A 288358-nucleotide genomic window follows, 5' to 3' on the forward strand; every position below is an offset into this window, starting at 1 on the left:
TCACCTGAAACACACACCTGAAGACGTTCAGTGAGTGTGACACTTTCACTTTCTGTTGTCGAGGGAACAACACTTCCAGTAAGTTTTGAAACAACCTGTAAGACAAGCCGAGGGAGGGAGAGAGGGAGAGGGAGAGGGAGAGGGAGAGGGAGAGGGAGAGGGAGAGAGAGAGAGAGAGAGAGAGAGAGAGAGAGAGAGAGAGAGAGAGAGAGAGAGAGAGAGAGAGAGAGAGAGAGAGAGAGAGAGAGAGAGAGAGAGAGAGAGAGAGAGAGAGACAACAATACAAGTGGGCGGCCCAAATAAAAACAGGAACAAGGTGATTACATGTGCCAGAGTACACCTGCATGAACACCTGAGTCAAGCCATTCCTTTCTCATGACACATGACAGCTGGTTGAGGAGCAGTGGCTTCAGAACGCACTGAAACCTATGTTTCAGTTTTTTCTTTTCCGGGAAGGATTTCTAAGCTTTTAAAAGTTTTTTTTTTTTTTTTTTTTACTCCACACAGAGCATGTTCCTCCCAAAGATCTAGAAGGAAAACACTAATTCATTGATATCCTGTGGGACTAACATACGAGATGAAGATGTGGTCTTTGAATGTTATGATCCTTCTCCTGTTCTGTTATGGTGAGTACAGAGGAGTTTATATGCCGCTATGGTTTGAGTCTCTAAAATAAATAATTCCTGAAAAAGAAAAAAACAACAACAACAACACAGCAATGAAGTGGACAAATGTGATCTGATGTTGGTGTAATTTTCCATCTTATGAAATGTGTAACAGTCCCAGGGAGCGGCGAGGATTTTGGCCTTTTTATACGACTGCGATAAATCCAGTACTGTTTCATTCACCTGTTACTCAGTTAAATACTGACTTCTGAACCATTTCTAAGAATGCTACTCTTCATTCTCCTGCTTTATGTCTCTCAGAAACTTTGAAAACTGTAATAATTGGGTTTGTAAACCACCTTTGGCTGTAAAGACAACTTATTATAAAGACAGATTGTTTTTTTATTTTTACACTACATGCACTGAAAATGTTATTTTTCTTACGACTGAGACGTGGTAGGTCCTCGATCCTTGAATCAAATATGTAATGGCCAAAGCAACAAAGTCCCGTTCTGGGTTTCAGTCACCAGCAGACACAAAGTCCATTCTAAATCACCTGCTGGAGTCCTGATTAACGTGAAAAGTTCAATCACTCCGGCCTGAGTCGGCCTGTGTGTTGAAGGACACACATTTTTGGATCTAATCCAGTTTGGGGATATTTGAGCCTGATCAGATTTACATGGTTGCAAGAAAGATAAAAAAATAACATGTTGCCTTTGTTTTTAGACCCTCTGCAGCTTTTGAAAAAAGTTAAGTCTACTCATGCATCTACCCAAAATGTCACCTGCGTTAGAGTCTTAGGAGTTTATCTCAGTTGATCTGGGTAAAAACTAAACTCTGTAAAAAAAAAAACACATCACCGCAGTTGCGATGCAAAATCTAGTAACTACCTTTACTCCAATTTTACAGATATAAAAAGATCACAACATTATCACCCTCCACCAAACAATTCAAAACTCTGTCCTTGTTTCTTACAGCTTGTCTTTCAACTGGGAAAGGCAAAGTGTTTTTCGAGTCCAAAAACTTCTTTAACGTTCTCCACTGGGATCCTGTGGAGCCGGACTTTCCAGGACAAAACGTGCTCTACAGTGTCCAATGCCAGAGGTAAGAAAGACCAGGATGATGGATGAGTGAGTGCGAGTCATGACGTTTTCTCTCGCAACACCTTTATGCCTTCGATGTAAAGACACATTTTAGAGGTGGGTTAAGAAAAACTGTGTTTGCAGGGTAAACAGAGGTCTGAGCTCATAGTCTCAGTATCTGTTGAGATGCTGTAGAATCGGTATGTTGGTCACCAGATGGTCTACGACTGTTTGCAGAAGGAACATATATAATGTATAAGTGTGACACACCAAGTCTGACTCAGAACCAGCACATTGTTCTCAAAGCTTTTGGTTTATAAAGTCACTTGAAAAGACCCAAAATCTCCACTTGGAACTAGTGTATTTGTATTAAGCAGGGCCAACTTATTATCTTCTATGTTTGGCCAGAAACATATATAAATGCTCCAAATTAATTTGACAGTTTAATACAAATATTGCTGTCAATATTTTGCATTGCAACAGTCAATAATCACTATGCCACCCAATCTGCCACTTGAAGTACAATGCTTAATTCGGAGGGACACTGAACATTTCCTATTTCCATCTTTCAACAAGACATGAAAACTAAATGATTGTCTAGGATCTTGGCAGATCACGTTACTGAGAGCAGATATGTTTCACTGCACTGAGTTGATGAAACTGCGAAAAGAATCAAGCCAGTCTGGTGTTTTTACTTTTTTTAAATTCCCCAGGTTATCACGCTTTTTGTAATATACTATATTCAGTATTATAAAATATTTTTCTTTTGTAGGGAATACCATTTTCTTCCTTCCTTTTTTTTTTTTTTTGACTATAAAGCACTTTCAAACTCTTTATAGAAAAAGATCATATAAAAAAACTTTACTATCAATATTATTGCTATCATATAAAACTTGAACATACCAGTCAAGTACAGAAAAGCATTCAATTAAATATCCTTTAAAATAATTTTGTATGAAGTTATGACCTAATAAAATATAAGACTGACTCATTAGAAAAGGAATCTACATAACCCCAACTGTTGATGTAATCTATATATTTCTTTACATTTTACTGCGCTGCCAGTGGCTTCAAAATTAACTCTCAAAACAATGTGCAGAAGAGGAATGAGTGATCAGCAGATATCCAAACTTTTTTCTTTTTTTTTTCCAAAAAATAAACAAACAAACAAACAAACGAAAGTAGATATCCACTCTGACTCCTGTGTCTTTATTCAGTTTTGAGAACCTTGTCTGCTTTCATGGCTCTCACGCTGAACTAGTTTTGATGTCTTCCTGTTTTTTCAGTTGCGGCAAATTGCCTCAAAAAGCGGAAATGTCAGCTTCTCTAATTGCTCATGACGCAGTCTCTCAGACAAATGTCAAGTGCCTCCTGTATCCTGTTGACTTTTCTCCCAGCCAGTGTCACCTGGAAAAAATCCAGAGTCACTTCCAGCATCACATTGGCTGAGCTGGGATGCTGGTTCAACCACGTCCGCTCGCTATCAGTCCCTTGCTGAAACAAAATGTTATCATTTGTCTCCCTTAAAAAGGCTGTGGTGAGAGAGATCTCTGGGTGGTTCAGTTCCACACCGGAAGGAATGCTGGTTTTCATGATTTCCTGACCCAGAAGTTGCAATGTCTGTATTTTTAAGGGAGTCATCTTTAAGAAGGTAGCCTGATCACATGTATGGAACTCATTACAGACACGGTGAGGAGAAATATGAGGTAAAACACTGTCAGAACATCAGCGCTCGGTCTTGTAACCTGACTGAGGAAACACCATCAGCTTACGACGTTCGCTACGTGGCTCGGGTGTCCGCGAACGGAAAGTTTCTTGAATCCACGACGATGTTCAAACCTCTGGCAGACAGTGAGTATCTCCAATTTACCGCAAACGATTTATGTTCATCTTTCTCCCCGAAATCCAAACCATTTACCCATCCATCTTTGTCCCCGTAGCAACTTTGGGTCCACCTATTTTGCGGACACACACGTCAGAGTCGACGCTGTCTGTGAACGTCTCCCTGCCTTTGGGGCCAAAGGGCAAATCTATTGCAGACATCGTTGCCAACCACAAGACGGGCCACTCCAAAAAAGCTTTTCAATATACTTTACATCTTACTCATCCAGAGTGGGCTGCACATGTAAGTGTCCTTGTAAACAATAACTACTTTGTGTTTAAGGCGCATGATGCCCTGCAGCCTGTATCACAAGAAAAGACATTAAATGATTGCATCACATTAAATAACCCATAAATTGCCTTTTGTGATTGTTGTTTTTGAAAGCTAGTGATGGTTTGTTTAGAAGGCATAAAAAAAAAAAAAAAACACAAGCCAAAATATATTTTCAGGATAGAAATAGGGTTATGATATTAAGCTAAAATGCGGGTCTTAAAGGGGACTTGTAGTTTGTTTCAACTTTGCTATATTCCCCATTATTGTGCCGTGCGCAAACTCTTCTACGCTGAGAGTTGGAGAAACAAGTATCATAGTGAAAAGGGCAAAGCCAGATAGAGTCACAAAAAGGCTGCACAATTGATCAAAAATGCATCACTGTTGCAAAATGAGCACTATTAAGCAAAAAAGTAAATGATGACAAATCACATTACCATGTGCATTGACACTCTGCAAATGCGAAATGACCAAATTTTCAAAAAGGAGGAAAATCTTGATTAATCACAAGTTTTTTTTATTACTTCATACCTGGTGGTCACTGAGCTGAAATCAGAAGCACAACAGCACTAACACAAAGGAAAAGTCATCTATAACAAATCCATGATATAAAAAAAAGAAACTTGACTTGTGGGCATTTTTGCCATTTTACTTGTTTTTCTCTAACTTGAATAATTTGAAAACAAATTACATTTTTGGCTGTAATAATCTTCACTATGGATAAGCCGATAACACATTTTTAAAGACGAGCACTAAACTTTAGCTACTTGCTGATACTGAGTCCTGATATGAGTACTTATTAAATGCGTAATTCATACTCCACAACGATATACGAGGCTATCTATGGGTTGCCCTGAACGACCTTCGCTGAGCTGCTGCGTCGAGATTAGCGATGCACCGACTTTACGTCACTAATTTCCCCTAATAGTCCAGTAATCTCAGCACACATGTAATGCGGCAGGTTGAAGAGATTACATTACATGTATTTTGCATTTCATTTTGGCACTGCTGAATTCTAGCAGAACCTTTCTACCCTCCTCTAATTGTGGTGCTCTTGTTTTTAAAGGGTAAAAAGTTTACCCTTTTTGAGTTACATCGTCTCACCTGACACGCGCAAACTTGCAAGAGACCATATGGATCATTCATATGATGCATTTTGTCTTCAGGTCAATGAAAGCACGAGTGGCCAGTTTGTTATCGGCTTGAAGAAGCCGGCAAACTATTGTGGCTATGTGGACTACAAGCCGCCTTATGAGTGGGGTCGCAAAGAAAGTGAGCAAGCCCCCTTCTGTGTCACGCTGTCAACATCATCAGGTGAGTAAAACATACACATTTGACCTTAATATTTATATACTGTATATACACACACACGTTTCTTTCCTTTCTCCAAAAGGCCCTCTCAGTACCGCACAAGGATTAAATAGTACTTTTAAATGGCTCTCATAAATAAGTTCTATATTCCTATAAGAAGTGATTGAAAGCAGCAGATGTAGATGTGTAATACTTCCCGAAATTTCAATGCCCTTCACTTGAAATAACAACACTAACAACTTCCTTAGAAAGCCTTGAAGGGCCCACCTGCTGTGGAGAAATGCCAGAATTAAGACACTTGAAAATATCACAATTTCTACATTTTAATCAGCTCACTCTCATCTCGTCAAGTGATTGCAGCCACTTGAGAACAACAATATAGTGTTTTGGTAATAAATCAAGTACATTTATTTTTTTTATTTTTTTTTACAAATCAGTTTTTTTCCTTTAAATGACTGCATCTGGATCAGGAGGAAAAAGAAAGCAAGTGTGTGCTGGTTCTGAAACAAGGTTGTGTTGGCCACAGTGACCCTATTGTTCATTTTATTACACCGACTCCACTAAACTAATCTAGTCAAATCTTACATGACAGCAAATTAAATACCATTGCAGAAGAATGTTGTCATTTGTGCATCTCGTACTTCTCACTGTCATATTATTGTCGAACCGGTGTGATAGGGGATTGCACGGTCTAGTTGCAAGAATGACGCTCTCACATTAGCTTGTTTTAGTCTGTACTCTCCGCTCCAACGGCACCCAATAACAAATGTAAGCCACTTTCTTTTTTTACAGTACAGAAATGAACAAGCTTGTGTTTGAAATACACTTAAAGCCATTGCCAGCATTGCTGTTCAATTCCCAAAGGGAGGAACCTATTCTGCATGTGTCTGTCTTGATTTCTGTTGAGATAACTTCTGGGAACAAACATGTACTTCTGGGAAGTAGTCGCATGTACTGGTGCTTTCAGTTGTCAACAGACTTACATGACAGGTGTGCTGCAGCGTTATTTCCTCACAGCGTGTCTGAGCATGTGTGTGTGATAGGGGGATTTTCCAAAGCTCACCATTTTAAAGTGCTTGAGGGTATCTGATTTTACACTGGGTTGTTTTGTAATTCTTTTTTTTTTTTTTTTTTAAATATGCAACATCGAATGTGTTCTCTTTCAGACTATCATCAGACGCATTGGATTCTCGTGGGTGCTGCCGTTGTGGCAGGCCTCATAATAATGTCAACTGTTTGCATGTGCACCTACGTGAGGAGTGGAAAGCTGAAGATCATGCCACAAGCACTTGTAAGACTGCTGTCCCTTCGTGTGTCTGAGTTACAACAGAGAAATGTCACATTACTGGAAAATCAAGCTCTCTGGCCAGTGCATGACTGTACACACATTCAGTTTGTCACTGAGGCGCCAGCCCAAAAGTAATTACAAACACATTGCGATTATTGTTTTAGGAGTGCAGGAAAATTCCAGAGCGTCATGGCTGTCTTCATTCATTGTAGATGTAATGTGTGCCTTACTTCTATACATTTTTAAATAGGTCAGCAGGCCATTTATGCGGACGGAGATATCTGATTGTACTTTAAATTCATAGTTCGCATTACTGGTCTGTCTTCTTCTAAACAGGTGGCTGAAAAAGCAAGGCAGAATGTCGTGGAGTTTCCAGATGAGAATCTCATCATTTCTGAACTGAAGATCGTCTCTCAAAGTGAAACCACATGTTATGCCACAATCAGGATGCCCAGTGTGGCCTCAGCTGGGTCTGAAGGTTATTCCCCCCAGGACATTCTCTTCCATGCCTGGCAGGATGGTACTGGCTCCTCTGTGGGCACAGGTGGAGGCAGTGCAACGCTCAATCCTGCGAACAGCAGCGCCCAGTCCTCTGAAATCTACAGCGCAGTGGCTGTTCATGTCCCAGAAGAGGAAAATGGAGAATTCCAGATGCCCATGAGTGAAGACAGCATGACAGGTGACCCCCTGTTGTCTTCTAGTCTAACACACTCGGATAATAGTAAAAAGAGTCCAAAGCGGATGTCATGTAGTGCACCAACATTACATGATGTTGGTTGTGGTGAAAGCGATCCAGCCAGGCCGCTAGTGCTGCGAACGTTGCGGGATATCAATGGACAACTCATGTTCCCTTCGCTCACTTCACAGTTTCAGGACAATATTGGAGACACTGCCTCGCCAGTAAGTCCCGAGAGGAATCGCCTCTTATCAGACCACATAGGCTCCAAGGATGGGCCATCGTCAGCATCCTTGCAGGACTTAGACACCTCAGAGTGGTCGGACTCTGGGTGTGACGATAACACTTTAAACAGTCCGACCCAGCCTTACTGCAACTCAAACTACATCGCTACTCAGCCAGCCGGTATTTATCTTCAACAAGGAACTCAAACAAGACTCGCCAGAGCTGAATCAGCTTACAAATCCAACTGGATTCATACGACTCTTCATGAATGTGCATCAGCAGAAAGCTGTGAAGACACGAGAACAAACTCTCCTTGGACAGAAGGCGATGAGGAGGATGAAGCCAACGAAAGAGTGGAGCACTCATTTGCTTTGGGAAAGTGGACAGTACACATTCAAGACTAACAGTGTTATGGATTTAAAATCAACTTCCTGTTATTTTTGACCTGGAAAACTGGAAACGCATTACCTCACTACCCATTTGTATGTTTGTTTCGGAGGTTGTAAAAAAGGGAGGGAAAACAAGGACTGAAGCCTGCTTTGATGATAATGTTGAGAAATCAGGCAGTTGCATAGCTGTACTATCTGTACTGTAGTAGAACAAGACCAAAAACTATGTCTGAATTCATCAGAAATCCCTTTTATTAGACAACTCTACATCTGCAATGTTATTCTATTTTTTATTGCCAAATGTGATGTTAACGCTTTGCTTTGCATCTGTTCCTACTTATCAATTCACAAGTTGAAACTATTTGAATGGGAACTACAACCTACGTTAACTGAAGGGTTTGCAATTGAAGAGTGGATTTATAAGTATTGACACAGACAGTGAGTCACCGTTTACTTTGTCAAGTCTTTGTTTAATGGGTGACAACACATGCTCAGGCCTCACCTGTAGAGATTTTCAGGGTGATTGAAGAAGCTAAAAAAAAAAAAACACTCGGAGTCAGGGGACTACACTAGTAGCCTTTCCACAGCGTAATTGAGAACCCTGTTGAAACCCCACCCTACAGCTTCATAGCAGCTTCAGGACAAACATCTGCCCATCAATAAGAGTACGTCTTATCAGACTATACAAACGTTCCGGTGTTTCAATCTTCAAGACAAGCATGCACGTTTGTGTCCCTGAGACAACACACCACTAACTTATTACACTCCCACGCTGAACACACAAATCTAGCCTTGTCATTTTAAATTACACTGTGGACAGCACGGCTCAAAGATTAGATATAGAAACCAATCTGAATGTGTTGTGCCTGAACTGATGTCCAACACGGACTGTATGTCCCAGCGAGTTGTCCAAGACAGGACTAACATGACTAAGCGCCTCTAACAGATACATCTATTCTCAGAAACAGATTTCACTTTTATCAGCAGTCTATTGAAGTTGTACAATAGCTGCATCTGTAAATAAATGAAGGCAATGTCTCTTCTTTTTTTTTTCTTTTTCTTTCTCATAGCAGTTTATGAACTCATTTTATCCTCGTTGTTTGCCGTTCTTTCAGTGGAACCAAATGTAGTTTGGTAAATATATTTCAAGGAGGGGTCATGGTGCAGCCTAAGCCTCGCTGATAACAGGTAGGATTTTAGTAGCTGGAGCATAATCTTTTATAGACAGCTGTAAAGCAATATCACCGGGGATGTTGAAACAGGCTGATGGAAGTTGCATAAAGAGAGTTTGTGCTCTGTAATACATGTGTTCCTATCTGCTGAACGGATGTCACATAAAAGTGGCAGCATTTTGACGATAATTTTGTTTGAGTTCCATTTTGAAAGAAGGTATCATAATCAAAAATAATTAATTTCACTGTAATATTTGTGAAAGTGTATCCGATCATGCTAAAGAATGTGTTTTACTGGATCTGTTGCAGAGTTCCTGGTTCACTTTGGTGTTGTTGGTCAATGATTTCATGAGAGAAGACTGTTAATGTAACTCAGACTTTGACCCTCCAAATGAAACTTGCCATCGCGCTGCCCAACAAATACATTCATAGTAAAAAGCAGAAAGGTGAGGTATATTGTGCAAAGAATCCAAAGTACATTTCAGCTGCCTGTTGTAAAGTAAGCTTTGTTTCAATGAGTGAAGACAGCTTGTTTTTTTTTAGTGATTTGGTCTGCTTGACAGGTTATTTGAACCAATTAGCAATTTAGATATGTATTTACTCCAACAAGTGACTCCCATGAAGCCAGAAAGTACATAATGAACATACAATATCTATGACCTGTTGTTCCTTTAAACAGTATTCTACCGGAACTTTAGGAAAGGGTGCCCCAATTTCAAATGTGCTCTGAATTATTATACTAAATACAGAGTTGCTCTTGTATCCTAGCTGCCGTTGTCCCTGTAATATTACTTGTAGGTCCTTTTATGTTCTTTTACTTTATGGGCAGCTAAATGAGGAAGTGATACTCCCATTAACTGTAAAAAAGCCGAGGGACAATAATTGTTTGGAAGCAGGGAATGTTTTCCCAGGGGTTATGTAAGCCTTGTGGGGCTCAGGTTTTATACCTATTGTATGTGTGGTTATTGAATTGATGCCAGATACCTGAAAGAGATCATTTACAGTAAGAGGCACACATTGGTTCTCATTCAGACTGGTGTACATGGAAAAGCTGGAGTGTGTTGTCTCTTGTAATTCTGGTTTACTTAGTTGGATGTTTCTACTTTTATTTTGTTTCTTTTTGTTTCTTTTGTACATGTTCAAAATAAAGATTCATTCCTGAGAGGTCCTTCATTCATTAACTCCTTCACAGACTGAAAACGAATCAATGTTGATTGATATCAATCAGAAATTCCTTTCAGATTTATTTGGTTTAAGCAAAATAAAAATTAGAAAGCCTTTTCTTTTTTGGGGGGAATTTCCAGTGCATCAATGACAAACCAAAACTTTTTCTCAATTCAGGAGTTCATACATTACAGCCGCATGCTACACAAACAAGATCCTGAGAATGTTTTTTGCAGGATAAAATGCTAGAAAACTATGTCAAGGAAGAAAAAAAAGCCACACAATTGAGTCAATTCTTCTGGAAGCACAATGTCAACACAATGGCCTGATTATGAACATGTCAAAACCTGAGATACATGGCCATGTCGTTATGCAGAAATGATGCTTGTTCAAAGTCATTCCACATGCGTGACAGTGGTCTGACACTTAGACAGCCATGTACCGTGATCTGCTGCTTGGCTGCATGGTGTAATGGCCTTACAGGACATGGTTCAGTTCTGGGCTTCTGTCTTCAGTTTGCATGTTCTTCCAGTACACAGGTGGCTTTTTCTGAGTGCTTTGGACCAGTGTGTGTGGTGGGTCTCTCCCCTTGTTTGTACTGTGGTGGACTGGCGTCCAGGATGCATGCTGCCCCACCCATAGTCAACTGGGATCGGTTCCAACTATTGAAGATGGATGGACGGATGAAATGCAACAATACCTGTTCCGCATGATTGAGACTTGCACCAAAAGAGGGCTTTTTAAACACGTATGAACCAAGAAGCAACCAGAAAGCAAGTTACAATCCATAGTCCTTGGGTATTTTTATCAAAGCAAAATATCTCAATACTTCTTCTTAGCTATTTTAGACCGAATAAAACACATTAGCTTCGACACAGGAGTGGGCTTTGAGCTTATACAAAGAATAATTCCATGAGTAGAGGGAAAACTAGTTTCATGAAGTTTAATTCAATATGAGCAGGGACCTGAAAGTGCTGAAGCAACAGCAAAGTTCAGGGTTAAAAAAGAAAAAAGAAAATACCAATAACAACAATGAAATGAACAGAAATGGCTTTTCTGAGTAGGAGTAAGTGTCAGGCTGAGAGAAACAAAGAACTGAAATCAAGTCCGAAAAAATGAGACAACAGACTTCATGAGATTCAAGTCGAATGTAAAATGGCAAAAAATAATTAAGATAAAAACAAAAAGGAGAGAGCACAGGAAACAACAGGAGCTGTTAGGTTGAAGCCAGTCATACTGACAAAAACACTGCAATGAGAAGGAAAGCATTTTTCTCTGTAGTGTGTTTGGAAAAGGAAGAAATGTCATAGGCCGTGTTGTCAAGCCACTCATCATGCTTTTTCTCCTTTGTATCTTCACATCTGGCTCTTCTTTGAAAAGTTTTCTTTACAAGAAAAAAAAAATTCTGTCTATGGTTAGCTCACGCAATGACAGGTCCTATTCTTTCTGTCTGCCAGGAGGCGTTCTTTGTCCTCTTTCAACTATCCAAGTCCCAAGAAGATCGACTCGAAGATTGCAGGGCGAAACCTCTTGAGTGCCACCGCCATGATAACATTTTGAATGGAGAATAGCGGTACGGCTGAACCCAAGGCTTCTTCACAAATAGAATTTCAATCACTGCCAAGGGTGTATGCAGGCCCGGGATCAATGAATATATTGATGCACTCATAGTGTTTGCCACTTAAGTCATTTCTTGCACTGAGAGCACATGGAAGGCAAACAGGTTCAATGACTAAACGCTTTCTGGAAACTTTCCCGAAGGTACAGGCTGTATTCTATCTTCCTGAAAGAAAGAAAAAAAAGATTGGCGTTTGCATGTACTTCCTTTGTAGCTTCCTTGCGCAGACATTTTTAAGTACCGTAATTTTGGGACTATAAGCCGCTACTTTTTTCTCACGCTTTGAAACCTGCGCTTTAAACAATGCCGCGGCTAATCCATGGATTTTTACGAGATAGCGAGCTTCATGCTGCTTTTACATGGGGGATTTCTTTTTCTCCCTAAATTTGGTGGGTGCGGCTTATATTCGGGTGCGCTCGATGGTCAGGAGTTATGGTAATGGGTGACTTTAAAATGCATGTAAGGCTCTCTGCTGTTGATCTGTCCAGGCTGTCTCATATCTTTTCCCCGACTGTCGTTGAAGAGCAGCTTCACAAAACCCCGAGATTGACATAGGTGTTTCAATCATGGTGGAACAGAAATGTAAAATGTTTGTTTTATTCTCGTAGGGACTTGCTGGGCTGATCAGGATTTCTGGATGCACCCGAGTACTGCCCCACCCCCACCCCCACCCCTTCATCAGTACAATCCAAGCTAATTAATCCATTTAAATTGTTATGGGTGTATCAGCCCTGTCCAGCTTGTCAATTCTGATCTGATCAAACTCCTACCCCCCCTCTATGGATGTAAACACATTGGGGTTTTGCTGGTATTCTGATCATGGTAATTCAGTTGGCACAGTCCATTACTCTCACACAATAGTCATTTTCAGGCAGTAGAATAAATGAGGTGTCTAAACTGCCAACACAGAGGAGAAAGACAGCATACACTCTATCTGGTTGGAAACACTAAGAGACATAAAATCACAAACATTCACACCACCAGGCAATTCAGAGTTGACAAAAATGCATTTGGACGTAACTGGAACACCAGGAGAAAACACGCACTCACACAGGGGAGAACATGCAAACTCCACACATGAAGGCCTTGAATACATGGAAATCAAACCAGGACCCTAGTGAAGAGCCAATAATGGGCCACATGTCCTTAAATCTTCAGTAGAACTCTAATAATGTTGACTTATGAATGAGATCCAAAATCTGAATCAATATTTGAAAATGTCTATTGGAAAGGTTTTTGTGTAGCTCGGTATGTTTTGTCCTTCGTTTCTCATGTGAAAATAGTGACTCAATAGCCTTTGGCTAAAGGCGCCGTTTTCCTCAAAAGGTTGAACTGAAATCCTACTAATTAACCATTAGGCACTTATGAAGGTGAGAGTCTGCAGATTACAAAGTTCAATTTGCATTTTATTTCCATTCAAAACTTGTTTAAGAAGATTAATGGAAAATGAATTCATGAATGACAAAAGAGTCATGTACAGCAATATCTACAAATGTCATAAATCTGTGTTTGTAGCAAATTTTCATTTAGCTGAAACCACTACTTACCAAATCTTAAGTCTTTCATATGAATTGTATCGTTTGTTGAGGGAAAACTGATGCAACTCTTCAATAATATTTGAATATTATAAAATGTATATATTATTAATATCAGATAATATGGATAGACAATCTTATGGCAAAAATACAGGGAGAGGTGGCTTCCGCATAATCTCATCACTGTCTTTGAGTTTAAGAAACAATTAACTTATTTATCGCAAACTAAACCCAAGACATATCACATTATATTTTTTACTGCCAGATTTGTTTGTTCCGTCATCAACAAAGCGTTGAGTATGTATAAGCATGTCTAAACAGAAGAGCTCACGGTAACTTATTTCCCTCCGCCATCAGTAATGAGTTGAAGCGTTTCATTTAGTGAATGTCCACTAAGCCTCTTACTATAATTGGTTCTCCGCTTCAGTCCGTACAGGACCTGCAGACCTTTTCTGAACAAATCTGACCATTTCAGGATAAAAAATGAGGATAAACAACTTTTTTATAGCATCAATTCTCTGCTTCTGTCATAAAACTGAAGAGATACTTCTCCCAACATGAAGCGTAGAAGCAAAAAAAGGGCATTCACTTTTATCTGCTTAGTGATGACAGGCATTGTTAAAGCTGAGCAGACAGATTTCATTGGGCTTTTGTGCTTTTACACGACATAAATGAATCACAACAAGCATTCTGGGTTTTTTTTCTCCGGTCGTCAAAGACACCTACATCGCTCTCCCAGACCAAATCACTTGATGAATTGAAGTCTGCGTGTAATTGGATGCAATCACTTCGCCTCCACCCTTTTCCTCTCTTGCATTCTGATGAGCTCTTAATGGGCCCTTGATTAAAAAAGGCAATGGAAACAGCTGTCACGGCCGGCGAGGAGATGATGGATCATCCAGGGGACTTCAGTGTCCATTAAGGCTCATTCTGGGCCCGATCACCAGCAGGTGAGGAGATGGAAGGGGAAAAAAAGCTTTTGTAATATTAAGTTTGAAACAATATGATTCCCAGTGGAACAATTATCACTTCAGTGAAAACTGATGGATGGATTTTAAACAGTGAGATAAGATTTCCACCCTCCTTGGGGAGGAACAATCTCGTCACATCTTTTAGTGAAATTAAATCAGCGGATGTGATGAAAAGTTCAGCGTCTCCAAGAGCTGCAAGAGTACTGAGTCACGTTCTCAAACAATTGTGATAAAAGACTGTACCGTGCTTACACCATAAAGTAAGATATTTGACGATTTTGTTATTCATCAGAAAATACTGACATAATAATATTAGATATAAAAACATGAAATGCAACCACTTCAAAGACCGTTCTGGTGTATTCCCAATAATAAAATGTCTGTTATCCTTTCATGTTCTGGCCTCAAGCCTTCGTCGCAACAGATTTACTGTAAACATGAGCCTCAAAATGAGAAAAAGAGACATGAAACAGTCAGTTTTGGCTACAAAGACTGCAGTGATCACCCACTGGCAGTTCATGGAGATATTGACACAATCGTTCCAATTTAAAACAATAAAATAAAGATACTCTCATAATCCACATCAGTGACAAAGACAGCAAACAAAAACAAATAAGTTATATAATATATATTTCTAAAAAGACCTTCCAATTTTTCTATACCAGAAATGTTTGCCGTGTAATTCATTGCAGAGATTGTTACGGTGGTGTGATCCGCTGCGTTAGGTGCAATCGTTCAGGCGATGAATGGACGCCGGGTGAATCTTGATCAAGACGTGGGGAGCTGACACGCTTCTATGTTGACATTCAGACAGTAAAATATTGGGGTTCAATATCACGGCTCTTTACCTTTGTTGTCAGGGTTTGTTTAATAACCGGGAAAATCACCCAAATGTTCCTATTATGACTTATATTGTGTGTGAGCATGAGATGATGTTCAAAGAAACAGATGAAGATGTGCGGCTGAGCATGAGGGCCGGTGAAAAATTAGACGAGACACAAAACTTATGGACGTTGAAAACATGACACTAGTTTGCAGGAAAGCAAGAAACAGAGCTATAGTATGGAGCTACTGCGAAGAAGGAGGTAAAGTCATAAAAGATATAGAGAACACCCAAGTAGTGAGGAATAAGTGCTGCAACAAGGAACATGGAAAACTCAGCTGTATCAAGCCAGAGAAGCTCAAAGCAGAAAAACTTAACGAAACTCAAAGAAGCACTTGAAGTGAAGCCTGAAGAACTTGGAAGAATACGAATAAGAAAAAGAACAATTCATCAAAGCAAAACAAAAAAGGCGGAAGTATAACTGAAACAAAACATGACTTGAAGAAAGATGTGAAGAATTCAAAGGAAAAATGAACGAATCATAAGCCGAGATGCCTATTTAACAAATCACCGACCCAAAATTAGATTAACATCAACAATTTTCTGCAGACGCAATAAGCCAGCAACTTTTTCTTTTCTTTATCAGTGTTAAATAATAAAATGTCCCCAAGTTGCTCCGTCCCAAACTTCTTTCACTTGTTTGCTGCAAAGTGGCCTAAGTGCTGCATCAAATACAACTGGGATATCACAGCCTGCTCCCTTTATAACGGCTGTGATGTCTTCTGCTCCTGTGAGGTGCAGATTAAATGCCTGAACATCCAACGGGGCATATTTGCAGCACGGTCCCACAGCGACTCTGGCTTTTATCCATAATTCATGCAAGTAAAAGCAAAGAGCAAACATGAATTGAGAATAAGCATTTAATGATTAATGTAACGCAATGAGTTATTCTGAACGTGACGCAAATATTTATACAATTTTGACTGGCCATACATGCGTCACCTGGTGCATACAAACCCTTTATAAACAGTCATTTGTCCTTCAGGTGCAAGCCGCTTTGCATAAGTGGTTTAAAAAAAAAAAAAAAAACGAGGAACAAACTTAGAGAAACGGGACTGGTTGGAATTTCTAAGCAAAACTGGTTTGAGCAACTGTTGGTAAAAGTGCAAAACTCTATTTCTTTTCTCCAGAGGAGAACATAGCAGTTGTGGAATTGTTGTTGTTTTTGTTTTTTTGTGTGTGTGTGTTTGTTTTTTTTACTGTCAGCAAAGTAAGGGGATAAAAAAAAAAAAAAACACCAACAAAACACAGCACTTGGCACGAGATGATCCTGGTGGACCAGGATGTTAAGCAGACTTCCAAAGAAAGACAAATTAATAAAGATGTCCCTCAGCTGCTTTGTCCCAGTGGTTATTCTTAGTTTGACATTCACTGCTGGTGCATGATGGGAGGAGAGGGCTTGGCAACCCGAGCTTGTATTGTTGATATTCCGGAGGCAGGTGTGCACTAAAAGCTTAAAAATAACCGTGCATACTTCTATGCAACTCTGTGGCCATGAATGAGTCCTTCTTTCCTCTGAGCCCCAGTTTGTTTTCAGCTCCTGTCACTCAAATCAGCCCCCAGATGCACAAATACATAAGATCGTGCAAGCATGACAACACAGTTAGTGAGCATAAGAGGCTGAGTTCTTCAACATGAATGCAAAAAAGATTGAACGAGGAAAAAAAAAAAAAAGTACTGTACTCAAAGTATAAGTCGAGCAAGTGGAACCGTATGAAACATTAGCTTTATGTTTACAAGAAGAAATATAATCAGACGAAGTGAACAAATTCACTTCTAATGAACTCCGCCGAGTGGGGTTGCGCTAAATGAGACAAAAGAATTCCAGAAGCTAATCAAAGACGACACGGAGCGACAACAAATGTAATATGAATTGGATTCCACTTGTCAATTTCATTTCTACTGATTTCGAAGTCTCAGCCAGTCAAACACACTCACACACAAATGGTAACGCTTGATATGCAAAGTGTCTCCACACCATCGGGAGCAACTTGAGGTTCAGTGTGTTTCCTAAGGACACTCCACCGCACGGACAGGCTGGGATGAGGCATCGAACATCAACATTGGGATTAGAAGGCAAGCTGCTCGAAGACCACATCAAATCTCACAAAAGACACGCTCGAGTCAAATCAAGCGAGTGATTGCACAAAGACCGATCTTATCAACACAGCGCCCGACAATATTCCAAGCATTATCCCAGCTAATAATTTCCCTGTGTTTAAGAGATAAAATCAGCATCTTAGGACGCGAGCATTCGCTCATCGGCGCCACAAAAATGGAAGTCATTAACTCTGCCATGAGATGTATTTCTATTAATAATTATATCAATATTTAAACTGACATATCAAGTGAACTCTGACCAACCATGACCAAGCATCAAGACACTTATTTTCTTTAAATTACAATCAAATAGCACAAAATAATTCAGTCAATTAAACAGTCCAATTAAACAATCAATCTAACCAGAAAGCACAACAGACATATAATAATATAACAGAAGTATCTCTGGCAAGAAATCTATGGTGATCATGTATTTCAAGATAACTCTTTATAAATCAAAAGGGTGAAGATTGGAGGCAACCATCCGGAGCCAGAAAAAACAATCCAGTATTTAACAATAAAGCACCGTGGGGGAACAATCTGAAGTTCAACAAGGATTTTTCACAGTGACAGATGGAATGGGGATAGAACCAGCAACCTCGGGATTGGAAGGCAACTTGCTCTCCCAACCACAGTGGCTCCGTGCAGGAATCTAATTATAACTTGAGGAAAATATGAGGCGAGCTCAACAAAAGCAATCACTTCTTAATTGGCATTTGGTTAAAATCTAATCTGGAGCCAATCTTGACATGAGACATCTTAATACCAGCCTTTAAATGACCTTTATTTAATTAACTGGTAGGCTGATATGGAAAAACACCGGGGAGACTGCAGTCTTTATGACTCACTCTCTTCTAAATCTGTTCAAAAGTTGACGCCAACCCTTTGAGCAGTCATTGCGATATTTTGGTCCGGCTTGAGGAAAAATCAACAAATCCCATTTCCTTCCTAAAATGACATTTCCTTCAAAAGAAGTTAGATTTTGAAGGAGAAGGAACCAGATGACTTTGAATCGTATTTTGTGTCCCGAGTAACGCTCTCTCCTACCCCTGTTCTCTTTTAACTTTATGTCTAACCACAGCCTTCTACCTTCTCTTGTTTACAGCTCCTCATTCCTGAGCTTTATTTTCTTTTCCAGCAATTTTTTTTTTTTTTTGTCTACTCAGGTGAGATAGCATCTCACAGGACATGGTTATATTTGTATTTCTTTTCCTGACAGTTTGCGGTTCTGCTGAAGTCTCTCGTTCTCCCGAGGCCAGTCCAGCTGTTGCGTTCAGCTGCTCAGGTCTGATCGTGCGCGGAGCTTGTCGTGTCATCACGTGTCAGCTGTTTGTCCACAGAGAAGTCCGTAAATCGATCGGGCATTAATCCGTGTGTGTGTGTGTGTGTGTGTGTGTGTGTGTGTGTGTGTGTGTGTGTGTGTGCCTGCGGTGGTCAAATGTGTGCGTGCAGATACAGCGGAGGGTGTCATCGGTCTATATTTACCACCTTGAGTATGAGAGAGAGCATTGTGTTGTCCGCATACTTGGCACCGAAGGACACTTTGTGTTCGGGGGTCACCGTCATCACTTCATCAGGAGGAACACAGCCGGAGGAGAGGCTGGAGTAGATGCAGGCAGACAGTGAGAGGTAATAAAATAGAGGTGAGACACCGAGGCTGACCGGACAAGATCTTCAAGGATAGAGAGAGAGAGCGAGAGAGGCTGACAGAAAAGGAGGTGGGATATATCCATCCTATAGATCGGACACCCAGAGGACTTCACCTGTTTTTTTTAAGAGAGCGTGAGTGGGATTTCCATGTTCTGAGCCTTCACCTCGATCTACATATTACATGCAGGAGTCTGGCCTTTCATCAGTTAAGATGACACATTACAATACATGATAAGACTAAGCCCGCATGCACGGCACCTCCAGGGTTTCTACATAAGGCTTCTAATTGTTAAGTCTGTGCATTGTCAGAGAGGCTCCTTTTTTTTCTTGTTTCTCTTGGGAAGGTTTTTCTTGTTTCTCCACTTAGTTGAACTTCCTAATGGTCTTGTCTTTTGATGGCCTTAGTGGATGTAGCTTTTAATTATTCTCCCGAGACAACGTGTTCAGATGATGGTTTCCCCTTCAGCAGGAAGAACAGTCAACCATTTGCCCCCCTAATGCCTCTGTTGATACAGTTTTCCCATTATCAGACCTGAAAAATTCGGCTCCGGTTTCACTCCGGAGACCAGAAAGTACTCTGTGTGTAGAAACGGCATCAGTTTGCTTCAGCTCCATTCCCTCCAGGGGCACAGGATCCAAGCATTCCCATGGAGACTGATCAATTTTAATGTGCCAGAGGTCGACCTGCCATTAACAGTGCTCAAACAAACCTCTCCCCTCACACAGCACTGAGCCAGAAAAAAGACAGAAAAGAACAGAAAAGAAAAATCAGCAGGGGACTCCGCCGGCCCGCAAGCATATGAGCTTGTTATCTAACTCAGTTTTCTGCCATGTAATCGAAAGAGATGAGAGGAAATAACACATTATGCTTGGTTACGGCGGTACCACAGGTGGTTGCTGTTGGGAACGGGTGAATGAAGCCATCAGTCAGGTGCGACCTGATTCTGTTTGTTGGGAGCTTTCTGCATGTACTTTCCCCAGAGCAGCCACATGATTAATGGTGGGCTGAGTGTGGGCAGCAGCATGGCGGACCTCGACTGATGAATTATTAGTGGTTCAGCCGCCCACAAAAGGGGTGATTCATTTAACATGGGACTGCAACACGTCGTTTTTATACTCCAAACCACGGTGGAAGACAAAAAAAAACCAAAAAGAAGATGACATTTTCATGGTAGCATGATTGATATCAATGTCATTTCTGCCAGTAATGCATATGAAGTATTGCCTGATTGTTTGACAGAAGTTTGCTCAAACAATTTGATCATGCAGTTACAATAATAAAAGTCAAAAATGCCAAATTATCGTTGGTTATAAGTCATCGAACAACGTTTTGCTTTTGGGGATCCATATTGATTTAAATGACTTGTGTTTTTTACATATCAGACAACAATGGACGGCCACCAACAAAGTTTTGATTAAACCTTAAGACAATGAATTTATTTAGTTCAAGCTCTCAATATATTAATACCAAATATAGTAAATAAATACCTCTAAACACTGACAATTTCCAAAGAATACATATCAGGTTTTAGCTATATTATAGAGGGTGTGAAGACTCAAAAGTTTACGTGTAAAAGTTTCAGGATTTGCTGTAATTTATATCAGAGTAAATCCTAAACAGATGTAATTTTGTTTTAAAGAAAACAACCACAATTTCAAAACTCAGAAATGTTATTGTGTTATCTGACATGTCTACTCAAATACAAATATAAATGTTTAAAATGTTTTTGGAGCTTCAAATATCATAAACTGCATATCAAACACAACAATAGACTTGTACTAAACTTTATTCTAAATTACGTTATGTCAAAGTTTATTTGCAACAATTGTAAAATAAATGTAGTAAAGGCTTGTCTGACATGAATAAAGACATTACTTTGTATGGAATCCTAACATTTTACTGAAGACAACAATTGTGCATGAAATTTGCATTAATCAGTAAAAGATGAAAATATATTAAAAAATATTAGAGAAAAGAAAACTCAACAGGTTTGGGGTTTTACGTTCTAAATGTTTGCAAGGTTTTTGATTCATCTTCAAAGAAGACTGAATATTTAGTAGGTTGTGAACCTTCACAGGAAAATGGCAGTAACACTACATGAAGGAATTGTGGGGCCACATGGTTTTGATTTTCTTTGCCATTGTACTAAAGTTAGAGCCCAACGAAATGACAGATTACTTGAAAAGATAATCAGCAGAAAGAGGGGAAAAACAAAAACAATACTTACTTGCAGGTCTGGTTATTATTTTTCTAAGTTTTCTAATCCTTTCATTTGGTTGACTATTGGATTTCAGGCACCAATTTTTCTTTTCCAAAGTGCAGAAATGACATTTTGGATCGAAACCACTTAGCGGTAGGTGTGTTTGCTGCTCTTTAGCAGAGTGGAAGTCAAGAGCCTGACAAAAGTTTGATGCACATTTTTCGTCTGGATCCAGAATGTAATTGCAGTGTATATCGATACAGAAAGCTCTCGTTGTTAACGGCAGCTCTGCTTCACGTGCACTTTAGCTGCTCGGGACACTATCAGAAGACTGGTGTCACTTTAAATGGTGCCGCTGACATTTTGGAAAATATTTAGTACACTTGGTGATTGCTTATAGCTGACTAGAGATAAGGATGGAGATGAATTTAGACTTCTGCACCAAATGATTATTTTACTTTTTCTTTTTCTTTTTTTTTTTGGGGGGGGGGGGGGGGGTTTCAAACTGTAGTTGTTAGGTATCTTTAAGGCATAGTACCCATAATCCTGCAGGCGATTCTGCATGAGCTGTGTGAGTGACTTCTATTGACGGCCCTCTCCACACCTTTACCCCCCCTCTCTCCCCCTACCCCAGGTGTCAGTTAGGGGGTTACCATGGAAACCAGGACTCTGATGCAGAGCGAGCAGGAGGAGCAGTCGTCCCAGATGTCTCACAGCATGCATCTGTCCTCACAAATCAAGAAGAAGACCTTCACCTCCAGGTGCAAACAGTTTACTCACGTACATGACCGAAACCCAGGCAAAACAACTTAGCATTACTTTTTTCTTTTTATATGATTAATATGGTAAAGGTGTAAATATTTCTTGTGTTTGTTGATGCTGTTGAGGAGAGAAAGAACATTGATTGAGTGTGCATTATTTTATTTATTTTTTAATTCTGTGCAATAACAGCCACCTCTGGTATTCAATCCAATCACTACCAACAAAATCATAAAATACTGTCAGAGTTAATATGTTGTTTTAATATCATCATCACTGTTATTGTTTGTGGTCTTTTCATTTGCCACTCTTTTATCTCCTGTCCACTTGCTGCTGCCACAATGAAAACGTGCCCAGTGTGGGAAATGTTCACCTTTAGCAGCCAGACTCAATTTATTTCACCTTATTGACCATATGAACAGCAGCCTAATAAATCACATTCAAACTGGGGATGTCAAACAATTATTTTGCTTTTTAAATAATTCTCCTGAAGAGAACATTTTCAAACAAACAAATTGTGATACAAGCGTCAATAAATTCCCACATTGTTTAGGTGTTACTGCTTAAGTAAAGCATGCTGGCAACTTTATAGTAAAATAGTAAAATGTTAAGAGCAACTTTTCTTGTACAAATCCATATTTTCTCTGTTTTAGTGAACATGTTTTTTACTCATAGCATTCTTTCTTACCATTTTTGTGACTTTTTGTTGGATTCCGTTTATATCAGTTGAGTCACTTCCAATTTTCTGTCAGTTTTTGTTGCTTTCTGTCTGTTTCTTTCAAGTAACAGCAGCGAGAACGTTAAAAATGGTCAATATTACTTCCTTATAGTCCATAATATATTATTCAATCCTAATGTCACCCCCAAAGGCGTAACAAGCAAATACCTGCAAACTAATGTATCAATCTATTGAACAAAAGTGCCAGTCATCCTGGGAAGTTTCACTGTGATTTTATAGATATACAGTATTACTCAAGAGCATCATACTGTATTAATGCCGCTTTTGGATTGTAGTATTAATTAAGAATTCTGCAGGAGCATAAGTGTAGAATAGAAACAAATGATCTACAGTCTACAGCAGATACCTCAATGACAAATAAATGTTCAACTCAAACAACTCCCTAGAAAAGCACCCGAAGGCTGAATTATGCAGTTTTGTAAGTATATTACGAGCTGCGCTGTACGACATGAACTTTCCTGTGCAGTATATGTTGTTTCCGGCATTTTTCTGAATTTAATATCTTAAAATTGAGACAAAATAGGGCAGATTCACTACATCCGTATTGGGAAAGGGGAACTTGAGGCCTTAAAAATTCATAAAAACAAACAGATGAGCATTTGAACCCGGTTATATTCTCCCTCACCAGAGGCAGGTTTATTCATTGTTGAAAAAAATGCAGGATTAATAGATTAAATTACTTGTTAAGACGCGGATCTTTCGCCACTAACCTAATTTTTCAAAGAGTTAAGGACATTTGCCTGCAACAGAGATTTGATTCCTCTGTGCCGCCACAAAGGTATACTTATTTGAATAATGAAGAAGATAAATTTGAAGCGCGCCGTGCTGCATAATGTTCGCAAAACTGTCTTAATCAGTTCCCACTGATCTGTCCTTTCAGCTGACGGATTACATGAAGTATTTATTAGATCGAAACATAAGGTAGCCTGATTATTCTGAGCACAAGGAGACGTTACATTCACTCCAGCATCCTGTGGGCCACTGCTGTAAGCCACCAGCACAACATATTCTCAAACACATGTCGCCGAGACTCACACCACCACAGAGAATCTGTCTCTGTTATTAATGTGCCTAAGTCCTGATTCACTCTGTACCTCAGCAACACACCGGGCCCTGGCAACAGATGCACACAATGCTTCTCAATAAGTAACAAATGTCACACCTCAGTGTTTTCATTCAGGCTCTGTCAGCCATTCTGAGTTTTTTTTTTGGGAGGGGGGGGGGGAGCTGAAGAAAAACACAAATACACACAGACTTATACATAAAGTATGCCCACAAAAACAGGTCGAGCTGGCCAACAAATGAAGACACCTGTGTATACAATTGCTTGGTTCAGCTGCTTTGTGGTAAGCAGCGTTATGGAAGCATGGACATTAGCTGGAGTGTGAAATGGGAGCGGTTCCAGTCAGCTACAGGCTTTGACAGACAAACATGGACAGCGGCAGTGGCAGAAAATGAGACCTGCCTACTGAAAGCATTTTAAGCTGCAGCAGACCCCCAAAGTAATTTATAAGACAATGAACTGTCAAATTAAAATTAGCAACAGGCATTAGTGTGCTTTCTAATATTCAGCACAGGACAGGAGCTGCCTCCTCTCTGTCCTGGAGGGAGGACAGAGAATTGACGCTGTGGTGAAAGCTAATCAGACGAAATGATGTGAAAGATCCAGCGTATTCGTCCATCTCTGAAGACATTCGAATGTGTATGTCATTAAAATTCAGCTGGTTTCTTTCTCTGGAGTGCGACACAGCAATAGTGGGTAGTACTTTGTTCCTCTCAGTTTGATGTAAATGCTTGACCTTTATGTGGAGTGAGTATGTTGTATACAACACAAGCTTTTATTGAAGGTTTGATTTGCTCACACAATTCCAACACGGTTAAATTGTCTCTCTGTGTGTTTACACCTGTGCAGGATGTTTCCCAGTTCCCACCCTCAGCAACCCGAACTGAAATAAAACCCACACTTAGGCTGAATTTCAGAAATGCCACGTTTTGCTTTTTCTCAACAACTTCTTCAAAACTCAGACAGGTGTCTTTGAGGCACAAATAAGAGCTCCGGCCCAGTCTGTGCTGCCAACTTAAGGTGGATACTTACTTAACAAGAACAGAGCAAATTGTTTTGTGGAGGTGGGAAGAAACACAACAAAATTAGTTCTGGTCAAGAAATTTCATATTTCCCAAGACACCTGAGAGCAGAACTATTGGAAGAGGTGAAGGAGAGAAAGTGAAAGTATCCGCATTCACCGTGCCCATTTCAATCTTGAACAAATTTCACGAGAAGTTGCTGAAGAACACACAAGAAAGGGTGCTTTGATTTGCTGTGATAACTTGTAACAAGTAATACTTGCTTAATGTAGGATGGTCTTCCACTTTCTTTCCACCTGAGCTTCATGACCTGCATACATCCATCCACCAGGACGGTGCCCTTACTCAGCGGTAGATGGCAAGAAATAAATACGACACGGTCTCCCAGTGATCTCAGATGGTGACTGTGACATCAGATGGAAATCACTTCTGGTCCGCAATAATAGTCTCAAGCCAAATTTGCCTTGACTGTCACAGCGGTGAGATATTCAATTAGTCTAACCTCTGGGTTTACAGTCTCAATTGTAAAATAAAAGGAAATGGAACAATCCTTTCTCCTTACGGATGATGAGAATGACCAATTATTCCATCAAGTTTATTATGGGTGAACATAGAGGTCACGTCTGTTTCTGTTGTTGAAAAGAAGCACGGGAGAGAGAAAGAGGTGCATAATGAAACCATACTGACAATATCCTCGCCGGGAGAGTAAATTCATTTATATTTCACAAAGTTGCTTCTGGGAAGGTTTAAAGCTCCTATAGACCAGAAGTGTTCCATCCATCCATTCATCCATTTTCTCCTGCTTATCCGTTTCCGGGTGGCGGGGGTGGCAGTCTGAGCACTGTCACCCAGATCACATTGCACCGATTAAGAGCCTTCCTGCGGGTGGTGAGCCCACGGGAAGGTGGAGTCCGGCGTGGGACATGAACCCTCTACCTTGAGATTGTGAGTCTCACGCTCTAGCAACTGAGCTAGCCGGGGGCCAGAAGTGTTCCTGATAAGGTATTTAAAAGTCTATCCCCAAAATACACATTGTGGGTAATAGACAAATGCCTGAGTTGAAGATGCTTGTGCATTTCTCACCTGGATTGATTATTATTTGACAGTCTTTTCTCAGACACAGCCGACATGTTTCCTCATTTCCATTATCTCGTACACCGTTGTGCAGAGGTCGATTTCCGTCTGAGGGCACAGTAGCTCCGACTAGTGGTGGGCAGAAGCATGGCAGTTAAGAGGAGCCTTGTACATGAATGAAACACTCAACGACGAATATTTCTGTTGCCAATTGATTAGGGGAGGACCCTTTAGTCTGGTCGCAGTGAGTTTGTCACACTTCACCGAATCAGACGTGACTTTCAATATGCTACAACAACAATGCTATCCTGAAAAAAATCACCCGACCGTATCACCAGAGCCTTTTGGATAAAACAAATGCAGGGAACCTTTTTTGCAGCATCTTTGGGCAAAGAAAACTCTTTGAATGATCTTTGCATTATGTCTTGCTGCCTATCCATTAGCTAGAAGTCACTGTAGCTTGTAGTAGCAGTTTCATTGTATGGTATAGTGGCGACTCCTTGAACCTTCACACTGTAAGAACACAGATTTTAAGCAATGGCAAGAGATGTTTTTATAATTGCGTATCTTTATCCGGGACAGCCAGACTCCTATGAAAACGTTTCAGCTTGTGTTTGCAGAAGCTCTTGTGCTTATCCGTCCAATTGACCCGCAGATAACAGACTTTTCCTCTTTTTATTTCCTCCTTCTAGTCAGACGGAGTTAATATTTTGAGGAAGCCTGTTTAAAAACACACGAGCACCATGTGCACAACTGCACACAGAGGCATAAACATTTTAGCTTGTGTGGCCTTGTGCAAAGTTCTGTCACTGTATGCATACATCTGTGGGCTGTATGGGAGCAATACTGTCCAACCGCAGGCTCTGCACTATAATATTAAATGGGACTCTCAGTAGAACACACTCAAAGGGAATATACACAAACAAAAAAAAAAGGGGGGGAAAAAAATGTGACAGTGAAAGCAGAAGTTGGTCTCCGTGCACCGTGAAATAGGGAAATATCCCAGCTTGAAAACAAAGGAAAACGAGAAGTCATGTCAATTTGCATTACTATTTGGAAGCTGGCTTGTTGAAAGTGACGCCTGAGGCAAGATGTTAGCAGTAACGGTGGCTGGTGTTGTGTAACAGGCAGCTGAATAAACAAAATTGTGGCACAATGACTTCAGGATTTTTGTTTTTGGATTTGATATTTGCAGAACTGTTATTTAAACTATAAACTCAACCAAAGTTAATGATTTAATAGAAAAATTAAGAGGGAGCCAACATGGGGCCCCTGTGAATAGTCCCGTTCTGAATATAGTGATGAAAACTGAAAACAGAACTTAGAAACAGACTTCCTGAAAGAAGGTGACACTTGTACAAATATGGTCAATCATGCAAAGCCTTTGAATGCAAATGTTCGAATGCATCCACTTCCTTTCATAGTTAATAATTGTTCATTGTGGGGTTTGCTTGGTAGAGCGGTCGTCTCCCAATCAAAACGCCGCAGGTTCAATTCCCGAAGGAAATTCCAACACGCCGAAGTGTCGTTGGGCAAGTCACTGAACCCCAAACTGCTCCCACTGGAGTGCTGGCGCCTTGCATGGCCGCAGGGTCAATTGGTGAGTGAATGTGATGAACAATGTAAAGCACAGTTGAAAGGCGCTATATAAGTGAAGTCCATTCACCATTTCATTCATTCATTCATTTTCTTCCGCTTATCCGTTTCCGGGTCGCGGGGGTGACAGTCTGAGCACCGTCACCCAGATCACATTGCACCATTTAAGAACCTTCCTGCAGGTGGTGAGCCCACAGGAAGGTGGCGCCCGGCGTGGGACACGAACCCACTACCCTGAGATTGTGACTCTCATGCTCTACCAACTGAGCTAGCCGGGGGACTTACCATTCACCATTTCATGTTTTTTTATTGTTTTGGACAAATCTTGATTTTATGGTTGTGGAGTTGTCAAAAAGGCTCAATAAGTGAATGTTTCTGCATCTTTTTTTCCAAATAAACTTTTTTATTTATCAACTATTTTACATCATTACTGTGTGTTTTTGATGGTAGTGAAATTCTCATGTTACTAATATTTGACACATTGATTAATGTCTGTGATTGGATGACTTTACTAGGGAAATCACAAAGATAGTTTTCTTTGCAGTTGCCTATTGAATTTTCTCGATGTCAAGAGTGGTGCTCAGTCAGGCCATGACCTCAGCTCTACTGAATTTGAGACTCTGGGTTTCAGTGATTACAGGATCAGTGTGAAAAGGTTAATATCTGTTTGCGCGTATTCACATAAATGACGATGGTCAATAAGGCTGAACCATGCAACTGTAATCACTCAGAAAAAGTATCCCTCAATTTTAGAAAGGTTGACTAAACTAATCTAAAAGTTTAGACAACTTTGGCAATTGGAGGACCAGTTCACAATATTTGCAGCCTGTGAGCCAATTTCCAAAAATCAATGAAAAACGTAATAGGATGGGAAATTAACTAAATGCTTTTAATTGTCTAAAATCAAATGGACGCATACTTATTTCCTTTAAAAAAAAAAAAAAAACAGCCACGATTCTCATTTATCCTTGTGGCCATTGTACTGTTATTTATTCTCGTTCATTTTGTATTGCCAGTTGTGAGCTGCTAAACAATGTCTTCTCTTTTCATTGAAGCAGTGACATGATCACCGACTCGGTCCTATTCTGAACAAGGAAAGTATTCAAACTTAAAATATCCTCTTGCTGCGGTGGCGATTGCTCCAGTTGAAAGAGCAATGCTCATCTGTGGATAAGTGGAGCGCTACAGTGCAGCCTTCTCCTCTTACAAATATGCATTTCAACGAGATTGCCACAAGTGACCTTGCCGCTAACAGCAAATGCCACCCTCCTGTTTATGGGGGTGCACACGGAAAAGGTCAGCCAGGTTTATTGTCGGTGGCCTACAAGGCGAGATCATGCAGACATGTTGATCATGAGTAGCCATCACCTGTCTGTGTGTATGTGTGTGTGTGTGTGTGTTAACATGACTGCACATTTCATAAAGCCACGATTTATAGTCCCGAAAGAAAAAGCACAGCAATTTCTCACCAACAATCACTCCGCTGTATCTATCCGCTGACGGCTGTTTACATTCGATTTATCGCGTTGAGTTTATGTTCCAGCTCATTAAACAGGCACGCAAACAGCTCGACCACCAGTCGGCACGAACCCATTGTAGGAACTGATGACGGTGGATGATTGGATGGTACAATGCCACAACGGCTGAAATTGCCACTGTACCATTACAAGCTCCTGCGCGATGCAGGACATTTATTACCAACACACCATTGTTCCCCGTGGTTACATAGCCTCCATCAGTGTGATTTCAGTGGAGAGGAAAAAAGGGGAACAGTGACTGTGGGGAAGCAGCTGATTATGGGTTTGATAGTTCTGTACACTCAACTTCAACTTCACTTTATTTGTATGGCAACTTTCAAACTAACACAGCTCAAAGTAGTTCAGAATTTAATCAAATATAATAGAACTCAAAGTGTTGTTAAAAAACTGGAATTCAGTTCCACTCAGGGATGTTTGGATACAGTTCATCAATCACAGAGAATGACAAGTGCTTTTTCAAAACTGCAATTGTACGTAAATTGTTACTTGATTGCATGTATTAATGGTTATTTGTTTTACTTTTCTATTGATAACTGTAATTTGAGTGGATTCACATTACAATGACTATTCCTCTGTTTTTATCTTTGAACAGCCAAACTGTCTAAGAAAAAAATATATTAATATACATTTTAATGTCGTTCAGTTTTTCGGAGTTTTGAAAAGCAATAATGACATAATTTGATCTAAATTCATAAATCTTCAGGCTGAAAGTCAGCATGAACAAGATCAGCAAATGAGCAAGTGAAAGATTGTGATACAATTCTGAAGCATCTTATCGATTTAGAAAGAATACTTCAAACAATTTTGAAGAAACTGATAAACACAGTAATACATGTTCTTACATGGACGCTTTACATTTGTATACTTGTGTAAAAATGATAGGTTGGCAAACAGAAACAAGGAATAAATAAATAAATAAATAAGAAAAATAAACTTTAGAATTATGATGACGCAATGAAAATTTTAAAATTTTCGAGGTAAAAAACCAAAAGGGGTTTCCTAAAACATGCTTGTGAATCTAAGTTGTCGTGCAAATAAATACAGAGGTAGGAATGCTTGAAAAAAATTTAATCACAGTAGTTTAGCGCCTATTTGTGCTGTTACTTCCTTGCAGGCACCCCCCCTCCACACACACACACACACACACACACACACACACACACACACACACACACACACACACACACACACACACACACACACACACACACACACACACACACACACACACACACACACACACACACACACACACACACACACACACACACACACACACACACACACACACACACACACACACACACACACACACAAGAAAATAGTTCACAACGCCTCCCGGGTGAAAAATAAACAGCTTGCAGAGAAGCATTACTGTGGTTCACATTTTGTTTTTAACTGTAATGTCTTTGTCGACGGATCACAGTTGATAACACAATAGATACAGAAAAACACCGTTCTGTATTTCTGATTTGGACGGGATCTGAATCTGAGTCAGCAAACTCCTTTATGATATCGTCAACACTTGAGCTGTTCATACTCAGCAGTGACAAATCTGCTCTGCAACACAATGAAGCGCACTTCAGGCTTACCCCTGAGCTGCAGACTGACAGAGGGTATTAGCGCGGCAAACAATACAGGCAGGCTTTTCAAAGAGGGTCTGCCTTTCGTGGATTTCCATGTCTTTGCAGTTTATTTTGTTTTCGTTTGATTTTTGGATCAGTTTTCCATTCCGGCTATTCACAACATGAGAAGACAGACTATAACCAGCCTGTTTCTCTTTATCGAGATAACACTCATCTGATTTAAACTGAGTTACTGTAGCGTCTGAATAAATGAACACTGATGCATGTTGTGTTTCCCCGCGTTAACTCTGACGCACAGCATCCTCTGCTGTTCAGAGAGAATATGGGAGAGCCAGCGCTGCTTTCTAGTGGCAGAGGAGAAGAATGATCTGATGAGTTTGAGATAGGATAATGTGCCATAAGCCATGACAAAATGAACAGGCATGCAAATATGAACGCACAATACTCCTATCAACAGAATAAATATGTGTGGAGGATGACAAGGGGAGATATCTATTTTGCGAGGTTTCACCTGTGTCATTCGATGATATGCAAGATATTTGATAACCGGGCTTTGTTTTGTCTTTCAACATGGTGGATGTCACAGCGATGAGGAAGCACCCTACTCTGACTTCTACCCCATCATCTCCGCTGATGTGATGTCTGTCAAAGAGATCCTCAACATGGACATCATCCGCAGAGACAGGACATGGTGAGACACGACGAAATCATGTTTATGCACATGGGTCTGCTTGTCAGGAGAAGTCATTTTTTCATGACATTATCAATGAGGGTTTGATTTGCAGAGGAATCTGACCGAAGTACAATGCCTGTTATACGGAGGTCTTTTTTTTTTACCACTTGGGGGGCAAAATGGATCGTCCTCATGCAGTGATTAGTGTTTCTTTACCTGCAGGCTAAATAAAGCACATATATATATATATATATATATATATATGCTATAATATATATATATACTATATGCTACTAAAAATGTTCACGCTGCAGCTAAAAAAAACTGTCTATAGTTGAAACAGTAAAGTTGGACCAAAAAAAAGGAAAAAGTGAATCCATAGTTAAAATTTATTTAAATTAACAAATTTTTGAGAAAAGAACCTTATATTTATTTTTTTGCCTAAAAGAGGCCATAATGCCTCATTACCACGACATGCAATCTATAAGCATAAAGTTCATAATATGTTCTGAAAATCAAGTAAATGTATTCCAAAACTTTACAAAAAGTGCTGCAACTTGAAAACAAAATTTCTTATGAGTACTACTTAATTCTACAACAAAACCCTTTACTTTCCTTTTTGTTTTGCCTGAACAAAAACTTTCCCAGAAATCCGGGGAAATAAAAGCCCACGCGTCTCGTAGGGATTGCACTCGAGCTGAAGCCAGAGACTTTCAATACCAAATTAATGACCACACAGTGCGAAATGAAATCTCCATCTGCAGCTCTTCAGTAGGAAACGTTATTTTTAATCCCCACGCTGGATGAGTCTTTTTGTGTGTGCATAATGGCAACAACTGTGGCTGAGTCTCTTCTCTTCACGCCGAAATGAAGCCTGTAAGGAAGCCTCCACTTCACTCCGGAGCACTTCCTTCCCCAGATAATTTGTGCATGTTAAAAACCGCCTGTCCATCAGCAGGCTCCACCACATCTTCTTTCTCTCTCCAGTTTATTTTGCGAGGAGAAGGGGTCAAATTCTACTGATCCTTTGCCCCGCAGGCGAATACAGCACAAGTGCTTTCATGCTATGATAGAGTCTCATTAAACAACGGAAATCAGGGCGTTTTTTTTTTTTTTTTCCCCCTTTACTGGCGTCTGTCTGAGAAAGGGCCAGCTGGGTCCCTTCATTTGCTGTTTCACAGATGCCGTGAAGCCAATAAGCCAATAAACCGTCTAACTGAGTCATACAACGAAGGCTTTGTGTATTTGTGTTTGAATAAAGAAATCAGGGGGAGCTCCACCACCAGTGATGATAAAGTTCATCCTGTAACACTACTGGATATTTGATTAGTTAATTTGCATGAGATTATCATCACTTAACTGAGAGTAACGCTCTTGAATGACAGCGACACCACTCTGTGACCTTTGGTGGTCTCGCACTTCCTGGCTGAGCCGCTGTTGATCCAAATCACGTCCTTATAGATTTTACACACCTGCAGCCATGGCGGTAATTGGAACACCAGAATTCAAAGATTTGGATCGCTCAGCAAGCAAATACTTTTGGCAATATAGTGTTTGTCAAAGGTAAAGTCAGAAGGAAGGACAAAGACAGTTCATGCAACATGCAACAAAATCTTCAGGCCGGAGGTCAGGGTGGATGGATGAATCAAACAAAATGTGCACTTTAACCCACACAATGGATGTTTAACCCATTTAGAACCACAAATTAGTCTAGTCTTGAAACTAGAAGCAGTGGTTGCAGAGCTCCCTGAGAGTGAAATACCAGTCGTAAGAATAATTATGGCAGATGAAAACTTCGGCGCTGAGCTTGAATAGACAAGGAGAAAAACTAAAATGTTCCGCAACCCGCTCCAAAAAAGCAAGCATGCAAAATTCCTACAGTAATGATTGTTGTTATTATACGTTGTATAATGATTATATTATATATTAGATGTCATATGTTTATTTTATGTGTATGCTAATCTTAACCCATGTCCTACTTATCTCTACTTGCATCTACATATCATAAATAGATATAAATAACCAATAAAGTGCGTTAGACAGCAAGCTGACATTGATTTGTTTTGGTCGGTTTTCCTTGTAAGAAGTCAACTGAACAGCTGATTAAGCAGTAATGGACTAATGGATTTGATTCGTTGTCGAGCAGAAAAGCTTTAACTTATTAAAAGATCTGGATCTAAGAGAGGATTTTGTCGATGGCATGTTGGAGTCATCTTTTACTTTCTAAGTGTCTTATGATTGCACTGCCAGAACAGGATTACTGCTCCGCTGTCATGAAGAGGAAGTCATATATTTAAAAATAAGTCCCAGGATAGGAAGGTTTAGGTCACAGAGGATTGTTGCCGCTAGTCAGTGATTTGCTTTACCAAAATCCCTCTTCTGCTGAAGGGGCACCTTGTCCTGCTTGGGTCACTCAGTATCCATGTTGGAATTCAATAGTACTTTAACATGTGAAGGCTTAGCAGGAGCCTTTTTCCAGTTCTCCAATCCTTTCACGACCTGATTAAGCTCTTCTGTCATAAAGGATTCGACATTTCTTGTGTCAATCCCCAAAATAACAGCTGCTTTTTTCTTCAGACCATGAAAGGAAGCTCTGGCTGTGAAGTAAACAGATGGACAAACAGAGGTCACAATGAGTATTAAAGGAGAAGATTAGGAAGCCTGAGAGAGTGTGAGTTACTGAGAACGAAGATTGAAAAGGAGGGAACCGACCCGAGAATGAAATCACACCCTCTTGAATTACAAAATACAGTCGACAGTAATGAGTACCAGCTGCCGATTTAGCTCTCTTCATCCCAACCAGTCTGCATCGGCCACTAAAATGCTTACTCATGCAAACTTTTTGGTCAGATTTTGGTCTTTTTGGTTTGATCCTGCACTTGGGATCTTTGTGTCTAAAGTGGGCATCTTCTCCCTGTCACATACTCCCAGCTTCTTTAAACAATCAAAAACTTTTATGCTTGGATAATTATTTACTCTAAAACCATGATGGTGCGACTATGTGCATGTCTGTCTGTCTGCCCTGTGATGGACGGGCGACCTTTATCGAGTGTGCTTTGTCTTTCACCCATTGTCAGTTGGGACTGGCTCCAGCCACCCACCACCCCGAGACAAATAAAGTAGGTATAGAAGAAGAATCTAATTTATACACGATTTATATCCTCCTCCAATGCACTGAATTAAATATGGCATCATATTTATTTATAAAAGTGATTATAAATCTACCAACATAGATGACTGACTCCTGTAATAAAAGACTAGGGTGGACTACAAGATGAAGCTGAAAGCTCGTGAGGATTTGCAAACCTTTTGTAGAACTGTTCCTGATGCCGGAGTGTGACATTTGTTTTGATGCGTCTGGAAACGAATGCAATAAATATTCACGTCTTGGCAAGTTCAACTCCAACTGCATGTTACAATCTGATTCACATAACGGTTTCTCCACCATCTTCCCCTCATGGTTTGGATTACGACAAAAAATCGTGCTGCTGACTCATGCGTGCCGATTTTGTCTTGGCATGCACCGGATCAGAAGGCAGTGTTGAAATTTGCATTTGGAGCAATAATCAAACCATAAACCCCTCATATACCCACTAACCTGAAGTGATCCGGCGGTTCTGTTCCCTGAAGGCTTAAAATCTCTGAGCCCACAGAGATTAAAAACACCAACACTAAATATAACCCGTGGCAAACTTTTTTACTGGAGCACCTGGGAGTGCGACTGTGCACACGTCTGCATAGGCATGTCTGCACATGCATTCATATGCATAACTATAGACGCTGTTTGTGCGTTTTACTGAACGATCACAACCATGTGTGGGACCCGTTCATGGTCGGGCATCTATAAAAGCTGTGAGAAATGTTTGTGTGAATATTTAAGATTCTGTCTTTGTGTTTTGCGTGTCGATGTGAGTGTGTGTGTATGTGCCAAAATAATTAAGCCCGGGGGACTGTCAATCAAAACATGGTTCAGGATACACACCCCTCTGGCGATGAGAGGGGAAGCATTAAAACACAAGCAATATTCATGATTGTGTGTCTGTGTACATGCATATGGATGAACTGCATGTACACAGGAGATCCATAAGCACTATGTGTATATGTATATTTTCACAGGCGCAACATGCAACGTTTGGCATATGCATTATAGACTACCTGTGGGTTTCACTGAAGCCTTTTGAGGGGCTTCTAATTGTGTTTACCAGGCTTTACAAAGTAAAGGTTCAAGAGCACTGGAGCACATAAAATAAACCCCCATCTTTGTGGGGTTTAATTGATTTAGTGCATTCCCTAGTCTTTTACCATGACCTTACTCTTCACAATTAAAGACATTCCCTCAATATTAAATTCATTGCAATCTCAACTTCAAAACACATTTCTAGTCTTTAATGCATGTAAAATATCGTGGGTGCTGCATTTTAGACCCTAAAGGTAGGTCCGACCGCACAATTGTTGCATATTCCCAGTGTTTGGGCTCCATCAATTACAGCACACACTACATTGCTGAAAATTTACTCTAAACTCAAATGTAACTATACTTACATTTATTTTCTAAAGGGGACCTAAGATGTCCCCAGAGTGACAGGACACACACACACACACACACACGCGCACGCGCACGCGCACACGCACACGCGCACGCAATGTTTTTATGCATTGCATATCTCCCATATAAATGGAGTTATTGTCCTTATGGTGATTTTCTTTACACATCCACAATGATGACAAGTATGTAAGAGCATGCAAAGCGTTTTGTCCCTGCCACTGTAATAAACACACATTTATTTGCACAGCCTATCTTATGGAGCTCCCTTGACATAAGGTATTTCCAGGCCACTGACCTTAACCATGATCTAGCTCTTAGAATTAAAATCACACCTTGACTACTTAAAAAAAAAGTAAATTGATGCCATGTATTAAATTCCGGTTCCCAAACAGGAGGCCGGACCCCACAAGCCTAGTAGAGTTTTTGCTTGAAGACCCTACAAAGTGACAAGCACCAGGATACACAAACACATAATCAAAAACAAGCCTTGAACCTCACTCCCCAGTCAGAGCCGTTGCCCTACTTACTTTGTCAAGTCGCTGCCCACATAACGAAAGATAAAAATGTGCTTCTTCTGAGTGAATAGACCATCACAACTGCTGCCATCTCCATGACAACCAAGTTGATGAAAGGGAAGTCAAGGATGTCACCGAGCCAGCGACGGAGTATCTCTTTGAACTGTCCACACCTGAAGGATTCCTGGAGGGGGTGCATCAACATCATCACCATCATCATCATGTGTGAGATTTTCAGAGTAGCGGCATCGCTCCTCTTCACAGTGATGTGAATCAGAAGAGGCAGCCAGACCCAAAAATTCCTCCTTGTAGAAAAACCAACGTCTCGAAACCTCTGAATGTGTGTGAAAATGGTGCTTATGTGAGATGACACAAAGGCATAAATGCAACAGCGCACCGCTGACTTCATCGCCGAGCCATTTAAAAGACACGCTGCCAAAATATCATGAAACCAGCACTTCTCTGTAAATGGAGTGGGGCAGGATAAAAGGTGTGGGTGTCAAAGGAAGCCTCACAATATGAAATTACTGTTTACTTCTCTCAGAGGTCAAACTCTGCTGTTATCACCATGTTCAAACTTTGGGTTGAGTAGCTGTCGCTACTCTTCCCTTTTCTGATGAAGGTGTGCGAATGTTTTGACACCCTAAGCACAAGATTAACAAAGGGATGATTACTGTCTGAAACAAAACGCTTTAAAATGTGCACACGAGCATGCTGAAGCTCCTGATCAGTTCTCGTATCGGCTCTGAAACTGGGTTTGTATTTATTTGTAGTTTTTGGCTAAAAACAAAAGCTCTTACATTTTGTAAAATGTTCTTTGCCATCAGGGAAAACCTGAAGGCAGCTGAGGAAGAATATCGAAGGCAGAAGTGGACACTTTTTGGAAATGAAGCTGAGAAGGTGGAGCTGGACGTGATCAGAAACCAACACGTACTGCGTACACGTGTTGATAAAATGGCGCTTCGAAAACAGGTATAATCGATCAGTTTCAGCTGTCACACAAGTTAGTGCACAGAAGTGTCCATACTATATTTAATTGGTAGTTACTGATGTATCTTATGTGGTTGTTTGTGAAAATGTTAATCCAATGAACAATGCTTTTTCTTTATTATAAATTCCATTCCTGTTTCTCCTCGACTCATTTTGTTTTAGTGTCTTATACTGCTTTTTTACTTATTTACCCTGTGAAATGAAAAGCATGAGTCTTCAGTTACCTTGTGTGTATGAACTACTTTTTCATTTGCCCTGGGAATCCACCAATTAACTGTCTGAAAAATAATAATACTAGACTATTTTATCAACAAATTCCTTCATTTACCCTTATTGTGCAGCAATGTCAAGCAGCTCTTAGGGATTCCTGTTCATGTAGAAATGTGTAAGCCACTGCGATCATGTACCACAACACTGGTGGTAGGTATTGGCTTTAAATGTCAGAGATGAGAAACACATTGAAGTCCCTATATCACTGCGCTGTGACAAATGGTAAACAGTCATTTGTGAAAGTGTTTCATTTGCAACATTTGAAAGGGTTTTACCCAAATATGATCCCAAAAAAGAAATAAAATCGACTTAAAGTTGTCACAGATGCCTGAAACGCGTCTTGGTGAAGCAAAGTGCAAGACATGAGAAAAGAGCTTTCAGCATGTCAGTCTGGTCTTGGTTCAGGTTGAGTTACTCATCCAGAAGCTACAGCTCCATTTTGCTTGACATCTGATGACAAAATGATTAGTGGACTGGACAGAAAACCCATGCTTACAATGTCAAGGATTCTCAGTTGTCTCGCTGTTGCAAGACAGACAGAAGCACCTAAAATGTTTAATGTTATCTGGCGTATGTCATGCAAATCTCAAGTTCAAGTTCAAGCGTACTTTGTTATTCACGGAGGGGCAATTCGTGTGCTGCAGCACTTTACAGGGCATCCAAAAAACAAACCCATATACTGCATAGACTCACACAGGTCCATTAAAATAAACAGCAGCATGGGAACAAGGGCGTTTTATGAGGCTCATTTATGCACAACAGTGACAACATTCCCTCCAGATTCCGCATTCCCTTTGTCTATATTTCTATCTATCATCTGCAAACGCAGAGATATGAACCAATGGCAGTGTACCGGCAACATTGTGGACAGAATTGAGACTGGTGAATAATGGTGATGTCTGCGTCGAGGCGTTTAACGACCTCACAGAAAACCGCTGCATGCCGTTTCCAATTGAGCAACATTAGAGCAACCACCTGGCATCGCCATCGGAGTGAACATTTACTTCCTTTTTTTTTTGTCTCCACTCTTTTTCTTGTCTCAAAGCATATTGAATCTAGTTAACGGGACTTGGTCATATGTCTTGGAAGATGGTTCTTGGAAATCTCTTGTGTTCTTTTACATCTTTCAATGTGGTAACACAGAAATCATCAACATAGAAAACTGAGGTCATTTAGCCAACATAGTGTCTTCCAAGACGTATGACCAAGTCCAGTTAACTTGATTCAGTTCGCTTTGAGATGCATCCTACCGAGACAAATGACAATATATGCAGACACTCTTCTTCTTGGGATTTGACCCGTATGTTAAGTTACAGTGGTGCCAGCTCGTGAATTGTATGACAAATGGCCATTCAAACACCTTGAACACATGGAGGTTGGTGGTGATATTTACATGTTCTGAAGTGTACCTATCTGGTTTTGTGCATACGTAGGGTAATGACTGGGTCTTGTAATGCTTGTTCTCTATTTTGACTATGCCAGTTTCGTGCCGGATGGAAACAGAAAGAACTCACCGAAAAGTGGATGGGCCAAGTCAACTAGAAAAGACTTGGCTTTATATGGTGAAGGATCAGCGAGTGTTACAACATTGTGCAGTATTCCTGCAATATTCAAGTGAAATACACAAAAAAGCAATTCAGTGTTATTGCAATTGACAATTGGACATATGTCCAACTTGACGGGAAATGTCACAGTCCAATTAACTAGGTCCTTTAGCAAAACGGGCCACTAAAAATGTCAAATATGGAACAATCCCTCCGTACTATAAAGCAGTCTTCCAACATATCAGCATATTTCTTTCTCTGTTGCACAAACTCCTAATTTACAAATGTGGGCTATTTACGTTCTCTTCCTGCTTCAGGCAGAAAAGAAAGCATCCGACTACATTAAGTACCTGGAACTGCTGAGTCAGAAGGCCCCAGACTTTCCAATCCCTCTGAGGGCTCACACCGTCTGGGAGGGAATGACAGTAAAACTATGCTGCACCGTCAAGGGCTGCCCGCCCCCAAAGGTTACGTGGTAAGAACTCCTCTCTCCAGCACTTCATTCTTGTGGCCTTCACTGACCTACACTGATTCATTTTCAATGAGGCTTCTACTAGATCCTGACATTGAGGGTATCTGCAGACGGGTGTCACTTTAAATTCCTCTCGCACTTGGTTAGAGCGAGTTGGAACGGAAGAAAATCCTCCAAAAAGTTGTCGCTTTCTTAGAACAAGTACACATTAGGTACAATTCTAATTCTAAAAAAAAAAAACTTGGGACAATAGCTGTTTAAATAACAATGAATGCAGAGCTCATACAAGCAGACAAACACATTGAGATGGTGAAAAGGACAACGATCACTTACAATGGTTATCAACCAAAAATATACCAAACAAATTAGGGGTCAAGGATTTGTCAAAAAAAGCAGATCTAGCACTTCCTCTTATGTATGATGATGGTGATCATCTTTCAGTTGCTTCTCTTTGGGGTCAGAACAGTAAAGCTTGATCCACATTTTTAAAAAAAAAACATCTCAAAACCTCACAGAGGAAGAGAAAAAGTGAGCAAAATCACCAGTTACCTTTCGTCAAAGTGGAAAAAAGTTGACGCCAAACAAAACACTTAGATGGCAGGCTGACTGGCTTAATCTCTCCTCCTCCCACTTGAAGTCACTCCTCTTCGCTCTTATATACACTACAGCTTAACAGCTTATCAGGGGCAGCAAATGACTCACACTTCAAGCACCTGAGAAGAGTTGGTAGAAAGAGAGAGGCCACGGAGTACGGAGTGGAGAGCAGGATTTTTCAAAAGGTTTCTCAGATATGAAATTTTAGATTATTTTTCTGTGTCTTATTTTGAATCAAAAATGGGATATAAAGATTGGCACATCAAATTGTATGATAATTTTACAGAATGTCACATTAATTCTCAACTTGGGTGGCATAAATGGTGAATAATTTATAAAACTGTTTTCAAAGAAATTTTAAATATAAAGTGAACCTGGATTAAGTTGCTTAAATAACTTTTGGTGTTTTTTTTTTTTTTAATCAAAGAAGACAAGCATTCTAAATTAAGCTTTAGTTTTATGTTGAACTGTTGTGTTTTACACCAATATAAATTAGATATCTTCCGTGTTGTGGACAGAAAGATGAGCATGAATACTTATGTGAAGTATTTTAAAGAATGCAGCTCTTTTTGTAGCCTGACAGTGAATCATCTGTCATTTTCTTTCATGGCTCATTCTTAAAACAGGGAAAGGCTATTGCATTTGTCATGGCATCATTGAAAATGTTGTATTTATTAGTTAAAAAATAAGCAGGTCGGTGAGGTCACGCACCTACATGTGCAAGCAAATGAAGAGCTATTAAAAGTCAATGTGTTCCGTCCAAACAAATGAGCATCATGCCACGACACCTCTGGCATCCCGAGCTCAACATCACACGTGACATTAATGTGAAATCACCTGCGTTAATTCAGGCTCGGTGCCAAACTGTCGACCTTGATAGTTGAGCTGCCGCGAGTCTCTGAAAAGTCAGGCGTGTGCTCAGTATTCACCTTGAGATCCCGACAAGTTCTGGCTCACCGTTCCGCCATCCCGTATGGGACACATCAAGACCAATGAGCTGCAGAGGGGCTGCTCTCAACAACGCCGCCGCGCGCATGCCACAACAAGAGATCAAAGGCCCCCACTGGCTGTTATAGATTCAGCCGCACTAACATTTCATTATGAAAAGCCATGCATAAGTTATCAGTAGGCAGACGCACGAGCCACCCAAGTGAAGTCAGATGTTCGTTTGCTTTGATATTCACAGAAACTGTAACCTTTCTTCCTCAGGTACAAGGATGGCCGGCGTCTCATAATGCCTGCACAACCATGGAATTATAATCTTCAGCAAAACTTTGGTCTCAACATACTGGAGATCAGAAGGTGGGTAACAACCTCAAAGCCCTGTGAGTGGCAGGAATATTTTTATTAATGGGTTCTTTTGTTAAAAAAATTAAATAAAAAAAATGCTGTATAGATGCGATAGAGAGGGGGAAGTCTTTGTACTTTAACAACCTTGCTACTGACAGATTGAGAAGAGAGTTTAAAAAACGTAACAAGATTAGGTTCGGAAAGTGTGGCACTACGAGATTAAATGCTGCTGTCAAATTTAAAAAAAATTAAAACAGGTTTGAACATTTCCTCTGTTTCTTTGGGACACCAGAGGGGAGCATATCTGGATAAAATCTGAAAAATGAAAAGGGTAGATTAAAGTAAATGGTTTCATAGAAGGGCACAGCGTCTGTTTTTCCTCATTATTGTACTTCAGAGGATAATTGACCAGGGCTGCCAGCACAGCGACACATGTTCCAGCTAGACTAATATACAGTTGCTGAGTCTTGCTTTGTGCCATCCATCTTTTGGCTTTCAACTTCCCCAGACAAGAAAGTGACCTTCTTTATCTTCCCCAAAGGTGCTCCCCTGATGATGCTGGCGAGTATAAAGTGGTAGCCAAGAGTCCTCTGGGTGAAGCGATGACCTTTGGAAAACTCGTGGTGAACTGTGAGCGATTTCTTTTTTGTGGTTGTTTTAAAGACCATTAAGGGCAGATCATAATAGCACTGATTCCAACAACTAAAGAGTGTAGTTTCTGGGCATGGACTTGTAATGAATAGTGAAATCAGAAAGAGAGGTCATCTGAGGAAGTTCAGGTTGAAAAACTAGCTTCATTTAAAAATGGATGATTTCAGGAGTCAAGCACTTTCTCATCAATGTTAATGTTATTCTGTACAAGAGCTACGTATGCCTCCTGTGCCTTGAGGAAATAAGAAAATTAGATAAACTGACAACAGAACCACTCATCTACGAGCATCTATGTGCTGCTGGACAGTAACCCGTTTCCTCAAGTTATTAACTTGAGGAAACGGCTCATTGTCTCGTTCCCTCGCGTTATATTTTTTGACCAATGTCACCGCCATCCCCGTCATATTTGTTGTTATGGATGCTTAGAGATCAAATGATGCCGACCACATTAGGTTACAATGATCTCGCGATGAAAAGCGTGAAGAAAAAAAAAACGACAACAGGAACTGCTTCTACGGATTAAATGATCTCGTTCCCTCGCTTTATTAACTCGAGGGAACGATTTATTATCTCGCTCGAACAAGGTTTTTAGTTTTTTTCTCTATGACCACTCCGGGGCTCCGCATTTGACAATTTCATCCATGTAGACATTTTGTTTCCTTTTTCTTACTATTGCTATAAAACAAAGGGAGTTATTGTGCTGAAAGAAACAAGCTCGAGCACAATAATTATAGGAGGTGATCTTTTGAGTTGTTTTTTTTATTCCCTTTTTGCAAATAATACATTACAATATAATAGAACAAAGGGACAATGTTACTCAACTGGTTTTCTTACAGAAAACAAGTCATTTAGGGGTTTCAGTCACATGAGAAATGGTCAATTATGAGTCAAATCTGGTAAATCTGAAAGTTTTAACATATTTCCTTTGGTGTTAAAGAGACTTAAAAGTAATTATTCACACCTTAAAGGCTTAAAACAACATTTAACTACATGATTTCATGTATTCTGATGAAGCTCACTTAAGGGGTTAAAATGAAGAAACACGTGACTGTAATGTCTCTGTTTTCAACAGCAACATGTCAAAGCACTTTTCACTATTGAAAACAGTGAATTTAGGAAGGTTATGTGGGCCTGTTACTTAGTACATTTGTGGACCTTCCATCAGAGTTTAGCTCAACTTGCAGCTGAAAGTTATTTTCAGAGGAAAAGCTCTGATACTTTCTCGGTAAACCTTCTGGTTACTAACAGGCTCGCCTCATCAATCCTGGAGTAACATGACAGATATCCCACTCTACCTAACGTCCACATTATCCAGTCACCCATTGGTATAATTAATGCTTGCTTGTGCTGCTGTCTGCATGTTCCTTGTATAGTTGTTGTCTCATCTTATTGTCATTTCGTCATAAAAAAAAGAAAAAGTAAGTTTCTTGTATAAAACACATACAGAATTTTATATTTAACTTCAAAGAAGTAGAAGGTTCAGGATTTTTTTTAAATTTTTGATTTACTGAGTTGTTTGTAGCGTGATAATGTTTCTTAGAAAATGTTTAAAAACTGACGTTAACTCACCGTTTTTATCTCAGATCTATAGAATTCCTCGACATTTTACTTTTAATCTAAATAGTTAACCCGTGAACTTTCCATCCTATTATACTACAGTCCTTTAAATGCTTCCAGTCTTTTTTATTGTTAAACTGGTGTTTTCTTTCTTTTGTCTTTTTAAGAAACCTTCAAAGGGAATAATCTTGAGTTTGGATTCTGTTTTCTCTACGTGCCCAGTACGCCCCTGTAGCCTTCTAAGTTTCTGTATGAATTTAATATGTTGAAAGAATCAACAGCAGGCCGAAACATCAATAAACTAGATCCCTTCGCAGCACTCATGCATAATGAATTAAATTGAGGCAGTGGGTGTAGTGGTGACTACAATATTACAGTCAGCAATATTTCTGCAGAGTGTCGTGACAGACAATTTAAACAAAGTTTTTGTGGCAGCTTTTAAATGAGTCACCCTTTCATAAAAAGTATCAGGACAGATCCAAAATTTGTTCCATATTTGTTAACTACCATGTTCCATAACTATTTGAATAACTGGTGACAATCCTAAAATTCATGATTGAATGGTCATGTAGAAAATATATTTGCATATTTCAGTCTACTTGATTTGATGCATTTGCATATCAAAAGTGGTTGAACATAAAAGTAGTAGCCGTCATATACCCAGAACTGGGTAGTCCTATATAACAATAACATATCTGCACTTTTTGCATAAAAACTACAATAAATTTGACAACTGACTTCATCGAAAGTGTGCAGACAATCTTTCATAGGAATCCAAAGGGATGTTTTGTAAATTTAAGGTAATAGTATTATATTTGGTTAGTTTAATGCTGTTAAACACAATTTATTTGATTAAAAACAGATGCTTACAGGTGTTTATTTAGAGTAAAGTTTAAAGCTTAGAGGATATTTTTCAATCCCAAAATTAGGATTAAACCAGCAGTCCAGCAGGTTATAAACTGGAACCCTCCACTGTCCCTACAGGGACTCTGTAACGGCAATCATAGAAATTTTAGGAAAAAGAAAATGTCAACACTTTGGTTCTGTTAATGAAAATAAACCCAAATGTTTCACGTTTAAGACTTTTTACAGTTAGTCTAATATGAAAAAAAACTAAATCTTATGAATATTTAAAAGAAAAATCTGTTGGAAAGTGTAAAACTTTTTTTTAAATCTAGAAATAGGCTTGAATTCACACTGGACCTCTTAAAAAAAAAAAAACTCTCTCAATCCAGTTATCTCATCCTTATCACTACATGGTACTACCCTCTTCAAAAAAGCATGTCTTCGTTAATTGATTTTAAAGGGTTACTAGAGGTTTAATCTTATTTTATTATTTGAATTGATACAGTTGCAATAAATTCAGCTCTCAAAGCGTCCTAAAACATTTCATTTCATCATGGTTTGATTTTGAAAATTGAAGAGAAAAGATCCTTCTGAGAAGAGGCATCGCCTATACTCCCAGAGTTTTTTTTTCCTCCTGCCACCCTTTGAAAACCACTGGGTCAAAGGGAATATACAAAATGTGTCTTATACAAATGACAGTGCCAGGTTTGATTTGTCAGCTGTATCTTTCCATCTCATCCCCCTTCAGTATCACGACGCTTCTCTCTCTCTCTTTCTGTCTCCGTCTCTGACCCTTCCTGCCTCTCTCCAATCTGTGCTGCTCTGCTGCTCTGCCACCCTGCGATTCAGCATGTCAAGGAGCCGTGGCCGGTTCAGAGCGCTCCCGGACCGCCGGTAAGTTTCACGCCGGCGCCTAATGAAAAGTGTCCCCTTTCATTTTCTCTGCCACCCTTTGAAGTCTCTCCCTCTAGTCGCAGACAAGGCCGAGCCCCGTGGATTTTAAGGACTGTGACGCAGCACTGTGCATGCTGCACCTCCTACAGAAACTTATAGGCGCAGTGACATGAAGCAGTGTTTGTTTATCGTGGAAATTTATGCCCCTGTGTGGGTGTCCTGGGAGATCTAAGTTAGACAATTTTAGAGGGGGGGGGGGGTTGCTGAAGGCATGAAAATGACTTGCCTCCAATTGAACAGAAACGACAGTCATGTATATTTCATCCCTGTGACAGTGGGGGATTCGTCCCACTTTGCCCCGAGCTGCAGAGCATCTCATATTGGCCATGGCACTCTTTGGCCTAGATTAGACTCCACCACGTGTGGGAAGAAGGACTTCTTGTGCCAGGCCTTGTGCATACATGCACATTATGTGATCGGGCGCTGCATATGCTGGAGAAACACGGAGGCTCCTTTTCAGAATGAGGAGGCTGTTGACACCAGAAACACAACAACACTGTTCAGCTGTCTAACATGCTCTGTGCATGTTTGTCCAACAAGGACCTCTTGTGGCGCTATGAATTATCACATTCAGACGTCATGCCAGGGAACGTGGAGACTTAGCAGGGCTGCACAGTGGCGTTAACATTCTTCCCTCATAGCAGGAAGGTTTGCAGCTTCCCAATCTGCTTTAATTGGATTTTCATTGAGCATGCTATATCAATTATTCGATGAGTCCTGGTGTCTATTGGTCACTCCATCTGCATTCCTCAGTGGCAGATCTCAAAACATTAAATGTTGCTTACTTAAAATTTTCCTGTCCTGATAAAACAAAAACACTGTTTTTTTATGGGCACCACGCTAGTTTGTGTGATTAGAATATTATTCTTGAAAACATTGCTTGGATGGTGTAATGGAATACCTCAGCAGGATATATACTGCTCGTGTAGGTGAAAAGATATTTGGGCTCAGTAATGAAGGAAAAAAAGCTACAGTGCAGAAAGCTTATTATTTACTTAGGCTGATTCAAAACGTAAGCATCAGTGATGAAAATATTGAGCATTTACCTTAAGTGCACATCATGTGGTGGAAATGAGGAAACATCTTCAGGCATTCCTTCCAAACAGGTGAGTTCAATCCGGCAACTGCAGTGAAGTGGGAGGAGTCAAAAGCAGACCCCACCTGTTCAGAGGAAGTAAAAGACAGGCCCACCAAACTAAACTAATGTTATTCACTCAGTTATCTACTTCAACCTCCATCTTCCAGCGTGGGAGTTGATAAAAATCTCAATATTTTCACTTGCGTGCTTTGACATCCTAAAATAAGTGTAGATTTGTTAATGATCTTTTAACACGATCAGTAAGTAACAATGGATGTTAAATGTATATATGAACTATCTATGTGGTTGCTGTAGCTCAGTTGGGAGAGCAGATTTTCTTCCTGTCCCAATGTTGATCGTTCAATCCCTCAAACTCAACCTGTCGACGTGCTGAAGTGTCAGAAGACACTGCGCTCTGTGAATGTGTTAATAGGTGAACATAACAGATCATGTCAGGCACATTGAGGCCACTCAGGCAGTAAATTGAGCTATATAAGTAAACTCAATTGACCGGTTCATTCAAAGTCAACATGCTTACTATTCTATACGTCCGTCCTTTGCGCTGCTTTATCCAAGTTAGTGTCAGAAGGTTCCACATCATAAACTACTTTTGATGCATCATTTTAATTTAGGACAATGTACCTTTGTGATAGGACACCTTCTCAGGTGTACCATAGGATGGGCCAGGTTTTACAGTCACCGATTAGCCTCAAAGGCATGTTTATTGTTGGAGTACTCAGAGAAAGCACACACAGAGACACAAAGAGAACACGCATACTCCAAATAGAAAGGCCCCTCAAACCCTGACTCAAATCAGGATCATTATGGTTGTTTGACAAAAGAGCCCTTCTTCTTAGTACTGAGGTACATTCTGGTTTGGATATAGCCTACAGTTTCATTGATGTCTTGGCTATACAACTATGCAAACTTATAAAAAAAAAACATCAATGTTTCATATTAGTGCTTTGGACGAGATTTTTCTCACATTTTTAAGGCATTTCTATATTGTAAATCTGATTTTTAAAAGATTAAACGCACATAAGTTATTTCTTCCACCTTTTACACTGATTAACAAATCTGCTGAGTCAACATGTACTCACATAATCAGGATAAATACACACGGACTAAAACTGCCTCAGCAGAAATGGTGTTTCGGTCGGATGTAACACTTTCCCTAAACATTCAGCAATAAAGCTTTATCAGCTGTGATGATATTCAAGCAGCTATGTGTGATGCAGGAACTGATACTTGATGATCTCACATGGAGTTGATCACGTTTTCAAACGAAAGTGGCCCAAAGAACGAAAGAGGGGAATTCATAACTGCCGTCGCTGTGCAGAAAGAAGCACGAGGTCTGAATGAGAAGCAAAGATCTGTGATGTAATAATAATCTCAACCACATTCCTGCTATAGCCTTAGCAGAAGGAGATCATTATCAGAATCGTGTCGCAGTGTCTCAAATTCGTCGCAGAGAACGTGGTTTAACAAGACCTCATGGCAACCATTTCTGTCGCTCTCATGTCGCATTGCTTTGGTGCTTTGACAAGTCAGAGAATAAATTGTAGCTGAAGGAATAACTTGTCAGAGGATGTTCACTTACAAAAATGCGCCACATCCTCAGATTTTCCTTTGTTTTGCTCGCAGGATGCCTCTTCTGGCTGTCCTTTCTCCAAGTATGATTGCAGTCGCCTGCATCAAATAGACCGCAAAGTTATCCAAGTCTCATCTGGTTTACTTTGTGTAGTTTCCCCATCGTGTCGCCTGTGAGAGAAGGTGAGTGCTTGTTACCGCTGCCACTCAGAGGCCGAGTTCATACCTCCAGCGGATTAGATGCTGCAGAGACATCAGAGTGTTTCTTAAACCAGGTTTGATGGCACAGCTCCGGCGGGGATGGAGCGAGTTCTCATTACTCGTCATCAGGAATCACTACAGTGTCTCGCCTGCGTGCGTACTTCATGTTTCTTCTAATGTCACTTCATAATGGACCAGAGGAGGTCCGTGCAGTTTTGTAGCAAAATTCCTAACAATTTGTGACTTTCCTTTTCTTCTATCTGATTATTTTCTTGCTCGTTTCCATTTTCTTACGATGTCAAGACGACATCTTTCAGCTTTTTCCTCAATGGATCCTCTGGTAATGGGAGCAGCACAGTAGTGTAGATATTAGCACTCTCACCTCTTAGTGAAAGGTAAAAAGGTCTGAGCAGGGCTTTGGTCTCTTTCTATATGGACGTTGTATATTCTCCCTGTGCATTGACTGGATTTCTCCAGGTCCAGTCGTAAAACATACATTTGAAGTTAATTGGTGAGACTAGATTGCTCTAAATTGTGCATGAGGTTATTCCCACCTTGTTTCCCCTACCCCCCCCCCCCCCCCCCCCCCCCCCCCCCCCCATCGTCAGCCACCCTTGCAAATCTAAGCTGGATGAAGCAGTATAGAATATAAATGGATGGACTCACATTTTGATCCTGCAGCAAATGTCTGAATCTTGTGCAAAAACAAAAAAGTTGAAGCTCAGAGTTGATCTCTATATCCAATTCTTATATCGCAGACATAACAGAGCCTGCAGACATGCTGCTAGGCCCTCAGTTCAAAGGTATCTAATCCACACTTGCATGCATCATAACAAAACACGCAAGTCTTTCTGAACCAGAAATTTCACTTCGTCAACTTGAAGAAAAGACGATTTCTAAATCGCATAGAAACGTGGAGGATGCTGCAGCATCCTTGTTGATGGGAGAGAAGAAAATAGGACTGAACCTGGACTCAGGAAATATTTCCATTCCCCTTTCAGTACAAGATGAGAGTTGGAACATCTTCTGTCCAATGTCATGCTAAGTTTCACATATTTATGTTTGTTCCAGTGAGAAGAAGAGAAAATGGTCTCAAGTGTTCATCCGTCCACTTTATCTGCTTTATCCAACCCAGTGATGCAGTGTGCCGGAGTCGATCCCACACAACTGTGGGTGGAGGAGATGCCCTCCGTCCATCAAAAAGCACACCGACACAGTTACACACACACTCACACATGCTGTTAATTTAGAGACACCACTTAGCCTCAAAAATATGCTAAATAAATAAAAATTCCGTGCAAAGCCCCGAAGCTCAGCCCGGACTCAAACCAGAGAGACCAGAGCGCTAACCACTGCAGCACAGAAGTGTCAATCATCAGTAAAATCACGTATAACTGAGTAAAAAATTATTCCTTTGTAAAATATTAATCTATAATCCCCATATCGTCCTCATTGTAAGTCATGTCTGTGTGAGAGCGTTTTCCCTTTTTTTCTCTCAACTCATGAATAGGAATATTTTCCCGTTCTGATTGCAAGCCATCATGAATGTTACCTAAAAATCTGAAGTATTCTTGTGCTGGTTACATAATTTTACAATAAGATATCAGGTATATAACGTCTGCAATTGGTTAGACTTATTGGTTTTGCACTGAAATGTAGTTTTGTCCTTTGATTAATCTCAAATAGACCAAGCATAAACTGAGTTCTAAAATATGTCTTAAGAGGAGAAGAGCATGCTGGGAAATTGACCTCCCCGTGACCCCATAAAGCACTAATAGATCCAAAACGCTATTTGCTTTTCCAATGTATTGTTCAGTAGAAATCACTTTTAACGGAGTGAAGCCTATCGATAAAACAACATCTTACCATTTGTCGCAAATGAAAAATAATAGAGTAGTTCTGGAGACTCTAGAACTAAAAGATTATTACATTTACTTTTGTAAATGAAAGAATTTAAACATAGTTTTTGTTGTGGAAATATTGTCAACAAAAGTTAAAGAATTTGACGGTAGAAAAAATACTCAGGATCAGTCCCAGTACTGAACCCTGTGGGACGCCACACACAATCTCTGTGTTTTTTGTTTTTCTTGAAGGGTATCAACCTATACTGAGCAAATTTTTTTTTTTATTGGAAACCATCAGTTTCATTGTCTTCTGTTTTCCTCTGCGCCTGTTTGATTGTAGCTGGCAATAAGGCTGAAAACCAAAACGATTTAACAGTCACCATTCTACTTTCTGCTCCTTATCCTCCTGCTAGGATTACGTCCTCACAATGAAGCCCAGTTCGGCCCCTCGTTCCCTCCGACCTGGGTGAAGGAGGCCAGCAGCCTCACCTTGCAGTGCACCTTCAGCCCAGCTCTGCTGCCCTTCCAGCAGGACGTCACCTGGTTCAGAGACGGTCAGTTTGATCACACACCAGGCACATTCTTCAACACTCTTTAAAGCTAAAGCCCCCCCCCCCCATTTCTTTCTGCAGGCGTTCAGCTGCTCCCGTCCAGCAACGTGGAGATCAATACATGCGATGACATTGCAACCATCACTTTAAATGCTGCGTACAAGGAGCATGAGGGTGTTTACTCAGCCAGACTGACGACATGGGATGGAGAAGAGGAGCACAGTGCTTTTGTCTATGTCACTGGTGAGAACCCAGTCTTTTATTGTTGTAAAACACATGGCGGTTACATGTGTTGAATTTACTAAAACAACCCATGTGTAAATACACTTCTGCTGTAAAGAAAGAAAGAAAAGAAAAGTAATGTTTGAGAGTCTTACTGGCTGAAAGAAGGAAGAAATTGTGTGTTGGACGAGTCGTTCATCCAAGAGAGTAGGGGAGTGAAACAGTGGTTTGAAGTGAAGGGTTTCAAAACACAATAAAAGTTGTTTTAAGGCATACGAGGATGAATTTTGTAGACCTTCTGTTGACTAAAGTTCAACTCTGTCCCAGGCGTTTAAGTTGCATGTTCTCTCTCTTTTCACTCTGTATTTCTGAAACTCGACAACCAATAGCTGACTCAGGATTGCCTGTAGGGCAGGATGTGACTGCTTGTCTATGGCTGTTCCTCAGGGTTCAATAACACACAAAGCTGGTTTGTTTTATTACCAAATACTACCATGTGTCTACTGTGCAGGAAACATGTTCTTTTACTAGTTGGTGGCTTGTTTTTTAATTATTTGTTGGCATTATGACTGGAAGCTCATCACACACTCAGCGTGTCCTTTAGAGACAACATGTCGACCAGCCTGTCAAACTGTGTGCTGTGCTTAAAATGCTGCGCTCTGTCCTCAGTAACTGGCAGATAAGAAGCAGTGACCTTGAGAGTGACCTTGAGTCACAGTTTATTATGGATCTATATAATGGGATGACCATTTGTTGTCTCAAGCTGAATAAATAGCGCTTTTGCACACACATATCTCCCAAACACTATTTTTATCCTACAGATATTGGTTGTGCTTTCATTTCCTGTCGGCAAACTGCCCTGATTTATACGGAAGAAAATGCACCATCAATCAAACAGTTCTGCAGTGGAGGGCTTGTTAACTTTGTTCAGTGAAAGTGTATATTCTTCATAGACTACTACTTTCTTGCATATGTTGGTTGCCCGCATGCAAATGAGCCCGGCGAAACAGCTCACAGCTGACTCATCGAACATCTGAGATCCGGGCAGCCCTGCACTCGGGCTTGGCACATGTACAGTGTGTGTTTCGATGTAATGCGAAGGCTCATTCTTGTATGGTCGCTACCCTCAACTGCCAAATAACAGCATAATGCAATCTGAATCATTCATGAGCTTGGCAAACACACACTTCACATTTGTGCATCGAACAAATAAATCTTCCTGCAAAGCTCCTTTTTAAGATCTTGGCTCAAGCCCCCCCACCCCCACCCCTCTCTCTCTCTCTCTCTCTCTCTCTCTCTGCCCTGCTTATTAAGAAGTGTGTTCTTCTCTACAGCTGGAGGTACTAATTAGAGAATCAGGGAACTTCTCTGCATGTGTTTTCTCCCTCATTCAGCCGTTATATTTTCATTACAAATAGGTATTACTGAGGAGCAAAGAAACAATTGAGAGACGAAAGAAAGATAGGCAAATGTTGAGTGAAGGCGGGGACGCAAATGTAAAAGAGGCAAAGGATGTGCTTGATGTTGACTTAAGTCTCCTGTTGGTAAAACGTGTATTTGCAGCCCGAGGAAAAGGTTTGGGGACATGTCACATCCTATCCTTTCAATCCGCTTTGCATAATTTCCTCATCTCCTTTTCCTCCGTTTCCCCCCCTGTGTCATCAGATTGTTGTGATCAGCATAAGCTGGCTAACGCCACGTGTGAAGGCTGCAAAGAAATCGATTATTTTCATCATCAAAAGATGTATTGTAAGATTTGTAAAGTGTCAGAACTATAACAAGCTCACAGGTATGTAGGCAGGACATTTCACTCTCCGATTCGAGAATATGAACAATCCATCCATCCTCTAGTCTACGCCGCATTATCCACCTTAAGGCCTGATTTACTGAAAGTCTACGGGTGCAAACACGTGTGGAAGCTGATCCAACACATGCACAAAATAAATCACGCCAACCATTTAGCTGTGTTTGCCTTCATGAGCATGGATTATCTTTTCTTTGCTCCACATCACGTTAAACACTACAAGTAATTTATGCTAATACATTAATGTACAGCATGCAACGTGATTTACATCTTAAAATGACTGCGTTGTTTATAATTGCATCTATTTTGTAAGGGAGGTGCACATCGGCTCACAATTCAGCAGAGAATTGACACTGTTGTCAGCTGCCCTCCAACTACTTTTATTTGCGGACTTTTCTAATTTGTGCCTTTTTTTGGTCTTGCATTCTCTTCTGAATCTGTTCTCCTGCTTGTTTCGTTTTCCGCTTTGAATTTGTGAAAGACCACCTCTTATATTGTGTTTCTATATTTTATTTTTTGCTCATTTTGGCTGATTTATTTGCTGTAAATCTCCCGTTTTGTTAACTTCCTCCACCAACAGGTCCAACTCCACGGTATCACACTTCATTTTGTGCATGTGGAAGAGCATTGCTCCATCCAATCATGCAACTGAACAGTGGAACAATACCTTTTCCAACAGAGTGTTCTCATGCTAATATGGCCTAAAACCCATAACTTGAATACTCCTTGTTGCACATGTTGCTTCTTCTATTAATCTTAATGGATCATCTGCAAAAGTATTAGGATGCTCATCCATTCAACGACCAACACATATACACACATGCACACCTATGAGTAATTTAGAGCTACTTGTCTGCCTCAACACACATCTTTTTGGACTGTGGGAGGAAATCAGAGTACTTGGAGAATGCAGAAACTCTATGCAGAAGCACCCCTACAGCCCAGCCAAGGACCTTCTTGGCTCGGCTGCCACAGGCTCAATGTTTAAATCAACTATATGAACTCAAATCATCCATCAAACATTCCCTTCTCCTGTCAGGTTTCTGCATGCCACGTATTTCTCAGAAGGTCCGTTTCCTCATTATTCCTCTCTTTAACTCTTCTGCCCTTGCTCCAGATGCCGCGGCTGCAGTGCTGGGAGGTCCTGCCTCTCCTCTGGCGGTGGAGGTCGTCGACGTCAACAAGGACTACGTCTTTCTGACTTGGCAGCCGCCCAGCGCCGACGGAGCTTGGCCTGTTGAGGGGTACATCATCGAGAGGTGAGAGTTCAATTCGGCCAGTGGCAGATTTGTTCAGCGTTACAATTTGTTGATAGTCTTCAAAAAGATCACATGAAATAAAAATGGAACCTGAGATTAAATGTTGTTTCTGGATGTTGGAAGCTCTCATCGCAAAGTTCTTTTGTTGTGTCGTGCCCTTTAACAAGCAGGATGTTTGGGACAGGAACAGCTTCAGTCATGTTCACAGTGAAAGTGAAAAATGAAATGACTTTGTATCTGTATAGAAACAAAGCAAACACAAGGAGAATTAAAAGAAGGAATTTTTTTATATTGACTTTATTACTTGATTTTACTCCATATATTTGATGTATTAATTTATATAAATTAGACAATCATTTGTACCAATAGTACTTAACAAAGACTTTCAAATCATTTATTTTGATTTAGATTTTTAGATTATTTGAAATTCGTAAATGTTGTCTTTGAAACAAACTAAAATGGTTAATTTATCCACTCAAAAATCCTTATGATTACTTCATTCTTTTATGAATATATTGTGTATTCCCCTAACAAAAATGTCAAATAGACCAAAAATAAATTGACTTTCCTTTGGATTTCAATGCAGTACATTTCATTTCTATTGCTTAATTGTCATTACCATGTCACCTCAATGGAAGATATAGAGGCATTAAAATAAAATGAATGCAGCGCAAAGGTTTTAGTTTCACTTCACTGAATTCAAGCATTGAAACTTCTATCAATTTTAGATGTGTTACACGTAAACCTTTTGATTCATTCTGTTAAAAAAAAGAATGATAATTAGATAAATCAATGACAGAAGAGGCTTTAAGTATTGCAAGTACACTTCTGACATTATAATTCTTTGAGATACACATAGCGAGAAATCCAACAATTCCTCCAATAGCTGCCTCCAGACTGTCATGATGACTCACAGTCCAGATTCTCCCAGGACTTAGTAGTTCTATAATTGAGTCACAAAACTTTTTCTAAAGCGCTAATGCAAAAGTGATGCACCGATACAAACTCTTAAAAGTCTTTACAATTCCCTCACAAAGTTATTGCAGCGTACTCTCATGAAGAACAACCATAAAATTAGCAGCACATAGCAGAGTGAGCTGTTTCCTCCAGACTGGGTCCAGTCCTGATGGCTGGTTTGGGATTTGTTTAATTCCCTGAAATAAAACACCAATCAAAAGGTCGGCCAGGAGGACGGAGGGGAGGCAGAACATACTTGGCACAGGACTCCACAGAAAGAAGTAACACCCATATCATAATTGTCCTCATTAGAAAAGCATTTATTATTATCATTATGTTAAAAGAAACAATAAATGCGATAAGAACAATAAAAAGATCACATGAGGCAGGTTGCTGCATGGAGCACTAGATGGACATGGGATGAAAATACAAAGCAAAACACACAAAAATGTATAGAAAGCATTCTCAGTTGACTCTGTGTTAAGACAGGATTCACCCTTTCCAGAGTCATTTCAAATGCATCTATTTGGACTGTGGGGAAAACCTTTGGATCTGGAGAACACACATGGAGAAAATGCAAACTCTCACACAGAAAAGTTAAATATTTACTGCAGTCCACAGCTCAGGGCTTATTGGTTATAGCACCTCCAGGAAGAAGTTTGACAGATTTTTGTCAGAAAATGAAAATCAACATTGCAAAGATTGCTTGGGCTGTTTGTCCAGGTACTCTGGTTTCTTTCCATAGTTCAAAGAAACATGGATTTGAGGTAAATTGGAGTCTCTAAATTTGCCCGTATGTGTAAATTTGAATTAGGTTTTCACAAAATATGACAAATCTGTTGTTATTGCAATATCGACATGTGCAATCCACATTTTAAAGAAGGATGTAAGCACAATAAGCTATGTTTTCATGCACTGTGCATTCGTGCGCTGCATGCCAACAGCCCTTCTGCCCTAGATGACCGCCCACGTGGCAGAAGTTAGTGCCTGAAGTCACAAAGGCCGTGGAGGGAATAAACAGAAAAAAGAAACACAGGTTATCACAGCTGATGTAAATTTGGGGCAAGAAAAAGAGCACTATTATTTGGGTGAGGAAACCTCAAAGCACGAAGACAAATTTAATGTATTCAAGTGTTCGTCGATTGTGAATCATATCAATATCACATTACTCGCATGCTCACCTCACATCATGCAGACCAAAGTATTATAAAAGAGGGACGGATATGTTCGATGGCAACCTGCAGCTTGCCACATATTTTACTGAATGATTGGGGATGAGATAGTATAAAAGATGAAAAAACTCAAACTCTAGGAGAAAGAATACGGAAAGTCAATGGGGAGTAAGAGCGGATGGGGGGGGGGGGGGGGGGGGGGCTGTGATTATCATCTTTTCGATTGCTTATTGACTGGGATTAGTGGACAGCTCTTCCCAATGACTATGTGTCTGTCTTCAAAAACATTTAGATGGAAATTAGGCTCGAGAGTATTGATGAAAAGTTCTAGGACTTCTCTTTGTCTTTGCATTTCCAGCAGTGCACAGAGAATAACTCTCCTACAGTGAACTCGCACTTGGTCAATGTTTGTAGAAAAGTCTTGTTTCCGATTTGGCCTCCAGTTCTTTCCCCATGTTACACGTCAACAATTGACTGTAAGGTTAAATGGCCGAGCCTCATCTGGCTGTGTGTCCGGCCGGTGTAGCAAGAAATTGGTTATTGTAATATCCATTTGGCTGCGTTCACAAGAGATGGATGGCGTGCATGATAATTATCAGCCCTCAATGCTGCGTTAACAGCAGAGTCAAAGACTCTCGCGGGAAAACAGGTGCTGCACTTATCACTAGCTCCAATCAATCAGGATCATCGTGTACATGTGTCTGTATGTGTGTGTGTGTGTGTGGAGGTCTGAGAGTTGGTTTTGTGTGTGGACCCATGAGCGGTTGTGCATCATGAGTACCATTTTTATGAGGCCAATTTTCGTGTATTTTGGTGTTTGTTCTTGCATGTCTTCTTTAGTCACCGTAGAGGATAAAACTCCTGAGTGTAATTGGTGCCAGAGACAGAAAAAGAAAATGTGAGATACCTCCCAGTTCCCTAGCAACCCCTTTCTGGTTAGAAAACAGTGCTCTTTTCTACCTTTTTTTTTTTTTTTTTTTTTTTACTGTGAGTGGCAACAGTTTATCAATGTTGTATGATGGGAACTAGGATTCTGAATAAAAACTGATTCTGTGTTGTGGATATTTGAAGGATGTTTTATTTGCACAGAGGTCTCCTTTCACAATTAAAGACCTTGATCGGTACAGACTTGTTTGTGTGCAGTAAAAGGATTTACAGTTGGTAATTCATCCTAGTACAACCTGCAGCCAATGTGGTTTCAAAATCCTTTGCCATATACAAACTGCCTCTCTTTTTTTTACAGCAGAAATGCTCTAGCTGCAGAATTGATTTGGCTTTCTCTCCCTCTTTGCCTCTCAGATGTGACCTCGGTCATGGTGAGTGGGAGCGCTGCAACGTGAATATTCAGAAAACGTGCTACTACCCAGTGTCTGGGCTGAAAGAAGGAACTCGGTACCAGTTCAGAGTTCGCGCTGTGAACAAAGCTGGAGCCGGACGTCCGTCCAAAGCCACTGAGCCTATAGTCACGGCAGACCCCCTGGAGCCCACCAGGACGATGGGTAAGAAATTAAAACAGTTGGCATTGTCATAACGAGAGGCATATTCAACAACCACAGCTAGAGTGACACATGAGTGACAGATCCAATCAAAAACCAACAGGCAGATTTGATGAGTTTGGTTTCATCCATTTGTAGAGTGAATGCAAAAAAGAAAATTCAATTTTGTTATTTAGGGTTTTAAAAAGCTGAGATCAGAACAAAGTCGCAAAAGTAAAGAGTTGCATTGTCTTACGTCACCGCCAACGCAGCGACAGATCAGAAACTTTGATCCAAAGTTATCAAGCAGACTTGCATTTACAAAATGTATCCTCATTTCTACTCAAAGCTCATCCTCAAAGATTGTTGAAGCGTCTGCCAACAGAGAGGGAGCCAATCCGACAAGATACCAAACCCAAACTCTGCGTTCCATAGGTTTATTGTAGAAAAGCCCAGGGGACACAAGGAAATGCAGGGGAAACAGGAGCAGCAAGACAACACCGAGAACCGAGGGAGAGGGGTTTAAATATGCAGGGACGGGGTGGACACAGGTGGAACTCATAATGACAGGAGCACACCGAGGGAGAAGACCATTGGTTAATTGGAAACATGAGGTGAGACACAGGGGCAGACAGGGGCAGACGCCTGACAATACCTCAACTTTAATGCACTTTAAAAACAACCAAAGCCGAAATAAAGTCTCTTTCATCAATAATCAGAAAAACACAATCAATGAAACAATAAAAACTAAATCTAAGTCTCACATTGAGTGGAAAGCCAAAATGTTAAAATGCTTTTAAAGAGTGGTGTTAAAAGAGACAGTGGAAGGGGCTGTCCAATGTACAAAAGTAAATTGTTCTATAGAAAAGGTTCTGTCCTCTTTGAGCCTCAGCTTAGACCTTGGTACCATCGGGAGCAGTTGATCAGCCGACCTGAGGCAGCAAGCAGGAGTGTAAAGATGACACACCTCCAAGTATGAAGACAGGGCAAGATTAATTAAACATTTAAACATGACTGTGAGAATCTTAAATTAACTTTAAAGTGCAAAAGCAGCCATGGAGGAAGGCTAGAAGAGGAGAGATACAAATTCAATTGATTTTGTTTTTGAGACCAGCACACTTTGCATTAAGACCGTTCAGCTTTTCAAATGTAAATCTTCTTCAATGACATGATGTTTAGTGTTCGGCACTCCTGCTTTTTGTAATAATAGGACATTTAGCTGAGTCCTGTGATGTAGATGTTGTGGCAAACATACTAAGTCACTGCCTGAACATTTTTGTCCTTCAAGGTTTTGTGGTGGAAGCAGAAGATAAACAACAACTGTTAGGATTTGATAAGGGCAAGCTCATGAAGGCTGGATGACAGGGTCACAGCGTCTCTAAAAGTGCTTGTTTTGTGAGCTGCTCCCTGTCTGTGCTGGTCAATGTCTCTCAAAGGTCCAAAGAGGAAAAGGCAGTGAACCAGCGACAGGGTCACGGGCAGTCAAGGCTCAATGACTCTCATGGGTAGTGAAGGGTGACCTGTGTGGGCAGATTCCAAAGGAAGGCCTACTGCTAGTTCAAACTGCTGCATAAGTATACACTGGTTCTGATATGAATTACTTACAAAACAATCTGTTTGTTGGGTACGTATAGCTGAAGATCCATCACTGGGCCCATGGAGAACACCAGTCCATAACTGACAGCACCAACATTTTAGGCCTCAGAACTGGATCACAGAGCAATGAAAGACGATAGTTTGGTCTCATGAATCTTGTCTTGTTTGGTAGTATGTGGATGGATGGCTGCGTGTTTGTCACTTATCTGGGGAACAAAGAAACATTTGGTGAATGCAGTGTGGGCAAAGTATACCTGGGAAATTTAGTGTCCTGCCATCTATGACATATTGACCTTCTGCCCATGCTCATGAGTGGCCTTCTGCATGATCATGATGATTGAAGAGCAGAACAAACAGTTTGAGGTACACACACTTAAAATACTGAGATCTCAACTCACCTGAGATTCTTTGAAATATACTGGGCAAACTAGTCTACCTCACAACTTAAAGGATTTCAAAGATCTGATGCAAACTTCTTGATCCTAAATACAACGCAAAGAAATCGGCGGCAGATGTACTGCAGGAGTGCAGATTTAAGTCTCAGCTTATACAGCCGAAGAGTCATTTCTACTTTATGACAGCTTCTAGCTATGGAAACTTTTCAAAATATTGTTTTGTATTTTGAAGTTTCTCTGCTGGACAGACGTGAACGATGAGATGTAATGTGGATCATGGAGTGTGTGTGTGTCTGTGTGCAACAAGGTGGACAGATGGACTCTGGTCCGATGCCGTGGATCATTAAGCACAGTTGAAGGACAGACAGAAGGTTGACAGGCCTCCGGCCTGTTCTCCGTTCTTCCATGTCACTCGCTCTCACATATTTCTGGCTGTCTTTCGAATCACAGCTCCTCTGATATTAACAATAACAGTGTTTTCACAGGCCTTCGTATAACTTCATTATCATAATGTATTTTCCATCTTCTCTTCCTCTGCCCCCCCCCCCCCCCCCCCCCCCCCCACCCCACCCCACCCTATCTCTCTCCACCCGACAGTGGTCAAAGTGCACGGGGGAAGGACCATCACCGTCACAAAAGATGACCTGGAAGGTGTGAGCGCTGCATTCTTATTTCACTACATAATTTACTCATCAAATAAGAGCTCTCAGTCTTCGAACATCTATGTTATATTAGCGCACACGGTGCCGCCACCTCCTCGCCTGTAGGTTGCCTCGGGCTTTCGGCTTAGTGCATCTTCATATTATATTTAACAATGAGCTGCAGTAATTGTATGGCCCAGGCAATGAGCATTTGCACCATTTACAGAAGTGAAAAGAATGAACAGTCCCCGGTGGTGTCCTGGTAAATGCACATAATGGCCTGAGGTAATGTGAATGCCCATGAAGAGGGCTGATAACCTTGGCAATGTAACTCGCAGGCAGAGGGAGATAAAAGCGTGAGGGGGAGAAATGCATGCAGCTGGAGAATATATGTGGGAAAGAGGGTGCATCCATACTTTCTTCATTTCGGTTTTTAATGGAGATTTGCCATATAGAGCATGTATGTGTGTGAAAAACAAAGAAGACATGGAGAAGGATTTCTGTCCACTGAAGGTGCCACAGAGCATTTTGATTCACTTAAATGTTGAGTTTGAATTCAGAGATACCATTACAAGGATAAAGATTAGACTGTATGAGAAATTATGGTCTGTGGATATTTTGACCCCGCTTACATATCGTTTCAAGTAGACATGTAGCCTTTGGCTTTATTTTCTGATATAAAAACCTGTTTTTAATAGATGAATTAAATTCTGTTGGCGAGTGTGACCCACAGGCTACAGAAGACACTTTGTACCTTACAAGTGACGCTCTGTCAGCAAAGTGTGAATTAATACAATGGCAATCAGTGAGGTCAACTTGTTCTGCAGACCGTAAAGGGAACACAGACCTGTGCTTCAGTGAACTGTGGTCTTACAATCCTCACAGTCTGTCCCTGGTCGAACATAACGTCTGCAAACTGTGATTATAAATCACACCCGTTAGATCAATTCAGGGAGGGGGGGGTAGGGTTCTCAGAGTTTTTCAGTTAAACCAAGTGAACCATGTGAACTCCTGAGTGGGAGGTAAAGACAGTGCCTATGGTGCCAATATCTGACCAAACAACTGGAGCTTCGGGAAACACCAAACAACCTCTACATTAATAAAAAAAAAAAGATGTCTTTGTGTCATGACTAAAGGCCAGTGTGGGTCCAATGTTATGACATTCAATCCCTGGATGTGAAAATCAGACACTTTCAGTAAAGTATATTAATTTTATTCAACCAAGTAATCATAGAAAAATGTAACTAGTCAGGTAAAAAACAAATGCTCGGATGGTGCGCTCACAAATACCTGGGAAGCAGGAAAGATCCCAACAATGCAAAGAACAAAGCAAAGTAATGGCTGTACAAGTGTGTAAAAATGCGGTGTGAAAAATAAATTGCACCTTTAAAGCTTTATTTCATCTTCCACTTGGTTGATATCTGTGATCTTGAGTATGTTTATGCCTTCTGATAAGAGTGATGACGCTGCTGTGTAGGAGGTGGGAATACTGGGAAAGTTGACCTTCCCAACTGGGAGCAATCCCAGTTCCCAGCTGCGTACATACATGCGTCATTAAACTACATCCCAACAGTTCTGCTTGGGGAGAAGTCAATCAATTTAAAAGCTGAAATCCTATTTTTTTCAACCCTCACAAATGACCAACATATTTATCTTGAATATCTAGAACTTTTTTTAAAGATTGTTTTTTTATCAAGCTGTCCTACCAATCAATATGTTTTCTTTTGGGCTGATAGCAATAATCTCTTTAGTTGGTATTGTGCATTGTAAGGATGGAAAAATCACTTTTCTCACACCTTGTTCAGAATTTTCTTAATTTTGACTAATTTTACACTTTCCAATGTAATCCAAAGGTTGCAAATAGAATATTTGATTTGTTTTTATTTACTTTATTTATTTGTATTTGTTGACTCAATCACCTTTTTGTAATCAGTCAGTTGTCTTACGGTTTTGGCTTTCTTCATCATGTCAGTCTATGTCGCTGTTGAACACATGCAAAGCTACGTTGTCATCATTTCACATTGATTTCTAAAATACTTCCTCTCACACAAACATTATAGGCACTTGATTTTTGTGCTGCTATTTTAGACAAGACCCCGTAATGTATGTCATCACTACATTACAGGTACAAATCACACACACACACACACACACACACACACACACACACACACACGCACACACACACGTGCCAGATCAGTGTCTCTCATTTCACTGCACCCTCTTTGCTGCGCCTCCTCTCTGATCCACACTGCAGCTCAGTTCGCTCTTCTGGGGATACAAACACGGTGACTAGCAGAGTGAGGCAGACAGTCACAAAACCCAACACTTTGGGTTTAATCTCAACTCTTCCTTTGTCCTTGAATCAGCTGGAGTGCCGCAGAAAGCGTGCTGACTCAAGCCGTTTGACTGTGTTATCTGCTGTTCTTCGGTATTCCGGAGTGGAGGTGAAACTGGGTCAGGTGCTGTGTATCTCACCCACTGCGTGCTTGACTCAAATCCAGCAGATGAAGCATTGAACACTGACAGAAACGGGAGAAAAAAAGCTGGATCACTGCCAACAATTTTTTGGACTCTATATGACCTTGTTCTAACTTTTTGTCTCGCACCGTCATCCTCATCCTCCTCATCATCATCCTCCTCCTCCTCCTCTTTTCAGGTGAGGTCAAAGCTCCTTTCCCTCCCACGGACGTCCATGCCTGCGAGGTGAGCAACACCCACGTGGTGCTGAGCTGGGTCGAGCCTGAACCGAGAGGCCGGGAGCCGCTCACCTTCTACGTGGAGAGGGTCGGTATTCACATCCCACGCACAAATGTTCACATTATAGTAAAGAATTTGGAGGGTCTCACTGAAAACTGTAAAACCTCCGTCATTCCGGGAGAGAGTAAGAATATTAGCTTCAAATCACATTAGTGCCACGTATTCTCCAACAGGACGGGAGGTTTTTGTAGAGATTTCTCACATTATAAACTCACCTGGAGAAACAGTAAGACAGGCGAGAAATAGGTGACTCATCTCATTCAGGCGATATTTGGTTTATGACCTTTACGATGTTTCTATAACACCAACATTTAGAACAGCATGGTACAATTTCAAACTGAAAGCAAACATCTGAAATTGGAGAACTGGCTGCTTGCAATCATCACGCCATCATAGCGCAACACGATAAAATTAACACAACGTGAAAAGGTTGCTCATTCTCATTAATCACATCTCAGGGATTGATTCTTCACTTTCATTGGAACACTTGCTGCTTTTGTATTAAACCCCAAACTTCAAACTGGTTTTTTTTGTTCAGGAGGCTTCAAATGTATTTTAAAAATGTAATATTTGTATATTTGCTCTTCATTCATATGTTAAAATAAAAAAAAAGTAAAATAAAAACCCTATAGCTTTCACGAATTTGTTGATATACTCACTCATTTGCTTATACAAGTGTAATCTTATTGAATCTGTATTGGAGTCGTTGAGTTTTCACAAAACAAGCTCAAAATGGACTAATTAATATTCAAACTTCTTTTGAAGCCCCACAATGCGCTCAAAAACGTGTTGCTTATATTTTGATTTGCACTCATCACGGAGAACCTTCAGCAGATCATTTATATATTAAAAAAAACAAAACAGCTTCTTTGTTTTGTATCGTGCATCTTTCTGCTCAGTGAAGACACAACAGTAGAAACAAAAAGAAAACACAGTTTGGTTTGGGGAGGGACTTGAAGTTTCAGCTCAATCATTCAGGTGGTGCAATCACAGCAGAACAAGTGAAATCAGTGGTCTGCAGAGGCTCAATCAAAACTCCATCACAGTTATTCTTATTCGGCTTTCTCAGACGTCACGCTAACTGAATGATTGAGCCGATCGTGCGGTTTTTATACTTCTTCCTGCATCGCAATATGAATCTCGTGGCTTCAGAATGACAAACATGACAGCTTTGAAATTAGTTCAAGAATTGAATGCATTTTTTAAGAAATAGGAACTTTGTAATATTCATGCTTTAGGTTAAACCGCTATATAATATCACATGTGATGTGGAAAGGTAGCAGACTCGTCATGTCAATCTGCAGCTCCCTGCAGCTTTATGAAGCGTTGGCTTCCTCAGTCCCATGGCACCATTTTCAGCTGCGGCAGGCAGCTGTCTTCAGTGAAAATAAAACCGGAAAAACTCGGTCTCCTCCACCTGGATTGCACTAAACAGCATACAAAGAGACAGCAGCGAGATGATGATCACAGTGGAGCAGTTAGTTTGACGACAGTCCCCGCTCAGCTCAGGGCAAAGGAGGGAGGATTGGGTCGGTTAGGCTGATGGAAGCATGACTCAGATTAAATCCAGATGCTGATTTGCGTAAGCTGTATGTTAGTAAGTGAATGATATGAAGAAAAAAAAACCTGTCTTTTGAGCTTACAGTTAAATATTTTTTTGAGTTATTTATTAGTTTGATTTGCTCTTTTTATGACTGTGCTGCACAATGTCAGCGCTCCATACTTGTATAAGGGGAATACAGTGTCAGTCACATATAATAGCAATGCTATTGCTGCCATCTAGTGGTGATAATGAATATGAAACACCAACTTTTTAGCATGTTGTCTTCAATATTATTATTATAAACCCAAACAAATGTAAACTATTTCAATCAAAGAAGAAAAACTGAAGTAATTTTGCTTTTGGTGGATCGTTTCTTTGTTCTAACATAGCTTTTCGATGATACCACTTTCAAATGATCCCCTGGTGTACAAAAAAATGCATTTTTGAGACGAGCAGCAGAGCAGAGTACAGTATGGGGTTGTGCTCATGAAACGTTGCCAGAACTTCCATGGGAAAAAACACTTTTTTTTCTGCAGTTGCTGCTGAGCTTCTGTTATCCTTGGGCTTTAGTCGTGTTCAATGGCGCCATGTGAAAAGGAAATAATCATATGGGATTTATTGCCAAGAAGTCAGGGGTTTCTGAAGCTTTGTCTATTCTAAAGTTTTCAAAATCAGACCTACGGATTCCAAATAAAACCATAATGAGACAGCGAAGACAATCTAGAGCAGAACTGTGAAAGTGTCCATTGGTTTTCTTTTAAAGGCTACAGATTTTGTATTTGCTTGAGAATGAGTGTGTCCACAAGTGTTTGGCATCGCCTCTTTAACTCCTTTACTGGATCAGGGATGTTGCATGTTGGCAACTATAGAAACCTTGAATCTCCCATCTTTCTGAAACATAATCATATCAACAGTTCTGGGTACCAGGAAGCAGTATATTAAAAGTTTCTGTGAATAATAAACACCTTATCCTGTGGCATGTTGAACGTGATCAGGACCATAATTACCTGGTTTCTAAAAAAGTGTGTTGAGATAAATATGATGCATTACTACTTTATACTTCTTGACTTAACTGAAATGTATTACTCCACCATTCAGCCCCACAATGAAGACCTGATCATCTCCGAGGTGATTGCTCTGGCTAAGAATGGCCGGACGTCAACATTCATATTTTCTGACTCGTCACACTGAGCCGGAGCCGATCCCGGCTGAAAGTGAACAAAGGGCACAAAAAAACGCAATCACTCACATGTACACATTCAAATGATGATGGGCAATTTGGATTGATAAAATAAATGAAGAAAACCACGGGAAGAACACGAAAACTCTGGACAGACAAGTTTCGAGCCCAGAGAGCAGCATGCAAACCACTCCTCCACTGTGCCACTCGCTGTCGTCAGCTCCACCAAGTGAAATATGACAGCGAACATTTCAAATACTCCCAGTGTGCAAAAACAAACTTTACTACTGAGAAAACCTGTGTGTGGGGGATTATTTATTTACTGTAAATATGTTTCATGGCAGGAGATCTTTTGCTTTTTAAAGATTCTGCTCAAAGGGACTTAAAAACTTTAGAATGACTTTAGAATGGCACCCCTGTTTGTAAGGATCGTGTATTTTTGGGAGTATGTAAGTTGCATCCAGGAAACTTTGCAAAATCTCCTTTGGAAACTTATAAAGGAAGTAAATCGGCTTTTAAAAGAGTGTAAGATGTATTCCCAAAAAAGCATTGTTGCAACAAAGAAACACAAATTACATTGCTTGTTATGCAAAACTATACCAAATGCTTCTTTGCTTTTTGCAATACCGATGCGTAAAAATTGTATACACAAGTGTGAGTATACCTCCAACTGTTTGTTGGGAAACGGGCGGCGTGCTGCTGGAATGTGAACTAAATTAGCGGCGCGCTTCTGACAACGGCGCTAATTAAAACGACGTGAGGGAGAGGGGACGAACGCTCACGCCCACTCACACCACGGTGGTGTCAGTTTAACCGGGGAATTTATCTCCTCATTAAAGGCACATAGACCTCGATGTTGCTCTCGTGTGCCAAGTGCTTTGGCATCAGGGTCTTCATTTTCTTGCTCGCATATCAAGGTGTTTTTTTTCTTAGGATTTGCCGTACACGGTCACACAGACACTTATATCAGCTTTATTAAGGCATAAATATTGATAGTGCCTTTGAAAATGGTCCATAGAACGGGTATGGCCACTCGTTTTTAATTTCTTTTCGCCGCTCAAGATTAAAACTTCAAAACTGTAGAAGAGAAAGCTTTTTCCCCTCCAACATATCGACGTATGCGGACTGACCCGTTCTTCACAACAATAAAAAAAAAAAGGCCTCCACTATCCAATATCTACCCAGACGCTCAACAGCTTCTGGCTCAAATAATCAGAAAACTGCCACAGGAAATAGGTTTTCATTGAAGCTTTATAAGTTACGGAGCTAATAAAACTGTCAAATCTGTCAAAGGCATCTGAAATTACTGAAGTCTGCTGCCTCACTTCCACTTATATAATGAAGGAAACATTCAAATATCATCTTTGCCCTTGAGGAAGCGCTTTATAAGCACTGATCTGTTTGACATGCCCTTCTGTACCGTGAGGTTTTCTCCCCCAAACAAAAAACCCAGGGAGGAAAATAATAAGATCAGAGTACTGAGCAGAATAACCAAATAGAAAGAAAAAAAGCACAACATGATCAATGTTAATTCTTTCTCTTTAGTTAGTTTGTCTGCATTTCCTCATCTGTCTTTATATTTGTTCCAACTGCCAGTCCTTGTTCCTCTTTGCCCTTGTCTATACAAGAAGAGGTTTGCTCACAAACTCCACAATCACCACTTATGGAGTAAGCGATCAATCTGGATTGAATTATGGGGCTTTTTTAAAGCGTATTTGGCAGCCTCTGGTGCTGATTGTATCCAGAATATTGGATGCGTAGTGATCAATGAAGATGCCCTTGAAAGAGTTTGTGAAATGAACTTTTTTGGGGGGGGGGTTTTCTAAACGCCTTGTGTTCGGAGCAGACGCTGGCGGGGCAGAGCAGCTGGGAGATGGCCAGCCTGGATGTGGTGGTAAACTCTCCTCGCTTCCCAGTGTTTGACTTGGTCAAGGGCAAGCAGTACTGCTTCAGAGTGCGCTCCGTCAACAAGTACGGTGTCAGTGACCCCTCGGAGCCGAGCCCACCAATCTCCCTGGGAAAGCCACAAGGTGAGAGCGAATGTGTTATGTACTGGCACCCATTTATTACTCAGCCCGTTGTAAAGGTTAGATTTTGAAGAGCGACTTCCTCCTACAGCCCGTTTGCTGGTTATGCAGCGACCGCGGATGTGCACAAGAAAAGACAGTCTAAGTTTATCTTACAGTGGATCCTAAATGCTTTGCAAATAATTCTAAGTGGACATTAGGCATGGCCTGAATTTGAATGAAAATACATCGGTTTGATGAAGGCTAAAGTCGTAGAGTGATTTAAGATTAATAAATTAACCGTCAGTCATAGTAACAATGCTGGAATATGCTGGTCATCTGGGCGGTGGATTAAACGGAAAAATAAGACCTGAAGGATGCTACTAGGGTCAGAAGAGGCAGCAGTTAATACATATTTAAATATAAAAAAAACTATATTTTATCAATAATATATTATATTCAATATGGTTCTAAATTAAATTTTTTTGGTTGGATGGAAATTATGTGATCAACTTTAATCCGATTGGAGCAATTTCTCGAGAAAAGTTTGTGGCTAATATCAAATAAAATATATAATATATATAAATATTGGCTAGTACCTTTCAGTGAGTGAGAAAGTGAGGAAAAAGGTTATCCCATGTCCTTCTTGTCCAGTTCACCATCATGTTAAAGAAAGAAAGAAAGAAAGAAAGAAAGAAAGGAGAAGCCTGGTAAATTATTGAAAAACTGAACCAGAATATTTGCAATTGTAATCAGAAATTATCAAGATATCTAAATTTAAAGCATGTATTAGTCATTATTGTATAGATTAATTGCACTTTTTAGTTATCCCTAATTGACTTATTTTATCTATATTATTGGTTTAGATGTTTATTCAAAGGAGTTCTATGGAATTTGTTATTATTTGCATGCAGCTGCACTCCTGTGAGGTATAATCACATTTTCTGGCTGTCTGGTTCTCCACCCACTTCTAATTTCACTGGAACACCTCGAGTGATTTTGTTTCCCTAAAAATTGGCAAGAAAATATTCAAGCTGACTCAAGATTGATCCCAGGTAGAAATATGAGCTCATTTCACACAAAAGACGCTTGGCAGACGCAGCGTTTGTTCACTAATTACGACACAATCTGACAAAGCTCCACAGTCTTTCCGTCTGACAACAGTCTGGAACAGGAACCACCACATTTCCACAAGAAAATATTTTCTAAAAACATCCAATCAACGTAGGAATACCTGGAGTTATGCTAAAAATATTCTTTTTAACACTTCGTACCGCTTCCCTCAACACTGTAGATAACAAAATGTCTCAGAACAGATGTTAATGTTGTCTGCATTTTAGCTGGCTGGCGGAGGCTTTCTGCTAAAAGTTCAGTCATTTTAATATTTAGTGGGGTTTTTATTTTTTCTATTTCTTCATTTCTGGACTGTTTATGTCCGTGCGTACAAATTATTCACATTTGACACATTTGTCTGTACGGTGCTGAGTTTCTTTGTCCAACTCGTCCTCCTCTTCATCCAGTTTATATTAGAGCTGAACGATATCAGTTGCTTGCACTAATTACTTTTTTGATTTTGGCTTCCAATTGAAAGTGTTCTTTTTCTCAATTTTAACCAAATACAACTCCATTTTTCTTAAGATCACATTCAGTTTTTAATCTTCTATTTTTCTTATATGCTGGTCGCCACCAGATGTAATGAAATGTTGAAACAATGTAGTGAAAATCTGCTATGTATGCAGTGCTTGATTACATAATGCGTTGAAATACACGATTAATGAGTCTTTTGTGGTATGTTTATGTACGATTGTTGATTTCATAATGGTAATTAATGTGTTATATATCCTGCAGCCCTAATACGTATCCTCACACGGTAAACAGAACAGGTAATGTAGATAAATTTAAGAACTGTGTCTTGCATTTTTCCTGCAGAGTTGCCGGCTCCACCTCACTCTGTCATGACCTTCAGAGACACAAACACCTCGGTGCTGCTGCAGTGGCAAGAACCCAAAGACAAAGATGACATCCTGGGATATTATTTATACTACAGTGAAGCTGGCACGCTGGACTGGAAGACAGTCAACAACAAGCCTGTAACCAAAAACAGGTAAATGTGACAGACTTTTAACATTATTCAGGCTTATGGAAAAGTGATTTGCACCCCGCCGAGTGAAATTAGTCAGAGCTGAGCTATAAATATTTGAGTTTTCAGGCAGCGACGCCGTGTTGTAACAATTCATCTTTATACCTCAGGTTTACCGTCCACGGCCTCAAGACTGGGAAGGAATACGTGTTTCGAGTGAAGTCTGTGAGCCGCGCAGGAAACAGCCAGTATTCAGAGGAGAGTGAGCCCATCGTGGTCAGAAAAGCCAACCGTAAGTGCTTCTTCTTTAACCTGGTCCAAAAACAGCACACAAAATCTCAGCTGATGCTGGAACTGGCTGATCAACACAGTAAACTGTGGCACGTATGAAGTCTCAGAAATCTCCGTATTTCCCTGCTGAGCACATTACAGACAGCAACTACATAATTCTTCACGGGCAACAAAGAGAGGAGGCACTGGATTGTGGCTTTCATTGCTGACTTCGCCGAAGTAGCGTTCATTAATGCATCAACAGCTCATAACACTCAAAACTTAACTCACTAACGCCATACAGCTTCTTTCAACCCGTTTTCAAACTGCAATCATACGTATTGTAAAAAAAAAAAGATGTATAGTGGCTTGTTGCATTCACATTTTTTCATGTATATTTGAACCAGATAATATTGTTTTCAAATACGAAACTGTTTCATAATGACATCAAAGTCTTTTACGTTCTGAACAGAATATAACTGTAATGGCAGTCGTTTACTTTGGCAGTCCTGGAAAGCACACATGAAAGTACTCATTCTTTCACTTTAACGTGACCAAACACCTTCTTTTGCCCAGGTATATCTACTTTCCCTGTCCTGGCTGTTATGAATTTAATAAAATGTCCAGGTTTTATTGGTTTTTCAAGAGATTTTTGAACATGCATTTAAATTGTCTGGCACTTTGCACAGAATATTAGAGCACTTTGCTGCATGTCACATAATACCCCTAAAGCTGCTTTGTGTTCAGCTTTATTACTCTCGCAGTGAGCAAACATCAGAGCAGCATTTCTTATAATTGGCCTACAAAATGCCGAAATGTTGTTTTTCAGAGGAATCAAAGAAAATAAATTCCCAATGCGCCAATCAAAGTGTAGATGATTGGTAAACTAGTATTATTGTGACAGTATAATATGATTTTATTTTATGGACAAAACTGTGGATATGTCTTTTTTTTACAGCAGAAGTTTATCAAACAGCAATCCATCCATCTCCATGTACCATTTTATCTGATCCCAGCTAACTATGGAAGAAGTTATCGTCGACCTGGACGGAGTTATTCAGAACGTTATTTCAGATTTTTTTATTTGTCCAGAACAAATCTTCAATCATCAACATCGCTATTATTTTGTTGCTGTATTTTATTTTCCACACATAAGAGTAAAATATTTATAAGGTTGTTTTTCTTAGCCAATTATTATTCATAAACTTAAATCATGGATATCTCAGGCATAATAAAGTATGTCGAGTAACTTCTGAGAAGCAATGTGTCTCTGGTTATAACTCATTTTGACCATCAGTAGTCAATAGGAAAAAATTTATTTAACTCCGTACAAGGGGGCACACGGGAACTCAATCAAACGATCAAACTATGACTTATGTTATATATATCAATAAAACTAAAGGATCGATTTGTTGTTATTGAGAAAATGTGTTTCTGAAGATAAACACCAATTTCATTCCTTAAGCAAATGGAAAAAGTGTATTTTGAAATCTGTATATAAACAGATATAGTGAGGTATGACTAAGACCTTTTGTGACATCCTATTATGTGTGAAATGTAATAAATATCAACTGTTAAAAGCACATTATCGACAACTTACACCACATTAATATGTGCCTACTAGTTTCTGCACACCACTAGTTTTTGATTCAGCAGAAATCATTCAGTTCACAGGAAGGTGAATAAATGTAGATCCAAATGCTTTTCTTAAACGCAACTAACAGTTCGAATTTAAAAACCTCAAAATATTGTTCATATTTTTTTTAGCTTGTCGGATAATATTTTTCAAATTTTCTTCAGTTTCAAATTCAGTCAAGCGTGTTCAGAGAAACTTTTGATCCTCGTTCCTCAAGTTTGTAGTTTTTATTTTACAGCCCCATGAGCCCTCTCTGTGAGTTTATGTGTATACAGCATAATAACAATGAAAAAAAAAAAAATATATATATATATATATATATATATAAATATGTTTGCAGAGTCTCGGGTGACACACAAGCAGCTTTAGAAAGTGTTTTGCTCAAACTGCGCAAAGAAAGGAGTGTATGGGGGGAAAAGCTTAGATTACAAGGCAACACATTCACTTGAGACTTTGCTTCTGCTGTGTGTGTTTTGTCATGCAGCCTGTTACAAATGATTTATATTGCAATGAGCAACGATACTTAAAAAAACCGCCTGTCCTTCTTCCCGTGTTGCAGTCTTTTATAATGTGTTTTCTGCTGCCTGCTGTACAGTCATGACTCATTTTACTTGCCACTCACCGCCAGAATAATCTCACATCTATTCTGCCACTCTGCCATTACTGAGGGATAATGGCTTGTGTCCAATCCTTTGTGACGAATACATTTTTTTATCAAACACAATATGAGCCAAATATTTCTTTCATTCACCGACGCTTAATATGAGTCTGTTGTCATGACTTTGAAAACACGGGCAGGAGTTTGTTGTCAACCAGGGACATATCAGCATTTCTCTGTGTGTTTACCTGAAAGCCCGCTGAGCCTCTCATCTATCATTCTTGTTCTGTCCAGATGTTCCCTCCGCTCCATCTGCCATCGCCCTGCTGCTGTGCACTGGATCAGAGATGGTGTTGGGCTGGAGGGCCCCCTCAGACAACGGCGGTACCCCCATACGTGGCTACTACCTGGATCAGAGGGAAGGAGGGGGGGAGGTGTGGAGGGAGGTCAATGTCCAGGCTGTCAAAGAGAGGAAGCTCAAGGTGAGGAATTCATTTAAAGCTGGTGCTCGCGTTTGTGCTGCTGGATGACTTTGGAGGAATTCATTGGGTTTTCATGGTTGTTGGTGAAATATCTCGTTGAGTACGGGATTTAGAAATCACCACAGACTTAGTTTTTAGATGATATGTGTACAAAAACTATGTTGGAAGGGGAAAAACTTCCCATCTGTTTCTATGTATTTTCTTTTCTGCTAATTTGAATGCCCCCTTTATTGAAGTTAAGATGGATTCATCAGCATACCTGGCAACAGAAACTCAAATCCATCTTTTTCTTTTTAAATCTAAATGTATTAAATAAAGTAATCCAAGACACTCTCCAGATTAAATTGAAATTTCCCAAAATATGAATGACTATGGCCGTCACATGAGAACTGGACACAACTTGAACATGGTAGCTCAGGGGTCACGAGTGACGGGCTCATGAGTAATATGAAGGGCTGCTTACATAAATCTTGAATATTTAAAAATGCAAATCGTGTTGTTTGTATTCTCCACTATGTTTAGAACATGCCCGAACTGCTCTGAGCTGTTTTCGAAGAAAAATATTGCTGGTGACTTGAAATGAGCTGAAGAAATGCAGGACAGCAGGCACAGAAACGATCACACAATTTCCTATAGTTTTCTTTCGGTAAAAATAGTTTCGACACGACTGCTCCTACTTTGTCAGGCTGATAGCTGGATTTCCTGTCTTTTCATATTAACATGTTTTCTTTCCCCCCAAAAAAAGATGAACTGGTGAGAATTTCCAGGTTGGAAACATCCTGCCTACCCTCTGGATTCATTAGGAAATCGCTCTTCGGATGTATCATGATATATTATATCATGATACATGAGAAAGAACAAACATACCTAGTTAAGTTGGTTAGATAGCAGAAATGAACTTTAACTGATCTCTTATCCCAATACCTTGAGAGACTATGGCTGGTATCATCATCACTACCAACAATACTTGGTATAAAAGCCTCATGTGGGAGGGCAAGAGTAAGATTCTGTATGTGTCAAGAGAAAGAAGTTAAAGGCATTTTCTTACAAATTATAGTTATTATGAAGACAGAAAGGCAAACACTAGAATTTATTATTACTTATATCAGCTTCAGTCATGACTGTTTGCTGTCAACCTTGATCTGACGTGAAAATCACGAGCTCCAACATGTGATGGGAGATTTACGCAGACATAATAGCATCATGATTGGAAGTGGGAGGGAGTTCCACCGACCAGCATGAATGAGGACTTAAACAACATAATCACTTTAAAGTTTGATGACACACATTGTTTGAAAAGTAGAATGTTAAAAGCAATATTTTCAGGTGAGTACTGATCCAAAAACACTGGCATGCAAATGATCAGATAACAACGTTTTGGCTCTTCAGCTGCTTGGCAGGAACTTTCAGAAAAAAACCCTCACATAAAACAAGAAACAAGAAACGGTGCTATGTACTATTGAATTTCATTGCAAGTGATCACTATTGAGCTTTGGATCTTAGTCCCTGAGTGTTAATTAGGAAAAAGAATATTAAAAGCGAAGAATTTTTGATTGCGATTCTTTCGACATGCCAAACAAACAGCGGTGTTACCTTCATTCTAATGATTATATTTTGCAGTTCAGGTTTTATGTGATTGAAGATGGCAAAAATGACTATTCTGGTCATGGAGGTTGCAGGCTCATAAACGTTCATCACTATTAGACCGAGAGGTGACACCAAACAAAAGTGAGGAAAAGCCTCATTATTTGCATGAATCTTCACATTAATATATTTTTAAGGGACATAATATTTTAGTGAAAATACCAACAACAACAAAAACAATCAATTTAGACCCTCCCCAGTAGGCACACAAAGGGATTTTACTTAGCAGCACTGAAGACATTTAATGTAATTATACTAATGCACGTTGTCGACGGTTCCCTCTGAATAATGGCAATAATGGCTCAAGCTCCTTCATCTACATTGGCTGTGTCACTAGGCAACAAGCAGTGTCCATGGAGACCCGGAGGAAAGTTCAATCTTTAACCTGTCTCCCAGAGATTACAGGTGCTTGGTAATTAGACATTGGGCAAATGTGTTATGTGTGAGTGCTTGTTTTTCGCTCCTGGGAAGAAACAAAGACAAAGCCAATTAAAAGGAAAATGACTGTGCCAGTGTACATCTAGATTAGCCGCGACATGCTGTGGAGCGCGGTGTCTTGAGGGCCTGGAGAGACCCACCCCCCCCCTCATCCTTGAAGGAGCCCCTCTGTTGAGAACATGCAGCGCCTCCTTTTGGGCCAAACGAGAATCCGCTCTCGCAAAGCATTAGTTCTTGTCCCAGCAGGTGCCCTTGTTTGATTCCAGTCCTGCTGCTATGACGCAAATTAGAGCCATTAAGAGAGCATCGATTGTGCTGCTGCTTTGTGCTCACGGCCGCTTGTCTTTTGAAGGTTTGAGTTTTGTGCATGTTTCTAGTCTGAAAGCTTTTCTTGTTTTTGTAACTGTCGCCGCCAGGAAAGAACATCACTGAAGTTGTTTTTGGGGTTTTTTTTGGGGTGGATTCTAAAGTAATGTGAACCTTTTGTATTTGTGTCTCTCATTCATTTAAAAACAGTTTACAAGTTGTAAAAGCATCAATAAAAGACTGTTGAAGTACTTCATTACAAGTTAAGTACTGTGGTGCATTTAGACAATGACAAAGTAGACAGACACTCTTTACGCACACAGTTGAATAAAAAGGAGAGTAAGTTGTTTCCTGGTCACCTGCTACTCTGTTATACCAACACATTAGTTATAGTCATTGATCAGTCTATTCAGCTGCCTCCTTTTCACAATTGGGAGATGGCAGCGCTACTCTAGGCATAGTTCAAGTGGTAGATTAAATCACTATGAAGGGGAGATGTATTTTATTCTCCCACACAATAAATACAATTTAGCATTAGAAGCGATACTTAGACCATCGGGTATCGATTTGGAAGAGTCGGGGCATGTAAATTATTTCTGTGGTACTTTTTATGCCACTTAAGTACTAAGTTACTGATGATGATGGTCTATTTGGTATTTAAGTGGGGTCGTCACAAAAAGTCGATGCTGCGGATTGTCTTTCTGCCGCCACTGAGTTTCAAACCCAGGGCCCCTACACTCAAAGTTAAGTCTTAACCTAAAGCATCATTAGTCCCCAGTCTGAAGTTTACACCCCAGAAAATATCAGTGATACTAATACTTAATCCCTGTTTCTTTTTATGTAGTTCACTGAATTCTAAAAAACATATATAACAACATAAATCACGTTGCGCTAAGTTAATTAGATGAGTATGATAATAAATCAAACATCCTGATTTACAAACTTATATCCCCTTTTACATTGTTTCAGAGGCACACATACTGTAGATGTAGTAGTAGTAAGCACATTTACCACATAGCGAGAAGTTCATGCCAGTACCAGGACTATCTGTGGGGAGTTTTCATGTGGGGAGTTTTCATGTTCTCCCCAACAGTGAGTGGATGATTCTTTCTGGATGTTGAGGGTTTCTTCTGACAGTGCAAAGATTTCTTGACTTTAATTGTCTATAGTGAATGTGAATGTGTGTGCCTCTCTGTGTTGGCCTTGTGTTGGACTGACAACTGGATGGATGGATGGATGGATGGATGGATGGATGGATGGATGGATGGATGGATGGATGGATGGATGGATGGATGGATGGATGGATGGATGGATGGATGGATGGACACTGCTTGTTGTATAGTAATCTGAATAAGCTTCTCTGTGACTTTAAAGGTAAATTATCTCCAAACAGCAACATTTAATTTCAAATTAATATCAGGCAATGTATTTGTTGAAATAATACATGAACTCAGGTCTATAAAATTGACAATATCAGTTTTTTTTTAATGCAGAGAAGTCGCATAAAGTCTCCAAAACATGGATGCACTCAAACAAGAGCAGCATTGTGGTGAAGCACCAGTTTAATCTGCAGGTTTTCTTTTTTAGTGTCTTTTCAGCTTTATCCGTGACTCTAAACACTATTACTGTGCTGCCAAACCTTCTGATAAAACAAAATGCTGCACGAAGAAAGGTCTGAGATTCAATGACATGTCTAATGGGAAAATGAAACCTTTTCGCCATCTTGTGGTTCAAAGATGTACTTCTATTCACAGACTGAACTTCTCAGGTTTGGACTGTACGTTGATCTGATAAGAGTTGTCATTCTAATGTGGTTAGAGAGAGATCTATAGATAATGAGAAGGGGTGGGGCTACAGATGGAAGGTGGTGGGTTTTGAGATAGCAATAGCTATTACTATAAAATCAGCTCCCCCTGGTTGTGTCAATTAGTTGCAGAGAGAGAGAGAGCGAGCCAAAAGAAGCAGCCGGGGTTTACAACCGTTCGGAGAGGCGATAAGGACCTTAAAGTCTAAATGGCTGTGAATAGGAAGATCAATGCACAGATCAATAGGACTGAATCCCTTCTCCTCCCGAAGCAAAAGTGTCTCATGGGTTTAGAAAGATGCCGCAGCAGCAAAGCCAATATGTTGTAAAATCCCTTCAGGAAGGGGAGTCACTGTGCAAGCTTGGTGTGACAACTCCTCTTTCCTTAAAGGAAACTGATGAAGGAAGGCTCCCTGCATGAAAGCTTAATGAGAGGGAAATTAAAAAGAGTCTAAAATGATATGAATACATTAGGAAAACATCCATCTAACTAGAGAAATAAGAACTAATTTAGATTTTTTTTAAAAAAAGAAAAAAGAAGCACAATCTGGTTTCTGCACAAGCCTTTAAAACAGCAAGCACAGACACATCAAAAGTGAGAAATAAAACACATATTTACAAAAATACACATTTTTATTGAGCAGAGAATAACACACTATTTCTTCCTCTGTTTTATTCACGAATACATTAATTTGATGTGGTTTTGTTATGGCCTCAGAAATGAAAGTAAACAGCTTGAATGAGTCCCCATCGTATGAAAACACAACAAAGAGACTCGAGTCTGTTACGCCAACGCACTGCGTTGTTCATTAAACAAATGTTCTTTGATTTCATCCCGTTAGAATCTGTGACTGACATTAGTTTGAGTTTGCATGTTCTCCCTATACGTGCATGCATTTTCTCTTGGTACTCTGTTTCCCTCTCACGGTCCACAAACATGCCTGTGTCCTTATAAAGCCTTGATCGTATTTGATACCTGACTGTCTGAGACTTACACATCGTCACTGTGCAGTTTTTGTCACATGTAAACCTGAATGAATCAGAAACCAGGCTTGGATGCAATGACTAGACAAGTGGTCATTGCTCACATCTCCCATGTCAAATGTAGGGTCCATCTTTACCTGGACAAAGACAGAAACTGTTCAGACCCAACACAATAAAGAGGTCCTGAACCAAAAAGTTAGTAAAACTTGAGTGAAAAGTTTCTCTTCCACCATTGTGGCTCTCCAGTTTGGTTTGACATTGTTGCCCGATAAGTTAATTTCAGCAGATGCCAAATGTTTAATATGTCATTGTGCAATTAGGGAAAAAAATTATTTGAGTTTTAAATTACTTTTCAAACTAAAGTCTAGGTTTAATGTGTCACTGATAAATTGCAAAACTACGACAAATGTAAAAAAAAAAAAATGTATGCAATTATCTCATGGTTCATGCTTTGCAGGGTTAAGGTCAGCTGGTGACTGTAAATTGCCCTTAGATGTGAATGTGAGTGTGTGTGACAGTTTGTCTCCCTGTGGGGGACCAGCGACCTGTCCATGCTGTCCCATCCTTCAAGCCGTGGTCACTCCAGTGCCCCCAGCATCCCTGACTCAGACACAGCAGTGTAGAAGATGGATGAATGTGGGTGAAGAGCCTGGTTAGGCAGAAAAGAAAACCACCAGCGTCATCAACAGCCATGGAGTTGGTGGGTCGGACTTTTCTCAAAGACCCAACCAGCTGCAGCCGCCAGAAGCGACCCTGAAGTGATACAGAAGTCAAATGTATAATGGATTTCTGACTCTTCGTGCTTGGTGTTTTTTTTCTGTAGGTCTCCAACCTGACAAGTGGACTTTTCTACCAGTTCCGCGTGTTTGCAGCCAATGCGGTCGGCGTGGGGAAGCCGTCCGATCCCAGCGAGGAGTTCCTGTGTGAGAAGTGGACAATGCCAGAGCCAGGTGATTTCTTTATGATTAAAAAATAAATAAATAAATGAATAAATGACTAACCAAAAAAAATACACATCAAAGAAATTAGAAGACTGTCTTGCTTTAAAGGTGTTGTATTTATACAGACGATGCTTTCAAATGATTTTGGGCATACTCTGTACACTATAACAAATTACAGACACACATATTGCTTTGAGTATAGAACACACAATTTTAAGCCACTTGTGTTTAAACTTTAAGCATCGAATTAAACATATAGTTGAATAAAGTCCAGTAATTGACTTTGGCATCTAATAAAATTAAAAGTTTCAATGTTCACAACTAAAAATCAAACCACTACAATATAGTTTTTTCCGGAGTGGAGGTTTAATCAAAATTCCCAACTTCGGCATTTATATAACGGCAGTGGGAGTCAAAGCCTCCATCAATACCTTCCTGACCTGCACTCAGTTTCTACTATTTGTTTATTGACCTTGCTTGCCAAGGGAGGTAGGAAGGCACTGTCCATCAACTGAAGGGCCATAACAACTCAGAGCCATTGTGTTTTTTTCTTTAATAGCAGCATTACAAGTGAATATATTCATCTCACTGCACAAAAGTAAAAGAAAAATAATTAGCATATTGTTCCATTCAAGTGCAGAGTAAGAGCAGAGGCCAGCAGCTGAGTGAAAATGCAGTCGCTGATATATTATCTACCATAATGACCTTGTAGTGGTTAGTATGTGGGATCCATTATGTGTTGTTTGTATATGACAAGCATTCTTTTGTCCAGTTGGAAACGGGCAAGAACCACATTAATGAAATTATCAGTACTATAGGATAGATTCATTTAAATGAGATATATTCACAATAAATCTTGTATTGTCACTCCTCTCAAACAGTTTCTTCTGCCACTCGAATGTGTCCCATGTGCACCCTGAACATCTTGCATGGCATGCTACCAAATACCTTTTCCAAAAGACCACATGAAAAATGAGGATGTAAATTGCTTTATCCAGACGAATGTTGCTAAGTGGCTATAATCTGACAGACAGCCACACATTCCCAGTAATGTGTGTTTAGAGTCGCAGATGAACCTGACAAGCGAGTCTTTGCATTGTAGAAGGGAAACACGCGTATAGACAGGGAGGAAGTACCAATGCCACTCAAAAACGCCTCATCAGACAGCAAGTTTGATCCCGGAGCCTCCAGCTCTAACCACTGCACCGCTCCCCAAAAAACATAATATTAAAGGGTTTTAAATGAACATAGTGGAGGGGAAAAGCTATCTCTTTCCTCGGAGGGTATTAAGCCCTTTATTACCATGAGTCTTACAAACGGAGCTGCACACATTCAGTCTTTTTGTTGAGCTCAGTGTACGACCTGGCATTTCTGCCCCGGCTCATAATCAGCTTCTTATGCCATTAATATTCAACGTGGAGCTTGCATCTCTCCAATGTGCCACTTTAAAAGTGCAGCTCGTTAATCTCGGCGAACTGGGTTTTCTCAGTGCCATTAATGATTTAAAATTGGCCGAAAATCATTTAGCAAATGAACCGCCGCGTGCCGTCATCAAGTCAGTTGGGGTTGATTAGGGAAAGGCAGTGTCGTCGTTTTGACTTTATGATTGTGGTTTTTGTTTGGTTACAAAGACAGTGCTGTTCGGCCGGTTTAATGCCAGCTCTCTTTGCTCCAAATTGTATCTGTATTTATTGGTGTTCCAGGCACAAAATGTACCTCTCCTCGCTCTGTTCATTTATTCAGTGGAGCTGTGACCTTTGCTGGCCTCTCTCTTTCAGGCTGCCCCTATGACCTGGAGAGCAGGGAGGTGAGAGACGACTCCCTGGTCCTCTTGTGGGAGGCGCCGCTGTATGAAGGACAAGGCCCCGTCACTGGCTACTTCCTGGAAGTCAGCCAGGGAGACCAATCAGATGATTGGACTGCGTTGAATGACAAGCCAATCACCGATACACGCTACAAGGTCAGTAGAGCTGAACGGAACCTACAGTTTACAGAGTTTAAACGGAGCAGCGAGCGATGCCCCCTGTAGAACTAAATGTTTAAATATTCAGAATGAGTAATGATCGAGAGCGGTAAATATTTGATGCGCTTCCAGGTGTCGGGTCTTGAGACGGGTCAGACCTTCAGATTTCGTGTGGCGGCTGTCAATGAGGCCGGCATCGGTTGTCCTTCTCTGCCCACTGTGCCCATCACAGTTCAGACTCAGCCAGGTCTGTCGGCCATCATCGACTCACATTCATACCACCATGATCCATTCTTCCATTCTTCCATTTGAGTTTATACAATCCATTTAGTAACAATATGCAAAGCAAAGTTAGTGAGCAGATTTCCACAAAAAGATCATTAACTTCACTCATCCTTTTAAAACAGCATTTTATAAAGTGCTTCAGTAATGTCATCTGAAATAAATCCACATTTTTAATGGGATTATCTGAATGGATACAAGGTGTGGGTAAATAATGGGTCTCAACACACTTTGCATGATCCATCTATTCACCCATGTATACCGTTGCACAAGAGCTTCACTGCAATAAGCTCAAAAAGCTATTGGGAACCATTTGGGGATCTGTGTCTTGCTCATAGACACTTTGCCAAAAGTTTTTGAAGAAAGGCACAGATTGTGTGAGCTTCATCTCCATATGCAGGTTTTTCTGAAGTCTGATGGAAAATACAATGTTAAACTTTTCTTTTAAACACTTGTTCATGCCCCTTTCAAATACAAGGAACATCAATTCAGCACCAGTATTTTATTGCCACGACTATTAGATCCTAAAATATTTTATATGCTGGGTTGTGACAGTAATGCATACAAAATAGTGAATGTTTGAGATAAAATACCTGAAAACATGTACAGTGAAAGGCGAAATAACACAGCAAAACATGTCAAAATTGACAGTGAAAACATTTCTTCTCAGGCACCAAAGAAATTGAGATCGGTGTGGACGACGACGGCTTCATATTTCTGGGCTACGAGGCGACCGAGATGAACGACGAGAGCGAGTTCCTTTGGGGCAAAAACTACACAGACCCCATTGATGCTGAGAGAGCACAGGAAACAGCAACGGATAATAAGTAAGTGCTTGACTTCAAATGGTTACTGTTGATTGCACCAGAACATTTTGGAAAGGTTTAGTTTCCTACACAATGGTCAAGTGAGATACAAAAAGCAGTTTATCCTGAAGTTTCAGTTTTTTTATGTTATTTGCAATTTGGTTGCACAGATGAATATCTTTTGAGAAAAATTGCGTCTTGCTGTTTGAAGTGTGAAAGAATGGTCCGTTATTCTGTCAACTGCACGTGTCACATCCCACATTATTTCAGCACAGGTGACTAATGTAGAGTTGTCAGAGCCACGTCCTCAAATGGCGTTAGGACTGAGAGTCATCATATGATTGTGATCGGGGCTGGACTCTGATGCAACGTGTCAAATCTGAAGCCCATCTGACCACGTTCCGCCAATTTGCACTGCACTTCCCATTTCATGGCAAGGCACCAAACTTCGTGGCGTGGTCACGACCCACACCCTAAAGATTTCGCGACCGATTTTGATAACTTTAGCTCTCCAACCCCTTTTCTATCAAAAGAGCCCAAGCTGAAGTAGACTGGAGTTTCGCCCTGGGAAGAGTTCGCTCTAGAACACTAGTAAATCTGTGGGAAAAATCACCAAAATCTGACATTTTCCTCCAAATATCCCACTTCCTGTTGAGTTTTCGGTATTGCTGTCGGAGAGTTTCTTGTTTGTCTCGGCTTGTTACATATGTGTTGCCAATTTCAGTAGCTCTCCGTTAAACAGGATTCTGGGGCTACTGTATGTATGAATGTATAAAAAAGTAGACAAATTATATGAATAAAAAGTGTTTAAAAAAAAAAAAGTAGACAAACTATACACAAATTACATGGTGATTCACCAAAGATAATATGAAGCATGATTGCATGTGATGGAGACAATAAACACTAATATCCAGGTCAATGGTTATGTGATAATCAAAAATAAAGTACAACTGCTTAAACAGTAAAAAAAAAAAAAAAAAAAAAAAAGAATAAATTAATTAAAAGCTTAAACTGTCTAAACAGCCCAAACTGTTAAAATGAATAAAACAGTAATATCAGCGGTTCTTCGAAGTTGTCCACAATTTTAAACTGAACCACAAATTTGTGTCTGTGTTTTTTTTTTTTTTATTTGTAAGGTTGAAAATGATTTGTCCAGTGGAAAGTATATAGGTTTGTATTTAGTCTAGAATGTACAAGTTGCGTCAAAATGCTTAGATACTAATTACTTGGGACATGTTGTAAAAACTAACTGGGACACAAAGTCTGACGGCAGAAAACAACACCTCCTGTTCTCCGTGCTGCTGGATGGATGGGCAAACAAAGATCTCTCTACATGCAGCTGTCTGCGTGTTAATTTGTCCATCAGGTCGGTCCTCACCTTCACAGACCCCTCCGAGGAAGATCTGGGTCTCTACACTGTGGAGATGAGTGACAACCCCCAGCTGTCGTCCAGCTACGATTTCACTGCCGAAGGTGAGCCGGGATGCCGAAATATGTGTGAAAGATTTATGTCAGAAAAAATGCCTGGTCTCATTTTAAACCCAGCGTTTAAAAAAAAAAGAAAACAGCGGCTCCGCTCAGTTGTCTCTGTTATTGAAGAAGCTGACAGCAGCAGAAAAAAAAAATGCAGCTCAGAGCTTTTAATTTTAAGGGTTATCAAGTTTTTCCCTCAAGCAAATAATTAACGCACTCTCGGCTGCTTCCTAAAGGTCACTCGTGCAGCAAAGCACAAGTTCTCAATCAACTTTTCTACTTAAAATTGACACTACGTTGGCCATTGTTCTACTGGCTGATACTATTAGACAATATGTGCGTCCTGGTCAAAGTACAATTAACTTTTCGTTCTGTTTTTTTTCTGCAGACCTCGAACGACTTAAAGAGCTCAGCTGGCAAATCAGAAATCCGCGTGAGTACAACTGAATATGTCGCAAAAAGATTGTAATTAACTTCAGAGTTTAGAATTAAAAAAAAGATGTTCTTTCAGGATGATATCACCCTTGGAATTACTGTCATTTGTCTTCGATTTGAACATTTTTCACAGTATTGTTCTCCTTTATACTTCGAAGTCACCTTTTGTCAATTTTGGGACGCCAGTTAACCTCACATGCATGTTTTTAGACTTTAAACTGGCAGAAAATCCAAACTCTGAACAGAAAGAACCCTCACTTCAGACTCAACCTGGGGTTTTAAGGCGGGTGTGTTTACCACTACACCACTGTATATACATCCACCCTGTTTTATTATTTAAAGTTCAATCATCCAATGCATCAATCAACACTCAGTAAGAGTTCAAAGCAGATTAATGGCCTGATTTGATAGTATCCTGTATCCTAAATTTCACACGCAATCAACTCAGATTAACACCATGACTGACATCCAAGTACCAAGAGTATTCAAAAGAGGGTTTTCTACTAGTCACTGAAGGAATAATGGTACCATGAAGATGGTAGCAGAAGTTATTAAACATATTGGATATATTTACATTACATGATATATATCTAAACCTGACATAAGGAGAATAACAGTGCGGTACAAAGTCAATGTTTGATGGACAATACAGAAAATATCTGCAAACAAAATCTGCAAATAAATACTGTGTGGGGTCAGCTGAGAAAATACCGACTCAAGGCTGAGCCAGTTTTTCCTCTTTTAAATGTGTTGGAAACAGATTCATCGTGCTCTCAACTTTCACTCCCAGCTCCGCTGCTTGTCCCACGAGCAGAACGAGAAATGTATTACCAAGAAGCATCGTTGAACCAGAAAATCTACAAAACATTCAGACAATCAGCTAATGTCATTTGATTTCCCCCCTTGGCAGTGATCGAGTTGAAGTCGGGCTGGCATGTGGAGGTTTCTGAAACCGGCAGCGTCCGTCTGTGGCTTCAGACGGAGAGCCTGAGCGACGACGCCGAGCTCCGCCTCATTTTTAACGACCATGAGATTGCCAGCTCTCCGGTAAGAACACCCCCCCCGCCCCCCCACGCAGGTTTTCCTCCAGCTCAGAGAGGTCGGGAGCCCGGCCACGATTAGAAGATTTTTCCACCACTCTGTCCCACTTCCATACAGCAAAGTGTGTTGAGTAACACGATTCACCAACGGGCCTCTTCAAGGTTGCTCTGCGTGGGCCGAACACAACAATTTACATCGTCCGCTTCAGGTTTTCATCAGAGAAATTAGTGGCTGTAAAACGAAGCACCATCTACGGGGGAGTTATGGCCTCGGTGTCGTCATGAGTTGTGAGCAGTTAATTTTAATGATGATGTCCCCCAGACTGTAGAGGACACTGAAGGTGAGGCAAGCCTGTGTTTTTCCAACATGAGGCCCGGCACTATAAAAGAACCCACACGATGCATTCTTACTAACATAATCCTTGAAATATTTGGGGGAGATTTGTACATTTTATCTAGTTGTGAATTTATTACAATCTTCTATTTCCCTTCATACAACTTAAAATCATGGGCACTGGCGCCTTTCCCAGGAGACTGTGAATACAAGCAGAACACATCCTGAACTAGAGATATTATCCATAATGCAGCTTGAAGGGGAATGTCATCCGAGACAATTATTTTACATTTTCGATTCAGAATGAACATGAAAGATGAATGAAAAGAGAAAATGGAAGGACCGATCACACAATGAGGGGGTCCGGTCCATCAGAGGACAAACACACACAGTCACACACACTCACATTTTGAGACTCACCAATTAACCTCCAACACATGTTTTTGGACTGTGGTAGGAAGACAAAGGAGAAAACCCACATATGCACAAGGTGAACATGTAAACGTGCCCGAAAACACAACCCAGACTCAAACTATTCCACCACTGATCCCCCACAATTAATCTAAGTTAAATGCCTTAATGTTAACTTGACCGGTCGTCTGTGTTTTCTTTTGAACAGAAGCTTACATACGAGGCTGCACCTCTTGGAACATTAATAACATTTCAATTTCAAACATCATATTTGTCAGGAATTTATCTGCTTTCACGTGTGAAACATGGCAAAATCTGTCCCTGTCAAAGTGTCACAGTCCCCATACGACACGTCAGTGTGTAACTGCACGCGTGTTTATGGCACGTCGCTATCAACCTATAACAGCCATTCGTTTTTCGATAAACACCCTCTAAGGCAGGAAATTGAGGCTGCCAGCGGGGATGAAGAGCAGGTGTTCAAGGCAGGAGAACGCCGCGGGAGATGAGATGATTGCGCAAAGTCAGGACGATGGGCGGATCGAAGGGGGTGAAGGTGGAGAAGGAGCCCGCATCATGTCACTTTTGATTAGAAGCCTAGAGCAGGTACAAATGAAGCAAGTGACACCTTGGACAAGTACCTTCAAAGAAATAAAATTTAAAGTATGTCTCTACCTTTGTTGTGCACATTGCAGAAGATTATCCCTCTGTTGCATCAGTTAAACGAAGACGCTCTAAACCTGGGACGTTAGCGGTTGTTGAAATAAAGAGATTTATGAATGAATGACAAAAAGGGAACAACGGCAAAGATAACATAAACTAAAAACATGCTAAGATAAGATTCAGCTCCTCTGAACACAGGCTCATGTTGATTTCACCTTCACATTGCTGTCACGGGGACTGAGTTAGGCCAGGATAGATACATTTCCCCTCCTCCAGTAAACAGGAGTTTAGTTAAACAGTAACTGTTAAGATATCAGCTTTGGCTGACAGGCAGCAGGACAGAGAGAGAAAGCGGCTCCTCAACACTTTCCAGAAACGACAGAATTAAAGAGCAATAATCCCACTGACGCGAAAAGTATTGGAACTGTGATACTAATTTCATGATGATGAAGTTTCTGCCAAAACATAGTGGTGTTACAGTGTTTTTTTGAACACTGATAGTATACAATCTATGAAGACACTTTCTTCTCGTGGCGCTCTAAGTTCTGTTTAAATGGGCAATCCTCTAATTTCTAAAAAATAGCCTCACAGCTGATTTACTTCTTAGTGACACCCAAGGCTGTTAACAATGGAAACAAAGTTATTTCACTACTCTGGTAAACCTGTTAAAATATGTGCTGCTGTTGTAACAACAGTGAAAATCCCAAAATTTCACGCACCATTTTAAAAGGATGATTTGCACCATAAGACTCAAAATGAAGTCAAAATATACAAACATCGAAGAGCGTAGAGTCAATTTGGACAAACTTCTTTAGCCCAGCTGTCAAGCCCATCCAACCGTGAGGCGCGATGTGTCCACGGAGAGACAGAGTAGAGGGTCTGCTTTCACAACACTGCCGGCCACGTTTCCCGTGTCTGGGTCTGTACGTGAGGCGCGCGACTGTTTTACATTCAGCAGCTTGCGTTCATGCCGTGCGTTTCATTTTCATTTATCCCATTATTTCCCGATACCAGGGTTCCCATCGACAACAGTACTGATTACACATTATGTCTGAATGATCACAGCTGAGGTTTTGCGAATTCAAAAGCCATTTAGCTGATTAGGGCCCTTAGGCTCGCCATACATCACAAATCACCTCCACCGCCGAGGCCCATCAGCATGCACAGCGTACACTTATCTTGATGAACATAAAAGCCTTGGAAATGAGCTCAAAGGCTCTTTCCTTTGTGCGTCTGTTTGTTTGTGTGCGGTGGAAAGAGGAATAATTTATCTACATTGTGCACGCTCCATTCACACACTTTGCATGCCGATTTCTAATATCCTCTCTCCTTTTTGAGCGTCTATTTATATACAGTGGACCGCAGACGTCCCATCAACCGATCAACTCAGATGATCGGTCTGGTTATGGACCCATGTATAATGTTTGTCTTGCAACGTTTCATTTGCTCTCCTGCAGCGCCGTAAAATCAACTTCGACAGGGCCAAAGGTCTGGTGGAGATCCTGTTTGATCAGCTCACTCCGGAGGACGAGGGCTCGTACACGGCTCAGCTGAAGGACGGCCGCGCCAAGAACCAATTCACTTTGGTCTTTGTGGACAAAAGTGAGTCCTTCGGGCACCTGCTGGGAAGTGGCCGTACAACTCTTATCAAACAATGCGGCACTGATCAGCCAGAATATTATTACCACTGACACATGAAGTTCATATTGCTGATAATCTGCTCATCGTGGTAACTGTTAGTGAACATTCTGTCCTCAAAGTTGATGTGTTGGAAGCTGGAAAGTGCACAAGCCTAAGAAATTGAATGAGTTTGACAAAAAAAAAACATATTTTGATGGCTTCTTACATACCTCATGTTGGGTGTTTCCAGTCTGTGGTGGACAGTGTCCATCTCAGGTGGTTTGAGAAGAGGAAATGGTGAAGTGACAGGGTCACGTGAAGACGAGGCTCATTGATTGAATTATTTTCTTTTTTTTGTTATTTCTCAAATATCAATTTCCTTTATTTTATTTGTCCCACTTCAAAGCACACTGAACCATATAAAGACTAGATTTAGACACACTGTATGCATGAAGAGAAACATCAAATGTGTGTCGAAAAAAAATCTAATCAGTATATAAAAGTGTATTTATATTGAAAAGAAAAATATGAAAAGAAAAGTCAAGAACACTCCAAAAAATCAACTATGTAGTTTTTCAGTTTACATATCAGAAATGTGTTTGATTAACATGAGCATATTGAGTTTCTTGTTGTTAAATGGTTCATTCTAATACACATTGTTCAGATAATATGAATAAATGGGCAAAACATAATATATGAGACTCATATATGTAATATACGTTATGCTTTTTTATCCTCACTCAAGTACTCTTTCATCCAGAAATTTGCTACTTCGTCAGATTTCACATTAGCTGTATGAGTAAAAAGTATTCTAACTGTTCAAATCAAATTAATCAGACTTAAGTTTTCAACTCATTTTTGTACTTTTGTATTACGTCATAAATGTGAATATCCTGAGAAATCTGACTACGATCAGCTCTCTCCTGATAAGTTGTGTGATTTAGCTGCTGGGTGTGGGCTTATTTTATACTTTGTTGGATATCTTTTTGTCTGTCCCTGCCAGTGTTTCGTGAGACGCTGGCGTTGGCCGACGCAAAACGGCGTGACCATATTCGAAAATCTGGTAAGAAATCTTCATCTTCAATCACGTATTGCAAAGACAACCAGGGCCTTCAGCCACAGCACAGTAGTCATTGATGGCTTTATTTGTGAAACTACACATTTATGTCATCACCATATTAATTACTTTTTTTAATACACTTTTTTTTTTTTTTATCTCGACATAATAAGATGGAGATTTTGTGCCTCAACTCAAAATTGCCTGAAGGTGTGAATGTCAGTGTGTGTGTGTCTCCGTGTGTGTGTGTAGTGGTGTGTTTGCACTGTGATGGACTGGTCATCAGTCCAGGGTGTGTGTGTGTGTGTGTGTGTGTGTGTGTGTGTGTGTGTGTGTGTGTGTGTGTGTGTGTGTGTGTGTGTGTGTGTGTGTGTGTGTGTGTGTGTGTGTGTGTGTGTGTGTGTGTGTGTGTGTGTGTGTGTGTGTGTGTGTTAGCGGCCAATGACCCAGTGCCCGCTTGTGCAAGCCGTCTGTCTCAAAACAGCTCGTCTATTTAAAGTTCATGTGAGACTCAAAGTTCAAAGAACACATTGTGTCCATTATGCGCCCCTGGTATTACAATACAAAAGAGTAGGCGATGTTAGAAATCATTCTACAGTTTATTTCAGACAGTTTGCATTGTCATCTGCCATCCCTTTTTTTTTTTTTAAGGGAACAGTGTTTTTCACTGTTTGTTTTTTAAAAAGCCAAGAAAAAGATAAAAAAAAAAAAAAAAGTGAATTCTCAAATATGTACATATCTATGAAAGTCACTGCCTATAACATGGAAATGTTAACCAGTCAACAGAAGGCCAGAGGCAGAGTCTATGGATCCAGGATCAGAGGTCACTGGAGGCCTCAGTTCGGGGCAGAGTGCTTCATAGACGGATGCAAATCACTGTGCTCTAACAGATGTTATCCAGTGATTGAAACTGGAAAGGATTCATCAGATTTCTTCATCATATTAACCATTTCTTTAGACCTGTAGTTGATATTTATTCACGTATCTAGGAGAAGCTGATTCCCTTTCACTCAGTGTGGCCCTAATTGCTCCGATCGGTCCAAATATCAAGGGGTGTTGAAGTGCCAACAGAAAAGACAATCAAGAAGAAACAAAACCCAGGACTGCAGGAAGACCACCAAGACTTAAATGTTTACAATAAGTATTACAGTTTCAAGGAGACTCTCAGGTTATGGCAAAACTAGAAGAGATAAGCTGAGTCAGCTCACTTACATTCATCACAGACAGTACAGACAGAGGGAAACCTTGGGATGTGCTTCTCTGTCATCGCTGGTTCTTTCAGGTCATTTGATTATAATTTGTCTTGTTTTCCCAGGACCATATTTCCAGGATTTCTTGTCATGGAGCGTGAATAAGGATTGTGAAGTAATCCTGAAATGCAAGGTACTTTTTTTTTTTCTTTTTTTTAACAATTGCCAATTCTTTCTATTTTTTAAATGAATGATGCACAAAACAGCTGAAATTAAATCAGAAATTAAGACAGCACTGATATCGTTAACAAAACCATGAATTCTGTGAGTTTTCGTGTGCTTCTATTTCTACTGGACATTTCAAGATTAAATATTACTTTTCTTGTCATTTCAGAGTTCATATAAGACACAAGCAGAACAAATCTACTAGTAAACATATATGCTTCCCCATTAAAAAAAGGACAACAGAAAAAAATTCCTTTTAAAAGTTAAATCCTATCAAATTGTACCGGCAGTGCTTCAATCTCCCTCTAGTGGAGGATTGTTGTATTCTTTAAAACTATCTAGTATTATCAAAATAGTACAAGATTTGACAAAAAAAAATGTAAAAATGAAATTCCTATTTGCAATAATTGTAATATTTCCTTTATGTGATTAAAAATGGAGTCTTTGTGTTCTGCAGTGAATTCATCATTAAATAATCAACATATCAGTGGTAAAGGTGTCCCATTGTGAACTCTCCATAGCTGATCAGATAAGACTGATACAGACAATATAAATATGACACAAAAAAATAAAAGAAGACATGACTTCCTTTCATAAGCAGCAACTTTCCTTCTAGCTCCTGGAGATTATTTCCCATCATATTCAGTCTGAAATCCAATATTTCAGAGGTAGAAAAAAAGCAGACAACCACTTCTGAGTCTCTAAATATTAACAGCTTAGGTGAATATTTAAAACTTCAATAAGGTTATAGTAAGTGTCCAATTTTGGTTGAACTCAGAGCCTGACCATGGCACACGTATCAGTGACTTTTTTTTTAAATATATTTGACACTTTCATCCGGTAGAAATGTTAGAAAGGCTGAATCTGTAACGCAGACCTTGGTATTGTACAGCCTGCAGACTATATGGACTGAGCTGGCTAACCCTAACCCTGACTGGCCCTCAAGAGGTCAATGAAACATATTGATAATTAAATTGAAACTTGTGTGCCCAAAGCATGCCATACAGCTCCTTTTTTTATTTTAAGGGGCCCTTTTGTTTTCCATGATGAACCTATTCCTATCTCTTCTGTGTTGATCGATTACTATTAGAGTCACTATTGATATAAAATACGATACGTGATTATTATCTTTATAGGATATGATCTATCCAGGACGGTCGGTCGATTGGCTATTTGTGATTTCACGATGAATAAACCTGGGTAAGATTTCAGACAGTCACGGCGAGTAACGTACTGTTTTCACAGCGTTGGCGTATATTTCTCCACACAGGTGACAAACACCAACAAGGACACGTCGCTCAAGTGGTTTAAGGAAGGCGCGGCGGTGAGCCAGTTTGTTTATGATCAGTCGTCGGGGGTCAGCATGCTCACCATCCCGCAGGTACGCAAAAACGATTCCGCCCCACTCCCGTTTTCCGATAAGAGCTTAGCTAAATGTGACTCGGCATTGGTAAATCGTAGCCAGTGTCGAGAGTGAGAAGGAGATAAATGCAGTGACAGACAGACAGTCGGTGTTTATGGGATTAACTCCAGACGGGTGTTACTTTGAGATGCTCTCTAGGCGTCACCTTGCGGTGCGGTTTAAGGTGAACTTCAGGAAAAGGCCTGGAGATGGAAGAATCAATTTGAGCTCTTGCCTCAGAAATGTTGAATATTGCATTAAGTGTTATGGATATGATTCAGTTCAATCCAAGAATGTATTTCACTTCAGATTACAAAGAAAGACGTATCCTCATACAAGGCGGTGGTGTCAGATAAGAGAGGAGAAGACGTCAGCACCTTGGTGTTACGGGATGACGGTGAGCCGTGATCTCCTCTCTGTTAAAAGATAATACACTCCATGCAAATCTTCCACCTTAAAATGTATCTCAGGGGTGTAAAACTCATTGTAGCCCATGGGCCAAATACAGCTTGATCTCTGAACTTACTGTTATTTTGATAACTATTAAGTTGTTTACTTTCATTCCAGGAAATCCGATCCTTAATCATGTTCAGTTTTGAGTCTCAGTGATTTGTTATGTACTCCAATTTTACTAAAACGGCGCCGCTCCAACATTGGAGTGGAAAAACAACTGTGTTGTCGATACTCTCTGCAAGGTCGTCGCATTAGCCAGACCTGTTTTGGCCCCCAGGCTGCATGTTCGACACCCCTGCATTTAATGTGCTTAATGTTTTTCTTTCCTTCCATACATTTTTTATTTTTTTATTTTTTTATGGACTTTCAACATCAGTGGAAACACATTTGGATCTCTAATGAATAGTTTCTTTTATTCACAGAGTATGAAAAGCTTCTCCAGCAGCTGAGTAAACAGTGCGGTGAGTTATTAAAAGTGCCCGTGATGTTCTTCGTCTTCTGATTTGTTTTATACATCTGGTGTGCACCTAAAAGCTCCGATGGTTAATTGTGTTGAGTCTTGTTTCTGAATATTAATGTGTTTTATGCTTTCCCACAAAAAAACTAAAAAAAAAACATATTTGCGATGGAAACTGAGATTTCAACAAAAAAATAAAAAATCATGCCTTTCCGCAGCACTGTCAGCCGGGCCGCTGAGGATTCAGAGCACCGCCGAAGGTTTCAGGCTCTACTGCTCACTCAAATACTATATAAGCTTCCTGAAGACCGCCTGGTTTTTCAAGTGAGTTCACATGCAGAGCGCCTCTCTGACCCGGGAACCCATGTGAAGTTGCTGTTTGGAAGGAAGTCTGTGAATTTAATTTAAAATCTGCAAACACAAGCAAATCTATAGTTTGTTTTGGGTTGTTTTTTTTTTACAATAGAATCAACTGGATATGGTCATATGCCTCAAGGGTTTTGTTTTTAACCTTTATGCTTGACAATTTGCATTTTGGTCAAATTGGTTACTAGAAGTAAAAACAAAGTGCAACTTCATAAGTCAGGTGAGGATTTAAAAAAGGATGTAGCTGATATGCAAGGCTAAACAGCCATAAAGCCCCATTCAGAAAACAACACAATTTAAAGTGCTTTTTTTTTTTTTAACAAAGATGTACAATTGGCAGGAGCATTGAGATGGGGGGATAAATACAAGGTAACATAGAAAATAGATCAAAAAACATTGAAATAAAACAAAGAACATTAAAGCTATTTTTTAAAAATGCCACAAATTACAAGTGTTAAAGATGCAATGCAGCATTAAAATGAATAATTTCTTTACTGAAAGACAGCAGCAGGCAGAAAGGTGTTCAGCCTAGTTTTCAAGAATTCGGAGTCATCCTGCACTATTTCGAGAGTTTGCTCAGAATAGTTGGAACGTTAAAAACTTAAAGCGACTTCTGCGTGTTGGGTTGTGAATCTGGGAACAAAAAGCAGGTTTGATCCAGATGACCTGAGAGGTCTGCCGGGTTCATAACAGAAGAGCTTAGAAAACCATGCAGAGTTTTACAGACCAGTGCAAAGATAGTGAAGTCGACTGAAGACAATCGCATATATCAGCTTTTCTAAATCATCTTGATGATAGATGACAATAAGACATCTTTGTGATTCTTTAATATATCTGCTCAGGTCAGGACTCAGGTCAGGCGTTTTAATCCTCACAGACTGAAGGAGGGCACCAACTTTTAATCTCTCATCTTTGCCTCTTAAAAAAACTACTGCTTGGTTTCATCTTTGCTCAGCTGAAGTAAATCTTGACACCCAAAGGTTGATCTGTCAAATACTGTACATTCACTCAGTGCTTGTAGGGGAAGTGTACTTTCCTGGTGAGACAGTGGCGTTAATGTAAATTTAAAATATATTAGCGAACAAAGAAAACAAATTTTTAAAAAAGCAGTCAGAATTGAACTAAGCACATAAGACTGCGTAGAAGATAGTTGCAACTCCAATATACTGTATATGTTTTTGACAGTAAGAAGTACCTGAGTATTTTGTCCTACGTAATAAGTGATAGGGTTAACTAAATTGACAAGTCAATTCCACAAGGTTACACCTGAATACGTAGCAAGAAATTCACTAATACATATTCTATTTAGAGGATGATTGAGATTCCCATCATCAGACTACAAAGATCTTTGAAAACACTAAACGTACATCATGTACACATCATGACAATGACAATATGCATCAAACACCATGTTAGCAATGTCAGTGTATTTTAATTTTTTTTATCTATGTTGTTTTTTGTTTTTTTTTAATAATTCGTTCAGGTGTTGCTTTTGTGTTGTGTTAGTGTCACATTTTACACTGATACAGGAGAGCCACCTGCTGGAGCTTTGAAGTAGAGCATTTCAAAATATATTTTCTGTTATAAACTGTAAAACCTCATACGAAATTATTGACTGTATTGACACTCTACAATAAATCGATGATATATAACAGAAAGCAGGGGGAGGCTTATTCCGACGCCATGTATCTAAATTCGATTATCAACACATCGATCAGAATCACTTACTTAATCATATATACGCCACAAAATTAGAATAAGGGTTTTGATTCCTCTTCAAGAGAGAATTGTTAATGGAAAATATATATTGCGAATAGTAGATTGTTTTTAATATTGGCATAAACTCCTGATAATTGTGTACACAACACAACATTTTAAATGTAAATTCAAAAATATTGTCTTTGGACACATCTAGGTACATTTTCTAATCTTGACTTCCTTTAGAAAGGCTTTTTTTTTGTTATGACAGTAACGGCAAGATTGCTATGCTGCATCTAATATTACTGTGTTTTGAGGTAGTTTTGACGACGGTGGCACAACTAAAAGTTATCTATCTGTCCGTCTCCAGTTGTAAATGCTGTAACAGTTCATGCATATTTTTGTGCTCGTTCACCCTCAAAGAGAGAAGAATATTGAGAAGGAAGCCAGGACGAAGCCCGGAAGCAGCACGCAGCAGGTCTGGATTGACATCGCAAACCCAACGGAGAACGACAAAGGCAAATACATGCTGGAGATGTTTGATGGCAGCGAGAAACACCAACGGTTCCTTGACCTGTCCGGACAAGGTGTGTATAAGGACATAGGTCATTAGTACCTGCTGTATCTCTAACGTGAATCATTTTGTAACCTGAATAATCTGTGAATAATCCCAATTCAAATATAATCAATAGAAGTTTGACAGAATCAGATAACTTACCTCAAAAAGAATCCAAGAACCAAACTGATGTATATTTAGGAAAAAATACACTTTCTCTATTTGCAGTTGTGGGAAGTCCAAATCAGTAATCTAGAACTAAGGTCATAAAAGACAAAAATAGAGTATATAACAGTAATACCAGGGCAGAGATAAAGTGTGTTGGCCTGGTCATTGCTCTGGTCACCCCAGGTTTAACTGCCCAGTCACCGGACCAGGCAGGTAGTGTCATTGAAATAATCTCATTCCAAAATCTTAACCCCCTTTCAATTTTTATTTAATTTTATTACTTCAATTTTTTTTTTTTTTTCTTTTTAGAAATTTGACATAATTACAAGTTTTAGGAGCCTTATAATGGTGGACAGCCTCAAGCTTTTATACATCCTTCAGGAAAATAAGCAAACCCCCACAGTTATCTGTAGTTATTGGCATGAACTTGTGAATTCATTCTAAAAGAAAATTACGATTAAACTGTGGTTTGTTTGTTTTTTTCCCCTACTGTTTAATCATTATTATTCTAAACCTCGACAGCCTTTGATGATGCCTTGCGGGAGCACCAGAGGTTAAAGTAAGTGCTGCATCGGATTGAGCGTCTGGCATGGCGTGCTGTGTCACTAACAGAAACCACCGAGACGCCCCGAGGGAGCCGAGTAGTTTCGAGAAGACCTACACAGGATTTGTCGTTGAAAACTATTCTCAGAGAAATGTCTGAGCTCAGATTATCACTGTCTGAAGCCTCACATTGATCTGACCATCTGTTTTCCTCCCCTCAGGCAACTGGCCATTGCTGAGAAAAGTGAGTGAAAGATGTTTCTGCTTGTGGTAAAGACTTACAGAAGAAGTCAGCAGCAACTCATGATTGATTTTTTTTTTTGTTTGTCTGTCTGTCTGTTTGTTTGTTTGTTTCAGAGCGAGGCAGGGTGATTAAGGGTCTTCCTGATGTTGTAGCCATCATGGAGGGCAAGGTAACACCAGTGTTGTTTAGCGGTGGCCGCTCCGGTCTGCTCTGGTGTCTGACATGTGACGCTTCCTGCTCTCCTCTCAGTCTCTGTGTCTGACGTGCTTCATTGACGGCGACCCGATCCCCGATTCACGCTGGCTTCGTAATGACAAGGAGATCTTCAGCCAGGATCAGTTCACCATCACCAAGGAGCCTAAGTGCAGCGCCATCACTATCAACAACGTCAAGATGGAAGACTCCGGAAAGTACAGCATCTTCGTACACAACCAGCACGGCTCTGACACGGCTGACGTGACCGTGAGCGTCTACAGGCGCGGGGACAAGCCTCCAGCGAATGCAGTGCAGATGGGTTTTTAGCAGTTCACGCTCAAAGTTTAGATTGTAAGTGTTGAAAAGTATTGAAATGCATTTACAATCAAATAAATCGAACAACAATGCAATTTTACTATAATTAAAATACATATTGATGCATGGTTATGTGTGAATGTGATGAATCATGTAAACATATTGAGGCTGCTCAAGCAGTGAAAATGCAGTACATAAGGAAAGTCCATAACCCATACATATTGTTAAAGCCAGCCCAGTCTGAAATTATTCTATTCTTCAGATTAAAAGTGGGGCCTCCCTGTTAAAAACTGAACTTTTCCACAATTTATTGGAATTGACCAATATCATGTGTTTTGTTCGATGCAGCGTAAGAGGTCCTTGCATTGTGAGCAACAATTACAACTTTTTCCTCAAAGTTCTTCCATGTTACAAAACAACAAATCCAGTGGTCTGAGTTCTTAGTCATCCTGATGTGTTGCTTGTGTGCACCCAATAAAAGCCATTTCCAGCCATTTATCTGGAGTTTGCCATTCTTACCTACAATACTCACACAACAAACTTTAAGGTGTGTAAAAGCAACAGGTGGACAGCTTGCTATTGGTGCGATTTTGCAATATGTATTCACGTCTTTCACTTTGAAAGTAAATCGTCCGCTGTGTCGTTGAACTTACCGCTGCACTGTGAAGTCAGACGGGACGTGGTGGAAAAGCTGCAGACGTGCACGAAGATCAGTTTGCGTGCATAAGATATGTATAAAGCATACCTACTTTTGCATTTTCATCTTTAAATGTTGCTCCCTAAAACCTCAGTGAATAGTTCAATTAAAGCTGCATGTCCTGTTTTCTACCTGTGAGCACTCCTGCATTCATCACAATCGTTTTTGGGTTGTTTTTTTTAACTGCATGATAACATGTATGTCACATGAAAATAAACACATTTCTCCATAATTAAATGCAAAAGTTTAAATATTCTATATCAGTGAACATGTAAAACATATCCCCCCCCAAAAAATTCCATTCAATATTCATGTTGGGTGGAAGCTGATGTTCGGCCGCACAGGAGTAAGTGAACTCCAGGTTGTTCAAACAGCAGTGATTACTTCAGAGTAGCGTGTTACTCATTAGACAAAGTGTTGGGAACCCTGCGCTGCAGAGTATAAGAGGGCGCGGGGGCACGTTCAGATCTCCACCTTGTGTTGAGCTTCACACAGCTGCCACAGCCTCCAGCCGCCTTGGTCAAGGAGATACAGTACCGCACCTCGAGAAATCATGGACTTCAGTGGAACATGGCAGGTCTACGCTCAGGAGAACTACGAGGCGTTCCTCCGGGCCATGGGTGAGAAGAAACCTTATTAGAAGGAGCAACAGTCATTTCGGCGCCATGCAGCTCCGCGTGTCCATCATATTATCGGTCTTAACTGTGCACAAATTATTAAAGAAAACACTGTGTCTGCTCAACAGATCTCCCCGAGGATGTCATCAAGATGGCAAAGGACATCAAGCCGGTTACTGAGATCAAGCAGAACGGCAAAGATTTTGTTATCACGGCCAAGACTCCCGGAAAGACTGTGACCAACACCTTTACTATTGGCAAGGAGGCTGATATCAACACCATGGACGGCAAGAAGCTCAAGGTTACTGATCTCGTTCACTTTTTATTTGGCAAAAAAACAACAAACTTCAGAGCTGTTTTCTATCCATGTATGTCTGACAAGACATTTGCCCAGAGGTACTGATGTACAAAAGTATTGTGACATTTCCAAGGCCTTGCATTAGGAAAAAGGGTAATAAAAGCAGCTTAAAACATTTGTAATAATAACTGGTAATACTTACATCACTAATGTTTTATGCTAAGTATGATTCTTGTATGTATTTGCTTAATTCTTTCAGAATTGTCTCTTCGTTGAATAATGTATACGTTCTCTTCCTCCGACTCCGTTTAGTGCATCGTCAATCTGGAGGGAGGAAAACTGGTCTGCAACACTGGCAAGTTCACCCACATCCAGGAGCTCAAGGGAGGAGAGATGGTTGAGGTACGATGCCCTTGACACTATGAAAATTCACTCATTTCATTTTGAGATTATTTCCTTGAATAATAATGCATCTATCCACTACTTTCTAATAAAATATTGTCTTTTTTTTTATACATGGCCCTTTTCAGACTTTGACCATGGGCTCCACCACTCTCATCAGGAGGAGCAAAAAGATGTAAACTGGCAATGAAACAAACATCTATTTAAATAAAAGTCTTGCTATAAACAAACTGTGGTTTGAAACATATTTTCTTTGTGACTGTATCTCTGGATGAATGTTGTCATGTTAAAGAATGAAACAGGTCTATGGAAAGAGGCAGTTTATGGAAATATTCAGGGATTGTTTGTGTTTGATATTGGTTGGGGTGAGATCATGGGAAAAACTTTTAGAAGTGGGCTCACATAAAATATAGGTTCCCCCTCAATTGATCTACGCATAGCCAGTATCAACTGAAAAATACGACGTTAATTACACAATACAGTGCATAATTTAATTTGACATTCGGGATACTGACTGTGATCCCTGATACCAACAACGCGAGCGCTCAGGAGTTAGTCCAGGATGATCAGTGGAAGTATATCATCGGTATCACCCAGGGGTCTGCAACCCGTGGTCCTGGAGACACAAGGGGGTCTTCGTCCCCTCTGTAGTGGCTCCCTGTAGCGTTCACTAAAGTTTCAATATTTTTATTTGATTGATACACCAGACTCATTCTTAAAATGTATGTTGTCTCTTAGCCAAAAAAATTTTTAAAAAGTTAAACGTGTTTTGTGGCTCAAGGCTAATTTTATTTGGTTGAAAGTGACAAAAATGGCTCTTTTTTGTTGAAAAAGGTAGAAGATCGTCTTGAAATGAGCTCTTCTGCACATATCATGATACATTTCAACATTTTAATCAGCCTACAAAAGCTTAGTTTTTGTAAATTTATTGTGTGAGCATGCAGTACATTAGACTTTCAAAGCAAACAGTCTGCCTGCCCCGTCATTGAACTCATTGCTCCAGTAGATCAACTTTAACAGTTCAAACAACACACCTACAAAAGGTTGCAGGCAAGAATATAGTTTTTTTGAGATCCACACAAAAAAAAGAAGAAAAACCTTGGTTTCATGTTTATATACTTTATTACTAGTTCTCCATGCTGGCATACATTCGAGATAAAGACGCACAATGGAACTAGATGAATGTAAGAAGGCATTTTAATTGTATTTTTTTTTTTCTGAGTTTTAACTGATTCCTTTTTTTTACCAAACTTCTCTAAACTCTTTAAATATTTGTAAAATATTCAATAACAATGAAACAGGAATTATCTGACATAGGTCCCTTGTATGCTATTTCTTTAATTCCATGCAGGATGCCTGTCATCATATATGTGATTTTATTTATACAACTAACGCCTTTGTTGACAACAACAAAAATTTAAGAAAACATTTTTTCAATTATATTATGTAATGTAATATTATTTGCGAATACGTGATTTATTAATTGTGTTTTGTGTGTCTCTGGCAGTGATGTGGAAGAATAGAATAGAATAGAATAGAATAGAATAGAATAGAATAGAATATTTCGTCCTTTGAAGACATACGTCTCTGTGTGTGCGTGCGCGTCCTCGCGGCTCTTCGGCTTGGCGCGTCCTCGCAGGCTCCTGAGCTCGGCGCATGCGCACTCTGTCGTTGTGACTCTTGCCCACGTAGCTGTGCGCGAGGCTCTGTACGTGCTTATAAAAAGGTTTTGCGTGGAGGGAAAAAAGCAGCAGTAAACCGACCCGCGGCCGCTCCGAACTGTAGCTACAAGCTGACAAAATGGCGAGATACACGAGGCCTCCCAATTCCTCTCTTTTCGTACGAAATATCTCCGACGAGTCCAGGTACGTGCTAATTTTAGCCGCCCGCGCGGCGTCAATACGAGCGCGTCGAAGCTAATGCTCGCTCGCTAGCAGCCATTGAACACTAATAATGGCAGAGACACGAACTACCGCAGCGTGTCCAAACAAGAGGGCCGAATTTAGGTTTTAACACATTCTGGATTCAATTCCACGTTTATAAATACACTGCGGGCTGGTTTGCCTGTCGGCACAACACGTAAATGAAGCTGGAAGCACCGAGGCGAAGTTTAAGCGCCACGATTCTTTTGTTTTCTAGACATTAAACTTGTGCAGCTACCAGCATATGACGTTCATGCTGGACTGCAATGTTTATTTATTACCAGCTGTCCTCGACTTGTTACTAGTTGACCTGCTTTAATTTCCGTTACACTCTTTTCATAGTACTTTTTCAGTTAATTGTGTGCTAATTGCAACTAATTAACTAAAATTAAACATTTTCAGCTGTTTAACTTGATGTGGTCTGGATTGAGTTGGATCATTACTTTTATTTTAAATAATGAGAACTTCAAATGTTTCCATCTCCATTAAAGAAAAATCTACTTATGATTAAATGTTACAAGAGCTGAAGAAAATCCATTTTGAGAATTGTCTTTTTGATGATGTATTCTGGTGCAGAATACAGTAAAATGACCATGTTTTGAATCAAATAACTTAATTTAGTTGCCTCAAATCTGCTACACAATTTCAATAATCATCCACATTGTTTCTTTTCAGGCCGATTTTGGCTATTTGGATAATTCAGTCAATTTGAGTGTAATTTGTGTGATTGGTAGATTACAGGTAACCATCAATACTTCCAGCATTCTTCCTTCTGGACAGAACAAATGTTGCATGTTTTTTTTTTGTTGTTGTTGTTGTTGTTGTTGCCGCCGCTGCAGTGAGGGTGTGTATTTAATGTCAATCGAAGTGGGAAACTAATACGATTTGTCTGCTGTTAAGTATGTGCTGGCACCTGCTCCTGTGTATACTGTGGACTCCAGCCAAGTTCACATGGTCTCCAGCAAAATAAATGTGCTTATTTCATGACACTTTAGGCCAGAGGATTTACGACGTGAGTTTGGTCGTTATGGACCTATTGTAGATGTCTACATTCCACTTGACTTCTATTCACGCCGGCCAAGAGGATTTGCTTACATTCAATATCCTTTATTCTTTGATTTTGACTCATAAAACTTCTAACCCGAGCCTTCACATTTAAACCTGACATGTTTTCATTTTTTGGGGGGGAAAGGATTCATTTATTTTCTTTATATTACAGGTGTTCATGCTATGTTTGTGATTTTATGTCATTTGATATCTGCAGCACTACACCCATTCCTAACCAATATTTCTTCTGTTGTTGCCTTAGAATGATAAAGATACAGTTCTGGACACCCCACACCAGAGAAAAGTTGAAAAGCGGTTGTAGAGTAGATTCAAGCCAAAGACACCCAGGCCACAAGCAGTAGTGGAATTTGGAAAGTAAAGAGAGAGCATGAAGATACAAAGAGAGAGCACCCAGACTTCCATATGACTACCAAAGGGAGGAAAAGCAAAGTGTTTATTGGGCAAAGACAAGCAGGAAACCTCAAGTTCTTCTGCCAAGACAATAAAGATCAAGCTGAAGGTGAAAGATCAAGCATGTTAAAGGTAACAAGGCAAAGTTTTTGTATCCTACCTAATCTGATCACTATCAATATTTGTCTTGTCTTCATGATCTGGAATCACAGACGGGCCCCATTGATTCAGTATTCTGTGTAGTAATTTCAGTTAATATTCCTGAGGACAATTCATTATGAACTAGTAAATGACTTATTTCTTCTTTTTTATTTATTTTTTTTTGTTCACTTTAAATTGTGACAAGATTTTCTTTCTTCCTCGCTGATTATTCAGTTGCTGTTTGTATCATTGGATGCTTCTGACTTGTGTTGCAGCCTATTTGTTTGTTGTGCATGTTTGCAGTTGTCTGTCCCAACTCTCCAATTTAAAAACAAAACAAACAAAAAAAAAAAGGCCTTAACAGCACAGCATGTTTGAGGATGTCCGAGATGCAGAAGACGCTCTGCACAACCTGGACCGGAAATGCGTTTGTGGGCGCGAGATCGAGATCCAGTTTGCGCAGGGAGATCGCAAAAGTACGAACGTCCGACAATAAACACAAAACTTTCCTCTAATCTTTTTTTTTTTTTTTTTTTTTAAGAAAATGTGTTTCTCTCATGTTTTGATGTGCTATCTGTCTCTTTAGCCCCTAACCAGATGAAATCTAAGGAGCGCCATTCCCCTCGCAGCTTCTCTCGCTATGACGACGAACGGGACAGCCGCCGGAGACGCTCCAGGAGCCGCAGTTACGATCGCCGCAGGTCCCGGAGTCCATCTTTTGAGCGCCGTCCCCGACGGTCCGAGAGTCCCAGAGAGTGAGTGTCAAGCGTCACTCACACATCAGTGTGTGTTTCGCTGTTGATCAGCTGCTATTTATACACAACACACATGATTACAGATCTATAATGGCGTTTTGCTTGTTGATGTGTAATGCTCCTGTTAATAATGTGAAACTGGATCCTGCCAATTCATCTACACTCGCCAAGATAAATTTCCAGTGGCGCACAATAAAGTGTATAGTACATGTTCATAGTTTGTGTTCAAGGTTTGTACATTTCGGTGTGAAAATTAGTCGCTTGTTAATCTGTGAAGTAGTCTGAGTAAGGAATGTGTTGGCCTCTCTACTTGAAACTGAGAGCTGATTCCACAAGGGGCCACCTCCAACATGAGCCTCTAATCTTTTCGAAAGCAGCACAGTATATTCTCAAATCTGCTGAAATAAGTACAGTTTCAGCTCTCAAAACATTTATTGTGAAAATGTTTGTACCAAATCTCAAGAAACTTCAGGAGAACCCGTTTATATTCAAAAGTAATCAAATGAGTCCTGTTTTATGTAAAATTGTACTTGTACATTAGAAAAGGAAGTCACATTCTTAAAGGGGATGTAAGGTGCATGTAATTCCTCCGTATTACACTGTGGGGTAGCAGTGAGTCACTGTACATCAGAGCATCTGCACATTACTGTGTGAGAGGAAGTATTTCCTCTACTTTTGGTGTACTCTTCTTTTTTTGCAGACATGATGAGTATTAGGGACACACTATACCATCTTGTGGTACAGAATTGTTAGACTGGGGCTGCAGCACTGGGAAGTTTGTTTCAGACTAAGACTATTACATATTGTTCATTTACATCTCATTTAAAAAAAAATGTATACACAGTGTCACATTATGACATAAGAAGTTTTCTGCAGGCTGCACGTTTATAAAAACTTCATTTTAGAATCTTCTATTTGTGTACTACTTAAAACAATGAGTTTTGTGTAGTAAACTGAACATGGTCACATTCTGCAGTTAGTATTTCATATTGACAAAACGTGACAGACTTTGTAAGTACAAGGGCTCATTACTCTGTTGTAGGGTGATGTATAAAGTTGTACAGTAACTCATTGACTTGTTCCTCCATCCCTCTACAGCTCTCGGGCCTACGGTCGACACAGACACGGCAGAAGCCACGAAATTGACAAGTAAGCCTCTTGACTACTCTCACTGTGCTCATTAATAACGTATCCTCAATTAACGCAATGCTAATATTCCCAGCAGGTACAAGGGTCCTCCTCGGGACTACCACAGGCCGCACCATGAACAGGCCTCTCGCAGCCACTCCGCCTCACGCTCCCCCTCCCCCTCCAGGTCCAGACCCAAAGGCAAAAAGAGCCCGTCTAGGTCCCACAGCCCGGCCGAGGACTTCCAGCCCACCTCCAGCTCCCAGAATCAGCCTATGGGGCGATCTCCGTCACGCTCCGTGTCTCGCTCCATGTCGCGATCGCGGTCTCGCTCCAGGTCCTGGGCCGGACGCAAGTCTGGGGGCCACTAACCAGCTAGATGTTTCCCCCAGAAGCCCTGTGTGTGTCTCTGAGGATGTTTCTGTTCAGTTTTTAGATGCAGTCCCTTTTACACAAAGATTTCTTTCAGAGTTGTCACTCTTAACACCCACTACAGCAGATTGAGCTGGGCAGACTGTTTCAGTGGGGCAATAGAGGGAAGACGGCGCCTCTGCCCTGTCTCATGAAACCAGCGGTCGGTAAATTTTTTTATAACTTAGCGTATTTCTGTCTAAATTGCTAATCGCTGAGAGAATCTTTGTGTAAAATATATCAACTCAACCTTTAGGCCCTCTGCTTGTATTTGTTCACGTCATTGTTTAGAAATCTATTGCCAAAAGGAAGAGCAGCAGGGGCTTTGTTTTTTTTTGTTTTTGTTTTTTTTTTAAAAGAGAAGACACTGAAGTGAATCATGGAAGCACAGTTTTGTTGTATGTTTTATACGTGGGGTGCAGAAGATGGAAATAAGATTAGTTTTGGTATTGCCAACGATACTTTTGTACTTTGCGTCAGCAATACCTACATGGTTTGTGAATGTGTGGTATGACTTGTTTTAGTTGTGCGTTATGTAAACAGAAATCCAAATTACTCTTAATTCAAGGACTGGTCTGCCAGTATTTACCAAGTGATCTGGCTTTATGTGCCTGGTTTCATGGGCAATTTATTTCCTGCAGGCAAAAAGCATCCTATAATACCCGTCAGTTGTACCTAATACCATAAAAAGTATTTTGTTATGTTCACGATGAGATACAATGATTCTGTGAGTGGAATGAAGTATCCCCCTAGAAACCTTATCCTACAGGTTTAACCCGGTATTGTCAATAAAAACTGGATTCTTACTGCGTGTTCTGTTGTATGTGTTCTGGGTCGCTTAATATGAACATTGTGACGGTTCTAAGATGGCTGACATGTTGGCCAAGTGTTTGAATATCGTGTGTGTATATATATATATATATAAGGTATATATATATAAACCTCTGCTACTTTGTTCCCTTTGTGTATCAACACTGCAAAATTAATAGCTCATATGAAATGAACCACAAAAAGACACTCAGACAGAAGTAGGGGGGGAAGGGGAGGGGGTTTATTCTGGTTTTTGGTTTGTTTTTTTTGCAAAACTTCTCAATTGTCTTTTTTTTTTTTTAACAAATTCATACTAATCTCAAGTGGGGGCACATTGTTTCATTTCTTTTTCATATGGTGACATTGTATCAAGGGGACAAATTCGTAGCCAATTTAAAAGTTACAAATTTCGAGTGAGGAGACTTTGCAATGCACGACGCAATCTGGGCAAGAAAGAAAATGCTTACATGACGAATCTGGAGAAGGCAGTACTTAAAAACAGCATGGAGTCAGATTCAGGCGTCAGCTGGCGGAAGAACAGCCGACGCCTGAAACTGGCTCTGGAGAAGAAAAAGAAAAGTTTGGTCAACTTTTGAGAGCCACCAAATAAAAGGTTTCAGCATGAATTTTTTTTAACTTAGGCACAAAGTTTGTCAACTTAAGATTAAAAGCGTCACGCTTAAACACTGTAAGCACATTCATGACTCAAATGCATACATATGCAAGTCTCCTACAATCCAATTGTTTGTATTTTGTTGCAGTTTTATTTAATTTGCACTTAGCATTTTCACCCTGCACTGCGCGATATAAAACAATAAAAAAACATGTGCAAGATCTCTGGAAAGATTACAGTGCAGGGCTTCTGACAAATGCTAGAGGCAGGTTTAATTTTTTTTTTTTAACAAAAATATTCTTTCTGTATTGAAGTCAAGACATGTCCTTAGCATGTCTTATACATTCAGTGTTATTACTAAAAATACTTTTGTCGGACAGGCCTCAAATTTGACCTGCAAATGTACATATGCTACAAGTACTTTATACATTTTATTATTTACATGGCTCTTTAACAGACACTAACAACCTCTCCTACTTTGTTTTGTTATCTTAACGCTGGCCGTTCACGGCTCCAATTCTGCAAAGAGAGCAATAAGAGCTTTAATAGAGGATTGAGACATAAAAAATAGAGAATCCATAGGAAGATAGTCAATTACGCCTCCATCATTTCAATAGCATTCTGGTCTGTAACTCAAAAAAAAAGAAGAAAAAAAACAGTCTGATTGAAGTGCAAGAAGGTAAACAAGAGGAAGAGGCATGGGCAGCAGGTGTCTCTAGATTATGCAATGGTCAACAATTGAGACCTGTTTTGTAAACACAAACAAAAGCCTCCTGCCTCCGATCAGAGCCCCCAAGGGCAATTCCTCTTCAGAAACCATCCTCAGCTCTGCCTCACCTTGCACATAAATGCACACAGCCAACAGAGCCATGTTGAGTCAAATTTATCAGTCCCACATCTTAGCATGGCTCTCTTCCGCATGTTGGAGCTGCTGCGCTGCCCTGAGGAGGCAGAGACTGAGGGGTAATAACAGTGCTGATTGAAACAAGCAAACAGTGAGGGGACCCTGAGGCCTCCAACTGTTCACTGCAGTCTGGTAAAGTTTATAGTGGCAAAGGCATTAATGCCAACCACACAGAGGATGTCCAAAATAGAAAAAAAAATAAAAATAAACAGCAAAAACATTGCTTTGGTAACACACAGCATGTCATATATCGTTCAACCACAACAAAAAAGGACATGTACAAAATAATGCTATGATAGAGTGCTGCAGACCTGAGACACACAACTCCCATAGTGCATGTGCGCACAGCGCAATAAAAAAAGGGTACAGGAGTTGGTGTCCAAAGGCCAGTGTGCCATGGTCTCTTATTACCCTTTGTTTGAGGTTACACTTCCCACTTATCCTTTACCACTACAGCTCATTACCTCCAGTAAAAGAACTTTTTTTTTTTCCCTGCAGAACTGCAGCTAAGTGCTTTTTTCTCTTCCCAAACAAGGAGTGCAATACTCATAAGAAAAAAAGATGGGCCCTTGTCAAAGAATGCTACAAATGTGAACTTGCTTTAGCACCTGAAGCTTTAGAAGCAACTCTAAAGTCTCGTCATCAAAACCTATGTAAATGAAAAGGCGTGTCTGTCCACAGAAATGGACCGTAAAAGTGTTGGGAATTTACCTGAACGACACTACAATCCTTGTTTGGGGGAAGAAAACAGCACTCAGTCTGCCTTAACAGCCAACATTGAAAAAACAACAAAACAAAATAGAAGTACAAAGGATATCCAGTTTGTCAGTCACAAAAACTGACTCCACTGAAAACATCGCCGACCAGCAAGGCTGCAGGGCTTAAAAGGTGTTTTTTTTTTGTTTTTTTTAAAGGATGTTAAACAGTAACAGCACAACACTGCTGTAATTACTCATTAACCTTAAGTGAGGTTAGTTTAAAAAGAGCTAAAAGTATTACAGCACTGGGGCGTTCCTGGTGGGTGGATGACTCAACAGAGTCCCAGTCCATGTATTATCATTTTTTTTTTTCCAAAGATCAATTGTGGGCATCCTTCTCAGGCCTGCACCTTCAGGAGGCTCTTTAGCTGGAAGGTCATCATCTCCCTGTTATCACAGGAGCCTATTGGGAAAGACACCCAGTGGCTGGGGGGTTTGGGTAACACGCTGGGCGAGGGTGGCTCGCTGAACTTTGGCCCCGCATAGCTTGGGCTGCCCTGGGTGGCCAATAGCGTGTTGAGGTGTGACACTGCGCCCTCCCAGTTCTGATCATAATTGGTGGAAAAGCGGCCAGGCACATTCTTCTCTGCAGACGCGGCCTGCCGCGCCTCAGGAGACCTGTGGTAGGCGGCGCCTTTGTCGCTCCGGCGGTGGCCATGATGGTGAAGGCCCCCGGCCCCTCCTGTGGATGCTCCAGCTCCATTCTGGTCACGGCTCCTCTGCTTAGCCCGGCCCAGTTGATGGTTTTTCTTGGGCAAAGGGCGTTCTGGGTGGGAAACTGGAATGTTGTACCTCTCACCACCTCCCATACTGCTTCAGCACTACGTGTCACCTAGATATCAAGAACATTCTGATTAGGGTTGAAACCTTTTACTCATTGTAAATGCATTTGAACACATCACTGTAAACACTGAACAATTGGCAAGAGTGTTGCAGACAGCATTCACAGTATGCATCCTGACAGTCAGGAATGCTGAGGTTATTCTGTCTTCGATGCAAGGCTACCGACTGCCATAAAGAAAAATAGCATCTAAAAAATACTCAATGTCACAGCAATTTTGTTATTATTTAGAATATTTTGTTGTATTACTATCCTAATGTAGCTTATAAGTCCTAGAAATTACAAATACATTGACTCAAAACATATTTCATAAGATCAGTGATATCTTGCTTTCTCTTTTCCCAAAAATAAATCACAATCAAAGCTTAATAAATCAGTCAAAAGTCTTAGATCATTGTCTAATACGTTTTTTTAGATTCAACTACAAGCTAAATTTAATTTTGTTTTGAACCACGCATGTATTAGGATAATCTCATTAGAAGTTCCTAAAATACGCAGCCAATAATAAGTTAGTTAAGAGTGACGACAAAACCAGCACTTATTAAAATGTTGGGAGTGTCGAAAAAGGCGTCATGATCAACACCGACGATGAATCAGAACACAGCGATGTCATCAAAAAACATGCAATACCCGTCTTCAAATGCAGAATACAATTAACTTAAACCCATACGAAAGTGTGCTTTCAGTCTTATAATCGTATTGTGAAGCTGTATAATTCCTCTGCAGGACGTCAACACCGCGCACAGTGCGCGCACACTTGCGCCACCTCTGAAAAACAACAAGTACGCTGGCGACGTGCAGAAACGGCAGTCAGTAAGGACCGCCCTCCTCTACCCTCCCCCACACTCTCCGGGAGAAAAACAGCCCCCCCCCCCCCCCCCCATCTTCCTCTCCTCTCACCTCTTTGTTGTCAGAAAGTTGACGGAGCTGAACTCTATTCTCTTCAATCTCTCCCCTCCAACCGGGCCCCAGGTCCTCGAAGTAGTTCTCTGTCTACTTCTCACTGCACTTCTGTGTCCAGCAAGATCCGAGGTTTTCATGTGACAGTGAGCGTTGTTATCTCGCTGGGCCGAGCTGAACATCAATTCACCTCGGCACACGGTGCTCCAAGAAGTCGACCTCCTTTCAAAAACAGGAAAAAGAAAAAAAAAGAATCTATTAGTGGTGATAAGCAAGGCGAAATGTTATGGTTTTATCGCGTTTCGGGGCTTAATTGTCGTGTAACAAAGCATTAATACGGCTCACGGTCAACTACGTATTTGTGAGTGCGTCATCACACGAATCAAAACCCAGAACAACAGCAGCTTTTTTTTTTTCTTTTTTTTTTTACATTTCCCGATTAGAATGTGGCTATGAAAATGTTTAAGGTGTTGATATTCTTATTATACGAGGCAAATATCACAACAAAACGTTACATAAGAAATCTGCGTCAGTCCGCTGCATTTTAAGTGCGGCTTAACTGCAGCTGCGCCGAGCTTTACTTCACTTTCGATCTTAAAAAAGGAACACGTCGTTCTCGACACAAACTCTTACGTGGTAAACTATATGGACGGCGAGCAAAATTATGCTTTTGCTATTTGGTTCGCTCGACGTTGGCACCGAACCAAAACAAAGGAACTGAACTCAACATGGCGACGGAGGCATAAAACTGCTCCTCTCCTTACCGACTTCTTCAGGCTTGGTTGTTGAAGCCTTTCGTCAGAAAATGGGTGTGTTTCGCCTTCTGAAAACCCTCGGCGGAGTCCGTAGGAAGCACAGCGAAGCTATATTTCCTACAAAACCGTCTCCCCGAGGAGCTTTACGTGATGTCAATCTGCGGCCGTTGAAAACCGCCTCTCCCCTCCACCGATTCTCTGAATTGCAACAAAATGGAATCTACGGAGGCGATAAGTATTCTGTGCTCACACCGATCTGACCAATCACAGGCCAAGAACGAGCCCACCGGCCAATCAGCGAGCAGACGGCCAGACGCATTCACGCCTGTTGCCAGACCGATTACGTCAATGCGCGCGCCTCCTTTCGTGTCCTTTGTTGGTGCTTCGGGTATTTCCTGTGGAGAAGTGAGAGAAACACACCGAAAACAACAGTCTTACACCACTACACCCTATTGTATCCGAATATCCCGACTACAATGTTTTGTATACTGATGAATACACTATTCGAGTTTCCATAGATATAGTTCACTGTTATGCAATACTGGCTGTGCTTAAATATATCCCAAAAAATAAGTTGTTGAAGAGCCAGTAGCGTTTCTGTTACGGGAAATACTGTCGATTCTTCAAATTTCCGGTGTCAAACCTGTTGTGCGGCTTTGAAACAGCTGCAACAGGCTGTAATAACAGCAGCTCTTGACTGTGACCTGACCATCCCCCCACGTCTCATTCATCCTGGCCATCTTTTTTCAGCTAGTGTGAGAGTCAAGACCTGAAGTTATTTATTCCATATGTGAAGAATGTACAAATTTAGAGCGTGGAAGTTTGCCGTATAGTGTATAGACAAACTGCAAGGGCGCGTAAACAAAACCATTATGGCTCTTTAAAGAAAGACTTTTTTCAAATGGTGGTCAGTTGACTTAAAGGTACAGTGTGTATTTTTAATGCAGCACATGAAAGGAACACTATGCCTAGATCAATGACTTTCACCTTTGCGCAATAGGGAGTAATGGTGAATCAGTCTTTCCATTCTCTGACACTCAGTAGCTTTCAAAAGTGTCGACAATTGTTGCATTTACTTCCTCTTTATCAGTACTTGAAACAAGATGGATGCCAAAATGACTAATGACTGAATCTTGTGGTGTGAATTAGTGCCACTGACTGGAAAGCCAGCTGTTGGAAGTACATTACATGGGCATCTTCAAGGTGCTAACATGTACGTTCTAAACTGAAAAAACTATGGTGTGTGTGTGTGTGTGGGGGGGGGGGGGGGGTAGTGGCCTATAAGTATAAGTTTAACTAAATATGAGTATATACTTATATAAGAAGCACACTTAGGATCGGGAGCTCGCAGGTTCGATTCAAACAGTGGACAGGTCACCACTGTGGCTCCCTGAACAAGATCCTTGAATCCCAACAGCTTCCCAGAGCACGTAATGTGGCAGCACACTGCATCCTAGAAGTTGGATGGATCACTGCAGAAAATGAGGTAAAAATAATAATGTATGCTTTCTTTATTTCTTGAAACAAAAGTTATCATGTGTTGAACAGCAGCAAGAGCTTCCAAAGTAAACAAACTAACCATCTCTTATTTATATAATGCTCACAATGCAGAATAAGCAAGGGCATTTGTCTTTAGTAGATCAATTCTTTGTTGTAACAATGCTTATCGATTGAAGAAAGGTCACCTGTAAGTCACAGAGACAATGCAGAAACACACATTCGCTTTTGTACCAATAGACAACTTAAATTCAGCTTTGCAAAGCCCCATTTACACAACAACACTTAATCCCTTAAAAATATGAGTGCGTTAACACTGCAGCAGCAGACACACTGACAACGATGTAGTTAGTATGCCAGGCCACGGGAGGGCGCTGTTGCTTGATTTCGAAATTAAACCACATAGACATGTGTACAGAGAACAATACGCTATAAACGTGAAGAACATGGAGAGAACCCGACATCCATGTGGACTGATGACACATCGGATGCGATCAGGGGTGAGTCTCAACTATAAAACTACTGATATGGACGATAAAATTAGAATACGGACTGCTAGTCAGACCACTATGGGTCCACCATGTTTGTTTACAAGTAGATGAGCAGAAAGAAGGGGAGGGAGGGGGAGATAAATGTGCATGTGCAGTAAGAGCGCTCCACAGCCTCCGGCAGTCTTTGCAATGTGAGAGAGTCTTTCCACCTTGGGAGCCGGTACATAAACTTTGCGAAGAGTATATTTGACACATTTAGAAGGGTTATTAAGTATATTTGACACAAAAACATGAGCAGTGGCTGATGGGCGAAGTGACCAGCTGCCCTGAGCGCAAACTCAACAGGGGCCGACTGTGCACCAGCGCAGATACGGTTTTCAGAAATACGGTTTTCAGAAATGTATTTTCTGGGGGAAAAAAATTTATTGGCAAAACATTTCATGAATGTTCTGACTATATTTAAAAGTGAAAACACATACAGGTTTAGATATTACAGCTCTGAAATATGGACATGAATCTAAAAAGTTACCTATTTAATATCAAACTCCCTTGCTTTATAAGGATAATGTTACAACCACAATACAATAGAGATGGAATTTAGCGTTTTTCAATTTAAGTGATTTTCAAGTAAAAGCACTGCACTAGATTAAAAAAAAAAGTTATTATTGTATCTTAGATAATTACATAATATAGGTATTCATAAGCTGATTAAATCAAAAAAGTGTGAAATAACAGCTAAACTGTCACTTTGCTTTTCTTACTGTGCTTTGTGTCCACTTTCTTGCACACTACTTATTGTCTTCTTTTAGAAAGGCCCTCTTGTGCCCAGTGAAGTCATGTGATCAACCAGTCAGTTTTATGAGACTGCGCAGGTTGGATTTTAAAAAATGCAAAGCAACCAGCGTGATTGACTAACCATGATCCAAGTCCATGGCCAATATATCTCTTCTTTTAAAAACCCCTGGGGGCGTTTGTAAACAAGTTGTGTAACACTGTCTTTGTCAGCTGAAAGCATGCCGAAGGCCGCGGAGAGACACTCCCCACAGCAGGGCAATTCTGAAGGGGGCTGTGCCTATCAAGATTCAGCTATGTATGGAAAGTAGGTCACTGGCAGGTTTCTGCGGGTCACACAGAAGGTAGGAGGTGAACACATTTCCATGTTTGACTGGTTGCAAAGGGCAGCAGCGCAAACACGTCACTGAGTAAATGTTGGGCAGAGCTATAGAGTGGAAAGGAGAGATTTCAAAGCTGCCAGTTTCTGTTTGTTCGTACACTGTCAGACCTAACAAGGACAGGTATTAGATAGAAATGATCAACAGGAAAGTCCCTTTTCACATTAATTTCAAAGCGAATGCATGGAAATCCCACAGAGAGAAGTGGGAATGAACTAAAGCAGAAATAGTTTCGCTCAACACATTAATATGTTGAGCTTGTGTAAAACACGTTAAATCGTGCAAGAAAATGTCAAATGGATTTTAATTTGATTTAAATATATTTAACCCTTTCCTTATAATGACATAACACAACCCCTGTGTGACCCCATCATTTGTCATTTAAAAAAGAAACCTGCAGTCTGAATGTATGCTCAGGCTACAATAAAAAGTTAGCATATTAACAATTACCTTGTGTTTTCAACATGAACAAATAGAATATTTCACATCGACTCCTAACATGAAGACTTTATAGTCGTCACTGATCCCTTTTTTTCCAATTAACCCAAACATGTTTTACATTTGAAGCTGTTATGTGAATGTTATATAACAAATGGAGGTGCTACTCTGTTCCTCAAGGCTGCAAGGGTTTGAGATATGGTGACTGGATTGTTTATTTTTGATTAGATATCATTTCAGGCAAGGTCATGTTTTGAGCTGGACAATGTAGTGTTTCAAAAATTTCAAAATCCATGATTGTTTTGTCACATAGTGTAGGCACTATATCATTTTGTTAATGGATCTTTAAATATAATATTTACTTTCGCCAACGAAGGTTGGATGACCAACAAAGTCGGCTGTTAAGGTTATGTTTTCGTCTGCGTGTATATATTTATTTATTTCTATATTGGTATGTATGTATGTATGTATGTATGTATGTATGTATGTTACCAACTTTTCTGAAAACTGCTCTATCTATACTCTGTCTATTGTGGGACGTCAACAGCTAACTGTTTCCGAATAAATCTCAAAAAACTGAAACTTCTTCTTCTTTGTGTGTGTGTGTGTGTTTGTGTGTGTTTGTGTGTGTGTGTTCAGCAGTATTCCGACCCTGCTGACTCTTTCCCTTTCCCTTTCACTATTTCCTTCACTCCTCCTCCTTCCGTTCCTTTTCTCATCAATCCCTCCGTCCTATTCCTTCTTTGACTCCCATACTTCCTGTAGCTCACCAGTACATGCTCCACTGTTTCTGATTCTTGCAAGGCCTGTTGGATGTTTCCGCATTATGTGTTTTTTACTACTTATGCCCAATTCTTAATCTTGTAAAGACGGTCTCCTTTTCCCCGACTGCCTCCTCCACTCCTCATACCTCCCACAATATTTTGAATACTGTATGGATGTCTCCCTCTTTCCTCCTTGTCCCTTTGCTGTTGCCATGCTTTCCTTGCTTCCTTCCAAACTATAGACTTTGCTTCTGTTCTCGCCAACATGATGTTAGTCTCTATAGTTGCTTTGGCCGTGGCCTTCTCAGCCAGTCTGTCAGCACTCTCGCTACCCCTCAACAATCTCATGAGCAGGAAACCACATAAAAACAACGTCACTGAAAAAATCAAAAATTTTTTTAGACAACCACAAATGTACTGTAGTACATTTGTGGTTGTCTAAAAAAGAATACAAAAAACAAGTGCAGTAAATATAACTTTGTTATATTATATTACTTGCATGCCTAGTCAAGGCTTAAAGAGAACTTATCATTCATCTTATGAAAAGGACATTGGAGAAAAGAGAATCAACGTTATTATATTGCTGCTAAATACAAAGCTCTTTCTTTTGGCGTTTTAAGTATGAATTTGCATGATTTAGTTTCCATATTTAGAATGGAAACAATAACTTAATAAAGATCAAAGTAAATAATCAGGGACCATTACACTGACTGCATGAGCTAATTTAGTTTTAGTTTGATGTGTTCATTTATTTTTCTTGTTACGCATGTCCGTGTGATCGCTCTCTCTCTCCCTCTCTCTCTCTCTGATAGTCTGGCAATCTGGAAATGAGGAGAGGAAATTTAATTAATGGCTTGAAGGCGAAGCTATCTGAGGAAGCAAAGCCAGTGCCCGTTACTTCTTGTTCGGGATGATTTCTAAAAAGGGATTGTGTAACAGGATGATGTAATTCAACAGATAATTGAACATTTTGGGCTTTAATTTACCGAGTGACCTGTTGTGTTGTGGTGCACCTGTACATTCAGTGACAGAGGAGAAATCTCATTGAAGCTGCGCTGTCTGCTCAATAATCACATTTCCTTCCTTCTGGCCTGCAGGATGTATCAGGTCAGAGGAGGAGAAGGCACAGCCAGTGCACCAGATATCACAGACTTATGCCAGACTGGCCTTTATTTACTTGTTAATATATTTATGATGTTGTAGGCCTGCACAGAATGCAGGCTGAAATACAGTGATACAGCTTAAAAAAATCATATGCTATGCTCCCTATGTACATAAACATGTCTTTCTTTCTTTCTTTCTTTCTTTCTTTCTTTCTTTCTTTCTTTCTTTCTTTCTTTCTTTCTTTCTTTCTTCTTCAAGGGCATTGTAACAACATTTATTTCAATATCATATCAATTATATCGGGTCTACTCCTGAGTCAATGCCACTTGGACTTGTTTACTTTTTATGTCGGACGCTCTTTCTGCCTCCTCTGAACCCATGAGCCACGATGAGGGCCAACCTGAGATCACTGCAAATATTCAGTTAATACTCCAACAATAAAATATCTTGGTTCTGTCTTGCATTGACTATTCATTTTGGTGTCGATAGGTGTCTCAAAAGATGCCTTTAAAATGTAATTATTATTATTTACATGCCTTTAACTTAAAATTTTAAATTCTTGGACGACACTGCCATTTTTCTTTATTAAACTACTTGCCACAACTGTTCCTTGTAGACGTGGTCACAGCTTAGCCTCCTGCTTTGTTATTGAGAGTACTTTTTTTTTCCTACATTGAAATGCTAAAAGAGTTGGTTAATTCATATTCGATTGCCTCAGGTAATTATGTGATTTAGTGACCTGATTAAATAGTTATTGAACTGGCATCGTTTATTTTCACCGGTGGGACTTGATCCGAATTAAATGACCCAAATCGCTGAGTGGACTGCTCTTGAATTTGACTTTATAAACCGAACAAACTTTTTACCCATCACAGGACAAAACATGCGAATGGCTCAGAGCTGTCTGATAAACCAGGGTTGCCTAACGTTGCCCCCTGTTGGTTTGTAAACAATATCACACTCTGACCCGCCCGGTGACCGCAAGGGATCGATAAACACGAGTGGTGCAGGGTATGAGATGGAAAACATCAAAATGCTTTTAGAGCTTGAGTCAAAGTTGCTTCACGCTCCCCAGTACGCTCTGTCGACTCTGATCTCCACCTTGGAATCCCCCAACTCATCACTTAAAATGAAGGAGCCCCTGTAATACGCCGGTGAGTCATTTCAATAAGAACATGCTGGTGGAAAGACGTGAAAGTGAAAGAAACTCAGCATTCACATTTATTATGACAGAAAGACCAAAAACTAGCCGTCTATTCATTAAGAAAAGCATCATTTCATCAGATTAATTTTTTTGATTTATGTTGACATGAAATAGAAAATGTAAATACTTTTTTGTAGTAAATATGCAACACAGAATTTAAAGTTTGACGTTCTTTCTTTCTCATATTAAAGGATCTGCCCGATTCACCAATTGATGTTTTATGGCACGATTTACATGGGATTCCATATATTTCATCTTTTGGGTGTACGGGTAGCTGTCGGAGTTTTGTGTGTGGTGTTACTGCTGTGCTGATGTTATGTCTTTTCATTAATCGTTCTCTGGGTTCTGTTATCCCTCGGATGTATGGGACGGCGGTCGTGTTTTTGTTCTTATCTAGTTTTTGTTTTTCTTTCTTTTTTTTTTCTTTTCTTTATTCTCGACTTGTTGTCTTCCTTGGTTTATGGCCCATGTTGGATACGGACACTGTGTGAGTGCATCCTTAATGTGTTTTTCCTCCTCTTGTCTGCCTATTTCATCTGTTATGATGGCGGCCCATTCATAAAGTGTTCTGGCAACAGAAAGTTTGTTCAAATAGGCTGCGAGCTCTTGAATATTGTCCAGTTTTTACTATTTCCAGGATGTCGTCTACGTATCTTTTCCAGAGGGTGGCTCTGCAGTGTGTGGGTGCTCTGTGTGGATGGCTTTGGTTTCCAGGTCCTCCAGGAAGAAGACCCCCCCACCCCCCCATTGCAAAACCTTCTTTTCGTCTGTACATTTTCCCTCTGAGCTCACCCTAACGATACGATTTGACATGATGTCGTATTGTTATTCACAAAAACCCCTGTCAAAACAAAAGACTCTATAATATAAGCAACATCTACGTTGATCTATAAAACTACTGTCAGATCACATGAAGAAACAAGAAGACTGTGCACAGTGGGGCCAGTGGTTAACACTCTAATCTACTAATATTGTCCGAGGTTTGAATCCGGGTTTAGCTTGAGGGCCTTTCTGGGTGCAGTTTGCACGTTCTACCTGCCGTCACCCATCGTCAGGTGGGATCAGCTCGAACCCAGTCCGACCATGAGTTGGATAAAAAAGCCTCAAAGGTGAATGAATGGTAGAACTGAATTGACACCAAGATTCCATTCAATAGTCAGCGATGTCTTGTTTGGAATCTCCTGGGAAGTTTTACGGCAGAGCCCCTCACGTCACTTTTAGGGGCACGGTATTTTCCTCCTTTTCCACACGGAGCCTCACATGCCATAACGTGGCCGGAGTGCTCCCGTCGACACCATCATGGAGTCCAGGGAGAGCACCAACGCTCACAAAACGTGTGTGATCACTGCACTGTATCTGAATTTCTCTGTGAAAAAGTGTGATATATGCCAGCGTAAAAGCGGAACAAAAAAGTGGACACGTTTCATCGCAGACCTTCGACTATATATCACAACTTGAAAAAAAGAAAATATTGTGGCATCTTTCATTGGTCTGTTTCTCTACTGTCTCTCACCCCCACCATCTGTCTCTCTCCCCCCCCCCCCCCTCTCTCTCCCCTGTCATCATCACAGCCACAGTCCTTATCTTCTCCCCCCTCACTCACACTTTGCCTTCAGTCAGGTCTGTGTGGTTGCAGCTGCTGTGCTGCTGAGCGACAGGAACTCAGATTACCCGACACACAGAACCTCAGTCAAGGGAAACTTCGAGGTAAGAGCTGAAAAAGAGCAAAATCCCCTTAAATATAGTCATGTTGTTTTTGTGATGATTAGTCTCTTTTCAGGTTTTCTGAGGAACAATATATTACTTGTAAACTCTCTCCGATATTCATTTAGACGCTATTGGACAATTCGATAATGTTCTGCGCTTTCTTTTCTTTTCTTGTTTTATTTGTGTGACTCTGGATATTTTGAAATAATGTGACTGAGTTACAAAATGGGTTATTGCTTCATGTACTGGTCTCCTGAAGTGTCATTAAAATTAATGCTAGTGGGTTCTTTTGGGGGGCAGGGGGGTTGGTTTCTTTATTATCAATAAACTGTGGACATTTCTTAATGCAAGGATGACTGTTCTTTGTTTTGTTTTTTAGTTTTTTGCATCAACGTGTCAAACCACAGCAGGATGTCAGTCAAACCTTTCACCATAAAGCAGAAAAAAGCCCGCGGTGGTGTAATATCCAGGCTGTTCACCCAAGGGAACCGTAGTTGAATTGAGAAATATTGTCATTCAAGTCAATAAGGCACATTGTGGAAAGTAATTTACTCTAACCTCCTTGGCTCATATATATATATATTCAATACTTTTTCACGGGGTGGTGTCACATTTGTAATGAAAAAAGTGAAATAATGGCTGCTAGAAATAGAACGACAACAACGACTGAAGGACATTATGAGCTGATTTAGAAAAATATTTTTATCCGCTCTTCAAAGCCTATTACTTTCCTTCAGCCATTACAGGGCTTTTATGTATTCTTCATCTCCTTTTTACAAAGGACGTTCTCAAGAATATAATCTATTATAGCATGTGCGTTTTCTGTCTTTGAGCTGAAAACTGTCACGTGGAAGCCACTCTCGGAACACGGATTAAAGGTGACCACTCCAGGTTATCGCAGCATTATATACTTTAATCAAATCCTTTCACCGCAGCTTTTAATCTATTGATTGCATACAGGAGTCGCACTAGTCTACAGGGGGATTGTTCAGCTCAGTGGTGACCTTCACACCTTGATGAAACCGCTAACGCACAATCCTCTCCAATGCCAAAAGGGGGCAGTCTTTATCTTATTAAGTGTGATAATAGGCCTCCAACTGTTTCATATTCAAATTCAGCACAGAGGACACGTGCGTCTGAAAAAAAGAGTGAGTCGGATCTCACACCGTGGTGATCACGTCGTCTTTTGCTGTATGTGCTGCAGAAAGTGTAGGACGGTGTCTTTATAAACCCAATCATGTACAATTTTCATTTCTTTTAGATGTTGTAATGGAAAGACTCTTCAGTGTTTTCCTGGTAAATAGGTTTGGAGCGATAACAATAAAAAGGAAATTGATTTGAGAGTTCAACTATTTGTGTAAAAATGATAAATAAAAATGCAGGGACTACCTGATTTAATTAGTTTCATTGTGTCCATCAAATAATACAGAAGCTCTGAGGAGAGGTTCTGGTTTGAGGAGAATCAATTAAAACTTTAGGAAATAATTGAATAAAAAAGAAACAACTGGAATGTGATGTCGTAATTTCATTGTTCTCGGTGTGCTGTTCTGTAGCTATTATCGACACTTCACACTATACTACCTATTATCAGTCGCCTATAAAGAGTGTTTCTTTTTTGAAGTAGTAACTTGCGATGGCTTTAGATTAGAAATATATTAATACATCTTCCAACATCGTTTTGCCAACGCTACAACAAACCTCTATGAAAATGAAAACGTAAAAGTACATCAAGCTTCTTTCTATTTGGCATGAATCACCCGAATAATTCTCATAAATCAAAGGAGCTGCAATATTTGTACAAACTAAAGGAGGTCTTAGCCAACTCTGCATTTCAGGACATTTCAGCCAATTATTTGTGAACAACCACTGTTGAACAATCCTGCTCATTTGCACAATGCTGTGGGTTGCACACACTTCTGGTGCTGAGGAAATGGTGAGACGTGTGAACCTTCGCACAACTATTTTTTCACTACTGATTATGCATTGGCATTGTTTGCATTGCCTATGCATGTGTTACCATTTACTCTGCCTCTCATTGAATGGTCTTGTGCTTTACAATGCAACTTCAATTCAAAGTATTCTATTTTTAGAAATGATGTTGTTTAATGATGTAATATTACTTTACATCTTTAAACAACAAACACTAGAAATAAAGAACTTTGTAAATGGTAATTATGTAATCCTGGTGGGTTTTATTAGTCTTTGGTGTTTGACTTGTTTTATCGCTTTCCATCAACTGTTCAAATTGGGAAATCTCAGTTTTTGAATAATAATAATTATGACTATAAATAAAACAAAATTGAAGTCATACTCCAAAATGATGTCAGATTTCAATTCTATAACATTATTGCTAAGGTTGTTTCCTTTGCCGATCCACCAAAAAAAAAATCATACAGTGAATTAAATTAATCACTGAATCGACATTAAAAACTACAACCTATTACTTATATTATTTCTTTATGCATTGGTTTTATTTTGGTCATCTTCAGATTATAATGTATGCTTAACAGTCTAGTGTTTAAATCTTACAGGAAAATGTAGCTTAATTTTTGCATCATGTTTCTGAGAGTTACACATTTTCTCTCGTATTCAATCCTCACATAATTTAGAACTGACGATGAAGGTGATTTGAAGAAACGTAAAACATTAAAAGGTAAGTGACGCGTTTTAGGTTGAGGGTCAACTTTGATAAATGGACTGATATGGAAATACGGCAATCACTTACATTTAGACTGGTTGTACTCTTTTTTTCTGATGAAGCTCTCTGAGATATCCAAACCAAATTCCGTCTTATAGTTTCCGACTTTATGAGTCGCTTTAAAGCCATGACGATGTACCAGACCACTATATCTCCGTTATCGCCATCAGCTGACACAGTAACGATGGCTGTCTGTTTGCCCTGACCTCTAAATGACTTTTTTTTCTTGACTCACAAATGTTAATGTTCCTCCTGAGGTTCAGAATCAATATTGACAATGAAAGAATAAGTAATCATGTTTTATTGTTTGCGTCTCCACAGAAAGTCACTCGTCCTATTCCACCGGATGTGAAAATCCTCGTACGAAAGGTGTTGGTTTTTTTTTGGTTTTTTTTAATGCAAATGAAATAAAAATATGTCATTTTCTTTCTTTTAAACTTACATTCACATATATGTCAGCAGATACATTGATGATTTATTCTGTGAATGTTTCTCTTTTATTTTTCATTTCCTGACAGTGAGAGTTGAGATGGAGGAATGGGACGCTGGCTCTTCTTTGGTACCCGTAGAAGTCAAAGACATCACCACCTCATCACCAACAGGTATACAGCCTTGTAGCTTACAATATAAAAGCTTAATCAACATTAAGCGTTCGGTGTAATCTGTATCAAAAAGGGATTAAAGGGTCTTAGTTTTGTGATTTGTGCCAGATATTTCAGTTTTGCCTCCTGTCCACATGAGGCAGCACCTCTTCAGGTGAGCCTTATAAGTAGACACTTTTATGCTTTACATGCTGGTCACGCTACACTTCCTAGACACCAGACTATTTTCACTTGCTGTATTATTGCTGGTCACACTGACTTCTCCACCATCCGCTGGCCAGCATAAAATGTCTCACTGTCTTTTTTCTGTAATTGTTCATCCTGTTTCATTTACACCAGCAGACGTGCCAGTCCTGGTCCTGGAGAGCCACAGACTGACGTTAATGTTCTGCTCTTGCACACCTTGTAATAAAAGACTCCTTATCAGGCCTTCTGCAGAGCTTCATGATGACACATTTATTAGATTTGGGTATTCTGGAGCAGACAGACATTGAAAAGTACCAGGGTTGTGGCCTTCCAGAATCAGGATTTGATGCATTTAATCGAAGCAGTTTTGGGTTTAAACAATGATTGTGGGTTAAGCCGTGTCCTGTCGGATGGGCAGGAATACAGTGTAAAATCTTTAGGCCAGAATACTCCTTTTAATTTATATGAATTAACAATATGAAACAAATATATTGAGCAGGAATGTCAAATTAATTTTAGTTCATGGGCCACACATAGTTCACTTCTGTTTCATTGTAAGCAACAACAACTCCACGGGTTTTCCTTATGAAAATGTCCACATTTAATGCAGAGTTTGTAAATCTATTGAAATTTTTTGAATTCTTGACAACTTTTCTCTTCAATAATGCAAGCCCCATTTGTTTAAAAAAACATTGCAGTTAAATATTTTTGCAAGGATGAAATCCTCTTACATATACTGGTAGAAGGGCAACACAACTACCTATTTATTAAAACTGGTATATTTCAAACTGGATTTACTATTGGCGTAAGAGCTTAATTCTGTCAAAGAATATAAAAGTTCACTGTAAAACCACGTTACAAGAAATAAAATTTAACTTTTTATCGCCAATGGATCCCAGCTGCGAACAGTATCTTGATATTTGAAAAATATAGTAGAAGAGCATCAGTCACAACTGCTTAGTGTGAGAAAAAGTATGTGTTGCGTGAGAGTTGCTGGCGTTGAGCAGTGTAGTGTGGGTTGTGTGGTGAGCTCTTCCTTTCACATGTTGAAAACCCTTGTCTAGCTGTTCAGCTTTACATGTTGTGAAACCAAACTGTGTGGTGATACATTTAAAAACCCTTGCACTATTACACGAAAGGTGTTTGTGTCTTCCTCACAGCTAACGGATCCTGTGTAAATCTGGAGCGCTACATGATCCTGTCTGACGCAGAGAAGACAGCCATTGGCTCCATCTGCTTCCTGGCGGGTCCTTTCACTCTGCTGGAGAACGCTCTGGTCCTGGGCGTGATTGCCACCACGGTCACACTGAGACAGAGGCCCTCCTACATCTTCATCGGCAGCCTCGCTCTGGCTGATGTCTTCGCCAGTTGCTTCTTCACCACCAGCTTCTTGGACTTTCACTTATTTCGCCGTCGCGACGGTCCCACCGCCTACCTTTTTAAGCTAGGGGGCGTCACCGTGGCTTTTACCAGCTCGGTGGGGAGTTTGCTGCTGACTGCGCTGGACCGCTACCTCTGCATCCACCAGGCCTCGAGCTACAAGGTGCTGCTGACCCGCCGCAGAGCTCTGCTGAGCCTCCTGGCTCTCTGGAGTGCCACCATCTTCATCTCCTTCTTGCCTCTGATGGGCTGGAGGTGTCCCACGGGCCTCGCCCCGCCCTGCTCACGCCTGTTTCCTTACATCAGCCAAGGATATCTGACCTGCTGGACCAGCTTCATCCTCGTGCTGCTGGCACTCATTTTGGTGGCTTACGCGCTCATCCTGTGGAAGGCCCATCGCCATGAATCCGCCATGCACAGCCTCCAGGGGGCAGCGGCGACAGGTCAAGCCCGAATGAGGATGGACATCCGTTTGGCCCGCACTTTTGGCCTAATTCTGCTCATACTGGTGGGCTGCTGGCTGCCTGCGCTCTCCTTCATGCTGGCTGACGTCGCTGTGCTCTTGAGTCGTTCCCAGCAGAGGGCCTTCGCCTTTTGCAGCACACTCTGTCTGGTCAACTCCGCCATCAACCCGCTGCTGTACGCTCTGCGCTGTCGAGAGCTGAGAGTTGCCCTGCAGCGCTTACTTCAAAGAGTGTGTGACATTGGGAGGTGTAAAAAATCAACACAGGACATAACTCCTGCGCTGGCGAGTGCAGAAGACAACAACTTTACTGTGTTCACCACGGAGGACAAGACGCCCGGGGCCAGAACCACTCGACTTAACTCCATCTCAGAAATGGTAAACCATCAGAAACTGAATGTCAGCAAATGAAGGGGACGAAAGAATAAAGCGAGACATACAACTACACACACTTTTGTGCTTATGGCAGTCTGCTCATAGTTAGGAATGGTAATACAATGTAAATAGAGACATTAATATAGAGACTTCACTTCACTTCACTTCACTTTAGATCAAGACAAACTACTGAGAGTAGATACATTGCCATGGATTGGAAGATCAGTGCCGGCAAAGCCTTCCTGAACAAAACTACAGTGATCAAAAACAATAAGTCCAGAATATTGTTGAGAAAGTCTCTGACCTGCTGTGAACACACAACACATGCAGGAATAATCACAAATTTGGCCACAAATACACATTACTTTGGTCATAAAAATGGCATTACACGTTCACAAACTTAATAACATATAGCATAATTTTCAATTTGTATAATATTGTCAAATAATCTTTTTTAATGCGATTTCAGGACAAAATAAGCATATCAGTAAGTATTTTATGAGCGTATCTTGGACTGGAAAAGCTATTTAGAAATTTTTTTTTTTCAAGTTTGGTTTCACTGATCAAAAATGTTTAATATTTGGCTTTTTAGTTGCAGCCATTTATTCTTGTACCTTTGACTTTCCTCCCTCTGCTCTCTGTCACTGCTTTAACACTCACAGTGATGAAATTCGCTGTCCTGTGAACTGAACTGCTGACTTTTGGGATAACCACACAGCAAAGAGTTGCTAGCATGCTTCTTTATTTTGAGTGTATGACCCTGAACGCACAGGTCCGGAGGACCCCGCGGGTCGCCCATCTGCACATGAATGCCCGGACCCCACAAAAGCCCCCTTGCACGGGAGAATTTAACACAATGCGCACTGCGTGAATCCAAGCAGTGTGCCGAGGTGAATGGGGCACATGCTCGGAAGAGAACGAGCAGGAACACGAGAACAGTCTCTGGAACTGGCAGTTGCAGCAGAGCATAAACTGACATTCACCCCAACACACGCACACATAACATTAACTGAAATAGATCATCACAAAAGTCTCAAAACATTTGTCGATCTTAAATTGTTGGAGACAATACAGAACGCCTGTGTCAATCATCTTGTGAACTGATTAAAAATACAAGTTGACATCACTCTGTTTTGACTCTTGATGTTTGTTGTCAAGCAGATTAAATCTGTAACTCTGTCTTTGTCTGAGGTTTTAAAATAAAAGTTTGAAATTCAGTTTTGAGTGCGCCAATATACGTAACAGTGGTTTCATCAGTCAAAGCTACACTTATCATAACAGAGAGAATAAAAGATAATCTTTCACTCGTGTCACCTGTTACTTGGCAGTTTATATCAGACATTTTGTCCTCAAAGTTAACTTGTTTAATGGAGATAGAATGTGCAAGCACGAAGATCACTTTGAAAAAGGCATTATTGTGTTGGCTATACGACTGAGTCAGAACGTCTAAAAAAACCCACTGCTCCTGTCAAAGACTTGCTGACGATTCAATAAGGGCCCTTAATGTGTGATGATGACCTGCAACTATGCCTGAAGATATTTGATGAGTCCACTAGGTGGCTGAACGGACAATTGCTGTGAGGGTAGACGGCTGTTGTGGGCTAGTTGGACGAGGGGTGACAGCTGGTTTTGTACTTGTGGAGCGAACACTTCAGTTCCGCTTCTTGAGCACGACAAACTCGGCGACACCATGTTGGATTGACAGGAGACAGTTGGAGCGCTGTTGTGACTCGGCCTCCCAGGTATCTGCATCCAGACCACAGCTCTTAAGAAGGGCCATTACTGGGTCGTCATAGCATTTGCACTGGCCACCATGCCATGAAGGGTAAGGGCTGCTATCCAATCCAGCAGATAAGCTACTGAAGCTTAGAATGTTGCAGAAGTTATCGCTAGATCTGATAGAAAGGTATCAGAACACATAAAGCATCACAGCTGCACAAGGGTCAAACCTACACAAGGGTAGCCAGGTGGTTTAGATGTTGTGGCTGACATGATAACACAACTGAAATTGGAACAAAAATCCAGTTATTTCATATATGTCAAAAAGGGGAGCACAAGGTATCATCATATGTGAAATACATTTAAAACTAGTGTAGTTCAACACTATATGGAGTGTTGAATCTTCAGGCTAAAGTTTCCCAAACAGGTCAGATAACACATGATAATATCATTATTTGCAGTAACCCATAATGCAGTAATAACCACTGTTCGCACTGTTTCTAGTTTGACTCTGGGTCTCTGTGCAGCGTTTGCATCTTACCACTGTCCATGCGTAGGTTATTTCCTGGCTAGTCTACTTTTTTCCACACAGTTAGATTGTTTTTAATTGGCCACTGATCTTAACAGCCATTGATGTTGATATCTTATAATGTGACAAAGACAGATCTCCTGTAGTTTATTTTTTCTTTGTCATTGTATCTTAAGTGCATTGTCACTCCCTGCACATAAAACAAACTGTTTTAGCCAGCAGTGATGTTTGATTGATACAAATCAATCAATCAAGACACCAGAGTGTCTGTCACTTATTTCTGATGCATGTCATACAAAAAACCCCAGTAGGTGTAGTGTGAAGCTTGTAGCAGATTAAATGTAAGCAGATTATCTCTAAAAACAGTACAGATGTTTTCACATGGCGCTTATGTAACAAAACAATCACTCTTTGCAGTCACTATGTATAGCATGGGCTGACTCCTTCACATAGATAGATTATAGACCCCCGTGCCAATTTTTTTCAGAATTCATCTTTTTAGTTCTTCTGGTCTCCTTTTGGCCTGATTTTGGTTGTGGTACATCTCTTGCTTTGGATTTTGAAATAATTATATTATCTGCATCAGAAAGCTATATAAAGTGGGTGTATGCTCATTCTAACTGATGACAGAACAGTCAGCGTGGGCATACAGAAGGTTCATAAAACCAGGATAGGACATTATGCAGGTTTTTGAAACAAGACAAAAATCTATCAAACACCCAATATATGGATTCATGTTCAAAAATACAGATTTGAAAGACAAATTATTTTGTTTTCATTTCACACCATACGACAAACACACCATTGAGGGTTATCAATTAGCCTAAAAGGTATGACTGTGGTAGGAAACTGGAGCTCCTGGAGCAACCATGATATATATTTTTTAAATAGTTCCCAATTTGCTGTGAGGGAAAATCATTCGTTAAAAATTTCTAAGGGACGATGTTGGATAAAATGTTATTAATTGAGCAGATTAAACATTTAATACTGCGTATAAAAGAAAGATATGAAGTTAAACATAGGTCTGTGGTTCAATACTCCTGATTTACCTGATCACCACCACCAGACGTCTCGTGAACCTTCAATTTGAGTTCAACGGTAAGCGAGCAACAACAATAGGGTTGTATGTCTTGATATATTTACATAAAAGTCGCGAAGCAAACCCCCAATCAGTTTTCTTGTTCAGTGATAACAACAGAATTTGTATGCCACGCTAATTTTTGCGATAGCCGTGATTTAAATACGCTAACAATACACAATGGTTTGTTGTAAATATTTCCGGACCCCCCTCGGAGCCGTAGTGGTACGCTCCGCCATTGTGACGTTTTAAAAATTGAGCAGGCAGCTCGTCAGTTGGCTCGTTCCTCAGAGAAGAAAATCCGTTGTTGTGGAGAGGAAGAAAGGCCAACAAGAAACCCGAGGAGCGTCTAAAACGGACAAACCGCTCGCGTTTAACTCCCATTTTTTGCGGGTCGTCTTCTCCAGAGTTATTTTTCCTCGTTCACCTTAGCTAAAATGGCTTGCGGAGCTACGTTAAAGCGGTCGATGGAGTTTGAGGCCCTCCTCAGTCCCCAGTCTCCCAAGCGGAGAAGGTGCAATCCACTACCGGGGAGTCCAAGCACTCCGTCCCCGCAAAGATGCAACCTCCGTCCCCCAGTCGACAGCCCGGCGCACTCGATGTCTCCCCCGGCCATCGGTGGCGAACACAGGCTCACCCCAGGTATGGATTTCCACTCGATTTGACGTGTTTTTCCTGTTTTTCGGGGTGGGTGTTATGGGGGAGGGGGTTTGGGTGGAGTGGAATGGATAGCTAGGGGCTTGGAGGCTACACGTTAGCCGACCTCGGCTAACGCCAGGAAGGGAATGTCGTCGCTAAGTAACCGCCACAGATAAATCCACCCATCGGAAATAAATCACTAAAGTTAAAGTGGCTCTGTCGGTCTCTATTTGTGCCTGCAGCGTTTTGTGATGTTTCAAACTTGGCCTGATTAGCATATCTTAGCTAATGTTGAGTTCTTCGTGAAAACTATTGTGGTGTTGCAGCTTTTTCCAAGTGCTCGGGCATGAATATGCAACAAACGAATAATAGATTATTTAAACACTTCTTTTCTAATGGTTACACTGTGTTTTGTCATTTCCAAGTAAGTTTTCACATACAAGGAAATAGTCTCGGTGGTGAATACATACACAATGAATAGAAAAAACATACACAGAATATTCAGAGCAATATTAGCACTCCATGTACTCAAACATGTCTCATTACAACCTAAATTACTTTTCACAATACTTTTAAGCCGTATCTAGGAATCCCAATGCTATCTCATTGAAAACATGAGCACAATAATATGAATAGGAATTTTTGTGTTGGAGGACATTTAATGCGAGAGCCTACCCCTCCCCAAACCCTAACCCAAATGTTATACCTTTACCAGCTATTTCCTGTCAGCTTCTTTGACAGGCAGACTATAATTCATGTTTCCCCTCCAGCACTGTTGTAAAAATGGATCCAGAGTTGGTCCCCAAAGAGGACCAAAAAAAAATAAAAAATCTCAGGAGAATTCCTTTGCTCATGTTTTCACTGACCTACCATTTTGATCTGATGACATATACTTCACCAAACAAATGAATGTATAGCATATAATTTAGTTGTGGATAGCAAGCTTGCTGCTTCACTGAAAACATAATTCTTAAATTTCCAAACCTGAGTAACAATGAGGCCTGTTGGCTGTCATAATAGACGAATGGTACCTTAGTCTCAGTCCGATCACTGCAGTCTGTTGATTGGGAGCTTCATGGGTAATGCTACCCGGCTTTAGTGCCTCGATTGTCTTGCATTGATGAAGGAATTACCAATTTCGACCACAGCCATTTCCATCCCACCCCATGCCTGGAAGGCGTTGTTCATTTTCTTTGTGCCCATGTTCTCCTCTCACGCTGATGTGGAAATGCTATGGGACGCTCAAGTAGACACGAGATAATTACCTAGATGTCTCCACTGCAATCCGGGGGCTCGTTGTATGTGCCAGTCAGTGAGGTTTGGCAGCGTGACAGCAGTGAGGCCTAATCCTCGCGCTTTTTGAATTCTAATTAAACATTGCTGGGTGTCCTTGAAATAATTTGATCACCTGCAAGAAATGAGGGTTACATAGTTGAGGCAACTCTCTGCCTAGATAGTTATGTACTCGTAGAATAAGATGTTGTAATCCTCATACATAATGTACAACCTATGGTCTTCTTTGTTATTATCCAGCAGTGACGATTCCAGTAAGAGAATAAGGAAACGCATCAGTGTAACAAGTTGGCTGAGCAAGCGAGGGTTCTGTTATTATACAGTTATTCTTTGTTAATGGTATTGTTATTAAACCTGCAGATATTTAAACATCATAACCTCCATTTTGGTATTTCTAGAAGATAATAACCTGTGACAAACGGTACATTATTGTGTCTTGCAGTGATGAAGCTGCACTCCCATTCGTTTTAATTCGGATATCATTGGTTTGTAGTAGTTTCTGGTGTTACTTTTACGTGTGAAAATCAAGAACGATTAAATAAAGTGACTTGAAATTGTGAAACTATTCTACAATTATGTATTTTCTTTCACATATATAGTGGTGTAGGTATTCATATTTCCATAAAGGAGGCGAACTGCATATTTAGATTTTTGTAGATTTTACAGCTTCCGGCCACTGTGAATACCCAGCAGATACGTTTTGCGTTCATATCAACTGGATTGTTTTGATATATCCATCCGTTCCAAGACCAACAGTAGCTGGGAGGACGGTGAAGCTAGTGTCAAATGACAAATACTCACTGCTGCATGCTCATTAGATAAGAAACATCTTTATAAGCTTGCTAATCAGAAGAAAGTGGGTTTTTGGCAACAGGATGTGTGAAGCTTAAAAAGCGTGTCTGGGGATAAATTGGTTGAATCTATAAAGGTCTACTGAAAGATAAATACTGTTTTTTTGTTTTTTTTAACTCTGAATCTTGAAAAGCTTGCTTGAAGTGCAGGATTTTGTGAAATCCAGCACAAAAGCATCTCTTTTGAACAACAAGGTAACGGAGACAAGTCGACGCCAAACAGACTAGCTGTTGTTCCTGTTTTTACACTGTAAGAAGAAACTTGCTCTATAGTGCACGTCATCGCACAATAATGTTCGGCGATAGTAACAATTCTCACAGAAATGGCCAACGCTGCCCCTCGCTGATAGTGTTTGCACAAATGGAGATGAAAGTGGTGATAGAGATCGACAGTTGATTTCTTGCACAAATGTATTTCTGTTATCGCGAGCCAAAACTTCTCTGGTAAGTCATGTTTGTTTTTAGTTAATAAGTCTTCATTTAGGAGGCTTATCTATGAAGACATATTTTCCCCGCATACACCATGTTGCTATCTGCTAGACATTGTTCGTAGGGTGATCATGTTGCATGTTGGTGCCTAAAACGAGGCATTCAGATTTGCTTTCTGAAGGTTATATTGTATCTCCACCTCAGACCTTTTGAGAATCCCCTCGACCGCCTGTGTGTTTCGTTTCGCCCTGCCTACCTGACTTACAGCACAACAGCTGCAAGGTTACAAACATGGAGATTTGTGTGCTTCAGACACGAGGTCCAGAGACCTGGTATTATGCTCACCTCCACTGAAAGAGGCCCCCCTCACGGGAGTGGCACTGCGAGCCTGCCTTTCTGATGTGCTTTGCCAAGTGAAAGCAGTTTTGTACAGAGTGAAAGGTCAACTGTCATCCCTCCCTCCCTTCCCACCTCTACCCACATGCGCGTTCCAGCTAGTCAGGTTTGTTTGTGGAGACGGGGCTGCACGTGCCGCCGGGACACATGGATGTGATACTGCCTTGGTATCCGTAGGTAATCGTTTGATAATGTAGATGGAATCACCCACTCCCCCATTTATGTATTTATTTATTGTTTTTCTGCTGAATTCTCCTGCAAGCCAGTCTAGTAGGCTTGTGCTTGGCTAAAAGTCGTACCCACAAGATCAACGAGCCTGGTAATATTTTGTTTTCCTCCTTTCCTTCTTTGTTTTGGAGAATGATTTACATTAAGGCTGCCAGGTCCGAGTTCAGACATCACGTCTGGGTCTAAAAGTGCATCATCGTCTATAAACTGCTCTGGTGAAAATGTTCGCTGGTTGAACACAAAGGTCATCAACATTAAAGGTCCAGAACACTCCGACCGTTTGCTCCTTGTTTTAGTGCAAAGATTTACAGGTCCATGTAACTTTAACTCACGACATTGAACAATGTCCCATTTACAATGTTTCCTCGAGGTGTGAAATATCAAAAAGACTGTGCAGCCCTCGTAAATAAATCTGAAAATGCAGTTGATACTAATTGAGATTCCAATTTGTGTCTTTGTAGTTTTCACACTTGACGGGGTCATTCGCAGGCCAAGCTGGATCGTCTGTGGGGCCGGTGTTGGCCCGCGGGCTGCATGTTTGACACTCCTGTTTTTCAAAATAGAGAGACGGCCGATATGGTCGTTGAATGTCATGCTCTAGTTTATTGTTCAGCTGCTTTTCCCATTTTAGCCGTTTTCAAACTGGTGGTGGTTAGTTTTCAGCACGAGGGCAGCTTGAACTGACCCGTAATACATCACAACCTACTCCCTGGCATTCGGGACATTCGACCCCCCCCCCCCACACACACACACACACACACACACAACCCCTCAGCAGTGAAGGGTGAAATGAAATGAGTCAGCTTTGTTTTCTCTTCACCACCATGTCCAATCTATCTGGCCGATCTCTTGTCGTAGTCACAGTTTGGCCCACGCCGAGGCCTTTTAGCCGAGTCTTTCTCACTGCAGTGCCCCGGCTCCCGGAAGTCTCTGTGATTGATTGCTTGGCCTGGTTGTGGTAGGGTCATTGTTGCCAGGCAACACCCACCGTTGAACTACTCGCAGTTGGCAGAGCCGGAGGCAGCATGCAGCAGGAGAGTTTTCACGCGTCGTTCAGCCCGGAGTATTGACGTCTTCTGTCAGTATTGATTGTTCGGACAACTTTTCACTGTATTGAGTCTGAAATTTACATGTTCCACGTTCATACCTGCAATTTTTCCAATTTTTTTTTTTCTCCACATGAAATGTTTTACGCTTTTCAGTTGAATGACACTCGTGCTCTTGCTCTCGCGCGTAATCCCATGTTGCTTGATTTGATAGCTGTCTGCACCTGATTTATATTCACACTAATTACATTTAATTGCTAAGCCACATAAAATCGGTTTGTTTGTTTGTCCCTCACTGACGGCATCCTTCTACTTGCTCGTCTTCAGCCGTTCGTACATACTTTACCGATGATCGAGTTCTTCTTTCTAACAGGGACTTTCCTCCAAGAAATTGTTCAGCAGTGAAAGTAAGATCCACAGCAACAACAAAAAAGTCTTGTAACTGTTAGACAGAATTCCCCCTACTTTTTGAAACACTGCTCGGTTCTCAACCGTGAGAGAGAGGAGTTGATAAACTTTAAGATAAAAGTTTTATAGGATCTACTTTTCAAGCGATGACTCGAAGGGTGGTGGATTTTATTCAAAAGATAAATGGCTCACCTGTGTTACCTATGTTAAGTTGTTATTGCATTCACTTTTTACCTTGGCAGGGAAACTTCAACTCGTCTGTCCAGTCGGCGATAGAAACTCATCGAGCCGTAAAAAATGTTTAAACATCAATTGATCAATCGCTACTTTGTCATTGGTGCTGATGTCTTTCCCATATATTAAGATTAAACTGTTTCCCAACTTGTTAAAATAGTAGTTTCTCACTCTCAATGCAACATGTAATTTTGAGCGAATACTTTTGAAAACCCATTCAATTTTATTTGTTTGTTTTACTCCTGATTACAATTACTAATACTTTACAAACTGTTATTTATAGTATCACAGACCTCGTTGCCATGGTTAAGCTTGAGATTTTAACCATATTCGCAAATGAAAACACATGCTAAGTCTGTCCTTTGTGCATGACTAGATATTGCATATTTCAGGAAATATGTATGTACTAGTTATTCCAATAGGTTTCATTTTTGACTATTTGTTAAAATAGCATAAACATCAGGAATGCATTTCTTTGTTCGTGCTCCTAGTTTATGACTTCATCTTGAAAATGTATAAAAACAAGCAAACTGCATGAACATATGCACCTTACACACAACATGCACACAATGTGTCGAGTCTGTCATACTAATTATACCATAAATATACATTATAAGGCAGTAGTTCTCAATATTGTGCCGGCAATCTTTAAAGGGGGGGGTCCTATAAATTTTTTTTGCAAAGATCAATTTAAAGACGGGAGGAAAAAAAAACAAAGGAGCCACTAATCCTCATTTGTAAACTTAAGTGTATGGGTATATATTACAATTGTAATACTGTCATTACATGTTTAACTAATTATGCAGCCCTATATACAATCTGTTTATACACCAGTATAACCAAATGAAGTTAAAGTAAATCTTGGATGATTAACAAATACATGGGCGCGAAGCAGCATTCCTAAACATGGAGGCCATAACCTCCAAACTGATTTCTCAGCAAAACAAGCTGGCCCTTTTGAATATTTAATTTTCAGCAGAATAAGCTTACATGCTAATGAAATTTGTTGATTTACTGTCTGGCAATCTGCTAAGCCGCTTAGGAAATTTGGAATGGATTGCAGTCGCTGTCTCGCTTGTAAATGATTGTTTTCCTCTCTCCAGCGACATGGTTTGTGTCAAACAAACAGGGGCTTCTGTGTTTTGGTTTTGTGTTGGTTCAGACGCCAGGCAACAGGAGGAGAGGGATTCTGTGAGGGCATCAGTTCAGTAATGCACAAACTCGTGTAACGTGCCTCACTTTAAAATGATGTCTGGAGGGAAACCCCGCCGCACTCGCCAATCCAAACCAGCTAACATGATGAGCAGGCTGCAGCACAGCTCCCCCCACCCAAGATAAACGAGGCACGGCTCCCCAGATAGAGGTGCAGCATGTGCAAAGACTTCACCCCCTGTATACATCGAGTAAGATAACCAAACGCAGAAGAGGGACTTTATCAGCTCTGCTTGAGGCCAGGGTGTTTTCCCTCTTTGTTTTTCCCAGGACCTTTTTTTTACTCCCGCTTTAACCTCATAGTTAGATGTGATTGTCAAAAATTGGCCTCTGGCCCATGGACAAAGTGGTACCATCTGGGTGGGCAAAGGCTATCGTATATTTTCTGAAAGCTAACAGTCTCAGGTGTCTGAAAACGCAAGATAACCTTTTCAACTTGGTAGCTTTTAGAAATTACAGCTCGGCAAAGATCGGAAATGTTACACATATTACCACATAATAGACATTTCCTGAAAGCCCATAGCCTCGCCTTCAAGATTACATTACTTTTGGAGCTATGAAATATGTGGTGGTATCTAGTGCATGTTAAATGAAGTCATATCCTTAATTTTGCGCGTTTTTTGACCTTGACCTCAGAGCATGACTTTAACCTTTTAAATTAAAAAAATTCATTCCCCCATATCAAATAACCTATAAGTAGGCATTACAAATGTATATCACTTTTGTATGCTGAGCTTTTGCAATTTTACATTTTCACTGTTTGCCATATTTTCTCACAATTTCCGATCTTTGCCGAGTTGTCATTTCTAAAAGCTACCAAGTTGAAAAGGTTGTCATGCATTTTCAGACACCTGAGACTGTTGGCTTTCAGAAAATATATGACGGCCTTTGCCCACCCAGTTGGTGCCATATTGGCCTCTGGCCCATGGACTACGAGGCCTTGGCTGCACTTTCAGCTGTTTTGACAGAAGACGATATGACGGTTTCATTTTAATGGGTGATGAATGGCATAAACACCCACCGATTGTGCGAAGACCAGCCCGGTGGTAGCGTTTACATCCGTCACTCGATTATCCGCAAACATTTCTCTTATCACTTAAGTCTCCTTGTGTTTGTGCATTCTTTTGGCTTCTTAAACAGTTTTTATATGAATCATTTTGTTTACAAACCTCCTTCACCACTGTAGGACATCGAAGCCCATTTTTGTCAGTTTACGATCCAAATGTGTAAGTAAATTCACACGTACATCATATCTTCTGGCCCACGAAAAGTAAATGGTTTTGCCTGATAAAAGAAGTTGGAATGATGTAATTAACATCAGAAGCTGTAGCCGATTGTCGTCTTGTGAAGCACACGCTTAACCGAACCGCTCGGTACTGCCTGAATATGACCTGACCAGATCCGAGGGTTGTACCTTTTGTTGTATCTCGCAGTAAAACCACTGACTGGCTGGAAGCTCTGCCCGTCACATTTTCAATGTAGTGAGAAAAATAATGGCCTTTTTCTTTTTTTTGCACCCTACTCATAGCATCACAGAGCTGTATCAAACCAGTTCAGTTTGCTTTGCTTCACCAGCCAAACCTCAAGTATCTGCAGCTTCACAGCGACGGGCTTTTTTGTTCCTTCGTCGTAAAGGGCATGATTTATGCTGCAGGTATGCCGAGGGATCTTCGCCATTTGCAGATTTGCACGATGTTGTCATCATAAAAAGCTTTGAAGGAGAAGTGAAAGTGAAATAGACACGAGATCAAGAAGTGCGTCTGAAGTCAGCTGTGTGTTCACGCGTTGCGTACATACAGCTGTAGGAGCTCACGTTGGCTCAAAGAGCGCACTCGGGAGGCTCAAATCAAGCTGGATGGTTGTGTTGTGCAGGAGGCATCCCTGTTCATGCATGAGCACATTTAGCATTGGTTGTGGTTGGTGGGGAATTGAAGGCGCACGCTGTAAAGAATAGACAGAAAATATGGGTAGTTTTTTTTTCTGGAGTGAATCATAGCTTGTATGCAGAGCTATAGTGTGGGACTAAAATCAGTTATGATACTTGAATGCTGCAATTTAAAGATTTGTATTGTCTAAATAAAGAAAGGAATCCAGCACAATGTGGAACCCTGTAATTTGCTCCCTGGTACTTTTAGTATAATCACTTGAGCTTCTCCACACATCTGTTTAAATGTTCTTCCATGTAACATTGGACGATAATCGAGCCTGATGCATTTTGGGAGACCGTTGGGACCACCGTTCACATGGCCAGGACCTCCCTGTGTTTTGGAACATGTGTGCGCCAGACTCCATCTCTTGACCTTGTTCCCGCTTGCTTCCCACAGAGCAAATCTTCCAGAACCTCCGTCAGGAGTACAGCCGCATCCAGAGGCGGCGGCAGCTGGAAGGAACCTTCCAACAGACGGAGGCCTGCAGCAGCAGCGACGCCCCCAGCCCCAGTTCCTCCCTCAGTGCTCCTAGCTCCCCACCAGGTAGGAGCGTGGTCTGCACACTGTGCCACATGGAATGAACTGCTCTTTATACAAGCGTGTGCTGGTCTGGTACTGATGTAATAAACTGTTTATGCCAGAATGTTTTTCCGTCGCTTACAGCTCCATATTAAATAGTCCTACAGGAAGGTCAGTTGTTGGATTTAGTCAGTTTTTGCATTTTCTGCAGATGTTAAGTTTGCGTTGACTTTTTTACTCAGACGGGCCTTTTACCTGTAGCTGCTCAATTCTTTTTTCATTTTTTTTTATTAGGGTTTTTCTTGCTTCTGTATTTTTACTGATCTTATTTCAGTTTTATTTAATTTTTTCTATTTTTAGTGCTGTCAAGCACCCTGTGATCTATATTTGAGAAAGGTGCTATATAAATAAAGAGTACTTACTTAAGTGCATAGGGACATAATGTTTAGACTCTTTATAGATGAATAAAATTATAGAAATCAGTTAGAATATATAATTGATGTTATCAAGTAGCGTGATAAAAGCTTGATAGTGAATTGACCACAAAGGAATCAAAGTTTCTGAAAACCAGAAGTGTGGCTGATTTTTACACAATCAACCATTTTCAACCGTCTTCAAGGATTAGGGTTGTCTGTCAAAGTATTTGTCACAACCAGTGTCAGATCAAACCTACTATTGTACTGGATGCCTTTCTTGAACGCAATCATAAAATCGTCTGATGCGTAAACATCTGAGGGGATAACAAATCGAACCCTCGGAGTACAAAAGTGTCTTTGAATTATTTACATTCCCTCTGATCATGTGAAGCAGTCAGAGAGAGGATAGTACCGTCTCTGCTAAACCAGTGGATGAATGGATGCGATATCCTTAAACCCTGACCAACGTTGGAACAGATTTGAGGGGGGAAAATATTGTGTTGACCCGATCCTGGTGCTCGTGTGGTAGAGTAGACTATAGTCTCTTGTTTACCGCTACAAACATGGCGCATTTGCTCTTTGCTTTCTGCTTTTCTTCCGCGCCACTGCAGCAGGCAGCCACTGCGATGCACAAAGCACAATTTGCCAGTTGATGTGTGAAGTGTAATCTAAGCCCCAGGCCTCCAGGCTCCGGTGCGGTTTGACTCCCTGCAGGATGCTCTCTCATAGATCACAGCGACCGTGCCGTTAGTAACCCAGCCTCTCCCCGTCTCCGAGGCTGCCATTAAACCTTCACCCTCCCTCTGCCACCCTCCACTGTGATTTACAAACATTTTAGTCCATCCGGCTTATTGCAGACCCCGAAGCCCGCCGGGTAATCAATCAGCGAGCCAAAGCGGGCTCCAGTTGCAGTCTTGACAGAGACACTGGGGAGACTCTTAAGAAAAAGCCCACATTAGTGCTGCTTGCATGACCCCGCTGGTCTCGCAGAGGTGAGCCAGGACGGGGAGCAGCACTAAATTTGCACCTGGCCGAGCAGCTATTACCGGAGAGAGGATGTTTCTGTCTGTGCGGGTCATTCTCTGCACCAGATATCTGAGCGATTTTTGGGCTTCTTCACAGCTGGTCTGGTTTTTGTGTTTCCTAGGTGCCTCAAGGAAGGACCAGCCCTCGTTCACACTGAGGCAAGTGGGCTACCTGTGCGAGCGCCTGCTCAAAGACCACGAGGAGAAGATCCGGGAGGAGTACGAACAGATCCTAAACACAAAACTCGCAGGTAAATTTTAAAAAAAGAAAAATGCTAAACTGAGTGTCTCTGATTTGAGATTGTTCAAGTTTTTCTATCTGGCTTGGCCAAGGAAAATAAATACGTGAAAATTAGTATCGTACCAATGACGTGTGTTCAGTACACAGAAAATATTACAAAGTACAAGACCACGAAAGAAGAAAATACCTCATCTGTCCCCAATGTGGCTCCTGCAGAGTCTGATTGTTGAAGGAACTTAAGATTTAAGAGAACTTGTCTTCACTGATGCTTCTAAAATGGTAGGAATGGCAGCCTGAGCTGAAAGAATGTGGTCCTTCTGGAAAAGTATTCCCCCCAAGCCTCTTGGACCTTCTGCCTCTCCTCACATGGAACACAAGTGTCTGCGCTGGGCTCCACGTATCTTGAACCGTAATGTCAGAGGAGTTCAGGTCTTTTCCACGGAGAGCCTGAAACCAACAGATGAAAGAAAAGATTAAACACTAAAATGTGAAGGAACCGTTGCTCCAACATTACACTGGCATTCTAGGTTTTCTTAGGTTATGTGTTATGAACAGGAGCAGTAGGAAATACTGATGGAGGAGCTCAGGTGACCAAGAACAACTCTGCCAGCGATTCTTATTTCTCACCAAAGTTAGTGCCTCCTCATTGCGTAAGCTGTGAAATGCAAACATGCATATAAGATAGAAATTGATCTAGAATAGTTAACTTGCACAAAGGATGAGGTAAGAAAAGCACCTCACTGTGGAGGAAGTCTGGTTCACATCCGTCTGTCTCTTCATATATACCCACAAAGACTCGACTGTGATACAATCGGGGCCTGGGGGGGGGGGGGGCTTGAGAGACTTTTAGCAGCTTGTTTTAGACAGGACTTCTCCCCGAAATAGACTGTTAACCAATAATAAATAGTGGAATTACACACTTTAAATACTTCAGTACGTTTTAAGTTGAGTAAAGGGAATTTTGTCAGTCGGCTTTTATAATCTGTTGAGATGTCCCAGTGATCCGCGGCGGTGCAGGAATGACTGCCGCTCAACAGGAGACTGTACGTCACGAGCTCGCCCGTAATACATTTGATGAGTGAAATCCTCCAAAATAAACCTCACTTGAACAAGAAGTAAAAAAAAAGACAAATTGCTGCCCGTCAGCTGGCGTTGACATCACATGACCTGACCTTTTCTTCTTTTCAGAACAATATGAATCGTTTGTGAAATTCACACAAGACCAGATAATGCGAAGATACGGAGCTCGGCCTGCGAGTTGTAAGTGCCGTTCTCTTGGGGGGCGGGCGGGGGGGGGCCCACACTCCCTCTGTCGCAGTCCTTGTTTAGTCTGCTCACAGCTGAATGTGATGGCGATCTCACAGTCTCAATGGTTTCCTGTGTTTCAGATGTGTCCTGAGCTCACATCAGTGGGATCCCACGTTCCTCTCACAAGATGGCTGCTCTTCTACTGCCTCCTTCCAGTTGATTTACATTTTATTTCCCTAACACGCCCCCTCCTCCTCCTCCTCCTCCTCCTCCTCCACTACTTCCCCTCTCAATCTGTTTGGGTGCCATCGTTTATCCACATTTTAATCCAGATGTCGGTTTCGTACTTAAACTATCGCTGCTGGCCAAAATTTTCAAAGAATCTGACCCGGTTTTTTGGTTTTGTTTTTTTTCCTCTAATCGATTTCTCTTTTAGATTTTCTTTTTTTTTTTTTTTTTTTTTTTTAAATCCTCTCCAAATTGAAGCAGATATTTGTCAAATCTCTTTCCGGCGCTGTACAAAAAGCTTATTGGCTCGTGATCATTCTGTATAATCCTCCAGCAGCTGTATTTAATGGCTCCCGCTTCTCACCTTGTCCCACTTTTTCTTGCTCCTCCCACCTCCTCCCCCGCCTCCTCTCCTCCTCTCCTCCACTCCTCCACTCCTCTCCTCCTCACAACTCTTTACCTGTTCATGTGGATTTTTTTCCCTTTTGAAGAAAATAAAGTTCTGTGACTAAACTTGTTTTTTCTGCCCTCCATTTTGTTTGAATACATGTTTTGCGTTGTTAATGGTGTAACGGTTGGACACACTTTTTTTTTTTTCTGTAAAAATTATTTGATGCTTCACCTAAATGTTATTCAGGTTTATTTTTTCTTCAAGTAGGTAATTTCTGTTACACTTAAGGGCAACTTGCACCGTTCTATCATTGGATGAAGTCCAAACTTGTAGTGTGTTGGATCCCCGGTTTGACCTGTGGCGGGAACGTTGTAGTAATTTGCTTTGGCAACACCTGTGAAAGGAAGCCGAGTACACACTTTCAATGATCTTCAGTAATTTAAAAATCCGATGTGAGACTATGTTCCTGTTTTCATTTGCCCTTCACAAACCACGAGTTAGTTTTTTGACTGTCACATATAACTCTGGCTCCTGGGGTCATTTTGACCTGGCAGAAAGCTAAAATGCTGTGATGAATACTTGGGTGAGATGCATGTTGGCTTCTTTCTTTCACCACCAGCCAGCAGTCTGGGGATAATTGGCTTTTGGGTGAAATTCATGGAAAACAAACAGTTTATTCTTCTATCATGAAAGTAGGGCTTTTAAATTGAAGCATGTTATGGTCACTAATGTAATGGTAGCAAACAATTTATTGAAACAAAAAGCCAACTACAGGGTGCACCATAACAAAAAAAACAGTGTCTCAATAGCTTGTCCTGTGTTTGAGCATCAATTACAGTTTGACAACGTCTCCTGCTGTTCACAAGTTGACTTCTCGTCTGCTGAGGCATGGCGTCTCACTCGGCTTGAAGGGCGGCCCCGAGGTCATCGAGGTTCTCTGTGGAGTTACGAGCCTCTGGTAGTCTGTGATACAGAGGTTTTCTTCAGGTCTGGAGCAAGGGCAGACCGCTCCGTTTGAGGCATCCCAGTCTCCAGCAGCTAATGATGCAACCTTAATGAGCTGGAACGTTGTCGGAATTAGGCCTGCGCTGCTCATGCAGAGCACAATGACTGGATTAATGATGTTGTTCAGGTAGTTTGGGTTTGTCAATGCACAATTCATAACGTAGGGCAGGTCTGTATTTACTCGACACTCCTGCGCTCACTGTCACACCACCACTTCCAAATGATCATCTGGTGACAACAGTGGCTGGTGCATGTCGTTCTCCCTTGACGTCTCCAATATCATTGGCGGCCATCATTTCTTCTTGTGAATCGACTGAATATCTTCAACGGTTGCTGAGGCCAGCTGACGTTAAAAGGCAGGGTACACAGTGTTCACAGGGCAAACTGAGATGACCACGCACACGCACACACACACACACACACACACACACACACGACAATTTAGGCCTGGTGTCTTACATTTACAGGTAATTAAATAATCAGTTATCCTCAAACACATTGTTTTGTACTGTAGGGAGTGTGCTGTCCTGGGCTTGATGATCCAGAGAGGAGATGATCCCCACTATCCAGTGCTGGCACCTTGGTATATGGACATCAATGTCACATCCAACTTTCTTCACAATTGACAACACAATCACCCTTAATTTAGGCTTTTTTTTTTTTTTTTTTTCATGTCCCTGAGCCAGGTAATATCAGGAAACTAGAGTACCTGGGGGCGGGGGGAGCACATACACAGGAAGAACATTTAAACTCCTCTCACAAGTCTGAGTCTGCCATGCCTTTCTGTGTGGAGATTTCGTGTTTACCTTGTGCATGCATGAGTTTCTGTGAGTACTTCCGTTTCCTTGCACAGTCTCGGATTTGCGTCCAAGAATAACTTGGGATCCTAACTTGCGTGTGTGACAATGGCCATCGATCAGTCTGTGTGTGTGCCCTCTCACCCATTGTCAGGTGGGAATCTATCTATCTATCTATCTATCTATCTATCTATCCTCCAACAGTCATATAATTTCCATACCTGGGTTGCAGTGCCACCTTGTGGTGAACTGAATTATTAAACTGAAGCTTCAGTCCTGAAGCGCACTAGTTTGAATATGGCTCTATCGATTTTATTTAGATGTAAACAAATTTCAACCCTCAATCAAGCGCTTTTTTTTTTTTTTTTTATCGGCCCAGGTGGGCTCACGTTGTTGAAATGTGTGTTGAACACCCCGCGCGCTGCGACGTGCCCGTGACGTCACGGAGCGCAGGTGTGGCACGAGAACAGGTAAACGAAAGAGGCAGGTCGGCCTGCACGGTGACGCTACTGGGGTTGTTTTGTTTCCCGAGCTGAAAAGTGTTTGTGCGTCAGGAAGGAGGCGAGCGTCGGTGGTTTTGTTTGTTTTGAGGAAGGAAGTTTCTCAGAGGAAGAAAAGAAAAAAAAAAAAGCAATGAGAGGACTATAATTATCTCCCACTCGCGCTCTTTGCTCCCCCTTTTCTTTTTTTTTTTTTGTTCCTTACCACCGGACGGGACGGTCAGCTTGAGGAGGGCGGCTCTGGAAACATGGAGGGATCGCAGTGAATGAAAGGAAACCGTAATAGAACGGCGCATTGACTTGTTTGGATCAGTTTAGTAGTGGATCGATATTTATGCGGCTCGGGGCCCCCCTGCACTGTTCCTGGTGAAGGTTTAGGTGAGTAGGCCCCACACATTGCTGCTTTCATTTAGCTCACGAGACAAAGACTCAGTGATAACGACCTGGATTTAAATTTTTTTTTTTTTTAAATTATCTCTATATCTAACAAATACAACCTAAATTAACATCAGCGACGCCCAACAAACAGGAAACTGGTGTTAGTGTAGCCACTGGGTTAAAAAAAACAAACAGTTTATTCTGGTGGTTTTTTTCTAATGTACTCACAGTGTTTGATTATATATCAAATAATCTCAATTAAGCAGCGAGTCATTCGTCCCTTTATTAAATAGTAGTTATGATTAACCTGTTTTAGGGAAAGTGACTATAATGCTGGTCATTTCTACTAACTAGACTAGAATGGACAAAATAACAGACCGATACTGCATGTTTAGCAGCTCCACAATGTAAAATCTAAAACGATTAAGAAAATCCTCTCCCTTCTCAACTTGAATGAAACTAATCGAAGATGCTAATTATGAAAGTTGTCGTCCTTACTTAATTCAATTTAGCAAAAAATAGACGTATAGTTAAGACTAATGATAATAACTTAAAGGCACATATGACCTACAAAATGAAAATACATGCCGCGTTTACATTGCATTCCTCATGATAATCTAACGTGCATCTAACTTTAAATGTGATAATACGGTTTGTTTTCTTGTATTTTCCTCAGTGTGCACGTCATACTGTGGATCAGAAGTGTGTGAGATAGAAAAGCATTGTACACCTCAGTCTAGTGAGCAATCTTTCATTTCTGAGAAATTTGAAAGCTATTATATATGTTTAACCCTCCTTATTATAAAAAAGGTCATTGAGAAAGTGGTATGACTTCTTGACACACCGCAAACATACGGACACTTTGCATAGTTATTAAATTGTATGAGTAAACTTTCTGAATTCCCAAATATTAAAAACAAGTGGATCTTGTTATCCGTTTAATTGATTCCTTATGATTATCTCAAAGCTAAAATAAGCTGTTTTAATAATTAGTTAGTAGCAATGCTTTTTTCCTGCCATATATGAACAAGAACATTGAAATGCACTTTTTTAAAAACATACAAATGTGTCCGTAAACAATGAAGCTCATCATTACAAATAATGAGATGTTGAATAACAATAAATACTCCAATAACAATAAAAACTCCAAGCATAAATGAAAATGTTACGTGGTGTTTCCAAAGTGGCCGAAAAACCACAATGCTGCTTAATAATTACAAACGTGCAACATCACCGCCACAGTATGGAGGGGAAATAATACAGTAAGACTGTCAGAAGGACCACAGAAATGTGAAAAAGCAGACGTACAATGACCAAAACAAGATTGAATTAGCTCAAAAGAGAAGAGAGGTGACCACAAGAGATACAAAATCTGTAGAAAGTGGCTTAAAATATCCCAAAATACAAAAGAAAAAACACTAATCGATGAATTTACAGTCGTCAGAATAAGATGTAAATGATGGTAAAATGACTCCAAAGTGACTGGAGTGATAAAGAGCTGCATGAGGTATTGTTTCAGTTTGAATGTTTAGCTTTTATTGAAGCTTTTTATGGGTCTTTTTATAGCCAGAGGACTGTTGACTCATTATTTGTCTCCAGCTACAAAAGGCTCAGATTGTATTCATATCTGCATATTTAAAGTTGAAGTTTAGTTTCGCGTTCAATAAAATCGTCCCTATTTAATTCCAGTTTATGTACTACCACTCTTACACATTCCAATTGAACATGTAATTAAACAATGGGTGCTATTATATCGAAAGTCATGCTGACTATGCAGAAATGTATAAGCATCATGTGGTAATAAGCGGGAGTGGGATTGCACTCTGTGCTCTGCAGGACAGCAGCAGCGATGGGGGACATCGACCTGGAGCAGCAGGAGCCGTTCCCCGTGGACCGGGACGTGAGGCCGGTGAAGGGCGGACGCGACCAGACGGACGGGGACGGGGACGGGGACGGGACCAGGGGTTGCTGCGAGAAGTTCCAGGAAGCAGTGTCCAAATGGATGCTTCCAGAAGACTCTCGCGGCTCATACCTGGCACGCACCAACTGCTGCCCGCCCCCGATCTTCATCATCCTCATCAGTATTGCCGAGGTTCCTCCCCTCCTGCAACACAAACACACACACACACACACACACACACACACACACACACACACACACACACACACACACACACACACACACACACACACACACACACACACACACACACACACACACACACACACACACACACACACACACACACACACACACACTGCCAGAGTGCTGGGGCAGTTGGTATAGATTCTGGGGGCTAATTATAAATCCTGGAGCCTACATTGTGCATATGTGCTGCTGTGGTGTTAATTACTGTATAGATTTACTGTAATTGTATTTAGAAGGGCAGATTTTGAAGGGAAGTTAGACAAGACTGGATGCCATATTGACATGTTGGGAAACAAGTAATCGTTTCTGGATTGTTGGTACCTGCGGTATGTTAGAAAGCACGAGGCTTTCACTGACCCCGGAGCAGTTCTTGCACCGCCGTGAATGCACGTTTGTTTTTGTCTTATTTGGCTGGCGCTTCCTCCTCCTCCTGAATGTCCCGATTCATGGAGCGCGATGGCTACCAGTCGGCTGCAGGGCACGGCGTCAAAGAAAATAGGAGGGTTTTCTTTATGAGCAGCAGCTTTGGGTTAGACCGAGTACAGATGATCCTCAGGACTGGTGGGAGACGCTTTCCCCTGAGTGTGCAAACGGAAAGACGGCATGCCTTTTAACTCTAAATAAACTACATGCGGTGGAATGCGGTGGATCAGCGAGCGATTTGTTGCAATAGCAAAAAAAAAAAAAAGAGGAGGGAGGGATGGAGGGGGTGAAAAGGCCGTGGTCTCATTTCCTCCCAGAACTGTGGGTTGAAAGTGTTTCCATGATGCCCTTTAATCCAACTTAAAGATAAACCCAGCAGGAATGCGTTGAGGATTGTTCCTCGTGAAGGAAGAAGAAGGATGTCCAGTTGTGGTTCAGTCGTCACAAGACTGATGATCGGCTGTTTAAAAGCAAAAAAGGCCGCTTCAGTTTATGTGGGAAATAAAAAGACTGGACTTGTGTGTCACACACGGCCCAGCAGTAGACTAACAGCCACGACGCTCTGTTCAGCAAACATTAGGATAAAAAGTTAATGCGGTATTATAATTTAATGTCCTGGAGTTTAGTTTGACCTTCTTTTAGTTTGTATTAACTAGTATATTTTCTCCTGGAGGCTGCTGTGTATGTTGATTATTATTATTACAACAAAGTCATAATACCAGAAAAACCTCGGCTTCATAACTGGGGGAGAAAACTGCACAATTATTTCTTTTTTTTTTTTTTTTTAAGAAATCTTGCAAGACAGAAGTAATCTGAGGGTAAAACTATTATTTGTTTATGAAAACGTAATAAGAAAAAAAAAAGTGAACGTAGACAAATTCTAATGATAAAATAAGCTTCCATAAATACAACTGTTACAACAATTGCAGGCTGTATAAACAGACTTGCCATGTTTGAAATGATCTTTTCATTAAACAGGTGATAATTTCATTTAACCAACATAAAGTTCACACAGTAAATCCCTACATAGTACTTTGAAAGGATATAAAAAAAAAAAAACTACTTGGTGTTTCTTTTAATACACATTATTTAATTATATTCCTGTCAAGTTGAAAATGTTGTATATAGTATTTGAAACAGTTTAATGTTTTCTTCATAGTGCTAATATTAAGTGGACAGTTTTTTGGGCTGCGACCTGACAAATCCTGACAGATATTTTTCTTTACTGAGACACTCCGTAGGGGCGGCCCGGTGGAGCAGTGGTTTAACCCTCCCACTTCCCAGCAGCCACATTCCCTCTCGGAGCTTCAGCTTGTAATCTTGAGTCGTGTGGGTTCCCTGCAGTTTCCTCCCACAGTCCAACAACAAGCTTCAGAGGTGAAGTGGTGACACTAAAATTGCCCCGTAGACGTGTGGCGGTCCGTCTCTCCGCGTTCGCCCTGTGATGGACTGATGACTTGTCCGGGGTGCTTCCTGCCTCCACCCACACCCTCCTGGGATTAGAACCAACACCCAGTGATCCTGAGCTTGAAAACATTGTATGGAAGATGGATGGATGGATAGTTCCTCCCTGTGGGAAGTCATTTATTCCAATCTTTGTTAAAGTACTTTTGCAGCCTAAAGGTAAATATCAATAAAGAAGACATTCATAACAGAAAACTATTGAATAAAAAAACTCTCCATGCAGAAGAGTTTAGCAGTTCATTTTCATCCGTTGGCTCAACAAATTCACCTTCCACAGGCACAAGCTGCGCTGTCTTGTCGTCTACATAACATTTTACAAAAGTTATCTGACCGGAAACCAAGAAATTATTGTGAAACTGAGCAGGAAAGGCAAGTTTGTACCAGCAATGTGGAGAAGTAAAGACCCTAGATTTAAGTAAGGAAACGTAAACATGCTGTGATTTCTGAAGTCACAGCAGGAAGTTTGGCTCCACCCAACACTGTTGATGATTTTTAAAAATTTTTTTCCATATAACCGTTTTACTTCTTCTGATTTTATAGCTGTAAAATCATCATGACATGTACGTGTTCACAAAAATATAGCTAGTGGGTTAAACTCCCAGCACTTTGACCTGCAGGCTGCTCGTCTCGGCGTGAGACGTCCTGTGTTCACAGCTGTGTCGGATCGAGCTTTTCCCCACAATGCATTTTCCAACAGATTCCAAACATTTTTCATTTTTTGAATTTATCCGACTTCCTAATTTCTGCCCGGGACTTGCTGTTGTCGAACCAGCTGGCGGTGTTCATCTACTACGCGGTGTGGAAGCCTCAGAAGCAGTGGGTGACCCTGGAGGACGGCATCTGGACGAGCCGTCTGACCTACAAGCCCGAGTGCCGGCAGGAGGCGTGGCGCTTCATCTCCTACATGTTTGTCCACGCCGGGTAAGAGTGGGCCGAGTTCTAAGAAAGCCTCAGCTGAGGGTCGGTTGGGTGCAGCCGCTCAGTTCTGCGGTTGCATTGCTTCACGTTGGGCTTTCAACGGAAGCAACGGTGGGATTGGTCAATTAGATTCTTCCAAAAAGAGACACGGCGCTCTAGATAACAGGCTTAGGGTTTTTTTTGTTTGTTTTTTTATGACAAAACTGAATGGCTTCAAATGTGTTTAACGATCTCTTACTTTCTGCAATCATAACCAACCTAATATTTACATTAAGTTACTCAAAGGTCCCATTAATCATCATTTCAATCCTAATTGATCTTGTTCTGTTAAACCAAACCAAAGAATTGATCTGCGAAAACAGCTTCGACAGTGACGTCCACTTTGTTTTCAGTCGGGCTCCAAGGGATTTCTAAATATTTACTTGGAGGTCGCGTGACTTCCTGGTACAGCTGTTCAAGCACTCCAAATGCACGCATAAACACATGCATAAAAAAAAACAAAAAAACAAACAACGCAAGCATCATGAGTACTCAGGAAGACGGCCTCAGTAAAAGGAACCAGCGGCCGCAATCTCCAGCCAATAGAAACTATAAAACACCCAACAGGATATTTTCTGAAAGGATAAGACTGATGACACTCTGCTTCCTTATTGTCACTGAAGCATTAGTACAATAATGCTGAATTCTGGTTAACAACACATTCGTATTTATAGCGATGATGAAATCTTCTGTGTTATTCTGCCCGTGTCGTATTTGTTATTAACTGCAGTATCCCGTTGTTTTAGAACTATGTCAGTCTTCATGTCTAAACCAATAGAAATATATTAATATATTTGAACAGAAATATAGAAGCATTTGTCACAAGTGCTTCTTTCCGTTTTGTTTTTTTTCCCAGTGTGGAGCACATCTTAGGAAACCTGTTCATGCAGCTGCTGCTGGGCATCCCCCTCGAGCTGGTCCACAAAGGCTTTGAGGTGGGGATGGTTTACATGGCCGGCGTCCTCGCAGGTGAGCAGCAGCTGTCTTGTATGAATGTCTCCGATGAATCCAGAGAGTCTCCAGATTTGACCTCAGTTCGTTTTTTTTTTTTGTTTTTTTTAAATTCAGTTTTTGTTTAGTTGGCCTGAGTGATGAAGCAGAGTTTTTTTTTGTTTTTTTTTAATCCTCCAGGCTCGTTGGCCAGTTCGATCTTTGATCCTCTCAGCGCCTTGGTGGGGGCTTCTGGAGGAGTTTACGCCCTGATTGGAGGGTATTTGATGAATGCAGTGGTGGTGAGTTTTACAAGCAGAGCAAAAGAAAGCCCTCATTGACTTTATACGTGAGAAGGTGTAATAACATGCTGTCATTTTCCTCACCATTAGAATGTTTTTCTATGATTTGGCCAGAACAAGTTATTATTGTAGACTGGTCGTTTTAGTCACTTTTTAAAATGGTGAACAAACGCATCCATCAAATGTAAAGCAGAATTAGAAACCACCCTCACGTGCACGACGAGTCATCAGATACTTGATGCACTAAAGAGGGAATCACACAGAAAACGTTTTGCAGTTATTTATCATAAATGTGGGGGTAAATAAATCATTTACTCGTATGTTAATTTCTGATCATGGGCTCTTTATGAAGAGAAATTCTGATTCTTTCTATCCGCAGAATTTCCGAGAGATGATTCCCGTCCTCGGAGTGTTTCGAATTCTCGCCATCTTGATTATTGGTACGTTCCACGTTGTGATTTCTTCCCCTTGTTTTTTTTTTTTTCAAGTGCAAAAGAGGCAGACCGTCACCTTCAGTCTTCCTAACATACTTTGTTTTTCCAGTCGGGACAGATTTTGGATTTGCCTTCTACAGAAGATTCATTGCTGAAGATGCTGGGATGAGGGTATGAGCTCGCCTCCTCCGTACACTAGAGGAACGATACAAACAGGCAGTGGCCGCTGGTGGGAAATTTCTTAGCCGGTGCTTTTCATTATTATTCGATTTCAGCCATTGCTAACTTAAATTACATACAGTGCGCTTATAAAGCACATTACAACAATCTCGCCTTGTTTTTAGATCGAGAGAGGCCCCCCAGTGGTGGAAACCATTGGACGTTTAAACAGCTAGTGAATAGAGAGCACTTATTAAGACTCTTTTATTAACATACTTGGAAACAGAACACAAGCAAGATGCTTCATTAGTCCCTTTTAGAAAACAAATGTGTTTTGGGGCCTGGTTTAATTGAAATGACTTTTAAGTCAGAGTTTAGGAAAAAAACTAAAGGAATGCCGGGTAAATATGAGCATGTCTAAACATTTATCAACACGAGCAAACCTGGACACATTTGCCAAATTCTCAACACATCTCTGGTTGGGTGCATTTGAAAATAACTATGACGGAGAACGTTGAACCTGACCCGCAGCTTCTTCAGCCAAAGTTCTCCTTTCAAACGAGTAAATTAGAAGTGAATAATCAGAGACTCGCCGCTGGTTGTCTCATAGAAACACGCAGGAACAAAAGAACAAACCAAAATGGATTTTAACCCAATCACTGAGCATTTTCATATTCATATATTTCATTTAAAAAAAATGTAATCTTTGCTTCCACCAGGCGGGGCCCCGGCGCCCTCTATTGGCCAGCTGCGACTGCAAACAGGTTCTGTTTTGAACATTTCCTGATAAAACAAGGAGGTAGCGATAACGCGGCTCACCAGTCACACGCTGGCATAGTTTGCTAAATTCTTTATTTGCTTGTGGCTCCAGACCAGTCGAGTCGCTCCTGTCAGGACTTGACTGTTCCTGCAGTACTTCCTTCTGCGATCCGTTTGACATTAAAGACTTGGATGAATTATCACATGCTGAAACTCTTAAACCAACATCGACAGAGGGGGACTCTCCTCCATAGATTTAGTTTTCATGATCCAAACAACTCAAAGAGGGCTTTATCTTCAATAAGCTCATTTATCTCGGTTCTTTATTCGGCTGTGGAACTGGTCCTGTGGGTTTGAGTCACATTTCAGAAAGGTCAAATAGGAATCTCACAGTGTCTGTGTTGCTTTCTATTGGCCCTGTTGCCTGAACGTCGTTCCTTTACTCTCTTCAGGTGTCTTTTGTGGCTCATTTTGGAGGGATCGTGGCCGGGATGACCATCGGCTACGTCTTCTTCAGTGATTATGACAAGAAGCTGCTCAAAGACCCTCGTTTCTGGTTCTGTATAGTGGGTTTTATCGTCTTCATTCTATTCGCTGTGCTCTTCAACATCTTCCTGTCTCCAGCACCATAGTGCCACAAAGCAGTGATTTAATGTCTTTTTTTAACCTTTACTTTGTGTCACTCAGGGGTTTTTACTGATGTACTTTAGAGCAACGAGGCCCTTTATAATTGTTGTATGTGTGCTTGTGTTTTTTTAATCAATCATATTTTTTCATCTTTTGTTTTTAGAACTGAATGTGTTAGTCTGAGCGAAAGAGCTCCACCTGCTGTTTATTTGTAGCATTACTGACATTTTAGACCAAAAAAAATGTGGCTTAGAAAGTCGACAACTTTCCATCACTGATATCTTTCTGTATCTCGAATTAACTGTTGCTTTATGTGTTTGTAACATGTCATGCTTGTCATGATGATCAGGACGTTTTTGAGCACGGGTTGTATTTTGTGTCATTTCCTTGGATTGAACGTGAAGTTCGTTTTTTATTTGTAACCTTTCAAATGGAGGACTTCCATTCTTCACAGAATGTGCCTTTGAATACAGTGAAATCACACGCTAGTTCGAAACACTACATGTTTGATTCAAAGACGTTGAGTCACATTTTTTGTCATCGCACGAATGAAAGAGTTACAGAGCAGAAGGAGGGAAGATAATTTCCGCGACAGAGCTGCTTTACTGTGAGGACTTGGCTTCATGCTTAGTAACCGCTTCAGTTCACTAGGATGAAGCAGCATTTGGAGACGATAATGGTATTGGCTATTATCGATCATAGTTGATAATGTTTTGACTGGAAATTGTTAATCGTACTGTGTTATTAAATATGAATTGTAGACAAAACGGTAAAGGGTACTACTTTTATTCCAGATTTAATACAACACTATTTGAGGAATTGAGTGTAATTTATCTAAGATTACAAGGAAACAATCTCCATTAACCAAAGAGAGACGTCCCGTTTTTGGTTTTGCATTTCTTCTATTTATTTTCAATAAATGTGAAGACTATTGTATATCTGATCTTTTTAATGTGTTTTTCGAAAAATGCTTTCTGGACTCCTGACGAATTTATATAATATTACCACTGACTGAATTGGTAATTCAGTCAGTGGAATTACGGATTTAATTTTAAATGTGTGGCACCAACTGTTTTTGATGTTTTGAAAAAGTTCCATACCTTTCGAAACTTCCATCAGCAGGCAGCTACAATTGGCTTTTTGGCCTCAGCTCTCAAACATGAATAAAAAAAATTAAAAAAGCCCTTTGTATTTGTGCCTAAGAATGTCCTTAAGCATCTTGTTTGAAATAAGGCAATCTGCAAGACACCACTTCTGTCTTAATTTTCCTTTGAATTGTGTCATTTCTCGTGAAAGGAAATAAAATAGTGGCGTGTAGATTAAAAGGTGCTTTTCCCAGCAAAATAATTTGGGAACATTTGGTTCCCAAATTAGAAAAAGGAAATGTAAAGTTACAAAACAACGAGGAGTGCTGTTAGACATGAGGTCACAAAACATCCTGATCCCACTGAATGTAAACATAGGTGGCGCTTAAGTGCAAATGGACTGCCATGATGGGGGGGGCAACGACTGTTGTCCTTTCCTATACGTTATGTGACCTCCTTTACCATTAATGTGCTTTTACCAGACTGGTTTGAATCGATGTTGTTGTACTGGGCACATAGAGAGATTCCAGGCCTGCAGGCCAGAGGTAAAAAGTTCAGTTTGGGGTTGTTTTGATGTATGCAAGGGGTCGTGTGTGTGTGTGTGTGTGTGTGTGTGTGTGTGTGTGTGTGTGTGTGTGTGTGTGTGTGTGTGTGTGTGTGTGTGTGTGTGTGTGTGTGTGTGTGTGTGTGTGTGTGTGTGTGTGTGTGTGTGTGTGTGTGTGTGTGTGTGTGTGTGTGTGTGTGTGTGTGTGTGTGTGTGTGTGTGTGTGTGTGTGTGTGTGCGACTTCCTACCCTTCAGATAAGACCAACAGTCGCATCTGTGATTCTCCTAACATTCAATAAACATTTGGAAAGTTAAGCAGCTACTTGCGGCACATGTCGTGGGTTCTAGTCCAGAGTTGTGCCAGGTTCATGTTCTAAACACTATGCTGTCTGAGATCTGCTAGATCGCATGGATCCAACCAGAGATCCCTCTGTTTTATGTTAATCATGTGATAAATTATATGATGGTGGGATTTTGAAAGTCTTCAAATTTTCTTTCATGAAGCCACATTTTTGTGATTTTTCTTTTACAGATGTTTTTCTTGCAGGTTTTCTGAGTTTAGGCTATTTATTTGTGATCGTCTGTGCATATTCTAATTCATCCTGACAGAAGGCATCTCGAAGCTCGTGTCAACTGGACCTGATCTTACCTGAGCTTCCCACTATCGAGTCAGAGCAGCCGGTGGAGTCAAGGGAACAGCATGTTTATACAATAACCACTCCTGTTTCCAATCAAACAAAGTAGTTGAGAATTGACCCTCCAGCTGTTTTTACAGCCTTTTGACGCCCCTATGTAAACCTTTTTAAGATCTGTTGCTGGCAACATGTGGCTATTTACTATAATAATAATTTTACAATTTTTTGTAACTGTCTGGCAGAAAAAAGTCTCAGGTGGGAAAATCTGTTAGTTTGTCAAATCTGGCTTCTTCCCACAATCCAAAGACACGCTTGATAGATGTATTGTTGACTGTCGATTTGAATGATTGTCTCTCTTTGTTAACCCTCTGATGGCCTGGTGATCGCTCCTTGGTGCACTGGTGTCTTTAACCCTGTGTTATCTGAGAAACGCTCCAGAAAACAAAAACAAAAATCCTCCATGGGGATTCATAAAGTATGCATTCTTCTTCTTCTTCTTCTTCTTCTTCCTGTGACCCTGTAGATCATGGATTTATCGATCAGTAAGAAGTCTCACTTTATACACGTGATGTATTTTCTGTATTCTATTTGAATAAAATGTTGATCGGTCACATTTTGCATTGCGTGCATTGTTTCGTATGAGGAACGTGAACGCATGTGAAGCTGAAATGTCGTGACGAACGCCCGATGACACATTTATCACACATGCATGAGTTTGGCAAGCTGGCGACCAGCAACCGACCGTCATGCTAAATCATTCCGATGGATTTCTTCTAAATGGGATAAAATAATGCGAGAAGTGCATGAGAACTTAATTACATGTGGGGAGGAGCAGTCGAGTATGAAATCGGACACGATGACTCATTGATTGCTTCGCTATAGCTGAAAACTATTGACCGAACGAGTCCTATGTGGACGTCTGAGCGGTATCGATGGGTGTAGGAACTCGCCCGCAGTATCTGTATTTCCGTTGCTTCATCGGGACATATAGAGCAAACGCAGTCGAGTTGTTCAGTGCTATCGGGATTTGAAGCAGGCGGTCAGTGCCTGCAAAGCATCTATATGAAAACAGCTTGGTTGTTTACGGCCATATTGATGCTGGTACCCGCTTTCACTTGCCAAGCGTAACTGCATTCATCTACATTTCCCATATGTGCCGTCGCCCGCGTGAGTTCTTTTAGTTTCGAAAAGGTCAGAATACTTCAAACATGTCATCGTCTCGAATGAAATGGAGCCCTGGCCTGTAAAATTTAAGATCAATGGACGCGGTATAAGGGATGACAGTCCATGATCTAAATGTATCGGTGAATCCGTCGGTATTGACTTCCTCTGGTTGGAGTAGAGTTGGCAACCTTCCCTCTGAGGTTCAGTCGTTCCCACTTTGTTTCGGGCCACACTGCAACAGAGGCGGGTCACAGAAGTTTAGGTGATGAGCTGGGATTCGCGGAGGGGACTAACGATTTTTTTAAACTTTTTTGGTGACCGTGTCAGGGCTGCATGACCCGAGGAGATTTAAGTCACCACCGGCAGTCCATCCATGCCGCTGCGAGGTAACGGGACTCTGCTCTGCCTTTTAAGGATGTTGTTTGCTAAAGAACTTAAAGTATCTATCGAATTTTCTGTCCTCTTTAATCGCATATTTCTGCAAATATGTGACACGGAGCAATTTCACATCACACGTTTTCTTCTTCTTGAGACTGCTCCAGTTTTTTGCCTGAGAGGTATTCACACTTTATTGCTGCGATGCAGAACTATTATATTTAAACCAAAATTCAACTAATATTCTTTTCTATGCATTTCTCTGTAGAAATATGCTTGTATTACTACCGAATTGATATCTAATGTCTTACACGATAAGCTCTTTTCAATTTTGCACTGTTTCTTGGACTCAATGTCTTTGTCCGTGACCTATTTCCAGTCATAATGGCGGAGTGAAGATGGGCGACTGGAACTTCCTTGGGGGAATATTGGAAGAGGTGCATATCCATTCTACCATGGTGGGGAAGATCTGGCTCACCATCCTGTTCATCTTCCGGATGCTGGTCCTCGGAGTGGCGGCCGAGGACGTGTGGAACGACGAGCAGGCCGAGTTCATATGCAACACCGAGCAGCCGGGGTGCCGGAACGTGTGCTACGACCTGGCGTTCCCCATCTCCCTCATCCGCTACTGGGTGCTGCAGGTCATTTTCGTGTCGTCGCCCTCACTGGTGTACATGGGCCACGCTCTCTACAGGCTGCGGGCGTTGGAGAAGGAGCGGCAGAAGAAGAAAGCTCTGCTGCGGAGGGAGCTGGAGCTGGTGGACGTGGAGCTGGCCGACGCCAGGAAGAGGATCGAGCGGGAGATGAAGCAACTGGACCAGGGAAGGGTCAACAAAGCGCCTCTGAGGGGCTCTCTGCTGCGGACGTACGTGGCTCACATTGTCACCCGCTCTTTTGTGGAGGTGGCCTTCATGACGGGACAATACCTCATCTACGGCTTCCACCTCTACCCGCTCTTCAAGTGTGAGCGGGATCCTTGTCCCAACGCCGTGGACTGTTACATCTCCAGGCCGACCGAGAAGAGCGTCTTCATGGTGTTCATGCAATGCATCGCAGCGATCTCTCTCTCCCTCAACCTCCTGGAGATCACGCATCTGGGCTACAAGAAGATCAAAAAGGGCATTTTGGACTTCTATCCTCATCTGAGAGATGACAGGGATGAGCTTGAGGACTATTATCTGAATAAACACAAAAAGGAATCGATGGTGCCGATGTGCGCCGGCGCGTCTCGGAAGGCAACCATGATCTCCGTACCCCACGACTACAACCTCTTGATGGAGAGGGTGCAGGGAACGACGATGTACCCAAATCTCGTCCCTCCGTCAACTTTCCTCCTCCATCAGAACCAAGTGGCCCCTCCGCAGGATTTGGATGGCTCCAGATGTTCAGCGCAAAGTCCTCCAGCGTGTAACTGCAGCTCAGCGACCAATGAGCCCTGCTCCCCGGGCTGCGACTCACTCATCAACAAATCCAAGCAGGAGGCTGCAGACCTATTGCATCTTCCCCAAAATGGTAAGGAGGATGAGGGGGCAAAAAGAGGGTGTGCAGACTCCCCTAAGTGCCCGCAGAAGGCGGCGCATGCCTCCTCTTTTCCCACGCTGCCCGTGAGCGCATCCAGGAGGCCGTGGAGGGCCCACGGCTCATTAAAATGCTCCACGGTGCCGGAGGGCAAGAGCTCTGACACGGATTCATACAGAGGCACAAAGGACAGCGGCGGTACTCAGGCGCAGTCGAAACCAAATGCCCAGCATCCGAGCAGACCCTCCACCCCGGAGTCCCTGGACGACTCCAGCTCAGGATCCAGACACAACCTGAGGTCGCCCTCCTCCAACTGCAAAGGATCCGTGACGAGTACCACGAGCAGCAAGCGAGCGCCAGACCTGCACATATAAACCTGCAGGGATTCCTGTCTGACTTTACCTCTTTCACGCCGATCTTATGAATAGAAAACTGGTGAGTTTGGTAGCGTTTCTTAAAACATGTTTATAATTGAATAGGTTGGCTTATTCAAAAGGCAGGCCCCGTGTTCATTTTGAATTGTTTCCTCGGCTTATTTCAAAGCATACCGTTCTGAATAACTTCCCGTGTGTTTATCAGATTTCTACCAGTTAAAATGTATAATTTGGATAATCAAGTAAATACAAGAGGGCAAAAAAATGATTTATAATGACGGAAGGTTGAGGGAAAGATGGGCTAATAGATGTATGCTTGTGCCTGTTTTTGTGTGCAGATTTACTTGTGATTGTGACATCTGTTGTGTGTCAAGAATGTGGACTTGTATATTTGTACCATAGAAACCAGACTGGTGCTTCACTAAAACACAAAAAAATATTTTATTCTTTTCTCGATTTTTTTCCAACGCACGAGAGCTGTACTTACATTTTAAAATGTCTCATTTTGATGATGAAATCCTTCTATGTGTCTCCTTTGCATATCAGTGACCACAGCAGTAATCAACAATACTGGGTTTGTTTCATGTCGTGCTGGGTATTGTTTGATTGTTTGTTCATAATGAGCTGAATAAAATGGTGAAATGTGGATGAAAATCACGAGGTTTGCATTAACATATATGAATATCCTGTGTAAATTCCAAATAAAGGCATGTTTGATGCAGTTAGAAGTAGATTAATTCACAAAGTGAAGAAACTGACAAGATAATCCTGCTTCTTTATTTTACGAATGACTTTTATTTTTTTTGGGGGGGAGATTCACACATCTGCACTTTCCCTTTGGATTGAGGCCGGAAACCCCCCCCCCCCCAAAAAACCATACCGGGCCTCAAAAAATGTTAAGATGTACAAAGACACTTTCTGCTGTAAAACTTATTAAAGCCTCCATAAAAAAACAAACAAACAACAAAACCATACATATTTACATACATTCATGTACAGAATAAAATAGTTTCTCTTTAACGATTACACAAAACAGCAGCTCGGGCAATACAAACATAGTAGTTTTTATTTAAAGTGTCTTCAAATTCAAACAGTGGTAGCAATGTAAACAAAAAGCCTTCTCTTTTTCTTTTTTTTTTTAAAGCCAAACACCTTCGGCGATTACTTGGCTTTGCCTCCATCTTCGGTTGCGTTTTCATACCGCTGCAGCTGGAGAAAACCAAGGAGAACACACCCGTTAGTTGTGTTTCTAGATTTCAAAGATTACTCGCGTGTCGGCTGGAGAAATGCAAAATAAAAAAAGGACAAGGCAGAAAGTTCGATGGGAGAGAGCACGGTGGGAAAAACACCAACCACAAGAAAACCAGTGGCAGATCCCTCCTGACGGACAGCTCATTCCCAGTCAATGTATTTTTTTGGGGGGGGGTCTTTTAAACGGGCTCATTGTGTAACTTCACTCCTACAACAATGCTTCGTGCTGCGTTAAGACGGGAAGGAGTCATCGAGGAATTCTTGTGGTATTTTAATCAGCTAAGAACACATTAACAGTTTATGAAATGTGTAAAAAAGGAAAAAAACAGCTTCAGTGTGCAAATCAAAGATCTTGTGACTTTATAAAATGTAAAAATTGCATTAACTATTTACTTATTTCTTTTTCTTGAACTAGTTTTTGTAAGAGTGGCGGGTCGAGGCCGAGAGGTCAGCGATGCTACATTAATGCTTGTGAAATATCGTCAGCATCAAAGCCACACTTGTGGAGGGTGAAGAGATAAAAGTGGGCATGAAGGCTGCAAAATGTCACCAATAAAAGGACGCCTCGCTTAATATGGCATAATGTCAGAATATTTTTCAACTTATCCTGGCTTGGTACAAAGAGATCAAATCGTATGTGAATGTACATTTCTCACAATGTACTCATACATATTTGCATTAACAAAAAATACCAAACCAGAGCCGTCTGTGGACGACCGTAAATGGCTTCCTGTCCGACACACTTTGAATTGGCACCGGCGCAAGTAGACAAACACAGTGGCCACATCACGGTCAATCTTGATCAGATCAACCCCGACAAGTGTTGCTAATGAGAACTCGTGGTGACTTCTTGTTTTCCTTGTGGTTGACCTGCATGGTGAAGAACTGGTGCCCGTCAACCGTTTATATCGACACGCTTAACCCACCGCATCCATCTGATGAGCATCTGTTTACATTAGCGGCTGTGGGTAAGAGTTTGATTGTAGAGAGTGCTGTGGCTGTTGGATTTGCAGCATAAACACAGTTAAATAGCATGTTTCAATAAGTATTTTGATCGATCACGAGTTGTGCGATCATAGACTGTTATGGGTGCATCAGCCTGGAATTATTAACCTCATATAAATCAGGCCTGTCTTACAGTATTTCCTCCTCCAGGGTTTCTTGTCCGCTCTCCATTGAGATGGAGAAAACCAAAACAAACTCATCCACATATCCACGAGGTCTTGTTTCACCCCCGGACAATAAAAACACTGATGAGATAAAGACGTTTGCGTAAAAGCGCTGCGGAGACACTGCTCCCTCGTGGGTTGTGCTGGGAATAATCCGACGCACTAAAAAGCTAACCTTTGTTCTGAGGTCTTTGTTTTCCTCCATCAGATGTGCACACCTCTGCTTGAGGTCCATCACCTCCTGCTGCAGCGCCTCACTCTCCGCTGAAGCCCGGCCAACAGCCCCGATGTGCTGCTTCACATACCTTGGAAGGAGTCTGATTTAAGGAAACTGCATTTGGTGAATTTGAGGCAACAACATAGAATTTCTGCAGCCCCACACAGTCCAGTTAATACATTAAAGTTGTTGAGAAAGGATACTCCAGAGGATCGTCGGGCTTATCTGGTTGCTCATACAACGACAATAGAACTGAAAATGAGAAGGAAAAGCCAAGTTTTTAAGGGCGTCGTATCAAAGTTAATAGGCTATAAACAGCAGACGAGTTAAAAAGCCCCTATTGTTCAAGACATTACACATTCAGAACACTTCATATCGTTTTATGGTTGCTTGAAGTCCCATTGATATCATTTTGTGTTTCACTCTGCTAGTTTAACAACTCTCACAGATCCTTTTAATGGCACATCAGCTCTTTGGCATCATGTCGGGGCCTCATTCTGTTAACTTTATGTGTCTTTTTTCACCATTACTTCTGTTTGATTGCTTTCAGTTTATTATTTTCCCTGGGAAAGCACCACAGTATTAACCTTGTTTTATAATGTGTCTATGCCAGAGCTTAATGTTGTGTTAAAAGGCTTCAGAAATATCACGATATGTCTGGTTAATCCACCGGTTTGGGACATTTTGACTTGATCGTTCTGACATGTGCCTTTAAGTAATCAATATGTGAATCATACCACTGACAAGACTGTCAACAACACCAGCTTTCTCCAGATATCGCCGAAACTTTTCCCTCCTGGAGTCTGGGGCCTGTGTGGGGAACAGATAAGACTTTATATTATCATCAGATGCAAAAACACCTGAATTAAAGTGGATTTTAACGACGAATGGATAAGATCCCCCCCCTCCCCGGTTTAGCTAACGGTAGCTTAGCCACTTTGAATCGTTTATCCACAACACGAGAGTCAATCAAAACGAAAGTAAACACACTTACTCTCTGATGTGCCATTATACTTCAGGCTGCGATGCAAGCTGACTCCTGTTTTAACACGAATCGACTGTTTTCTGTGCCGAGTTTACGGTGGAAGAGTCTGGCGTGTTGAGGGTGGGAAAAGTTAACTTTCGTTTATCAACCTCCAATTGCTGGAGCCGGTGATTACTTCAGGTGCCCCTCGGATATATGAAGACGCTGCTGCTGCTGCTAATAATAATAATAAGATTAATAATAATAATAACACTGTAAACTGTAATCTGCTCATAGTACACTCAGTTAACAGATTGTTTATTGATGCCGATTGAATAAATGTGGTCAATAAAAGGTTGCCAAGTTTTGTTGAGGCTTTTCAAGTAACCCCGAATAGGGAATATAATCCTCTCCAGTTTGATGCAATATCAGATTCCATGCATCAATCCATCGCGTTACGTTTCGTGCATCGTAAAGTTGTTTGAAAACAATCATTTAAGACCGTTTCAGGCCACTTTTCACTCTGGTTATGAGTATTCCGTACATTGTACATTGGCCGTGAACACATCCATTACATTGTAATAGGTGGTTGTCTCCATCTGCTGGTGATATCGCATAACTACCTGCTTTTTTGAGGTCGATTATAACAGCCAGGATTAAATGTTTCTTCGAAAATTTTCATAAATCATACCAGTTTTGCGTTAAAGATAAACTCCCACGGTGAATTTAAAAAGCTGTAGTGACGGTGTTTGTTTGCGGAGGTCACTAAACAAGTCTGGGTACTAGTCAGGTGACAGTGGCGAAACCTCACGAGAGTGGCAGATGCTTCAGCCAATAACCTTTCGCAATGTAATCCTGACAACCAATCAGAATGAAGGGGTGGAGGTAGGAGGCGGGTTTTTATCTGACTAAGAGGAAATCCTTAGGAAATGTGTGGGATCACGCTCCGTGCTCCCGAGAAGCCTGGGATCTACTGACTAACTATTTTCACCGTGTGACGCCGGTAAGCAGGCCAGGAATCGTCGTCCTATACAGACGACGGGCGTGGTGACCGACAACTAAAGGGGGGGTGGGGAGAGCCGGGGAAAGCCACCGTCGTTGGGTCAAAATGTCGATTCAGTACGAGGTGGAACAGCTGGCTGACAGCTACGGGGTTGCGGACTCGTTCCCCAAAGATTTCGGTTACGGAGAAGAGGAGGCCGACATCGAGGACAGCCCGGCACCATCCGACAGCAAGCCGCGGATCCTGCTCATGGGTCTGAGGCGAAGCGGCAAGTCGTCCATACAGAAGGTAGGCAGCGGCGTCGTTTATAGCCTCTCGAGCCGAGCGAGTGCACGGGACGGGGAGTTAGCCACAAACAGCTAGCGACTTTCTTTAGCAGGTCGCTATGAGATTAAAACAGGACGGCTGTGTGTCAACAGCTCCCGAATATCTAGAAGTTATCGACCCTGTAGCCTCCTGCTCATGTGAGTACAGCTGCAGCAGTGAATTACTAGCCAGGTGAACAGAGCGGTGCATCTTCTTAACAATAGGCATGTGACTTGTTTGGCTCACAAGTTGTCCAACGTGCCAAAAATATCCCAGTCCCACCCAGCTGTGAGGCGTCTGATGTTTGGCTTTCACGTGACGGCAAGGCGACCACACCTTTCATCCTGCAAGGCTTTGTTTTTAAAGGTGCGAGACTTACGAGTCCGGCAATGCCACGCCGATGCGCTGGGTGGCGCTGACGAGTCATTGAACGTGGTGAAGTGAAGGGATTCCGGTTTAAGACGGGGGGGGGGGGGGGGCTATTATCCACCAACCCAAGACTTTTTAGTTCTGTTAACGAATACATTGAACACAAGTAAAAACTCCCTTCCCACAATCTGTCTGTCCAGTCTTTTTTTTCTCCCTTCTATTCCCCAAAACCAGATTTTATTTGTTTCGCACAAGAAATCTGTCCCGATCCACTCTGATTGCGATGTCAGCAGAAAATAATGTATTGGTCCTGGAGCGATTCTCGCCATATTAAGAAAATCTAGACAATTCAGGAGTGGTCCAATGTGGTTCTGGTCTAAAATCCTGCCTGTCTGCGGTGGTCCAGGACAGATCCACGATGGCGTAAAGACAAATAGGAGCAACGCACAAAGACACATGACTACTCATGTGGGATACCAGCTGATGAGGGAGAAATCATGTGAGATACCTGCTGAACAAAATCCTCAACGACTCTCTCCTCTCTGTTTGTGGCCACCCGGCCTGGTCACCCCGGGGACAGTGCAGGACGACCCAGGATTCTTTTGTCCCGTCCTGCTGACTTGACCCGGACTGGAACCGCAGAAAGTCTCGCCACCTCCGAGCCTGATTCCGTAAAGGTTACTTCCTGTTAAAAGGGAGTTTTTCCTTCCCACCGCCGCTCAGACTTGCTCATTCGGAATTGTTCGGTCTTTCTCTGTTGAAATGAATTGTATTTGGCACGACACAGATTATTTGAATTAAAATAAAGGTCTTTTCACAGGCTCTCTCATAGGAAAGCAAAGTGTTGTTCAGTGTCTCATCCCTGTGGACACATTCAGATCACTATATTGAGATTTAACACAGACTAAAGTCATTTATACGTCTGTTTGCATGATCATTATACTTGTTTACACAAAGTTGAGTTTCCTCTTATTTATTGGTTGTGCATGTAAACACCATCCGCATTTTGGAAACTGCGATAAAGCCATATCTTAGTTTTGTGAAAAATAAACAACAAAGACATTCTTAATGGAGCACATCTGAAAGTAGCCAGCTTACATCTGCATCAATACGCCCCACCAGGTTCCAGATTGTTAAGGAGCTTCAACTAAGTAACAGAAATAAACAATGTTGGTGATGAGTTTGTCTAATTCTTTGTGAGAAGTTGTCTACCTTGTGTTGCCTGCACAACAAAAATCCAACCAATTGCTTCCAGAACTTCCTGTCGTCTCCTAGACGGTGTAAACTGTGTCACACAAGCAAGAAAAGATGCTTAACTGGAGTGGATTTGCTTTATATCCTGTCGCTGCAGTGTCAGCCAGACGGAGAGGACATTGTTAAAAATCTTTGTAACTCTCCTCCCATATACAATACACAAAGGGTTTACATTTATCGGCCCAATTATGAAGCAAAAACTGGGATAAGACTTATGGCTTGGATACTCGCGTGCTTGCAAACACTGTGTGTTTCTATTGACTCCAGTATCCCACATGAGTCTGTGGCTCTATCAGCGATAGGTTGTTTGTATTTACAACAGAGCGAGCTGACTGCTCGTCTATGATATATTCCACTGCGCTACATTTGTAGAGGTTCCCGAACACTAACACCAAATTACAATAATTGACGTTTCTAATTCCAATTCACTTGTGGCAAATAAGTGTTTTGTGTTTTCCATTACCCAGCATCAACATGACGATGCAGATTTAGCATCTCGGTGTATTACCGTGGAAGTAGAGGGAGACAGGAAATATTAACCGTGTCCTCCACTTTGTCTGACGCTGGGCTCTCGCTGAGAGACAGGATGAAGCCGTGTGGAGAGAAGTTTTTTTTTTTTTTTTGTGTGTGTGTGTGCAAGTAGAACATCCTTTAATTTCTCTGTGGCACAAGTAAAGTGTTTATACGAGTAAAATTAGAAGTAGAGAGGATTGTTTGTTTAAAAAGTTTCTCCAGGATTTAAACACGCTTGTGTCCATTGTCTGTCTCGTCACTTGGCTGAACTCACACTTGTACAAAGCTTCTAAAATGGTGATATGAAGCAGGCCGTGCACAAATGCAAAAACGGCATACATGGAAAACCCCATCGTAATCAGAATGCTTGAGTGCATGTACACAAACACACACACACACACACACACACACACACACACACACACACACACACACACACACACACACACACACACACACACACTCAGCGGCTGTATCCCGGCTACTAACTAATATGATCTGTTTGCTTAGGCACACCAACACATGTACACACGCATTATACTGGATTGTTTTCCCTCACATGTTTCCTGCATTACTTCCACACTGTGAGCTAAAAGCTTCCAAGCACACTAGAGTGAAAAGGACAGCGTTGCGTCCTTACTACATCGACACCGCCGAGGACAGAGATATAAAACTGTCCAATCAAGACACGAACGCTGGTTTCAGAAAAAGAGAACTTAATTCGAAAAGTGAAGCGGGTGCCGTTTGTAACTTCAGTAAACATCCCTCTGTGCAGTATGCGTGTGACCCGGTGGCGCCCAGGTTTTTTCTACGGTGAGTGACAATCCAGCGTTTGCCCACAGAAAAGTGTTGGGCCTCTCTGATCCACGCAGCTCCCGACAGTCTTGTGATTCACTGAGCAGATTATGGCCTCAACAACAGGAACAGTCATTAAACGTAGGGCACCAGCTGAGGTGAACCTCAACATGCTTCTGAAAAGCCGAGAACGAAGTGACTTCATCGCGATGCAAGTTTTTAATAACGACTAAACGGAACAATGTTTTCTCCGATCTTAAGTGTTTGTGTCTCCAAACAGCCCAGAGATCAGAAAAACCTTGATGAGTCCTTCAAGCTTGAGATAAATCCCCATAGTGTGCTGTTGTTTTTTGTTTTTATTTAAACAATCAAACGACAGCCAGTGTGGATAAATAACTTTATCATAGTATCTAGTAGAAATCATTGGCTTTTTAAAATCAAAAGTTAGGCTAAGAGTTCCTGGTCTCGTTCGTGGTGATTTTCCATGGTGCATCTCATAGAGGTGGATCGCGTGAACACACTATTTCAAGTTAAGCTCTCAAGAGTTTTTCTCTTTTGCGTGATTCGACAAACTCTTCCTACAAGGTCGGAGATCCCAGAATATTGCTCTCCGGGTCTGAAACTTCCAGACTGGCGCTGTGCTTGAATAATAGATGAGCTGCACTTGCGCCTTGTATGATATTTTATTATTTATGTTCAGAGTTTAAAGGGGAAGCGGATTCAGGCTTGATATAGCATGACGTGTCAAGTGGCCTTTAATTCATACAAAAGTAAAGAAACGCATGTGCGTTAACTTTGTGTTTGTTGTATTCCACACAAAGCCTCGAGGCACCCCCCCCCCCCCCCGAGCTTCTAGTTTGGGCTGGGAAAACATGTGATTTGGCTTTTTGCTGCTTCATTGGCCCTGTGACCTCAGTGGCCCTCATGCTGATTCAAAATGGCAGCGGTGGAGCAAAAAGCTCTTAGTCGTCTTTTGCACTCATCGCATTTTATTTCCACCAGTAATTAGTGCTGTACTCGCGATTAAAACGGTTTACTTCTGCTTCCTTTGACACCGGCACTTTGAAGCTCCAGCACAGAGCTGAAAGAAAGGGCCGGGCCGAGGGAAGCGTGTTGCGTCAGATGAGCGAGTCTGCAGGGTGCTGCCCTTTTCCCTCCAATCCTACATGTGACATCCGAATGACGTGTTTGTACTGGAATCGCACAAGTCAAGACGGTTGAAATTTGATAATAAGAGTTCATGGAGGTACGATACATGGCTCCCAAACATGTAGCCCGTGCTACGAGGAGCTATTGCAAGATTAAAAAAAAAAAAAAAGACAAATCAGGATTTGGTCTCCAGAGCTGTGATTTTTAACTTCATGTGGTGCGTTTGGGATTCCATGAAGAAGACGAGCTCAATATGAGCGTCGACATCCACAGGAAGTTTCTTGTGTTTTACGAGGCCTTTCAGCAGAGTTCCTTAAATAACGGCGGTGTTACCAGCATTTGCACCCAAAACAACAACTGGTGTTACAGTGAAGAACCTCTGTTCATTCTCCTTGCATGGTCGGGTTAAATATTTTTCATATAAATAATTTTGACCACAAACAGCGATTGAATGAATACTAGAGTCAAATTTGACCAACCACAACAATGAAAGTATTCACTCAGAGCTGTATCGCCTTTGTTTTTAGAGGTTCTGTCACTTCTAACTTTCGGACTTTGAATTGCTTTCATGCCGCTGAGCCACGCTGGAGTGTTTCACCGAGCGCGTTTCTGATTCCAGGTGGTCTTCCACAAGATGTCCCCCAACGAGACCTTGTTTCTGGAGAGCACCAACAAGATCTACAAGGACGACATCTCCAGCAGCTCCTTCGTCAACTTCCAGATCTGGGACTTCCCCGGGCAGGTGGACTTCTTCGACCCCACTTTCGACTACGAGATGATCTTCAGGGGAACCGGCGCTCTGATATTTGTCATTGACGCTCAGGTGAAGACTTAAAACGGAACTTCTCAGGAAAATAATGACAAGACTAAACAAGCCCGGGTTATTATTTCCTGCGTCGTGGCTTGACATTTGAATTTCCAAATATTTAATCGGGGATTTTTTTGGCTGAAATTTTTTTTTCTAAGTTAAAACTGCACATTAATTCTTGATGTAATCCAGAAATCTCAATGCAGCTGTGGTTTTTTCTGACACTTGTTTCATTACCCCGACAGCTTTGTGGAAGTAATCTCAGCTCCAACGACAGCCGCTACCGACCTGGTTGATTTAGACTCAGATTGCGTCAGATCCAGTTTGTTTCAGCAGCTCGTCACGCAAGTGATATTAGTGAGAATCAGCTTTTTTTCTCATTCTGAGTTTGAAGGGAATGCAGAAGTAGATTTCCTCATGTCTTGCTTCAAACAAATGTGCTCATCCGGCTGTACAAGCGTCACTGAATAAACGCTCGTGAAAAAGTGTTGTCACCGTCACAACACCTGAAATGGGAAGTGCAACTTCATTTTCCTGTTTTCGTTTTTTTTTTTTGATCTGAATTAGTTTTAAATTCCCCGAAGCAAGCTGGAGCTGCTTTGGACGCTAAGTTTGGCTGCGATTTATGTAAATTTAAGGGTTTTATTGTCAAAAGTTTATTTCTAAGATCTTTTTCTGACAGTATTGTAAATATATTTTGTTGCCTCATGTCATCAGATCATTTTTATAAAAAAAAAGAATTCTTTGAAAACCCCCTCCGTTGTTGCAGGACGACTACGTGGAGGCTCTGGGCCGGCTCCATCTCACCGTGTCGCGGGCCTACAGAGTAAATCCCGAGATCAACTTCGAAGTGTTTATCCACAAAGTGGACGGTTTGTCAGACGATCACAAGATCGAAACCCAGCGGGACATCCACCAGAGGGCCAACGACGATCTGGCAGACGCGAGCTTAGAAAAGCTGCATCTCAGGTATGTTTCATTTAAAATATTATTCTATTGACGCTGCGGCCGGAGAAGTGTCTCATGGACGATTTTCGCAATACAAACAAAGCATTTTTATTTTCTGATGAGTGTGCACATTTACCTACGAAGAAATTGGTCAATGGAGTCATGGCATCCCTGTGTCTGACTGATAAAGTCTCTTGGGTTGGACATGAAACACCTTCAAAAACTCCAGCAAGTCCACTTCCCTGTTAAGATACGGAACAGAGATACAGGGAGACCTTGTGTACTAGATATATCTACTGTCATTGGAAAGATGCGGAGGGAAACTGTAATCTGTTGAAGATATATCGAAGTGAATCCGATTTCAATACATAGACATGCAGCAATAATGTGGATCAAAGCTTGATATCGTGAAGAGGTCAGTAGTATCGACTGGGGATGCACCCATATCAGTATTGGGTCTGATACTGCATGGAGTATTCATACTCTGAAAGAGAATCCAGATACCACATGGCGAGTACAATGTGACATCATGCGTCGGCAACGTCGCCTGCAGGTAGGTAAGAGAGCACGAGCGGTAGTTTGTACATCACAGTGGAGTTTGCTGGTGTTTCTGAATAAATGGTTTCCCTGTTAACTCGTGACCGGCTTCATTGCACTGCAACTAGGCCATTTACTCTGGCCCCAAAATGAAAGTTTACAAATCCTGAATTCTGTGTTTGAATCCACCAAATGGCAGAAAGTTGAGAAAATAAGATTTTGGAAAGTTTCTGTTAGACTACTGCAGCCCAACTTTCTCTTACCTGCTATATGTTGTGATTCACTGCAGAATCCTCCCTAGTGAACCTGTAAAGGAGAATCAACTGACAAGTCTCTGTGGTTAAAACTGATTTTCTACTTCTTTCATTTGCAGTTATTTTACTTTCACTTTCCCACACCAACAATGCTTGCATCATGCTCTAATATAAGAAATACATTCATATCCCCCCCCCCCCCCTAAGCTGCATGGTGGTGTACTGCTTAGCAACCTTGGTTCATGGCAAGAATGTCCTGGGATGGAATCCAGCCCAGGGTTACTGTATGCTGTTTGCATTGTCTCCCTCTGTGTGTGTGGGTTTTCGTTTTTACTAGTTTCCTCCCACAGTCCAAGAACATGTTTGGGTTTGATTGGTGACATTTAATTACCCGTAGATGCGAGTGTGTGGTAAATAAAGTCAAAACCGCCGGTAACAAAACTCACCAGTCACACAGGAGCATGCCGGCGGAGGACCTCGACTCGACGCACACAGACGATGACACCCCCTCTTAGCGCTGCTGCTGTTTCACACCACAGATTTGAACAAATCTTCTGAACTGACGGAGGCTCTGCTCAGATATGAGCTCTGACCAGTTTGTGCAGCAGCTTGCTGGACGATGCTGGCTCAGTTGCTAGAGTGGGTTGTCCTTCGGTTGCAAAGTTGCAGGTTCAATCCCAATCTATCCTCTTCAAGTGTCTTTGGGCAAGACACTGAACCCCAATGTTGCTTGTAATGTCTGGACTGAGCACCGTTTTTCACAACTGCTGTGTGTGTGAAAGGGGGATGAATGTAAAGCACCTTGGGGGCTGCTGAAGCAGTGGAAAAGCGCTATACACTCCAATCCCCTGGATCAAACCATTTCCTCACTCAGAGCCTCGTCAAATAAAACCACTTTGTCTGGATGTTTCGGATCCCGTCGAGCGGACATTGTGACATTGATTTCACCCGACGGAGCAGACGCCGATGTCTCAAACAGCAGCTTTCGTTTACTTTAGTCTTTGCTTTGATTTTTCTTTAGTGTTAACAACAAGATGGCAAAAGGAAACCGGCAATACTCACACGGATGATATCTGTCCTGTGAGTGGAGTTCACAACCTGTGGCTCTGGAGTCGGTCTATTGTGTGATGACAGTTGAAAGTTGACTTTTTTTTTTTTTTTTTAATGTGTCTGGTGCATAACAATCTCACATTTTGCTCAAATGCAACAGCAGCATGTCATAGGAGTGTCATAGTGTACCCAAAGTTCAGCCGGCCATAGTAAACCTGATCATTGTCAAAAGGAAACGTCTCCCGGTGACCGTGTGTTTCCCAAAACTAATGTGTCGTCACATCATACTTTAATGGCAAGAGGCCAAAAGACAATTTTCCTCCTATTACACCTCATCTCTCTCAGCCTCTCTGCATTGGCTCATTGGACATTTGACAAAATTACGTGCAAACAAAGAATCATTCTAACTTTACTTTTAACTTTGTTGCACGACACATTGCGCAGTCCGAGGTGACAAATCTAACACTTCGCTGAAAGAATGTTTCAATATTTTAGCAATTAAAATCCTGCTTTGTCATCTGATGCCTTTCTCTGTAGGTGAGAGTTGAGATATTAACCTCAGTCCGTGATAAGTTCACTATGATAAACCCTAAAGGATTGTACACAGTATATATATCTCAAAACTGTATATCAAACTTTGTTTCGCAGATCGACACAAATTTAATCCTTAAAAATGTCCCTTTTAATCATAGCTTCACAGACGGACCGATCAGGCCGTCTCTTTCAAATGTGGGAAAATAGTGAATTGAGGAGTTTTAAACGGGTGTTACCACTTCACCAAGGTGTTAGGCTGCTTGTGTTCCGGAATGAAAATGATCCAGCATTCCTAAAAAAATCCCAAGTGTTTTCCACCTGGATTTAAACCCCCAGACAAATTATGATTTAACCCGCGATATGAGGCATCCGTGAAGAGCAAATGTGGCTGACATCATTGTACTTGGGGTGAAACTCATTGAAAGCAGAGTATTAATACTGCCTCAGAATCACAATCGGCGAATAACAGATAAAATACTGTATCAACAGCGATAAAGCCCTCTGTGATTGTGTAGTTCTCTTTCCATCTCTGTGTCTGCGGGCTCGTGGGTAGAATTTTCCAGCACTATGAAAGACGGAGATGTGGAAATTGATGAAAATATGAGCAATCCCCATGTTCCGGCTTTTATTCAATAGTCTGGAAAATCCGGTATTCTATTAGTACTGAATAGGCTTCTCAATTAAAAGGGCAGTTTTGGACTGGAGGTTGTAGAAGAAAGGCTGTAATAGGATGTTTGCTGGTTCGAATGCCCCTGCTGAGAGGCTGTTCATCCCCTCAGCTTTAATCCCGGACGGCTCAGGTCGCGTCAGGAAGGACGTCCGGCATCAAAACGAACAAAGTCAACGACACGAGTTACAATGACTTGCTGAGGCAACAAACAAGAAAGGGAGCAGCCAGTTAGAGACTTAACATGCCGCCTTTAACAATGTAGGAGACTAAGCACACCACTGGAGTTACTGATAGTGTAATAGTATTGTTAATGGTATTGCAGTAACTACATCAGGATGTGTGTGTTTGTTACCCTCCTTGCTCTCCCTCCTCCTTCCTTATGACCCTCAAAGCAGCGAAGAGAAGGCAGTAGTAGTGAGCTCTCGTGCAGTAGACCGCGCTATGCGTCACTGTTGGATTCCTCTTAGCCCTCCTAATGAAGAAACGCCGACCCTGTGTATCAGATACCAGTAAAGCGTATACTAGACATACTTTAGATATAAGGAGGAGCTGAAGTGCACATCTGCCGTTAGGGGTCACGTTACGCGCTGCACCCAGACTGTGTTGGTGTCTGAGAACAATAAGACTGATTTGTGGCTTTGAATTGCTTAACTAAAGGCCAGAGGACGACTGAAAAGATAAAAAAAAAAACTTTTAGTTGATAGAAACTGTTGAATGTTCACCTGTGGCCACCTCTAAAATTTGGTTTTGTCTTTTTGAATTTATTCTTTTGATAATTAAGCATTTGCCGATTTAATTTCACAATAAAAAAAACAAAAACAAACATAGTTGATAGCAGTAAAGCCCTCGCCCTGACACACTGTAGAATGTTTAAATCTGTAGTGAACCACATTAAACCGTCTGCCCCGGCCGGGCGCTCAGCCCTGCGGCAGTTCTCCTGTTGGTAGTGAGGCTGTGCCGGCACGTAGCGCGCTGTGTTTTATGTGGGGTGAGATTGTTGTTTATTCCGGTTAGGTGGCCTGCGCCGTCCGGGATATATAGCGGAGCCGGGCCTTGTGACTCTCTGGCTCTTTCATCACCGTAGTGCATTGTAAAGTTGAGCCTCTGCCAAGTGTAATGTAGACTCGTCCATTTGGCTGGAAGCGGCAGCTCCCCTCCGACGCCCGTCTTTTTTTCTTTTTTTAAATTTATACATCTCTCGAGCCGAGGTTCGTAAGTCATGTGTGCTCAGATTTGCAGCCCTCGTATGAGGACCGTCCGTGTGCCAAGTGCACATTTTGTATTTAATCCTGTTGTGTCCAAATCAGGCTTTTAAAGGATTTCCTTCAGTGCTGCCATCAGCCATGTGATCCCATGTGATGTCTGTGTTTTTACCTGGTTTCAGACATACATTTTGAGGAAGTGAGAGGGGGGGGTTTCATACGAGCTGCTGCTCATTCACTTCCTTTTTTTGTTCATCTCATTCAGCTTTTACTTGACGAGCATTTACGACCACTCCATCTTCGAAGCCTTCAGCAAAGTGGTGCAGAAGCTCATCCCACAGCTCCCCACTCTGGAGAACCTCCTAAATATCTTCATTTCTGTAAGTAGCTGTCAACTTCTTCTTCTTCTTCTTTGGGTAACATTGTCATCTGCTGCATGATTTACATGTGACAGTGTTTATGACGTGAGTCACTCTCCGCTCTGAAGCCACAATATTGTGAGCAATTCCCCTTCAGGCCTCTCGGGACAAGTCTGTCTCTGGCCCGTGACACTGATTGGTCAAAACATAACTCTGCGTTATTGCTGGGCTGTCTTTGTTGTAAAAGGTAATGGTTACAACCGGCTGACGGGATTGTCAGAAAAACCCCCAGGAGGATAGAAGCTGGCCATATAAATCCCACAGCAGATTTTACCCGGGTAGTAATCAAGCGACGAAGAAATATACAACAAAAGGAGCTCATCACATTGAGGAACGGTCATATAAACACTCGGTGTTTTCTTTTAAAGAGGTCCTTCATATTGATTTGTCTTAGCAGTTGGAAAAAGACGGCGGTTTTCACACTGGATTGATTCAAATAGTCTTTTATTAACCAAAAGCTGTGATTTGAAGACATGAGAGAGAGTTGGACTACCAGCACAAGTGGCGCTGATTGTAGCTTGATCTTGCATCTCAGTCAGTTCAGCACTAGTTTTGCTCAGATTGAAGAATCCACTCACTCCTTGGTGGTTTCTGTCGCTTCTATTGCCTCTGCCGTTCATACAGCTGCCGATCCGTTTGCAAATTCTGTTCACCCCCAATATAGAATAACTCCAGATTTTAAATGCAATTGCAGGTTTGACAGTGCGGACACCATTTAACCCTCGCGTCACTTTTTGTCGCCTCTCTTCCTCTTTGTCTCCGACAGAATTCAGGGATCGAGAAAGCTTTCCTGTTTGATGTGGTCAGTAAGATCTACATTGCCACAGACAGCTCTCCCGTCGACATGCAGTCCTATGAACTGTGCTGCGACATGATCGACGTGGTTATTGACGTCTCCTGCATATACGGGTGAGAGGGGCTTTCTTCAGCTTGCCTGTTTGTACCGTGGTAATGTACCACGTAGAGGGTCAGATTAGTAATGAGAGTGCTCCTCCTGTAACGCCTTATCGCTTTGAGTTCCTCACCTGGCGTTGTCCGAGTCTCGCTCTCAGTGAAGCCCCCAAATTAATTTATGCATAATTAATGTCCTCATTGACGAGCTACAATTTCTTTCCCACCTGAACGCTATTCCCGCGTTGTGTTGTGACCCACCAGTCTGAGGGAGGATGGCAGCGGCAGCGCCTATGACAAGGAGTCCATGGCCATCATCAAGCTCAACAACACCACTGTGCTGTACCTGAAAGAGGTCACCAAGTTCCTGGCCCTTGTCTGCATCCTGCGAGAGGAAAGCTTCGAGCGCAAAGGTAAGCCGTCACCGAAATCTGTCACCCCCCCTCCACTCCCCCGGCCTAATTTGGCCAAAGGCGACAAGTCAGACGTGTCGGTATCTTCCCTTTTGTGTCGTTCGGGCTTTGCAACGAGTGTGTGTCCGCACGTGTACGGCGTCGGTCCGGTCTAGACAGGAACACCTGCGCCTGAAGTAGATATATAGCAAGTCATTACGGCATGGAGTTGTGGAGACTGAAAACACAACATTCAAGCTGGAACACGCAAGATATGTGGAAAACTTGAGTTTTCCCAGGATAAGTACTTGATCACTGTGGACCGACACTAAAAACGGCGCTGTTAACAAATGCCGTGAAGTGGACCGTCCTGGTCTGGATCAGTGAATCGGGTTTGTCGACAAAGTTCACACTGTTGTAGTTTTCCTCTCAGTTTTTCCACAAATAAATTTGGAAGAAAAGTGGTGAAAAAAGGACAGTAGTTACAGACCAAACAATGAAAATCTAAAGAACTGCTGAACTGTTTTCCCGAGAGTAGTAGACGTTACGCAGCAGGGAGACCTGAGCTCGGAGATCAACGACACAGCAGTGAAAGCTACTTTATTACCAGCGGAGTAGCATTAGAATCAAAGTTACACTGAGACGGTGAATTTCTGAAAAATATGCAGCTTGAACGCTGAGAAATACCAGAGTTTGAGGACCCTTTCTTCACACAATAGCTTTAAGTTGAGGTTGCCGTTGGTCGGCTGTGACGTGTAAGTTTGTTCAGATTTGGTTATAAATGACACATTTGATGAAATTTACTAAAAACTTTTGGCATTAAAACACGTTCCAAAATTACTCCTTACAAGTTATTGTGTTAGTGGTTTTGCTCAACGTGTTTGTGGCACCTAACTTAAAATGACTTTAAAACACGAAGGCAGAAGATGAACAAACAAAAAATCCTCTTATTTTGTATTGTTTAATTAAAGAAAGTGAGTAAAATTGCAGTTGTTGGGGAAAAACGATGTCAAGCAAAACTGGTTTAGATGAAAGTATTCTGCACATATTTGTTGTTGTTATTTTCAATTGATCATTTTGTCATTGCCTTATTTGAAAGATCTTTTTATTTCCTTTAATTTTGATTAAAAGTGTCTTTCTCAGGGAGCTGGCTGCAGGACATTATTTTTAAAGTCATTTAGTGAGCTCCTCCACCCAGCTTTTACTTGGTTCTGCGTTAGTTTTTGCAAATAGCAGTATCTCACGGATATATATATTTTTTGGTTTTCTAGGATTAATAGACTACAACTTCCACTGTTTCCGGAAGGCCATCCACGAAGTATTTGAGGTGGGCGTTTCTACTCCGCGTCCCACGGGCTCGCAGGCGGTGGGCTCGCCCTGCAACAAGGCCGTCGCACTCAACGGCACGCCGCGCAACACTGTCTAGACACTGATGCAATACACACAAAATAAAAAGACGCAAAGAGAGAGAAGAGGAGGAGGAGGAGGAGAGGAAAGACGGAGAGGAGCCGGGGAGCCCGTCGAGGAGAGACTTAAAACTAAAACCGGGGCTCGCCGGCACACCAGTCACAATCCCTTGCTCCCCACACCGAAAGCAGCGAGAGACTTCCTCGAGCCCAGGGTGTGGGAGCACCGGAGCACAGAGGAGTCCGGCTGAGGTCGGAACGGAAATTCATGCATCTGAATCAGGTGAATGCAAAAAAAACCCCCACTGTGTCGACTGGAAAAGCCAAGGAAGGAAAGAGGAAAAACAAAAAACAAAAAAAGGTCAGGATCTTTCTTTTGGACTTCACAGTGTTGTGACACGGACTGTGACGTTCAGCTGCTGGCTCCTCCGTTGTGAACAATGCGAGGAGGAGAAGCGACCCCCGTTACGACCTCCGGGTTTTGGGACAAGCTGTGACGGCAGCCTGCCCGGATTGTGTCCCGACCGCTCCCGTGCTGACGAAACCGGGTGGATGTTGAGCCACTCGGTCCCGCACCCACACATGTTCAGAGATGGCCTTACGGAGATGCGGCGCAAGCTCTCGTCTCCCCACCACTCACTTCACCCTACCTGAATGCTGCCCGAAACTGGCTTCTCGGTTTCACCGGTGAAAAGGAAACCCGAGATTTTATGAGCAGAATGAAAAGGGATCGTGCTGTCCTTCTGAGTTGTGTGTATGTAGGTATCTACGTATGTGTGTGTGTGTGTGTGTGTATGAATGTGTGTGGAAGGATTTGTTTGGATCCCAAACTGGGCTTCATGTATCTACTAAGACCGGGACCTCTTGTATAAAGGTGTGTAAGTCCTTCTTCAGCTTAGCGTAATTAAAACTCCTCTCGGTGGACGTAGTTTTTCTGTTTGTGCTCCGACGAAAACAAAAATCCAACTTCCGACTGGCTTCGTAATAGTTCAGACATGATCGTTTGCAAAAGCACTGCCAAATGCATTAAATGGATCGGAGCCTGTTGAAACGTGATTCAAAGTGAGGAAGCCTGGTTGGGATGTGGGAGGAATGAAGGGGTCCGGACCGCCTTGTCGTAAAATTGTAAGATCATCACACGTAAAGCTGGAAGCGGACTGGCATGTACTCACACCTCGAGTTTCAGCTCCGGCAAACACAACAGACCAATTTTTCTTTTTTTTTTCTTTACATTTATTTTGGCCCCTATCTGCAGATCTCATGCAAAGTTCCCTTTTTCAAGCATGCATACATTGGTGTGTCGTTAACCTGTAGCGTTCACAGCTGTTAACACTGCTCATTGTATTCACATGTAACATTGGAATTACCTGCGGAAGACTTTAAAGAGACCAAAACTCATTCTTCTCACCATTGCAGAGACACAAAGGGTATTCAGGTCTGTATACTTTCTGTTTGTTCATGTCAGGTTTTGAGATCTGGAGGACGAGATAACTTTTGCTCTGTGACCCCCCCGCCTCTTGAAACGGGCTCCAGAACTTGGTCAACCTAAAAACCAGACAATAAGTCACCATTTTAATATGTTACACATCAGAACCGTGATGAATGACTGAGTTCATGTATTGTGATGCTGTACCGTGTGAAATAAACGAAACATTAAGTTTTGCCTTTGTCGCTTTCGTCACACCAGAAGACTTCAGAGGGACTGGATCAGCTGATGTCAGCAGCCATGTTAACTGTCCAGTTGAAAACAAAACCGGCTCCAGGTTAGTGTTGATGGAAGAATGGATGTATTCAGTGTCCCTCTCTCTCGATGCCAAACTTACAAGCCGCCACAAGATGGCGCTGCAGGACTACTCAACGGTTCATTCCTGCTCCTCTCCAAGCCCCAATCACTGTTATCCCTCTTGTTAAATATACAGAAAGCATGCAGCCATTGCTCATCCTGTGTAGTGAATTATACAGCCCGACAAAGGATGATCATGAATGTCAGCAGCATCTGTTACAGCTTCTGTTATTGGCCCTACATTATGAGCGTGACAATAGAATAAATTGGATTATTCACTGTTGATGAAACATAGGGTTTAACGCACATCAAATTTACAATCATGTCTATCAAATTCCTAATATTAACCTCATTTAACCTTTGATAATTTGCTTTAAATCTTTCTTCTTTTTTTTTTCTTTTTCTCAAAGCCATTGTTAATTGCCTTTCTCACTTGGCTGTTGTTCAGACAGTATTGTAATGAGTAAGCAGGAGTAGGGGGGGGTGGGAGAAAAATACCCCCTCACTGGTTTAGTGCATATAAAAACAACTCGGTGAATAGCTTCGCCATGCAAGTTATTCACCAGTTAAGTTAAATAAGCCTCACAGCTACTGTCACGACCCATTATGTGGGGAGTAGGCGAGACAGCTAAACACCACTTCCACACAATTTAGATGCAATAAAACACTGACAGCTTTTTTATCCACTTCATTAAGCCAGTAATTTCTTATAAAAATCTCCCGCATTAATCCTGCCGATGGTTTCCCTGCGGTTCCTTAAGCTCTCCTCCAACCTTAGCCGCCTTGCTTTGATGCTTACTCAAATAGGCGCTAATTCCAGATAAATTATGCATCCACATGTAGCCCTACCCATGCCAAAGGAATATAAAGTGTGACACTCTGAAAGATGGCGAATTAAAGCAAAGTGTGATATCTCGACGGGATAATGGCAGATAGGTTAGGCTTGTCAGCCCGACGGCTCGTTGATCTGCGAGGCGCTTCATATTCAGAGTCGGGGAGAGGTCAAGTTCAGGAGGTTTTGAAGGTCGTTCGGACTCTGGCGCAAGAGTTGTTTTGTTTTTTGTTTGTTTTGTTGTTGTTGTTGTTTTTTTTTTTAACCAGACCTCGGGGATGAATGCAGAGCACTTCCACGAAGTCACTCCAAAAACAAAAAGAAGTGCAAACTGGAGCGCATTGAAGTACTGTGCTGATCATTTTCCTCTTCAACACCTCGACGAGAAGACGAAATAAATAAGACTCAAGTGTGGCAGCAGAGGGGGAGGGGGGGGGGGGGGGTGCGGGAGCAGATGTATAAATAAGTAACTCCGAGAAATCGGAATTAATATCACCAGCATTTATTTACTTTTCTTTTTTCTTTTTTTGATACACAAGTAAAGCCTAAAATAAAAGAAAAGGTGGCGAATTCTCTGTGCGCTGACGTGAAGCGTAGCGAGAGAACAGAAATAGTCACAAATAAAGTGAGGCGCCAACAAAATGTGAATACAGAAATGGCACTGGGGGGGGGGGCAAAATTGTCTGGTGGTTAATGTGTCTTGTGCCTGCAGACAGCAGCGTTAGCAGCTTAAAAAGCAGTTATTGCACTTGTTCCGTTGCATAAAAAACAAAGCGTGTGTGTGTGTGTGTGTGTGTGTGTGTGTGTGTGTGTGTGTGTGTGTGTGTGTGTGTGTGTGTGTGTGTGTGTGTGTTTGGTGATGGAAGTGAGCGGAGGAAATGCTGACAGCTGTCAAAATTAGCTGGAGATAAATGATGCCTTTATCTTTGTTGTGCGTATAAGGATCATCCTATTAGTGCATTGGGAAAACGACATAATAAAAAAAAAACAAAAAAAAACAACCACTTCTGTATTCTGCATTGGATTCAAAGTGCCTTTAAAAGAAAAAGACGGATTAAAAAGAAACCTCCTCGTCGAGAAAAGTGGTCGAAAGAAATATGAGCGGTAACTTGGAAGGAGTGCAGGTGGATCGTCTGAAGTCCACTCAGCGACACAGTGACTGAACACCGTCTGTAGATGGGGCTGTTGTCTGCGGCGCCACCCTCCGCCTGTCACTCTGCTTGCACCATCTTTCTGCTCCACAGTGCAGGCAACATGGAGATCAACATCTAACCCAGAGTCCCGGAGACCAGGGGACACTGTGGAGAAGTTGTGGAAGCAGCAGAGTGAGAGCTTGCGTGATGTACAACTCCAACTTGGAGACTGGAGCCCCCCCCCCCCACCCCCCCCCCCCACCCCACCCCCCCCCCCCCCCCCCCCCCCCCCCCCCCCCCCCCCCCCCCCCCCCCCCCCCCAACCCCACACACACACACACACACACACACACACACACACACACACACACACACACACACACACACACAGCCCCTCCACTCTTAATAAGGAAGCTTCAACCAATAATGAAACAAAGCCAGTCCAACATACTTCTGCTCTGTGATGTCACTCTCACTTCCGCGCGCCTGTCTGCCCTTCATCTCAGATCTCTCGGTATCATTACAACAATGATATTGCCATTACGTTGTTAATAAACCCCCCCCAGTCAGCGGGGAGGGAGCTATCTCCCATCTTTACATTTTATTAGCTGTGCTTATGAGAGACGAGAGGACAATGATCTGACTAAGTGAGACGTCTCAGATAGGTGACAGATGCGATACATTTGTTATACCGAGAGACAGTGGCGCTCCGGCGCGTGAGTGTGCGCGGTTTGTCGAGTGCAGACGAGGCAGGTCGGTGAAAACGGGCAAGTTTGTGTCATATTGATGGCGGTGCTTCTTTACCCGTGGTCAGAGCTGGAGCTGCTGCTCAGGGAGTGTTGGTTTGGGGATTCTGTTCCACAGTATTCACAAGGTATCCTTTAATATAGCCTTTTGGTACTGGTACAACTTCTCATAATTGTTGAAAGTGAGTAATTCTATCCATCAGAAAGACTCAGTTTGGTTTCCAGTGTCCTGCTCAAAGACACTGGACTGGGGTCTGGCTGGTCGGTTATTGTCGTTTTCAGTCTACCAAGACAGCTGTTCTTTGTGGAGTTTGCATGTTCTCCCCGTGTGCATGACGAGGTTTTTTTTTTTAACCTGGGTACTCCTATGGATATAGATTAGGCTGGAGAAAAACCCACAGGTGCAAAGGGAGAACATGCAAACGCCACGTAGAAAGGAACTCAACCACACTCTTGCGGATCCCTTGAAGAAATTAAACCACATTAATTTTAGTTGCAGCTTTTCACCTGAGAGAGGAGTCGAGGGACAAACTGCTATTTCCGAACATTTCAGAAAGCAAATAGTCATGTGGATGACAAAACAGAAAGGAAACAAGCACATTAATTGATTGCGATGGCCATGTTTGCTGGAGTCCTTCGGTTTGTTTATTCTACCGTTGGAAAATGCGCGAGCAAAAACAAGACTTTCATGGGGGTAATACTGTTTCAAAGGAGACTCCGCATGACACTTTTTCTCAGGAAATTCCTTAATTTTCTACGAAGAAAACATCTTCTAATACACGAAAACACAGCTGCCGGCAGCTTTTTTTTAAATTTTATTTATTTTTTATTTAAAGTTTACATCTCTCCGGCGAATAAAACGACACCACTACTCTTGATCTGCAGCAACAGGAGGAGACGTGCAGGGGGGTGAACGGTGGATGGGGAGGAGGATAACCAAAGTGGGAGTCAGAGGAAAGGGACAGGCGTCTCCTGTATTTTCTGCTCAGGCAGTAGAGCGTGGAGCGAAGGGGCCAGCAGGCCAGCAGCCAGCTAATGGGGACCAGCAGTGAGCAGGGGCCGGGGACAGCGCTGACAAAAGGAGCAGCGACAGATGCCATTATCTCAGCCTCATGCAGATACAATGGAGCTGGACAACACAGGGCCGGACACTGGCAGACGTGTATGTGTGTGTGTGTGTGTGTGTGTGTGTGTGTGTGTGTGTGTGTATACACTGTGAGGTTAATGGAACACGATAGAGGAGAAGTGGATTATCGTGGAGACTACAATTTCTTGGTTACACTCTCAGCTCCACTGCCCTTGTGTGTGTGTGTGTGTGTGTGTGTGTGTGTGTGTGTGTGTGTGTGTGTGTGTGTGTGTGTGTGTGTGTGTGTGCTCGTATGCAATTCACATGTGTATCTGAGTATAGCCTACATGACCTCGCCTTGTTACAGGAAGACAGCCGGATCAGTCACCCATCACTTGCTTAGAATTCATGGGCGTCGTGAAAAGCACATCACATTTGGTTCAAAATTCTCACTGGCTGATACTCCTTGGACTCGAATTATGCAGCGTTCACTTCAACCAAGGATGTTCTGGTCATTTGGACAACCAGAAACGTGTCAGGATGGGGTTTTTTTTTGGGGGGGGGGGGGGGGTTATGGCAATGCTTTTAGCAGGATTGGCAATGGCAGAGAAGGGCTGTTAAGCAGCCGTTTTTTGGAGGGGATAAGAAATGTGAGCTTTAGCCAGTGTGGTGCGGTGACATGGGACAGCGTTATTGACTGTGGCGGTGCACGCTGACAGTGGATTGTCAGCCCCTGCAGTCATTTGCCAGACTGAGCAAACGCTTGGATCGGAGCTTAGGGAGAAACGAGGAAGAAAGTGAAAAAGAGAGGGATGACATGAAAAGTAAATAAGAGGGAGCAATAGAGAGCGGCACACAAATGCTTGTAAAAAAAAATCGCACACACACACACACACACACACACACACACACACACACACACACACACACACACACACACACACACACACACACACACACACACACACACACACACACACACACACACACACACACACACACACACATCGAGTAGTGGACGCCCTGCTGAGTGTCTGACACTGATGCTGCCAGACTAATCATGGCTCTCTCTCTCTCTCTCTCTCTCTCTCTCTCTCTCTCTCTCTCTCTCTCTCTCTCTCGCTCATTAGTGTTAGAGAAGGAAACCAGACAGTTGTGACGTGGCGTACCTGTGTTTGGTTTGCATTTGGTGTCAAAATCTAGTTGTTGTTTTTTTTAAAAGTGTGTAAAACAAGTGAGTGACCTGCTTCTAAAAGACGTTATCACTGTCTCTGTTTTAGTGGTCTCATAAACTTTGCCTCTTTATCGTCTCATCAATAATAAAATCACTTTTAAATACACTCATAACGTTTTTGTTTCCATTTGAATAAAGAAAACAGGTTATTAGCCTCTATTAGAATGCACTTTAGATAAAAAAAAAATAAAAAATCATCTATTTTTATTTTTCCAGGCACAATTTAGGGTACAGTATTTTTGTCAATTTTAAATCAATCAGATGAGTGATTTTAAAAAAGTATGATCACAATGACAATTTAGTGTTGTTCTGCTGGTAAACCTGCCAAACTCTGTTTTGTCTTGCATTACAAGTGTTAACCACCAGATGGTGTATTGAGTTTCTTAAAAAAAAAGCTGTGAAAACATAACAGAAAAATGGCTGAAAGGTCTCCAGCCCCTGAAATTCTGATGTGATGATTGGTGCAGAATAGATATTTGAGTGAATGGAAGCAAGAAACAATGACGATATATTTAGAGAAACGCCATTAATGAATGCATTGATATAACTGTGTGTAAAGTCTGAAGGCCTTTTCTCACCTGAGCAAGAATTTATAAAACTAAGGCCCTGACATAGAACCATAAAAAGACTCAGTAATAGACCAACCAGAGCATCTCTTAGGTTGTGAGATTCATGGACGTCATTGAGAGACAAAATATATCCAGTGTACTAAAACTGCTTTAACTCATTCAAATGATGTTTTGCGAATCACAACATAACAAACTAATTGTTGTGACTATCCAGGTCAGAGGTTTCTTAATCTTTCAGTCTCTTTTTTTTTTTTTTTTTTATTCTTTAGTCCAAACAAGATCCATCAGTTGGGGTTGCAGCATCTTGTGTTTCTCAGTCAACATGATCAGCGGCAACTTGCTTCTGTGTCTGAACTAGTTTTCTGTGGCATGACCTATTTTGGTTTAGGGGATGCACAAAACCCCCACTGTGCAAGTACCAGAACTTTTTAAACTGAGTCCACAACTCATTCCTTCATACATTTTATTATTATTTTTTTGGGATTGTTGATTAGTAAACAAGGGGCTTTCAGGTAAATCATTAAGTGGGATCAAGAGGGGAAAAGCTTTGAGTCGATGAACTGCTTCTTTCTATCTGTCTTTGACAATAATGGAATCGGTTGGAGTCGCATTAAAGAAATCATTAAAGAAACAGCTGCAACCAATTATGGAATAATATGTAAATAATGCAGCATTTTGTTTGTATGGAGTTTGCTTATAGAAAATAGGAGATAGTCACATTCATTCATTGAGGAGACACGCTCGGCAACACTCTTCGCGATCATCGTTGGGAAACAATCTTTTGTATTTTATTCCATTATTGGCAAGTTACATGCAGGCACGCTTAAAATTTATAAAGTTCAGGGGCAACTATTTTTTGGTAATTTAGACCGAAATTTGCATAAATTGTATTTTGTTTGTCGTTGCAAGATGGAGGGAAACTATTTGAGTGTCGTCCGCAGCCTGATGCACCTGTAATTTACAATGTTCACACATTTGATTTTGCTCACTTTACATCGTGACGTTGATGAAAATAATCCTTACGAACCGATCATGTTATAATTAAATTATTAGTATTTGTATTTTTATAACACTTCTAACGTCAATACAAATCATGTCTGATTGTAGGAGTCAGAGAATCGACACTGGAGCAACATTAATATCGTGATTTTAGGTCAAGGCGACCGTCGTATTGAGAAATTTGAAAGAAACTCGCACTAACTTAATAAAAGTAACAGGGTGGGACAATAAGTCGAAGTGAGATGGGAAAGCCTTCTAAAACTTTGGAACTGCTCGCAGGCACCAGCCACGAGTTCCAGAATGAAATAAGGGTTCATCTTTGTGAAGATGAGGAGTTGTGAGGACCTGGGAGGAGGCAGAGCATCACAGTGGCCAGGTGTCAATCACCAGGAGGCGGCTGATAGAGATGGAGTGACAGGTCGGAGGATTGGGATACTACACATGCACACTCAGGCCAGGACGCTCACCTGTTCCCTCATAAAAAAAAAAAGAATACGGAAAGAAAAGAAAAACTTTGGGGAAACTTGGGCGTGATTTCCGACTTTCCTGCCTTCTTCCCTTTCCTACTTCTTGTCTTCTCTGCTTTCTTTCCTCTCTACCTCTCAATCTGGAAGTCATGCTAATGACCCTGCTGTCTGCCCCGGCACTTTCTTCTAACACAACTTATCTGCACCGAACAGGAGCATGGGTATTTTTAAACTCTCCTAGACACACACACACACACACACACACACACACACACACACACACACACACACACACACACACACACACACACACACACACACACACACACACACACACACACACACATATATACACTTGCATGCATACGTACACTCTGTAAGTATTCAGCAGACTCGCTGGGAACCTGTGCCAAGGTCCAGATTGAAAATGTGATGTGTGCTAATGCATTCAGAACAGAGGTGAGGCCGGTCCTTTCCTTTTCTGTAAGCCAACAGTGGGAACACCAGCCCCAATATGGTAAGCTGGGAAAGGCGAGCGCATTACAGTGGCTGAGTAATGAGAACCATGGAGCTCCAAGTCATTCCCACATTCACACACACACACACACACGCACACACACACGCACGCACGCACACACACACGCACAGGCTGGTCTGTGGGAGTGTGTGAAGCGGCGTACGACTCCAGCAGAGTACTAGCAGTGCTCTGCTCTCCTGATGGTGATGCCGTGTGAAGTGCAGCGCTGTTCGACACAGACTCCAGCTGCTGCTGCCCTGTATTCAAATGGCACCACAAGACATCGGCACGCTGTCTCTTTTTTCTTATTAGACTCAGCCCCTCACTCTTTTTTGTCTCCGTCTCGTTTCACCACCTGGAAACATTTTTAACTTGCACTGTGAAAACCCGACGAGTCGGTGTGACTTAAAACACTGACTTTAAAGTAATTGAACTTAATAACACAATGAAAACATTTTTCTAATTTGTACAACTGAGCTATACTTGACTTTTTTTTTTTTTTTGTCATTTCAGTTATTACTTCATTCTTAGTTTATACATTTAATTTGAATGGCTCTTGGCCATGAAAAGGGACATCTGGGCTTTATTTATTGCACTTTTAAAAATGTCCCAACCATCTGACTTTTACTTGTGAGATGCCACACATGATACAAAGGCACAGTGTAATGTAGAGTACAAGTCCCTGTACAAGAGTGTGTTTGTGTGTGTGTGTGTGTGTGTGTGTGTGTGTGTGTGTGTGTGTGTGTGTGTGTGTGTGTGTGTGTGTGTGTGTGTGTGTGTGTGTGTGTGTGTGTGTGTGTGTGTGTGTGTGTGTGTGTGTGTGTGTGTCTGCTGTGTGACAGACCAAACTAAAGTGTAACAGAGAAGTGAGAAGAGACCGACTGCAGGTTCCAGTTTAATATTTCAGCAGCTACCCTCTGTGTGAAAACACTGACAAGAGTAAATACACTCATTTTTCGCCCTGTCATGCATGTCCTCTGCGCCACGCAAACTGCACACAATGACTCAGCCATTCATAAGGTTTAAACGCTATGCAGCTGTTCAGGTGATAAAAAAACCAACCAATTCAGTTAATAATTTCTCTTATAAAAATGTTGGTCAAAAGAAAGAAGAAACAAAACACATGTAGAGTTCAGTCAAAGTAAAAAACAAAGAGTACACATATTTCAGGTCAGAAATCTGAACATTGGATAGAGTCAACAGATTTTTTTTTACAGAAGCAAGCTTAAAGATGATAATAAGATGAATTCAAATATGCGGTCATGTTTGCAGCGAAAGTGGAGTATAAGTGCGCCCTGTTAATAGTTCACCAGTTGTCTTTGCTTGCCATTGTCTTTCTTTACACTATGCAGATATACAAGCTGCACATTCTGGTTAAAGGTAAACATGGTGCGTTCAGGCTATGGAAATCCAGTAAATTGCCTCTTGAGAAAATGAAAACAAAAAGGCCAGAAACTTGAGAAGGGCATGGTAGTAGGATGAGTCAAATATGGAGAATGGGGGAGTCTAGAGAAGTGGAGCTGGGATTGTAAGTTTGCAGGTTGGCTTACCGCAGCATGCAGGCCACCCTTTGCCCACCATTACCCTAAAAACCACAACATCCTAGAAAAAGGATGGGTAAATGCAGAAAAGGGAATTTAATTGATAAAGTATTTTAGTTTATTTTTTTTCGCATATTAATGCATTTTACTTGTACGTATTTGTAATTTGCAGCTGTCATTTTCTGGTGAAAAACGACAGAAGCTCGTCCAATAAAGTGTGACCCTTTTCCACTTTAATAGCTATTTATTTCATTGCGAAGTTCAAACAGCCTCTTTCAGAAAGCTCCTGTTTGGAATCACATCAGACTTGATGCTGATTTCCCACTTGGAGTTTCTGTTTGACGGCGACAGTTACATTTTACTCACACCTGAGAAGGAACGTTTCCTCTTTCCAGTTATTCCTGAACGCACCACCGCAAACTCACCTGACTCGCGCGCACCTCATTACCGAGTCCTGTCGCAGCCATATTGGGCCGGGAAACTTTTCACGTCTTCAGTCAAAGGGAGAAAGTCTTTTTACGCACGTCCGTGGTGGCGAAGTGCGCGTGAACTGAGGTATAGGGGCCACGCGACAGAACGTGCTCTAAGCTGGTGTCCAGCACGTGTCCAGAAGAGAAACATCTGTTCCTACTTAAAAACGTTATTATTATTCTTATGTTTATGGTACATCAGCCACCACGTGTTTGTGCAGGTAAGATTGATTTTTTTTTTTTAATTTCAAGACAGCCAAGCATTGACTGTATGTTTTTAATGTGGTATTTAGTCCCTCGGGTTTGAAAAATGAAGTAAGAAAAGAAATATAACAAAGCAAAAACCAATCAGATTTTCTGAATTATTTAATTGATTTCAGATGTTGCATCTTTGATTTTCCTGACTTTTTATGAGCAAAAAGTAGGAGATGATTATTTCAGTTGGTGCACAATGAAGCTGAAATATTGTGTATGTTTCAACATACAAATGAAATTATTATCGATTAGTTTGTGCTGCTAGATGATCTTGTAATAAAATGTAATAGGTGATAATGTTTTCAAATATGGCAATGGCGCTATGACTTGTGATAACACTTGAGTTATGGTGTTTTTATGATTTGTACCTCCAAGTAACATTGACCTTTCTCTTGTTTAATCCACCTTTAACCAGGTCAAGTGAGCATCTCCAGTTTCTACAAGCTCCAGTTCAGACGTTGTTTTCCATTTTTTTTTTGTTTTTTTTTCCTGCTTCCGACTTCTGGCCTTTTGCTACCAGGTATGATATGATGTTTAGATAATGAAGTGAAAATATTAGCCCATGGTAACATATGATGATGTCACAGTTCAGTCTTTTATATACACCAATCAAACGTTTGGACACACCTTCTTATTCAAAATTATTTCCTTATTTTATTTACTATTTACATAGCAGGAATCTAAAATATAAAACATTTCTTCAGTTATTTCATAATTTATTTTGTTTACTACATAATTCCATGTGGGCTCATTCGTGGCTTTGATGCCTTCATTGTGTATATACAATGTAAATAAGTCAAGAATATACATTTATTGATAAGGTATATTAAAAACAAGTTTTCCAATATATTGTGCAGCCCCCACTTGTTTGACCAGGTGGCTGCCAAAAACTGCATGTCTGCTCCCTCTGTGTGTGTAAGCAAAGTGGAGCTGCTGTAGGCCAGCTTCTTAACAACGTAGAGTAGTATTGAGGGCAAATTACCACCCTAACGTATTCTCTTTATCATCGTTATAGAACATGAAATGTGCATGAACAGTGTATGTAGCATGAGATAGGTTTGTTTAAAGCTTTAATATTAGCAAGAACAATTGTGACGAAAATGTGTGCACGCTTCAGGCAGCTGGAGTTGTTTGAATGTTTTAACGGCAGAAAAGACACGTTTCTGTCGGTAATTGAAACTATACGAAAAAAAGGTCTAAGTCCACAACTTGGAAACTTGCGAGAAAGAAGATGAATCCAGAAAAATGCTACTTTTTACGCTCGTGTGCAACGTGTGAAATTATTCTGAAGCAACTGGGCTTCAGCTCAAAGGTATGGTTCTTTCCTGGCGTAGGCTTGGATCCATGTGAGATCACTGTATGAAAATGGTGCGCTTGCTGATGCCGACTGTGAGCGTTCCAAATGACACCACAGTGACAGAATCGCTTGATAAGTTTAACATCTGCAGGAGCGCGGGTTCCAAAATAGATTGCTTTTAATGACGACACTCGACGACAAGAGCAAACACGAAATGTGAAACCTGTATCGCCCGCACACGGCGCTCTGTCCGTCTGTGGTTTGGCGCTGTTTTTATTTTAGAAGACAGTCGGCTCATCCAACTGAAGAATTCAGGGTCACCAGAACATGTCTAATGGGGGAAGCTCCTGGAACTCATCACAGAACCCATCAGCACAACACAGTGACTTTGTGTACTTCAGACTTTGCTTCAGCCTCTCTCGCTCTCTCTCTCTCTCTCTCTCTCTCTTCTTCCTTGTCTGTTGTGCTACCTTTTCTCAGATTCTCCTGTACACACACACACACACACACACACACACACACACACACACACACACACACACAGTGGGAGTGGAGCCTGCAGCTCCTGGGTGTTTTGCAGGTTGGATTCACACCGATGCTTTCTCTGACTGCACTATTGTTATTTAAATGTGGGAGGGCGATCAGCGGCAAGCATTAATGGCATCCTCAGCACTGCGGATGCAGCACGGGATGCGCACACACCCACACACACAAAAGTGTACACGCACAAACATCCATGCGTGCACATGCGACACACACTTTCACGCAAGCCTTGTGGATGCACCTTAAGGGTCATATGAATAACAAATACCTCTGCCATCTGCAATACCACCGAGTATTTTCAACCATTTCGGCACATTAGTCAGCAGTCCTTTGACTTAGGTTCTCCACGCACTACTTGGTGTATTAGCAACGCTCTCCCCTGCTACGTTACACTGTGCTTAAGAGTGCAGTTTGAGGAGAAGTTTGTTTTCCAAGATCAAACTTTATGTCGGCGCTGATCTGACCTTGTCCTCCTGAGATTGATGGAGTAGGAGGTGCTTGACTCATTTGCTGCGGCAATGTTTTGTTCTGTCAAGGCCAATCTGAGCCAACTTGGTATACCTGTGGTGATGGTATCGTTTTAAACTGGTGAAGACCTCCCCCACCTCCCCGACCAAACCAGAGCAAATGGGATTAGACAGGCACCCCTGGCCATTAACACTTGATCCTTACCTGATTCCTCTCTCCTGAGGTAACCGTGGCTGAAATAGTCGGATATGTTGCCCTTCAGTTCCACATCGAATCTGTTGGTAAAAGATGCTGTTAATGTACCACAGAGTAATAGGTTGTTGAAACCAGTGTAACTTATTTCATTACACAACTGGCCGTTATTCCATTATTGGTTGCGTTCTACCGTGCAAACTGCAAATACAAAGATGCTTTTTTTTTTCCATCATTGTGGAAAATAGCCCATTGTTTAGTTTTTTCTGACATTGTATTTGAAAAAGAGAAAATGCTTTTGTATGGAGCCATGTTGGTTCAAGTGTCTTACATTGTGTATGATTGTCTATACAGAATAATGGTGTGTTGCTGTTCATGGGTTCGGCAACAGAAAACTCTTGCTGGAAAGCATAACTTCCACGACAATGCGATTAGCAACATGATGCATTTTAGACTATTGTGGTCTATAGCAGCCAAAAACTCACCAACGGCATAAAAGTTCTAGGAAAGAGTCCCAGTTATGCACTTCAAGTACAGTAAACTGCGAGGTTACGCCACTAGCAACGTCTGTCATGTGCTGTGTTCGGTTCGCCAACAGCAGTTTGTTTAGTTTTGCCAGCGTTCAGACTGGGGCTGACATTTATCTGCAAGTTGACTGGGACCTATTTTTCAAATGAAATTGCTGCACTAATGCAGCCATCGTAGTCTGTTGGAACTGGAACGAGTGTGAACACAAAATAAATAAAATATTCAGTTCTCTAAATGCTGTCTTAAGAAGTGTGTATAAAATCCTTCTCAGACAGCTGTTGAGGCATATCTTCGGCAACCTATCGCAAATAAACCCTGAAGTTTAAATTGTTACGTCAGAATGAATGTGGACTTACTGTGGTGGTAATTTTACCTGCTGAAAACTTTTCAAGTCTCGTCATTTTATAAAGGTGTCGAAGCTTTTTGTATGTGTCTCACAATTGCACACATCAATTAAGAGCTATTCCAAGGACCTGAATGTCATTATTTGGTTCATTCAGAGCTCTTCGATCTGTGCCGTGTTAATCAAATGAACTTCAATCGATCCTCACCAGAACGTGGACTTGGATGTGCTTATCAAACGGACTCAGTCTGCCTGTTTGGCGTGCACCAGGGTTGGGATGGCAGCTTTTCAAACTTCCAGAAGTGAGCTCCACTGATACAGCCAGGTGTGTGAGCAAGACCTAATGTTTTACCTCCAATGTGGAAACTGCTTTTGGAATCGTACCTTTCCTTTCCTTGCTTAAGTCGTTACTCGAAGACAATCGGCGTTAAGGAGTTGTTGTCTTTTCCAATCCAGAGCAGATGTTCTTGGAACACAATAATTAATACTTAACACATTTTAGTAGATGAGAATATAAGTTGGTTCTTGTGGATCAAAAAACATATTAGAATATTTCTCTTCAGTGAGATTTAGGCAATCCCTCATTCTCACAGTTTAACATAAATTGTGGGGATGATTTTTGTGTCATTAAATAAACACTGCTAATTAGCTGCACCGAGTTTGTCTCTCTTTAATTTAATTAGAAGTTTTTTTTCTCAAAACAAAGAGTCGGTAGTATTATGTAACACATACAGTGAACCAGAGACCATTGCCTATGAGCACCCGGTTGCTTAATTCAGGTTGTTTTTTTTTGTTTTTTTTTGGGATTTGTGTGGCACTGGTGTTGTTCATCAGCGTGTGTGTTAAGATGCAAGCATTTTGTGTGTGTGTGTGTGTGTGTGTGTGCCTGCGTGCCTGCGTGCGTGTTTGTTGGTGTGCATACAAGAGTGCATTAGTGTGAGCCAGTGTGTGCGATGCAGAGTGTTGTCAGAAGTGATCCTATTTTCATTACTCACTGGCTCAAAGAAGGAGGTGAGGCCCTGGCTTGCTGCAGTGATAAATGCATTACCCCAATAAACCCCGTCTTCGCTGAGGTGCTGACACACACACACACACACACACACACACACACACACACACACACACACACACACACACACACACACACACACACACACACACACACACACACACACACACACACACACACACACACACACACACACACACACACACACACACAAAGAAGGAGGTGGTGACAGAGCGAGGGGGATGTATAGATAGACGGAGTAAAGAGACAATCAGATAGGAAAAGAAAGACAGTGACAGGTAAGAGGAGATGAGAAAGGGGGAGAAAGGATGGGGAAAAAAACAGCAGAGATGGGAATACAGGCAAAAGTGAAAGGAAAAGTGACAGGTGCTGAGGAAAAGAGCACGCCAGGAAGGAGAGGAGACAGAGGAAAGGATGCAGACAGACGCTGGAGGAGGAGGAGGAGGTGGTGGTGGTCGGTGCAGAGGAACAGAAGGTTAGGGGTAGAGGGGTGCTAATGGCTGTATGCAGAGCAGAACTGTGGGGCATGCAGGGGCTCGCGGGGGCACAGGAGTTAGTGGCTGGGTAGGCGGATGGTTGGATGAATAGAGAGCGGTATAGATGGAGCTATGGGAGAGAGGTGAAGGATCAGCGTTGTCCAGCTGGCCTCCTCCTCGGCCCTCATTAGAGGAGCACAGGTCTGCTGCGAATAGTAATCTAATAGGAGATGAGGGGGAGGATGTATATTGAGTGTGTCTTTTAACCTGTTAATGTAGAGTTTCACCCATTCACATGAATGATTAGTGGCTTTAGATGTCGTATAAATGACGTAAGGCTTCTGTATTGTCATTTACATGTAACACATGGATGGGAATTATACTTAAGACCAACTGTGCACTTTTATAAATCATCAGTTGATCTTTAGAAAGCGGGAAGCTGGAGTAGTTAGACGAAAACAACAAGAGACTACTAAAAAAGCAACTGGCTTGGATTTAAACCCAGAACCCATTGCTGTGAGGCGGTAGTGCTAACCACTGCATCACCGTGCCGACCCTCCTACTCACAACTGCCAAGCCAACATTTGTACATCCTGCTACATGCATTTCGCCTAAACACAAACTAATCTGGCGTGTTTAGACATGTTTGACCTGCCCTCAATCTAAAACTTTGATTTTGTTCAAAGGATGTTTTGGATGCACAGCGTGAGTTCATAATGATCGATCCAGTGGTGGTCCATGAAGGGACTCGGTGCATCTTAACTGAGTGTTTTAGTAATAGTGCAGGTCCCTTCTTGTATAAATCCATATGAAATGAGTTTTTGTAAGTGGGGGAAAATAATACCTCTGAAACATCATTGTGATTTTCCTTTTTGTATGTGTTTTGTTGTCTCGCGTGTGAACAAGTGGGTGTATGACAAGTGTATGCTGTGTGCTGGAAAATGCTTTTGTGGGCATATTCTAAAGTGAATGCATGTTAATGTGTGGTGATTGCTAATGCAAAGCACCTGAGTTTGTGTACGATGTGTCTGTGCACACATGGCATGAGAATAATAAGCTCCTCGGTATATGTGTTTGTGCATGTGCTGTAACTTCTAATCATTGACTCTCTCGTGCTCCTTCTCCCTCCCTCCCTCCCTCCCTCCCTCCGTCCCCTCTTGGCGTCCCACCTCTAATAATGAGGTGAGAGTGGGAGCGGATCAGAACCCTTAGCGGAGTGGACCGGCCCCCGCCCTCAGTCACAACTACACACGGGTCAGGCCTTCCTCATTAGTCGCCATCACAGTGACATTATAGGTGAAAGCGGCGGTGTGCAAATTGAAAACACCAAGTTCACTGAATCAAATCAGAACCTCGGTAAAGGCCTGCTGAGCCCAAGCTTTAAAAAAAATGGATTAAAAAAAAAAGGTTTTCTGGTCTTATTAATGTGTTTTGGGGATTCTTCAAAAAGTACATGAAAAGTTGGTCATTGTGCGTTGGGTAGGGGGTCAGATGGGGGGAAAAGAAATGATAGTCTGAGAGGGGTGGAGGGCAGATTACAATTAAGAGGGAGCAGAGAGTCAAGGGGACTGACCTGGTGACGGGAGAGGGGGCAGTTCTGAGTGCACGTGCGCCACATAATGAAAGGTTGAACTTTTTGTAGCTGGGGTGGCATACCAAATCAACTTACCCCGGGAGTGTTGAGAGAGAAAGTGTGGGAGAACTGGGAGGAAGAGAGAGCAGGCTGCAGCACGAGGGAGGGAGGGAGGGAGGGAGGAGAAATGGAAACATCGGGTGACCCGTATGAAAGAGGCAAAGGCGAAGGAGAGGCAGAGACTTTAACGAGGGACAAGGGAGGCAGAGAGGGACGGAGAGCTTGGGAGGGACCGAGCGATGCAGGCTGGCTTGGAGAATGAGCCGGAGAGGTGGAGGATGAGGCAGGAAAGGAGGGAGAGGCAGAGAGTGTGAGAGGCCCCAGCGATGTGGCTGCCACGGGGGCCTGAGTGACAGAAATTAATAATTAGTGACAATGATTGACAGCGCTCCCTCCATCTGCGGCTCTCCGCCGCCTCGCAACGCCTGCCTCCGCCAGCGACCGCGGGCACAATGAGCTCCAGAGGGATTGTGGGAGACGCACTTGATTGACAACTGCCTCCTGGAGAGACAAGGGGGGGTGGGGGTGGGGGGGCTGGAGGGGTGGGCTGAGGCAGTGGAAAGAAAGGAACGAGTGAAAGAGAGGGAGGGGTGGCGTATGAGAGGGGTGTGATGAAGGGGAGAGGTGGGTGACAGGGGGCAAAGGGGGACAGAAAAATCGAGGGGGTGTATGGAGGGAGGATGGTCAGAGATTTTTTTTTTCTTCCCCCCCCCTCAGAGATTGAAGAACGAATTGCTGCTATCAGCTTCTCTCCGTCTTCTCTTCCATTACCGTCCCCACTTTCTCCATCACACCTCTGGTTGCTCATCTCACCACCTCCACCAGCGCCTCACTCCGCGCCACACCAGTGTATCGCACCATTATGCAAAAGTGACAAATTTACCACAGAAGGAAGGAAAAGGGATAAATAAAGAGGAGAAAATGAGATGGGGGGGTTGAGGCCTGGGGTTTCCGCTGTGAGGGGGAATAGCCTGTAAATAGTCATCAGCAGGGAATTTGTCATTCTCTCCTCCCCTGTCCTGTCTCCCTTTTCCCTCTCTCTATCCCCCTGCCATCACTCCTGCTCGCCCTCCTCACTGTCTTTCTCTTTACTGTCAGCAGTGACACCGCTAAGTGTCTCCGGTTTGCTATCTGTCTTTTTCCGGTTGTGAAAGTGTGGGAATGAAACCTTGTGTGACGACGCACAAGCGGTACGACATGAAGTCACACGAATGTCATTTCTCTGTTTTGCTTTTACCTCGCTGTCATTTCCCCCCCATTTTCCTCCGTGCACTAAATCCATTCCTTCCACAACTTTCTCACTTTTCTTTCCTCTCCCTGCTCTGTTTTTCTTCTTTCTTTCTTTCTTTTTTTTTTTTTTTTGGGATCCCATTTTTCATCTACTTCCCTCCGGTGCACTCCTCTCTTCATCCTTTTCCCTTCCATGCCAGGCCCATTTCAGCCTGCCATGACATGGCCTGAGCTAATGTGCTCCAGTACGGCTTAATCGCTGCACAGGTCTCCAAGGCTTACAGCTACACACTGTAACAAAGTACACTATTTACCTCAGGGCCACACAGAGAATAGGCTTGCACAGAACACAGCGATATCCAGTGGGAATCAGTTTCACATCACAACACATTATTGATTCCCCCCCCCCCCCCCCCCCCCCCAAAAAAAAAAAACAGACATGTTTTTCATTGTTGCCTGAACCCAGTTTGCTATCTCTCTGTCCCTTACAGAGGTGGGGAGGGAGCTCAGGATTAAGGTCATGCCCTAGAGGTAAACACTGCATTGTGTCTTATTTCTACACTAAAACTATCCATTTTGCCGTTTAATGCCCCGTGTCTGCCCCTTGCTCGTTTGCATTTCTTTCTTTAAATGTTTTTCACGCAATGATGCACAGCTACAGTAATTAATTTGGCGCATTATTCAATATACATGTTATATTTTTGTCTAATTTTGAGAAAATGGTAACAAAAAGAAAAACAAAGTTCTTAAAGTTTACATGTTCAATTGACTTTTTGTTACATTCATCTGTGGTCCAAAGGCATGACAGAAAACTAGATTTAAAATAGGAAACTAGATAGAAAATAGATTAGCAGTCCATCCATTCTGTATACAGCTTTATGTGAGTGTCATTTGCCACTGGACACAGCAGCCACGGGTGTCAAACATGTGGTCCGCGGGCTAAAACTGACTTGCTAAAGGGTCCAAAGTGCAGGAAAGTAAAAAAACCCCAAAGAAAACAGAACTTTAAAACTTAAAAAAGGAGAAAGTTGAGCATTCTTAGTTGAAAGGAAATATGGCACTGTGAGATTGTAGTGTGTTTTACATCAGGAAGCATAGTTTGGTGCAATATTGAAATTGACCATCAAATTTGTTTTGGTCGATTTAAACATTTAGAAGTTTTGTCAGAAGGTTTTTTTTTTTTTAATTGAATTTTCATCTTCTCATTTTTTTGCAATAGAAGAAATGGATTTCATTCAGAGTTGTCTTTTTTTCAGATTTCTTTTTATTTTGTTTTACAGACTTTATAGATTATCCTGCTGTTTTTCACTGGTCTGACCCACTTTAGATCACTTTGGCTTTTATGTGACTCCTGAAGTGAAATGACTTTCATCCTTGCTCTAGGTAACAGCAGGGTAAACACCCTGTTCAGCTAAACTCTACTGTTACGGGTAATTTTCTGTTGTTTTTGAGAAGATTGAATTTGTGTTTAATTCCTGCCTTATCCTCAAACTCTTAAAAACTAATACAGTTGGATTCTAAAATAATAGCAACTCTGGTTTAATCAATTTAGTACATTTTTTTTAAAGAACACTAATGCTGCTTTGTGCATGTCAAGCCCCCTCCTCACAGGGTCTTGGTCTGCTTCCAAATGAACTCGGTTTGGCAGGATACACCCTGGACAGGTCACCAGTCCATCACAGAACTAACACAAACAGACAGACAATCACTCCCCCACCCACCCACCCACACACACACACACACACACACACACACACACACACACACACACACACACACACACACACACACACACACCTGCAGGCAATTTAGAGACACCAATTAACCCGACAAGCGTGTTTTTGAATCGTGCTGAAAAAGCCAGGGTACCTGCCATACAGGCACAGAGGGATCATGCAAACTCTACGCAGGAAGATGCCAGGCTCGAGGCGAGCTCGTGTTTATCTTGCTGTGAAGTAACAGTGCAAACCACTATACCACTGTGCCATCACAGCATGGACCCAAAACATCTGAACAGTTCAAGCACAGCGAGTGACGGGCGTCTGAACTGTTTTATCCCTGCAGGACAAATTCAGTTTAGTTTAATAGACAATTCGATGCTGCTCTTTTTACTTTTTTTTCTTGTTTTTTGAGTATTTTTAAAGGGTTTAAATAGCACAATCATGTTATCACAGCTGTGTTTACCTCAACATGCAGCACATGTCTGAAAGACATTCATTTGCTGATTTTTAACATGAAGAATGAGAAAAATATGTCTTCCTTGATGCTTTAATTCAAATGATGAACATGCACATGTGTAAACATTGTTAATTTTAAAGCGTTCTTCATTTTCTTTTTGGTGCAACCGTTCTACCTGCTTTGTACAAAGATGGTTTGACTCCCATGCAACTGTTTCAGTCAACCTGGTGGTGTTGAAACATTTGTTGAATGCAAGTTAATGTCCTTGAAGGCCCCCCCCCACACATCATTTTTCTTCTTCCTCTCTGTCCACGGCCCAGCTGAGGCCTGTAACTTTGGTGCAACCCTTTACTAGACACACACACACACACACACACACACACACACACACACACACACACACACACACACACACACACACACACACACACAACAGAAGGCACAGAACACGTGGAGTTGACAGCTGGTAACTGCAGGGCACAGCAGGTGCAGTGTGTGTGTGTGTGTGTGTGTGTGTGTGTGTGTGTGTGTGTGTGTGTGTGTGTGTGTGTGTGTGTGTGTGTGTGTGTGTGTGTGTGTGCGTGTAGTTGGCCCCAGAGGGCCCCTGACTCATGGCCAGAGAGGCAGTCAGAGGTGTGTGGCTGTAATGGGGGTGGGGGGGTGGAGGGCTGGTTGGCTGACTAGCCTGGAGTTGACTTCACTTCAGTTCCAGTGATTGATTGCAATCGGCCTGGACACGGGGCGATGTATTGCCTGTGGTCATTACCTTTGACTACCTTCATTACATCAATATCTGTCTCTCGCCCCCCACCCCTCTTTTTTTTCTTTCTTTCTTTCTTTCTTTCTTTCTTTCTTTCTTTATTATTTGTGTGTTTTTGTGACTTTTTACTGAACTTTGAAGAGTTCACTTTATTATGGTAATCTGCGCAGGTTGAGGAACTTTCTGAAAAAGACTCTCTTTGTGATCCGTTTCATGCTTTTAAACATTACAGAGGTAACTCGACTTGAATGTCCTGCAGATGGGATGTTTGGAGGATTTAGAGAACACTAAAAACTCTTTCTTTCTCTCTGGCTTTCTCTCTCTCTCTCTCTGGCTTTCTCTCTCTCTCTCTCTCTCTCCCGCACAACCTGCTTGTTCTTGGTCAGTATTCGCATTGATGGAGCTTGCTCGCCAGCCCGCCAGCCTCTGGCTATGGTGCCATCTTGAAAGGCGCTGCGGCACACACACCTGGCCCGCCGGCTGCCTCTTTGGTCTGCCTCACCTTTTGTCAGCACCATGTTAATGAAGGCCCTGTCAGTGTCCACTGCTCGCACACCGGGGCGCCTTTTAATGAGTTCGCTATTTGATCACTATAGACACCCGGCATGAACCAGTTTTTTTTTTTTTGTTTTTTTTAAAGTCCCTCGATGATGCTACTTCGCTCTTGTGTGCTGCTAAAGGGGAGGGAGACCAGGAGGAGGGGGCTGGTCAGCTGATTAGGACGAGTTTATAATAAAAAAGGGAGGGTGGGTGTTTTTAGATAAAAAAAAAAAAAAAAAGAGGGGTGTGGGGTGAAAGAAAAGAAAATTATTATTTTTATTCGCCCCCTCTCTCTGTGCCCAAGTGAGTCGTGGCTCTCTCTTTTCAGGGGTAGATGAAAGCAGCTGGGCGCAGGGCTTCCAACAAAAAGTGCCACGCGATCACAAACAAACCTTCAGATGAATCACATCAAAGGCGCTGCCCCAATTGTTCGCCCTCTCGTATCTGCAGAAAATTGGCTCATTAAGGGCAAAAAATGACATTGTTTACATTAGCCGGGGCCCTGATTAGTGCCAGCCATGTTTGTTGTGTTGCTCTGCTGTCCGCTTACCAACAGACCACTTCAGCCGCTCTGCACAATCGCTCCTTTGAAGGCTTTCTTTCCGTGGAAAAAAACAAAACAAAACAAAAAAACACCCGGATAGAAAGAGTGAGGACAACAACAACAAAAAGAAACGGGAAACAGAGTGGGAAAACACACACAAACACACACAATTGCGGTTCCAAAGCCACACAAATGGACTTGATAGCTGGTCTTTTCTCTCTCTGCCTCTCTACTCTCCCCTGCTTATTGGCTTTTCTCTCTTTAGGACTAATTAGGTTGCTTGTGGAAATAAAAGTGATAGAAGAGGACAGTTGGGCCAATGATGAGTCTGTTTGTGCTGTAATTGCACTGATAAAGAGGGTAGTGTTGTTGGCGGCGACGGAGGGGGGGGGGGTTAAAAAAATAAAAAGAAGGAGCTTGACAATGAAAGGGCCCGGGGCGCTTCTTTGCACCGTCGACGGTCTCGTGTTTGTGAAAAGAACACCTTTTGTGGGGCGAACCTTTTGTAAACTGGGATGATCTGCGGAAAGTGCCATGTGTTTTAGATGGGCGCTTGCGTGCGTGTGTGTTTGATCTCATAGATCTGAGCTGTAAGGGTCCTTCTCCCTTCTCATCTCCCACTTGAACTCCTTTTTTGGCTCTATTCTGCTCTTTAAAAAAAACACAGACTATCTGTAGACTCATTAGATACTACAGCTGCAGATTAGATAAATGTACCTCTAATCATTTTTGTATGAACATTACATTTGTAACGCAACAAAGGAGATAAATCATGTTTGTAATGGACCAGACTGCTGGCTCCTGGCTTGTATGTGCTTTTTAATAGTAGTCTTATTCGAGAATCACTGATGATCAGTCAATGTGATAATACTGAAAACAATTTATCACAATATGTTTATTTTTTGCTGATCCAGTCAAGTTGGGAACCATTCAGAGACCATCCTTGATAAACCAAAACTCTAAATTGAGAACATTTGGCTAAAATGTCTTCTCTGAGGCTGCCAGGCAGTCAAATAAAGTCACATCAGCACATTAACATCAAAAGAAAAACCAAGAGAGAAAAGCAGCTGTGATGCTGCTTTAAACAATTACAATCAAAATAAATCAGCTGGAAATAAGATTGTTAAAAGACATTGTCATAATTAGGTTCTATCCTCACTTTTACAGCGATTCCAGTTTATCATCAGAATTAGCACCTGACTAAAGGGCCTTTCACATTGGATAGTTCGGGACTCGATTCAATTGGGGGGGGCAAGAATTTTCACACCTTCATTTGGTGGCGTTCACATTCACTTTTGAGACCAGACCAAACCATTTGTAAAATGTCACGCAATTACAACAGCTGCTCGTTTGGGGGCGCTGTCGCCTCACACAAACACTAACCAGAGAGGAAGTAAAGAAGAAACACGGCTCATTGATTGGCCCGGACCGAAACCAGGAGTCCCACCACTTTCGCCTGTGGTGGCTAGGCTAGTTAGCCCTAGGCTAATGGGTCGCCACAAACAACCACGATATATAGACTTCATAGCCTTTTTCGCTACTTTTTCTTTCTGTGTCTGCTTCTTCTGATTCGCGGGGTTAGTTGTTTGTTCACTACCCAGAATGCCTTGCGCACGTCAGGTCCTCCCCCTTTCGGAACCGAGTTCGGGGTGCGTTCACATTTCCCCAAATGAAACTGACTTTCCCAGAAAGTCCCTAAATCCGCATCAAACAGGGGAATGTGAACGCGCCCTAGTATTTTTTTTATATGTCACGTGGATTTCTATTTCTCATGAGTGTTTAGTTACACTGTGTTTTTTATACAGGTTCTTTGAAATTATCTTTAAAAAGACTCCAAATACCATGGAATAGATTGTGATCATTCAACAAAATGTTGAACTAGCTGTTCATTAAGAGGAGTGAAACTTCAAGTGAATAACGCCAAGCTCACAATTGCAGTGATCACAGTTTGAAACACCAAAGAGTGAAGTTTTAGTTGAATGTTGAATAAGATATTGCCAGTGGTTGATCAATACATAACAAATTCATTTTTTGGTGACTTCAGATCTGAATGTGAAACATTTCTTTCCATGTGTCTATTTCAACTCAGTAAATAAGATGCAAGCTTATCATAACCAACCCTAATTTTGCTGCGATCCAGCATTGAGATGGTTCTATCCCACAGCCTCGCCGTCCTGTTAATCAAATAAAAGTCTTACATGTCCCTTTGCAAAGATCTTTTTCATGAAATGTCATTCCTATCGTTGCGACTCTTAAGACTTTGTGACAAACTTCTTCCAACAAGTTCAAGATGGCAGATTTAAAATTCAGGAGGGGACGTGTCATTTATCCCTGCCAGGTCTGGCAGAGAGATGGAGAACAAGACAGTGCATGACAAAAAAATGATATGGGGAGGGGAAAAAAGAAAAAGTTGGGGAGTAAAACTTCAAGTTGCGGGTGAGCAGGTCAAGCGGCATCGCTAACGACAGCCAGCGACCTCGAGCTGGCCCCGCGTTACCCTTCACCTTCCTCTGCTCCCCAGGCCGCCTCACCTTTGCCCTGGGAGAGAACTGGAGTCTGCGATGGAAGAGGGGGAGGGATCGCAGGACGGATGGAGAGGACCTCCTCTTCAACATAATGATAACCGTTGAGATCTGGCCACCGTCTCCCACCGGCCCCTGGACACTCAGCCCCGCGGCCCCCAGGTCAGCTCAGCACATTATCCCTCCTCTCTCCTCCTGAACTCTATGACTCCACATTTACATACCCAGAGCTTTTTTTTTTTTTCCTCCTTACTTTCACTCTTTTTTTTTTTTTTTCTTGTGGTTTGCTACGTTTCCTCAATTTTTTCCCGTCCCCTCACTACACCTCATTTTCTTTTCCGCCTCTTCCACAACTCCTCCCTTTCTCCTCTTTGTCTTTTGCATTTCATCTGTACAGTTCAGGTGCTGTGTATGTATGTGTATGTGTAATAATTACCATTTAGAATACTAGCAGCTCTCAGAGGGAGGGAGCCTAAGTTTGCCAACACTGAGGCATTGTGGGAGCTATTTGGTTTGTGTTTAGGTGCCCTTGGTGTGCGTTGCTGAGGAATCAGAATTTCCTTGACTTTTGACCGTCTTTGTCCCCAGGGGGGAAGCAGGGAGGGATAAAAGGGCAAAGACTGACTTCCATTTGCCATTTAAGGACCCATATGGAAAATATAAATTGGTAGCAGCAGGAAGAGCTGAAACCATTGGCATTCTGGGCATCCGGCATTTGAATTCATGAGCTTGTGTTGTGTCTCTGCCCACTTCTTGAGTGGAATATTTAAGACTGTATCACACGAGAGAAGACAGAGATGTGGACTGTGCTCACTTCTGTCACAGTTTTGAGTCTCGTTCTTTTTTTCCCCTCCTTTTCACAAATATCCAAGACATAAAAGTGAACGAAAGCTGACAGGTACAACGGGTTGATTCATGAGCACCTGTGTCTATTGAACTGTTCTCTATATTAAGAAATTGCTGCAGCCCCGATAAAAACTCACCATCCAAAATCTTCCATATGTTTGTATTTGCTTTCGTGACATCTGGCAGATGCTCTCATCTGAATCAACTTATTCAATTCTTCAAATGCATGATTAAGGATGTTACATCAGAACAAGTGAAAATTGATGAATCAGCAGCAGTTAAACAATTTCCAACAATAGAAATGTAATCTTTTATCAGTGTCTAGCAATGATATGCAGTGAGTTTTGTCTCAGGTGAGTCTTTAGGAGTTCCAAACCCAGTGGGCGAGCTTGAATTCAGCATTCAGCTGCCCCACTTACTCTCAGGGGGTTTCATATGTGATATCAGAATACTGTAGACAAACCATAATTGATTACATGTTTAGTCATAAAAAAGGTTACATTTGTATTTGCGTGGGGAAGCAGCATTTATTTTCTGGATCCTTTGAGCCTTGATATTTTCCTTCCAAACTCTATTTTTCCCGAAGAAGTGTCCCTTATATATTCACTTAAACATCAACCAAACTTTTTTAATTGAATGAAAATTATTCTAAGCCATTTTGAAATGGGTTATTTTAAGCTCAAACTTCTTGCTTATTAATATTTCTAATTGGGTAAGAACAGTGGATTTGAAATTTAGATTCACTCAAATCCCATGAAAATAAAAAGTAAAAAATGTTCACTTTAAACAAATGACCTGCCTGCATGTCCGTCAGTATGTAGAAGCCCCTTGACATTTAGCAATACATCGATTCTTTGCCGATATAAAAGAAGTTTGCTTTTCCTTACAGTCTTCATTATTTTTCTTTATTTTCTTTCTCTTATGTAAAGTGGCTTTGAGTGCACAAAAAAGTGGAAAGCAATTTTGATGCATTATTATTATTATTAACGTCATCATCATCATCATTATTATTAATCAACCAATACAATCAATGCTTATTTGACAATCTTTACGATTAGAATGGAAAATAAATCTGTTGACTGTTTTGCGTCAACTCCCCATCACATTGTTAGATGTATGTCACTTTCTGGTCCGTTCCATGTTAAAGTAATGTATAAGTATTCAATAAAAATGAAACACTACCTTGTAAGACATGCATAATGTCCTGTGTCATGAATCAGTATCATACTGACGACATAATAGACTCCCGGCCTCACATTGCATCTCCTGCTTTTAGGAATCATGCTCTGTGAGCACAGGGCGGCCGCCGAAGGGACTAAAGCTCAGTAGATGGATGATCGGGGTATACTGTGGTCTGTGTGTGTGTGTGTGTGTGTGTGTGTGTGTGTGTGTGTGTGTGTGTGTGTGTGTGTGTGTGTGTGTGTGTGTGTGTGTGTGTGTGTGTGTGTGTGTGTGTGTGTGTGTGTGTGTGTGTGTGTGTGTGTGTGTGTGTGTGCACTCACAACGAGGGGTGGTACACAGCTTCGTGGGAGCAGGCCCTGTGGGGGACTGCATTAGGAAGGGGTTGTGTCTTGCTCGTGGGACGTGGGACCGACCGCGACCTTGCAGATGATAACTGCCACTAGAGGTCAAAGCCCGACGCAGAGGAAGATGGAGACGGAGAGAGGGTGAGGACAAAGCTTCACGCTTTCCCCTTTCTCTCCATCTCTCTCTGCTCATGTCACTGCTATCAGTTTAAATGGAGCATTATGCAAAATGGAGATGATTTTGGCTTCAGGGGGTGTGATAGGGAGAATTGTGGGTTAATGTAGGGGAGAAAAGAAAAGAAAGACCGGCAATATGTTGGGTGGGAAGAGAGTTTGAGTGATAATGTAAGGTTGTGAGGTTTGGTGGGAGATGTACGCGGGAGGGGGGAGAGAAAGGGGGTATAAGAGGGTTAATAAAAGTGACAAGTGAGTGTTTCATTCTATCTAAGCCACCCTGCTAGACAGGTAACTCACTTAGAGGATTCAGTGAATGAGGGAGTCAGGCTATTGGGAAAGATCGTCACTCTGGTGTCTGTCTCAATATAAGCCAGAGGCGACACAGGACCCCGGGGTCCAGCCTTCCCATATAAAAGCCCACTTGAGAGCCAGCACAATAAAGGCCACTCAGCCAGATGCAATATACCACAAAGAGAATTTCCTGAAAAACTTGATTTAAGCCCTGAAGAAATTGAAAGTTATTTGCAAATAGCGATTTCCTAAATTCATATACCCCAGGTTGACTTAGGAGAGTCATTCATATAAGATTGACTGTTATCTACAAGCTAAATGGATTTGGTTTTACCTGACTCAAAAGAAAAAGTTATTGGAAAACACACTTTTCTCGAGTCTCTCGCCGATGCCTGTGGGCTGCAGAGGGCCAGTGCAGCGCTGCATATGTACTCTGAGAGGATTTTACCATTTTTATCACATACACTGTTTTGAAAGGGAATCAACTTTTAAAGACGGGGCTGGATCTCAGGCCTCCTATCACTTTATCACACTTGCCCTGAGCATCAAAGATGTGATTACCCGAAAGGCATTGTGGTTAATGAGAATTTTGCCCCCGTCGCACATTCCGCAATTGCCAGTTCCAAATTCAGAAAGTTCATTTCATCTAATTTGTTATTGACTGTGTGAATCTCTTAAGAGTGTTTAAGGTGCAACTTTTTACCAGAGGGGAATCTAGATAGTTTTGTCTGATGGCCATTTTGTTAAGTGCCGCATCTCCAAATCAGTCATATTTTTACATTTTGTCTACATAGTTGAAATCAATAATTTTGCATAGGGAGCAAAAAACATACTTCTATTTGATTTCTATTCAAAGTTGCAGGAAACATGAACGGTCTATAAATTATGACCACTTGACTAATGTGTGCAGGTCTGACTTTTGTTGCCCCATTCACAACAAACTCTGTTTTCTGACCTTTCTTTTAGATCCAGGATTGAATTCTGCAGCAGTTTGAGCTGAAAAACACCCCACTCCTCTCATGCATCAATAGGTACTTTTTTCTTTTTCTTTTGCCAGTTCATAGCTTTTCCATCCTGGATACACTTTTGATAAATGCTGCAGACTAGTAATGTTTTGCTCCCTTTAAAACTTGATTAAATCCTTTTGCTCACGCCGAACACATCAACTTTGGTAGAATGATGGAACGTACGTCCATCTGCCATGCGCTCGTTCCATCCATCCATCCATCCATCCATCCATCCATCCATCCATCCATCCATCCATCCATCCATCCATCCATACATCCATCCATACATCCATCCATACATCCATCTATCCATACATCCAGTCTGGGTAAGTCCGACAAAAAGTTCATCTGCCTAATAATTTCCCACCCACTGGCAGGATCCATAATAAAGAGCCAAACTGCGTTATTCACCCGTCAGTGGTCATAATGTTTTGGCCGATAATTTGATGGCATACAATAGTTGTTATCATTGATATGCTGCTTAATCATCATAAAACTTTTTTTTTTTTTTAATAATGCACTAATATATTGAAAACCGGTACTGTAATCACTAAAGGAAAAAGTCACAGTTTGTATGGTTTTGTTTATTCATTCAGTCATTTTGATGACGACATGCTCTTCACATGCTGCCGTTTATTGTAGTAGCCAGTATACCCAGGCCAGGTTGGGCTCGGGGGCCTTTTTCCATGGATTTTGCATGTTCTCCCTGCATGTGCAGTTTTTTTTTTTCAAGGTACTCGAGTTGTCTCTTGCAGTTCCAAAACATATGTTTGAGGTCAATTACTGACTTGAAGTTGCCAGTAGGCGTGAATGTGAATGAGGGCAACTGTGTAAACTGGTGCAACTGGTGTAAAAGATGGATGATGATAATAATAATACATTTTATTTGTAATGCATTTCACATCTAGCAAACAAATCCCAAAGTGCTACAATCAAAACATATAATGGTGGGTGATACCGAAATTAAAAAGCATCAGAGCTGACGCAAGAATCAGATCTTAGTTTCCTGACCACATAACTAAGTTTAAGTTATATTAATCAGCAGACAAAATTACTGTTTTTTTGTCATGCTACTACCAATGTAACACAACTGCTGGCTCCTGTTTGCACTATAGTTCAACTGCACAATATATATATATATATATATCAGACCTGGAAGGCCAGAAGCTGGCATTTCTGCTCATAGCTCAAACTGTGCGACGTGAAATAAAGACAGCTCCAAATATGAAGCGGTCGAGTACAACAGCAGATGTTTCATCTGTCCCTGTCAGTTACAGTCATCAGATCTGATTAACCTTTACGTGAATCCAAGGCACTTTTAACCTGAAACTCTAGTTTGAAGGGCTGTGCGGTCCTTCAAAAAGCCATTTGAACAGTTTGATTGTGCTTTAATCCCCACGGGGTGTGCTAACCACTTCCTGTATATCACTATTCCAGAGGTTAACAATTATGTTTCCCTTGAAATGAGGGGCACTGACCTTAATATGAGGCCACTTAACACCCATAATAAGATGATAATTGGGCCATGATGATGATCTTGCTCCTCCTCCTCCCTGAAAACTGTCAGTTAATTGTAATAGATTACCTGTGTATTAGTTACATTTATCATTTCTGTGAAGAAGCACATGATGATTTTGTGTGCGTGTGTATGTGTGTGCGTGTGCGAGCGAGCTTGCACGTGAGTGATTGCCAGTGGGGGCGGGGTGTGCTTAGAGTCGAGATAATAATACTTCAAATCATTTCCTCCTTCTCCATCCCGATATTTTCTTTTTTACGCTCAACGTCCCACTCCCTCACGTGCGCGGTTCACTGATGACTGTCGTAATTGCGTGTTCATGGGCTCGATTTCCCTCGAGGGGTTCCCCAAATTAAAAGAAGTCATCCCACTCTTCCCTCATCTCCCTCTCCTCCAGCACCCTGTTTTGTACACACACACACACACACACACACACACACACACACACACACACACACACACACACACACACACACACACACACACGTATACACGTATACAAATACAAACACATACACACTTTTTCTCTCCCCCGTCTTTCTTTCTTTCTTTCTTTCCTACAATCCTGCTCCAGGGATGCCATGGTTATTTGAATGGAACTTTCTTGTCTTTTTTTCTTCTTCCTTTTCAAGCTGTGTGTCACTAATGAATAAATAAAACACACACAAGCAGTGGATTGACTTTCATGCATGGGTGCACCGTCTTTGATGAACCCCCCCCCCCCCCCCCCTTCCCTCGCCTCCTCGAGTCTTATAGACAAGCTGCTGAGGACAGTCACTCTGCACGGCTCGGCTGCTGTTAAACATTTGTTCTGTATGCAGATGATCCGCATTTTTGAAGTTTACAAGGCATCTCTCAAAGGTCAAATAACTGCAAAGACATGGGATTTCAGATTTGAAGTCATTTTTTTCCAGAGAATAATATTCAGTGTTATGTATTTACATGAGAAATCACTATGGTTTGACACATTTAGAAAAATTTGAACTGCACATTTACCCTCAATATCCCCTCAAATTAGGCCTCTGTGATAAATGTTCTTTTGAAAAGCAGCATTGATTTGCAACTTTATAACTGCACTGTATGTTTGGTTTCAAGTGAGTGTAAATCTTACTGGTGATTTACTGGTGATTGTTTTAAAATCATCTTGCACATAATCTACTGAACTTTTGAAAGTGTGTTTTAAATGAAGTTCAGACGCTATCTTTTCACTGAAGCGTAGGTTTTCATGTTACATATGTTTTTTAGCGGAATGCTGGACTGCCTGATGTTTTTCACATCAGCAGATGATTGTTTTTTGCTGGTTCGATCCATAAAGGCAATACAAAGCATAACTGTTCTCTGGTACGTCTTCATGAATTCTCCAAAGGTTCTGTTTTTGGACTAAAGCTTATTTTCATAACTTGTGTCTTTACACCTACAATAAAGTGCTAATAATTTGTAACAATAGAGTTCTGGTGCCCTTCAAATGTTGAAATCCGCTGCACCAAATCAAACCATTTCATTCCTCTTAATAAAAATAAAAGGGCTAAAATACAGCTGCTGCTTCCATCTGAAACTTTCACTGTATTCGGTACCTCTTTGTGACAGGTGCGTTTTCCTGCATTTTGTGTCCAAGTAACTATACCCAACTCTATGCCCTCCCTCAAATTGAGTGAGCCACTGTTTGATACAGTCCCTGAATACCTCATACATGTGCCGAAGCAGTTCTTGTTACTAGATTAAACTAAACAGCAAACGTCACAAACGGTCTAACCAGAAAATCACGACAACGGATTAGTTGATTGATGATTTTACTTATTTCTCAAACACAAATGCATCTGTACAAAGTCTGTTTGTGGATGTGACGTTGTGAATTGATCATTGGGAGCGAAATTAACTTTGAAGAAAAGTTTGTGATTCGTTTAAACAATGCTGTGGTAATTTGTTTTTAGTTTGACGATAAGACCTTTCTAACTCTTTATTGGGATCCTTATTGGAATCAAGCATAAATGTTTGTTTTGTTATACTTTGATGTGAATAAAAGTACTTTTTTGAAATTATATTGACATTACAGAAAATTTGTTTTGAAATGTAAAACTGACCAGAATCACACAAATTTCTTGTTGAAACACATTGCCTTTTTTCTTTTGTTATTGTAGTGATCAAATCCTTTCTAATAACACTTTTGACGCGAGTAAGAGTTGCGTTGTCAACGGGTCAGAATGTAACCATGGGTGTTGTGTGTGGCCATAACTGTGATTTTTTTTTTTCTCTCAAAAGCCAATAAAAGCTCCCCATTGAAAAGAAATGAAGAAGCTAACAAACGTGGTAACTTGCCTAATAAAGCGTAAAATTAAATGTGCAAGCAGTGTGGATTGAATGAGGTTCCATTACACTAATTTCCTATGTGGCAGTGTTTTTGTATTTACCAGCCATTGTGACCACAGTTTAAAAGGAAAACAAAGGTCTCGCTGTTGACAGTCGCCTTTGCTAATGCTTGTGCGTTTAATGCCAGCAGTTTGTGCCCTCTCCTAACTGCCAAGGGCCTGGCATGCTGTGCTGGGCAGAGGGATCCTGGCACTAATTAGCTTGTAATGGCATCATAAATTATGGACAAATCAAGGCAGTGCATCCGACAGACGTTTTAATGAAAAGTTGTAATGGGTCACCCCCGGAGGCCTGAGGGCCGAGGTCCTCTCGCCTGCCAGGGTTATCCATCACATCACAGCCAGCAACAGGACTGCGTCCACAGAGCGGGTCAGACACGTGTGAATGGTGTGCAGACCGGAGCCGGCTTGTCTCTGTCTTCATCACTGATACCTGTTTGATTCTGTTGCCGCCTTTGAAACTGTCGTTCTGGCAGCGCTGATGTCACATTTTCCAAAGCAGTTCTTCCCATTTGGCTAAATTGCATCATCTTGCGTCATGCGTAAATGCATGCATATACGTACATTAGATTTACCCACACATGCCCACACAACGCGAATGCAGCACAAATGATGACGCCTTGGTTGTCCCCAAACGGAGGTGAAACTCTTTCCCCTTACAATTCTTTGAGGAATTGGACATCAATCCTTGGAACATATAGTCAAATAAAATGTTTCCGGGACTTATTGATGCGTCTTTTGTCCCTCTGTGCAAGATGCGATGGGGTTCTGGCCACGGCTGCCAGATGAGCGTCTGAGAATCATTAGCAAAGCTGATTTGATTTACGTCCTGTGTAGACGGGGCCACCCAAATGATCTGCCTCGCCATGGCCGTCATCAATCACCGCCAACCAGAGGGCACTGCAAGCACGCATGGGAAAGAGAGCGGGGTGGCACGCCACAGCACCCAGAGGGTTGTGTGTATGTGTCGGTACGTGTGTGCACACCGTGTGTATGTGAACGTGTGAATTGGCTGTTGAGTGTGTTTATTTCTCTCAGTTTGTGTGCAAGAGGTTGTTAGTGTATGGTGGTTTTACATGTTTGACTATGACAATACTAAGACTGCTGTTATCAATTTGAATGTGTGAATAATGAAGTCTTGCATCCTATTTTAATGTCAAATTGTTCACTTAAACAGCTGAGATTTTGGACCTTTTCATGTGTCTAACAATAACTGCATCATAGCTGTGGATGTTGGCATAGCTGCGCTGATTGAGTTTTCGTATTCAAATCTCTGGGTTCCTGTGACATAGCAATAGAGGAATCACCACAGGTTCAGCTCCCACGTGGCTTAACAATGCATTCTTGGCCAATGATAACAGGAGCAGCGCAGACCAGCGCAGCCACGGCACACCTACTCTACCCACCGGCAGGCACACGGGCTGCAGCTGTGCTCACAGCCTGTGACTGCACGCTGCACAAGCTCGACCGTTTGAAGGAAGGAGCGAGCAATAAATATGTGATGCTCACTGTCACGTCATCCCTTCCTTTTGTTGTACCTGGAGCCTGTTTCCTTACACTGCTTAACTGTGTGGATGGGGGGGGGGGGGCACAAGAAAACTTTGATTTTGATCACACAGCGCATGAATATATAGTTGTTAAACACTGACATCAGTGTTGCTTTTGTAAGATTACTAATGTACTTTCCATTTCACATAATACTTTAAGCACTCTTATAGTTTGCACTGTTGCTTTGACAAAACATTTCTCACTTGCAGTGTGGTTGATTGATGTCTTCAACTTGACAATATAATGGAAGAAAAAGCCTTACATCATCTTGATAGATCATATGCACCAGACAAACAAAAACAAGAGTGCAACGAACACAATATATTTCCTCATTGTAGAATAGTACTTAATAGTGTATTGGGTACACATACTAGATTGTGTGAGTCATTCTAATTATTGAATCTTTTCAGCTCTAAATGATGAAATATGTTCAAGTTTAATCGGTTGTAGCTTTCAAATCGTATTCATTATGTCTACAGTTTACTCAATTGTTTTTATTTTTTGGGTTTTCGACTGCTCGTCCCATCAAATCATGTAATCTGCGTGCTCGATTTACCACAGCACAGGAAGTTTGGGTTTAAATGCTCGCTCAGGGAACCACGCCGGTGACCTGTTGATAAACGAGAGAAAATTCTTCTCCAATGTCTTATGTTATCACTGCTCCTACAATAGTATTTTTATTGATTATAAAAATAAAATCACAAATTAAGTCTTGAAATATACTTCACACCTTTTATTTTAACGAGCGCTCCATCGACTGCAATATGCTGAATGTGCGTCACACAGTTACAGTAATTAAAGTTGATGTGAATAAGGAGGCATCTCTGCACCTTTCTAAAGATGTTTTTGGCTGCTCCCCCAGCAGGTCTGACAGATGCCGACTCCATATATTTTGAATTCTGTCCACCGAGTCTGATTTCATTCGAACCTGTTCATTTCTGACCCAAGGCAAGTGAGCTGGTAAAATTCCCATGCCGTTCATGTAGGTTTAAAGTGCAGCTGCTCGGGATTAATCAATTCATTCCGATGACGATGAAAACTTTCCCTTGAAAGTCGTCGCCCATTTTTGATTTATTAATTTTTTTCAGTCACTTGAGGACCTCTCTCGTATGTTTACTTGCATGTGTACAAATATCTGTAAGTCTGTCTGACAAACTGAACGAGGTGGGCGGAGGTGGAACTGCAGAGGCTTGGGAGAAAAAGGTGCATTTCCATTTGAGGCTTAATGATTGACGGCCAACTTGAGCTTCCCCGGGAGTGTGTTGTTGCTGGCAAGAATCCACGGTGCCTTGTTCACTTACAGAGACTTGGCACGGGTTCCCCTCCACAGTGGCGCACAATTCACATGCCATCGCACTGTTGCATCAGCAATAATCTCTTAAAGCCAACAGAGACAGGGAAATGGATCAACGTTCCGTTAATCGAAATGCCTTTATCCAAGCCTCCTCCCATCGTAACCACCTCCACGCTTAAACACCATGGCACTCGTATTATTGGAACATGCATGCTCAAATATCTCCGTGTGATATGCTAATGAAACACTAATCCTTTATAGTGTAGGTCTATTTGCACTTTTATAGCAGTCAGAATCCAGTGATTTTCATTGGATTCAGGTTATAGGAATATCAAATTACATGCGCAGTATAAAATCCTGAATTTATGACTCAAATATGGGACTATTTGTTTTGTTTTTGCAGACACTCTCGAGCAATCGTGACTCTCTTCAAACACTGAATACAGCAAAATAAATGTGAACCAGCACAGAACGCACACATACTGTGGATTATATTAAATACGAATATTACACATGTGCTAGAGAGGGGTAGTGTGTGTGTGTGTGTGTGTTGATGCTCAGGGTGAAGGCCAAATTAGCCAGGTTGTATAAGTAATTATTGGGGCACACTCTGTACCTAAGCGCCCTAATAGGTATGTAGAGAAGGCATTATTCAATTAGAGTGGTGGTTTGCTGTAGCGAGGAGCAGAGCAGTGGTGACAGCGCCGGTGTCTTCTCCTTATGAAACAACCTATTTAAGCTAAATCAACTCCCACTTAAGAGCTGCGGTAATAAGCGTGCGGCGACGCTCGCCGGCCCGCGGGGGCCCATCCGTCATGCTGTAATACGGAATCAGAATGAGTGATAACACCTAGTGCTGCTACAGCGCCTTAGCTGCTGCCGCAGGAGTGGTGTTCGCACACACACACACACACACACACACACACACACACACACACACACACACACACACACACACACACACACACACACACACACACACACACTGCTAGAAGCGGCAATACTGCCGGATGGCTCTGCTCATTTCCCTCCCAAACACCTCCTGCACCACCAACTTGAATATATGGAGAGAAATTGTGTTTCCATGGATTTGCAAGTATGAGTCCCTGTTCTGGACTGTTCCCCCCCCCCCCCCCCCCTTTGCCCAATGAGAGCATGGTCTAATGTCTGCTTGTTTGATATGTGAGGTTGAACGTGTGCTGATTGTCACTAAATTCTAATACATCTGTTATGTAATAGTGTGAGTGATCACCGTTCATTTGTGACGTACACATATCACTGATCATTAATAACTTAAGCTATAAAAATTAAAACACAAATCAAAAGATTTATAGATTGTATTAATCTTCTCCCCCAGGGCTCGATAATATACCTTAACTCGGGATTAACTGATCATTTTTGGCTAATTGTCCATACTTAAAGTGGTGTTTCACCTCACAATGAAAAGACCTTGGCTTGTATCTAGGCTCAGTGTGCTAAGTTTTTGTTTTTAAGTGACCCCCAGATGATTTGACTTCTTTCATCAAGACGAAGACAATCCCAGAAAATGTAAACAGTGGCTGTAAATTTCACATAGGCTTGCTTATTTATCTCTCCTGTGATAGAATGGTTACCTTTTGCCCACAGCCAACTGGAAACTGGTTATATAAGATTACTGGTTGGATGAAATTACCCGAATTTTGCCTTCAAATTTGTAGCCCTTTAAAAAGTCTCCCAAAATGTACATTTATAAGTTTTAAAATACAAAACAGCAACTTTTTATATTTAATGTTTTTTTCCATGTCGATAACCCATTATTGTATTGCTCAAAATGATATTCAACATTTAAGGGACTTTGCAATAAGTTGATACACAGCGGCTTTTCGGTCAAATGTCAAGAAAAAAGGAGGGAGCCGCACGTAGATAAGTAGATGCTGGCAGTAGACACACGTCACTGAACTGAGTGAATCTCAAACTGTGAAAATACCATGAAAATAATAAACCTTTATCATGCAGTTCTTTTTTTGCATCCCATGTCCACACCAAGCAGTGTGATCAGTTATTGCTGCACATGGAAAAGTTAATTCACCTGCATTTGTGCATGAAGTCAGTAGAGTTTGTTTAAAAACTTGCATCAGTGAAAGATCAGTCCCAGAGATGGGAAAGAATCCTACTGTTCAGATTTTTATTTGATGATTCAGTTGATGACAATATTCAATCTTTGATATATCTTGAACATTTTGGTACGAGTGCATGCTTTGGTCTGGACTGTGCATCAGCTTCATTCTGGTTCTTAAAGTTTTTAGCAGAGGAGTCCTCCTTCTGCTCAACACAGGCCAGTTTAGAGATAAGAGTTATTACAAAGAATCATAACAACAAATACAAACAGGGAAATATGTTGAGTATTTTTCGCAGTTAAATTATGGATAGACGAATGAACAGATGAAAACAACAACAAAATATGTACAGTGCTGAAAACAGAGAAGGGAAGAAACAGTCAATAAGTGGCATGCTTGAAATGTTTGAGAAGCCTGATTTCATGGGCATCCCTCTCTTTCTTTTTTTATATCTTGTTTGTTTTCTCTCCTCCATTCATCCCTCATCTTGCTCTCTCTTGCTCTCTCTCCCATCCCTCTCTCTCTCCGTGGCTCATCAGTGTGGTTGTTCATCGGTAATGACTCCCACTGTGGCAGGGCCCCTTTAAGGTTGAGGTCCCCCCCCGTAACCCCCCCATTATTTCCCCCTCCTTCACTCCCATCCTCTATGCATTATTCATGGGTTCACAATCAAATGAGGGAACAACGGTTGGTAGCAGGAGACATGGTGCATGGCTCTTCCTTCCCAAAAGTCCCCCGAGGTGCCCCAGTCTGGTACCCACCATCACCCACTCCCCCCTCCCAACACCCCCCCACCCCCACCCCACCCGCACCCCCGCTCGACCCAACCCGCTACTTCACCCTCGCCCCTCCCAACACAGTGACAGATTTTTTTTCCCCCCTTATTTTGATTGGACTGGGGGCCCAGACACTGAGACTCCATTCCAACCCTTCCCTGGGGTTGTTGGCACTCACACTGGTCAGTGGTGACCTCCGCTGCCCTTTGGGGTACTCATCACTTCCTCTTCCTCTCTGTGGGGATAAGCCCAAAGTGTCTGGCACCTTTTTTAAGGCATGACTAAGGATGGGTGGACTTTGTCTGGGTTGGGTGGTTCCTTGTTTGAAGTCTTAAATAACCAGTACGCTGCTCTGTCATCAATGGCAAGCTGCTAAACTTGAGATGTTATTTCATCTACGACCTCTATTTTTCCTCACTGCTTGGACCAACAGGCAACACACTCGCACAGAGAAGTTTCATTCAAGTTCATCACAGCTGCAGGATTAAGTTCCAAAACCCCAAAAGACGTACATCTTTAACAAACTTGTGGCTCACGGCAGTTGTTAAACACTGATTATAAGTGAGTTAGTTGAGGACAGTAAACATGAACTTGTCCAAACGAGCAACCTCATGTTTCAAACAATCAATATAAAATGCAACTCCAAGTGCTTCACAAACTGACAAAATGTATATCAACACATACTGTATGTATGTGTGTGCACATGTAAACATACTTGCAGAGTTAAATATTTGCTCCATTCAAGCTCGGGTCCTGGTGAGCTCGGCCTGATTCCAGCTGACTGCGGGCAGAAGGGAGGTTAGGCTGTGGCTCAGTTGGTAAAGTGGGTTGTCTTCCTATACCAACATTAGTGTTTCGATCCCCAGTCTCATACTGCCCCGTGTCCTTGGGCAAAACGCTGAACTCCAAATTGATTCCCATACAGGTTGAGCACCTTGCATAACAAGTGAGAATGTGGATTTGCTGCTGAAGCATCAAGCAACAGGTCTAACACACAAAGACAATCTCACAAGCGCTCGATCACATTTCAGAGCAACCAATTACCCAACATGCATGATTGTTTGAGGAGAACATGCAAACTACTCAAATCAAAACTCTGATATTTATTTATTTTTTACCTGTATTCAGTTTCTTATCTCTGCCGATTGCTTTATGCCAATAATTGGTTTAAAAAGATGTGTCAGCCAGTCTTGAAACCTAATTTAATGATGAAAAACAACTTGGGTTTTTAATCTTATTTTCCTTAGCTCCCCAAAGGCCATTTGGCAAAACTCCGGACTGGTGATAAAAACGTACATATATATTATTTATGTCCTTTCATCAAGAGGAAGGAGCGTGAGGAAGAAAGGATGCAGGACAAAGTAAAACCTTAACCACATAACAGGAACAACTTGTATAGACATAATTTCAAACAATTATTGAAATGTGCATGAAGTCAGTGAAAATACATAAAAGCATATGCTGATTTGTAAAATGAGCTCAGCAGTTTTTTTTTGCTGCAGAATTTGCTCTAATTGCTGCTGTATCTGCAGCACAGTGATGATATGCATCGAGCGGATGGTAGCAGGGCTCCCGAACAGGGGCCAGGGCAGAAATGCAAACAAAGTAGCTCTGGCTCACACAGTGATGATGACGATGATCGTTGATGATGCCTACCGATGCTAATATTGATACAACTTTTCCCCCACCTGTCCCTGTTTGCTACCAGTAAACACGAGCTGTAAAAATGCTTGGGAGGTCAGATTTTTGCACATTAATGAGCGTGAAAACATAGCTCAAAGTTATTTATTTTTTAAATTTTTTTTGGGAAAGCACCTTTCTGTCAAGTATAATAAGGATCTGAAGTGAAATTGAGATAAAGAGGAAGAGAGGAAATGCTCAGGTGAAGTTAAACTTAATATTTTTCGTTGCTGGTTATACTTTGTTGCTTGAGTTTGTCTTCTCCACCATGCAGACACACACTGAGCTCATTCAGTAAGCACTTTTTTAAGCACACGCTCACACACATTTTGTTGAAACAACCAGTGTTTTTGAAGTTGATCATTTTTTATTTTTTTTTTAAATGATTAGTCAGTTCAAAATTAGCATTCTCAGTTCTCAGCGTTCATTCTTGCGTTTAGTGCCTGCAGCAAAGTGAAGATTAGAGTACTGAGCAGAAAGACAAAAAAAAGGAACCAAAAAAAAAAAAACCCTTCAATGTGGTGCCTGTAGTAGAATAGTTGAATGAGAAGGAAGATTACAGATTAACATATTAAATGCCAAGATAGTCCCACCTGGTGTGTGACAGATCTTTCACACAGCGCAGCCAGTGGAAATGGAAATGTATCATAACTAGGTCTCTAGTGAGTAATTTTATTCTGATCACTCCTGGTATACTTGTTTGCTGCTTCTTTTATCGCTTGCTTTATGTGTGACGGATTAAACCGTGTAATCATGTTGATAATTGAAATAGCAGTCGAGGGAGCTGTGCATTTCCTGGAACTACGCGGCTCCTCGCACTGTCACCTGTCTGTGAGTCAGACTCTTCCTATCTCTGCCACTCTGAATAACCTAAAACACTGCAGCCGCTCTCTTCTTTTCCCAGCCAGCCCATAAATATGCCATTATGGTACTCTTATTATCCTCATTATTGGGGTGGCTGGAGTGGCGCCTGCGTCTATCACGGCCCTCTAATGTGGGTCTAATGGTTCTGACCTGTACGGGACACAGGTGGTCCCCAGAACAGCCTTGATTGGGTCCATTTATTAAACCGCTCTGGCGCCAGAGATGGTCCAGTTAGTCATTTGCGTGCGGGGCAGGTTCTATTCCCGAGACTGCTGATCAGTTGCCCCCCCTCCCCTTCCTCCTGCACCCGACCCCAAGTCCCCCCAATCTACAAACCTCCGTCTCGCCCTGCGGCCCCGGCTTTGTTCTTTCCTAATGGCTCAATTAAATGGGTTAATTCAGAATAGAGACCCTCTTCAAATCTGTGATTATCACCTAGCACCCCCCCCCCCCCCCCCCCACACACACACACACACACACTGCTGTTGCTCTTAGTGCACACCATCCACTCCCCCCACCCACAGCAAACCCACACATTTATTATTCATCGCAATCAAATAAGTGAGGTGGTTGAAGAAAGTTGCTTTTCTTTCTCCCTCGCTTTCTTTCTTTTTTTTTTTTTAACGTCTCTCCTTCTCCCTGCCTCCTTCCCCCCTCCCTCCATGCACCCCTTCTCCACTCGTCACCTCTCCTCTCCCAGGGAAGAATTGCTTTTATTGCGACAAACACTCTGTGGAGCCTTCGGCTTTCAGCAGCCCTCGCCAGTCATTGATGCAGGCAGCCAGGGGAAGCAGGCAGCCAAGCAGCCAGGCAGCCCTCCCCGTCAGGAAAATGAGCAATTCTCTCATTGTAATAATGCGCCTCTGTCATCTTCCCATTATCGGCATGATAAAAGATGAAATATTCAGGGAGGCTGGCCTCCTAACCTGATCTGGGCGCGATATTGGGCCTGTGGAAAATGAGTTTTATCAGCTTTAATATACTCCTTGGCAGACTGACCCTTGAAATTAAACATTATTACAGAGCGGATATTTAAAAAACCGGGGCCACAAATTACATCAAAATGAAAATATTAAGGAACATTACGAATATATCAAGTGGCGCTTCTCTCCCTCTCTTCTCGCGCTCGCACGCCGGCTCCCCTCATCCTGACACCCTCTTTCTCATCCAGGCTTGCCTGCCGCACCCCCCCCCCCCCCCAGCCATCTCCGATGAGCCTAGTCGGGGATGCAGCAGGCGATGTTGTAAGTGTCACCGTTGTTGTGAGTGTGTGTGTTTGTGTGTGTGTGTGTCTGCAGTGGGCTGGCAGAGAAATAATAACAATACTGCCTGTCCCACCAGCTTCATACGTCTGCATAAACTAATTAGACCTCGACGCTCTCATCACCTGCTTTATTGAGAATGGAGGGGAAAACACTGGCTGGAAGTGTGGGACTCCAGAAACAGAGTGTGTTCCTGCACTTGTATGTCTTATGTTTGAGGACTGTGCCATGAAATTAGTCTTTGATGCGAGTTCGAGCTCGAGACTGGGTGCGCCTGAGCTTCTTTGACAGTTGCGGTGGGATTTAAACTACCACACATAACGCCTGTCTGTGTGTCTCCACGTAGTCGGGAGAGTTCCTGCTTCAGATTTGCTTCTCTTCAGAATAACTCCAGGTATTTCAAGTATTGCATTTGAGTGGATCTCTGGACTCACTCTGGTACAGTAATGCTCTGGGAAAATAATAGAAACACCAGTAGGAAGTGAGTTTCCCTAATCAGTTTAAAAGTAAAAATCCCCCAAATCTATCTGTCCCCCAAAATGGAGAGAAAGTGATGTTGGTTCTGTGAAGTGTGTGGTGATTTGTCACTTTGTGATGGGGGGATATGAGAAATGCAATAAAAGGCGGAGGAGAGATGTGATTTGAATAGATTTCAGAGGAAGTCAGTCCTTAGGGGAGTTGGATGAGTAAGCAGTGTCCCCGAGGACCGAATTAAAACTTTACTTTTGGTCACGGCACCCCCCCCCACCCCCCACCCCTCTTCCCATGGTGCTCCTTTGCTTATCGCCGCTGTGTGTGTGTGTGTGTGTGTGTGTGTGTGTGTGTGTGTTGTCACCAGTGGATGCATGTGTCTGACTTCCTCTGTTTGTGTCTCTCCGTGTGCCAACGTGTGTTTTATATGTGTGTTTTCACTCGTGTATGTGTGTCCCACGCAAATAGAGTGCCCTCCCCTGCCCCTCGCCCCGAGGTTATGGGGGGATACACACAGCTCCCTCTGCCAGGCTCAGATGAGTATTCACAGCAGCACGCCCCTCTCCCTTAACCCAGCACAGGGGAGCTTTGCATATTGAGGCCGCATGTGTGTGTGTGTGTGTGTGTGTGTGTGTGTGTGTGTGTGTGTGTGTGTGTGTGTGTGTGTGTGTGTGTGTGTGTGTGTGTGTGTGTGTGTGTGTGTGCGTGTGTGTCTGCACCCGCACTAGCCTGTCTCCCCTGCCCAGCAATGAACAGGGGGTCCAGATGATTCCATGCACATGCATTATTATTATTCCACTGGTGATTCAGCTTGCTTGGTTGGTGCCAAACTCACAGAGCTGCATGCACAGTAACTTAATGTGAATTGATGCATGCGACCAGCTCATACTTTGCTCTGTGTGTGTGTGTGTGTGTGTGTGTGTGTGTGTGTGTGTGTGTGTGTGTGTGTGTGTGTGTGTGTGTGTGTGTGTGTGTGTGTGTGTGTGTGTGTGTGTGTGTGTGTGTGTGTGTGTGTGTGTGTGTGTGTGTGTGTGTGTGTGTGTGTGTGTGTGTGTGTGTGTGTGTGTGTGTGTGTGTGTGTGTGTGTGTGTGTGTGTACATGTGCCCAGACAGACTGGGCTCCGGAGCACTTTGTCCAGTACGTTTCGCAATGTCTTGATGGTGTTTGAAGCTCAAGGAAGGAGCTGCAGTCTGATCAAGCAAAGAAAAAAGAAAAAGAAAAAATTCAGGCAAAGAGGGGAAAATAGGGGTGAAAAAAGAGAATAAGGCGAATAGAGGGAATAGACACCACAGGGGTTGGTAGCCAGGAGGGGAGAAAACAGCAGAGGGAAAATGGCTTTCTCCATCCATTCCTCCATTCCACCCTCCCTCTTTTTTCCCCTCTCTCTTCCCCTCTATTTCTCTCTCTCTCGCTCTGCCACTTGATTCATTATGCTGATATACACAGTATTTGCTTCCTGAGTGAGCCCCCCTGCACTCCCGCCCTCCTGGAATGCACATGCTGGTGCAAACACACACACACACACACACACACACACACACACACACACACACACACACACACACACACACACACACACACACACACACACACACACACACACACACACACACACACACAGCAAGGTGGTGGTGGTGGTGGTGCCATAAATATAGCAAACGACACAGCCTAGCAGCCGAGCAAGGTCAGCTGCGGCCCAGGATGACAGTGCCGTGGGCGCTGCACTGAGCTCTTGTTAGAAATGCACACAGATAGCTCATTAGGACGGGCCCCTGAGGCCCCCCCCCCCCCCCCCCCAACGCACACATGCACTCACAAACATATACAAACATTGATCCGTTTACTATTTAATTGCAAAGTTACTGTGTACGCTTCGTTGTAGAACATGGATCGCCTTTTGACAAGATTTAATCGGTTCCCCTCATCAGCTGCTGCTTTATTCCACGTGCAACGACGTCTGCTGGTTTCCAGTGTGTGTTTGTAACCACGTTGCCAGAGTGTACATGAAAAGTGTGTTTTAAATTTGAATATGTTCAAGGTAAGTGTTAGACTCATGCATTTACGCATGACATATCCACGGTATACGTTGGAATTTCTCCGTGTGATACTCCTCTCTCCCCGGCGGAGGCGTCACTATATAAAAAAGCAGCGTGTGCTGCTAACTTGGCTCCGTGTCGAAGAATAGGCATTTCCATGAATGCACAAACTGTCATGTTTACATTAACACGGGGCAGCTTTCGTAGATATCACACTGATGGGAGCTGGGAGCTGTCTTTTTCTCACTTTGAGAGATGTGTAGTTAGAGAGTGGGAGTGAGGAAAAAGTAGCGAGGTACTGAAGGGTACCCTCAGATCATCCCGACTGGAGCAACAGCAGAGGGTGTATGAGCATGCATGAAGTTTACAGTGGCAGGGTAAAAAGTTGGCACGCATGTCGTGTGTGAAGAACTGCAGTCATTTATGCCGCCTTGTGTTTGAGTGTTGTGCGCGGTGAGAGAGGGAGAAAGCGGGTGTGCATGTATGTGTGTGTGTGTGTGTGTGTGTGAATGAGTGTGTGTGTCTAACATACTAGAGGTACTTGGCTCATGCTCTGGACACGCCTGAGAGGCTCTGTGAAGTGTTGCCCTCCTCCCTTCTCCACGCGAGCCTCAGACACACGCTGGGACACATACAACTAGTTTTGCGCTCTCCTCCATCCTTATATATATTTTTTTTTCTTATCTTTATCTCATTCTTTGGTTTCTTTGGTAGATAATACACGTCTTTTCGAATGAGACAGATTTTTCTTGGCCTCAGGTGCAAATGTTCTGCTGCTGTGTGTTGCCATCTATTATATGCTGAGTAAGGGCTGTCTGATGCCCCCTCCGTGCACCAATAGCATTCGGTGAGTGGTACCCCTCTTCACCGCTGCCCTACGATATGAGATAGATAAATGCATTGGATACTGATCATCCCTTATGCCAACCTCCACCTCCATACACCCTCTCCCCTGCTCCCCCCCACCCCCCTCTCTCTGCCTCCTGCCCGGCCGGGGGTGGTGTCAGTCTGGCAGGCCTTGGGGCCCGTCAGGAGACCAGTGGGCTGTGACGGGCAGCAGCTCTGCGTCCCTCTCCCGGCAGTCTGGCGCCCGCTGGGGTCTCGTCCGGGAGCCCAGCCTGCCAAAGTGACCTCAGTCCAACTGAAGCAAAGAGGGAAAAAAAGGAAGAAGAGGAGAAGTCCATGGTCCGCAACGTTTTCATTCTGCAAACTGGCCAACGTGGCCAACAAATTGCAACAAACTGGTGAATGAAATTTCACCTTTTAAATGCTTCACTTTTTCCAGTAAAAGGATTGTTAAATGTTTGGGCTGGAAATCTAATGTTTTCTTTTTATCGCACAGAATAAAATTAATTGTAGAATCATAATTATTTTGACTGACATTTTATAATGTTTCTTCTTTTTCACGTGGAACAACTGAAGCTAGAAAGAAAAATCTATTAAGAGGGTGATCGGCAGTATTCTAATGAAAGAATCGACAGAACTTTGACTTTCCTGTCAGAAAAGGAAATAATTTCTTATCTCACATTTCTGCAACAGAGTGCTTTACATCACCAGACATGAGCAGCAAAGAGATGTAGAAAATAAGAACAGACATGAGAAGGAAAACAATGAACAATATAAGCTTCATTAAAAACCATCAGAAAACTTAAAGATAAACATAACAAAATTGAATTAAAAGTAAAATGCAATACAATTCCATATGTTTTCTGTGAAGTATTTGATGTATAAAAACTAATAGCAGATCCTACAAGTTTGGTTCTGGACAGAAAACTGTTTTGACCCAGTCAATCTGGATGATTCACAACGATACAGGCGATAATAAATATATATTGGGCCTAAAACATTCAGAGCTTTGTAGATCTGAATGTTTTTAACATCTTTTGTCAAATGTGCGTGAATAATTTCAATCAAAAGAAACTAATTCACATGCTTCATATATTAGTGACTGTATTCGTAAATCAGCTTTAGTTGCTGTAACTCTCTCCGATTCCTGTTTAATTGAACAAGTCAACTTTTTCCATCATATATATACATCCAATGCAATCCTTGATTTTGAAATTCCTCTGGATTTAGCTGTTTTCTAATAGTATTTTTTTAATTTTCTTTTTTTTTTTCTACTGACAAGCAGCAGCATTCCGAAAATCTATTTAACACTTGCTCTTCTGGGACATTTTTTCTGAATATATTATTCAATTTTTCTGTGAATTCAGTCTTTGCCAGTATAAATACACACATTTAAGATTTAATCTAAACAAAACTGCTCATCACAATAGAGACATCATTAAAGATCATTAATCAGTAAAGAAATCTTCAGGAATTGTTTGATCTTCTGGAAAGTGCAAAATAAGTTCTTCACGTGTCCTTGTTTCATTGGGATTTTCTCTTTTCTTTCGATAATTGCATTTCTTTGCTGGTGCCAAATTGTTAGACGATGTGTTATGGAGAAATTCACAATTTCATCATGACGTACAAAAATGGTTTCTTTTGATTCTTCTTCATTCTCGTGCATCTTGACTGAACTGCACTTTGCGACTGGATGCTTTCTTAAAAAAAAACAACATTTCTCTCCGCGGTCCATTAGCAATCTTAATACACGTGCTGTTAATCTGATCTGCTGTTTGATATGTCGCTCTCTCACTTTCAATCATCATCAGATGGAGATGCATCAATATTCCTCCTAATTTGGAGGACTTTCGAGCAACATTAGGCTGCTCTTGCAGCAGATGAGGGGACTAATTATTAGTGTGCCAGAAAGATCCAGGTGCGTCACACAAACAATTTCCCCGCCACCATCTCTGGTGGCAAAAACACAACATCGCAGTCTCTCCTGTGACCGAGCGTTGAGCTGTGCCTGCTGAGGCGAACCTCCCCCCTTGCATCCCTGAGAGGGTGATGCAGTGAGGTGACACCGTTTGGGAGGAGAGTTCTGGGTTGTGTGTCTGTTTGTGTGTGCTTGTTTATCGACACTAAATAGGGAACGTGTGTGTCTGCTGCAAAAAGCATGTTTTTTTTTTTTGTTGTTGTTTGTCGGAGTTATTGTGACTTTGCATCCAGTCCAAGCACTCTTTTCCCGAGCTGGGTTTCCCAGTGTGTGTTTGCACCCGCAAAAGTGTGTCTTGTGTGTGTTTACAGTGTAATGTACTGTGCTTTGCTTCCAATCCCACCCCCCACCTCACCCCTCCTCATTGTGCCCCGCCCTACCTCAGCCCCGTGGAGATGCGTCGGGGTCAGGGAATATGGGGAGAGGAACACAGGGAGGCCGCACTCCACAACTTGAAAGGAATTCTAATGAACCGGCACAGTCGCGCTGCCTATTCCCACGACAACAGGCCCCAAACAAATAGCTGCATTTGAAGTCCCCTCGTTTTATGACTTTGAAAATTCTGCATGTGTCTGTGTGAGAGAGCGCGTGTGGTTGTTTTTGTTTTTGGGGTACAGTAAGTGTCTGTTAGTGTGCGAGTGTGTGCACTTGAGTCTCTACCTTATTTTTTCTTTTTTTTTTTTTAAACACAGAAATTGGCCTGGGAACTGATTGACTTTAATGTTTGCACTAGACGATGTAATTATTGTCTGACCAGAGAGACTTTTTTTTTTAATTACCAGGCTAACATTGGTGTGTTTTTCCCTGTAAACACGTCACATTTGCAATGAGGGGAAGTTGCCTTTGCATGTGTGAAAGGATAATGAGACGGTAACTTCTATTTCATGTTTAACTTCAAAATACCATTAAATCCAAAGAGTTTTGGATTTGATAAAAAAAAACCCAAAAAAAACAGGTGAATTCAGTTATAATTTCAGATATTGAGTTAAAGCTGTATTACTGATCATAATTATTACTGTAATGATTCCCCCCCAGGGTTTAACCTCGAAAAGGTAGTATCTTCTTGAAGGCAGAAAAACGTGTTTCCTGTGTTTTGAATTTTGATCTGAAGTTTGGATCAGATTAGGCCTTGAAATTAGCTTTCACCTATAAAACCATTAATCATCAGGTCTTCTTTCTCCCCTGGTAATCTTTCAGAAAACTCAAGTTCAACACTGTTACTGAGGACAACAGTTCTTTTTTTTTTTTTTCTTTCTACATTTGGTTCAACAATGTGGCTCTTTTACTGATTCATTTTGATGCAGATAAACAGATATATGAAGAGGAATATGAAATGCTGCAGTTTCATAGCTTATACACTTTTATCATGCAGGATTAGGAGCCCATCTTTAATTCACTGTAGCAGAAAATGAAAAAGAAAAAAACTGATGAGTACGGTAGTGGCCAGTTAGGTGTTTGCATGAATAATAAGCAGAGTGTCTGCATCCTCCACCCTCGTCTCCTCCAGCCCACCTTTCTCTAACCCCCTCTGTGCGCGTGTGTTTTTCTTTTGACAACCTCAGGATGCATGTACAACAGCTCCCATGAACCGAGATGTCTTTTTATTTCTCAGGCCAGTGGCTTCTGCACGGGCCGAACGTGGCTCTGCGCGGTCGGCTGCCCGGCCTGCTCGGCTGCCTGCGCTCGGCTGGCGGGACCGCCGGCTCCGTCTCGTCTGCGCTGCGCCGCTCTGCGCAGACGGCGCGGGTGAGAATGTCACTCCACAAGAGCAGCATGACTTGAGCTGTGTAAACAGTAAATAATAAACAAGTACTCTAATACATTATTGAGAGAATCACTTTAGGCAACTGGGACAGCATGAAACGCATACCCACCCCCCACCCACCCCCTCCTCCTCCACCAAACACCCCCCCCCCCCCCCCCCCCCCCCCCCCCCCCCCCCACACACACACACACACACACACACACCCCCTCCTCCGCCAAACTCATGCTCTTTATGTTTTCTGTCGGTGATGCTGCACATGGACTAGGGCTTTATGTTTACTCTTTCATGTGTTGACACGTGCTCCTCTTTCTGATGTTTGTTCTGCAAATGTCACCACACTGATAAATGAGGGTAATGTTTTTTTATTTTTTTTTATTATTATTCTTGATTGGACTGCAGATTCCTGATTAATCGGTTAGTTGTTTCGTTTGTCAAATGTCAGAAAATTGTGTGAAAATGCACGTCACCGTTTTTTTTCTTTCTTTTTTCTTTAAAAAAGCCCAGTGTGAAGTCTTTACCTCACCTACAGTCAAAATCTCAACAACGAGCAAAATTAAAAAAGTTGAGAGACAGAGAAAATCTGCAAATCTTGACATTTCAACAACTGGAATCAGCAAATTTGTGACCTTTTTGCTTGATAAAATACTTGCAATTTTTAACTGATTGACTAATTGTTTCAGCAGTACTTGCTTTGTCACACATATAATATAAAAAAGCTCAAATGAAATAATTTCCCCACATTTTCTTTTAACTTCACCAGCAGCTCTGATGCGCATAAATGGCACCAAGTTAGAATCGTGAAGTACAGCAAAGCTTTTTAAACATGCATCCATTTATTTTTTTTTATTCCCACCTTCACTTGGAGCCAGTTGACGAATATTGTGTGAACATAAAGCAGCACCTGAATCTACCTGCCCGTACTAAATGGAATATCCTCCTCCAGTGGCTTATTGAGCAGAATAATTACATTGCACATATTGAATTCCACTAATGCTCCAAATGTAGGTCTTATTTAATACCACAACTCCCCGAGGGTTCGGAGCATGATTTGGAGCGCACTTCTCTTTACTGTACCTAATGCTCCAGATAGATTTGTACATACAAAAACATGTCCAGAGCTTTTTGCCAGTGTAAACTTGGCTGAATTAGTCTGAAAGGTACCAGAGAAAGTAGTGATTATTTTTGTGAAAAATCTCTTAACAGAGTGGGGCTCGTGATCATTTCACATTCGGCATGCCATATATTTATATAGCGGCTATTCTGCATCTCATTCTTTCATTCATAGCCCATCCATGCTTTTGAGGAAAATGATTAAGATGCGTGTAAATCGGTAAGAATTTACACACATCCAGCTGATGATGTGCATTTATGTAAACAGATGCCACACTTAACGATTATGTGTAACGCAAGTCTCAGGGTTATGGCTTCTACAAATCCTTGAATGAAATTAAAGGAGATTAGGGGTGGGGATGTCTAATTTTCATGAAGGAACAATCACCACGTTTAGCTCCAGGGCTTTTAAATTATATCTATGGGTTTGTGAGGGGGTAATACCCAGTATAGCCTGAAGATGGCAGCCAAAACCCAGTTAGCTGTCAATTGGATTTAGAGACCCTTTCTCGAGAATATTACTTCATAGGTCAAATGTATCTTCTGTGATACAATCATGTTCTACCTGCATGTGTTCATATCACTTAAAATACAGCAGTCAAAGTAGCAATAGGACAAATTTAAGCTTGGTTACTTTTAAGTGAGATGCATTTTCAGAGCACTGCAATAAAGGGGAGGTTAAATGTGATGGATGACGCTCAGAAAGTACAGTGCAGTCGTTGCCACGATGAAAACAGGAGTAGCGGAAAATTTGTATGATTGGGCAGAAAATAAATTGAGATTGTCTGCTGTTTTATCAACACTTTCAGTGCTGAAAATGTAAAACTTGTGAGAGGGGAACAGCTTAAAACGTGAAAATGACTCAAGGTCTGCACACATTAAATAAAAAGGCAAAAGAGTTATGTTAATTTCTAATTAAATAAAGTGTGAATTTGTTTTCAATTAGAAAGACAAAAATAAATAAATAAATGAATGGTAGTGATGCAGGTAATTTGCTCCCAAATGGATTTTTACCTACTGTTGCAGTCTCACTTTTTTAAGTTGAGTGTTGGCAAAGAACACATCAGCAAACCCCCCTTATTTTTGCCACAGCGTGTTTGATGAAGCTTCCAGCAGACAGTTCTCTGCATCAGCATCCTTTTCTTTTTTTTCTTTTTTTTTTTCCACCGGCTGTTCATCCCTCCATTCTCAGCTGAGACAATGGAGGGGAGGAGAGGAAACAATGGAAAGGTTTGGATAGGGGGGAGACAAGAGGGGGTTAACACACACACACACACACACACACACACACACACACACACACACACACACACACACACACACACACACACACACACACACACACACACGGAGGGTGGAGATGAGGGAAAGGTCATACAGGTCAGTGATCAGGGTCTCTGTAGCTGCGTGTCTTTTGGAGTCTTTGGGTGTTCTTGCATGATTGTATGGAAACCCTGCATGCGCGCACATATACACGCAGAGACACACACACACGCACACGCATGCATACATATCGTCTACAACATGGGCAGTCTGGGTCATGCCTGTCCCTTCACAGTCCACTGCGCCATTATTGACGGCTTGAACTGATACCCCAACAATGAGGGTGTGAATGCTCGTGTGTGTGTGTGTGTGTGTGTGTGTGTGTGTGTGTGTGTGTGTGTGTGTGTGTGTGTGTGTGTGTGTGTGTGTGTGTGTGTGTGTGTGTGTGTGTGTGTGTGTGTGTGTGCGTGTGCGTGCGCAGGCTGGAGTGTGTTTATGTGGAAGTGTGAGGGGACGTGTAGGTACTCCTTAAGATGTCAGTGAGATCCAGTATTTGGACTTTTCTCTATATTTATTTCTATTTCTTACCATCCTCCTTCACACACACAAACACACACACAATCTCTGCTGACACACCAACTGCTGGTATTTTGCACACATGCACACGCAGGCACAATAGGAGCCGGGTGGGGAGCCGAGGAATGGGGGCCCCTGCGGGAGGGGCCTCCTCCTGGTCCAAATCAATAAATGAGAAGCCATGCAAGTATAACAGAATCATTACTCTCGCCGGGCTTAGGAGGGTACAATGCAGTCTGGTTTGTGTGTGTGAGATCATGTGTGCGTGTGTGTGCTTTGACACCTGTTGTCTCCATCCTGCTGGTGTCGGTTTTTTTTTTTTTTTTTCCACGGACTTTCTTTGATATCATTAGTGATAAGAGGAGAGGATTGTCATTGTGAATATTTACCGCATGCTCTGCGCCATGCTCGGTAACGTTTCGCCTCACACAGAAGAATATAACAATGCAACTGCACACATCTAAAGTACCCAGTTGTGTCAAACATGTACAGTGCTGTAGGTTCATTGTGAGGAACAACAATCTACTGCTGCCTGAACCTGTGTCTAACAAGACTTTGTATTTTTCTCACTAATCATGATTACTGCCACAATCTTCCCCTCCAGCCCACCTCTTTCTACCCCCTCACACATCAATGACAACCTCCTTTCATCTGCCGACGTGCAGCCCCACATCCACGATGTATTTACAAGGTCTGAAATGAACAGAGCAATTATTATCAGTCATGCTAATTCTGCAGATAATGATCAAAAGCCGAGTCCTGCTCTTCTTTCTTCTTCTACTACTCTCCCTCTCTGCCTGCTCTGGGGAGCTAACAGCGGTGACAAACCTCCCCTTTTATTATTTCATGGCCTGTTTAAAGATTTAGTGAGGCCCACAAACCACTACTTTTAATGACCAATTAACAGGAGCAAAGCTCTCTTCGGAGCACCGTGGCCTCGTTCAGGATTTGCTAGAGTAAACAGTGGTACGGCATCGGTTGCGGTGGTGGTAGACGGGGTGTATGTCTCGTTACTGGCTTGCTGTTCAAACTCGAACACGTACAAACAGCCATGCATGCACACAAACCACACACGCACACGCGCACACACACACACACACACACACACACACACACACACACACACACACACACACACACGCCACACACATACACACCCTTCTGCTCCACTGCTTATTAAAACCTGGAGGAGCAGCAGTGCTTACCAAAACCTTGAGAGAGAGAGAGTCAGTCAGCAAGAGTCAGAGTGAAGAGTCCCGCTCCCACTGGGTATGTGTGTGTTTTTTTTTTTTTTTTCCTTGGCTCTTTAGAAAAAAAAAAAAAGAAGGGGGTTGAAATCTAAAATGATAAAGCTCGCTGCAACGTCAGCCCGGCTAAAACTGATTTGAAAGCCAGCGAAACGGTGTTGAAGAGAGTAAATGAGTAGAGCCCCAGATCATTAGCATTGCTCAATAATGTAGCTGGGGGGTAGGACAGCACCACTCAAGGCCACAGGCTTTCTGAGCGGCTAATTTGGACCCGTCTTGTTTATGGGTATAGCGAGCAGGCCCCTCAAGATGACTGTCAAGCTGAGGCTCGCTCCCCAAACTAAACAAACACAAATGAGTACACACTAGTTGAAATCCACAACATGCATGAGTGCTCAAGCATATACCAAAGCACATGGAGAGTTCACCACCGTGTCTTCTCAGCAGTTGGGTTTGAAGTTTGAATGCGGCCATTTACACGTAGTCTGCATCAACGCTACAGTTGGTCTCGCTTTATGTTCTCTTCTCACTTACTATTCCATAATTTTAATATTTTGTTACAAGAAAAAGCTCAGTTAACATTTGATGGGTCAACTATTATGATTGTCATTCAAAAATTCTGTTCATCCACTTTATTTTATCAGCATAGCTGTTTTCTATCCTGTCTGCATATTTGCATCTTGAGGATTATTTTAGAACATCAACAAAGACACAAAAAGATCCACATGAAACCTCAGACCTCCCTCCACTTTGCATTTGGATGCTCTTCTCTTTACTTTGGTGATTGGCCTAATAAAGCGTTGCATTATAGTCCCTATACCCTGTTACATTTTCCTCCCATTGCAAATTAATGTTGCGCTGTGTGCATATGCAAACCCATATTTACAATTGCTTGATGATCTCTCTTGCAGTGTACTGAACACACATGGAGAGGGGGTATTGTCTCGCAGAAGAGGTGTTTGGGAGGATCAGACAACCTGGTTAATAAGACAGTGTCTTGATTGTATTTGTTTTCCATTTGTCTCTCATCGTTTGCATTAAAGATGCTCAGAGGTAATTAAGCCACTAAGTGAAACTGAAACGGGCGAGTCATGGGGCGAGCTCCAAAGCAGCATTATGAGATGAGAACAACAGACACAGAATGACAAGAGCTTCATAGAACAATGCTCGGAAATGGAAATCCCCCCCATCAGGAATATCCTATTGTTGCCTGAAAGACAAAACTAGAATGGAGAAAAAGAAAAGAGAGAAATAATACCACGGTGTCGGACTGATGCCAAAGTGTTTAGCATACCATAATGAAAAGCACAACGCTTGTTGATGTGCATGTGTACGAACGTTATAAAGCACATAGAAGCCAGACAGGTTTAAATCTGTGTGGGAGGTTGCCAGGTTAAAGAGCGCTATCAGGAAAAGACACACTGAAATGATTATGTAGCCCGCTCATAGTTCCCAGTGGTCCAGGTGCCAGTTTATGGTGGCATGGTGGTGGGCCATGCTGTTCACAAGCACAGTGGTTTACTGTTTTTCAATCCCTCCATCTTTAATGCCACTTTATCATCCTTCAAGGTCAGGGGACACTGATTTGGATCCCAGTTGATAAAGGGTAAACGTAGACACTGGGAGAACATGCAAACAACACAGAAAGGCTCAAACGGAGAATGCTCTCGTGATGAAGACTGACTGCTAACTACTTCACCCCTATGCAGCCCCCTACTGCTATGTGCTCCAAAAGTCATAATCTCCGCAAGCTTTAACCATTACATTGAAACTGTAATTCTTTAACCTTTTTACCCTCCTGCCCTCTGGCAAGAGATGTTGCCCAACTAATTTCTGGATGAGGCCCTCAAACGGTCAATCACAGTGTATGTTTTAAACATTTTTTTAAATACATTTTTTGAGGGTTTCTTTGCCTTCCTTAACCCTCTGCCCAATGATCTTGTATGCATGTTGCCTCATTGTCTTATCTTCTCTTACAAATTCTGTTATCAAGACTTCTTTCACCCACAGCCAACTAGAATCATCTGAAGTAATTAAAACAAACTGAAGTTGAGTTACTTTAAAAATCCTCAATGAACTTAAATATTTTGAGTTTCTAAGATATTTATATATTGAAATTACAAGCAGGTAGCATGCTGGGGTATATAAGGAAGACACTCAACAAGGAAAGGAAGAAGAAGCGCCTGAAAAGGCAACACAGAACTGACTAACAAATATATGACTGGTCAACTGTATCCATGTCTCTGTCTTGGTGGACTCACAAGACTCACAACATACTAGAGTCTCATTTTATATTTTTTCTGTATTTATTAAAAAAAAAAGAAAAAAGCAACCCTTTATATCAACCAAAATGTTTGGTCCAATCAAGAGTTCCACAGCCTTTTGACAGTTATGAAACGGTAAAGTGGAGGGAGACTGAACTCGATAAAAGATAAAGACTCATAACTGATTTGAAACATTCTCATTCAGTTCTGCTGATTTAAAGTGTGCGCGCTGTCAGTTCACCACAAACATGCTTTCAATTCTCCTCATACAGTCGCATGAAATACAGTTGTAGTTTCAATCTACAGCTCCCTCACCTCTCAGGAGGTCCAAGAGAAGGACGAAGACCCTCCACCAGCCTCACTCGAATTCCCCTACCTTACTTCGCCTTCCCTCTCCCCCCCTCCTTCACTTACCCAATGAACCCAAGCAACAAATCAATGGTCAGGGATAAACACAAATCCCCTGTAGAGGTGACTTATAGAAAACAATTTGAACCTGCGCACCCCTCTTAGGCAGCCCTGCCCAGCCTCTTTACTGTATAGTTCTAACCTCAAACCTCCTCTGTCTGGCAGTCAATTGAAATTAGATTCCCAGGTAGATGGGAGGGAGCTGGAGGGATTCGGGTGGAGTGTCAGGAGTACCGATACTACGCTGAAGGAATACATAGTTGTGTAAACAAAGGCGGCGAATGTTAACAGAGGCCGCTGCAGCCTTTAAAAGGGAACCGAGAAGATCTCTGTTCTGAGCAGTGCCATCATTTAAGAAGATTTTGATACTAGTATTAAAGATACTAATTGAACACATTTCTTAAAGTACGAGCTAATTATTAGATAGAAGAGGTGTGCACTTCTCCAGGGAGTTCAACGTCTTTTTTCATCTCATTCTAGTCAATTCATTTTGTATGTGAAATGATCAAAACGCACTATAATATGTAAAAATGATCACAATGTGTCTTTTATACCAGAAACATAGATTCCTTATGACACCTAATGACCTACAAAATCAAAGAAGACGCACGGGGTCTAATGAGAATAAGTTTAAGAAAGACATGGGGATGAGACGCTGGGCATCCTCGGGGAGAGACCTGGGCCCAGTGCTCGTACTGGGGCACTCTGGGAGGAGGCAGGGGAGTTAGAGGATCTCGGGTGAGAGACTGTGAAGCAGCAGGAGGAGGAGGTTGGTTAGACCAGGCCCTTGTACTTAGTGAGCCCTCAGAGGGCTCCATCCCCTATTTGCAGATCTAGTGAGGTGGGGGTGCGTTTGCATTACCACCTCCTTTATTCAAGTCAGCCCCCCCCCCCCCCCCCCCCATCCACTCTCTCTCTTTCTCTCTTGTTCTCTCTCTCTCTCTCTGGTCATGCTAATTGCTCCCAAGGTCAGAGCGTTGGCTGCGCTCCCCTGAACGCCCCCTTCACCCCCCAGCCCTGGCTTTGAATGGCATGTTTTGATCAGGCCTAATTTGATTGGTCGACGCTGTCTGGGGTGGATAGGGACAGCACTTTACAGCCCACTGCTTTTGATGTGTGCGGATGTGTGCATGTGTGTGCGTGTCAGGGTGATGCATGTCAGGTTATGAAGTGTCTGTGGATGAGTGCATGAGAGTGTTACACGTCAGCAGGGAAGTGTTTTTTGAGGGGTGTCAGAGTGTGTAAAGGGGAGTGTGTGTAAAGGGTGGTTTATGTCATGGGCGAGAGTGATTTTGTGTACTTGAGTGTCAAGGAGAGTTTGATGTGTTTTGATACAGCATATGGCAAGCATATTGGGAAATAAGGTCCGACATGTGCCAAAATGCTGCTGTTCAAATAACAGCCCACGTTTTGTCAATACCGAACTCCTGTCTCTGAATGAACAGTTTTTGGGCCAAAATTAATGCAGTGATAATAGTTTTATTGGAGAAAATAGCGGACTTAAAGCTTACATGGGGTAACCAGCTTAACACACCCTTCATTTTGATTTGTTTTGAATTGTTTTTGTAGACACATAATTTTGTGTATTTTATATTTTAAAGTTTTTATTTTCTAGTGTAGAAATTCCAATTTCTTCACTCTTTCTAAACAACAGTTATGCGATCAACATTATTGATGACATATTAGTTTCACATATTTGCTTTAGGCACAGTCAAATTGAAATTAGACTTTATTTTGCACTTCAAAAAGGAATTGGTTGTTCTGTTCAATAGTAAAGATCTAACTAAGATCTAATTTATTGTGAACAACTATAGTTTTTCTGTGATTATATTCTGCTATCACTTTTTTTCAGATACATGACTCGGTTCATCCTCCCACTAGAAAATTACTCGCTATTTAAGAATTGAAAGTAAGGTATAGAAGGAAAAATACTATAATCAAGATATGGACCAATTTAAAAGACGATGTTTCAGGTCTGACTTGATCACATGTAGCAGCCTGCAGCTCTACTAGGAAGTGGCTTGCTTATGACAGTATTCTGAAGTGAGATGTTATTTTTTACCATTTAAATTTGAAAGTACAGAAAAGTCTCTACTGAGATCATGAACCGTCTTGATCTGTGCATTTAAAAGTGTGGGTTGGAAATGTAGGAAACATTTATGATATAAAACTGAAGAAATTAGCAATTCTCTTTCTTTAAAAAGTTGAAACCTGGATATTTATACCATTTTGTGCCTGATAAATGAATTGCAATGAATTATACTCAAGTCTGTTGTCTGATTATCACAGGGAATAATTATCACATTGCTCTCAAAACATACCTCAACTAAACAAAGTACAACTATACTATCTACTGTTTCTGTCTGACAGGCATTTTATACAATGTCACTCCGCAAGAGTCTAGAAGAATACATTTAATTTCACTTTCTATGCAAATAAAACAAATACTGTAGGTTTGTTTTAAGTCATATCACCCCTGGTAGAGTCCCGCCAGAAGCCTGTGGATGAGTGGGACTTAAGTCTTTCCCTCCCCGGAATTCAGAAATGGCAACATCTTTTGTGTGGGTCTCCCCGTCTTCGCTACAGTCAGATCCCCAGTGAGTGCAAGTGCACTAGGTACAGTAGGAAGTCCTCGCCATTCAAACAGGCCATGTGTGTCTGCTATCTGACAGCAGCGCTGATCCGGCCCCTATGAGTGAGATTGATAGGGCCTGTGATCAGGGACGCCGCGCTCCCTCCATCGCCGGCGAGATGGATCACATCACACCGCCGTCTCCTCCGCTTCCAGGATAAATGAACTGAGGGGGAATCTATCACTCCCCGCGAAGAGGAGGGAGCAAGACAGAGGGAGGGAGAGAATACCTTGCAGAGATACTGACGAGGATGCCGGAGTTAAAAAAAAAAAAAAAAAAGAAAAGAAAAGGAGGGGAAAAGCAAGAAAGTAAGAAAGACTAACTGAAAACGAGACAGTCGAGGGAGTGAGAGAGAAAAAGTGACTCGGACAAAGAAAGGAGCGACTCTCATGAAAGAGAAGAAAAGGTGGTGTGATGGAGACAGCTGTGGCGGCCTGCTGCTAGGTCAGCCCCCTCCCTTGCCCCCAGTCCCCCTCACAGGTTAGGTGTTAGGGTGTGGGCTTTTTTTGTGTTCGGCTGTCAGCCAGCTATTTGTCACAGTGAGCGATCTGATGCTCCGCTGAATCAATCACACAGGAGCGCTGCGGGTTATGTGTACTGTATACTTGTATCTGTGTGTCTCTGAACATAAAACTGCGTTTGTGTGTGTGCATAGGGACGTGGACAGAGCCAAGAAAAGAGCAGCGTTCCCACGAGGCCACACTCTGCACGCTCTGGTGTTGGGTGAGACAGGTGCCCTAGTCTCAAACTGTTAATCTTATATTCCAATGGTCACAGTCATCACTCGGCCTCTGGACTCTCCCCCCTCGTGCTCATTTGGCCGGGCATAAATTAGACTTTGTCATGGCTGATTGGGAATAGGCACCTTATTGCATTAGGGCATGGCTTATTAAGCAAATGCTCTTAAGACAAGCCTTGCTTAACTGGGTGACAGCCTCTCAATTAGGTCGTCTGTGAAATATGCCCATGCTAATTGCACCCCCCCCCCAAAAAAAAAAACATGAGCCCGACAATTGAATTAGAACTTATTCCGTCTGACTTGTGTGGACATGTTTTCCTTTGAGTTGACAGGTGTCATGGAGCTCAGAGTGATTGTGTGTGTGCGCACCAATGATTGCCAAGGCATTTGCAGTTATTTAGCCCCTCTGCTTGATATATATTTGTGTGTGCGCTTGCATTTCGGCGCGTGTTTGTGCATGTGTGTGCACCAATAACTGTTTTCGTGGATACAGCGCTCATGAAATCTCCCTCTTCTCCTCTCAGGGTGAAATGACAGCTTCAAAAACCTTTCCCCAATGATTATAATTGACTGATTGGTGAGTCCTTAACTTCCTCTGCCTCCTCCAATAATCCCAACATGGCTCTCAAGTGGCCCTAGGCTGTCTTTATGAGTGCCTGCTTGCGTACTTTATGATTGCCTGATGTGAAAATGGCAGTGGTGGTATGAGGGGGTAATTTGTCGGAACCCAACAAAGAAATGTTGTAACAATTAATCACGGGGTGAACACAGAAGAACGTGGTAATTATGTTCATTAAGTGGCGAGCACAAGGGCAATTATCTGGCATCAGCTTGGGTTGTCACAGTCGTGTCAGGCCGAGATGTTGTAATAACTCACCACTTTTAAAGGGTTATCCTCTCTTATCTCATGTGTTGTGATGGCTATGGAGTCGTATGTATGCAACAGAAAGGCCTTCGTTGAAATCCAGTTTCCAGTGCTGCCTTGTGTCCTTGAGCTTTCCCACAAATCCAAAGGGTATAGCGGCAAAGATGCACTCTGAATATGGACATTGTGTTTCTGCGTTTTTGTAAGTGCATTATTGCATTTAATTGTATCATTGTAAAGTGAAAGATAAGTGGATCAACTATTGCCGCACGCTGGTGATTCCTGCGTAGAGTTTGCATGTTCAACCTCTGTGTGTATGGGTTTTCTCAGAGTACTCTGACATTAAACCACAGTACACAGACACGCTTGCTATCGACAGGCGAATCATTAAACCTAAATTGCTTGTTACTGTAAAAGTGTATCTCTGTGTTTGAAGAGTACATTATACCTTTCACTCATTTTTAGTAGATATCTGTTTCAGCTCCTCAGGACCCATGAGTTAGATGAAGTGGGTCAAGAAAATGGATGGATGTACAATCAGTCAGACTCATTGTGCCACTGTGTCATGATAATTGCGAGATGTTTTACTCTCAGCACTTATAGGCAGCCATGGCTCAGCTGGTTGTCCGGATCAACTTCCAAAGCCAAGTTTGGCTGCTTCACCCTGCATTTGTTCTAAAGTGTCCTTGAATAAAACTCTTAACCCCAATTTGTTCTTGCATAAATCTGGTATATATCAAGATTTGGTTAAAGCAAACATACTTTCAGTCTTTCATAATAGACTTCAGTGGGGTATACAAAAAGTGTCCAAGATGTCATGCAAATGAAGGAAATCAACTTGAGTTATAAGTTCACATTTTATTTATTTAATCCTCGGTGTAAGTTGCAAAGTTTACTGATAGGTTTTATGTAAATATAAAAAAAAGTGTATTAGGATGTATTAGGTGTAGTAGATTTAGATATAGCAGCTCTGTTGTCATACGAGCCATGTAATAGTCCCAGATGGTATATTTTGATATATAAGTTGATTTTTGATATAAGTGACATGACCAGCCAAACAACAACAAAAAGAAAGCGGCACATATAGTCTGGAAAATATGGTATTGTCTGACTGATTACTGAATAGGCTTACTGGGAGTTCACAGGCATCAGCATGTCAGATGTCACTGCCTGATACATTAAACATTACTTTTAATGTTGTTTCCTTTCCTCTGTGTAGGAAGTATCAGAAAAGATCATATTCCAACTGATAACCTCACTTTGTTTGATTTTCATCTTTTGACTGGCTCATTTTTAATAAAGTAAAGTAGTAAACACACGTATGAAGGACACCAACAGCTATTTGTATTCAGATGCTTGAAATAATCCAACATTCAAACCATTACATTTTGATGATTGTAACTGATATAGTTGAAACAGAAGTTTGATTCCACAAAAAAAAGGAAAAGTCAAACTATTTAGAAAAGTGGATTTGATGTAAATAAAGAGAATAAATAAGTAAACCTAGAATACTTGATTTGAAACAATTTGCATGACCATAAACTGCTCAAATTCGCCAGGTCTTGCAACTCTTTATATTGAAATGTAAGAAGGACCTTGGATTATTACTATTTATTCCTTTAGTACCATTTTGTGCATGTTAACATATTCAGAGTATAGCCCCAAGAGATACGTTTTTACATAGGCCAAAAACAGACTTATGAATCATTTTTACCTAAACACATAGGAATAGATAAGTTACCGCCACACCTGGAGCAAAAGAGCTCCTGACTACACCTGTAGAAAACTCCTACCAATGTCTGTCTGACGCACGTCCACCTTCCATCTGACTTACGGTGAAAAAGAGCTGCAAGCTCCAGTGAATCTTTAAAGAAAAGGCTGAAACTTAAATCCTTACTCACAAATCCCAGCCTTGTAGATACAAAACCTGGAAATACCATCGGGCTAATTAAGCTGATTGGCTCTGTCTGTCCTGAACGGAGGCCGGCCTGCCAATCAAATGTGGATGTTCTTCCTGTAACAAACTCTGGCAACAGCTTCTCTTTCCCACTTGAAGCCAGGGGAAGAATCAACCTGACAGTGGAGCGTGTGATTGGACAGAACAGTGCAGGCTGTAGTTGTCAATCAGTCAGCGAGGAGTTGAGTATTTCTGACCCTTCTCACAATGCTGCACACCTCTGAAGCTGCCAGGCGTGAAAATAATAGATACTTAGGATAAAGAGTCCCGGTGTAATTATACGAACCTGCGGAAGACACCCAATTCTTCACTTTGTTAACATACAGTACGCTCAGTTCTCTCCTGACATACTCGCTCTTCTATCGCTGGTGGGGGAAAAAAAAACAACAAAAAAAAACATCTGCAGGTATCTATGCTCTCGAGGAGGGCACGGCAAGAGAAAGACAAATAGCGTGGGCTTTTTTATCACCAAAGCCCTCCTGCAAACAGACAATAGCCACACAGGTCTTATTTTAGTCACTGCCTTTTGTGGCTGCCAGCCTTCTCAAGCGGCCTCTCTCCCGTTTCCCTTTTATTTCTTGTGTTTTTCCTTGGGCACAGTTCTCTCTCCCTCTCTCTTCTTTTTTTCTTCCCTTCTCTCTCAATTGCAAGCCTATTTGGAGCATGTTTGTTTTCACGCTTTCTCCTCTCGTTCTCAATCTCTCCCTCCCGCTCATTTCCTCTTCTTGCCTTCCCCTCCTCCCCCCCCCCCCCCCCCCCCCCATCTGTGTGTGTGTGTGTGTGTGTGTGTGTCTGTATGTATGTATGTGTGTGTGCGCTGTACATCCATCGATGGATGCGAGGCGTGTATAACCTCAGGTAAGCTCAATGAAGCAGCCTGACTAGCCAGTGTGTCTGTGGGAGGCTCTGGCTCATCTCTGCCTGCATCCCTGTAGCCTTAATCTGTGACAGACCATTTCATAATCACAGCCAAGGGGGCTTCTCTCTCTCTTTCTCTCTCTTTCTCTCTCTCTCTTTCTCTCTCTCTCTCTTTCTGTGACTCTCTCGCTCCTCCTCCTCCACCTCTTCTTCTCCTTCTTCTTCCTGTGCTCTCATCTCTCTCTCTCCTCCTCCTTCCCCTTTTTTTTTTTCTTTCCCAAAGTGCAATAATTCACAGGCATGCACCCTCCCACAGGCGGATTAGCAGGCGGCGTGCTCGTCCTACATAATCGCAGCACAATGAGCCCATACGTGCTGCCGCTGCAGCCACGCCATAGGGCACAATGCATCTGCGCCGTCCCCCCACACCAAATGACACGGGACAAAATGGACCCCATCTCGCACCCACCACCTGCACTACAGGCCGGCCGGCAAAGGGCCTCGTGTTCCTCGTTTGCTCACGGTGGACTGAATAACAATTGGGCAAAATCATGATAACGCGGTGGAGAATCAAGTTGCATTATGTCTTGGATTGACTTCTTGTTGGACTGTTTCTGATAAAAGTCTTGTGCCCCCCCCCCCCCCCCCCCATTCGCACTCCTCTTAATTTCAACTATGTAAATGAGTTTTTGCCTCCGCGTCTCGATGAGTTTGTAATAAGTGAAGAAGACAAAGAGAAGCGCTCCAAAAGCTGCTCCTCAAATCACGAAAAAATAGACAAGTTGTGGCATCCGTTCCTTGATTTTGATTTTGCATTTGACAATCCTGTGAACATATTTTTACTGCACAATGCTTTGAATCCAAACTGTTCCACCAGCCCAGCTGACTACAGCAACATTAACATATTGTAAGAAGAAAAAAAAAAAAAAAAAAGGAACAAGCATCTTATGATTCATTTTCATTGTCAGAATAATAGCTGAGCCGATTAGCAGCATTGTTGCCATTGGAGAGGCAAAACATCATTACGCTCCTCAATCTGTTTGAGTAATTAAACCATTTGGGAGAATAATTTGATGTGTTTGCTGATTCAGTCAGAAGAAGAAGAAGAAAAAAGTGCTGTTGAACGCTGCAGCTATATGTAATGTTACATTTATGTATTAGCTTTAAAGGGCTTAAGCGTGAAGCTGTGCACAACTGCTCCGGTAACGGAATGTCAAATAGGATCCATCGCTCCATTCCAATGCATTTCATATAATACTATAATGAAAGGCAAGGATTTATACCGCATTAGTATCAAGCTCCATCAGATTTAAAGCCATAAATCCATTCTATATCCTCCAAGTTTTCCTCTAACATTTTCTGGGCGCTTAATTTAATTTTCTCTGAAAGTGCCAGACGACCGCTGTTCTTTGGTGTCAGGTGAATGAAATAATTTGCACATACTTTGCGCCTAAACTGTGGAAATCCAGGAAGCTATTGCAAGCTTTGCCATGTCGCACAAACACACCAAATCTTCCCTTTCCACCCCCCGCTGCTCCATTGTTGAGAATGCACTATTAGGCTCACTTTCAAAGCGCACATTTGAAATACCCATGACTATCGTATTAGATTTCTCCTGCTACAGAACCAGATCTGTTACGGTACTTCTTTAAAATCCATTCTGCCTTGCAGTCGGCTTTATTCTGTGCTCTCCGATAGGAGATGACACAGTAGTGTCTCGTTCAGCGGGATACAATCAAGCTGCTACAGGTCTGTAGGACACTTGGCCTGTATGTAAAACACAGACACGTCCGGCCTGGCGTAGCTTCCTCTCCGCCTCTTATCCCTTTCTATTTTGCCAGCTCAGCACAAGCCCACACTGCGGTAATCCTTCACAAGTCAGGACAAAATGAGGGACACAGGGTGGGTCGCAGCTGGAACACGCACGGCCGTGCCTAAGACATCTTTCGGATTCTGCCCCTACCTGGGCTTACAGACGGACCCAGAATGTATTAGCAAACTGGGCAAAGCCCGTTGTCTGGCATGCTGGAGCTTTACACGGTGTGGGTCTTTTCACACCTGCAGGTTTAAGCACACAGGACTTCATTAAAAGCATCACCGCAAGATGATGCTCACTATACGTAATCCCCCTGCCTGCTCACCTCCTTCTGCTTTGCGGTTCCAAAGAGGCTTGTTAATCCTCGCTTGTGTAGAGGTAGATGCTGGCACGCAAAGCCCGGTAAAGACATGCACACACATTAACATTTAAGCACACTTGCATTGTTTTGCATTAGTTTTTATTAATATTTATTTTGGAGGGCTCAGATACGTATGAGGTGTGTCCTATGGTTTGACCATTAGCACTTTATGTTCTTGCCTCTCTTTTTCTGGAGAGTGTGTCCCAGGAGCCACACAATGCTGGAGGCATATGCTTGAATGAAAAAAAAAAAAAAGGGTGCAGGGTCAACGCGACCGCATATGAGCATCCACATCTGCATATGGCCTCACGAGAAGTAAAGGAAACACAAAGGGAGATTTGGTCGTTGTATTAAAAACAAGAAATGAAATGGAAATATACAGTGGAAAAAAACCAAAAAACAAAGTTATAGGAAGTGGTCATTTTGTGGGTGAACCAGACTAAACACTGCTAATGTTATGCTGCTGTTGTCTCTCGTTTGGTTTTGTTCTCTCCTTCAGTCTCTCACTCTCTCCCTCCCTCGCTCATGTCAGTCTGCTGATTTATGGCTCTGTTTAAGTGAAGGCCACACGTATCTCCCGATGCTGCTATTTGTTTCAGCCCCGCTTCATTTTTCCACTCTACCCCCTCTGAAGGCAACCGGGAACCAACAAAAATTAACCCTTGGCTCTTATGCACACATCAAAGTGGGTTTTAGTGGCTCCTCCCTGGGTTGTAACTGCTTCGGGGAACTTGACAGGGCTGCCTGGCGACTCCGCCGTTGTTCTGACAAAGCGCCTAGCGGGCCCAGTCCTCTGCTGTTGTTGTTAGGAGCGCGTCGCAGATGTAGAAAAATGACATGCCACAAGGATGCCATTAATAATGCTCACGCGCAAGGTTTTCTTGACGTGGGGAAAAATGGCCGACGTCACAAGGCCCTTTTATCAGCCTAATTTCATAAGAGGATTTCATGTCTGAGCAAAGAAAAGTGGCTATTTTTCCTTTTCTTTTATCTTGTAAACAGCCATTACTTGGAGAGGTATACAGGCCTGCTCTGGCAGTAAGTGGATATGAATTTTCGAGACCAGACCATTCTTTTATATCAGCCCCTCTTACAAACGCGTTGACACAATCGTGACATCAGACAGGCTTACTTTGTTTTGCGCACTCAGGTTCCGAGTGTGCCATAATTCATTGCATTTTCTTGATGAGACTTTTTTTTCTTCCTTTTGGTGATACTGAAAATTAGTTGTTATTGATTTTTGCGGCAAACTAAAGAAATTGTTTGACTAAATCAAAGAGGCAGCTGCAGCCACAATCACATATTGTGAGTGTGATTGTGTTGCCATTGATTCTAAATGTCTAAGCTCTGAGAGGGATGTGTCTGACTTCGCTTTGTGTATTGTTGCAGTTTTCCTTTTCTGCGATGGTGCAGTATTGTACTATATTTGCACTTCTTCTTCTTCCCCTTTCACTGCCTGTGCCTTTGTGGCAAGATGGCACGGGGAAGGCTGTTGTTTACACTGATAAGCTGCCCATTGTCTCTTGTGGGAATTCCCACACGGGAACAAGATGTGGCGCTGTGCAAGAAGCTAACTGCAGAGCTGCTGGAGCAGCAGTGGTGGGACTGTCATGCTTCCACTGGGATCTGGTGCCAGGGGTAAGATGGTCATCCCCTGAGACTGGGATATAGAGACAACAAAAGGGAGAAAGGGAAAGACCGGCAAACAAAAGGGGAAAAGGGGGACAGACAAAGGATGAAAGAAGAAGACAAACATGCAAGAGTGAGATTTTACAGATTTAGAAGTCGTGCTCATGCGAAGAACATGACAGTAGAGATGAGCTGTGACAGTAACCGGACAAATACAGCAGGTAGAACAGGATGTTGGACCGAAGTCATAAACCAATGTCATGTTGAATGAGTCTCAATTTTATCATGTCGCATCCTGAACATACATGAGTGTATTACTAGTTTAACAGTAAAGTTTCAGATAACTGGTACAAAACTGATTGAACATTGTCGTTCTTTGTTTTGAAACACTGCGCAGCACCACTTTACGTTAGTAACTGTGTCCCAGATCCACACACCCAGAAGGAAGGATTTTTCTGTCTTCAACCAAATCTGAAGTAACTGTGTATTGTAGTTTGTATAATATGAGGGGAAAGAAAAACTTAATTTAAGATGATTGCCTGTCTACAAACAAGCTAAAAAAGGAATCTAAAAAAAAACAACACATATTGGTTTCATTGGTGAGTCTCAACTGGCTGTAGGTGTGGATTTGTGTGTGAGTGATTGTCTCTTTGCGTTAGCCCTGTGATTGACTGCTGACCTGTTTGGGATATACGCTGCCTCCAGCAGTTCACGGAGATGGGCTACAGTCAGGAGTATATAGCAGGTATAGAGAATGACTGAATAAAAGTACTAATTCTTTTTGTTTTGTCAATGTAAAAGCTCACAGAGCCACCCCGGTGTTGTGGTTAGCATTCTCACCTGATAGCAAGATTCCCCTTGGTTTCATGTTCTCCCTGTGCATTTAGGGCTGATGAGTGAAGAGAATCTGAAGCTGTCTCTCTGTGTTTGTCCTGTGATGGACTGGCAGTTTGTTCAGGGCGTTTGTTGCTTTCACCAATAGTCAGATTGGCTCATGTCTGTGTTTGATAAGCGGTATTGGATGGTTGGATGGGTAAATACAAAACTAGACTCACTAGTCCATCACAGAGTGAACCCAGAGAAATGGTATCACCCACCCACGTCTATAGAAAAATAAGGGTCACGAGTTAAACTTGCTTGTATTCAAGGGGTACTTTTGTTTACTCAAAGAGAACCAGAAGAACAGGCAGAACATGCAATCTCCAGACACAGAGACTCTTTTAGTCCCTGTGTGTAGACTTTATTGCAGGATGCGCACTGCAATATTAAATGTAACAGTATTTGTTATGCTAGTTGGAAAAATTATGCTTTATTCCTTTTACCTGCATGCCAAAATGTGTTATAAGCAGGTTGCAATTTGTTGTGTGACACTGGGGGGGACATATCCCACCTCTCGTCTATGTATCCCCTGTCCTGCTAAATTACATTTATTGCTGAAGGGGATAATCTCCTCGAGCAGACCAGACATGACACATTGTATAAATGTAGAAATTACACACTGTATTTATAACCTAACTAAGACAGTGTTCTCATGTTGAATACATTCACTGTAAAATTTACAAAAGAGACTTTTTACTTTTTTGTTGAAAGTTTTCTTTTTACTACAACTAATAGGATTTCAGAGTTATAATAAAAAATGATCTTGTTTTTACCATTTACTTATTGCTTTTGCTCACTTTTTCTTTGATTATTGACACCCACTACCTTCTATGGTCCTTTGAAAACATTCCTCCATTTGGCTTTCTAGTACAAATCACAGCCTGACTTTAAGAGACAAAAGTAGACAGGAAACTATCAGGGCATCAAGAGAGAATTTGAACATCCTCTCTAAAATATTCCACTCCCTTTCCTTGTATGTCTAAAATGAGGCTTCCTGTAGTATGACTTCACTCTCCTGTTCCTCTGCACAACAGTGAGTTGACTGGAGGCCCGGCGATGCCACTGGCTGGAACAGAAGGTGTGCCCCAGCTCAGGTGTGTCGGTAGTGGACGCAGGGCTCTGACAGTACGGGTTAGTCTCCTGGCTAAATGCAACTTGACAGCCGCAACGCTCGCAGGGTGCATTTGGCATGTCGGGCTCTAAGGGCCTTATAGTGAGCCTAAAGCGCACTGGGCTCATAGGGGAGGAAAGCACACGGAACAGGACTGAGTCACATCTCAAGTCGAACAAGATGAAGTGCTGGTCAGTCAGTGTCACTCCACATTGCTTCGTTCTTTTATAATGACAGCAGCAGACAGCTCAGCGCGGAAGGCCTTGAGAGCTTACTTCTGAAAGTCTAATAAACATTGGACATTTTCAAAGTATGCATTTAGGTAATGATAAAAATGCAAGTTTTCGTTCATTTGGCACTTTTGTGAAGTTACAGAGTGCTTTCAGAGTGATTTTATCCTCTCCTGCCTTTGCAAACTAGAGATCATTTGGTGTGCTGTGGGAAATTTTCCTTTTTAACTGAATTGTCCAAAAATATTAAACAGTGGATGGAAATATGTTTTTATTCCTGAGTGCCTGTGATGGGGTGACGGGAAGTGTATTTAAGTGCTTGTGTTTTAGGTGCCGTGACGGGGCCCTGGACCCAATTTTGACCTGGATGGCGACTTTACTATTAGTGGTCATCTCAAGAAAGCTGAAAGCTCCTAACAATACAGCCAAAGTTAGATTTCCTTTTACAGGTGAATAAAGCCACAATTGGTTTTGCCACAGGCCTCCGACAGAGGCATTCTTAGCAGTTTCACTGCACCAAATCAGAGGTGACAACCATAGTGACAGGCGACAATCCACAAGAATACATTCACCCGGATGTCATCCATGTACATCGTATTCTACATCTTCAGAAAATGGATAAATGACGCGAACTAAGTACATCTTCTAGTAGCATTTCTGTGCAGGGGAACAGCTCGGTAATAAAGTCAGTAGAGAAAATGAACATGGCGTAACATTTGACCTCTTTGGGAATCTGAAAATGTTTCTTTTGATACGTCAGTATTGTCGCTTTGCCATGTTTTCTGCAGCATTTCTTGTGGTTATTACCAGCTGTATTACTGTACCCTACTGTGCTGTACCACAACAAGAGCAGAAACTACTTTGTTGGATGTGTTAAGTTGAGCAGCCCAAGAAGCATACAACAAAACTGATGGACAGCAGGGGTGTATGAAAGCACGCTAAAGGATAGCTATGAAGGCGCTGAACTCCTTGACAAAGCCAGCAAACCACACACTGGAGCACAGACATTAATTCTACCTGCCTGCAAAGCCACTGTTAATGATGGAATCAGCTCAGGTGCAGTTTAAGAAATAGTCACTTGTTTTTTGTGTTTACAGGACGATAAAAAAAGATCTTATGGTAGAGAGTGTTCAAGTCTACTTTCTGTGTGAAGTTTACATGTTCTCTCTGATCAGGTGTGGGTTTTCTCTGGGTTCTCTGCTTTCCTCCAAAAGTCCAAACATTTGAGGTTGAAATTATTTGGTGACAATAGAATGGATGGAGGGTACAAAATAGATGTACTGTATATCCATGGGAGTACTTGTTTAAATAATTGGGGGAAAAAAATTCCCTCTGGGATTAATAAAGCATCTCTATTCTATTCTATTCTATTCTATTCTATTCTATTCTAATAAATTAGGAGTAGCCAGTACAATAAATTAAATCTCATACTGTAATGAAAAAAAGTCAAACTCACATTCATGTCACAAACGCATAAAAGGCCTAATGATCAAAATATATATTTAAAAGTGTAAAAACAACAACAATTGCCAGTGATCACTCAGTGAGGATGTTCCACTGTTCTGTCATAAGGAGAATATCTGTCTGTGATGTATCACGGTGCACATTCAGAGAGAGTGGAAGAAATCAAAATTGATAAATCGATTCAACAATTTATTGAGAGCATGTTGTTAAACTGTGACTATCTGCTCAATATAGAATGTAGCAGATTGACGCTATCTTGAAATCATATCAAATTGCACTGTTAAGCGACTATCATCTTTTTCAATTCCCTGGAATGAAAATTACACTTTTTGGAGGAAGCAGACATAATGGTTTTGTGTAGTTCAGGGGCGTGTGATACGTCAGGAGAGGTTGAAATGCCATTGGTTAAGATAATGGAAGAAAGAGACGTAAAGTTCAGTGGAAGAGAGCCTAATGCCTTCTTAAGGTGAGCCATTTTAGCACGCTACCGCATTTGTATACGTCTGTGTATTTACCCGCGAAGGGAGAGAGGTGACCTTTCCATGTGGAGATGGTGTCTGCATGGAAACGCTGCCTGCTGCATCCTAATGGCCACCCGGGGCCACCTCGCCTCCACGGCCATCCTGATATTTGCCTAAACGTGGGGTGGGTGAGAGTGTTTTTTTTTTCTTCTTCTTTTTTTTCATTCTTTACCCCGCCCTGAAATATTTACAGAAATTCTTCTGGTCCGCTTAAAGTGAGGGCAGAATTGCTCAGCGGTGCAACTGTGGGAGGCAATCTGAGAACTTTGTTGACTCTTGGTAATTGGCGGTAGATTGATACACTTTTGTGCAGCTTTTTGAACTTTTTTTTTTTTTTGCTCAACTAGTTGCTGCCAGGCATCTAAATAACTAAAAAAAGAAGTTTACAAACTGACAAACACACTCGACAGAGGAAGACCGACGCTGTATCATTAGTAATGCTGCTCCGAGACAGGGTTAAGGAAGAGGTCTCCTAGTCAACATGGCTACCTGCCTCTTGCTGCTCTGCGGATCATTAGGAAAATGAACGATTGGAGAGCTGAGTGTCTGTGTGTGTGTGTGTGTGTGTGTGTGTGTGTGTGTGTGTGTGTGTGTGTGTGTGTGCGTGATTTCTGTGCCACTGGGCTACGGACAGCCTGATTACTCTGCTCTGTCTCCTACTTACCTGCCGGCCCACCGACTTACCTTCAGCATACTAACTCCCTCCCGTTCCCTCTTCGCCTCTTACAGACACGCCGCACACTCGCACCGACACACACCAACACACGTGGGGAGAGGGAACCACAACTGCATTCATTTGTCTAGATTAATCTCTGTAAACTTCCAAATGTATCAAATCTTGACAGATGATTCTAGGCCAGTAAATCTATTCCTCGGGGTGTCTCTGCACCTTTGGAAAGAAAAATCCCACAACCAGCTTTTCTCCTCAGTTTTTATGTGTGTATGCCCAATTGTGTACTTGGAGGCAAACAGCACGCATACATTTTAAACGCACATCAATGGCAGCGGGGAAAAACCTCGAAAAGTGGTGGAAAAAAAAATCGCAGGATGAACGATTGATGTCAGGGGAACAACTCTGAGCAAAAGGGCTGGAGATTTTTCACTTATGCTGGGGCATTTGTGTGAGCTATCCCCATTAACACGCAGAGGAGGTGATGTGCGTGCGTGCGTGTGTGCGTGCGTGTGGGTGTGTGTGTGCGTGTGGGTGTGGGTGTGTGTGTGCTTGCGTGTGTGTGTTGCTGAGTCCACATCATGCATGCTGAGCCTATCAAAACAAGGGATGAAGGCTATGTTATGCATTAAGCTTCCCACAGCATTGTTTCACCAAACATTCACGTTCTAATATTACTTTCCCCACTGACATGAAAAATAACATTACTCCATGAAAACACATGTGGTTCTTTCTTTGATGCATCTAAAATCCAAAACACAAGGATAGTTTGAAGTGTTTAAAATTAAAGTATGATGGATTATAGAATTGCATGAGTACATGGATATCTTTAAAAAAAGATATAGTTTAATATCATGATAAAGTTGAATCACTTTAACTCCAACTTTTATCTGAAAAATATGAGTAATGAGTAATCAGTAAGCAGCTTCTCATAAATTTTGAATTAATCACTAATGTCATCGTCGTTCAAAGATTTTTTAAAGAGGGTTTTTTTTAAGCCATGACTTGAATGTTGTAACTTTGACAATTTCACTTTGAGGAAGTATGTACTACACCGCTCTCCCATTTTGTCCTATTTAATTTTTCTGATTTCTGATCCATATATGTTGCGATGTCCAGTTTTGTCAGGTTTGGTATTGTTTTGCTTGTCAGGTTGTTGTTTTAACTAAATTTCACTTTTAGACAATGCAACTTTGTAAAAGCGCAATACAAATTAAAAGTGCCGTGCAGATTTGATCTGAAATTAGTTACTAACCCAGTGACCCAATAAAGTCAAGCTTCACTCATGACTTTCATTAGAAATATTTCCAAACAGTGCCTGCTGCAACTGTTATTACCTTTGATTGAAGCTAATATAATTTACCATGATTTACAACAGCACACATGATGTTGAAAAAAGAAATAATTAAAAGCAGTACTTCTAATCAATGAGATTTTCACTTTGGTATACCATGAAAATGGTCATTATATAATCCCTAGATTGCCATATCTTAACCTCCAAGAACAGGAGAAATTGGTAACTTTTGTCATGATAACCGTTTAACAGATAACAGTTTAAAGAACTACGGAACTATAAGTACCGTATATATCCAGTAATTTGAGCCACTGTGATTTACAAATCCCACCTCCTCCTCTCTGATCACCCTAATGGTTTTCTGGAGTACAAAGGAAGAGAGTTGTCTTCTTTTTATAAATTCCCACCATCCTGTATTTTGCAACACAAACAAATTCACACGTTGCGTTTCACACATTAATTATGCAGTTAGAGAAAAAGCTGTAATGGCGGAGAGGCAGGAAGGTGAAAATGAGGAATTCAGTTTCTTGTGCTCCCTTGTTGAATATTCATATAAGATCAATTTTTGATGCTTTCGGGCGTTGTTTGTTCCAGGGCGGCACAGTTGCTTCCTATTTGTGAAGCTGCTCGGCACCAGGAAATGGGTGAATCCACATCGGTGAAAAGGAGAAAGGTGTCTGTGCTCAAAGGTAGACACGCGTGAGGTGTCTGTGGCAGATTGTGGAGGATATTTAATCCTTTACAAGTGGCACCATTTGATTGAATTTTATTGTGTCAGTCACTGCTGGCACCACCAGGACGTGCATTTTCTCCGACAGTCAGTCGCAGCACTTGTCTGATGACCACTTTTGTTGCTCTTTGTAGTTACCTGTCATAATTTTTCTTTGAGCTTTGCACAGTTTGTTTCACCCCCAAGATGTTTCAGAGCACTTAAAGATAATTATTGCCAAATGATGCTCTAATGAGGGGAACGACTGTCCTCCAGTCTTTGCGTGAGAGCCTGGGCCTGCTCGCCGTGACGCCTCCTTTTTAGACTTCATTTTGTTTTTCTGTTTGACAGTGTCAGACTTTCTATAGATGCTGCCTCAATCTGACGCATGCCATAATAATTGGCTAAGCACACAGGAGATGCAAATTGCTCAGGATTTATTAAAATGCACCTTAAAGGGGTTAGAAATGTCTGTTCGCAAGTCAAATTACCATTTTTCCTCTCTTTGAGTCTTTCTTTTTTTTTTTTTGTCAACCTCTCTTAAACTTCCTGCGCTCTTGGAAGAGGTCAGGCGCAGCCCTTCATTTGTGGAGGAGGATTTTCGTCTCCTGTGGAAAATTGCAAGGCATTTAGAGCTATCGGAGAGGGTCAGGGACCTTTCCTTTAATTTCCCTTTATCTTCACCACCATGCTGCACGACCCCAAGCACATCACAGAACTGATGTCTGGCCTGTCTCTGTGCAAGCTGTTTATTTGTATACCTGTTTTTCCCTCTCAGTCAAACTGAGTGGAATTTTCTTGCCAGAATGTGGCCAATGCCTCCAAGACATTTAGATTATTTTTCAAGCCTTCTTGGTGTATAAATTATTGTTGTTCAATTCTAACCACAAGTGTTACGTATTTGCTTTAGATCTTGGCAATTATTTTTGAAATCTGACAATGAGATTAATGCAGAATTGGCTGAGGTGATGCATTTCCTGGAAGAGCCTTCCTGCAGGTAACGCTTTTGTATCGCAGCTTGAACCTCCACAGGAATATTAATGACTTTGGTTGATTGTTTCTTTTGCACAAGCCTTGTGCTGTTCAGTGTGCAGAGAAGCTGTGGTTGTTACAGGAACACGTCGTGTCAGTTGGTCAGGGGTGAGGGACAGTTGTTTCTCATCAGCGGCTCGACGACGCAGAGCGACACGAATGTTCTCTTCTAAGCTTTCTAAGAGGGTGTTATCACAAACATTTCCCCAGTAATCCGTAACTGAGACTCGCAAGCAGGGAACTGGAACTAATGAAGACAACTATTCAATTACGAGCTCAATTAATGCAAGCGCCTGGAAGCACGGATCATAGATGAGCCAAGCTGCTAGCCTTAGATGTTGTGGACTACAACTGCAGGCGAGCAACACAGTAAGACATTGAATTTCCCCTTCAATCCCTGGGCTTAGCACTCGTGGCTGTCTCCACTTTAGAATGGCGTGATGGGCTCATGAGAGGCACGGAGGAGTGTGCCTCAAGTCTATGCCTTTGTCCACTGTGTAGGGTCATAAGGAGCTGAATTGACTGTGTCTAGATATGTGTCTTCAATCTCTTCTTAAGTATTACTCTGTTATTGCTATTCTCTCCAGAGGTGCATCTGTGGGTACTTTATATTTGACCGAGCACAACAAAAAGTCCAATTTAGCCTGATTTTCCTTTGATTCTTGCTTTGGCTCATATTGATTTCGTACAACTTGTTATGTTCTGTTTCTTCTCTGTTTTGTTTTTGGATAAATCCATGTTGTTTACAGTGTGCGATGACCCGCGGGGCGTCAAGATTATTCTTAACCCTCTTTCTCGCTGCGGTCTTGTGGTGTATTGATAGATAGCCATGTTTGCTTATAATTAAGTCCCTACCACACCTCGGATGGGACTCACTTCAGACCTCTTGGACCAATTAAGAACCAGCTTCCCTACTTCAGTACTACCTGCTTTGTTACATATATAAATGCATTTGTTTGATAAAGATGGCTTCAGCAGGAATGCATTCATATTGTTTGATACATGATGCTTGCATCCTTGTGACGCAAAGAAACCCTGAATTACCACAGAATATTACATCTTACCATAAAGCACCTTGTTGCCCAAAGGGAAATGTTCTCCACTGATTAAAGATTAAACATGAAAAAAAAACCTGACGCTTTGCAAAAAAAAAAAAAAAAAACCCTCTAATTATTTCTCTGAAAATAAAATAAAATGGTAAAGCCACTGGGGAGTTGGGTATAATTATTTCATTTATCTGTAAAAGGCCTCGTGAGGATGTTTCCTTCCTTTACTTAAATTTTTCTTGTCTTCTTACACCTTGAGCAGTCTGCGCCTTGTTGCATTGTATTGCATCGCTAGTTCTTCTGCAGTACACATGGAGGACATTAATTGATCTGCTTGCGTTCTCTGGATTAGGAGACATTGATGGTAATTACCAAAGATGACTATGAGTAATTCAATCTGGTCCACAGTCCTCCGTGGCTTATTACCTGAAGCTCTGCTCTACAGACCTTTGCTAAAACCACTGGCAGGAAAAATGGGCCACCTCTCTCCTTGATCACTTCACAATGTATCATTGGCATGTTTGTTTCTCCTCTCAGATATTACAAATATTACAGGACATCTTTTGACAGTAATTGAAAGTTGACTTTTTTAACTTCACACATATATCTTAGCTTATATAATAGGTTGCTTAAGGAAAGAGGATTTGATTTGTCTCATTATTCGTGTTTTGTTTTTGTTTTTTCTTTCTTATAAGTGCACAGACAGAGGAACGTACAGGATATATTTCAATACAAGTTGGAAACTGCACAGACTTAATCTAAACACAGCCTTAACTATGCCCTGCTTAACTCACAGCCTTACCATCATCTAACCCTAAACATCGTCTGACCTTAAAGCATGTCTTCACCTAATTTATTGATTTCCTTTCCTTCCCCCTAATTTATTTGATTTCCTGGAGGCCAGCATGTTTGTGCCTACAGCAACAGGAGTTCACATGGGTTAGTGTGTATTCATGTTTAAGTCATGCATGCGCTATGGCTGTGACATGCAGCTTGATCATATTTTCTACCTTGCATTTCTTCAAGGGTTTCATTTGGTGTTTGATGTTAAAAACCAATGAACACTGGTAATGCCCTTTAAAACTCTCACCTTACTCTGAGAGTGCTGGATGCCTTTTTTTTTTTTTTAACCCCTTCATGTGGGTTATGTTGTCAAGCTAATGAGAACAGGCAGCTTCATTGTCTGCTGTTGTTGTGACAAGTTCATCAAAATCACGTTTTTAAAGCGCTCATATCTCAGATCCTGCCGGGATCCAGACAATCTCAGCGGTTGGATAAGGCAGTGTGAAAGATGGACAGATGGATGTTTGATAGCACTTTTCAAAAGTTTCTGTCTTTTCCCCCTATTTTCTTGTGATAACTAACATAGTATGTTTTGCTTGTCCGGGATATATACAGATAGTGACTACTGTATCAGCACAGCCTTAACTATGTCCAGGAGTGGTCATACACACAGCTCAGGGCCTTGGTGTGTTAAGAGCACCCAAACAAGGCATCCCTAGTGAGGTGACAGAGGCAGCTAAGCCAGTAAACAACGATGACAGTAATCATATGTGTTTGTGGTGCTATGCTTCATCACCTGTCCAGCACCAAGGCTTGTTAAAGGACAAATGACTCTTAATAAAGCATATTCTTTTTCCTCATCTCTCTCTCGCTCTCTCCCCTCTGTCCCCCCTGTCAGTGTTCCTTTGCTCCCCACAGCCCTGCCCCCACCTGAGGAGGCCAGGTTGCCAGGCCGTGGGGCGGTGGGATTGGCCGGCTCCATGCTGAGATTGATTACCCCTCTAATCTTAGGACTGCCAGTGTGTCTCCAGGGCAAAAACTCCAGCTTGAATCCCCCCTCTGCCCCAGCTCCCACCCTTTCCTCTGTGTCTCTACCTCCTCTCTCCCTCTTCCTCCATCCCCTTCATCCCTCTGTCCCTGTGCTGCCAGAGGCACTGAGGGACGACACTAAGTCACAGCTCCAGACAGGGCCACTCGCTCGCAGTGCCTGCCTTGTTCGCCATATGTCACGGCAAATGGGGCTCCCGCGGACTCTGCCATGGACTCACAAGTAAAAAAAAAAAAAAATGACAAGGGGAGGATCGGGGATGCTGTATGAGTTGGGCAGTAGGTAGCGAAGAAATAGCCAGTCCAGCTGGGATCCAAACATCATTAAAAACTGCAGTGCTCTTTGGAGGAGTTGGGAAGACGTTAGAACAACTAAAACTAAGTATATGAAACAAGGCCCACCACTTTCATTCACTCCCAAGTGTTGATGTGCGTTGTTTCTTTATGTTCACACTTGATTTGTTAAGGGTTTGCAGGTGATGACATGAAACCCTTGCCGCATGCATTATCACGGCGTCAAGGACACAAGATGCATGACAACTTGTAAAGGTGACAATTGTGCTCGGTGATGGTATGACCTGTCAGCCAGATGCTGGTGAAATGAGCTCTCTTGGTAGCACTTCAACGCTCACTTGATTTAGAAAGACTTTCACTATAGCTGGGTGGTGACATTACCTTTCAGAATGTCACTTTGGTATTCGCCTTTGCTTGTAAAGCCTGATTTATTTAGGATGAGGGTGGGAACAGAGTGGAAACCCTGTGACAGAGCAATTAGCACTGTCAAGATTCTGTACTTAGAAAAAGCAGAGCAAAGTGGAAGTTTGAGAAATGTAAAAAAGAAAAACCAAAAATACTATTTAATGTGTTAACCTGATATTTGTAACATGTAAGGCATGACATCTTAGTCTCCAGGGGAAAAAATGAATATGGCTTTGTTGTTTTGCAAGCTCTGTATATGGTGAATGTTAACATTTTTGATAGCAGTTGTCTTTACAGAAAATAAGTCACCCTCTACTGTCAGATGCAAGTACGGCAGGATCAGTAAAGAAAATGAGGTGACAGATTTAAAAAGATGGAACACTTTCCTGTTATTATCAAACTGAATGTTTGAATTAATTTAATTATTACTTTTCTATCAGGAGACGACTGCTATGCTTTGTATTGTTTGAAGTGAATTAGCCTATTGTTTAAAATGAAAATACGTGTGGTTTATTTCTGACCCTCCACCAAATCATAGCAGGGCGTTACAGATGTGTTTGTCTATATTAGCACTACAATGAATGTCTGGTAGAATTTCAGTTGTGAACTTTTTTTTTCGGACCATAAAAGTTAAGAGTTCATCAGATACACAGCTTGCAGACAGCCTTTTCTTTCTGGGTACTGGCTTATGTCTTATTATTCCAAGGGCATCTATCCTTCCAGCCATCTAGCTGTTCATCTCAGGGTTGGAAAGCAGACCTGGCCAAACATCCTTTCCCCGTCAATGTTCTCAGTTTATACTTGGACCCCTGTATAACTCAACCAAGTACATCTCTGATGGTAGATAACCACGGGACTTTCTGATTAGATGCCCAAACCACCTCAGCTATGGAGTAACATCAGCTCTACCCTTACCATATTCTTAATGACCGCCTTAGTGACTCCTCGCAAAGATTAACTCCTGCTACAATGCAAAGAGGACTCATGTCGACAGTGCATTTGTGATTGTATTTTTTGCGTCATGACCTAAAGTACATCGGTGTCGGTGGGGAAGTAGACAACGTTGGACAGAAAGCAGTTTTGAGGCCAAATGACTTAGTTTTGTTGTTTCTGTCCCTCTCATTCATGCCAACACAAAATACTTATTAATTCAATCTCACCTTGATTCCACAGCACCCTTTTTCTCAAGGTGAGACTTTATGTTTACTAATGTACCTGCACCAAAGATATAGTCTTAAAACACACGATGAGTAATGCCTAAAAGCTGGATTTATTTCGTACGTATGAGTATGTCCCCAAAAGCACTTGGAAAGGGCCCGACAACCATCAGAAGCCTCTTTTGAAGTGCTCTTTCAGACCACCATGGATTACCCACACACAAGTATGCACAAACGTACTCTTGAGAAAGTCATTGAGGGCACTGTTTTCTAATTCACCTCTGCACCTGTTTATACCTTCTCCCCATTCTTCCTTTTTTTTTTCCATGTCTGAGTGAGTCCGAGTCATAGAAAGAAAAAAAAAAAGGAAAGAAAAACAGCGTGGGTGAATCTGAGCAGAGAAACATCCTCTGGGTCTTTTTCCTTTTTTAAAAGAACTCCTCCAGATCTCATGTTTAATTTATGAAGGAGGACTCAGGCGTGATACATTCTGGCATGACAGGCAGAGTCCATCTTTGTCTGGGAAACGTGGATCGGACCGGACCAGAGTTGAATATGCCAGTCTCCGTCAGGGCCCCAGGGTGCCACAGGCTGGTCAACAGCTCGGGGCGAAACCAAGCCTTTCATTGGAACCAGAGCGTGGTTAATTAAACAAGTTCCCCTTGGTCAGAAAGCAGCTGGAGTCGGTTTACTCCGTGTGCCAGTCAGTACCAGGCTGGCTGGAAGGCACACTCCACCACACAAAGGAAGGAGATGAGACACCGTTCTTCAATATGGGAATGCAGAACACAAGAAACACATGAGAGGATGTTAGTGTTTGGGAGTATTCAGATTTCAAGATGCCAGGTCTAAGAAGAGGAGTGGGATGTGCCTGGTTTGGCTCATCCCCATCCTACTGTAAGCATCCGTCCACAACCCACACCCTTATACACCAACTGCACAGTTTTATGTGCAAGCACGCAATGAACAAATCTAATTTGTTTTAGGGCTCCCCAAATCTGCATATTTACAGTGCAGACAAACATACCAACACACACACACACACACACATACTCACATACACAGGTTTAAATGCGACCACAAACAAACTCAGACGAGTGAAATCTTGTCAGGCTGAGCACCGAGTGAAGATTAGGCATCCTTGTCCGCCTTCACAGCCTAAGATGTCGTGGTCAAACCCGGGGCGATTTCGAAGAGAAAGATAGAGTGGCAGTTGATGGTTGATGGAGGGGAGGCGAGGGGAACAACATCGAGCACTAAATCAGTGGTGGGGTTGCAAACTGGGGGAGGGCGAGAAGAAGTGCAAGAGGGGGAGCGAGTAGGGAGGGAGGGCTGGGTACAAAATAGCCAATTTCATAGTACACATGTGGATTAAGTTCCCTCCTTTGAAAATGCTTTGGAATGCCCATGTACCAATTACGCCCCGGTGGTACAGGCGAGAGCTGTGGGGCCATGTTTTTGGATGTTCTTGCGCCTGTGCGTGCTCGCGCTTGCCAGATTGTCTGCGGGCAGCGTTTGTGCCTGCTTTGATTCTGTGCCAGTGAGGCCTTGCAGGCTCTTGGCATCCTGACACCTCCCCATCAATACGCTGGCACTACGCTGTGGCAGGGGGTATCAAAAATGACCCAATTAGAGGATGGCAATGTGTTCTGACAGGCACTACCTGCTTGGGTGTGTTTAAAACTGCCTCTTTTCCCTCCGCGTTTCCTTTCTTGCTCTCCTCCTTCCTTTACTCTTAAACTCTTTTCTCCTCCCGGTTTAGATTTCGTCCTCATGCGTTTTCTCCTCGCAGCTGGGTGACAGTGGTAGAGATGAGAGCGGGTCTCCCTTTCCCTGACACCCGCTTTGTACGATTCTTTCAGCTGTTTGCCGGAGACATCGCGGCACTTTGCGGGTGCTCAGATGCGAGAGGATTGGTTTTGACTAAGAACACTGTGATTAGAGCGCTCAGTGACAGAAACATTATCCACAGAGTTGCCCTGTCAGTGTTCATCGCCATGACTGACAACTCGCCGGATCTCCCGTTCGCTTTTCATATGTCTCTGTTTTCCTCCGCTGTTCTCCATCTCCCCTCCGTCTCCCCTCCGTATTCCTGATCTGTCTGCCTCCTCCACGTGTAGCTGCGCTTCAGCTGGAAATCTCTGCCAGTGTGTGTCAGCATCAGTCTGTCTGTGTTCGGTACGCTCACGAGTCTCAAACAAGCCTGAAAATGTCCAGTATTGAATCTTAGAAAAGTCTTGCACCAGTAAGTTTATTTGATTTAGGGGGGGGAAAAGAGTGATGAACACATTTTTTTGCAGTTAACATTTGTTTTCTCAAAAATAAACAATGTTTTATTTCTTGAAATTTTGGAAATTAATCTATAAACATTACAGATTGTTAAAATTGTCATTAAGTGCATTGATTAAAGGACAGAGGTTGACAGGGTGTTTTTAGTTTAAGGTTAAAATGCCTTTATATATTCATGCCAGGTCATCTGCATGTTTGAAAGTCTCACAGTTTATTTTCCCAAATTGAACAGCTTTGTTTTTCAGTGAAATCATTTTATTCAATACATTTAATGAGTTTTTATTTGTTCTTGTACATCACTTTAGTTAACTGCTGTTTGTTGTATAAATGTGTGTTTTGCATTTAACTTTGAAAGTTCCTTGATTACGTAATGTGAGCAGTCATTAGGTTGGACGGCTATTTTGATGATTGGAAACAAAAACAATGGAGACAATGGAGAGCTATTTTAATGATCAATTGTTTCAGAGTTCTTTATTGTCTCAGATTTTCTTATTCAATTGTTTTTAAGTGTGAGATATTTTCATGTTCCTTTGCTTCACCAGTATTTATTTTCATTTCGAGATCACAGGCTATAGGACACATTAAGGCATTTTAAAGAACAATTAGTCAATTTATCAAGGAAATGTGCTTCAAATTAACTGGTAGCAAAATTGTTTGAAACGGTTCTAAATTTGAGTCATCTTGATTCACTTCCTGTTAATTAAACCTTTTTTCCTTTTTTAAATTCCAACCGTCTATTTATATTATCTCCATCTTTATTTTGAATTGCTTTTAGTTCCTTCTCATTAGATTTACCGCCTCACTTGCTCCATCTGAGTGCAGACCATGAAGGTTTGGCATCTAATCCCCTCCGGCGTGATACTGGTCGTGAGCCGAGCCCTCACAGGTCTCGACTGGCATGTTAGAGCAAGCTGCCAGCCTAGATGGGCAGTTGGCGCCAGGTCCACTACCAGCTGGTGAGGTACCGTGCCATTCTCAGGGCTATTGCGCTCATCTGTCAAAAATGTCCTCACTCTTCCTCCCTTTGTATTTAATCAGAGTGTCACTTTGTTCGAGTCATTAAGATTAAATCAAACCTGATAAACCTTGATTTAAAAAAAAACAAAAAACAATAGAGTTAGATGATAAGCACTCAGCTGTGGCAAAAAATAAATACTGATGTATTGTGCTTTAAAATATCTGTATTTTTATATGCTGTATGACACAATTCTATTCAAGTTGTCTGACAATGTACATCTGTGGATACATTTATTCTCACTGAAGTAACAAGAGACGGTATATTACCGTGTATAAATCCCTGGTCACTGTGAATCCTCAGTGTGGTTGTACCTGCTATACATCTTCCCCACATTTTTTTTATTTTTTATTTTTTTACCTCGACCTCCTCCAATTTCTCTCTGAGCTATTAACCTTTTGTGTAATATACTGGCTCGTGCACCGTGTGGTTTCTGTGTGTGTCTGCTTCCCCTTGCTGATTGATTGGATGAGCAGGTTAAATGATCAAAAAAGCTTTTACGATTATAGGACAACTCCTTCTCTTCAGGCACCTGTTAAGTTGTTTGTTGCGAGGAGAAACAGACACTTCATCATGCTACCGTAAATGATTTCTTTGCTCCCTCACCTCGAGCTCCCTTTTTCCTCGTTTCATTTTATTGAGGGGATATTTTCGCGGCGGACCTCCCATTTTTTTATTTTTTTTCCTCATGGAAAAAAGCAGCCAACGTTAAAAAGGATGTGGTGCCGTTTCGGGGCAATAGCTTATCTACGAGTAACGCAGCCTCGGCTAATTTGTACGACTTGCTACATCCTGCCACAGCACAACAGCTGAGTGCTTTCGGAGAAAGACTGATTTGACTTTGGCCATTATCTTTTGATAGATAAGGGGCGTGCAGGTGCATTCCTCATCCCTCAGGGTGTGGTTTTGAAGATAGAGGACATGTTTTTACCCATTGACATTGATGCAATACAACCCAGAAGCAAGGGTGCTAATGTCTTTGTGAAGTCCACTCAATCCCATTGCCTTAGCGTCCTCTCTTTGCCCTGGCCACAGCCCGAGGAGCCCTATAACCAGGAAGTGTGCCCAGCAACCATGAGTCATTAAGACCCGTTTAGACGGGGCCAGGGGTCATTGTGGAAGAAGGTAATGTATCGTCTTAGGATGGGCTCACAAATCGTCGAAAGCGTTTTTTTTTTCTTCAAGGAAACAAAGTAGAAAAAGGAAACTGAAAAAAAAAGGGAGGCATTCAGATGCAAAAGTACAAGCAGAAAATTATTTTGGGTACATTTCAGAACTCATTTAGTTGAGAGTTCCGCGTTGATTATTCAAAAATATCTGTAAATACCGGCAAAATGTTTTGGCAAAATGATCACATTACTCCGAGTGCAAGCAAAAAGGATTAAAACTGTTATTTATCTTGCATAAGTGGAGCAATTTCTGTAGGTAAGTTTTGAATGGCAAGAGTTCACGAGTATGGGGGGAAAATCCACACTTTGCAATTAATTAAAGCAAATCCTTTCAGTGTAGTTTTTAGCACATTTAAAAGCCTGAAACTTGACCATTAACCTCCAAATGGATGTGAAACACCACCAGTGTTCCTCTTCCCCTCTCTAAACACAATGTGCCACAAAAAGGAATGTAAAATGAAATGATGAGTTTTAAATGTCTTTTTTCAGGCAAACTCAATTAGCAACATGTTTTTTTTCCTCCCCTTTTGCAAAGAGCCCTACATTAGCACCAAGGCTAGTTATTATTTCCAGTGCGGACATCTTTACAAATCATTTCTCTTTGCCTTTCCGCCGCCGCCTCCCGTCTACCACTATGTTCCAAAGTAGGCTCCAATTATGAAAGCATTAAAAATGCTGGTGAAGGATTTAGGTACATTACACCACTCAATGACATTCTACTCGCCATTATGTTATTAGCAGAGTGCTATGTGTAAAAAGGGCCTTTAATTGAGAAAGTGTTGTGGAAAATACATTTAAAGCAGCCCTGTTCCTCTCCCTCTCAGCCTCCTGCACTGGCAGCTGTGCTCACAGTGGAAAGTGTCTCATCTCGGCCGATTTGGATAAAATGCCTCACACATGACAGGTCTTTTAGGGTAGGACCTACACAAATGTAAGCATGTTGTTCGCACGCACGCGCAAAACCACATTTTCACACATATTCTGTCTGCTCTCGAGATGTATCTTGCAAAACTTCACACATAAAGAGGAAATTAAGAAGACTTGTTGTATTTTTCGCTTTAAAAGTTGAAGCATACAATCAATATGTATCAAGACCACCGAGTACAAGGGTGTCAAACATGTAATGTCCTGGCCAAAAGAACAGCCAGCAGGAGGGTCTAACACTGTGACCTTTTTCCCTGAGGAATTTCAGGTTGTTCACATATTAGGAAAAAAAAAGTTTAATGTGAACTTTTTTTAGAACGTACTGAAACAGAGGCATAGTTTCAGAGTTTTTTTTGTTTTTTTTCTCTCGTATTTATGGATGACTAAGTGCTGTAACTTGACCAGTTACCAACTGTGTTGAGGGACTTTTTCTGTTATATTTTAGTCGAGAGAGGTGGACTCATGATGATTGTAGGCTTCCCACTATCAAGGACGTTATTTTATGACAAAAGGGAAACCAAAAAAAAAGAAAATTCAAAAGGTTCAAGTCACTAGTTCTGGGGGGGAAAAAATCCACAAAATACACTCATCAAACACTTGATCCCCTATGTCACCCTGTTCCTGTGTCCAAGTGTCCTTTGGCAAGACACTGAAGCCCAAATTGCTTTCAATGGTGCGTGAACGTCTTGAATGGCAACCGTCACCATTGCAGTGTGACTTTGTGAATGTGACATTATGTAAAATAAGCTATGTAAGTAGAGTTCAATCCTCATTTGCTATTTAGACGGAACTGGACCACTGAATGGGTGTCATGTCATCCAAGGTGAGTCATGCAGAAATGTTGAAAGAGCAGCTCCATCTGTGTTCAAAACCAATCTTAAGTCTGACTTTACCCTGTAACTTTTGCATTAAATACGCCTCACTGTTGCGACATTACTGTTCACTGACTCATAGGCCCATTTGATCACCTGCTGTGGCAAAAGGGAAGCAGTGTAAGTGGCAGTGTAAGTGGCGGTGTCAGCTCCGATGTGGCTTTCTCTGTCATTGTTCAATTTAAATGTCAATATAGATAATGTCTTAGTGCTGCTGCAACTGGCCACAATGACTTGCATTATGTAGTTTGTTTACATTGTAGGAATACAAAAGCAGTTTTTTTTTATACCAGTAGCAACAACTTGGTTAAATTTCTTCGTCCTTCTGTCTCCTCGATGTGTTTCTAAATATGTTCAACTAGTTGTGCTGTTTGTGAACTGCATGGTTGAGCAGATTTGGGCCCAGCATGCAAACATACTGGAGTAAAGATAGAGTCTGTACCGTCCGAGAATATAGAGGGACTGCAATTGAAGATTATTAACAGCTGTATGCTCAATGGGATGAAAGTCTGAACACATAGTACGGTGAAATGTATGTGCATGTCAGAAACCAACATTTTTTGTTTTGGACTTGTTTTCTGGATTTCCTGGTTCACAATGTAAAAAAAATTACTTTTATCATCATATTTATATATTTGTTTGCATGCTTTTACTTTTATATGTCCCAGTCCACCGTTTTAGTGTTGCAGTGTATTTTCTCTCACTATTCCCTTCTATTCAAGACAAAATTCTTCATATTGATAATAAGTAAATTTGAACTTTGATCATTTTCAATTTTTTCCCATTTGTCTACAGATTTAACACGATCTACACCCAGCCAGAAACAGCACAAAACTATCATTTAATGATCATGTAAAAACAGTGATGTTTCAAATTAAAGGGGAGAAAGTCATTTTTACATGCCACAAATAGAAATCCAACACCAGCCAAATGAATTACAAAATATCAAAATCCAATTAGCTTTATTGCACTCGCCACATTTTGGTTGCTAATGTTTTGTCATGTTACACCGCACACACAAACTATATAATGACTGAAAGCAGAGACTCCACAGATAATGAGAATTTAAGGGTGCATAATTTTTGAGTCGAAGCCTAAAAAAAATGGGTTCAGTTTCAAAGGGCTTCTTTTCCTTTCTTTTTTTTTTTTTTTTTTTTTTTTTCCCAACTTTATCTTACACTAATATGACAGAGTAACAGATGGGGTTTGGTTTCTGTCACGTGCAGCATCCACACTCCCTATGTGTCATCTGTCATTACATTCAGGTCATTGTTTGGAGTTCAGTGGCAGCGTGACTGAGTTGGCCACGGCTTGACAACTGTCTCTGTTTCACACAGACTGGGAGAGGATTCGCAGACACCCTCACGGCGCACAATTGGCGTGCCGTTATGTCGCCCAGCTCAGTTTCCCCAAATTCAGAAATCCGATGTGAGGAAATATTGAATAGGACAAAATTATGAAAGAGCACAAAAATGTGTGGCTGTTGTACTGATTAAGGTGCACATATTCTGTTGTATGTCACCGACTTCTATGCATGTTTTTCCAGCACAACAGCTCTAATGTTCACTGTGTTACCTCACAAGCTTTTCTTCAAGCTTGTCTTGAATTTACATCAGGCAAGCAGATGGTGTAGCGTCATATTCTATTGTATTATAAACCCATTTTGTTGTCTAGTCTGAAGGTGTATTTGTCTTCCTACCGACCTGGGACAGAAAAAGGCATGTCGGTGCGTGGCATAACCCAGAAGGGAAGAAAATGAAAACATACATATAATATACATAACTGGATCATATTTCCAAAAGAAATTGTAAGGTGTTGCATTTGAATGAAGAGTTGTAAAGACACTGCTGAACCATGAAGTGATTGAGCTGCGAGGCGACATATCCCTCTTTCCCCTCAAAGCAAAGCATGAGCTTGTGAAGTTAAAGCTTCCACTATGTTTGACATTTGATTCCTATGTAAAACACTCATTTCATAACACATTGACCAAGTTAGTAATGCAAGTTAATAAAGCACACAGAAAAAAAAACTTGGTTGGTCTGGTAACTTGGCTATGGCTCAGCTGAGAGAGAGGGTCTTCGTACAATCACAACGTTACAGGTTTGATCCTGGCAGTATGTGGAAGTGTCCAGAAGCTGTCGAAAATGTGGCTCAAGATAAGGAAAGTGGTGAACCAGGACATGGACGGCCAGGCTTCATGGAAGAAGGTGATGCTGTCTGATTAATTGCATTTTCTTTTACACCATGCAGATGACCAAGTGGGTGGGTATCACTTACTTGGGGTTCACATGTCAACAGGATGCACTGCATTGGTAATCTCCAAGAGACGAGCTGCTGCACCTCTAGGCGCTGCAGCAGTTTTTACTGGTTCTGACAGACAAGTCCCAGAATTCCCAGTGCGTCACATTTTGTTGAGTATGGGGGCTGTCTAGCTGGAGATCAGTCAGGCTGCTGATGCTGATCCTTGTCCACCGACAAAAGCAACAACTTTGTGCACATGAGCATCAAAGTTGGACCAGGAAGCAACAGGAGAAGGTGTCCTGGAGGGATGGATCATGTTTTCATTCACGAGTTACACATTGTACCATGAAACACTAGGAGAAGAAGGCAAGCGAGCAGAGTCAGTCTGACGTGATTGCACAGAGAGGAAAAGATAATTGATTTTGGAATTTAACGCCAACATAAAATGTGGGACAAAGTGAAAGGCTATGAATACTTTCTGGACGTACATGCTTTAATGGGTCAAAACTGGTTTGATAACGTGAAGCCTCATTTACATGAGTTTGTCCTTTTAAGTGAAAACAACAAACTTTACACAATCTGTTTACATGATCACAGTGCTCACACTTACTGAAAACAGATTTTTTTTTAAAAACCGGCTTCCAAAGAAGGATAACTGAACTTTTAAAAAAAAAAAAAAACCCTCATACTGGACATAAACGCTTTCACATGCATGAGTAGATTGACAAAAAACATTCAGGGAATCTAGCCATTAGAATGAAACAGCACATACCCATTAAAATGTACTTTTAATATACCATCATCTGGAGCACATGCAGAGGAACATGTGAAGGAACATTTTCTTCCTTACAGCAGATACCGAATGGGCCAAAACGATGAAGAAAGACAGCCTCAAAATGCGTGAATGTTTTCTTCTTACTGTTGTACTGGATGCATATATAAGTGGCTGTATTACATAAACACCACCCCCACTTTTGTCCTTACATAAAAGTGCATCGATTTCACTGTTTCTGACCATCTGTTAGTAGCTTTTTGCATGTGTCAATCCCGAACCGAAACAGGGTTTGTATCCCTCCCCACAATCCACTTTCCCTGGTGGAACAACTGAGTTTATATCTTGTAGTTTGTTGCTTGTAGGTCTCTTTGTCTGTCCTATCCTTTTCTCTCTTTCTCTCTCCGAACTCAAACCGGAACAGCAGGAAGTGACAACATCTCAGCCTTGTTCTGGAGGTTTAAATAAAATTGAATTCAATTGAATTGTGAGTTGAATTTCCATATGTATGGCGATCATTTTCAAAATTGCTGCCACCTAGATGCACAACTGTTATGAAACAAAAACACAAAAATGTTGCTGTTTTGAGACGATCAGTGTGTAAACGGGGCCTGAGACGGGTGGTCATAATGTTGTAGCGAGTCGGTGTGTATTTGAAAAGGTTAATGCAGTCAACCGGTTTATTTGCTTCTATGGCAGCATTTTTCTTCTGTTCCATGGAAAAGTCCAAGCCACTGCTGAAACTGATTTACATTTCAGTCCATTTAAGTCTCTTCTCCTCCCCGAAAATGTCTTTTCTGTTTGGAGCATTTTAGTCTGTTTTGGTCTCTTAAAGTGATTGTAATCTGAATAATAGGCTTCATGTAAACATACTGTAGCGAGTCCTGAGTAATTGGGATCCTTTAAGAGAAACATTGTTTCTCCCTGAACTGCCACAGTGGAAAAAGGCAAACACATAATGCCGCCACGGAAGCGGGAGCAGTGAGTCTGATGCCGGGGCTCTGGAGTACCACTGTCAAGCATATAATCACGGCAACGCTCCATCTGAGGACGCCGCTTGAATGAGGGTCGCTGCTGGTGGTAAGCAAACACAGGAAAGGCCTGGATGATGAAAGCAGCCCGTGCACCACTCAGAACATTAAAAACCGAGAGGAGCAGAACCTCGCACGGGGGTAGTAATAACCACCGTAAGAATGGCCTTCATTAAGTCAGGAGAGTGCTTTTCCTGATTTAATGAACATCTGTATGGAAGTTTTCACAATCATGAGTGTCGATGCTTAGAAAACAGCTCCGTAAATTTTTTCATCTAGAAAGTTGTTACGGCCACGTTTTTAATGGCAGCAGGATTTTGTTACGACTTCTTTCTATAGGTGAATTCTTTGCCATGTAAATAGAAATACTATATCCAGTATCAATATGAATCTTGAGGGAGATTTCAATTAAAGATGCATCCGTTGGAAACCAGCTTGCTAAACTAACTGATCAATAATATGTGAGAAAACATCTACTTTTCTGTTGACGTTATCTATACATCCACTTCCTCATGCATCCAACCAGTCTCTTCTGCTATGCTGGGACTCCTGCAGTGGCTGTTGGGACAGGTTATTATTAATGCTTTTAGAGTTTAGACTTTTCAGATGCATCTCGTCGGCCTTGCACTCCCCCTGCAGGGGGGGTCAGGGTTAACATGTGGGCCGCTTATTATATATGTATGCATAAATCTAACTAAAAGCTGACCTGACAGTGTGTGCAGAGAGAGAAAGAGAGAGACTGCAGTTGGACTTGTGCAGTGTTGTGTTTTTGTGCACGTGGTTCCATATGTCCACCTCCGGCTTTCTTTAACGTGTGTAGATTATCCCCATTTATTCTCTGAAGTCGTGCCACCATTTCCTACAAGTGGCAAATATTCACTGAGACCAAAGTCCCACGTCACCAATATACAGGAGGTTCAAATGCTTCTAGCTTCGCCTGGTTTAATGGCATGCTTTACCTGCATTTTTAGCATTCCAGTGAATAAAATAAATCCCTTGGAATCCATTTATTAATAAGAAGTATTGACAAGCAGCATTGACTGAAGCTCAAGGGCCTGTATCCAATAAAATCTGTTAACCTTGTGCCTGGGAGGAAGTATGGAGTCAAACCTGTTGGAGGGAGCCGAAGGAAAACAGGAGAATATGGGCTTTTAATATGTGTTTAGTAAGTAGAGTTTGATCTCAACCGCGGCACAACTTTCTGCTACTTCAGTAACAATGATAACACATATAGAATTGTTTGAGCTCCTTATGCTAAGAGCGTCAAACTGGTTAGTTCAAGGATCATCTAGAGTTCAGTTTGATCTCAATGGGATGCAGTCGTGCAAACGGATGGCAACTTTGAATTCTTTGCTGAGTTTCAGTGTGAATAAGAACTATTACTTTCTAAAAATAGGCACTGTTTAAAAAATGACTGCACAGATTCGGAATTGCAGTTACCTTTATTCAAAAGTCAAACTTAATGTATACTTGCTAATTGTTACATTTTTCAAGGAGATCCAATCGGCAGGACTGGACTCTGGTCAGCTGCTTTTGGCCCGCGAGCTGCATGGTGGACAGCTGACGCAAGCTTAGATGCAATTTATACAAACCAACAAAAGTGACTGCTGTTTGTGAAAAATGATCACACCATTAAACTTGTGCATCCACAACTGGTCACGACCACCTCTTCTTCTTCATATGATGTGCGTGCGTGGCTTTGTCTTTCTCTGCTGGTTTGTGGGGTTTTACCACCTCTTTCAGGTTAAGCCTTTTTTTTCCCACCTCAAAAAAAAAAAAAAAGGAGGGCCAATAGCAGCATTTTGTGTTCCCTCCCTCCCTCCCTCCCTCCTTTCCTTGCTTTCCCCCACTCATCTGTCAATGAAAGACACAGTTTTGCCACAAGGCATTGTGTGTTTAGCAGTGGTGCCAGCAACTGCCATTTGGGTGCAGGGAGGCAAGGGGATCCACCCCTTTGAACTGCTGCCAAGCCAGCCAGCTTGCACCTTCTTTAATAACTTCCCCCGAAGGCACTTCCTTCTTTTTCTCTACCTCTCCCCCCCCCCCCCCTCTCTCTCATTCACACCCACCCTCCTGCTCCTTCTATTTTTTTAAATGACTGCAGTTTTCACGGCTAAAGCTGTGATGCTGATAAGAAAAGGTTAGACTGGCTTTTAACTGACGGCCCGACACCAAATCTACATAGCCAACGCTCACACAAATGAGTGCAGGGTTAAGAGTGGGTGTCTATGTAGATACAAAAGGCTTATAGAGTTTGTTTTCTGAAATAAGATGTTGTTTCTGGTTTCCCACTGTAGTATAATCTACTTGTCAATGTGTCCTTTTGTAAATTTATACAAATATTCAATACAAGTCCATTAAGCAACACAGCTTCCCTCCAGTATGCCATGCTTTATTCTCAAGGCATTGTGTTTGATTGCATATCACCACTAGAAATGTATTACAATAAATGCAAATCATGATTTTGATACACTTGGAACTCAGTCTGGTCCCCATCTCAACATAATATATTTATATACAGTCAATACAAGCATGTAGTTGCAAGCTCAACTTGCAAGAGCACTCAACTGAGTATTGAGTTTTGCGTCCTTATTAGTACTGTTTTGAATTTCTTCCTTAATTCCACAAAGCAAAATATGTGTTAATTCAATTCAGTTTTATTTATACAGTGCCAATTACAACATAACCATCCCATGGCACGATCCCACATTAGCAAGCAGGTGACAGTGGAGAGGAATGAAAAATAACTTGGAAGAAACCTCTGCAGAACCAGACTCGGAAACATTTACTGGATGGAATTAATGTTTCATATTCAAGCTTTCATTAACACATGGATGATTAGCACGCAATAACTATTTAAGTCAGCATTGTAGATTAGTCAGTAACCTGTTCAGATCTGAATAGTTTTATTACTACATGGTTTTCATTTTTCTTTTTCTTTTCTTTTTTACCTCTGCTTTTTTTTGGGAGGAGGCTATACACGTCCAACTACTCCACAACAAATTCCCCACAAGTGTGAAATTACTAATGAATCAGCATCAGTCAAAGTGACAATATGCAGATGCAGTATTCTCTATGGGTTTTCTTTTGGGTCAGTGAAACATGCCTAGAGCCAGCCAGGTTTTTTTGGAGTGTGATGTATTCTCATACTGGTATTTTGATGTGAATTCTAAAGGTGAAGATCGCAATGTGTCCCCACAACATGCATAATGAAACTCAACGCATAATATTGAGTTAATAGTCACAATTACATAATTAGTTGGCTGTTATTTCTGAATGGAAAATTACCCAGTTATGTTTTCTGTGTTTATGGTTTAGCTGTAGTGGCAAGTAGGTGGCATAACAGACCATCACTTATGAATAGTATTTATTTTCTTTTTCTTTTTGTAGCATTTGGTTCAACATTTTGTGTCTAATTATGTCATAGATCTTACTTTTTCTAGCCAATCTTGGAATTTCATCTCGTCCCATTTAGTGGAACAAGCTAAAATAAATATTTATGAACAACAAAGTTATTGTTCCAGTGAGAGCTCAAATCATAAAGCTATTTCAGAGGATTAATAATAAAGACCGTCCCACTGTCACTCTAAACTCGCACTCTCACGACACACATTGGTTCACAGCCAGATGCAGTTATTAGCTACACTTTGGACTTCCAGTAGTTCACAATAAATATGTCGTTTCAACTGCTATTCAGAAAATGTAGGCAAAAGGGAGGTTATGCTCCCAAATGAATATTTACCCTGAAAGAAATGGTCACTCTATTCATTGCTTACAAATTCCTTACTTAAGCTAGTCATAGTTTTAGATAATTACTTATTTTATTGCTTTTAATTTGGCCTTGTTATGTATGTTATTTTACTTCTACCTCAGATATTCTGTTATAAAAGGTATATTACTGTGGAAATTAGTTCTATTAGTTCTTCATCAGTTACCCATTTATTGTTGTCTTTCTCTTAAAGAATTTCCCAGGCTTTCGTATTGTAGGGAGTTCTGGTCATTGCACTTTTTTCTTCAATCAATTCCCCCTTTCTGCATCACTTGCGCAGATGCCTTCAATGTCACTTTTTCCAAAATGATACAATTGTATTCTTCATGTAGGCGGTATCCAATTCTTAACATGCACTAATGAATCACTTCAAGCTGAAAATATTTAACATATTAGCAATGAATTCAAATCCCATCATTATATATATATATATAATACTAGTACTTTGGATGCAATGAATGTGAGTTTTTATTATGTTTGCACATCCTGCACAACAATAAAACCTAGATTAAGGGAGTCAAAAGCAAAATTCAAAAATTGGATATGCTCTTGTCTGTCTTTTCCTGACTGTAATTCCTCTTACTTTCTCTCTCATTGCACAGCCTCTAAGGGCCAAATAGGACAGGGTTAACTCGCAGCATAAAGGCGCTCTGTGAACTCCCAATCTGTCAGTTCCACTGTACAACACCATGGCCCCGGGACACACAAGCTCGAGTGGAGAGGTGAAGAGAAAAAAGGCTGAGAGACCTGGCTAAAAGTGCAGTAGGCAATAGGTGTCACATTAAGGGTGTGTAATACACTATGTCACCTCAATGGCGTATGGCCCATTAAGGCTATAACCTCATACACTGTGGCGTTTATTTTGTCACTAGGGATTATTTGGAACAAACAGGCTTGCCGGTGAATGTGTGGTTGTTTGTGTTTGCTTGTATTCTGTTTGCGAGGTTTGAAAAATGTGTTATTTGTGTGCTGTGTGCGTTTGTGTGTGAGAGCCCTGATGTATATTATCTTCGGGATATTTCTCTCTGTAAATACATTGCTTTAAAAAAAAAAAAAAAAGATGTATACATGTGCCGCCAGTGTGTGTGCACGTGCTCCATGCTTTGCACATTTTGTCAGCAGTGGTGTATTAAAAGATGACCGTGTGTGTGCGTGCATATGTGCGTGCACGGAGGAGGGGGAGCTGAAAATGAGAATGTAAATACAGGCATGAGCTCACCCAACAGCCCCCCCCCCCCACCTCCTCCTTCTCCGAGTGTGTTAGGGTGAGCCAGCTAGGGGGTGACCTTGCCCAGTGTAATTAAAGTGAAACACCTTGACTTGTCACCATTGCCTGAGACAGCTTAAATCTCCCTAATGTAAATGGAGCCTACCGCTGACGGGCTGCTAGGCATGGCCGCGGAGAAGATACAAGCGCTGGTGATCCATCTCTGTACCAGTGCACTCACACACAAACACACATATAAGCCCGCCGTCTTCCTCTTTGCCTTTTTCTCACTCACTCACACTCCGCCCTCGCTCTATCTGACACACACACGAATGTACGCAATCTTTCCTTCCTCCTTTCCATCTTTCATAAACATCCTCCTGCCTCTCTCTTCCCCGTACCCATCACTGGCATCATGCAAAACCCCCCCACTCCCCCACCCCATCTCACTGTCCACTGCCTTTATTTATTTTACATGGCAGACAGCACACTGGTTTCTGTTACAGAGGCAGCGCCTTGTGGGATAGCTCAGGTGTTGAAAGGAGGCACACACATGCAATTACTCAAAGGGTGGCCAAATTACCAGCTGTACCAACTATTATGAGGAAATGATTTGCTGCTACTATTGGAGTTCACAATTTTGTGCCACAATATTTGTATTCACACATTAAACCTTGATGAGGTCCAGAATTATAATTATTTGCGACATACCTTCTGGCAGTAACAACGTCTGCTTCAGGTAACTGATTAAATCGATTAACTAAAAGTAAACAGAAGATTCACGTAACAGAAAAAGGACAGAAATTCCCTTTTTGCTGTCGCTTGCTTGTGCGGATCAGCTGGGTTTTTCTCTGTAAAAGTGCTTTGCAATAACTACTCTGTTATCGGCGCGATACAAAAGACATGGAATAAAATTAAAAAATATTTAATGGGGAAAAGGTTAAGTCAGAAAGCTTCACTGATCTTCCTCCAAAGTTCTGGTTGCAGCTTTTACTCCATGGATACAGTTACCAATTAATTTATGTAGCCCAGCACAGGCCTGTAAAATCAGAAAGGTATTTATAATTTTTTTTGAATAAGTGTCTATTCAGCTGTTCCTGTTACGGTATCCTGACAGCAAGTTATTGCAACTTGCATTTAAGACTTGAGTAGTTTCTATCTTAGATGCTCTTTTACCAAACTGGGATTTGAATCCAGGTAGCATGTAGCCGAGGTCAAGACTTGAGCTGATCTGCCACAAGAAAGGACAGTATTCTTTAAAAAAAAAATCCAATCAGTTTTCAAACAAAAGCAGCAAAGTATGAATGTTGGGGGTGGGGGGGATGATCCATTATCAAAATGCAAAGTAAATGAACAAAAAGGGAAATCATTATTTGGTGACCTTTTGTCTTCCAAGTCATACTTTCTATTGTCAGAACACTTGCACACAGTTTTTTTTTTTTTTAAATTAACCACCTATCTTCTGTGGTTATGGGCTAGATGAAATCTCTTAGCAAATATCTAGCCCATTCAGTGCCTTCCTGATGCTTTACAGAGTGTGAAAAAAGCTAAATATGACATCTCATTTAATAGTTTAGTGCAGATTTAATATTAAATGTCTATTAAATGTTTATTGAAAAATGAGCTGGTCTATAAGCTTTTGTCCAGACAAGGGAATCACATGTGTGAACACAGATTGACTGTGCTAAAATGCAAGTTTAAAGGTTTCCCACACAGCTTCCTATGTTTGTACTCTAGGGCAAGAGATCAGGTTAATTCACTGATCCTGTTTTCTCACTGAGGACACAGACATGGCTCATATCTATTGCCAGTCTCTTTGGGAGCAGGGGGCGGATTGGCCTTCAGAGATCACAATTAGCAGGGAAATTCTGTTGACTTTGCCCTTCAATTAAAGCTCTGTAACACAAAAGTCTTGTTGACCCTTCTGTTCTGCCTTCCATTAGAAGTCATGGCAACACATTGCTGAAAGATGGCCTACTAAATTCCAGGCTCATTTGCAGTTTGGGGAACCGGGGACCGCCTGAAACAACAACAGAAGCAGGACCACGGGCTCCTGCCAAAAAATCCTCCTGTCTGAATGCCACAGTGGCATGTGAAAGAATGCTATGTGCCCCCCTGTGCCAATTTTACCAGTTGCCGTTGCCCTATGCCAGCGCCCCTTCCCTCTCGTTCCCCTGCATGGGCATTGGGCAATGTGACAGAAGCCAGACGCCCATCATGTGTCTGCACCAGGCAGCGTGCCCTCTTGCCCTGATCCCTGGGGCAGTGGGGGCACTGTCCCGTACTCTTCCCAGAAAGATGCCAAGGATTGTGGCTGGTGCCAGGCTTCGGATATTTCCTGCAGTACACACACTGATGAGCTTTGAGGGGGCCTTGTGGTTGCGTGGCAGTTCCAACTCAATGGGGAGTTATCCTGCCAGATAGGGTTTTTTCTGTTTGTCTTGTCCTGCCGTAACATACTCCCTCCTAGTTTGCTTTCTCTTTCTGTAGGTACTTTATCTCTATCACCTTTAAACAGGGGCTGATTAAAGCCGCCGCATGTTCATTCGATTGCCTTATCACTTCCTTTACTAAATATTTTTACAATGTCCAACTAGAAAAAGTGAATCCACAAAAACATATTTCCACATGCTGACTAGAAGACACAATCAGTTTACCTGCTTGCGTGCTGTAGATTCACAGACAAGTACTGTTTTAGACAGTAGGGCAACAGAGAGAGACAACAAGCAAGCATACTTCTATTGTGATCGACAATCTCCCCTGCGAGGCTCGGTATGTCAACGTGTTCAGTGTGTGATGTAGCAACTTCTCCTGCCGTGGGGGTCTGTGGAAAAAAGGGAATCAACGAGCAGGAAAGAGAGATTGTGGGAGTGAGAACAGGAGAAAGAGAATGAGCAATGAGCTCAGGTAGGTCCGACATCTGCATTCACTTCCTGGCTTTTTTCTAAGGGGAGGGAGAGGAGGAGAGGAGGAGAGGAGGGGTGGTGGATGTGGGGGCTCATAGAAAACAAGTGCGAGATGAAGGCCTTTCTGGAGGCTACAAAGAAGCTGTACACTGGAAAAGGGGCTGGGGAGTCCTCAATGGGGCTGAAGAACAAACAGACAAAACTTGGGAAGGAAGAAGGCATGCCGTACAATGGCACCGGGCCCCATGCTTGGTTCAAAGAGCCAGTCAGAAGCACAGAAAGAGGAAGAGGGTGAAAGACAGAATGGAAATGATGGACCTGCTGGGAAGTGTGGTCGTTGTAGCAGTAGGAGTGAGGGAGGGGCTGGTATATATGCTTGGCAAAAGGCCACCGAGTTTTCTCAGCTATTCATTAGAAAACAAACTGTGTGGCGCAGGCAGGCGCAGTCAAAACTGCATCTGGACGTGAAGTGGATTTTGTCTTTGTCTTCAAATAAAGCCTACCAGAACTCCATGTGTGGCCTTGAGCTAAAAGTCATAAGAGGAGGAAGCCAAAACTAATAAAGAGGATCAGTGTGAAAGGAAATGAGAGTGAACACGTGGTGGTGCACGATGGATGATATCATATCAGAGCTGCAGTGATGTAAGTTATGCTGTCATGACAGGAAATATGGCAATATAAAAAGTTCATATTCTGACTGTCATGACCTAGAATTAAGAATTTTAAAATGGAATTATTTTGGTATTAAAGATGGACTGTAAATGTTCACATCCACATATTTTTTTATTTTTACATTGAAAACCACAAATAAAGCATTTTCAGCATGAAATGAATTCACAGTTATATTTGTATTAATGCTATAAGCATAACACCCTACATGGCAGCTGTTGCCATTGTCATGTACCGTATTTTGTGGACACTCAAAAAAATGCACCATGAAATGGAAATAAGAAACATATGTTAGCCAGACTGGTGTGTAAGACACACACACACACACATATATATATATATATATATATATATATATATATATATATATATATATTTGCCAGATTCAGTCAATGCTAGTATGCTTAGCAATCTTGAGAAATGTTTTCCCCAAGACTGTCTGGAAGTAGTCCAGCTTCCTCTAACAATTAATTGTCATCCCTGCGAGGTTAATGTTGACTTTCAATAGGCTTTGAGTATGTGTAGATGAATGACCTCACTGTTGGCTCTTTAATGGTATATTGACCTTTCTGTGATTATTATCAGCAAATTTCCCTGGTTTTGGATACAAGAGGCTCCAAACCTTGTAAAGTGTAAAGAAAACCCATTGGAAACCCGGACTGACCAATAAGGTGCTAAAGAGCCCATTTGTTATGTCTGAAGCTTCACAGAGTGTAGTATGTGTTTAATAGCTTCATCTTTAGTCACCGCAGGTCGATTTCCATGGCATGTACATTTCTAAATGACAGCATCTGGATTGTTTTCTTCTGCCTGCTAATCACTCACCTTCATGCAGGCAGAGAGCTACAATTCTCCCCAAAAATGTCCTGTTGCTTTTTTATGATTTCATAACTGACTTTTGTTTATAAATGTGTCATTTCAATTTCACGAGGCGAACTCAAGGAATTGCATTGCTAGGCTAGTTAGCCGAGGCATTTATTGAGCACAGAGCGCACAAAGAGAAGCCCGAGTGACAGTGAGCTGTTTGTATGTCCTTGGTATGCCAGTGTCATTGTCAAGGCTTATCAGAATCTCGGGGCAAAGCGCAAGCGAAGAGGAGGGGAGAGGCGGTGGTGGTGGTGGTGGGGATGGGGGGTGGGTGATGGTGGGGGTGCACATGGCTTTAATAAAACTTTATCAGGAGTTACCTCAGCTCTGTATTCCTTCTTCTGGCCACCCTTTCCCCCCCTCCCTATGCTACCCCTGTGACATCGGCGCTCTAATATTTAAAGAGCTCTGGGTGCACGACTGCGGGAATCACGTTTAACTTCACCAATTTCTTATTGCCTGTCAGTCTCTCTAATTTGATCCGGCGTTGGACAGTTACCGTTTTGGACAGCAGAGTCACGGCACATATTGGCAGGGAGACTGGCAGCTAATAAAAGCCAGCTTGGTATTTACTCCCCTTTTCCTTTTATTTATAATATATCTCAATATTGTTATTATGAATATATATGCATTTAAGCCTCACCTATCTCTCTGGGTGGCCTCACAGTTAATAATATGTTATTGATTTCCATACCGGACTGGCTATATATCTGTTTTAATTTCAAGGCCTTATCGCTCCCTCTGTGATTCAGGTGAACCCTGCCTTTATTTCTTTTTCTTTTTTTTCCCTTCTTTCCTACAGGCATTATTAAGTCTGTGTAGGAGTATAGGTAACGTTTTTTTTTTACAGTCTGGCTGGTTATTTTATATGAGGGAGGGATACTCATTAAAGGGCCCACATCTTCCTCAAGTCAGCCTTCATCTTTTTGCTTTGACAGATTGGATCAGGGGCAGATTGGGTCAGGTTGTGTGCCAAGATTTAGATACGGACAAATTATAAGAGAAGCGTGAAAAAGAGAGAATGAAACACACGTGAACAGTTTTAGATGGTGAGTTTGTTCATACAGTCAAACTGTGGAACTTGTGATGGGATTCATTAATAGTTCATCCAGATTCCGGACTTTCCCCGTTAGTTCATTTCTGCAGAGGACAACAGGGACATGCTCCCTCGCACGCGGAAACCTTTGCCCAACCTTATTGCACGGTTAGACCTCCGAGGGCACCGCCTCGCCCTTTCGTCCCCCCGGCCTTTCTCCTACCACTGGAATGATAAAGGGATGGAGATGAAGGAGAGGACGGGAGGAGCAAGAGGCGGAGGAAGACTAGTAGGGCTCGACGAGAAGGAGGAATAAGCAGTGCATGTATATATGCGAAATATATGCGCCATCAGCAGAAAAAGGCTCTGAGTCAGCCGTTTGCTGGGCCTTGCTGCATGCTAAAACACATAGAGGCAAAGCCCATTAAAAATGAATGCCACGCTATAATCACATTCACACTTAAAATTTAATGTTGGTACACGGCGGCTGACAAAGAGAAGGCGGCATGGGGCGCAGTGATTATGACCACGTCTCCTGTACTTCCTAAATTGAGGTGACGATTTTGCGTGGCCACAGAAAGTAGCTTCTGATTCAGAGGAGGCCAGGGGCAGGTCTTGTAGAATAATTGTGGCAATTAGCTTGAAGGACTGAACAGACTAGACTGACAGCTCTATGAGGAAGAATGTTGAATGAAAGAAAAACAACACAGAATACTTTTCTTCAACTTTTTATTGCCATCTGATTTTCCTCCTCAGGTTTATTTGGTTCAGAATCTGAATTGAGTTTAGAATTATGAACTGTATTGAGCCCTTTTCAGTCAGTGTATATACAAACAGAGGCGATAGTGCGATATCTGGCTGGACTATGCATAAAACACTAGAGGACTATTAGTTTTAGACTTATAAACTCCAGTTTCACAGGTTTAGTAAAAAAAATCAGGAGTAGCAACGTTTTGTTTATTAAGTTTGCAAAGGTTTTTTTGTAGACTATTTTCTGAAAATATAATGCCCTGACAAAATAAAAAAAAAAGGTCATTTTGCTCACATTCAATCTGCTACTAATAAATACTATTCAAATACACATGTTTGAATTGGTTTTCTGGCAAGTTCATCAGTTTGTCAAAAGTATTTAGAAAAAGAAAAAAAATTATATATATATATATATATATATACTTTTATCCATGTATATACTGTAAAGATATTATAAGATGAATTGCTTATTTTTGGTATCCTTGGCTGCAAAAACATCAGTGAGCCCCAGTGTAGCTGTTTTAACCAGATCTTTCTTAACAGTTCAATGGATTCTGTTCTGGGTTTGCTATCATAGGAGGACTTTAACCAAATCAGCTTGTAATGCTTGATATTTTATCCCATGTTTATGATAACAATTGTACATGTGCATTATATTTTCAATATATTGGTTTAATCAGGCAGGACAATTATAACATATGACAGAAACAAATTCAAGGATTATCTATTTAGATAATACACCTCGTTGTTTTCTCTCTGAATCTGCTTGTTATCATAATTAAACTTTTAATAAATAAAGTTGATCTCTTAGTGATAGTGTGCAGCATGGAGAGCCCAAAGTGGGACAGCTGTACTGGTCTACCACCCACCACACGCCCCAAAAGCCAGCGTGGAGCAGTGAACCCCCCGCCTGCTGATGCTGCATGGGGTCTTTGGGGCCCTCATTTGGGGAGGCAGCAGAGACAATGGGTGGGTGGGTGGTGGCGGGAAGGACTGCAGGGAGGGTGGGACTCCACTCCAATCTGAGCTCAAGTGGGCTGAAGATGGCTGAGAAGTGCACTTTCCTTCAAAGAAGGCAAATGAATGTTCTTCTTGCCTAAACATAATATTGTCAGAAAGGTTGACAAAAGGAGCCTCTCAGCAGTGTTGTGCAAGTGTGTGTGCATTTACAGTATGTGTGTGTCAGTGTGTACGTGTGTGCAAATGTGTGGCCATGACAGCCCCACTTAACCTCCCATCCTCGGTCCATAAGAGAGTAGGAACCTCCTCCTGGTCCTCCTCCAAGGTCAGGCTGGAGTTTCTGAAAGACACTCTTCCAGTCAATTTTACCTCTTCATTCAGGCAAAGGATATCTCTTTTAACCTTTTCCCCTGCTTCTCCATCCTCCCGTCAATTACAAAAACCCCAAGCATCTTCTTGTGACAATGCCAGGGGTCCTTGGAAAGAGAGGAAAAGACAGAATAAAGGATAGCAACACACTTTTGATTGAATGAATGGAGGCCACAGTGCAATCCAGGCAAGCCAGAAGCTGACTGGTTGAGCCATATTCACCTGGATAAAATGTAGATTGCATTTGGACTCTTTTGGTCTTTTTCCATTCTAAAACCTTTACATCTAACCTTTTCGATACATAAACAGCGGGATGGAAATAAAGAAGTGTAACTTTTTTTTTTAGTTTATGTTAATTTAGGTTTTTAAGATATGCATTCCTCTAATACCAATGTATTGAAATCATATGTAAAGGTGAAAATTATGCAAAAGTCTTCTATTTTGAAACAACTAGACCACTAAAATGAATAGACAAGTGTCAAACAAAGAAGAAGGCAGTGCTACCTTGAAAGTGAAGTTTTTTTTTTTTCCTCTTCTTTTATCTAGGTCACAATATGTGGAGCAATTTCAACAGATGGGCGGCAGAGTACTCCCCAGGCGAACAGAAGTTAGTTTTTATCTTTCTTTTACTGTTGTACCTATCTCCCTGTGCCGCAGATTATCATCATCAAGAGTTTTTTTGCAGGCAAATCACAGTGCGTGTCACACACGGACACATGCCTGCTCCCTTAGTATGTCGACATGGTGAGGTTCAAACGCGATGTGCAGCCAAGAAGGTCAGAAATGTTCTAATTGATGGTGCTGTAATGAAGACAGGTCATGAGTCTATGACTAAATGACAATAGTTTGTTGTAAATGGTTTGGTGGATATTTGTGAACTGCTAGCGGACTGATGGCATGGATTACGGATGATCCCGCATCCATAGACTTTCACTTGCATGTTGAACCACTCTGTCACGCATGTGATTTTCTAAGATGATACACAAGTAAATAATGTGTTAAATGAAGCACTTTTAAAAGCATGTCTCACAGTAACAGTGATATTAGATCAATCTTCACACGGAGAACCACATATGTACTGTTGTAAAATTTTTGAAAATAGTACTGTTCCTGATGTTAAAAATTCCAGATGAAAAAGAAATCTATTGAAATTGACAATGTTTTGGGCACAACTTTCACATTGACTTTTTACAGAACTAATTTGAAGAATGGTCTGATAACTCAAAACTGTAGTATAACCTAAAGTTACTTCACGTCATTGTAGTTTTTTAATACTAAGGTGAAAATCCTTCCAACGTTAAATTTGAATAGACACTCTTTTTTTCACTTTTTGGAGAAACAATAAGATTTGCAGGTAATATAAGAAAGGGAGGCTACGTTGGGAAAATGTAGACTGCTATGATTCAGATCTTGTAGGAGTTTCTTCAAAAACTTCCCAACTCTCACACACATTCATTCACAAATGCAGAGTCTCTCTAACGCATACGCTCACCCAGAAAATGTCACAAAGTATTTGGGTAAAAAAAGGCACCCCGGGGAGCTGCGGGATGCTCTTTAGAGGCCTGTTGGTCCAGCAGCTCAGACAACAGAGAGGTTGCTTTGGAATAACACACACTCGCAATAAAAGAAGTGGTAGCTTCTGGTGGAATGTAGATGAGAGAGAGAGAGAGAGAGAGAGAGAGAGAGAGAGAGAGAGAGAGAGAGAGAGAGCGAGCGAGAGAGAGCGAGAGTGTGTGTGTGTGTGTGTGTGTGTGTGTGTGTGTGTGTGTGTGTGTGTGTGTGTGAGCGTGTGTGAGCGAGAGAGAGAGAGAGAGAGAGAGAGAGAGAGAGAGAGAGAGAGAGAGAGAGAGAGAGAGAGAGAGAGAGAGAGAGAGAGAGAGAGAGAGAGAGACATGGCAACATAGAAAAAGACAGTTGAAGGTGGAGTGTGTGAGTGTAGAGGGGGTCTCATATAATGGAGAGGCTCCACCTGTTTACACTTCTTTGCCCCGCAGCATTCTTCAGCGGGCCCCTTTAGAGGGCCTCATTGCTGACAGCCAGCTAACTGCTCTTTGGGAGCCCTCCACAGGGACCACAAAAACAGCTGAAGCCTCGGAGGGCTTCCTGAAAGGGGAGAGGAAGGGGCGCAGGGAGGCGAAGCCATGACGAATGGGCAAGATAGAGCACGAATAATAGCAATAAAACTAAATGGAGAAAGCAAGCAAACAAGACAATTTAAGAGTGTATCACTAGTGAACCACTTCCAAACAAGCCTTTCTAATGAGGTCCGCGATTAATACAGAAAAGGAATAGAAGGTCGGGGAAACGCAGAAAGCAGCGGGGGCTGCCAGGGGGTAAAGAAAAAGAATGGGAGAATGGGTTGAATGTGTGTGAATGCAGTTTGTGTACTGAATCATTTTATCTTTGTTTTTCTGCGACTGTACAATGACCTCTGTTTGGAGCTGGGACGAAGACTGTAGCGGGCTGAGGAAGGGGATGAGGAGGAGGAGGAGGAGGAGGAGGAGGAGGTGGGAAGGGGCTGTTTGGGTTGCGGGAGGCTAACAGGCTAGACACCAGGCCTTTGTGTGCAAATTTCCCAGCAGCGCCTTACCAGTTAATTAAGGAGGTCAGTGAAAGAGGGAGAGAGAGAGGGACAGAGAGACATAGGGAGACAGAGCTGCAGAAGGTGGGGGTCAGCCCTAACGAGCTGTCCGCAGCACATGAATGAGGGGTTTGTCCTAAACTAAGCAGCGAGAGACCAAACAATGTCAGCAGCAATTAGCAACCAGTGGTGGGCAACCGAGGGCCTGTTGACTGAGCAAGCAAAAGATGTGAGAAAGAAATTGGAACGTGGACATACGAGCACACATACAGTTACAAACATCCAGGAATAAATAGGATGGAGCGGCGCTGTGGGAGGCGGGCAGCAGTGGAGAGCGGCGGAATATGCAGAGGCGGATCGCGTTGCCTTCACCTCTCCACACAGCAAGGCCTTGACCCTGCTCGACTGAGTATTTTGAATCTACAATAATGGTAGAAGGCAACAAAGGCCATAGGTGCAGCAGTGTGATCCGTATGCTGACGTCCACAAATGGCAGACACTATGAATTTGGGAATTTCTCAGCATTAGCAAAATGGTAGTGGAGGTCGGGGGGTGTCTTGTTTATATTGAGTGCAACAAATTGCTGTTATTTCTACTGTGGCCACTTAAACATCTTGTGTAATCGTTTTATTAATTTGCCTGTAAGTCGCAGCAAGTTTGTAATTGCCACTGACACTGTCATCATTTTCCCAAAAAAGTACTAGTGCTTGAGACAATATGTTTGTCATATTTCCAGTGAAATAGCATTGAAATCAGTTTTGCAGGTTTCACACAGTCCTGAGAAAAGTTAGACCTCAGGCCATATTTTATAATTAGTGGTCATAATGACATGATTTGAAAATGTAAGTTATTGACATCTGAAAAGTCATAAACGGATTAACATTTGTATCAAAATGTAATGATTTCTGATGTAAATTCTACAAATGTGCTCATTCATTCAAAATTATAGAGAAAGATATTCTACCACATAACCAGAAAGGCATCAAATAACTTTCAGACACTGAAATTATTTGAGTTGAACAGACAAAATATTGTATGTTTAAATGCATCTGCTTCCTTCCATTATAAATCATTAACAACTGCCTGAGCTACATAATTAAGGGTTAACTAAGAATGTAACACACAGCCCTCAGTATTACTCATGATTCTTCATGTGGCCCCTCGTTTGAAAAAAAACTTTGATTTGTTCATGAAGCTCGGTTCAGAAATATAAGAAGTCTTTTGACACTTCTTTTTTGTTACTTAATAAAATCTTGTAAATCACATAAAAGTCTTTCAACCTGCCTACCTTTACATACAATATCCGTCTTATAAGCTAATGATGCACCTAACCAAGTATCTCCAGACAAAGATACTTAACGTCAAGGTAATAATGGGAATAATGTCCCGGCCACGTGCGGGTTTGTGGAGTTTTACCAACATTTTCTATTGCAGGGTGTTCGTGAGAACAGGTGTTTTATACTATGAATAAAACAATGTGCGTGACAATTATTTATCTTTTCTAAGTTTTTGCACATTGTACTGAGAAGAATATTTAGCTACCTATTACCAATTCTTGTAATCAAGGTAAGACGTTAAATAACTGGAAACATATGTCACCCAAGTTAAAATACTTTAAAATGTTCTCTGTCAGTTTCAAGCATTAGAAGCACTAGAAGCATTTTTCATTGTGTCGAGCTCCCATGTTTGAATACGACAAAGAGATTTGCCATTATTTTCTGTGTGAATCACCTCATTAGAGGAACACCCAAATATTTTTTCTGGACAAGTCACTCCAGTCAGCTCTCCAGAGAGCTTGTGTTTGGCTCCTTCCTTTCTCTCCGCCTGTCTGCTGCCATTCTTGGCACAATATGAAGACTCCAGTCTTTGTTTCATTCTAATCTTGGAGGTGAAGTGGTCCCTCTTGTACCTCAGGCTCTAATCGCTGGCTGAAACGGTGTACTCTAGTGGTGCTGGACTGCGGCGAAAACCCGACAAGCTCACAAAGAGGAGGAAAAACTGCTGCGTTCAGGCTTTGTGTGCAAATATAAAAGCACACAAAAGCGGGAGCCTGAGATAGTGTCAGAGTTAGAACGTCTTCTCTCTTCAGCTCTAGATATGGATTATATTTTTTTTGATATGGGGGTTATTCGTTGGCCACTTGTGGCGAGGTGAGGGACTCAGCGGCTGTGAGAAAGTGGAGCCATGCAGAATGTGCAAAGTGAAGAGATGAGACCGGGGTGGTGTGGAAAGGCGAGAGGGTTCATTGGTGGTTGAAGCTGGTCGCAGGAGGGCATGAGAAATGTGAGATTTGTACTTTGTAATTGGCAAATGAGTTTCTGAGTGTGCTCTCCGCTTTTAATTTTGTACAGTACATGTCCCGTATCTTCTTCTGAAACCGCTCTTGAGTCGCTGGTCTAACTTTTCACCATGTATTATGTATCACAGTAGATATATTATGAATGCTGTCTCTATGCATTTACACAGCTCATTTACGGTAATTGCCCAATTCCCTCCTTCAGATATCTGTGTGCAGATATGGTAGAGATTGCTCAAATGTGCTGATAAACCAGTCTCCAATCCATCCAATCAACAGACAAATAAATCCATTCATATTCTCACTTCTGAAATCCAGTCCCCTGTGTGCTCTAAAACAGCAGGACGATTCACTGCGATGAGTCCCCCCTGTCCTTCAGAGCAATCCATATTGCTGCTCAGTTGGTAATCAGGGCATATAGGGGCTGGGTGATCAGTGACAAAAGCTAGGCAGGGCGACATCAACCTGCTTGGAGGGGAGATGGGGAGAAAGGGGGGCTGGCAGGATGAGAGTGGTGGCAACGAAGGAGGAGTAATCAGAATCCCATCCAGCCCCAGTCTCGAGAAATTGCCATGCAGATTTAAAGCCTAGAAAAGGAGGATCCTTGGACTGCTCCTTCTCCTCAGTAGCAGTGGAGCACAGCGCAGACCTCCACTCCCGTCCTGCCTCTCTCACTCTCTCGCTCTGCACTGCTAATTGGAGGCAGGTAGCCCCCTAGATGTGGGGGCCCAGGTTACGGTAACCTTGGTGGTGCGATCGGCTGCTCGCCTCCATGCGGCCGGCTATTCATCAAAATGGAGGTGGCGGGATGGGGGTGGTGGTGATGTGGGGCATGGCGGCAGAGGGGCAGAATATGCAGCAGGGGAAATGAGCGTCCAAGACAGCTTCCCAAAAGGGTAACAAATCACCCCTCTTGCCATAATCCGCTGAGGAGGGACGTGATGGACCAGTGGTCACAATACGTCGTGGCAGAGACACACGAGTTTGACAAATCAAATGTATGGCCTCATTTGAGCAAAAAGAAAAAAACAATCAGCTTGTAATACTTTCTTTTGTTAAACGTATATACTACAGCAGGAGCACTATGCTCTGCAAAAGAGACTCTTAGCTCACGTTTTGCCACATGAACTGTGTGTAAACGTTTGACAACAGACCTGCAGACCGCTGCAGTATATGCAAATTGTCATGCAACACTCCCCAGCAATAGTCTTATCAGCAATATGCCACCGATCGATCGCCTCGGTTGTATTATCAATCATCCATCATCGCATTGATATCTCTGCAATACTGATAATCTCTCCTGATCAAATTCATTGATCAATAGTGAAGTAGGATTGATCTCCCGTGCCCGCCAGACTGGATGATGCAGAAATGTTGCAGGGATGTAAAACATTTGCGTATGAGTGGCACAGAACGCAGCACTGCAAATACAAAAAAGCACATTTAAATATATGGCTGCAAAAATAGCTGCCAAGCCGTGTGGAATATATCCTTTCTAAATCTGAAGTAAAGGGAATCCCAATCGTGATTCAAAGAAATATTTCATCTGGCATATTACAATGTAATTACCCCTGATCTTGCGTTTGTGATGATGAGTTTCCTCGCCACTGGAGAATACTGAGCCACTGGCTTGTATTCAGCAGGGAAAACAGGCAGCCGCTGCATGCTACCACTCAGAATCTCTTCTACATAGGACCTTAATCATCCTGGCTCCGTGTGCATGTGCATATAGGGAGATTTGTGTGCAAGGAGGTTGTGCGTGCATGCGCATGCATGTCTTGCAGTGGATGTTTTCCGATGAGTGTGTATATTTGTGTGTACTTGCAGCTCTATGCCTATGTGCTTGTGACAGAGAGAGAGAGAGAGACAGGGAAAGAGAGAGAGAGAGAGAGAGAGAGAGAGAGAGAGTGAGAGAAAAATAGAGAGGGGGGGGGGTCGAGAGAGAAAACCCGTCCCTCCAATTCCCCCGTGAAACCCTCTACACCAATTTCCAGCCATGGGCAATCACTCACTCAGCATACACATCTACATAGAGGCTGATGAGATCCTCCGTGGGCTTTACCATGTGACTGGAGCTCGTCATCTACTGTATGTGCCCCCCTCCTTCTTTTGCGCTCCCATTCCAGTACTATAGTGAACTCGGGAGGGGAGGCGGGGTGATGGTGTGGATGATCTACATACAGTTATGATACATAGGTAATCTCCGAGGGGCAAATCAAAGATACTCGCGGCTGTGTTTCCCTTTGAATTCAAGAAAAATCTGTCATTTTTGCATGCCTATTATTGGCCGAGGTGATATGTCTTCCAGTTTTAGATGTCCTTGCACCTGGATAGGGGTTCTTCAGTATATCTTGCTCACCAGTGACTGATATGAATGAATGTGTGGTTGTAGTCTTGGATAGATAGATTAGAGCTTAAAAGAATGTCCACCCTCAAGCTGTGATGTTAACATGGGGCACCGTGTGCTGAGAGTTCATTAGTGTAATTGCAAGAATATTACCCATTGGCATGGTCATAATGTATAGAATATTAATGCTGTTAAAAATCCATTCCTCATCTGTCCAGCAGGCCAACACTATAACCAACATCATTGCATATTAATGAAGAAATGAACCGTTTGACGAGAGGCGATAAAATAATACTCGCTGTGACCACTAGCCCTTCATTCCTGCAGACTGACAATCATTTATATCCATATCTGTTTTTTTGTGCAAGCATATGTGTAGTAACTGACCTTGTCTCCAGGGAAAATGTTGTTTTGACGGTGGAGGAAAGGGAATTTCCTCAGAGTTACACAACAGGGCATCCCATCCACCTCCTCTCTCTAACCGCCAGTCCTCCTCTCTCCTCTTTCTCTGTCTCTGCTTAAGTCAGCACAAAGCTCTTCATCGTTCTCAGGCCACAGTTGCTATTCAAAGGGTAGACAGATGTGTAGGCGGAGGGTCAGAAAGGGGCTTCTTGAATGATCCCGTTGGTTTTTAAACTAAACCACAGTATACTTTTGTGTTCTGCATCATGATGACCACAGACAAAACCATGTTCACCCAGTAGGATGAACTCAGAAAAGGAAACTCTTTTATACTTGTGTAAAGTCAAGTAGCACTTCAAAGGTCAGGAGTTTACATGTGTTCACAGCCTGGAGTTCAAACTCTGACTCAGCTGGCACTTAACCCCTCGTTAACTTCAGAAATAGAAGGAAACTATACATTCAGACATGTATAAGTAGCCCATAGAAATGATTCACACATCTATGTGGAGGTTAAAGTGCAAGGACACGCATCTGTGTTTTTTGAAAGGCCATAGCACGGATTAAAGGGACACTTGCTTTATAAAGTATTTCTGGTGTTGCTGTAACATTTAAGTGGGCATTAGAAAGAGGAGGCTGCAATAGCATATTCTGAAAGCACCCATTTTTTCATTTATTGATCTGACCTTCTGCTGCCCAGTCGTTGAAAATACCTCTGCATTTTCTGTCACACACCAGCTCGCCAGGCTGTACTGCATTATATAGAGTCTGGGAAAGTACATGAAAAATGAATGCGATCATTTAATGAAACAGTTATTTGCTTACTTCTTTTGAATTACCACACTGAAAGCAAGCTCGATTGGAGAATTTCTATGTAAATCAATACCGAATGCCTTTTTTGATGTTAAAATGTGCTTCTGGCCTAATATTGGCAAAAGTTTTTGTAGAGAAAGTTGATATGAACATTACCAGATCTGATAAACAGTTTCCAAATGAGCTAAACTCGATAAAAAGCACCAAACATTACAGCTTCTGTAGAAATTCATGTTAAAATCAGGATCGCAAACCGGCTTTTCCTAAAAAGTGTAATCATGCATTCAATGACCTAACACAAATTGTTTAGCATTTCAAAGTGACATTTGAGTAATTACTAAAAACAAATGAACCAATGATAGGCGCAAGAAGACCTTGCAGATTGTTAAAATGTTTAAAGTTGAACTGTTTTGAGCATATAGTGACAACTATTCATCCCGCATGTTTCGTCAGCAATATCTTGTTGAAGCCAATTTAGTTACACTAGTTTACATCGTATTTGGATCCTGTTTGGTCCTGCGATAATCAATCTGGGCCAGCATCTTTCAGCTTCTGTGAAAATCCTGGTGGTTTATGAGCATACAGCACACGTGGGGCCGTGTAAAAACAAACACAAACAGCAAAAGTATTTCACTATTTTGTAACTTCACATGTCAGTGTTTCATAGGAATGTGGTCATATGTGGGCATTTTGAACCACATACAAGGTCAAACAATATCATTAATCATGTTGAGACCATAGTGCCTGTCTTGGACAAAGAAATAAAAAAAAAATCAACCTGAGAATGCAGAGAACGATTGGCAAAGATACATATATCCATGAACATAGGATTTTGTAAAATGTGATGAGAAACTCTGTTTTCTACCCCATATTTGCTTGAGGAGCTCAAAGGAGTGCTTGCCCCATCCATCTATCTTCAATACTGCTAAGTAAATAAGTGCTTTGAGACCTCAGGACAGGTGAAGATGTAATATATACTGTATGTGAAACACAAATCTACCGGCCAAGCAGTCCAGTAGCTGTGGAACTCATATGTTGGATGCTGCACTGACTTTTTTTTTTTTTTTTTGTAAAATAATAAATGTTTCTAAGATGTTCAAATTGATCTTGAGTGAGAGCTCCACAGAGGTTTTGTTCTTGGCTGCTGTTATTCAATACTGAGCTGCTGGTACACCGTAATTGACAATCTATCTTGGTACTTGCGATATTGCGATTGCCAGGTGGACTCCTCCTTACTTCCTCCTCTTTCCCTCTGAACCTTCACACATTTTCTCACCTCCCCCCTTTTTCCACTCAACTCCCCTCCGTACCAAAGGCCGTGATAGAAACACCACTCCTGAGAGAGTTGTGGAGGCGGAAGAGAATGGGTTGGAACGGGGGGCGAAATAGGTTGAGAGGGTCGTTAGATAGTGAACAAGGGAAAGGGGTCAGAACAATATTGCTGACACGGTCAGAACTGTTAGCGCACATGAGAAGTAATTTTAGAGTGCGTGTCTGACCTCGTGCAGATCATAATAGTAATTTTTTCAGTTGGGCCTTTGAAATTGGAACAAGTTGACATGCATGCTGAAAACATGTGGCCGAT

At 41.7% G+C, this 288358-nt stretch overlaps 11 protein-coding genes across 20 annotated transcripts; 9 read left to right on the forward strand and 2 right to left on the reverse strand.

The window, feature by feature from the left end:
* Positions 1-331: 331 nt before the first annotated feature.
* On the forward strand, positions 332-10063 carry ifnlr1 (interferon lambda receptor 1). The gene is made up of 7 exons (XM_080471251.1): positions 332-626; positions 1583-1709; positions 3372-3538; positions 3628-3812; positions 5006-5153; positions 6317-6441; positions 6775-10063. Exons 1-7 carry the CDS (start codon positions 578-580, stop codon positions 7741-7743), a joined length of 1770 nt encoding a protein of 589 aa, XP_080327377.1. The 5' UTR covers positions 332-577; the 3' UTR covers positions 7744-10063.
* Positions 10064-18738: 8675 nt separating this feature from the next.
* myom3 (myomesin 3) lies at positions 18739-97149 on the forward strand. The gene is made up of 37 exons (XM_080471007.1): positions 18739-18953; positions 21657-21783; positions 30986-31090; positions 36961-37105; positions 39255-39412; positions 41213-41305; positions 41835-41923; positions 45197-45241; positions 50428-50568; positions 50647-50808; positions 53709-53850; positions 57279-57478; positions 60043-60096; positions 62746-62873; positions 67416-67599; positions 69505-69679; positions 69826-69947; positions 72454-72641; positions 78641-78767; positions 80537-80718; positions 80854-80968; positions 81674-81830; positions 83176-83282; positions 83671-83715; positions 84628-84764; positions 87620-87764; positions 88786-88845; positions 90155-90222; positions 91525-91635; positions 91966-92053; positions 92532-92570; positions 92785-92890; positions 95054-95217; positions 95877-95913; positions 96119-96141; positions 96255-96310; positions 96391-97149. The coding sequence occupies exons 2-37, from the start codon at positions 21677-21679 to the stop codon at positions 96661-96663; spliced, it is 4278 nt and encodes a 1425-aa protein (XP_080327133.1). The 5' UTR covers positions 18739-18953; positions 21657-21676; the 3' UTR covers positions 96664-97149.
* Positions 97150-97820: 671 nt separating this feature from the next.
* On the forward strand, positions 97821-98905 carry fabp10a (fatty acid binding protein 10a, liver basic). The gene is made up of 4 exons (XM_080472358.1): positions 97821-97968; positions 98094-98266; positions 98576-98665; positions 98794-98905. Exons 1-4 carry the CDS (start codon positions 97902-97904, stop codon positions 98842-98844), a joined length of 381 nt encoding a protein of 126 aa, XP_080328484.1. The 5' UTR covers positions 97821-97901; the 3' UTR covers positions 98845-98905.
* A 1420-nt stretch (positions 98906-100325) lies between these two features.
* On the forward strand, positions 100326-105291 carry srsf10a (serine and arginine rich splicing factor 10a). Of its 5 annotated transcripts, none has more exons than XM_080470803.1 (6): positions 100326-100530; positions 101897-102196; positions 102556-102662; positions 102773-102941; positions 104040-104090; positions 104164-105285. In XM_080470803.1, the coding sequence occupies exons 3-6, from the start codon at positions 102557-102559 to the stop codon at positions 104438-104440; spliced, it is 603 nt and encodes a 200-aa protein (XP_080326929.1). In that variant the 5' UTR covers positions 100326-100530; positions 101897-102196; position 102556; the 3' UTR covers positions 104441-105285. The 5 variants fall into 5 exon arrangements, with proteins under 5 accessions (XP_080326929.1, XP_080326928.1, XP_080326930.1 ...); XM_080470805.1 differs by having other exon boundaries at positions 100333-100530; positions 104257-105285; XM_080470801.1 differs by lacking the exon at positions 101897-102196 and adding an exon at positions 101583-101687 and having other exon boundaries at positions 100363-100530; positions 102559-102662.
* Positions 105292-105513: 222 nt separating this feature from the next.
* pnrc2 (proline-rich nuclear receptor coactivator 2) lies at positions 105514-110713 on the reverse strand. 2 transcript variants are annotated; one of them, XR_013935619.1, is made up of 3 exons: positions 110071-110713; positions 109307-109528; positions 105514-108397 (listed from the first exon to the last, which is right to left on the reverse strand). XR_013935619.1 is itself a non-coding variant. In XM_080471504.1 (2 exons), the coding sequence occupies exon 2, from the start codon at positions 108372-108374 to the stop codon at positions 107904-107906; it is 471 nt and encodes a 156-aa protein (XP_080327630.1). In that variant the 5' UTR covers positions 108375-108397; positions 109307-109445; the 3' UTR covers positions 105514-107903. The 2 variants fall into 2 exon arrangements, 1 of the variants encoding a protein (XP_080327630.1); XM_080471504.1 differs by lacking the exon at positions 110071-110713 and having other exon boundaries at positions 109307-109445.
* Positions 110714-118277: 7564 nt separating this feature from the next.
* cnr2 (cannabinoid receptor 2) lies at positions 118278-125358 on the forward strand. Of its 4 annotated transcripts, none has more exons than XM_080472170.1 (5): positions 118329-118438; positions 121458-121505; positions 121655-121738; positions 121847-121892; positions 123085-125352. In XM_080472170.1, exon 5 carries the CDS (start codon positions 123117-123119, stop codon positions 124176-124178), a length of 1062 nt encoding a protein of 353 aa, XP_080328296.1. In that variant the 5' UTR covers positions 118329-118438; positions 121458-121505; positions 121655-121738; positions 121847-121892; positions 123085-123116; the 3' UTR covers positions 124179-125352. The 4 variants fall into 4 exon arrangements, with proteins under 4 accessions (XP_080328294.1, XP_080328296.1, XP_080328295.1 ...); XM_080472171.1 differs by lacking the exon at positions 118329-118438 and adding an exon at positions 120347-120371; XM_080472168.1 differs by lacking the exon at positions 121847-121892 and having other exon boundaries at positions 118278-118438; positions 123085-125358.
* A 2344-nt stretch (positions 125359-127702) lies between these two features.
* akirin1 (akirin 1) lies at positions 127703-140326 on the forward strand. The gene is made up of 5 exons (XM_080472405.1): positions 127703-128110; positions 136529-136675; positions 138215-138343; positions 139522-139593; positions 139722-140326. The coding sequence occupies exons 1-5, from the start codon at positions 127906-127908 to the stop codon at positions 139730-139732; spliced, it is 564 nt and encodes a 187-aa protein (XP_080328531.1). The 5' UTR covers positions 127703-127905; the 3' UTR covers positions 139733-140326.
* Positions 140327-142462: 2136 nt separating this feature from the next.
* rhbdl2 (rhomboid, veinlet-like 2) lies at positions 142463-152284 on the forward strand. 2 transcript variants are annotated; one of them, XR_013935621.1, is made up of 9 exons: positions 142463-142880; positions 144717-144972; positions 147689-147837; positions 148730-148842; positions 149005-149105; positions 149485-149545; positions 149649-149710; positions 150910-151309; positions 151614-152246. XR_013935621.1 is itself a non-coding variant. In XM_080471575.1 (8 exons), the coding sequence occupies exons 2-8, from the start codon at positions 144730-144732 to the stop codon at positions 151087-151089; spliced, it is 909 nt and encodes a 302-aa protein (XP_080327701.1). In that variant the 5' UTR covers positions 142463-142880; positions 144717-144729; the 3' UTR covers positions 151090-152284. The 2 variants fall into 2 exon arrangements, 1 of the variants encoding a protein (XP_080327701.1); XM_080471575.1 differs by having other exon boundaries at positions 150910-152284.
* Positions 152285-154846: 2562 nt separating this feature from the next.
* On the forward strand, positions 154847-156780 carry gja9a (gap junction protein alpha 9a; the record flags this gene model as incomplete). The annotated part of the gene is made up of 2 exons (XM_080470838.1): positions 154847-154899; positions 155268-156780. The coding sequence occupies 2 exons, from the start codon at positions 154847-154849 to the stop codon at positions 156778-156780; spliced, it is 1566 nt and encodes a 521-aa protein (XP_080326964.1).
* Positions 156781-157903: 1123 nt separating this feature from the next.
* Positions 157904-160568, reverse strand: LOC308115072 (c-Myc-binding protein-like). Its single transcript, XM_080472423.1, has 5 exons — positions 160412-160568; positions 160155-160227; positions 159621-159669; positions 159376-159505; positions 157904-157989 (listed from the first exon to the last, which is right to left on the reverse strand). Exons 1-5 carry the CDS (start codon positions 160424-160426, stop codon positions 157942-157944), a joined length of 315 nt encoding a protein of 104 aa, XP_080328549.1. The 5' UTR covers positions 160427-160568; the 3' UTR covers positions 157904-157941.
* Positions 160569-161263: 695 nt separating this feature from the next.
* On the forward strand, positions 161264-176543 carry rragca (Ras-related GTP binding Ca). Its single transcript, XM_080470849.1, has 7 exons — positions 161264-161672; positions 166390-166593; positions 167348-167547; positions 172039-172153; positions 172959-173101; positions 173348-173496; positions 174747-176543. The coding sequence occupies exons 1-7, from the start codon at positions 161490-161492 to the stop codon at positions 174899-174901; spliced, it is 1149 nt and encodes a 382-aa protein (XP_080326975.1). The 5' UTR covers positions 161264-161489; the 3' UTR covers positions 174902-176543.
* Positions 176544-288358: the final 111815 nt, after the last annotated feature.

The sequence above is a fragment of the Lipophrys pholis genome, assembly GCF_963383615.2.
Source record: "Lipophrys pholis genome assembly, chromosome: 9".
NCBI classification, from domain to species: Eukaryota; Metazoa; Chordata; class Actinopteri; order Blenniiformes; family Blenniidae; genus Lipophrys; species Lipophrys pholis.

Excerpts from the sequence above, each read along its gene's own strand:
- srsf10a (XM_080470801.1), top strand. The coding sequence starts at position 100,466 with ATGGCGAGATACACGAGGCCTCCCAATTCCTCTCTTTTCGTACGAAAT. Across the intron at positions 102,942-104,039 it reads CGGTCCGAGAGTCCCAGAGA|CTCTCGGGCCTACGGTCGAC; the intron begins GTGAGTGTCAAG and ends ATCCCTCTACAG. Across the intron at positions 104,091-104,163 it reads AGAAGCCACGAAATTGACAA|CAGGTACAAGGGTCCTCCTC; the intron begins GTAAGCCTCTTG and ends TAATATTCCCAG.
- cnr2 (XM_080472168.1), top strand. The coding sequence starts at position 121,666 with ATGGAGGAATGGGACGCTGGCTCTTCTTTGGTACCCGTAGAAGTCAAA. Across the intron at positions 121,739-123,084 it reads CACCACCTCATCACCAACAG|CTAACGGATCCTGTGTAAAT; the intron begins GTATACAGCCTT and ends TCTTCCTCACAG.
- rhbdl2 (XM_080471575.1), top strand. The coding sequence starts at position 144,730 with ATGGGGGACATCGACCTGGAGCAGCAGGAGCCGTTCCCCGTGGACCGG. Across the intron at positions 144,973-147,688 it reads TCCTCATCAGTATTGCCGAG|CTGGCGGTGTTCATCTACTA; the intron begins GTTCCTCCCCTC and ends TTGTCGAACCAG. Across the intron at positions 149,546-149,648 it reads TCTCGCCATCTTGATTATTG|TCGGGACAGATTTTGGATTT; the intron begins GTACGTTCCACG and ends TTGTTTTTCCAG.
- myom3 (XM_080471007.1), top strand. The coding sequence starts at position 21,677 with ATGGAAACCAGGACTCTGATGCAGAGCGAGCAGGAGGAGCAGTCGTCC. Across the intron at positions 31,091-36,960 it reads ATCCGCAGAGACAGGACATG|GGAAAACCTGAAGGCAGCTG; the intron begins GTGAGACACGAC and ends CTTTGCCATCAG. Across the intron at positions 96,311-96,390 it reads TAGCCATCATGGAGGGCAAG|TCTCTGTGTCTGACGTGCTT; the intron begins GTAACACCAGTG and ends CTCTCCTCTCAG.
- akirin1 (XM_080472405.1), top strand. The coding sequence starts at position 127,906 with ATGGCTTGCGGAGCTACGTTAAAGCGGTCGATGGAGTTTGAGGCCCTC. Across the intron at positions 136,676-138,214 it reads TGCTCCTAGCTCCCCACCAG|GTGCCTCAAGGAAGGACCAG; the intron begins GTAGGAGCGTGG and ends TGTGTTTCCTAG. Across the intron at positions 138,344-139,521 it reads CCTAAACACAAAACTCGCAG|AACAATATGAATCGTTTGTG; the intron begins GTAAATTTTAAA and ends TCTTCTTTTCAG.
- ifnlr1 (XM_080471251.1), top strand. The coding sequence starts at position 578 with ATGAAGATGTGGTCTTTGAATGTTATGATCCTTCTCCTGTTCTGTTAT. Across the intron at positions 627-1,582 it reads CCTTCTCCTGTTCTGTTATG|CTTGTCTTTCAACTGGGAAA; the intron begins GTGAGTACAGAG and ends TGTTTCTTACAG. Across the intron at positions 5,154-6,316 it reads CACGCTGTCAACATCATCAG|ACTATCATCAGACGCATTGG; the intron begins GTGAGTAAAACA and ends GTTCTCTTTCAG.
- fabp10a (XM_080472358.1), top strand. The coding sequence starts at position 97,902 with ATGGACTTCAGTGGAACATGGCAGGTCTACGCTCAGGAGAACTACGAG. Across the intron at positions 97,969-98,093 it reads GGCGTTCCTCCGGGCCATGG|ATCTCCCCGAGGATGTCATC; the intron begins GTGAGAAGAAAC and ends TCTGCTCAACAG. Across the intron at positions 98,267-98,575 it reads TGGACGGCAAGAAGCTCAAG|TGCATCGTCAATCTGGAGGG; the intron begins GTTACTGATCTC and ends GACTCCGTTTAG.
- LOC308115072 (XM_080472423.1), bottom strand. Across the intron at positions 159,670-160,154 it reads TGTTGACAGTCTTGTCAGTG|TTCTATTGTCGTTGTATGAG; the intron begins GTATGATTCACA and ends TCTCATTTTCAG. Across the intron at positions 157,990-159,375 it reads ACAAAGACCTCAGAACAAAG|CTGCAGCGGTATGAAAACGC; the intron begins GTTAGCTTTTTA and ends GGTTTTCTCCAG.
- pnrc2 (XM_080471504.1), bottom strand. The coding sequence starts at position 108,374 with ATGGGAGGTGGTGAGAGGTACAACATTCCAGTTTCCCACCCAGAACGC.
- rragca (XM_080470849.1), top strand. The coding sequence starts at position 161,490 with ATGTCGATTCAGTACGAGGTGGAACAGCTGGCTGACAGCTACGGGGTT. Across the intron at positions 172,154-172,958 it reads TCCTAAATATCTTCATTTCT|AATTCAGGGATCGAGAAAGC; the intron begins GTAAGTAGCTGT and ends TGTCTCCGACAG. Across the intron at positions 173,102-173,347 it reads GACGTCTCCTGCATATACGG|TCTGAGGGAGGATGGCAGCG; the intron begins GTGAGAGGGGCT and ends GTGACCCACCAG.